Genomic DNA, 288,358 nt, shown 5'->3' on the forward strand with positions numbered 1-288,358 from the left:
CTACTTCCTTGCAGATTTGCCAGGGGCACAGTCTGCAGACACTCTCCTCTTCAATGGACAGACTCCAGGGGGAACTCAGAATAAGAAAGGAAATTAATTAGGAGTTTCACTCAGCCAGGAAGCGTTAAAGCACACAGCAGCTGGAGGCAACTCATTGTTTTGACTGGGCTGTCAAAATGTGCAAATCACTGTACCTGTTTATTCAGTGTCTCCTTGTCCTGCCGCTGTTCATCCCACCGGGGACGCTACACAAGAAATATTTGTTAAATATTCATTCTCTTTAGCAAATTGTATCTTTCTCATAAAATTCCGAACTGCCATTTTAACTACAAGATCAAGTACTGCTTACAGATCTTAAGAGTGACTAATATTAGCAAGTTCCTTTCCTCTTTATTCTTATACTAACATACCAGTTTTGCATATCATTTAACATAGCATTTTATTTATTCCTTTTCATACTTGGAAAACTGATGCTGAGTGGTTGAGTTTGAGATGCTGAAATAACAACATGCAGCGAAGATGTGTAGCAAGTTTATTTATTCTGCTGCACCAGAGCATACTCCAAACGTGGAGCAGGATTCTCACAAACAGAAGGGAAGACAAAAGCTTTCCAAAGCCAAACATCAGATTCTAACACTTAAAAGGCATGGGGTGTGTCTGCCACTTTTCCAGTCTACTGTGGAAAGGCACATAGGGTATCAGCACCCATCCCAATACTCCAAAGATGAGGCTGGAGGTGGGATTAATAGCAGTAAGAGTGTACCCCTCTTACTCTATGTCCCTCAACTCTAGCCTGCTTGTGTGTGCTGCCCTGAAATTATGCTTCTGAATGTAATGTCATACCCTGTGACTGGACTAGGTGTCATTAGCTCAAGAGATTTTCTTCCACCGTCTGCAGTAATTGTATAAGCATTGTCTCTTGTGCACTGTGCACGAGGCAGAGAGACAATGTGCTAGAAGGGCTGACACTGCCATTCTGAGCTTGGAGCTGACCAGTGAATTCATACAACAGATAATATTAATTTGGGGAGCTCACAGACTTGTGGGAAAGAGGTGAAAGCAAATTTATTATTACACCTTTTTTAATGGATACTTGAAACTTAGTGTCCTCTCGTAGCAGGTAACACTGTCAACTTGGCCTGTAATGAAAGATGACCTGTTTCATTACACAAAATGGTGATAAAACCAGTTGTCTCAGTTTCATTCAACACCTTAACAGTTAAGAATCCTGAAAAACTGCCTTATGAGTGGTCAACAAATGCATTGCATGGAATCCTTATAGTTTTTTTCAGAGCCTTCAGGCTCAGTCTGCGTTGATCTGAATCCTGTAAATAAATCTTGCCCCTTTCCACTCCACAGAATGAGAGGTGGCATGAGTTTATCTTCTGGCCACTTAGATCCACCAGCATGCCCTCCCCAACAGGTCAAGTCACATACAGGTTGGACAAGCTAAAGGGAACAAGTTGTGGACCACATGGGAATGGTATCATAAAACTGAGAACTTACAAGTGTTATATTCTGAATGCGAGAAACATCAAGGCCTTTGTGCTTTTAAAGAACTAGAACACTGAGAGGAACACGAAGATGGCCACTAAGGACATAAATCAACTTCATCATCACAGCTTAAATGCTGATGAAGTCTCACAGGAGGAGCAGGGATGGGAATGGACCTTTACGGTTGGTAATATTTTCTGAATTTGCTGTGCCTGCTCGAGTTTCCCATCTGTTTAGGTGACTTCTGCAGATACAGTGAGGTGAAGTCTTCTTCTGGATTGCTAAGCAAAAAACTTGGGTATCAGTACTTAGCCATATAACTGGAATTTGAACATTCTTTGAGGAACTGAATGAAATGACTTTTGAAACATGAAGATGAGCTACATATCTAGATGAAGACAATCTTTAAACAGACAAACCCTGCCTAACATGAGCTTCTAAAAAACCATTCAATACTGTATATATATCTAGTGTAAAAATATATATTCCAGTTAAGAAAAGACTTATCTCAGACACTCTGAGGTCATGTCAACAGATGTCAGATACTGCTTAAATTGTGAGTCGGCTTTGAAGCCTTTTGCATCAGATATCAAGGTCACTCATCCAATTAAAAAATCAGAATTAACATAGTAACCTGTTTCCTTTTCTCAACGTTGTGGGTACATCTTGTGATTGTTGCTGATAAAAACATGCACCTCCCTAACACCTTGATCTCTCCCTGTCTTTTTCTGATTCACACAGAGACTGGATGTGCACTAGACATTTTCACAGTAATTAGTACAATAGATGCCCTGACTGGGGACTCTGAATCTCACCAGACACAAACAATGCATCCACAAGCACCATGTGTAATGTTCTATATTTCTCTGAAATGTAAACTCGTGGTTGCTTCCCAGTATAATTCCCACATCCAATTAACACTTGTCGAATATACATGCTACAACCAGGAATGTTCTTTGAGGTTACCCTCATCATTCGTTCTCAACTGGAATTAAAAATAATTGCAGTATGTTTAAGAGACACTAGAGGGAAGCCAAGACGTCTCAACAATCCTCTCTAATAATACTGCTTGCAGTCCTAAACGCAAAGATAAAACACGGTGTAGAAAATACCAGTTATACTTACTGTATGTAAAGATGCCAAACAAATGATTAATTTACAGCATGGCTTTGCTGTTTCTTTCTCACTGGCATTCCACATGCTGATAGTCTCCAGGCTGTTCCCTCTAGGTGTTCCCTTGGTGATGCTGCGAGCCTGGGGACTTTCACTGTTGTAACACTTACAGTAACGTCTTGAAGCATGCAGACAGCATGATAACTTGCTAATATGCACTGTCAATACAAGTGGTGAATATGTTGTTGTGCTTTCTTCCTTAGTTACTCCTTCTTGCCAGTTGCTCCAGTAATTTCTACTCTGGACATAATGTTTTTGATATTTTTTTCAGTACCCATCGCACTGACAAGGCTACCAGGATCTCTGGTTCATCCCCTCTGTGTGTGCCTTCACCAGCATTACAAAAAGGACTCTCTTTCACCCACAGTACAGAGGTAAGTCAGATGCAAATATGGTCAGAACAACTGGTTTATATTCCTTCTCTGAGCTGCAGTGATCAGGCACAGGGCTTCTTTAGGGTGCACCAAAATGCTCTGGCCATGTGATTAACTTCTCCTTAAGTTTCCCTTTCCACTCTCCCAGTTTCTTACTATGCTACCCACGTTTGCTCCCAAACAAGCAGCTGTCATCCCTTTGCCACTGCCCCCAATTTTGCTGACTTGATATCCTCATTTAGTTCTCCCCTGGCCATCAATTCTGTTAAATTAGTACTGCTTTATTTTGCCCATTGAACACTTCTGTTTTCTCGTCCTGCTGTTTTTTTAGAAGCGACGCAAATTAGGGTTAACCATTGACACATAAACCTTAACATATCTGTTTATCTTCACTCCCCAGCAAAAGGGGTAACAAAACAAAAACAGAAAAAACATTTGATATACAAAATAAGCTGATGGTAACACAATGCCAAAAATAGCTTATTATGTTAAGTGCAAGGGAGAAAAGCCTTTATATAAAGCTTGATTGCAACAACATTTCAATTTACCAGTTTAAATACAAGACTTGCATTAAAATATTTCTTCAGATACATCTCTTGCTCTCTAAGGTGTGTTTTTTTTAAATTTATATACACATATCCAGTTGTAACACTTGACAGTAGTCTCATGAAGCATTCAAAGAGTATAACTTGATAAGTACACGCTGTAGATATGAGTGATTATGTCTGTACGATTCCTTCCTTCAAGGGTTTATAACATTTTTTTGAGTACTAGCCTCAGACAGGTGACCAGCCACCTGATACAGTAAAATACCCCTAAGCCCTTCCTGAAGTCCCACAGTCTACTCTTTCAAAGCTCACTGGATCCAGATGGTGTTGCCTCTTTCTGGTCTGCGAGACTCCACTGTCAATTCTCCAAAAGTAGAGAAAAACTGCTCCATTTCCTTCTGCAGCATATCATTCCTCTTCTCTGCGTCCTCCTTCGCCCGCTCTGCATTGCGCATTTTGATTTCTACCATTGTGAACTTCTTCCGCTCCTGATCCAGTTCTTCATGCAGGGCCATCATTTCTGTCTCCAGGGTGAGATTTCTCTGCTCCAAGCTGCATAAATGAAATAAAAGCAGACAGCTCCTGAGCAGCACTCCTCACTCACTCAAGCAGAAATGCACAGCACCACCAAATTCATACACGCCTTTTCATTTACAAAGCTTAGACTACAAACCATGGCTTCCATCAATGAACTGTTCTCACAGGGCAATCTCTGTGGTAGCTCATTTAGAAAATGCCTTGGAACAGCCACAGAGGCAAGAGGCACAGAGGCAAACAGCTCCACCTAATTCTCCAGGAATAGGCTAACTACTCCTTTTACTTCTGGAAGTGCTGACACCCAGCTCCTGCTGTAGTTCACTAGTGTCGCCCACAAGGCCAGAGTAATGCCCTGAATGCCTTTGTTTCACTGTTAATCTCCTTTCTTCAGTGATTTACCTGCTGTATCTATTTGCAAATATGGATCTGCATATATCCGTAAATATGGACCTTATGAAGAAGTTCAACAAAGTGAAGTGCAGGGTCCTACACCTGGGTTGTGGCAATCCCAGGCACACCTACAGGTTGGGCAGAGAAGTGACTGAGAGCAGCCATGCGAAAGAAGACTCATAGGTGATGGTTCATGAAAAAGTAAAGATGACCCGGCAGTGGGTGCTCACAGCCCAGAAAGCCAAACGTGTCCTGGGCTGCATCAAAAGGAGTGTGGCCAGCAGGTTGAGGGGGGCGATTCTTTCCCACTCTGCTCTGGTGAGAGCCCACCTGGAATACTGTGTACAGTTCTGGCTCTCCCAACATAAGAAGGACATTGAACTGTTGGAGCAAGTCCAGAGGAGGCCACAAAGTTGATAAGAGGATTGGAGCACCTCCCCTGTGAAAACAGGCTGAGAAAGTTGGGGCTGTTCAGCCTGGAGAAGAGAAGGTTGCATGGAGATCTCACAGCAACCTTCCAGTATTGGAAGGGGGCCTACAGGGAAGCGGGAGAGGGACTCTTCATCAGGAACTGTAGTGACAGGACAAGGGGGAATGGCTTCCAACTGAAAGAGGGGAAATTTCAGTTAAATATTAGGAAGAAATTCTTTATTGTGAGGGTGGTGAGGCGCTGGAACAGGTTGCCCAGAGAAACTGTGGATGCCTCATCCCTGGCAGTGTTCAAGGCCAGGTTGAATGGAGCTCTGAGCAACCTGGTCTAATAAGGTGTCCTCTCTAGGAAGGTGTCCCTGCCCATGGCAGGGGGGCTGGAACTAGACGATCTTTAAGGTCCCTTCCAACCCAAACCGTTCCATGATTCTCTGATCTTAGTGGTATTAAATACACAGTCATCATGCATATTAAACATTTTATGAAGTGCTCTCCTACACTGCATACCATGCTGAAAATAGTGATGTGGGCAAAAGACTGCAACATTCTGTGTGCTGCACTTTGACTGGCAGCTGCTGTTGCCAGTAGCTGTCGCATGTTGTGATCCAACTAGGACTTGCAGTGCCAGAGGTACCAAGGCAAAGAGCTGCTGTGTAACAGAGGTGAGAACAGAAAGTCCTGAACAGCCTTACTGAAGAATCCTTATTACAAACACAGCACATTCAGCTCTGTGCTGCTATGACTAGTTAATGTGTGCACTAAGTAATGCTAAGCCCAGACTCTGAGGTTATTCACTGACCATTACGGCCATCCACCCCAGCAACCTCGTGTGCCAGCAGAGTCTGCACTACCTGTAGACAAAGACACAGGATGACCTATTAAAGAAGGTGCCTCCTTTAATAGGTTTGAGCTGTGAAGGACAGCCTCAGGCAAAGCAGCAGAGCAGAGACAGGACTGTGAGCAGAGGTAACTCCCAGGTGCTGCACTGTCTCAAGAGAAATGAGAACCGGAAAGGAGTCAAGCAGTCTCCCCAGTCCCAAAAAATTCCGGATGGTGTAAGCCACAACACTGCTTTCACTGAAAGGTGATATTCAGTTGTCTTTCTCAGTCTCTGGAGAACAGGCATCAACTAATGAAAATGTTCTGAGAGCCTACTGATTTAGTTCGTTATATTTTACAGAAACTCACAAGGTTCTGGCTGTATTTTTGACGCCAACAGGACAGCATGTCACAACTGTGGCAAACAACTGCTCTGAAACAAACCCCTTAGGATCGCGGTGTCACAGAAGCAATGCCAGAGTATGTCAGCACTGAAAGATGAGAAACTCACTGGCAAGCACCCAGTCACACAGTAGTGACTGCACCTAGTGCAAGTCATGAGAGGGAAAACTTGGATTTACTCTGCAGAAGGCAGTCAGACGGTAGAGCCAAAACATCTTACCTTTTTATCCTTGTCTCATACTCTAGTTTTTGCTTGGCCATCTCTTGCTTCAAGCTGGACACCAGGCTGTGCAAAGCACTGTGATTGTTAGTGCTGTTGGCCACAAACGTTTCACTGTTATCGCTGCTGCTGGTGGCTCGGCTGCTATGGCCCCCCACACTCCTTCTGTCACTTTTGTTCTCATAGTCACCTGGGTTAGAGAGGTCTTCATGTGGTGGCCCATCCAGCACAGAGTCTTCAAAGTTACCCGCATAAAAGTCCTGCTCAGGGCAGGTGGTGGTGGATGAACGACAGGAGTTGGAGTTCTCAGGGAGGGATATCTCACAAGAGGACGTTGACCAGGTGGCACTGTCCACGCTCTGTTTGTCATCAGAGTTCACCATAGAGAACTGCTGGTGGACATTGTCGTAGGTGGAAAGCCTGTTGTGCTGTCCTGACTCGCTCACAGCATCCTTCTGCTTGTTGTCCCTCAGAGTGACATAGCCATTGGGCACCCAGCCCGGGGCCCGGCTGTTGAGGGTGTTGCTGTGCCCGTCTGTGCTGGAAACACCCATCCGCACACCTCCGTTCTGCACGCTGTGTGTTCCCATCTTAGTCACCGGCCCTTTCAGGGATGACGTTCTCCTGGTTTGCAGGGAACAGTTTGGTAAGGTCTGGCTCTTCTCAGGGCCCTCCACAGAGCTGCTGAAGGACCCGTTGGTGACTATGCCACTACCTTTATTAAAAGCAGGATTCTTTTTCACCATCAGTGGTGGGCTTCTGGTGACATCTAGTTTCTGGATGCTGTTCCTGGGACTATTTGTCTTGCTGCCTGGCAGGGCAGTTGGAGACTCACTGTCCATGCTTCCCCTTTGGGGAGACTCGGGCTTGTCCCAAGAGCAGCGCCTCACTGCCATCTCCTTGGTATTGTTGTTCTCTTTGTTCTGTAGCTGCCCTGCAGTTGTTTTCTTTGGAATTTCATTGTTGTTGTTGCATACCTCAGGTCCCACCTGAGGGTCTGCATCCTTGGGAAACAGCTCTTCATGTTTGCTAATCATCACTGACATGAGCTGCTGGACTACTACCGTACCTGAAAAGAGACACCAAGCACATGGTCACAAATGTCCTGTTTTATTTAAGGCCTAAACATACTTTACTCATCAGAGTCCACAAATGCTTAGTAAACATTCAGCTTATACAAACATTTACACAATGCATCCATTTGTGTAACACCCTGAATGTTTAACAAGACTGAAGTGCCTCTTGGCTACAGAGCCACATCAGCATCACCTCTTCCTTCCACCAAACCAAGCCAGCAGGCCTCACAGACCCCCTGAACAACAGGAACATTTGCAAAGAAGCTATTACAGTGGCAGTAACTGCATCCCAGGAAAATCACGGAAGGAGATGATGAGTAGCAAAGGATAACATCATTCTAAGTGATGTGTTTCTACTCAGTGTGATGACCATTTCAAACCCAAAGTCTTACTCTGGCACAGCACCTGTGTTTATAAGTTTAGCAGAAAACGGGCAGGCAAGGGATTTGCCTTCTGGAACACAGACAAAATGAGCAAACTGAGACAGAATTAATTTAATGTGAATGCCTTTAACCACTCCACAGTGAGACTATATGCAGCCAGGAAACTATGTCACATTATAGCACAGTATGGAATTAATGCAGGATCACAGCTTGCTGTGTGCTGTAATAAATGGCTACCTTTCCTCTTAAAGAACAACCCCTTGGTGTGCACACCACTTGACTGCACTGTAATTTACACACTAGCATTTAGAACTGGACTTGGCGTGATAAAGATGTGCAACTGTATTTTGTTAAGCAGATCCTCATTAAGGATTATTAAGAATATTTCAGGAACAAGGTCAAGGCAGTTATAATAACCACCTCATTTTTAAACTCCTAAAAAGCTTTCAGAGGCTTGCTGTGCTCTTCTAATCAATAACTTCCCACTGTGCAATGTGGTTTCACATCAACTCCTTTGTAATAATCTGGATGTTTATACCCCGCCCTTTTAAAATACAAGTACCAAGAGCCAATTCAACGTGGGTACTCAACATCTTTTTAAAGTGTTCTCATTTGTTTGTTTGCTATGGCAAAATCATACATTAGAACTAGGCAGCAGGAAAATTCACTTAGTTACTCCCGTGGCACACTTGGCTGTATTCCTTCTAAGAACGTTAGCTGTTATGTGCAGAACTTTACTACAAACATTGCACTGTACTCAGGCAACTTTTACCACTGCATTTGACAGGAAAAAATTGCCCCATGGTTGGAATTCTGAAAAAAAAATCTCTCCTGAATCAAACAAACCCAACTCCTCATCCCCATTATACAGGTATGGTTACCCATAGCTGCATGTTTGACTTTGAATGACTGTGGAAGAAAAGCACTCTGTATATTCCAAAAAGAGCAATGAGGAAAGGAGGCAATAGGCACCAATCAACATACAGTCTTTGTGAGAAGTCTCTATACATTTAACTGTGTGTAGAACAATTGCAAATCAGCATTGTCCTAGGTCAAATCTTAAAGTTATGCTTAAAGAGAGGTCATAAATCTCTTTATTCAAACCTGTTTCTCATTAGCGAAAAAATATATGTATTTTCATACAGCGACTGTAGTATCCATCCCATTTCCTACAGCAGTCACCATGATTTTAATGCTAGGGCTGCTGATAAGCAGGTTGGAGAGCTGCTTTCAAGAACAGGAAAAACACATTATTTTCCCTTTCTACTCAGTTTAAAATCAAACAAACCAACTAAACAACATCAACAAAAAAACACGAAAATGAAAAACTTTCTTGCACAAACTTTCAAAAAACCCAAACCAACTCACACCAACTTTAGACAACAGCCACTTCCTTTTATATTCAAAAATATAACCCTAGAAGATAGTAATTTATTTAGGAATGGCTAACACCTCTCCCCATCCCCAATCCCCATTTGTTTCCCTGCCCCAGGTGAGGTGAAGATGCATGGTGACCCACTAGCAAATGTCAACCTCTGAGACACCATTCTTACTGACTTCAGTGGTATAAATCGGCTCTGTGACATCTCTCTCCAATTCCAATCTATTAAACAATTTGAGCCACTTTCTGCACTACTTTAATGCAAAAGCATGGAAAGAAGGGACACTTTGCTACCTGACCAAGAAAAACATTCACAGCAGTTATCTACCAGGCTGTAAGCTCTACAGAAGTGTCAGGGTAAGAGAAGCTACTACTTCAGACAGTCTGGTAGTTCTGCAGGTAGAAACAAAGAGACAGGTTGAAGTGATGGGCAGCATGTGCAAACACACACACACACAAAAGGTAACTCCTAAGAGAGACACGACAAGACAGCTGAAGAGAAAGGAAACAAAGCAGGAAAACACTTGTGTTTGCCTCTCAAAACATTATGGGGAGATGATGTAAGATGTGTAAACTAGGAATTCAATGACACAGTGAAGCTCATCTTTGCACCCCTGTGTCAGACAGTCACAGGGCATTTGAGGAAAGTATGTACAGAAACAGGGGGAAAGCCACAAATGCAGATTTAAGGGTACTTGAAACTGCACAGGTGTGATGATACTCATGCACAGTCATGTACGTATCATCAGACACCTGCTCTTGCAAACCCTTTTGAATCAAAAGCATGATCAAACCTTCCTCTGTGATAATGAGAACCCAGACATTAAAGTGAAGATGATGATTAAAAACCCCTTCCACTCTAGGTGTTCCAATTTGTCTGAGCTACTGTTCAGACAGCTAACCCTGGGTATTCACAGATTTCATACATGATTTGGAAATGCCATGTTTGTGTTCACAACAACATAGTCATTGTGATAAGAATTAAAAGAAAGGAGAAGGAAACATAAGACTTCAGAAAAACAAGTAAATTAACAATTTGCAGTATCTGAGGAAGAGAAAAAACATGATACTCACAGAAAAGGAGTAATTCTATACACTCTCAAATAAACTATGAAAACTGCGTTTTTTGAGTTCAGGTAAAATTTTCACTGGAAGCTCTGTGTACCTCCCTAATTTCTGAGAAAGTTAAGTAAATCCTACATATTAAAAAAAAAGAAAGTGCTTGGAGCGAGAAAAGGCATCATGTACTTCGTGGAGAATGAAAGTCACAAAGATTAAGCCTTGAAGGAGGTTATAGGAGGGGATTGTCATGTCCATGTTTTTACCTTAATCACAGCAAAATGCTAGAGCTGAATACTGCTGTTAAGTACCAGAATGCAGACAACAATTTGATCCCTGTTGTGCAAGAAGGCATGTAATATACAACTGCCTTGTGGGGGGTTCTACACGGGTCACTGCAGTGTGAACCTGTAGTAACTTTTTCTCATAGTTTCTTTAATATTTTACCACAGGTAAAATATTAACTGCACTCCAACCACACGTGCTTACTAAGAACATGCCATGTTTGCAGGAAGTGTTCAGAGAAAAGGTACATGTTTAGTAAAGTTGCCAGGGCAGAACAATCTCACGCAAAGTCTGTTTGCAATGCTGCACGTTTCAGTACCTTTAATAACCTGCAAGATTTAAGCCAGGAGTTCATTCAGGTTGAACATTTCTGTGTCTATAGAACAGATGTATGGAGCTTACTGCATATACTACATGGACTGGTACGTGCTGTTAATAAACCTAAAGGTACTTCTTCTTTCTATTGCAGGTTATGTACGGTAAGCTCACCCTCCATGATAGTCAGAGGATCTTCCACTTTGGGGCGAAGGATGTTGGGGCCAAAAACGGTAGCCAGATTTTGCACACTCATCTTGTTTACACCTGAATAAGACTGGACTTCATCAAGGAATCTGTGGGGAAGAAAGAGGTCCTTAGGAAACACATAAAAACTAAATAAAAAAAAAAAAAGAAAAAAGTCAAAGCACGTGATTGTTCCTTAACATAGTTCAAGTATTCCATTCCGAGTCCTCATGGAACATATTGAAATCTTAAGGCTATTGTCTTCAACTTCTTCAGATTTTCTTCAAAATGATACACTGATAAAAAAATTTCAATCTCATTCTGGACCGACTACAAGGTAACTCCGTTGAAGATGGCAACTTTCTCCAGCATAATTAATCAACTATTTAGCTCATAAAATTAAAATGCAAACTTTGAATTAATAAAAAGCTTAGATTCTTTTACATTTTAATTTTTTTATGCTGGGAACTTATCTCTAAGTTCACAAATTGCAACTGTGTGCAACAAATTTTTTAAGATCTTAGATGTATTCACAAAACTACTCTCTATACTACAAGATATACACAGTTTTCAAGACTGTGCACTTCAAGAGAGCACAGCCAAGGCCAGTAACTACAGTTAGGGTCCTACAAAAAGGACAGAATATATTCACTTCTAACTTTTTGCACTTCTTGCAGAGTGCAGCCTGCTTATGAAAGAAAAGTCCTAACTGTGCACCTTGCTAGAGCAAATTACTAATTAGTCATGCAGTAAACCTACAGTTTTAGTGCATTCACTTGAGTTCACCAGTCCTTCAACTGTGAGTAATGCTTTTCCTTCAGGGCACATACACAGACAGGTTTGTCTGTCAGCTCACAGTTATAAATACCATTGTGATATTCTTGCAAGAGCACTTACCTACAGATGTATTTCAGCAGATTATAATTGACAGCTGGCAGGCTCTTCACTTGCTTCACCAGTTCTTTCAGGCCCTTTAGGTGGTTTAAGGAAAAACAAAGGGTGAAGAGGAACAGTTTCTTAGTATTTTACCAGACATTAAAAAAAAGTCAGCAATTCCAATTCCAAGACATTAAACACATCACTGATGCTGCAGTGTTCATACAGGTTATGATCAGGAACAGCTTGTAGAACCCACTTTGGTTTTGGCTAAGAAGGATTAGCTCTGGAAAAAAATAAACAAGTAAATAAATATCTTGGTTTCATCCTGTCTAATCTTTCTGTTTCATTCTTTCTTTCTTTGACCAGCAGCTCCATTTCTCCTGCTAATAACAAGGCTGAGGCTTCCAGGAACAGTTCTGGTTTAACTGTTTGGCATCTCATACGAGAAACTATTTGGTTATTTTACCCAGTTCTGGTCCATAACAAACTAATAAACAGTTATTTCAGTTTGTGCCCACCCTGGGAATGGGACAGGCAGAATTTCACACACTAATTCTTGTGCCCTTTGGAAACAGACCTTGGCCACGCTCCTCACCAACCAGTGTGCCTTTAGGCTCTTTTTCAGTGTGGGGTTTTGGTACTTTGCCAGCATCAGTGGGGTTTTGGTTACAGTATGTTATGAAAACAAATGCAAGTCAAGATGGGCAGAGCATGATAATGCAGAAGTTTGCTGGCTGTGGGTTAAGAAAAGAATTAAGTTGTGCAGCTCTCTCCCTTAATAGTGACTGCACTTTCAACTTCCGTGTAGAGAAAGGTCAACTGAAAATCCAGTCAGACAGCCTTACAGCTGGACTGCTGAGCCACCAAAAAGGACTGAAGTGGCTCATCACCCATAGCACTGATTTTTCACAAACTGCCAGGACCAATTCCAGCACAGAAACGCCACTGTAATTTGAATCTTGCTTTCAAAACTAATTTTATAAAGTGCTTCATGGCATAGTTACAGAGGAAATACATAAATACACTCAACTAAGCTACTGTAAAATTACAGAATTAATATAACAAGTGTAAACTACATGATGACTAACTGCAGGGCTGTCAGGTGGCTTTACATTGGAGCTATCAGTGTTCAGAGGCATATGCAAAACAAGTAAGCAAACAGCTGCAGCTTCGAGGATCCCCTGCCACAACTTGTGCAAAGAGCAGCTTAAATTAAAACAGCTGAACAGCCCACTCCCACCTTTTGCAAGCAGCTGACAAGAATGTGCACCTTGTAGCAAGCTGTAAAGGACAGTGAAGAAAACAGTCTGACTTCAATAGGTCTAAGACATCATGGCCATAGAACACAGTTTGTCAGATCTTTCTTCTCCCATTTCATCATATGGGAGCAACTACCACCTCTGCAGTTGGTAGTCATCATGAAAAGTCAGAAAGGAGACAGTTTCTTACTAAAAAGGGGATCCTACTCATCTTAATTAATTAAAAGATTACATAGGATGGGTTCCAGTTCTAGCAGAATTTCAAACGTCAAAAAGGAATTAAACAGAAATAACCATCTTAGAAAATTAAGGGAGTAGACTGACATCAACAGAATAAACCTATTTGGATGTACTTTGAAAATATTAGGGTTGACTTAATTACCCATAAGCACACAGAACAACGTAAAAACAAGCACTCAAGTTTCTTATGTCTTCAGACTAAGTAGTGCCTACTACATAATATGTAGTAGGTGCACGCCACTGCAGGGCACATATTACCAGTCAGAACCCTTAATTTGCTCATCTCTGTTACACAGCTTCTTCAAGAGAGTCTGGAAGATGGGCTGCTCCATCCTTCTGAAGCTCTGTGATTCAGTGACAGGCAAGGAGTAGAGCTCATTGGCCTTCAATCAAGAGTCAGTAAAAGTTGGCGTCCCAGCGCTCAGAAAAAAACGACTCTTGATTTAATGGCAAGAGTTGAACAGCAGCCATCAAGACACTTCCTTTTACAGTTCAGAATCTAATCCATGAAAACAGAAGTCTCTTTCATGCAAAATGAAAGCTGTTGACTACAATGATGTTTACTTGAACTGGATTCAGTGCCATGCAATAAAAACAGCTACAGTTATGCTATGTATTTTTATTTAGACTTCCAAAGGGCCCAGGTGGCAACAATTTTCATACAAAAACTGTCTCAATTAATAGATTTCATTAAATTAGGACAAATTTAAATTAGGAGAATGACAAGTTTCTCTCCTCAAAACTGGAACAGCCTTTTATTTCATCTGACTCAAGTTACCAACTCACCGTTTCTTCCTCCTTGCTGAGCATTTTGGCACAGGAAAGGAAATCTTCGTATTTGGCGTATGGTACGACTGGTTCTGGGAGCTCCCTTAGGTACAGCTTAAGCAGTGAAGCGACTGTGTGCACATCTGTATTGCTGTTGGGTTGGAATACAAGAAGAAATTACTGTGAATCAGGATAAGACAGGCTAAAAACTGGCCCTTTTCTATTGCCACCTCAGATTTTACTCATCAGCAGTATATACATTTACAGATCCTATCTGTAATCTGCTTTTTGTTGGGCTTTTTTGTCTTATAAAGAACTTAGGATACCCACAGGCATATTTCTGTCAACTCTGGTGATTTATTCTTATAACTATACATAAGGCCCTATTTGCAGGCACAGGTATTGAGAAGATCCTGGTTCTTGTTGACAAACATCTCCCATCAGACATGCAAAATATGTCTTAAATGATGCTTTTCATTTTCCCCTGAGCCAGAAAGCAGGTATTAGATTCACACAGTGGAGATTATTCTCCTACCAGAGATGGCCCCCGCTCCCAAAACATGCCCAGCATGTTTCAATTCCACTGTATCACCAGTGGAAGTAGGTTTTAAAGGAAACCATATATACCACAGGTGTTTAATTGAAGCTTACCCATCTGAATTTACAACTCTTGCCCTGGCATGCCTCCTTTTCCTGTGGGCTCCCACAAAATAACTACTCTGCCTTTCAGCTGTACTCTTACACTGAAAACCTGTATATACTTTACACACAGAACCATAAATGCCTTGGAAATGGGTTTTAGCTCTATCCTGTACTGAGTAAGCTAAGGCACCAAACAGAAAATGTCTGAATGCTAGCAGGTAACGTTACAGGGCTGACAGTCAGAGACCTGATAGGACATGTGCTTTCCTGTAAATACATTTGCAGAAGCTTAAGGGTTTTCTTGGATACAGCTGGTAAGAGCCTCAGCTGTTTATCAGGCATACTGAAAGTAAGAAGATGGAGAGGAGAATCAAAATCACAACTTCAGAGTATGCAATCACACTCGCTTGAATGTTCCTGTGGTGTAAAGTTACGTTCTGGTAACTTAAGAGCACGTCTTGGAAAAGTAAGTAGAAATTAGATAAAAGCTATGACTTAGCATGAAGAAATCTCTCTTGCATTACATCTGACACCATCTCTGGGTTTAGCCACTCAGGCATTTATACAAATCCTTACTGGAATGTTCTACATGCTTTCTCTGGTTCAGATAAAGAGCTGTACTGCAAGCTGATATCTTCCCCTCTGATTTCTGAAGAATCAAAAAAGCAGACACTAAATTATGCTCATTTCCTTAACAGAAAATGCATAGACATTTCTACAACGTGCATTACTATGTATTTTCTTTTCCTTTGGAAACTTTACACTTAGAATATTTTTTAAACTCACAGTGCCTCAAAAGAACCACTGGTATTCGATGCACTTAAGGCTTTGCTAGAGGCATGTTAATCATTATTTTGAAATGATCTGTTAAAACAGTAATGGCTTTAAATAAGTTAAATCTTAACAAGAATGATGGGAACAACCTTAGAATAATGTGGTATGGTATGTCAAAACAGAAGAAGAGAGATTATAAAGCACTGTATAAATTTCAATGTCACCCATCATCAATCTCCTCAAAATAAATTCGCAGAAAACATTTCTATTTCAATCATGAATAATTCCCAGCCCAAATTCCAAAAAAGTGCTTTTCTGGAGAAACTCTACAAAGCACTTATGCAAATCCAAATTTTTAAAGAAAGTTCAGACTCTAATCTCTTGGTTGCAACCCTCTATTGTCGAGTGGTTTCAATTTAGAACAGTGTTTACCCCACCCTGTTCCTTGGGTGCATATATAACAAATGTAGGGAACGGTACTATACGTGATACGGGTGTAACTGTACTCTTTTATGAGATCTCAAATGCTAGCTCAGATTTGGCCTCTAACCTTTCCATACTACCTATTGCCAATCCAGATGCCAACTAAGCAAAACGAAGCTCTTCTTGACATCCTGCCTAACGAAACTCTTTACAGACTGCACAACCCGAGAACTTAAAACCCAGACCCCAATAATCTCTCAGGTAGCTGCCTGCATGTCTTGCTGCCACTTTTTAAAACACAACCATGGCATGCATGCCCAGGCAGTTGCCACTATTCAGCCTTATCCAAGAAGCAATTTTACACAGAGATCTTCAGTTTCCTAAGCTGTCAGTGCATCTGGAAGAGAAAAAAGCAAATGCAGAGGAGAAGACTTTCTCTGGTCAGAGAAAGCAGCCACAAAGAGCAGATGCAAACTGTCAGCTTTAGTACAAGCCCTGAAGTGAGAGCGAGCACAGGCCATCCACCTGCGAAGAATTTAACTCTGATTGCTTGGCGTTGGCTGTCTTTCTGAAGAATTTATTATTACTATTTTTGTTATTTAAACAAGGAAAATTGCTGAAGAACTGAACCACCTCTTTTCAGAGACTATCTGCATAAAACCCGAGAGGCCTTTTCCAAAATACAAGATTCAAACAGGTTAAGAGAGGGAAATTACTGAAGAATGATTAAAAGTTAGTGCACAGATCTCTTAGTAAGGGGATTAAGCAGTATCATCTTTCCTTCTTTGTACTGCCAGGATCATGCTTCATGCAGTAAGAATAATCTTACATCAAGCCTTGTTGTAAAGGGGAATACCTGCTCCTTGAGGACACAGCAGATGGAGGACAAAAAGGCTGAAGAAGGGGACAAAAGCCCTGAAAATTAATGCAATTTATAAATTTTCTTCTTTCAATGTGAAGTACTGATAGACTATTGCTGGAAAAGGTAAGTTAAGTGCTAAAGATTGTGGCTCTACCTGAGAGAGGAGCAAGGAAACAATAGGGAAGTCTTGTGCTCTCAGACTAACCTCCTGAAGCACATACTGTATACTAATACACAGAAAGGTGTTTCCTAAGCTGGGGTTAGAAACCCAGGTCACAACTAGTAGACAGGGACACATGCACAGTATTTTGAACTAATTTTTTATTTTTTTAATTTCCTAAGGCAATACCACAGACTGCCACAAGATGGTGGGATCGCAAAGTAAGATTTTGGAACACTTCCTAAGTTTTTCTTCCTTAAACTGTACTGGACTATTGCTCAGGACTTAATCTATCTGTACAGAAATTACCATTCAGATCTTGGCAGCATAAAAAACTATACATACAGAGACATAATGCCTGCCAAGCTTTTTAAGAATTACATTTTTAAATTGTATTTACCAACATATAGACAAAAGCTAGAAACTTTCGTATTTGAGTGCAACTATGGGCATAAAAATGTCAATATTTTTATAATAATGTAACTAAAAGAGTGTTTCATAGAATCTGAGACCTGTTTAGACCTTGCAGTCTAGTATGATTATTTTCACCTTTTTTAAAATACAGAGGAAAGTTTTAAAATGGCAGATTCCACTCCTAATCCATCTGTATTTTAGGTGTTTCAATTCACAGATACCATTACGCACATTTCAACCACAGAGAGAACTGCAAGCTTGCTGGAGGATCAGGAGCCTTTATTTTCCTTTTCAGTCTGCAGTGTTCTATCCACAGTCTAAGTCAACTAACAGCATTTATATATCTGCCTTGAAGGCAAGTTGTGTATTTTTTTAAGACGTGGATCTTTGCAGGGCCCATGGAGGATCTTTTACTCATGGCCTTTTTCAAGCTACAATTGAGCAGTTTAAGAAAAGGCAGAATGTTCCCTTTTGAAAGTGGCCTTGCTTATAATCTAGGACCATTAGGGCTACAGAAATTTAATGATTCTACCCATCTTTGTATTTCTTTTGCTATCTGACAGTATAATATCAAAGTGCTTCAAGACTACGCATTCATAATTAACATGATTAAAAGTACTCATTAACATGTATTAAAATACAGTATGTCAATTCCAGCAGAAAATCCTCTGTTAGCTAAACTGGAACAACTCTCATTAAGTGAGGTAGACTTTCTCCAAGTGCACAAGGAGTAATTACAAGCTTGAAATGGGAATGACAAAGCACAAAGTAGGAAATTAGACGTTAACACAAAAAGCATCAGCAAGATGAAAAAGAGTCTATATCGGCATGTTGTGCTGGAAAGTCTGAGAAAGATGACTTATCTCACTGAAATATTAATATTGCTTTACTGTTGATATTTCCAAAGGAGCATCCCCCACTCCACCACTGTTCAGGCAAAGTCATGACAAATGCAAATGCATCCCAGCCTCTCCTTAGTCATCAGACTACCCATATTCAAAGCCCCATTCATCTCAACTCTGTCATTAATATCTCTCATGGCATTGCTGTTTTGACAGCACTTTCCTTTGTGATACCACAGACACCGTGCAAGTGGCTGTCAGACCAATTACACTGCCTGGAGTTTTTCACTCTCTCTACCATAAACAATATTACTGAAGCCCAGCAGGTCACCCGAAATCCAGGCATAACCCTCACACTCAGACAAGCAGACAGCATGTTCAGAGAGCTGGAGTCAGCGCTTTGGAGCACAAAGCCAACAGGCCCCTCATAAACTCTCAGAGAGGAAGTATTAACAAGGCAAGGTCACATTACAAAAAGATTAATGCTGTGCCAAAAATAGCTCTAGATCATGATGACACATAAACAGTTTGCATAAAGAACAAACAGTAGGGAACAACAAGCTGTGAGGCTATAATTCAATTTAGGAGTTCTGGTAATAAAACAAAGGAGGACATTACGGTTCAAACAGTTTGTGTACTAGTACCCTCTGGAATTACTAGAATTACAGCTCCATCATTTCAGACGTGCCACAGATCACAGTCTCCCTCACCAACATATCCTGTCCCCACCACAACATTTGCTGACCATGCCCCTGCTTAGCTGCATTCAGGACTGTAGAGCAGCTCTCAGATCAGTGTAGATGTTCTCCTGCCACGGGAGCATGAGTTCCTAACTGGCTGTCCAAGGTGTATCTTTACTACCAGCTTGCAGACAGCCTAAGTGAGATGCTAGAGCCCACGATAAACCAGTGATGAAACACCGAGTAAGAAACATCAAAGGAATATGTGCATAACTACAGGGAGAGAGAATCAGAGTACTGAGACTGCTGGGAACCCAGCAGCCAGAGCTTAGGAGGGCAAAGCCTGTGTTCACTAATGTTACAGTGCATCAGGAGTGGTTTGACTGATTTGGGGAGTCAGGCTTTTTTTGGTCCAGAAATTCAAAGGTCAGGTTAAGTGCATAACATAACTGGTCGAATATCCTATGTGATTCTTCTTCCCCTATGAGGGTGTCTCCAAAGCATTGCTCTATATGATTTTCCTATATAACACATATCTAGTACAAGCAGTACTGTGCCTAATCTAAGCACCAGATGGAATTTTGTCTACAGTTTGTGAAACATATATGAAAACATTTTCCACTTTAAGCCTTGAGCTGTCTCCTCCTCTTCTTGCTGCCACAAAAGTCTGGCTCTACTTTAAGTTAGCAACTGATCTCAATTCTTATTTTTTGGTTTAGGCAAGAGAAATAAAGCAAACATATTCTGCTCCTTTGTCCTTGTGCTCATGATTTTTACAATGCATGTTACCCTTCCAGAGTCCACAAGGAATACTGAAGATTGGCAGACTATTTCCAAGTTAGACATCCACTGCAGGAATAGTAACAGCAGCCAATTCATTCAGGTTAGAGAGTGATGCTTTAAAAACATCAATGAAGACAGCAAAAATAGAATGACAAACTCTATGGAAGGATGTTAAAATTACTTAGAAAAATACAGAACCTTAAAGACAGACACAAGTGCTTTCAGGTAAGGTGGGCAGAGGCCTAATAAACAGATGGGTTCCCATTAGGAAAAGATTACTCAGCACCAGTGAATATGCTGCTAAATTATTTTATCATTTATTAGATTGTTCAGAAAGGTCGTTAAGTTTCTCCAAGATTTTTTCAGGGATTGCAAGCATATGTAAAACATGAAAATCACCACAAAGAAACTACCTGTTCTTGTTTACTGGAAGAGAAAGCCACAAATTGTGCCACCCTAAGGAAGAATTATTTAAAAAACCACACTCTCAGACCTTCCACAAAGGTAGCAAAACCTTTCTTAAAGGTGACCATGGCCATCTAAGAAGTCATTTGTCATTGGCAAATCAAATACATGGCTGCCTCTTTTTTTTTTTTTTTAATCACAGCTGACACCCAGCCATTTCTGAAACTGAAATTCAGGCAAAGCAACTACAAAGGTTCATTCATTGCTAATAACAAAAAACACACTGAGGACACCAAAACCAACTAAAAACACAACAGGACACCAATTAGGCTGATTTAATGACCCTTGCATCACACTAGAAATGTGCCTCCTAATGTAATTGCCAGACCAGGCCGTTAAGTTATGCCATATGCAGTGGTTATTTCTGTTAGCTGGTTAGAAAAGGGCTGGAATTGGAAAGGACATGAAGTGGCTCCAGAGGCATAGCTGATGAGCAGATTGTGAGGACCAGGGAAGAAAGCCTGGAACAGGCAGAAACAAAGAGGAATTTTCACAGGCCTAAGGCCATTTGTGTTTGGCAGGAACCAGCTTTCTAGTAAAGACTTCATTTCACATAAAAATGTGGGGTTTCAGGGATTACTGCACTTTGCCAGTAGGAAGCAAATAAAGCCCCTTCCTTGTGGGAAACTATTCTTATAAACAAATTCTTATGTACAGGCTTGTATCTGGAAAACAAAGAAAAATTTTTATTACCAGTGATTTCTAGTTGCAGTCTACACAGTGCCAGTGCAGACTGCAGCCCCACTGAGACACGTCCCATTTCTTGCATTCACCAAAATCTTAAAACATTCTTTGCTTCTGGAGGAAAATAAGAATTGTGCAAGTGCTCCTTCTCACCTTGACAATACTACATTATTACCATCCTCGTCATTGTCTCATTTTGCTTCAACAATCCCCGTGATTAAATGCACAGGAACATACCAGTTGTACATTCTGGATTACTTGGCTCCAGTAAATAACAGCATTTGCCAGCTATCACATACTGCCACTTATGTACCCTTTTCTCAGCTGATTGCAATGGTGACTAGAACAGTAAGTAACATTTTGCCCTATAATGTACTGTATTCATACCCATAACAGAATGTAGTAGAGATTTCTTTTTGCTAAATATGCATTTATGTGCTTTTCTTCCCTCTTGTGCATACACACAAATGCTGGCAGGTGAGCTATGTAATTTTTTAACTCTTCTGAACTACTGAACTACATACATCAGTGACAGTTATCCAAGTCACATACATCAATCAACCACAATAAATTTTTATTAATATTTGTTTCAGTGACATTTCAAATATTTTTTTTCTCCCTGAGCAATCTTAGCTTGCATGTCATCTCATAGTAATTGTGATGAACAGCAGATGGAAAGAGGTAATACAAAAAGAGAAATCCAATTTTGTACCTCTTCTAGGTAGAAATTGTAGAACAAATCCTTATGTTATTTTCCTTATGCAGTGCCATAATCTCTATGCTAATTTTACAGAACAAATGGTCATAATCCACTTTGTATCATTACAAATGCCTGATCTGTAAAGGAGATGAGGGACTTTAAAATATAAACCACACAAGAAGAGAGAAGCAAATACCCCAAGGACAAGAAGCAAAATGGATTCCCTGGAGGGAGCAATTTTGCACCAAGGTGGAGCTGTACTGGAAATACCGAGGATATTTCAAATGAGTGCTTGCCTAATTGCACTGCTGGTTCCTTCTGGCATATTTCACAATATGTGCAGATACATTCAGAGGGAGTAAAGTATTTATTGATTTTGGGGTTTAAGCTGACATAAAATTTTGAGCATTTTTGTTTCTTCACACAAAAGGCCACAGCAGTTTTCAGTTGTAGCAGCTGCACCTCCCTTCCAAAACTGCGAGAAATTACGATGTTCCAGTTTTCATATGAGGGGGCCTGGGGTATTGGATGTTTCAGATCAGATACTGGGTTTTCTCTGTCTGTGAGTTAGAGAAATTTTAAATACTGTTCCCATTCTCATACACAATTCTTCAGCAATCTTATTCCAACTGTAAGATCCAGATCAAATTAATACACAAAGGTTTCTGCCACTCTCCGACTTGTCCTGGCCTCACTCTGCATTTTTATAACCAACTTCAGTATTGGAACATCCAGCTGCTAACTCATGTGAGATCAACCATTTGTCAGATATGTTTTACGTTTCGAAGCATGGCTGCCTTTTCTTTCGAGCATAGCTATTTTACTTTTTATTTCAAATTTGCTATGTTTGTCCTGTTTGCACTTGTTCTGTGGTCTTCTTTGCCCAAGGGGTGCAGATGGGAAGGCAAAAGGGGAGAAGGGCAGGGTCTTCACATAACCATGGACAGTAGCTCAACTCAGGGCCAAAGAGCAGATCTGTGCCTATGAACTCCATTTCCCAACACGCATAAGGTGTTTAAAGGTGTGTAATCATCTTAAAACAGAGATGACATTTTTAAAAGAGTAGTGACCATGTCTATATGATCTTACCTTTGGTTTTGCTTTTAATCCTACATGTTATATATTCTACTGAATTGGCTAAGAGAGCATAAAGAGAAAGATTATTTAATAGCAATTTATCACACAAATATATACACGAGCCTACACACACATTTCAAAGCATCTTCACTTGTTCTAAAGTCTTTGTTTGACTTACCCACACGGCAAAAGTGTCAGTATGAAAAATGGCAAACTCCTCAAACATCAGCTCTTTGTATTAGTTCCAACACTGATGACAGCAGCTAGTCTTTCTTCCAGTCAGAGTCAGTGACCCAGCACCACTACGGAAGTGTGACCTGTTATTCCATTGTGTTTCGTGCCCCATGAACAAAAACGTCAGCTCTGCTCTGACTGCAAACATCTTTATTACTACTGATGTATGAGAATGGGCTAAATGTAAATTTGATAAACAGAACCTAGGTAGATTTCACCCTGTGAGACTTCTGGCCAATAGTAACATATAATTACAGATTAAACGCAGTGGATCTGGAGATTCACGAGAGAAAGTAGGCATGGATGCCTAAAGTAGATATATTTTTTTCTCTACAGCACTTCTCATATTGTGGCCACTTTCCAACTTGCCAAACAGGCTGCATCAAATGTGGAGATCATGCTCCTGTTCAGCACAATGAGAAGTTACCCCAAAATATTACCATATCACACAGGCACTCTATAAACACCGTGAAATGAACTCCTCCTAAAGAGTTTACGAAGGGAACAAAAGGTTGGAGGAAAAAAAGCAGATGCCCAATGGAAACAATGCAGAGATCAGAGCAGAGTTTATGTCTGCTTGACTTCGGGACCACTGCTATACCTAAATCATACCTCTCCAAACTCAAAAGAATTGAGTACATGTGGATGTACAAGGTCAGCGTTCTATAAATTCTCAGATTCAGAAGCAGAACTGCAGGACCAGCAATTTATAGGCAGCTCCTGCTGATGTTTCTAATTGCTATAGTAGAAATTATGTGCATACTTCACAGCAGCAGCATGTAAAATCTCTTCTCCTTTTCATCTGCTAAAGCTCAGCTAGCATACCTGTTCATGGGGCTCATTAGCATGTGCTACAGATGTCGGTAGATAACCTTGAAAAAAACATAAATGTGGTTGAGCCCTGGTCTCATTTGTTTTGCATAGTTAGAACTTGTGCACTTCCTTCAAGCTATACCTCTCAGTGGGGTGTTCAGTACATCATCTCCTGGAGTTTGGGGGTGGCTTGTTTTCTTAAGCATTTCTTCCACAATTATTTGGCTTACAGGCACAGGAAAGAATAACCTTTTGTTTCTGCCATTTGCCTACTTGTATCTTTGGTGGAGACAGATATTATCAGTAATATTTATCTTAATGTCCAAGTAAGGGAAACATGCCCAATAGATGCTTCTTTACCAATTTTAAAGAAGCTACATGGTATTTGAACAGTAAGTAAGCATGCTACAAACATTTATGAGCTAACACTGTCCCTTCCCACAGTCCTCTGCCTCCTTAAAGCCATTTACTCGTCAATTATCCTAATTCACCTTAGAATGAGAAACTAATAAACCTCACAGGAAGACAAGTCTCTTTTCCAGAGCATTATAAATTCTTGATCTTTCTTTTAAAGTGAGGGTCAGGACTGAGGAAACTTGTTGGAGATGAAAGAGCATTACAGGTGTCTGCCTTCTGTGCATCTGTGATACACAAAACTTCATGCTTAACAAATTTTCCCACTTCACAGGAATAGGGAATGGACTTCCAGCAATCGGGTTCAAATCATGGCATGTTTTTCCACTAAAAGATCAAGATATACTTTCCTTCCTGTTACTTGGATTGCTATCAGACAAAGCTCCCACATAATAAATGCAATCTGCCTCTTCCTCCTAATTCACACTGGCCCCTCAACTGGAGTGAAGTATCCTGATTCCTCTGTGGACGTGTGTTACAGATGTCACTCTGGGCACATGCTGAGGACGAACACCATTGAATTGGAATTGCATTACCATCATATTAATTCCGATCAGAGTTAAAGGATTTATGTGGCATTCATAAGCCACTGGTTCTGTTCCTCTGATTGCACGTTCTGAATGTGTGGACTACTGCTGTCAATGCTCACAGAAGAGAGCCCAAAAAGCTAGTCTTACAAAAGCCTGAAGTCATACACAGCTGTGTGAACAGGACTAGGTTTTCTCTGGCCAGGAAATTCTCATTAACTTTGTAAAACTGCATAAATAGTGGAATATGAATTGGATATGAACCCTCAAAACCACATAGGTTTGTTATTATGGTCAGAATGACTTTAATTATTAGACCAAAGGTCCAAAATTGTAAAGGAATACATAAAAGTACACTTCTCTTCCAGTCAGTTTTATAGATAACAGAACATATTGAGATTGGTGATAAGAGAAATTCTTCCTTTGTGGAACTGAATAAATGCCAGCATCACCACTGCATTTCAAATGATATTAAGATCAAGGTAATCCAGATATTTTTGATTAAGCCAAACCATTAGCAGTACTTCTCCTAACCAGCTTTTCACAAAAGGAAATTCTCCAGAAATGCTTTGAAATCAGACATCAAAGTCAGGGAAAAAAAAAAATAAGACATTTTAGAGCACTAATAGGAAACACGCAGAAAAACCTACAAAACCATGTCATTCTATCTGTTGCTGCCACGTGTTTCACAGCACTGTGGGTCAGCCAGCACAGCACATCGCGTCCTGTCCGGGCTTCAGGGAGTGGGGAACAGCTGGAGGGTTTTACCTGTCAAAAGAAGGCTTCTCTCCACAGTCAAATGCATCCTGTAGCTCCTTGACAAGATTAGCCTGCCCAGGCAGTCGGAAAAGGCCCTCTTCCCTCAGCCCCCGCTGTCGGATAAAATCCACACACTGTTCCACCAGCATAGGAGCCAGGCGGTTCCCATAGCGCTTTTCGTACCGGACAGTATCTTCCAGCTTCTGGCCAAAAATACCTGCACCAAAAAGAAAGATGTGACTTGGCTCAGAATCATAAAAACATTTGAGGGGCCTGTGCCTTCTACTCCAACGCACGCAACTTACATGTCATTTAAATGTGTGGACAATTAATGTCCTGCTTTCTTAAGAATAAAATGCTTAATTTCACCTTTGATACTCTCACAGAAATACAGTGCTGATATATTTTATAACAATGCCCGGAAACACTATTTAAATAAAACACTGTCAATTGTTTGCGAGACCATAAGCACGTGAAACGTAGAAAGAACACAAATAGGATTTTCCATCACAAAACTTCTTATTCAAAAGAGATGAATATATACATACAGATATATATCTCCATCTTCCATATAGATATATATCTCCATCTTCTTTGGTTAATGCCTATTTATCTATTAAAAAATTAAGTACTTTCTGTGTGAGTTTCAATAGGATACGAACATTATCTTTACACGCTGGGAGGCAAAAGATTTATAAAGATAACTCTGGATTTTGATCCTACTCAACTAAATTGTTAATTTTTCAATATAAACAAAGATCATTCCTATAATGTCTTACCTATTTCATTATCAGTGTCTGCTTTAGCAACAATAAATTCTGTGTGCAAAGAAAAGTGTCTGATATGAAAGGTGAAATGTGTCAAGACGAACTGCAGGAAATCTGCATTCATCCTTAACCTCATGAAGAGCATGGAGGTTTTTCAACAGAATCAACTTCAACTCTGATTCAGGGGTATCACTGCCAGCACTGGAAAGAGAGGTACTCATCATAGCTTATTTTGCCTGTCCCTTTCAAAGTGCAGAGCAGGCCACCACAGCATCACGATAACGTTCAGGCATGTCATCTGTGATGGAAGCTCTCTCCTGAGACCACCATTTGCTGAAGAGTACTGGGGCTGAAGCAAGGTAATTCAATTTCTATATATAGCAAGACAATGAATAGTTCTAAGGCAGTCATGATCAGAATCTAAAGAGCAAATAACTACCTCATTTTCCAATGACGAACACTATGAAGTTAAAAGAAAAAACAAAAAGCAGTAAGTCAAATTGTGTCCTTTACTGAGCACACAGTTCCTGCTGGCTTAAAAATTTTCAACGAGAAGAACAGAGTTGGTTTTGTTTGCTTTTTCCAAAGAATGCCCAAAGTTGAGTTAGTCAGCTTTTGATTTTGACCCAAAAACTTAATTCTCCCATAAATTACAACTGCATGGCTAAGTGTCCACGAGCTAAAGGAGCATCCTTCAGGGTAACCTTCAATGCATACGTTTTTCCTCCAACAGAAAGGTAACTTACACCTCAGTTGTAGGGGGGACAGCTGCCCTGCCTATGCTCCAGGATGTTATGGCAAGTGTCAAGGTGCCCACACTGAAGGTCTGAGGTTTGTATTTAAAAGCAATTACTTTTACTGTAGCACAGGAAATAACTGCAGAGAGTAACTGATGTCCTGCTAAGACATCCAGAAAGTCTCTTGAGATGCTGAGCAGCATATTTTGCGATTTCCATGGTACCCACACTTGTGGATGCCAAAACCAGCAGTAGGTAAGCGAATGAACATCACACAGTCGCTCTTTATTAGCTCATTTTTTTTCATGTTGTACAAAGCCCAACAAGTAGCAATTAAAGAAGGAATTTTTCACATTTCAGAGTGAGTCAAGCTTGGAAGAAGAATACTGACTGATGTGGTGTCCACAAAGTTCGGGCTCTTCAGGCTGGTAGAGGAGTTAAAGCATGTTTTCTTATTTCTTACACACCTTCCTAGCCTCCTACAAACTGCCTAGGGGGATGGGAGGAGTATTAATTGAATTCAGGTTTCTTGTATTTGTCTGAGTTAAGAATTGCAGCTGGTCAACACAGAGAACCTTTAGTCCTTCCAGTTGCTAGACCCTCCTGAAAGCAGGAGAATTAAGGAGGAAGGTCCACTGAAAGTCAGTTAAGGAATCTGTGTGATTATGGGAGTTTGGGGATTTCAAAGTCCTTCTTAATGTATGAGAAGGCTGCTGTTCAGTGCTCCTCAGTTTGTACCTTCTCCTGGCTGAACAAGCCCCACTTGCTCTGCCTTTCCTAAAAGGGCATGTCTTCTAGGTCCTGAGCACCTTAGTGATCCTTTGCTCAGCTCTCTCCAGTATTATTTCCACTTCCTGGTTTTGGTGGGGGGTTTTTTTGGTTTTGTTTTGTTTTTTTAAGTTCACGATATTTGGAATATGGTCTAAAAAATGCTAAGCAGAGGAGGTTAATCACTTCCCTCCTTCTGTTAGCTGATACTGCCCAGACTGCTGTCTAATCTTGCTTGCTGCCAGGTCCACTGCTGGCTCGTGTCCAGCTTACTATTTGCCAGGGCATCCAGGTTCCTTCTTCAGAGCTGCTTTCCTGGGGTTATTCCTTCTTAGGTGTAGGACTTGGCCACCCTACTCCAGCTTATCCTATTAACATACAGACTTGAGCTTCCTTTCAAGGGCCCATGAGATCCCTTGGTTTTAAACACAAGGGGGTTTGCCTCTTTTCAAACAAAATACGATAGGATATTCCAATTATACAATTACAATGTATGTACAGTTACAACTCCTGCTCACTGACAGTACAATTAGAACAACCCTGGCTATACTTCTCACCATGCTAACTTTCTTTAATCAGTAATGTGCATATTACTGATTAAATTTGCAAACTGCTTTGGAACTCATACTAGTAATAACACTGCAGTCAAAACACATCACTTTCTATTAATATATTTTTGGACGCTGCCTTTTTTTTTTAGTTTGTTTTAAAAGTGGTTTTCAAAGTATATCTAATAGATACTTAATAAAATCAGAATAAGGCTGTTTCGTGCAGTGGAAGCAAAAAACCTTCATATAGTATTATAAATTGCTGATGTACCACAACATAAAATGCATTGAAGACAGGTTACAACCATAAAGTATTAAGATGTCTGTAACTAGAAATAAACACTATTTTTTAGGACAAATAGAAAGTAAGAAGTGATTCATACACAGAAGCTGACAAAGATTAAATACATCGATATGACAAACTTGGTTCTGCATTGTAGCAGAAAATTACACATGTTGTAGGAAGAAAACCTTAATAAAACCTATATCTGAGGGAAAATAAAACCTGATGTGATAGAGAGGGAAAAAAAGTAAGTCCAAATCAGAGCCTAAAATTTCCTGGTTCTGGTCCCTTAAGTATAGACACTGAATTGTTTCTATTATTGTCTACAATAAGGGAAGTTGTAAATGAAGCAATTTTCACTGAGACACTTAAAATACACATAGTTAGGAATGCCTGAAGGAGAGACAGAGTAACTACAGCAGTTGTCTCAGATTTAACAAATTTGATTCAGATCCTACACAATCCTCAGAACAGTTGCGTCAAGTCTGGCCACAGATATACTTTCCCAGCTGGAGGAGTAGGTGTATGCCCCATATCTTCACATGGCAGAGAAAGCCTCAGGGACTTGGCTTCCCATCTGTATGAATGTTGATAATACCATATTTACCTCACAGGCACGAGGATCTCCACACTCAGCTTTGGGAAGCTCATAGCTAACGTGGTAACTCTGACAACTGTGCAATAATCTGAAGTTAAGACCTTAGTCTCATGAAAAATCACCACGTGACACCTTGAAGTCACCATTTACTACTCTCTTCATTCTCCGATTTGTTTGGCACTGGAATTTATCTTAGGAAGGTCTGAGTTTGTGCCAAAGTATAGACTGAACTCCTCCAAAGGAAGTATTTCCTCCACCTAACAAATGTAGAACACTGCACCAGGCAGCCCTTGGCCAGGAAAGAAATCAGTCATGATAAGCCTGCACAAATATTGACTTGAAGTTACAGACTTGCTGATGCCTTATGGCAAAGGTACTCTGTTGCCAAGGGTAGAAGTGGCAGAAACACAAGAACTCTTCTTCCACATCATGTTGCCAGAGCTTTTACCTTGCTCATCATCTTTTTAGCATCTGTTGGGTTTTGCTTTAGAATAAAAGCCACGATCATTGCCCTGTAAAATGCACCTTCTTCCACTGGCCCTTTCTAATGCTTTTATCCCCTCTTATGTCACAACTAACTGCTACAGACATATTGCAGATGAGCATTTTATGAAAGTTCAGATGTTGACCATTAGGAAGCAAAGGCAATGCTGTGAAGAATTGTGGTTGCAAACATACAGTTACCTTAGAGGTTGGCAGAGACAACGATGAACACTATCAGCTGTAACTGGTAACTACTAGCACCTCATTTAGGAAAAGACAGTCCAAGTTATGGAGACTACAACTTAAACAAAATCACAGAGATAATTTCTGTTTTTTAAAAATGCATAATGATAATGCTGTTTTTTAAAAGTAAATTTTCACTACAGCAACTAAACAAGAACATCTCTGTGGAGAAGGAAATAAAAGAGAGCCCTCATAACTCATGTTGTAATCCAAACCCAAGTTCTCTTCCTAACTCTCAATGTCTCCAAAATCCAGAATGCACAGATGCACAAGAGCTGACCAGTCGTTTGGTTTATCCTTGGGACAGGGTGCCAGAGGGGAAACAAATAAATCAACAAGAAACCATGAGATTCAGCATAGCAGCAGCTTTGCTTCCCCATAGCTGGTGGAAGGCTGGAAAATGTACAGGATTCCAGTTCTGACCAGTCATTAGATTTAATCAGCAGACCTGCTTTCTCAGAGAGCACTTGTAGGTCTTTAAAGCTATATCCAATTAAGTGAAGATCACGCATAACATCAAAGAGGAAAATCACATGCTAGCAGAGGGCATGCTGAGCAGTTATTCATTAACTAGAACATTCCCGTGGCAGAAGTTTTGTAAACATTATGAGCAACTGGATTTCCATGCTTAACAGATACCCAGGAACACTACGAAAGACTATTTCCAGTGCTATATGCAAATTCTGCACATGTCTACTCAGAAGTTGTGAAAGCACTGTGGTATTTTTTATGGTACATATTCACACTTAGAGTATGGTTTTAAAACCTAAGCATGCTACTAGTCAATGATTTCCTTAGCTAACTGAACACAGGTAGGGCTCACATCTCAAGTCTCTGGACTTCTGATTCAGGAAGAAAAAAGGAGAAGATCAAGGTGGCTGTTCTGCCACCTTGCTCCCTAAAGAACAGCCCAAAATAAAGAATATCTCAAAAAAGCCCACCTGCCGCTCTGGCTCTACCACAGCACAAGTACTTGGTGAGCCAGAAGATTTCAGGGAGAAAAAAGCACTGAGGGCTGATGCTTTCACAGAAGGCCCACACCTGTAGGTGTGTTCTCCCAATGTGCAGCAAAGGATCCCTGTCCTTCCAAGACAAGTTCTGATTTTATGGGCTATACGGATCAGAAAGGGCCAGTTAAGGCCAAAGGAACTGATCTCAGCTTAGGATCTGGATGAGAATTTTAAGCAGCTCTCAATCTCAATCAGTAATTCACTGACAGTGAAAATAACAGATCAGATGAATGGCTTTCAATAGCAGGGCTGCGAACAAAGGTCCTGGAATAACACAAAGAAGTGCCTGTCGTGGGCACATAACACCTAATATGGAGTTTTAAATTATTATTTTCTATCAGCTTTCTGCTCAGATGTTCCCCAGCAGTAAGTGCTGTTTTGAGTGGATCAAAAGTAGGGAGTATTTTCTTCTTCTCCACAAAATTTTGTAATGTAGAGGGGAGGAAAAAATCTCACCAAAACCAGCAGCAGCAGAATTTTGTTCCTGCCTGAATAATTTTCCTTCCTTCAAGCCTTCTCCTACCCCATAGTCAGTGTGATGCCAGCAGTAGAGAAGACAAGACAAATTTCTGCCCTGGAGTTTAAAATATTTGCACACTCAAATAACCTGCTTAGGAAAAACAACTCTGAAATAAAAGTAGAACTAGATACAGGAAAGGAAAGAAGGCAATTTTAAAAACTTCCCTGGGAACTTATCACAGTTGATCACAACAGGCACTATTTCTCCAGCCACAGCCAATGCCACCTCCTCCTCCAAAACTCTGCCCATGCAAATTCACCATTCCACTGAGCGTTTTCACCACCGCATGCCACCCTCAGATACTGCTTTCTCCACTTACCCTGCATGGTCTCTCCAGAGGTTCCTGTGGTGGAACTTAACCAGAGAGCATCTTCTCCACACTGGAGTTTAAAGATGCTTGGCTCTGTCTCTGTTCAGATGCTGCCCTCTGAGCACTGACTTCTCCTACGATGTGACCTCCAAACAAATCTGACATTTAATTTTCTGGTGCCAATCACAATGGAAATTTGATCTGGATTTCCAGGAAGGGTTCTACACCTGGTCTCATTGGTGAAGATCATGACATATCTCTGTCTGAACAAAAACTGTCATGATTCCCTTCCCCTTCCAGTGACTAGCCAATTATTTTCCCTGGTAATTTTATTTTCTGCATCATGTTGCACAGCTTAGAACTAACTAATTTGCTTTATGAAAGTATGGAGTAGGTTTGCAGAAGGCTAGTTTTGCCTTTTTTTATACTTAAGTACACAATCTGCAAATGAAGTTATAGTAATTCTGTATGCCAATTAATAAGACAGGGGCAGTTATCCTAATTTGTCTGTGCAACCTTAATGAAAATCCAGTTAATGTTCATCTTTCTGTTGACTTCGGCAGGACAAGGACATAGTGAAACAAGGACATATGCCCCCAGCATTCTGCAGGTCTGACCAAGGGGCCTTAAGACAACAATCTTGACAGAAATGTATATAAGAAAGCAACTGAAACATATGACACAGAGAGGAAAGCAAATTAGCAGCATCACCTCCATCATTCTGTCTCTGCCCCCAGCACTGCCGCTTCACTTGGAGTTTTAGACACGGACAGCTTCCGTGTCAGAACACACGGAGAAAGAATCAACAGCTGAAGCTCTTCTTGGAGCAGCTAAGGCTGTAGCTAGGCACAAAGGCAGCTGTCACCAAAATTATCAGTTAATCCTTTATTCGACTTCCAAACATTTCTCAAATAGTTAAGCGTATGAACTGGGCACAGGCAGCTCTAATTCACACCAACACCTTGAAATGCAATACACATGCACATCCTCCTGGCCAGTCTCCAGCAGGACGGAACTCCAGCAATCAAGGGCCTTGGGGAGGGGGGCACAGGGGGCAAACAGCTTTCAGTGCTGTCTCAGCTGCAGTTCTGCAGTGAGCCCCTCACTGGTTGTGATGTTTCAAGACATCGCCCCTGACTGCCTGCTCACACATCCCTCAAAGGCAATGACGTCACCACATCACTACTGAGGCTGGCGAGCAAAGAGCTGCACGGTCTTGCAAAAGGGCAAATGGCAGCATGAGGGAACAGCTGAGAAAGGAGCAAGAGAAGATGACAGAATTTGTGCAAGCTCTGTATAAAATAATCTCTCACACTTCAAAACAACATGACAGCTTAGTCCTTTCACTGGCATTTCTCAGTTCAGCATATCTTCTAAGACAACACCAATGTCCTCCTCTTCCCCTACACAAAGTTTTTGTCCTTGTCACAGAGACAGTTTCTGCCCACCCATCTCAAGTGCTGTGGCACCTTACCACCACTTGTCATATCTCTTTCTTAGACATGTGTTTCCCTTCCAGTGCTTCCAGTTGACATATTACAGAATCCAGCCTCCGCTTTGCCCTCCTTCCCTGAGTACTGCCATGCTCTGCTTCAACAGGAGTATGTGCAATGCAGAAGAAAACTGGCTTTAAACACCTCCATGCAGCAGGTGAAAAGGCAAATGGAGGCTGCAGGGCAGCACGATGAAGCGACAGTGCATCACTTGCAACAGGACAGTGCACTGTAGGGCTACACTTCAATCCATCAGAAATCTCTGAAACCAAGGACTCGGTCTTCTGCACAGAGGAACATTTATCATGTTGCTTTGGTCCCTTCTCTTCTACCCCCCTCCTACCACACAAATAAAATGCAAGCAGAAACTCTTTTTCCTGATGTTCTGCCAAGACAAACAGGCAACTCAGAGCATCACAGGTCTGATTCCCCCAGAGCTCTCACTTAATTTTGCTCAGAGGCACCGCAATAATCTTGTCTCAAACCACCTCATTCCAGCATTCATAGGCTATTATGTAGAGGAGACAGTATCAGCTGGCCAGCTACAAACAAATGAACAAAGAAGTAAATAAATCATTCGTGGAATGTTGGCATCTGCATTGTTTAATGTCTTTTGTTTCGGTACTCTCATCTGCCCCTGCACACACATCCCCCTTGACTTGTAAGAAACCACGGCTTCACTAGCAAAGCAGAACGCAGTGACAGAACGGACCTACCTTTACGGAAACTAAAACACCGCTTAATTCTCCTATAAGTAGTTTTAGGAATGAAAGGAGCTGCTGCTAAGGCACCTGGGCTGCGGACTCCAGCATTTCTGTCTTCAGGCATCATACAGGCCAAGCCCCCACGTCCCTCCAAAGCTCTCCTTTACCAGCTGCATCCAGACGAAACACCACGACTGCTCATCATTACTGACTGCTGAGGAGTTCTTACAATAGTGTATTTTCCTCTGGAGCTAGCAGATTTGTGGTCTTCTAGATCTTGGGTAGGGCTCGAAATGATTTTAATGTTCTCTTCCCTGCTTCAATTTTGCTTTGGGGAACAATTTCCTTCCATCTATTTCCTTTCGTTTCTTTTATTTCCTGCGGTGAGACAACTGTCTATTATGCAATGTCACAACAAAAGAGTTTCAGCAAAAAGATGTATCTTCCACTCAAACAGAAGTGCCTGCACAGACGGAGGGGGAGAAAGACCTCTTTCTCCCAGCTGGAACTGGGGGCTGAGCGGCAGAGTCTCTATTCCACAGGATAAGGTCAGCACTTTGCGGTGTTCAAGGGGAAAGAGAAGAACAATACCAAAAAGGCCACTGAAGAATCCTCCAGGATACGACACTCCTTGCTGGCACCCTCTATTTCTGCAACCAAGAAGCAAAAATAACAGCCCCTTTGCCCGAAAAGCTCTTTGTCCATAAGAGATTCCTTTCAGAAGACCTTTTATACACCCAGCTCCTCGTGTGATGCTCTCGTGGGCTTCTCGCTCGTTTTATTGCCTTCGAACTACCAGGAGCTCTCACGGGAGAGGCGCGTCAGATGCGGCAGCAGCGCATCTTTGCCGGCAGGATCCCGGGGAGCTGCTGAGGAATACGTGCCTCCGGACGGGGATGCGGTGGTGGCTCGCTCCCTCCGGCCCCTGGCCAGGCGATGGCAGCCCGGCTGCCGCCGCTGCCGTGTGCGTGCAGCAGGTGCGGGGGAAGGACGCGCGGGAGCCGCCGCAGCGCAGGTTTCGCTGCTCCTCTGGGTGACTTTGAGTTGACTTCAGGCGGCTGTCATGTGCGGCTGCTGGAAAACCGAGCAGGCTGTGCCTGGCTCCTGCAGGAGGTGCCAGACCTTACACCACTAGCCCTGCTAAAACGCTCATGCTCCTTCTTCTCCCTCCCCCTTAGTTGCAGGCTCTGTAAAAAAACTGCCTTTTTAATCTAATCAGGAAGGGAATTTCATGTGCAAACAGGCATTGCATGCCCTGCCTCATTTACATTTCTTTTCCCTTTCAGATTTTTTTCACAGACACCTTATTCTTTTGGTGCAAAAAACAAGCTGTTTCTGATCACCTTCGCAGATTCCCACCTGCCCCCCCCTCCTGCCTGCTCTTTCTAGCACAGGTTAACAAATAACAATTTAATGATATGGTTAATCATTTACAAAGCTCCTTGCTCTGGTACCAGGAGTCCTCTCACACTGCCAGACAAACTTTAAATATTAGTGGCTCACCAAGATTCAAACACATCCGTAACATGTGTGCTCGCACACCCACACAGAGCTTGCTTACAATGCTTAAGAAAACCAGAAAATTCACATGTTACTCAAAGTGGCACTTGACTTGTGTGACACTGGACTATTGTGGTTTACCATCTAGTACCGAAATTTAGGAAGCTGTTATAAAACTAGTGTTCTGATTAATTAGCTGTTTGAAATAATTTTGTCTTGTAAATTTGTTACTGGATAGTCTCCATCATGTGACTGCAATTTTTCTCTATCTTGTTTATAGGATTTGTAACATATAAAACCATTTTTAACTTCAGCAGCTACAGCTCATAAAAGCAGGCTCTTAAGACAAGCCAGAAGTGCCTGTCTTTAGAAGGGTCAGACTGTTGCAGCAGCTGTAGAAACATCCTTGTAGCAAAGGATAATAAAAATATAAGTGTCTCAACATTCATAATTACAGAACAGTTAACAGAGCTTATTTACACTTGTGAAGATGGCTCAGACTATCGACTTAAGTAGTTAATAAAATGGGGGACATGCTAAAAACAGGGTTCTTAATGGTTACAAATCCGATGATACTGCTTTTGCCTAGTTATCACAGCCGAGCCTTCTCACGTTTTCCAGGGAATTAACTGTTTCCTTCCCATTACAAACAACCCCGAGTCAGTGTATTTGCACAAGAAATCCAATAGCAAAAACAAGAAGAACACACTTCGAAGTGTTTTAACTACAAACGAATTGAAACAGTGATGCAAGGATTGCTCCTGCTTTGTTTCATGCAAATCAGCATGCAAAGTCTCCAGAGAGGTGCCTCCTTCAGCAATTGGCATTTAATGTGCCTAGAACAATGACAGTGTCCTGAGAATTTTCATAGTGGCTGAAAGGATTCCCAGCTGTAAATCAGAAATAGCTCTTGCCCTATAAAAGAAATGAGGAGCTGGTGAAGAAAGCACAGGGTCAGGACTTGGGAGATTTGGTTTCTATTTGTAGCTCTGTGCGTGGACTTGGGCTAGAAACGGAGTTTCACCTAATCTCAGCTCCCTGCCTCTAACACGTAGAGACTTCACCACTTGCAGAACGGCAAGGCTGCCTTTCCTTATTATCTGCCACAGAAAGATATTGTGGTGTTGGAAGCCAAGTTCAAAAAACCACGAAGACACTCTTTGAAAAATCCAGTTCTGTTAAGTCCCCAAATTTATCATTGCCACAGCAGCTTGTGCTGCTACCTCACTGGAGTAGGAGAATTTTGAGGAGCTCAACACGAGGCCTGCTTCGCAAAGAGAAAGCTGGGTGTGGGTAATCTTTGTGCTAATTAAAAAAAGCAGATTTCTTACCTAGCCTAATTACAGAATACTGTGCTCCTTGCACCTTCCCTCTCCCAAACCAACTCAATATGCCTGTAGCAGATCACTCCTTTTAAGACAAATCTTTCACTTTGTGGGTTTTGAGGTTTGTTTGGTTTGGTTGGGGTTTTTTTAAGCATCCTCTTATAAGACCTACATGCCCAGACTCAGGACTATGCCCACTTATTTAACACATGGAGCCAGATCCCAGTGAGACTACTGCTTTGTACCACCCTCCCAGGGCACATTTTCCCAGGAGGAGCCAAAGAAAAGGCAGTCATGTTTCAGAGATGCCAGGCAGGCCCTAGCTGACCAAGTCCCTCAGCGCGGCTGAGTCCGTAAGCCAGGCTGAAATCCTCTCCTAAAAACTGTGACCTGAATAAAGCACAAAGGAAGATGGGCGGCTTAGAAGAAAAGTTTTCTTTAAAATGGTAGTTTCCTTCAGTCTCTCCCTCCTCCCTCCTGTGGTCTACCTGGCAGTTGAGAAAAAGACATTTGCAGTCAGAAATCACAGTTTTCAGTGCTAACTGCACTTCTTAGTCATGAAACAGCACAGACCATCCTGCCTTCCTGATTTCTCCAGCAACCTGCGGACAAGACCAATTGTTTGATGCAATACCGGGTGCTCTTTCACAGTAGGAAAATATTTCTGTCCCTAGACTTAAGAGATTTGAGAGCTCCAAGGAACAGACTGATTAACGTACAGACATTTTGTGCAAGTGTACCAATCACATTTGTATTATAGTAACAGAGACACTATCACCAGAATAATAATGAGAGAAATTATTATAATAATTTGCAGCCCATTCAACATAAGAGAGCTTTTTAAAAAGACAAGTAGACTTCCAACAATACATTTTCATCCAGTACTATTGAAATTACTGGACATGCCAATCAAAATCCTATACTCTAGTGCTAATATTCTGAGGCATAGCTTTATATAATACTATTACTGGTCTTAGCTGTCACTGGCAGGAGAATCGCTGACAGCTTCTCATAACAGGCATTTATGAAACACATGGATGATCTTTCAGCTGGTGACCAAAGGAATTACCCTGTCTCTCCCTGCAGGAAAGCTGATTTCACAGAAGACCAATCTTCTGTGAAAACTTCTCCTCACACTATCGTGTGCTATCCTCATCAAGGGAAGTGCTTCCAGACAGTTTAAAGCCTTTTAATTGAGCCCTCTGCATGGAAACATGCCCAATACCTGCATTGCAAATGAAAAGAAAAGGGTTTATTTACTCCACTTTTCCAGAAAGATCTAGACCATTCTCCACTTCAGAACTCTGGTTGTGACTGGGAGACAACAGAAGAACCCTTATGTGTCTTCTGTGCATCTGGGAGCCCTGCATGTTCCCTCTCTGACTCACCTCCTCCAAATGGTGCCCATATAACCCTGCGGATGGATTTCACCCAATCCTCCATGTCATTCTGCGTGCTCGCCATAAGGAGGTACGTCTCATGATTAGCTGTCATCCGCTCTCGGTCTCCTCCTGCAAGAGAAGATAATTGCACTTAGAAACCCTTTTGTTTTCCTGCCCAGCCAAGCTCCTGCCAGTCTGGCTGCTGGAAGCACCGACAGCGGCTCCACAGCAAGCAGACATGGATACTCTGCAGTGGAGTGTTTATCGTCAGACGTGGCATGAAAAGAAGGTCCTGTAAGTACATTCCCCATCAGACAGTGAGAAGCTGTCATGCTTCCAAAAGGAAATGAGAGGATAAATGTCATCAGTAAACAAAAACAGCCCCATGCTGTTCCAAGAACCACAGGGGCCCACACTAATCTGTAACTTGATACATACACTGGAAATTCTGCAGCCGTTACTGTACCATGGAGGAGAGAATAAATGCAGAGACAGATAAGGGTGCTTTGAACAAGTGGGGATGACTCCACTCTTATTTTCAGGAACACAATGTGTCACATTCATAGCAATAACATTTGATACACCCAAGTGCTGCTGTGACTCTCTAAGGAGAAGGCAGCCGACAACTTGCAGCTGACATGGTACAATCTGCTGCCTAGGACGGGTCTGAGGATTAGATTAAAAGGGAACACACTGCCTTATTTTCCTTTATTTAAAAGATGGGCACACACTAAGAAGGTCAAAACCAGCACTTGGCTTGCCACAGCTCCAGGTTTTCAGACTTGTAGTCCTGCTTCACTTCCATTCTCATGGGCACTGTGTTGGTGCAAGAACACATGGATATTCAAACCACCTTTCCAGGTAGAAGGGCAAATCCTTCCAGAAGGAGAGTGGCATTTTGAAGCCCTTTCACTGAGCCAAGGGCAGGCACATGCACTTCACACACAAATGCAATGCACCTAGAAATCCTGTGAGCCCTGTATTCATCTCTTTCCAGCTTCTTACATTCCCATTTTTTATCCTAGTCATATCTAAAGTAAACATCTTTGTTCATTACAGCAGGAATACTGTTCCTGGAAGGTCTTCTGAAGAGTGCCCTGCTTAGTGCTGGGCATAGAAAACAGCTATGTTTCTAAGGAGAAATTTCTCAAGGACTGGAAAATCCAATCATGACTTCCTGGCACAACCGTTCGGAATGAACCTAGTCCTACAGTCCATGCTTTACAGAATTAGGGCACACAACTGTAAGAGGGACTTAACTGAAAAGTTAACCTTTAAACTTGCAAGTTTAAACGTGATAAATGCAAAAGCCAGATTTTCCTAGACACGGGGCAGATTGTACAGAAGACTTATTCTTAAGGTTTACATCATTATTCAGAACTTAAATTTAAACTTGGAGGTAAACAGAGACTCTTTTTCCACAGACAAAAATACCGCCATTCCATACAGTACCTTCCCCAAAATGACTTCCAAACAAGTAATTACCAATACATTTTAGACTATACCACAATTTAAAAATCTAAAGAACACTGATTTTTTTTCTAAGACACAGTAGGGATGAACCTATTTTTAATGTCAACACTAGAGAAATATCCAGATGAGTTAAACTGCTGGTTGGGTTTTTTTTAATTATTTCAGTAACTAGCACAAGCATGGTACAAAACATGGATCTTACTTCTAACTTTATGTTCCATTGTTTTTACCTTTCAAGAATTAGAGGATAAGGGTATGGGGACAGGGAAGCATTAGCATCCCAAACAGTAGCACTCCTCATCGACCTTGCCCAGAACAAAACAAGAGTCTGGAAATTCACTTCCCATTTCTACCTTTTACATAACCATCTCGACCAGAAGGAGGATGGATCTCTCGTTCAAGCACAGAGAGGAGATGTCATTGTCAACAGTTTACTTAAACTGGCCTAGTTTACGTATCAGCTAGAGTTTTTATCCTTAAAAGGCCAAAAAATAAAGATAATAAAATCTCAATATCTTGTCACAGCTATTAAATATAATAGTAATAAATACAGTATAGAGAAAAACCATGTGCCATAGTTGAGTCCTTTTTGTGGCTGATAAATACTGGAAAAAAAATATTTATCTTATCATATTGTACTGTAGCTTCTTTTCATTTTAATGGACAAGGATCCTGTGAGGTGTCATACAAAAAAGACCAAAAAATATGCATACATCTAACATGTATCAGATCCAGAGATAAAAAAAAATGGTGATGTGATCCTCTTACTAAAGAGACAACAAAAAAGATGACACGTGATGGTCCTCCTCTCACGTGTCTCTCAGATCACTCCATATTCTTTTAATAGCCTGCACATTTAAATTCAGCAGATTATGTAGTATTTACTCAACAGATTATGTAATATTTACCGAGTTATCACGTTATGACAAATTGCAGGGTGTTCTCCACATAGACTGGATTAATCCCAGAAGTCTGGCTAGTTCATTTATAGTGTGAATTCCGGAGCAGTAATTTAAACGAACTCAGATAAACACCCACTCAGCCAATACACAATCAATCTGTGTTTAATTTTGCAGAGAAGGAAAGCAAAATGTGCGGTTACACCACCTTGTTAGGAGAAAGCAAAGCTTTCCCAGCAGAAGGAGCTTCATCATTTTATAGCAATTCTAGATCTGACTATATTTTGTAATTCAATTCCTTTCTTTCAAAACACGATATTAAATCTTGAAGGGTTCTCCTACTTGTTTATTAAATGTAGTTATTATTCATTAACTAGAGCCTCAGTAGAAGATTTTTGGGGATACAAGAGCACTTGGATGTGTGTTTTAGTGCAAGTGTTAATTTTCAGTGGGACTACATTTTACAAAATTGTTAATTTACAAAATTAACAAGATCGGAGGACAGACAAGAAGAAATGACCATGATTCAGGAAAGAGTCATCTCAGATAAGAAATACCAGAAACCAAAACTGGAATTAGAAGGACCTCTCTGAATCTTCATTAGGTTTGCAGGACAGTTCTGAAAGACACTGGTTAACATCTCAAGTTTGTGGGTTTTTTTTGCTATTAATACTATTGTTATGATTTTAATGAAGCATGAGTAGATCACAATCTCCAAAAATCAGTCATCTATTCATACCACAGATACCAGCATTAAGTACATCAACTCGAAAATGGTGCTCACTGCATTCGCAGTCCAAGAAATGCCTAAGCCTGTGTGTTGTGGCCTGCTTGTGAACAGCCAGCTCAAGGGGCTGGAATATGAACTCCACCTTTTTTTCCCCATCTTTTTCCCTTTGTTACTTTACAGGTGTCACAGGACTTGAAGGGAGCAGAACCCAGATACCTGACCAAAGAAGTTGACTCTGGTATGTTCAAGATGAAAAGCTGCTGTTTACAGGACTGATGTGTACATCCTGTTTCTCCAGCCTCTGGTAACGGCCAAAAGTAATTGGATCTATACCATTTGGAGTCTCAAAACCACAATGTACCATCGCACCCTGTTGTTCCTGCAGCCCTGACCAATCCCTAATCTGTTTTGTTTTCTTGGCAGCGTCAGAAACGTATTCCTATTTATTCAAGAAATTTATGCGTAACATCCATGTGGAGGGGAAACACTGGAACAGCACTGTACCACTGTGAACAGGTCAGATTTCTCCTCCTGCCCCTTTGGCACCAGCAATGACCTAGAGGTGCCCAGTGGTCCATCCTGTCTTTGCCTGCTGGTGGGAGGGGGGGGCTTGGTGACCCACAGGCTGGTGCTGCCACCAAGCCAGCACCCCTCCGGTACCAGCGAGGCCAGCGATTTTAAGAACTCTTGCCAGCACCCGGAAATAATAATAAAAAAAAAAAAAGAAAAAAATACCCCCACAATTAAAATACGGAGAGGCCAATTCCTGCTGGGACCCACTCGGCGGGGGAAAAGAGAGGGCACAGCCCGCGCTCGCTCCTGCAGCACCACACCACACACTCGGAGAGGCACCAAGAGGCGGGGACTGCATTTAAGGGGGATTGTTTCCTGAACGAAGTGCCAGCCTCGACTGCTCTCCGGCTTTTTATCGCCCATCAATTAAACGAGAACGAACAGACATTTTGGCATTCAGCTAGGGGGGAAAAGGGGAGGGGGGGGAAGGAGTCGTGAAAGGTGTTTTTACTTCGGAGATTCTTCCTGTCTCACCCAACACGTTTCCTTTACCTGGACGCACCAAAGCTAAAGTCAGAATGAAACACTGCCTTGTCCGTTTAAAAGCATCTTGGATTTCTTGCAAACAGTAGCTCCAGCATTCTTGAGAATGGAATGCGAAAGGATTAAATTCATACCGACTGTTTAAAAGAGAATTTTCTCCCAGGAGGAACATCAAAAACTAGGATTAATCTGATTTTTCAGAGCTGAGAATGTCATGGCCAATCTCACAAGAATATTCAAATTCAAAAAAAAAAAAATAAATTGGGGAGCAATTTCGAGGTGAAACAGTTCCCTGCTCCCTTGTGCAGTTCTTTTAGCCACAGCTCCTGTCTTAACCATAGTTTCTGAAACCCTTACTCTCAGGGAACTGAGAGTTCCCTCAGCTTGGGAACTGAAAGAATATCAAAGGCAGACTGACCTTACAATTGAACCAACTGGGGTTTTTTTTTAGAAACATCCTCCTGCTTGGATGTTTCACATTTGTTTCCTCGGAAAAATGCTAAATAGTAAAATTTTAGCCTTCTGCTATTTCAGATGAATACACTAAATGCACCTCTAGTATCCAAACAGAAACTCCTGACTACTCATCACACGTCACAAAAAACCATGCCATATACTTACAAAAAAACTTAGGAGCTGATATTCATTAATTTCTTAAAATCTTGCCTTTGGAATCCTTTGTTTACTTTCTACTCCACCCTGTTTTCACCTCTTCCAGCTACTGTTCATCAACATATTTCTGCAGCACACGTGCAGTGAACAACACTGCCCTCTTCTCCCACACCTCCCTGTATCACCTGAAGCCTCACAGCTGCACCAGCCTATAAGGTAGAAGAGCTGCACCTTATAAAACCGATACTCCATATAAATTGTTTGCAACTCAGAAACGTGTTTATCTGTGGCTTTGCACAAATCTTCCAACTGCAGCTCGATGTAGAAGTGCCATCTTCATGTGCAGTGAAGTAGGCATGCTCTTCTCTGTTGAGGTGTATGTAACTTCTTGTTCCTGATCAGGACTCCAGTTAGTATTTCTTCACAAGTAAAACTCCAATAATTATTATAGAATCTATGATTCTTCCATTACACTTTGCGTTCTTAAATTTTCCCCCTTTTCTGCAAATGAACTTCACATTAAGTGACATATTTAACTTATTTCTCTGGGAGAATCCACCTGAATTTCCTCTGTCAACTTTCATTTTGCATCATTTGTATTCAGACTTTTTATTCCGAAGCAGAAAGCATTTCTGCAAGCTGTAGAGCATATTAGAATATCAGAGAACAAGATGAACAACCTTATTTTTTTTCCTAATGAAACTCCTTGTTGAAGAACAAAACAGAAATTATGATTACCCAACCTTGATAGTAACATAACACTAACCACTGCTGCTTTAAGCACAGAAGTCTGACTTGACATACTGATGAGCTACTAAAAGACAGTTCAAATTCACATGTATGTCTTTCACATAACCAACACTGGCAAGTACAGGATCCATCCTCCCCAAGTGACATAAGGAACTGTTAAACTTATAATCAGCCCGATTTTAATGAAACATAAGAACTCTTCTGCTGGGCGCTGCCTATGCCCATGAACCCTGTGCACCCTGAGTCCGATGAAAACCATGCGTAGGTGTCTTTCAAGGATGATTTGGGTTCCTGCACTGGGCTGATATGGGACAATTTGTCCTTCAAACTGTTAGATGAGTTTAAACACTGAAGTGGTTTTAGTTCAGTGGTCCAGCTGGGCCAGTGGAAAAATAACTGCAAAAAGCTTGGTCAGAGCACAGGTTGAAATTTGCAAAGTCAAATGAAGGAGCTGCTCCGGAATGCAGTTGTATTTTAATGAGATTTTAATGTCTTATTGGCTTTGGGATTCATTGAGAAGCCTTTGTTCATAGCAAGTGAGAATCTATGTTGAAGGCTTAGCAATGACCCACTGCATCTCACATGGCCAATTTAAAGATCAGAAAGAGACAAAGCTACTTGAAGCCTGCCACGTTTTTGAACTGCGCATACTGCTTGCTAAGCACTGCAGGTGTGCTGGTGGAGAGAAGGCCAGGGCAATGAATTTTTGCATATCAGCTGGAGACTTCTGATGATGCAACATGGAGCTTGCAGACAGGAGCTGTGCGTATCTGTTTTTTTCTGTTTGTTTATTTATAATTCTTAAAAGCTTCTTTATTCTTCACATGCTTGGTAATTGCTCCTGCTCTTCCAGATCATGTAAAACTTGACCAAGAATTTACTGCCTCCCCTTCCTTCAACTGGGACGAAAAAAGGATACACAAACCAAGTTCCAATGAAAAAAGGAGTACAAAGCCTAAGTTCAAGTCATTGTCCCCTTTTTCTTTTACTACAAAGTTAAGGTAGCCTGGAGAACCAAATTCTTAATGATCACGCAAAAACTCATGTCAGAAAGGACAACCCGCACTGTATGATTATCAGAGCCAAATATTCTGCATTTACAGGAGCTTCAGCACTACTTCTGAATTGAGTGTTACAGCATATAAACTCACTAGGAGAGACCTGCTCCATGGAAAGCACATAGAATATCATTGTATTTTCCAAAAATATTCAACCTACTTACATCTTTCATGGTGCACTTTCTCTAAGACATATCTATATCATGAAGGAGGAAAGATGTCCATGGATTGCAGATGTGATATTGGACTTTGTGAAACTGAAAATCAGCCAGGGAAGCTAAGACCAAGGGAGGCAGGGAGCAAAGAGCTTGAACTTGGAGTATAAAAGAGAGCACGTTGGAAAGGTCTCTTAAGAGATGTTATAAGAGCCACCAGTGATGGAAACCCCAAAAGCCAAGGGAAGTAGAAAACCAGCACTGTGCTAGGCTGCAGTAAGAAGTCACAGGCTTCTTGCCTGCTAAACAATGAAATCCTAAAACACTCAACTTTTTTATCTTGCTCTGAGCTCCCCAGATGGGAAACTGAACGAACAACCTGACAACTCTCAGCATTTTATTCAGATACACAAAAACCACTATCCAATTTAAAATAAAAGGGATTTTGGCAATGATGGCTTATCAGCTTATTATTTGATGACCCCTGAAATTTTAGGATCCATGTTTTGAAGGCCTTTGTGACAAAACTGAGCACACAAACTTGCTTCTGGAAAAAAATTAAGCTAATAAATTAACATATTATCATAACTGTAGCAGTTCTTAGTGTTTCATAAGAAGAATAGTACATAGTTGCATTACCTCTAAAGCCTTGATGACAGGTAATAGGTAAGGTCAAGGGAGACATACAAATTACAATTTCATTTACAGTTTCCTAGGACTGTCCTGTTATATCTGATGTTCTTGTTTGCCTCAGGGCTGCTTCGTCTTCTAAAAAAGGACATAGACATAGCCAGAGATACACTTGCAACACCTCCAAGTGTTTTAATTGACTAATACTGAGAAATCTCAGCTTTGAAGTACAGTTATCAAACCATTTTTTTTACTACCAAACCGTATCAGCTGCACCATTTAATTTCTCTCTTCACAAAGAACTAACACATTTTCCTAAAGATGGAATTAAGTAACTGCGAACAAGTCACTACTGAAGGTACTGCTTTTTAAATACTTCAGTATAAATACCATTTTCTGTTGCTCATATCCAAGCCAATCTTTGGCATTAATAATCTTGAACAGTTTTCTGTACTAAGGGTGTATTGTTTGGGGGTGGGGTGAGGCATATTAGTTTTTCAGCATAAAGGCTGCAGCCTCATTTATGTGCTAAATGCCAAAAGACTGCTCAAACAAGTACATTCATTCCCTGGTGGGCATTGTGCTCCAGCACAATTTCCCCACTTGCAGAATGCCTGGAAGACAGCAGGGCTTTTTCAATAGAATGAGCTGTTTTCCTGAAGCACTGAACCAGCTGCTGCTGGATACCTGAAATCAGGCTCAGGAAATGGATTCCTCACGTGTAACACAATGAATTCTCTGTCCAGGTAGGGTCTCTTCTGTGCCACAGGGCTGCAGCCACAGCACATCTGTCCCTAAGAGTAAATTTAGTGTTTTGCAAAATAAAAGCATAAAACCAGTGGTGTATTTAAGTGTTTTGTGCATTGCACAGCTATAATTATTGCTTAAACACCTGAGCGAAAAACTGTGATGCTTGCTAAATATAAGTTATAATTGTGTCAGAGATATCATTAATGAGGAAAAGAGATGTGAATTCAAACCATCCCTCATACAATAGAAGAGCTCTGATTTTTTCAGAGCACTTTAATCTTTTCAGGCATGTCTCATTCTTCCCTCCCACTTTTGCTGCCCCTTCCTTTATTCCTAGTTTAAACTTCTGCTGTGCTTCATACAGATGAGTTTTCGACCTCAGCCACAGAACCCAAGTGGCACCTATTCTGTAGAGTCTGTTCATCCCAACCTTCCCTGTCACTAAGATGTTGGTGCCAGCACAGTTCACTTGTCTCTTGCAATGGAATTTCAGGGGGGGCTTTGTTTGTTGTTTGTTTGGAAGATGTGAAAATATAAATAAACAAAAAACCCCAGAGATTGGTCATAAGAAATCCACTCCTCTATGTCCTTCATAACTACAATTTGAGACATACAAAATATTGATCCAGTTATAGAAAAAAACACTGCATGCCACACCTGTCTATATACATGTACAGTGCTATTACAGTGCCCTATTTTCACAACTTCAACTGTAAAGAACTTTCCACTAAAATTATGAGTCCAAGAAAGTAAAAATCAAGCAGAGTCTTGCCTAATGCCATAAACTATTAAAAGCATACTGCCGCTTTTTTAGTTAAAACTTGCACACACTGATGATACCAAATTGTCAAGGCTTGTTTCCTGGGGACAGAGACAAGACAGATTTCCTTTCTTAAGTACAGCTTGGTTCCTTACAGACAGCAGAACTCCTAAAACAAACAACATAGAGAGAAGAACATGAGTTTTTCAGTGACCTGTGAAGGAAAGAGTCTGAGGATCACATAAGGTCAAACGTTAGTGGTAGTATGAGAATTAGTGGACAACTTCAGTGTCATCTGTTGTAACTAATTTAGTCTAAGAGAAAAGCATAAATACAATAGCAAACATATTTTCTCTGTCATACATGACACACCTTAAAGATAAATTACTGTCACCTGAGAGTAAGAGCCTTCTCTAAAGTGTCTCAAGTTGGACACCAAAATGACCATGTTACTTGAAATTTGGCTCATCTCCAAGTTCATTTTAGAGTAAGTCCCTGCAAATGTAGATCCATCTCCACTTCTGGGGAGAGAAGGGAAAAAGCCCCAGCAGTTGCTGGTGTAGAAACAGCGAGCCATGTAGAAAGATGATTTAGAAGAATTTGACTGAGAGTGCTCCGTTTTGGCAAAAAGCAAGATCCTGGAGCTATTGCTGCTGAAGAAATGGCTGCCCTGTGCTACTAAATGCTTTCTTTGCTTTTCAGCCTCTCATCATGAATTGCATTGAAGTGCAAACACTCAACTTCAAATGGATTTTTTTGAAAGGTCACTTCCACAACACATATTTGTATGGCATTTGATCTAGCAGGAATTTAAAACTTCTGATGATTTTAAGAATAGAAGGATCAATACCTGAATGGAAGTCCTCCAATGTAAATTCACCCAGGGACTGGGAGGACCTACCTATATACACTGGCATGTGAACTTAAGGCTGCAAAGCCAGCATGCCAATATATCAGACCAAGGTTGTCCTCAGACTAACAAGAACAACATTCAAAGCACACGCTCACTTCAGCTCTCAGCATCTACTCATTAAGCTCTCTGTTCCTCATGAATATGGAATATCCTGAGCCTTCACCAGGTACAAATCAAGACGCTCTTTTATCAGTCTAAACATGCTCTTGTGTGCACAACGCAGGGTATGGAATTAACTCAGTACAAAACAGCTAAATTCATGTGGTATTTCTTTAGGGAGGCCAGCCAAAAAGAACTTTGATCGGGAGGTAACTATCCAGTATCCCAGGACAGTGAATTGTGGCTAAGCCATAACTTCAGACAGTCTTTGAAATTCTGTCTCCTACAGTGGCCTATGGCCACTACTGACAAGTACAGTGATCTGCCAAACACAGAAAAGGTTGTATGCCTTCTAATTTTACAGACAATTATTTTGTAAACAGAAAAGATAATATGTTTCCAACAGCTTCCAAGAAAAGCAGTTTCCCTTCTCCATCAGGAACTGATCATACTCCTCCCTACTTCTGGACATGGTGCTTTCCACTCTGCACTAGGTTAGGCCCAAACACAGAAATATTTCATTTCTCCAGAGAGCAGTCAGTTATTTTAGCTCACATCTGACTTTAAATTTGATCACGGCTAAAAATAATAGCTCTTTGTGGCACACCAAAACCAAAAGGATGCAAATACCCTAAATGAGCATGTACATATTATGCTTTCACATAATTTCACTGTAACATTTAATAATGCAAAGTCATGTTTTAGCAGTTAAGTAACTAAATTAAGAATAAGTTATTCACTAAAACATGGGCCAATAGACATATGCAGAAGACAATTACCTCATACAGTGTTAAGTCTCAGCATAAGACAATCTTGCTTATCTAAAGTAGCAGGAGATTGTAGTTGTCAGTTCAGGACATTTGTTCCACAGCTCATCTAAAATCAACCATCTCCAGGAACACTGTGCCTCTCAGCACTATTTTGGGATATGAATGCAATATTAACTCGAACAAAAATGTGCCACTTAAGGAATTATCAGCTCAGCTCTCCAGTCCTTTGGACATTTCAGTCTCTGAAATGTCTAATTCAAATACAGTTTTCACGTGGAAAGAGCCATCAAACACCAGTTATCTGAAAAGCACAAACAGAGCTCAGTGTTCTGTACATCTCCATACCCTGCCACAGAGCAGAATGAACAGAAACCTCATTTTAGCTTTGTTTTGTTGTATTTATGACTCAGAAAGACAGATGATGATAATATGGTCTGCATTTCCCTTCTCATTCATGAGCACAGAATGACCCCAGAGTGAATTTACTTCTAATCTGGGTGGGCCTTTACCTTCACCTTGACAGCTGGAGCCTATATATCACAGGATGTCTTTTTCCCACAGAGATCATTTGGGTCCCATTTCTGGCAGTGTATGCTCACACAAAGTGCTTGCAAGGAGAAACCCAGTATATTTTGAAGTACTGCTGTTTAAAGGACATATATGGGATGAGATGCTAACTTGGTTCACCATACAGAAAAAATGTAAAATGTGTAATATTCATACATTTTCACAGCTCAACCTCGTACAAAGGAAAGACTGTCTTGCGTCTACTTGCCATTTGTTTGAAACATTGGAAAAGGACTGTTGATGAAGTGAGACTCCTGCCAGCCACAGACCTGTCTCTGACAGGTGAGAATCACCCCTCCTTCCCTCTATGCTTAGACTTATTCAACTTCTCACACAGAAGAAATCCACAGAAACCATGACACACATAACAAAGTCAAAAACTGCCTGGGAACAGCAGGCACAGCAGCAGCATGCACAATATGGGAAATGCTCTTCGTGGGTCCATTCCTTCTTAGAAGAAATACCAACAATGTTTCAGTTCCAAAATTTAAATAACCCATGTGGACTGATGCCATTGGTATGAATGAGAAGATGCCCAGATGCAAGCAAGCGGGCAAGGGGGGGATAATATGACATGGAACTCCAGTAGTAACTGTTTAGCTTAAAGGAAATTTGTTTATTGTTCCTTACATCTTCTCACTCACAAGTACACCACTGGGCTAGTCAGAGAGAGCCCATGAAAGATCTGAGGCCAGTCATAGGCTTAAGTGGTTTCAGGGCTATTGTGAACCAGTGGAGCTTCAACTCATATCAGATCCTTATTCCATCTGAGAACAATTCACAGATGTGCTCCTAAAATACACTTTTAAGGAAGGAGATGATAGTTAAATGTAACTAGTCCACTCCTTTTATGGTAAAGAAGAACTGCCAGGGTGTGATTCATCTGAGCTACCGTTCCAGCCTGTCCTAGGGTGAGATGATTCACGCTGCAGAGATACCACTTCTCTTCTGAGTGTTCAGGTACACACACTTGCATTGGCTTTCTTTGACAGTTTATGGACATTGCATGTGAGTCTGTGTGCGTACAAAGAAGCTTATTTAAGGGTCCATTTCTAATGTAAATGTTCACACCTTGTTCCCTGGGCTGCTCTGGACTGCATGCCAGCTGTCAGGCATGCACAGGTGAGGACTTAAAGAAGTATTAGCATTTCTTACATGGCTGCTGGTTGGAAATATATCCCTGAAGTATCTACAAATTGTTTACTTATTAAGAAGTATCAGTAAATCTACAAAGTAAATAAACTGCAATTAAGCAGAAGAAGTTATTCAAGACACTTGCTTTTCCTACTAGGAAAGAAAGAAAAACTTCATATAGTAAAGTCATGGCAGTGCATGATAAACCTGAGAGGCAACCAGTTGGCATTTCTGATTTTGGCACAGGATTATTGGCAAATTTCTTTACATCAGTGAAAGGATTCAAAATCTGACAATGGGAAAGGCAGCAAAAATGCATCCATGACAACCTGGACAACATCAAAGCCATGCACTCAGCAGACACCAGCTAATACTGAAGAGACAGCATCTGTCCTTCAGGTAATCACTGACTCTCTCAAGAAACACAAAGCCTGAACTAGGAAAAAGTTATAAGCTTGGGATAAGGACCTAATGATGACATACAAATACCTTGTGCTGACATAACAGGAGACAGGATTTAACTGTCATCGGTTCCTTTGAAAAATTTACTGTTCATAACCACTACGTGCACTGTAAACTGTGCACTATGAAGAAGTTGGTACAATTTTCTGATGTCCTCACAAAACAATAGAAGAGCGTGTTAATGTTAGCTGGAAGTCAGACAAAAAGATTTCAGTGATGTTTAACAAGATTCCCTAGCTACGTTGAAAGCTGAAAAAATATTCAACAGTAAGTTATGATCTTTTGATGGATTCTTTAAAATTCTGTCTTATAATTAGACTAAGTTTCTAAATTCAACAGAAGGGTAACTCATTCACTGACAGGTTACTATTCACGAAGGATGTTATTCCCATATGGAGGGTATGGAATACTTTTTCAAGTGTGCTGAAGAAAGACACAGCAAGCAACTGTCCCTACACCATGCAGCATAGATGGCAGAAGATATTTTTATAAGAACAGGAACAAAAAAAAATATAATATAGAAGTCAGTAAAAGATAAATACTTACCAGTAAGATTACTAAATGCATCACCAAGATTCATCACCTATTCAAAATACAGAGGCATCTACAGGATCTCATATCAGCTTGTACATGGTAGTTGTCAAACCCTGAGAGATTTTTTGGAAAGGTGACTTTGGTATCTTAGAAAGTCTCTCAGTATCAGTAGCACAGCTTGAACTGGCAAATATCGAAAAGTTTGTGAGAGAACCAGCTCTTGTAAGGTTTCCCACATAAGGTCTTCTTACAGGAACATAAATTCTGATGCTTATCCAAGCTGAACTGCTGAGTCCCTCTGAAGTGTGCCAAGGCACTTACCATGGGGAGAGAGGGAGGCTGCCCTCAAGAGCAGGCTGCTTTTAGGAAGCACATCCTGAGTAGGGGCAGAGCTGCACTCCCAAGAGCTGAGCAGAAATCCCAGGTAAGCCTGACCCAGGGCTTTAAGTTATTTCCTCAAGTACTTTATGGTATAGCCAGCAGCAGCCAGACAAAGAGAAGTTTCCCATATTACTGAAAGTGGAGTCACTTCTCCCATGTGCCTCAGAACCACCTCAAATTTTACTGGATGCTGTGGTCAGACACAACGTGATTAAGACCCCAGTTTGAAATCATGTCCTGCCTTGGAGTTTTCTCCCCAAAATCATAAAATCAACCGGGTTGGAAAAGACCTCTGAGATCCTCAAGTCCAACCCTTGATCCAACACTTACCAGTGCCGTGCTTACCAGACCATGGCACTCAGTGCCACAGCCAGTCTCATCTTAAAAACCTCCAGGGATGGTGAATCCACCACCTCCTTGGGCAGCCCATTCCAATGTCTGGTTACTCTCTCTGTAAAAAATTTCTTCCTAATATCCAACCTAAACCTCCCCTGGCAGAGCTTAAGACCATGCCCTCTTGTCCTACTGCTGGTTGCCTGGGAGAAGAGATCGACGCCCACCTGGCTACACGGTAAATGAAACACTGGCTTTGGCTCTGGCTTATGCACTCACACAGAGCTAAAGTCTAAGTTTGCTACCTTGCCCGGGGCCAAGAACAACAGCAGCCTTAGAACAGTCTGTGGGAATGGCTGCAGTCTGAGGGTCCCCCTGCTCCTACATGGAGATCCAGTGCAACCAGTTCACATCAAACCCTTCTCTGAAGGGCTGCTTGGCCAGTGCCAGGAGATGCAGAAGTGCTTTTCTGTGTATCAGTATCTACTTAAGTTTTCAAAATGAAAAAGTGCAAAGGAAAATACTTGAAAGATGATGCTTATATGAGACCCAACCATGTGTTGCCCTTGCAGTGCAATTTTCACTTCCTTTCAAAGAATTAATCTTCAAAACATCGCTGTGATCCTTTGAAAGCATACTTCCCCTGTCACTTTGCAAACCATCAAGAAAATAAATTGGATACAAACCCACTTTGAATGTTCAAGTATTTAAGCAAATTCCCTGGAACTGTGTTCTCTGTGTTTCCTTCTGTGATTATTCTACTGTAAAAACATTTATTGATCACAAGGTGAACAGGAACACATTTCCCATAACACATGCTACATTCTGAAGTTATAAGCACAAATGTTCAAGGAAGAACTACACAGTAACTTTCTATTCCATAATAAAATCTTACAGAAAGAAAAACTCAAGTTGATTATAGCTAATTAAATAGGGAAAGATACTAAAACTTACTACAACTTAATTTTTGCAGATCAACAGATGGTAAAATCTAGTTACTCTCACCAGGTTCCTTATATATTAAATATAACATCAGCTGATGCCCAGCATTTCAAATTACTCTATAACTTCACAACACTGAGGAGGAAAGACTAATGCTTGGCAGCCCAGTAGCTGGGGATTTTTCTGAGCAGGAAAGATTTGTTCAAAACGAATGCCATGAGAAGTGAGCTAAATGACAACAGGATATCCTGCTCAAAAGACAAAAAGCCACCTTACTCCACCCAGAGCTGCTACAGTACCCACACATGGAGAAAGAAGTGACCTGACAATGGGAAAAAGCAACTCAAACCAGGCTAAAAATCCCCACCTGGGAAGCAGGGCCCAAAATACAAGAACCAGGCTGTAATGAGAACTGTACTGGCCGTGGCCAAGTAAAATCTCACCTGGGTACAACTAATGTGACACTTTGGGCACAGGACTTAAGGAAAAAGTCATTCATGTATTCATGCTACTCAACCTCTGAGGAATGCTTTGCTGACCTGTTGTAGTGTAAAGTTTCTGCCCGAGTCTGCAGTGCCAGGGCAGTGTGTTTTCTGCCACAACCTCTCCCTCTTTACAGTCTCTGACTAGACTCACTTTTCATGCAGAGTCACTACCAGAGAATTAGGTTTTAGTCCTTGGATAGAGACCTCTGAGTGGGGAAATGCCCCTTTCGATATTCAGATTTGTCTGTTCTATAACTGATATGCACAGAGTAAATAAATTTAATTTACATAAAAGAACATGATGATTTCTCCTCTAATGAAGGATTAACTGTCAGTGCCATGAAAGGCATCTGGCAGCAGTAATCCATGAGCCTTCCTTCTTAGGGGCCTCAACTACTTACAGAAATAACTTCTGTTCCAGCTGACAGTACACTGACAGATCAACAAATGGATTAACACAGTCCCAAAGGCTCACAGACTTAGCCCTGTGCCCCAGTGACCAGGCTGGTCCTTTTGTCCAGTTACTGCAGTAGTTCCACTGTGTATGCCTTCATTGCCATGTAAATTTTCCAATAATCAGGAAATAATCAGGAGAGAGGAGAAAAACCTGTTTTCCATAGTCACAGAGCTCTTTGCTACTGATTTACTCAGGAATCTCGGAGAAGTCGTGCCATTTTCCTGACCTTCAGATACTCTATTAGCAAAATAGGGACAAATGCTCGTGCCTTACTCTGCTTATTATTCTGACATGAAACACTGTTTAAATGCTGATAAAATAATTATAAATGAGACAACATCCCATGGAAGAGAAAACGAAAATGGCAGCAGGATCTAAGGGGACAGTGTAAGTTAATTCAAAACGATAGTGGAAATATAATGATACAATTAAAGTGGTAAACAAATCTAGAGGTAATGAATCAATTTATTAAACTAAATGTCACTATGCATTCTGTACCATGTAGGCATAATTCTCAGAAGAATGCCTCAAATAACTCTGAAGAATTCAAACATACCAAGATTGCAATTCAAAAAACTAATAGCAAAGTCTACCATTTAGGACTGCTAATAAGATTTATGCAGTTTAATAGCTTTTCTCCCTAAAATAGATTTTGCTTATCCATGTAACTAAGCTTACAGATCTCTGCTCTTGACCTTCTAGGGCAATTTTCATGACTGCACTAAAATACACACCACGCTCCTGGGTCTGGGACACAGATTTGTTGCCACAGAGGCTGGGTCACTGACAGGTTAATTCTTTCAGTAACTGCTTCTCAGCAAGACTCAGGTATCCTGTCCAACAGTTCTGCTCCAGTATGCAGTGATAAAATGAAGGTGTTTGTTTACACATGAATGGGTGGATAGGAATGGAATCCTGTTTCTGGGGTGAAATCCTAACACACCCTCCTAGACATCAAAATGAGTCTTCCAAAGCAAAGATTCCATTAATAAGAAAAGGTCTCCTTCCGTATGGTGCTCTTGCAGCCTAAGTCCTCATTAAAAAATTAAACTCTTAGCTAAAATGGAGAATCACGTTTCCACGTTTAGAAAAGACTTTTAGCTATAACATAAAATAATTCTTTATTTGAATCCGAACAATCTGATGGAGAAGACATATTCTAAAGGGCGGGGGTTTTTTTCCCTTTGATGGTGCAGCTAGAAGGCATCCTGACACACAGCTCAGAAGAATGGTGAGCTTGGGGCTCTCCCTTGGAACTACCAAGTCCCTACTCCAGCACAGTTTGGCAGTCTCAGCTTTCATGTAGCTATACCAATGGCTCTGTCCTTGCTTGCAATCCTCTGCTGCAAGCAAAGGGCTGACTCAGTTTTACAGCACGAAGGGTCCAAAGACTCTGCCAAGGAATGCCAGCTGATGAGAAAATAAAGGACAGGTGCTCAACTCGTTTTAATTCAGTATTTACATACAGGTGATAAGAGCTGCAGATAAATTATTCATGAAATACTAACTTGCTACAGTTGATTTTGCAAATAGTTTAAAAAAAGACACACAAATTAACGCTTACTTTAATAAGAAGCTAAGACAACAGCTAGGGCTCATCAAACAATGTTAATCTTGTGGCAGATAAACATAATCAAACCCTTATTTCATCTCCCATTTAACTCCTTATTTTCTCCCTAATTTTTCTGTTTCCTTCAGTGTCCCAAGCCATATAGCCCTGATCCTTCATTCCTGTTTTTCTTTTATTCATCATCCTGCCTTGTTTTACTTCCCAGGAGTAGGTCCACACACCGCATACACCCACAGTGATGAGCTGTGAAATCCACTGGTGGGCTTCCTGAAATCTGTCTGGGAAAATGGATAGCTAGTCTGAATATTATTTTCTCATAAATGCCTCTATTTGTGTACCCACTCAAGATTTCCAGGAGTGGGACCCATCCGTGCCAGACCAAAAATGACCATAAGCCATTACATTCTTTACATGAGTCATTACATTCAGCCACTGCTGCTTCCTTGGGAATATCCTTGGACAACGTTTGCTCAAGCAAGAAGAAAGTATTTCCCACCCTTGTGAAGGTGGAACATGCAAAAATGAACAGGAAGGAAAAGCTACATCCACATGACACAGACGAGTGACAAACTAAGGTTTCAGGAATTGTCTGAGAGAGATGTAGGAACATACCTTCAGGCAAGAGGGAAAGTGGTGCCAGCAGGGACAGTCCCAGACAGCAAAGAGCAGCTCTCACCTCTGCCAGAGGCAGAGAAGGTTCACCCTGAGCGACCTGCCCACCTGGCATCCCAGACACTGGTGTGCAGGCAGTTTGTACATGAAGGACAGACCAGACAAAACCCAATACATTTAAGAATGCTACTGATTTCAGATGATTTGCAATCTTGTGTGTTTTATCCCTAGGTAAGCACAACTGTGTGCTTAGAAACTCCATACAAGGTCTAGCCACCTTTTTTTTTTTCAAATGTGATTAATTCTTCTGACCTCACAGGTCTGAAGAATAAACTGCAAGGCTATTATCTGTGACAGCAGTATTTTGATGCTTTCTGTCTAGGCTCCAGACACCCCTGGGATTCTCAATCCAGCAAATCTGTCCTTCAGGATGACTCTAGATCAACTCTCCAGATACATATATGACCTCATGTGAACAGTCAACTAACAATAAACTGGCTTTGCCCCATTACTTTAACTCAGGTACCCCATAAACCCAACCATTTGCAATAATCACTTCATTTAACTTTGCTACTGTATTACTTCTCCCAGGCTAAAAGAAGCACGTTGAAATCTGACCACCAACTGCAGCACATGACTTTCAGTAACCCTCCCATCACATGACGAAAGCACCACGTCTCAGATCCACACAGCCCATTCATGCTGCATCAGGAGAGAGGCACCACACTGAACTGCAGAAGACTATCTCCTCCTGGCAATCCTGTCCTACAACGGCACAGAAGACCTCCCTTACAGCTCCCTAAAACAGACCAGCACAGGAAAAGATCTCATCATCACTTACACCCTCACTGTAAAAGGTACAACTATATCACCTACACACCAGCACTCTGCCACTGCACATCCCAATGTGCTACGGTCAAGCTGCCTTCATCCAACTCTGCTTAATAAGCAAATCATGGCCTCTTGCACCAGTTTCAGGTTATGAGTGGTCTTCAGATTTAGCACCATGCAGAGCTCATTACAGTAACCCCCTTCCTGAAGTAACCAGGTGTTGGATGAATTTGGTAAATAGGGCAATTGAAAATAGTTATATTCTAATGAGGTGTAGATAGAAAGCAAACACATCTTGTTCCAGCTGCTCTTTTCTCTACATTTTGGACAAAGAGACTCTTAATTCCGGAGTCCCACTGCTTTGTTACCCCACCACCTCTCCTAACCCATCTTGACTGGGCCCCAAGTACCAAAATGCTTATCCCAAAGGCCATGCTTGTATGTACACTGCATGAAATATTCCACCTCGCTGTCTGCTGGCGTGGGACAGCTGCGACACTGCCATGTCTGACCAACATGTACGTCTATTTTCTTTTGCTAAGCTTGAAAATGAGGCTTTAAGCCTGTGGAAGCAGCTGCACCCTGCCTTAGTAAAACCTATGAACAAGAGTTTGTTTTTGTTTTCTCTGGGACACTACCAAACAAAACTGAACCTCCCAGACAGAATATCTACTCTCAGAGATGGCAACAGAAGCACTTGAGTCTCTATTAGTATTTGAGCATACAACTATGGAAAACCAACAGCCAGGCACCAAGCCTGTTGTGTCAAGAGGCTGACGACTGTGATTTCCCTCAGAGACTGCTGTAGGAAGGTGCCAGCCTCACACCTTCAGGAGATGGTAATTCTCAGCTGACTTTCCTGCAGGTGGTCTCTCTAAAGGCACTGGAAAGGAAGTTACTGTACAGGATTTTTGCAGAGCACTTCACTTCAGAGCCATCCTAGAACAGGCTGTGCTTGCCCACCTCAGTTAATGTATTCTTTTCGTAATTAGGGCTGGTATGTGCCAAGAGAGCCCTTTTACTGCTGACCACACCACTACAGAGGCCAGAGATATGTGTCACCTGTGCTAGTTCAGCAATGGAACAGACTCCCTGTTGTCACTTGTCAGGGTCCCTAATTGAACTTTCTCTGTCCAAAAAATGGGCTGCTCCGACCACTTCCCATCACCATCACAACATGGCTTACCACAACCTCACACCACCACCAGAAGCTTTGCATACCCTGCAAACCAGCTCACCTTGGCCCTTGCTCTTGCTCAGTCTAGCTGTGTACTTCTCAGAGAGACCATGGCTATTTTACAAGTAATAACAGGGAAATGTTACTCAAAATGCACTACACTACTTGTGCTGCCTGCAGCTTAGGTCATAAGCAACCTTCCAGCCAGCTCCACAGCTTTTTGCTCCCATATCCATAGAAATCACCTATAGTGTCTTACAAAGCCCGTGTTTTTTCCAGCTGGCCTCTCCCGTCCCTGCAAGGGACAAAGGAGGCTTATCATCAAAAGAAGACAGACATGGATATCAGCAGCCTACCAAATCTGCTCGAAGCCATGCAAACAACAGCTCTGACCTTGGAAGCAGTCAAAACAAAATTACATCTTATCTCACTCCCAGCATAGGTATCTGATTAACTGGAAGGACACTTAACACAGAGAGAAAGAAGTACCTTCACTACACACAGGAAAATCTTGCCTGCATACAAAAACCCAATCCAACAGTAAATTCACAAGAGTAAATTTGTAACAGTTAATTCATGAAAGAAGGTGGCTCGGTCCTCAAAATCAGCTGTCTGAATGCTATCCCATCACTAGGGTCACTTGCCATCCCAGCCTTAGAATTCAGTATCCTTACATATAAATTGATTTTAAAGGTACTGTTAGCCTTGAAAACAGTTATTCCTTGGATAAGAATTAGGAAAGATGGAATGGATGAAGGTATTTCTCAAGGGTTAAAAAAGGTTTCTGATGTGTGCATGGAGGTGTGGGAATCACAGTGGAAGCTAAAGGGGGTGGACACTGATTCCAGTGCTGGACTAGTAATATGCAATTCCATTAGAGAAGAGTTAGGCTGAGAGACTAGGGATAAACTGCTAATCCTATCCAACAGACAGGGTTAGAAAAGAAATTGGCAGGTTTGTGTCACCTGCATCACAAACTATATTGGTCGAACATCCTCTGCATCAAGAGGGTGAGGTGAAGCAGCAGTTCAGCTGAGTGAAATGAGGAACTTCATTTTGGGGTTAAGAGGTAGGTCTGGGAAGTGAAAAGTAGCTGTCATCTAAAAACATCTTTGCTGGGTATTTTGTTTGTGTGTGCATCTGGAGTTTTTTTAAAGGAATGAAACACTATCCACGGAAGTCATCCCAATGCCTGCAGTAGCAGGTATAAGCTAAAAGTTCTGTAGTAAAAAAGGAGCAAGTTGAAAGACACTGTGGGATTTGCAGCAGCCAACCATTTAAATAAGCAAATTCACTCTGAGGACAAACCACAATGAAATCATTCCCAGGCTGCATTCGGGGAAGGGAGGAAGAACACTCAAGTTCTGAAACAAAACCTTGCATTTTCTCACCTGGGCAAGTGTAGAGAGGCTTTATTTAAAAAAACAAGCAAACAAATTAGCCAAGCATGTTTCCTATACCCCAGCCCACTTCCTCTGTCTTTAGTTCCTGAGATGTTAATTTAAGGGTAAAGGAGCTGCTGATCCTGACCACGGACTCCATAAACCAAATAACATTCAGAAAGCCATTTCTGGCAGAGATACCAGAGAAATTGCCAAGTCTCACAGACAGGTTTTGAGAACAAGTAATTTACTTGGTCATTTGCAAAGGCCAAGATCTGGAAGCTACACTGCATAAGAAAGTTTTGAAAGACTCATCAAAACACAGAAAATTAGATTAATAAAATTTCAGATGACAATGTATCTGGAACAGTAATTAATAAATAGCAAGTATATCACCATCCTGTACACCAGGTGGTGACATTTGGGTACGTCTACCCAAGCATATGCTGTCCTTTCTGAACTCTGCATGTACACACTGTTGTGTGCAGGACAGTTTTTCCCAGTGGCACAACCAAAAGTTCAGTGCAATAGAAAAACAGGGCCGCTGCAAAGATCTGCAACACATGCTGATGGTCAGACCTTTATCTACTGTTGCACACAATTTCAGTACTTTTTCTATCACGTGATCTGAAAGTGGTCAAAGATAATCAGAGATACTTAATGAAAAGGTCTCTGAATATTTCAGGGGTTGTGATGACTTACAGTCCAAGGAGCTACTTCAACTCCTGATCAAAGTAAGCTCCATGACTGGTCTGTGAGGTTAATAGAGATAGAAACAAGCAGAATTTAGCCTTGTCAAGTAAGCACAGACTTTTCACTGGCTTACCACAAGAACAGAAATTTACTGACACACCAGTTTTCAAGGCACATATGATGGTTATTGATATGAAAAAAGCTGCCTTCTGAATGAATTGCATGTAGTCATGGAGCTATTCTCAGCCTAAATCCTCTGCTGAAAATACTGTAAACACACCATACACAAGCAGCCTGTACTTGGAAGTGAAAAAATCAAGTATTTTATTCATAAAAATGGAAACACAACGTCTCAAACTACAACAGGAACCCCAAGTAAACCCAAAACATAACTTCTCCATCAGAGAAATGAATGCAATTACAGAGTCATAAAAATAATTGCAAATCACCCAGAGAACCGACTCAGCAGTTCTCTGTCTCCCTGAGCCTGCTGAACAGTTAACAGTGGGGGCATTTCAAGCTCAGTTGCTCAGTGGGAACCTCCATTCCATTTCCAGCTCCAGGATCCAGTTTCAACAGGAAAGCTGGCGCTACTGAATCAACAGTGGCCTTGCCCTCTGTGCCTCCAGTCTCCTCCCTGGCTGGTGGGGTGCACCAGCCACACAACAGGAGGGAACAACTTATCAGGAGCAGCATTAACTTCTGTGAGAACAAAAGCCTCAGGTATGTGCCACAAGAAGATAAGCATCTGTCTCCTTATGCACCGGGAATAAATGGCATTTAGACCCCATCGCTTCCTGAAGGACAGACTTGAGGACTCCAGCAGGCTGTACCTGCCGAGCAGCAGTGCACTGAGACTTGCTCCTTTGCCCTTAACCACACCTAGGTCCTTGCACTCCCCTTGAAAACACAACCGTGAGTGAAACACAGCAGTGGGAGGGCTCAGGAGGCACCTGAGGTTTTCAAAATCACCGAACACCAGTGAGATGTGGCAGCACCATCCACAGACTCAAATGCAAAGGGAGGGCAGGTCCCAAGCAATGCTGGCATGTGAAGTCTGTGAACAGGAAGCTGGGCACAAGGAACCTGTCTGAGAACCACTGAGTTGTGTGAAATGCCACATGCTGGGGTTATTTCAAGGGGGAAAGAAAAAAAAAAAAGAAAAGAGACAGAGATACACACACCCACAACCCCAAGAACCAGAAACTGCAGCGATACTGCATTGCAGTGGGGGGAATTGGGGATGGAAATCCCAAAGCATCATATAGAAACAATACCAACCACCAGTGGGCACAGACCTCACCACTGTAAGATGGTCAGTGGCTGCAGTGACCCTGTGACCCATTCCCCTCACAGCTCTGCCCAGAAAGGCTGCCCAGGGTACTCCTCTTCGATTAAAGACTTGCCAAGAGTTCGTCCCAGCTGCTCAAAAAGGTTCTGGGGATTAATCTGCTCCTGAACAAACAAATTCCCGCTCTGTAACAAGCTCCCGTGCTAGACTGCATTGGCTGACCGAAGTCAGAGGCAAGACAAACAGCTTTCAGGGCGTTCATTAACAGCAATAAGCATAAATTCATTATGTGTTTTACCAGCTCTGGGAAGGTAACAGTATTTTCCCTCATGTAAATCAGTCTATAGCAAATTAAATCCCTAATTTCACTACAGAGATTTGTATTAGCTTCCACCAGCCTTGACTTTAAGCTGCTTATTTCACCTCAGACATCACTGTTTCATTGATTACAACATATAAATAGAAACATGTGTTTCTGGACCAGGACTTTTTCTGTATCACAGAGGATGACCGATTTATGATGGCACTACACAACAAGCAACCAGTCAATTCTAACCCCCAACATAAGGTTTCAGTGGGGAGTATTTCCACTGAGAACAAAAGGGCTAAACTGGTCCAAACTTATTAGCAGCAGGCTTTTGCAAACTGATTTTTAACTAACAATAAAAATGGATATCTTTCTCCTGTTTCTTTCTCAAACATCTACTGATACCAATGGTAATCATGTAATTAAGAACACACAACTGAATATACTGGAGCCAAAAACATTACTCCAAAAATCTTTCATTTTCAATTTTATGGAAAACACCGGAGTCTTTTTCATTTGGTCTTCGAAAAACATGAATGGATATATCTTTTTCACCACCTGTAAAAGTGAATTTTACCACCTAACAATGCCTTCAAACAAATTTTTTAAGGTAAACTATTCAGGTAAAAAAAGCAACAGCCCAGTGAACACTGTGACACAGTTAAGGACAGTACATGCTCATATCAACCGTGTGTGGTGGAGTTTCTCCCGCTTCTTAAATATTAATTAAAATATTTTCTTAAATAACCAGTTGAGTATCTATCCTGAAACATATTCTAATATTTCTCAATTTAAACTGAAATTTGTAATCCTTTAAAAAGGATTCCTTTCAGGATATTCAGTTGTTCAGGGTTAGGTGTTTTCATTGCATTTCTCTCTGGACTAATCCTAAGTAACCAAACTGCATTCATTAACCACAGACAATTACTTAATCCACTATTTTCATAACAGGGGTCAGATCCCACACAATGTTGTCACACCACTTATTCTTTCCTATGAAAGGAGAAAGGATGATGAGGCATCAAGATTGATCCTAATTGTCAGAGGTACCAAATGCCAGTTTGCAATTAAACTTCCTTCACAGTTTGGTATTTGCTTTCAATCTACCCCTCATTATAACATATGGAGCTGTTATGCCCACTGCCTGCTAAATATCCTGCTAAGGGCTATTTAGAGTAGAAAACCTCTCTAATGATAGATGATTACATTTCTATTAGATTTGCTGCACACCATCTCTCTACTGGAAATCTGAAACTGAGTGTTGTTCAGTGCTATAACCTCTACTCTGCTGACAGGCAAGGGTAAACCTAAATGAAAAAGATGATTTAATTATTCATTTATTTAAATTACAAGTAACTTTCTGCTTTCTTTGCCAGTGCCTTAAGGAACACTGCAGTAATGGAGAGGCTTTGCAGAACTCCTGAAGGTCTTACAAAAAATATAATTCAGCATTCCCTGCAGAAATCCGAAGTATTTTCAATAACATTATTACTGAGCATTAATAAAGGAATTCCCAGCTTGTGATACAGGTATGATGGTACTGCTGACAATATTTCATTATAAAAATTCCTAGAGGGCAGCAGGGATCCAGCTATGAAGACAGCATTAACATCCAAACCTCTGAAGGGAAGAAATCAGAGTTCTGGCTATCATTTATTAAAAAGGAGCTTGCCTCTTACACTCCTTCAGAACTCATTCTTTCAGATACAGTTCCAGTTCTTCAGTCCATGTAAAGCACATGTTAAAATACACCGAGATGGCATTTCAAGTACAATTGTCTTCCAGGCTTTACAGTACCTTAGTTTTGATTCACAGAATTGTCACAGTAAGTTCCGGTACAAAGAGCACAATTAAAAAGGTTTTAAACCGTGCTGTTAGGGCTCCCTACATATTGATGTGACAGGTATGTTATTATTGCACAGTGACTGCAATATCTATTGAGGATGATATTTCCAACTCAACATACTGTGTCTGTAATTCAGCTTGGTAATATATAACCTGGAGCATACACTGGTATAGTTAAGAAAAATGAGACAGAATTAATTACAAATTTATTTTACTCTGATAGATTTGAAAAAAATATATAGTTGGTAAAGTGTGAGATCAAAGAGTAGAGATTGTAAGCCTGAGGCTGGAAATGTAATAATGTACATCGTCTCCTAGTCCAAACTTGCAAGTGGTCTGTGCAAACTAAGCTGCAGTGGACAGGCTACAGAGGCATGTGGTGACTCCTCTGGCTCCAAGTCACCCAATGGCCACGGCAGCAAAGCAGTTTATTTGCTGGCGACCAGTGCAGGACTGGGCATGGGCCTTTGTGCACCAACTCTTCTTCTGGCACTATTCACAGGGGCTGCACACAATGGATGTTACCTGCAAAGCTAAAATTAATGGCAGGGAGAGGAAGGAGAAGGGTGTTTTCCTAGTTTTCTGAATTCAAGATATTGCAGACAAACATTAACTGGCAACTGCAGTTTCTACCAGGTGCTTTAAAGTATTTGGATAAATATGTGTAGCCATAAAGATTGCAGATGGGTCCCCTAAAGACAGACAATACAGAGCTGTGGGGGAGCAGCAGGCTGTGGCTTAGTGCAGATACCATGCAGAAACCTGTCTCAGGGCTAAGCAAACACTCTGCTTGTTACCTGCTCTGGTGGGAGTTCATCTGCTCTGAACAGGTTCACAGAAAGCTGCCTGTCCACCCTGCCCCATGGGTACCAGGGGACCTCCACGCATGGCACACTATGGCACATTTCTGACATATGGCACATTCCTGTTACAGCTGTGGGTTTCAATGACCACAGTTAGGACTGATTACCGAAAAAGGCCTCCAAAACCTACTGACTACAGCACAGAAACCAGGGGAAGAAAGCAAATGGCCTAGAAATATGTGCACGTGCAGGGTGATGTTTGGTCATGTTCATGACAAAGCAGCTTAACGGGAGATGGTGCTCGTGGGTCCTCAGCCCAAAGCTAGACCAGGCACACAAAGGAGCACTACAGTCCATTAGTCAGCTACAGATGACATTTCTAATTTGACAAGGATTTTAGTCAGAATGTAACCCTGCACTGCATGCAGCCACTGGACTCCAAATGCAATGAAATACCAGTGGGATTTATGGTCCTGAACTCCTATTTTGTGCAAGAATCTGACAAAATGCTCATTTCCCCTCTTCTCTGTTCATTTAACCTCTCATTACAAATTCACAAAAGGGCCTCAATGAAATCAGACTATTACAATTCCAAGAAATTTTGATTTAAGACAACGCGAATGAAAAATGGAAATGTAAAATATTTATACAAACAAACGACATTTTACCGTTTTCCATGCTAATGTGGAAAGAGGAGAATGAAAACACAGTTTACACCGAAATTCCTTCTCCCAGAAGGCAGAAATTAGAGATCGATCATACATGACAGCATTAAAAAAAAAAAGAAAAAGCCAGTCAGGAATTTAACCATGCTGGAGCTTGCATTTGCAGCTCAAGCCTCATTTCTCTCAGAGTATGTCTTTTCATATATGTGCAGTGGAAAAACACACAAACCAGTCTCTGTCTTCCCCAGACTCGGGTGGCTCTTTCTTAAACTTGGTCTACTTGCATCGTTGAAACTTTTTAAGTTCTTGTTACGGTTAAAATCTGCCTAGTCATGGAAAACATGCAGACTTGCACACTTTTACTGCAGGCTGCAGTAAAAGTAACCTGTGGTATTATTTTAACACAGCTAGATAAGTCAGCTTACAGAAGGCAATTCTGAACGTGACATGCCTACGTACTGCTGATGTGACGGCTTGGAGATGCTTGGCTAAGGACAGTTGGCCTCAAAGGCTTGATTCCAGTTATGCTCATGGCTTAGCATAAGGCCCGACCATGCTGGCTCTTAAACTGATTGTTCTGTACTGCATTTAACCCTTATAGTACACATTACATACCCAGATTATATTAGGAAGCAATTCTTAAAGCACATAGCTGCTATGGCAACAGCTTTTGCGGGAAGCAGATATTCTCATCTCTCCATAAAGCCAGCAGGTCTAATGGCACCTTGTGCTGCAAGTGACACCTCAAGGAAATACATCTAGTGAGAAACAAAGCAGGCAGGCTGCTGCCTGCCATCAGCAATGCTGTTTTCTGCAGCTTGATGGGCTTTCACGGGAGGCATTTTTCCTAAATCAAGACCCCTAAATCAGGTTAAATAGCCCAGGCTGCCTCACACAGGGTTTATTTCTAAAGGGCTGAACAACAGCAGCTCTACTATATTCTCAGCACCTGCAAAAGGCATTCATAACCACCACAATGAATAGAGCGGAAAGGCATGGAGAGGTGCTGAACAACTGGCTACTACAGACATGGATTTATTAACAAACAGGGGCCTTCCAGGTTGCTGAGCACCACTGGCATATTTTGATAAGAGAGCAGAAAGGCAGCCACTTCTTTTCCTGATTCCTTGCAGGGGAGCCAACCTCATGCTGGCACAGCCATAGCAACCCAGACAACAAGAGAGCATCAAGGCAGACGAAATCACAGAGACAGAAATGCAGTAACTACCCAAGTGAAGCTTTCTCATTAGTGATTGCCCTGGACCAGAACACAGCACCTGAGCCCCTTCCCCTAGAAACATTCTGGTAGAGGTGAGATCTGAATCAGGACTTTGTGCCTTGAGTACGTGCTATTTTTCATGTAACACCCAGTATAGGCTGTGTGCTGTGATCAGCACAGAGGAGAAGAGAATGTGGGACTTAACTCTCAGCTCTCAGAATGACGACGACTACCTCTGCATTGCTCTGGCCCACAGCTATGCCTTTTTGTAATGCACATGGGGAGCTCCCCTTTACAAGAGGCCTTTATAACTGGAAGGATAATAAAAGCCAGTTATGAGAAGGTGAAGACTAGCTGCTAGCAGATGCCAAATTGCTAATGGCCCTACAAAGAGGAAATCAGAGTCAGGGCTTAACCAACAAAAAGCCTCAATAGATGCCTTCAGGCCTGGCTCTCTGGGAGCCAATGGGAAGGGATGCACCAGAAGCAGCCACAGCTCTGTCTGAATGGCAGAAGCCTTTGCCTGGCAGCAGCACTGTCCAGCCAGCCTTGCACCCACCCAGATTCATTCCCTCTAGGGCTGCAAAGATTAAAAGAATACATCACATCTGTGTTGTTCCTTGAAACACTGCCACTTTATTTTCATCAAACTATTTCATCACCTGCTATTTCAGAAGAAGAGTCAAGAAACAAACTTCTGCTTACCTAAAAAAAAAACACAAACAACACAAACAAAACAAAAACAAACAAAACCCACACAAACAAACAAACAAAAAACCAACCAGAAAGAAAACAAAGGGCTCCATCCCAAGCAAAGCTCTCTGCTCTACTGATTACACTTAGCAGCATGACCAAGCCTTTTTCCCCATCCTCTCTCCAGCCAGGTATCAACAGCCCTGCCCCAGGCTCTGTGAATTAACCCTCCACAGGAACAATGTGACCTGTGACACACAATAGCATTGTTTTTATTCTTTTAAATGTGTTTGCAGTCCAGCCAGCAAAAATCAAGAGGCACGGGGATGTGAGTGGATGAGGGAGCGAGGCAGGAGGGTAAACAAAGTCATTGAGATTCCTGCAACACCCTGCCTAGAAAAGCAATATAAGGGGGAGACTTTAAGAGAGGACACGCTCTCTTGTCCCTCAGGCTGTGTCCCTCACACACACACACACATCTGCACGGCAAGGAGTGGAAGGGTGAAGGAAAACCTGGTTCAGACAGCTCCAGAAATCAGGTCAGCTTTTAAACTGAACCTGCTCTTAGCCGGTGAAGAGGCTGAGGGTGGGAAAGTCAGTATTTCCTTAGCTCACCCCACAGCTTGGAATCCAGTGTGCTCTGTGTCACTGGGCACTCTGAGGGATCTCTGCCTTTGTCACTGTTGTTTATGAAAATCTCTCTCAACAATACCTTTGATCCCCACATAAATCTTTTTTTTGTATATCCATCACAGGCTGTGGCCCAAAGGCAACAAACATTTTCATATCATCAGGTTTTTTCTGTCATGTGTGTAACTCAGTTAAAAAAGGAAAAGATGCATATGTGAGAATATTTTTCAGCACTTTACTGGAGACTGGGAAAGCAGTTATTTTCTTTAGCTGCTGCTGTTATAAATCAAAATGTGTAGATATGAAAATATTAAGATATTTATAGCTATGTGAATAAGCGAGGTTGTGGAGTGCTGGCCAAAGACAGCCAAACAGTCACTTCCCTGATGGAAAACGACTTTTGGCTTCCTTGGTATAACAAAACTGCAAATGCCCATTTCAGAGCAATAAAAATATACAGTAATGCAATATGAAAGCATTTACTTTCATTTGATGCTATATTTTAATAGCAATCTTGGTAATTTTGGAAGGTAAGGTTTTTTCAAAAGCTTCTCATTATTTGTTGAAAATCTACTCGTACTTTTTTATCTGACCCATTTGGTGAATTCAGATGAACTTCATGGATAGCTTCAGTCGTACAGGAATATCAAGCAAGCTTTCCAGCCCTCTCTTACTAGAGCACCCCAGCGTTGGTTAACACAAAATAACTTTTTCTGTCTTGGAAATTTGGTTTTGAATAAATGAAACGCTGCTTGCAGAGACTGTGAGGTCAGGGCAATGCACAAGCCTCTTCATGGCTGCAGGCAGCACCCATGGCCTAAGCACAGCTCCCTGAGGCACCAAGCACCGCCTCCAGCCACCATCTGTTCCGTTCCTCAGATCCTCTCTGCTCTCCTCCATGTTCACCTGTCTAGAGTAAAATGAGTGTAAACACTTAAACATTCATTATCACACTGATATCTCGTCCATGGGCACAGTGACTGCTGCCAAGTTGTTTTGATACCATGGCAACGCTCTACCTGGGACCCAGCTGCCAACCGTGGTGTTTTGCTTATTTTACGAGCAAGGTGACATTTTGTAATTCTAGTAACAAACCATTAAGATGGGCAATTAAATACACGATATGGGGAATTAAATATAAGGCACAAAGAGCAGCAGCAATTTCTCTGTTCTGCCACTGTACAGAACCAGACAGATGTGTTTGTGTTGTCTGGTTTAACAGAAGAATCCCAGCAGCAAGAAGGGCATGTGACTCCCTGGGCCAGCAGGTCCAGTCTGGGCTGAAGCCCATGAAATGGAGACCAGTTTCTTGACCTGTGTCAAGCAGCTGCCTGTCAGTATGGAAGCTGATCTGAATTCTCAATGTTTCCAAACAATGATTTAAAATCTTTTTGTTCATAAATGCAAACAAATGTTTCTGCCCTCCCAGCTTTGATCTCAGTGTATGCTCAATAGCCAAACTGAAAAGAAATGCATAATCACTGAAGTGAAAAGTAACAGCAAAGGACTGTTTAATATCCCAAACTAGAGTCCTCTGGTTGGAAGTCTTATAGCGGGATACTTCTGAGTTAGTGCCTCTCCACTATCTGATACCCAGTTGCACTCGCCTTTCAACCACGCAGTTTCCTTGCTACATGGAGGAAAAACATTTAGAAAACAAGTAAAGTATGTTCCGAGATGTGACCCACACTGTAATGCATTCGCTCCCTTGCATGCTGCCAGTCAGCAGTGTCAGCCCTTCACTTGGCTTCTGCCACAGAGCAACATTCCTGTGCAAAGACCTCTCCTTTTTTTGGGGGTACTCAGTGGGGCAGCCCTGTTTTGATCCCAACCTCTGGCACTTCCTGCCTTGTCCTGAGTCACCCCACCTGTAACACCGTTATCCCTGGTTTCCTTACGCTGGAGGAAGTACAAAGCGCATCTGATCCATGTGCTGAGTTAGTCTTAAAAAGTTATATGGAAAAGGCAGAAAAATTACAATCTGTCAACTCAGCAAACAGCAACATCATTCCCTTACTCTAACCTTTCCTTTGGTATCTCTTGCTAGCTGAGCTCCTGGGGCCAGCATGCCCATGCTGTGCATTTGAGAGGAATTTCCTGGAGGCCACCTTCAGCCACAAGAACCAAAACTGCAGCACATGGGCCCTCAATTCTGGCCTTCAGATCTGACCCCCAGAGTGAGCTAATGCAGGCAATCCAGAGCTCTCTTTCCCTTCTCTTTCCCCTCTGCTCTCCCCCATCATCCACACTTGCCTGCTTGAGGCACCTCTTGGCAGTAACAGCTTCTCCTGGTCTCATTTCTCCTCTCCCTCTCTTCCGCTCATTTCCCCACAGGAACCTAGTCCTCTTTTTCTCAGGAATGCTTCCATCACTCTCCACCACAAGAAGACTATGTCCTAGTCCACAGATGGTTTTTAACGTATTGCAAAATATTTACTTCCAACTAATTTACGCTTTGTTACTCTTGCAGTCTTCCACCTCTTGTCTTTTCCCAATTTTCTTCATCTGGGAATGGAAAGCCAAGACTATAAAACAAGCTTCCACAAGGAGAGGTGTTCTGTGAATTGCTCTTTTAGCAAGCAGGGAAAGGATTTAAAAGCCAAAAAAGAAACACAACAGTGATGACAGCCCTGACTGAAACCTGCCTGATTATTCCTGCCTGTATTTCAACATCCCCTCAGCCACAGCACATAATATAACCATTCTCTTCTGAGCAGACTCAGTCAACATTAATTAAAGGCACAGGCATTTTAACACAGCCACCAGGCTGCTTTCTCCATCTTCACAACAAAGGGATCACTTTCTTGCTCCTGCTCTTCCAAAATAATCTCCATCCCTGGGTAAATTTACATTTCAGGAGAAAGTGCAGAAGGTCTCCCAAGAACCTCATTAAAATGCTCCTTTCACTGACACAAGGCAGATGTTTTTATTTGCCAGAAACCAAATGGAGCCCCAAGCCAGGGGCAGATGTACACTCCAGTAAGGAGAGAGGTGACAGCCCGCACTGGCAGGCAGGTTTTGCCTTCTGCAATTTGCTTTTGCAAAAGGTTAATCCCTAACACGTTTCAAGGAGGCAAATGCCAACCTGCTGTACATGAGGCTGCATACAATGGAAAGATTTTACGGTCAAGGACAAAAAGGTCACGGACGCTCATCACGTTCACACTTCTCCTGGAAAGCCGTGCTGAACAGCAAGTTCCCGAATATGAGCCTCTGTTCACAGTGAAACCAACATGAACTAAGGACAAAAACCTGCAGGTGCTTGGAAAGGGGCAGAAAAGTACAATGTGCAGGTGCCATAAGGGACCTTGTTTGTCCCAGGCATCTCGAATGTTCCCTGTATTGTGCTAGCAAGCCGTGACACCACGACAATGAGCAATTACCATTAGATTTGGTAGACATGTGGTTTATATGATACTAAGGTTTGAAAGGCCTAATAAATAGAAAGAGAAGTGCATTGTTGTGAACAGTACAGCAAAGCATGGCGTTTCTTGCCTCCACCACCACGTGCATTCAAGTTGAGCCTCAAAACAGTTAGAAAATATTTTAGACCCCATCCTTGTGAGCTAAGCCTTGCAGCTGAACTACACCACACCATATAACAAAGAGCAGAAACCTGTGCTAACAAGGCATTCAAGTTATCTGTGCTTGAATGACTTCTACACACTTTGGGATCCTGCTTTCTCCAGAGGGACAGGCCTCAGCTGATCCAGATCCTCGTGTAACTAACCTCAATGTAGGTGCACCAAGAGTGCTAAGGAGAGGGCAGGTGTGAGACGCTACCGCCTTTTCCCTGCATGCACTGATATGAGCCCAGCCCCTGAACAGGAGACAACTCAAGCATGAGATACCAAAGGAGTTATCCAGGCAAGTCCCAGTACACTACTGTGCTGAGGGAGCTGACCCATGAACAAAAGTGCTTTCCTCGGCATCTGGGTTAGAAGCAAAGTCCTTTATGAACACAGTTGGCTGAATAAACTGAAGGAGTCAGTTCCAACTCGGCAGTAGCAAAAGAGCATGAAAAAAAACTTACATGCAGTGTAATACCAAAGCCAGCAGAAGGAAGACTGAAAATTGAGAGGGGAAAATGATAAGGAGTTTAATTATCAGAGCAAGGAGTATTTTCTATCCCGATCTAAAAAGTTACTACCAAACATCGAATGAGTACTACCTCTAATTCCATCCTGCCAGCAGCTTGTAAATTTTGCTGAGATGATACAAAATACCACATCTGCAATCTCTGCAAATTATTACCCTGTCGCATTTAGCTCTTGCCCAGCCTCCGGAGCTCTGCTTTTGGGCAACTCCTGCATCTGGGGCAACTGACCTCTCCTGACCTTTGGTACAGCCAGGTATGGAGGTGATACAGCTGTGGCCATTCCTTCCAGGTTATTCTCCCCTCCTTCCTCTCTAACAGCTCCCATCTCACCAGCTGCTCTATTCACATAAAAAGGTTGACAGCTGAAGTATAGCACTGGAAGGAAAAGGTGCCACAAATAAACCTTCCAATACTTCACAGGTCATCTGAAAATTGCCTCTGAGAGACAATCACAATAAATCCAAATTTCTTTCTTGAGTTACATTACCAGCTTTTTTTCCTCAGAGCTGTATAACAGAATACCCTGGAATACTAACAAACTTCAGGATGTTATTTCCCCTGTCTATTTACAAGAAAAACACTTTACCCTATATAATTCTTTTTCACTCCATTCAGTTCTAAATCTGAGCATCTCTATTTCTGCTGCATTAAAATCTCTCTCACAGCAGGCTTATGGTAAAAAAGTACTGATTTTTATGAAGTCTCTGACACAAGAACATGGTATTATATAAGAAGTATAAGACTAAAATTAATTTTGCTGTTTGCTGGTTTTTTCCTTAACATTACGATTCATTTTTGATGAGAAAAAACCACAAAACCAAACACACCCATAAATAAGCCTGCCTTGTTGTAGGACTTACTGAAATGATTCTCTCCAAGAAAGAAAAATAATTTCTACTTCTACTACCTAAAAATTGTGAAATTCCTAAACAAGACTTCTCTTCTGTCAGGAGCACTGGGAATTATTCATAGCACATGATGACATACAAGCAGCCTTTTCCAGAACAGACACAGTGGAAATCTCTCATCAGAAATCACTGCTCTGCCCTTCAGCTGGAGGTGCATTATAGCCACAGGTCCTATATGCTCATTCCAAGGAACTGACTGAAGTTAAAATTTCCACATTACAGATAACTTTCAGCAGATGCAAGCTCTTGCAAACAGAATCCAGTATATGCTGCAGAGATGTAAATGTCTTTACACGATTACAGATCGTAGTGCTTGCAAACATATTCAACCAGAAATACAACAAACTTCAACTGGTGATATTTACCCTGGGACAACTTGTAATTTTTGAAAAAGGGACTTTTGCACTTCACCACAAACACCATGTCCCTTTAGTCATTGTTGCTCCTTTTACTCGCCCAGTACAAAACCAAAGAGCACACAGGGTACCTCTGCTCCTTACAGCTGCTCCTTTCCAGTCCCAACTTCTTTTCCAGTTTTTCAGGATAGCACAGATACGCTGCTTTGTCCTGGCTCAGCCCCACCTTCAGCTGCTAACAGGCCATATCCGTGCAGCTCTCCACCACTGACTGGTCCAATGTATGTTTTATTCCCATTAGGGAAGCTCAGACTGCTGCCTAAACAGCCCTGGACAAAGATTACGCTGCCACAGCGGTTTCTACACGGAAGAGCTGTTCCTTGTTAATGCCTGTCCTGTCTGCAGCAGCATGAAGCTGCTCCACTTTACCTTGTGCCTTGAAGTGGGCAGGGGGAGTGAGATGGGGCTGCCTCCCAGTCAGCCAGCTGCGAGCCACTGGAGAAAAGGCTTTCCTTTGGGGATGCCGTTCAAGGTTTTTAAAAATCTCACTTCAGAAAACACAGCTTTGATTTGCCAGATGTAAAAGTGGCCTGCAAGAGGGGATGGCAGACTACTTAAATCCACGGTGTTATGCAGGTCCAGATATCCTTATTTCTTTTGTGGTATAAGAATACACGGCAACCATCTTCTCTAGATATTAAGTGCAAACAATGAATCCAAGCAGACTCTTTCAGTTTAGTCATGCAATTCAGATCACAGTGTGGTTTCAGCTGCACTAGGAGAATATTCTGAGTGTTCTGAATGCATGCAATGCACTCAGAATTAACCAAAATTCTGATCCAATACTTCAATAAGCTGGTAGGTGCTGAAGTAGAAAATAGCTACAAAACCCAAAGGAGTGTGTAAAAAAAAAAAAGTGATGAACAGTGTGGCAATGATTTTATCATAACTGAAGTTGATCCTACAGATTACAGAATAACAACATGCCTGTCATCTAGTTTTGCACTGGTTGGATCTCACTATTGATAATGCTCACATACCTACCACCAACAGGGTATTATTCAGTAAATTACCTTTTCTAGACTAAAGCTACATTTTTATCCTCAAGCCTGTCAGTTCTCCCCAAACTGAAAGCTAACAAAGAAAATTTTAAGCAGTGACATCTCAGCATTTCTTCTTCCAGTTCCAATAATTATTCATCTGTACAATCCTGCATTTTGTCTGCTTATGGCCAAGAAGCCCTTCCTGATCCAGATTGTCTTTGGCTGTTCAATGATGATTTTAGTGACATTAATTAGAGAAAAATGAAAAAAGTTATAAAAGGAAAGATTCTCTTCCCCATGTAGGTGCTCCACCACTGGGAATCCTACCATGAACTGTCTGAAGACAGGCTGTCAAAACTAAAGGTCAGGTCCACTCTGTCCTGACCTTGGTTCCTGGCTGTTTATGTGAACAGACTTTCATTATTTCATAATAAGATGCAAGAGAAACATTGGTACCATCTGCAACACGGCAGACACAACACAGGCATACAACAGGAAAAAGGGATAAGAAGCAAAAGAGTTTGTGGCGCTTTCCCCATCCTCCAAAGAAAACAAGTTTTTCCAAGCTGGAAGACTTCTAACACTGAAGTCCTTTGCCTGTATTAGCAATTTCTTGCTGTCACGATTAAGGAAATTTCAAACTTTCCAGTATTTTTAAAATATGCAGTACCTGGAACTGTATGACAAACACTTAGGCATCTAGCCTGCTAACAGTGAATTATTTCCTATTATTTCCACCCAATGAAGGCATAGCCAGGTATGAGGCCCCAGCTTGCAAATGCCTTATCCTGCTCCCTGGTCGCAGCAGGGCCCCCTTTTGGGTTTGCTGTGACCCAGAGGCTGAGCAGGGGCAGGCGCTGCACAGCCACACACAGCTCCCTGTCACAGGAGGAGAGGTGCCAACCTGCCATGCCAGGCTGCTGCCAGGCACCTGTGTCCTCAGAGAACGCCATGTCAGCACTCTGGAACGGGCATGGAACGTCAGTGTGGATTCATGAGCACAGCGCTGCTGCCTGTATCTGTTAGAAGGTGCATAAAAACTGTTATTACAGCTTTTAAACACTGAACTGCAACTTACCCAGAAGTACTGAGTATCCAAAACGCACACAACAATGAGCCCCTAAAATACACTGTGAAACAATCTTTTCTGTTTACAAATCATCTTTTAGATTTACAAATCAACAGATAACTATGGATGCACAATCTTACAGCAAGCAACAAATCACTTCGGTGTATCAGTTTAAGTGTCATTTCACCAACTAAATCACTCTCACATTCCAAATTTAAAAGCAACAGCCACAGGAGATAAGGCAGAGCGTCCTTAATGCAAAATCACCACACCGATTTCTTACACAGAAAAATACCTACCCAACCTATGTCCTGGTACCTGGGAATTGAGGCTGAAAGCTTCACCTGGCAGTACCTTCCCATGCCATAGGTAATATACTCCCCACTCAAGCCTCCCTTCAGTTCAGATGGCTTACTGGCATGGTCTGTTTGCTAATAAAGTGGTTCAGCATTTACATACCAGATGGTGGGCCTGCCCCTCTTTATTGTGTCTGGTTTAAAATGAGTATTACCAGCACCTGCTCTTGTTTTAATTTATTGTCTTAAGTCACCCCATGATCTATCAGAGTTCTTCTCTATCAGCCAATTCTATATCAACTCCCCAATTAAAGTCTCAAGGCAGGAATTCAAAGCAATTTTAAGATGATAACTGCTGTTTCAACAACTACCCTGTGGCAGCACAGTTCAAGGCCACAGGAATCTGTGGCTGTAATGTCTCCAGCCTTCCCTGCTTTAAACAAGCTTTCTTGGGGAGAAGTAGCTCTGCCCTCATGACAGGAACACACTTTTATTCCTGATCTGTTGAGCTGAAATAAACATCAGATGTATCTAAGCCTCCATTCTAGTGTCCCCGTAAAAAAAAAAAAAAAAAAGGTGATTTATTTTCTAGGAAAAAAAATATGTCAGCTGCAAATGTCAAAGCAATAATAAATCTAGAGTTAACTCCTCATCGATTCTCATTTCACCTAAATCAGCTCACCCAATTTGTTGTTGCATGACTGCACTTACTGTTATATCTATTTAACATGTGCCTGGTAAAAGAAAATGGTATAACCACTGCCAAGGGCTTCAGAAAATGAAGATTTTGCCTTCCTCGCCTCAGCTGCTCTCTGCTTCTTTACAGCTCTCACAGTTAAGAGCCTGCTTTGTACAAAGCCAGTAGTGCTTCAGCTCCCAGTGAAGTGTTTCAGAGCACCAGCAGCAAGGACTGTCTTCCCAGGGCACTTCTGCACTGTGACTCTCACATCAGTGCCAGCGCTTTCTTCCCTTTTCTCTCAACAACAAAGCAGCTTGTGCTATCCCCTCCTGCCCCAAACAGGGTGACCACATGCTGCATTCAGGACCTTCAAATGCGGAATAAAGCCTCAAAGTCCTTCCAACACTGTGATTAGAGTCATTCTACCTTCAGCAAAAGTAAACAACCAGGTACTCAAGGGTAAAAAAGAACTTCCAGGTGGTGTGGAGCACGGTTGAAGGGACAGACACAACTAACCGATTTTCACAGCTGTGGAAGGACAACATTGATGCTCCATTAAATGTCCTTCCTTGGCGGTCCTTAAAACTGGGCTGATATCACATATTGCTACCAATACATATGGTACTTTCTGCTCATGTTCTACGCGTTGCCATTTTTCTGACAAAGTAGTCAACAACAACGCAGCTGAAATCTCTTTTCCCTTTTACTCCGGACACAATGAACAACATCCTTGGATCAAAATGGTCTGGAAAGCCATCTTAACACTGCACATTGCCTCTTTCCAAAATCTCCAGTTACTGGGCTTAGCACCAGCAGCCTTGAAGCAGGATCTGTCCCCTCCCTGTGTGGCAGGACACCACACAGCAGCTATGCTGTGCCATCAGCACAGTCCACTCACCCTGGTCCCTGTTTTTCACCACGCACAAACAGCAACAGCCTGACAAGTGCATTAAAACTTTAAGCTATCCAAAGGCAGCCAGACGGAAACTTTGTGTACAGACCCCTCCAGGGGATTCTTCTTTGATTTAGCTTCCTAAAAATAGCTCTTCAGAGGGGATTGAGGCTTTCAGGGGTTGCTTATTGCTTTTTTGACCAGTTTTGAAAAGACTCCCTTCATCCATAGGCTTTTGTTGCTTTCAGCAACTCACAGGTCGAAAAGCAGAAGATGTACTGACAAAGGAAACCTGACCTACATCTTTGCCTCACTCTGCTAGGTTACATGGTTCTTGTGCATGCTTATGCAATAAAAAGAAATGGTGTACACCAAAGAGGGTTCAGGAATCACAGCCTCTGCTCCTGCCTCCTCAGTAGCTTTTCAGCCAGCACTAGTGAATTCCTTTAAAATTTCTCTACCACATTTTCCTCTTTCTGCAAAAAGCAATTAAGAATATTTACGGACCTCACAGGGGAGACATAGTACTTTCAGTTAATTAAAGCTTGCAAAGACTTTAAGAACACCCAGTGAAAGGCTTTATAGGAATGCAAAGTGCATCATAAACTCAGAAAACGACCCAGCAGAGACACAAAGTTCGTATCTGAAGTGAAGTGTGTCAAATAAAGATCCCGTTTAAAGAAAAAAAGTTGTAATTTAAATAGCTACAACATGCTTTCCCACTGTACCTTAACTGAGATTTTACAGGACTGTCATCAGGAAGGTAATACTTTCACATGCTACTTGGTGAACTGGAGGGAATCTATTTAAAGGCAATTTGCAATCAGCAATACCTGGCAGAAACTACTAACTATAAAAGTTGGTGTATTATTCGCTTTAAAAAGACAGAGTGAGGGCACACGCGAGCTCAAGCAAAAATGTCTCTCACTACTACTTATCACTAGCTTTAAGTTAAAGCCTCCTGCAAGTTTTGGTGTTAGAAAAAGAAATCAGCTCCTTTCAGTACAGAACCTGAAAGCTACAAGTGACTGGGTTCTCACAGGGTTGAAGGACAGGATCTCCAGAGCTGCAGGGAGTGAACAACAGGCAGACAGGGACAGGAGAAGATGTGTGCAAGGGCAGGGGACAGGCTGCTGCTTCTACCACAGCAAACTGCAGGGTTAGCTGTAGATTTTGCCCCCAGGGCGCTTCACACATAGCACTGTAAAGCAAGATACCATGCACCAGCTTAAAAATTTGCCAGCTGCTAGCTGGTCCAGCCAAGCATCACAAGTCAAGTCACGGATCAGGGCAAATACTTTGATCAGGGCAAATACTTTAGAGTCCTCGATGTAATGATTACATAGCAATGCCTGCACCATTTCACAAGTGCTCACTGCTGCCTCCGGACCCTTTTGGTAAGCAGAAAGATGCAAATGCAGTGGGGACCACAACCTGACCAGAGAGGGAGGGCTGGCAGGTGAGGGTGACCCTCCCAGGAGAGCCTGGGTACCTTATGCTTTGATCAGTAAACAACAGCCACGCGAGCACTTGTAGTCCTGCTTGAAAGCTGGCCTGGCAAGTACTTCTGACAGTTCATTTGGGTGCCCCTGAAGTTACCAGAAGTTTATGCAATTTGTCATCTTCTCTGCCCCAAATCCCCTAGCACCGTTTCTTTTCCCGAACAGTTCTCTCTGTACCACGTGTGAACCTCAGGGTGTTACGTCAGGTTTCCTAAGGTTGGAAGGAGTACAAGGAGTAGGGACAAAGCACTTACACAGCTGTTCATTCTGTTTTGCCTGGTGAACAACACACTGCTCAGGGTATTCAAAGCCCTTTATAAAGCAGATAGATGCCAGCAGTGACCTCACATCCTTTTAGGACCAGACAAATGACTGCTTAATGTAAGAACTTCCAAGATGAACAATCTCAGCATCTTCTTTCTATTGCTCTACTGCTTCCATTAGCTTCCTCTGTTCTTAGGCAATGGTCTACCCTTCACCTCTCCCAGCCACAAGACACAGGCTCTGATACCTATATCAGGGTACCCCCAGGGAAAGGCAAAGTGAGATGCATATTACCCATTATGCTGTGCCATCTTTTGGAAGGAGAAAAAAAGACAAAAATAAGCCCATGTTCATTTGTTCTCTTCATGATGTCAGTAAATGCGCCTGGTTGTCGTTCCAGATTCACTCCTGCCAGCAGTGGACACTGGACAATCCAGTGTGATCTGGGTAAGGTGTACAAGCTCACTTCTGCAGAAAGAGCATGTGAGGCACAGCTTAAGGTAGGCTGCAGAAAGGCAGACCATACTGTGAGTCAGCAGTGAGGTTGCTGGCACTAAGTCATCACCATTACCATGCTGTTTCTGAAAAAAACTTTCGGTTTGCTTAAATCTGGCCAACTGACCTTGTATCCCTTCAGCACCTCCTTCTAATGACTGTGAAACTTCCAGCCACAGCATTTCTGATTCACTCGTATGTGTCCAAAAATCCAATTTACAGGCTTTTGCCAATAGCAACCACGATGAAAAAGCTATTTGTGGATCTTAGAAAGACAAGATGATGTAGAAGAGGAAAATATAACAACCAAGGCATAATCCAATTCCACAAGAATGAATTCTACTTTAAAACCTCCTCAAATTAAGTTTAAATGAAAAAAAGTATTTCCTGAGAATACATTTCTTATTCAAAGCAGCCACAGCTCTCCTGATTCTAAGTGCCTAAATAAATATATTGCACATACCACATTTAATAAGGAGAGATGTTTCCATTTTATCTTTGACCATTTATTGCAGGCTCCAACTGCGTGGCCATCTCCCCCACATTTTAAGTCACTCTGGGCCTACATTTTACACCTTCAACCTACCACTTCATTAGTTTTCATGCTAGTAACAGATCTCCAAAGCCACTAAGCCTCCTTTTCTTCTATACTGAAACAAAGATCTCAATGGCAGGCCAGGGGACAACATGAATAAATGGTGCCAAAATATACTCTTTCCTCTGGTAACACAATACCATCCATCAGCTCCCTAAGTGGCACATGTTCAAAATCCACAGACAAGCATGGTGAATTTTTACTGTTAAAGAAAACATTTTGGGGTTTTGTTCACTTAATATGGGAAACCTAGTACTTCCTCATTACAAATCCAGCTTGTTTGCAATGGAGATATCCCATGGGGAGAATAAAGGGAACCAAATGAAGCCTGAAACAGAATGCAAACAAGGAAGCTGAATCAACTGCTGGATGTTGTTAGTTCTTCCATACATTTTCAGGATACATTCTTAGTACACAGATGAGTATTACCTGTATTTTCCTCATGGTAATGGTTCAAAGCTTCATCAGGGGAGAATTAGACTGGACATCAGGAAGCATTTCTTTACAGAGAGGGTGATCAAACACCAGAACAGGCTTTCTTCCTAGAGACGTGGTTGATGCCCCAAGACTGATGCATTTGGAGAGTGTCCTTAATAATACACTTTAACTTTTGGTCAGCCCTGAAATGGTCAGGCAGTTGGATTAAATGAGCATTGTAGGTCTCTTCCAAGCGAAATATTCTATTTTTGCTCAAGCCCGTCCCATCTCCAAGGATATGATACTTATTTTTAACAAACAATCTTTGCAGCTTCTTGCTGCTTCACTTTTATTTCTGGCTAAGTGTGAAATGTCAATTCAGGTATTCATTGACATCCTTCCCATCCACAGAAACTGGACTTTTTTGGTTTTGTGTACAACTGAGGCCACCTCTTTACCCTGTTGCCAAAAAATACAGATCTTTCACTGACAGTAAAAGTCATGCCGTGTTTTCTGAAGTGCCATTGCCACAGCTGGGGTCAGGTTTTCATAAGGAATTCAGAATCTACCTGCATGCCTGGAAAAGGGGAAGGTTCTGAGAAGCATCATAGACAGAGCAGCTCTTGTGACAACCTGAATGACCCCAATATGCTCCAGGTTGTTTTCAAAGTCTGACACTTACTTTCATCATTAAATCAAAACCCGCATTATTCACAAAAAATCTGTTCCCAAGAGCAGGCTATAATTGCTGCCCTACCAGCAGGAATGAACACTGAGAACTTGCAATTTTTTACATGCACTGTATTAATGTGCTTCATGACTATGTGTTGGAAGAAGAGGGACCTGCAGTTTGTGGATAATGTTCAGGTTAAGTACTTCAGTAATCTGCTACCATCTGACAATCGCAGACAGAAAAGTCAATGACTTCATTTAATGATTAGAATGAGTTTGGTTTTGTATCAGACTTGGCTTAAAATGGATGAGCTGGATTCATTAGAAAATGAAGTTTAATTAATAAGCCAATTCTACTTGAATTAGCTAATGAAGATCAGGGAAAAGAAAACCACCAAAAAAACCCCCAGAAAGCAGTTTTAAAACAGATTACGTAACTGATTTACAACTCTGCATTTACAGGACATGAGAATGAATGTGACAACTGCTCATTTTCACCGGTAGTTCAGAAACCAGTGTTTCTTTGAATAGACATTTAAATGACAACATCAGCCTGGACTTCACAGTTTGACTTTGAGCTGCATTGTTTGGATTTATAGCCCACAAGAGATATCAGGTGCACTGCTTATGTGCAATCCATCACTTCCCAACTGGAACAATAAAGCCAGAAAGATACTTCACCTCCTTTAAATGAGATTTCTGCCCCATGTCAGAGCTTGCACAGACACTAAAGTACAAGCATAACCCCATTTAGGAGAGTGAAGCCCAGTGGTAGCAGCAGGTCATACTGCAGAGAAGAGGAAAGGAGCTCTACAACATCCATGAGCAGCTCCAGAACTGGGGGGCTAGAACACAACGCTGCAGTACCACCTTCTCCAGCTATGCTCAAGGCATGACAGATGACCAGCACAGCATCTCACCCACTGACCTAATTAAAAGGCTTAAGGGTCTGGGGGAAGAGAAAAAAGGGATTTTATACCCAAATATTGTGTAAGCACATGCTCACTTCATAACAGTTCTCAGGGGAGCATTACAACTACCTTCCTCTTCCCTCTCATATTCAGACTACCTAAAACCAACTCAAATGCTGCCTATTTTGAGCTGTCTTCAAGCAGAGTAGTGAAAAATGTCTGTAGGTAGTTGAGAAGAACTGTAGGATCTCAGAGGTAATGGAATTTGTCTTTTGCTTTGAGGGCTACGTGTCTTTCCAGTACAGAGGTACAAGAATATAAAAATGAAATTATGCAGTTAGTCACACAGACTGTCCTCTGTGCCAGGCTAATTCCAGCACATACCAGCTGTGACCTGTACTGCTTTACCTGAAAGGTATCAAGACTGTAATGTGCACAAGTATCCTCTGCACAAACAAAAACACAGTGCTACAACATACCAGTGAGTATTTATAGAAATGGTTTGTGTGGTACTTGCCCATGAAACGCTCAGGATGAACTGGATGGGAAGATGCAACACTGATTAAGAAACATCCAGGAAACCTTTCCAGCTGTTTAGTAAAGTTTGTGCATTTAGTCACCATAAGTAGACACACAGCTTTCATCTACGATGATATGTACAGCATCTCCCAAAGGAGTGCTATGTGCCATAGCTCTAAAACATTTGTCATTGAAGTTTTAATAAAATCTCATCCACTTCTACACTTTCCCAGAAGAAAAGTCAACTAATATATCTTAACTAGTGCTGAAACTGGCAACTCAGCAATCAGTGTTGAAGACTGTTTCTGGAGAATAAAAATCTGGATTGGCCAGAATCAGTGAGAACAAAAGAGGGTATTTGATTCTTTTTTAAACAAGCCCCAAAACTTAACTATCTCATCTCACATGAACATGACTGATTATCAGCTAATTATGTGAACCCAGTTCATGCAAACATAAGCCAACACATGTTACAACTACTTTGCTTGCACCATCTGCACTGTTAATGTACAAACACACACATCCAGCAGGAGCACATGGAAAACCCCATTATGAATCTGCCACTTCACCTGTCTTCTCAAACGCACCTTAAGCACAGTTGAGGCAGAGAACACGACCACAGACAGCAGCAAAGAGCAGAGTTTGGTAATACCCATTTCTAGTACACTGAGGAGGCTGTAGGAGCTCAGCTTGCTGGAAGCTGGGCAGGATCTTTAAGCATAGAGTTCATGGGAATTCAGCAGTTCCCCTTCCTTGTATTCTACCAAGTAACTCAAGGGAGCCAACACGTCATGCTATTTTAAGATAATGGTATCATTAAGGGTGAAACATAAGTAGTTATTTTAAAACACAGCAACGCAGTTAAACTGCATCAAGGCTCACTCCGGAGTCTGAGTCTGACTCTGAAGCAAGGAATTCTTAAAACAAAAGGGAGCAAACGCAAGTCAGCAGAGCGCTGCCCTGCTCCCCAAGGCACTGCACACACGCTCAACTTTCCTTGCCCAAAGCCCAGCTGCTGCTCCAGCACCCTGCGAACGCGAGGAGCTCCCGTGTCCGCAGCAGGCCGGGATCCTCGTCCCTACAACAAAGCACGCCGCAAGAGGCTGTGACACAGCCCCGGCGCTTTGAACCGGCCGGGAGGCGGCCGGGATGCTGCCTGGGATCCGGCCGCTCGTCCCCTCCGGCGGCGGCGGCACCGGCACCGCAAGCGCTGCCGGTCCCTCCGGGAAGCGAACGCTCCGGAGCCTCGTCCCCACGCTCACCTGGCACCGGGACCGGCACGGGGACCGGCACAGGCCGGCGGCGGAGCCCGCGCCGCCGGGACGGCCCGGGGGAGCCGCAGGAGGAGCCGGAGCCCGGCGCGCCCTGCCCGCCCCGCTGGCCGCTGTCCCGCCCGTGACTCCACCGCCCTGGAATGGCGACCACCGCGCCCGGGGCGGGGGGGAAAGGGGAAAGCGCAGGAGCGGACCCCGAACCTCCCGGGACCGGCTCCCCGCGCCTCGGACCGAGCTGCGGGAAGCGGCGGGGTCGGCAGGGCCGGGGGGGCCGCGGCGGCGGGGCCGGGCGGGGCCGCCCGCACTCGGACACAGCCCCAGCCCTCCGCCCGCGCCGCCCGACCCCCGGCCCGGCGCTGCCCTGCGCTGGGAAATGCGCTGAGGACTCGCTACAGGCTACTCACCCCGGCACTGCCGAGCAGAATGCCTTCGCTCGGGAAAACTTATCTCTGTTTCGCCACTGCCATTTGCCAACTTGCCTTAAAGATCCTGTAAAATCCCAGAAAAGGCTAGGAAACGAGGAGAGACGATTTAAAAGCTGACGGTCAGGACAGGAATTTGTGGAATGAAATCTTTAAGGGCAGGAGGAGATAGAGCCAGCCAGCTAACGCTTTCGTGCCCTGGCTCTGACCAGCAGATCCATTTCGTGGGCAGATCAAGGCTTACGAGATGATTTAAAATACCTGCTTGCGATGTGTGCTTCTCTGCATCGGCCGGAGTCCTTGGCGTAGCTCCCGCGCTGCTGTGTCTCGTCCTTCTGCCTTTTCCAGCAGACCCCTCACGATCACAGTGTCACAGTTCCCCAGGCCTTACAATCAAGCAGTTTGTTGTAAGAGAACTAAAAATAGCACTGAATTTTTCACTGAAGCACTTGCTTGAGTGAAGATAGTGCCAGCCAGCCCATGAGTTAGTGAGTGGTACAGACCTTTAACACAACCTAGACCCTCCTGGAAATAAGGCCATTGACTTTCTTCAAAAGATGTTTTTTCTTTTCTTTTTTTTTTTTTTTTTCCGAAAGACAGCACAAAATAAATCCTCTTTCTGACCACTAAAAGACAAACTGAGTGGAGTTGTTTTAAGAATATCCTCGGGGAAAGACTGAGTCACTTAAGCTGCTTTTATGATAAAAGATCCCTGGAGGAAGTATATCTCCTTAGTCTCTGAGCTGTTCAGAAATCCGTATGTCCCGCTGCAAATCAAAGTTTCACACTGTTGGGTTTTTTGGCTTTGTGTTGTTTGTTTTTAATAATATGAACACCTGCTTCCACTGTGGAGTTAGTGCTGGCGTGGGAAACAGAGCAGGATTTCATCCTAACACCTCAAGAGGATGATTAACAGAACCGTCTGTCCTGCAGGGCGGTTAATAAGGTCTGCAGAAAAGTGTACAAAATGGACCTATGTATGAAAGTTCATGGCACAGATTGACAAGTCCAGAAAAAGAAACCCTCAGGAGAAATTATTTTTTGCAAAGTTTTTCATTACAGTGGCCTGAAAACAATCACTGAAGACCAAAGTTGCAAAATATGTCATTCAAGACAAAGATGCCAGCACTGCTGCCAATATCCAAGCTGGGATGCCAGATGCAGATTTAGATGTGAGACTTCCAGTCAGTGGACATCAGACTCAGACACATTCACACTGGGGTGCACAAAAAAATGTGAAGATGCAGATGATGGCTGGCAGCAGCCACTTGTGGCCTTCTACAAGTGACAATGATTCTCCCGGTAGTTGCTTCAGCTGTGAAGGATGTCTGACAGCAAGCCAGGATGTCTGAGAGTTAAGCCTTACTACCACCAGTAGACATTACTCAGGAAAAGCATCTAAAAATCCAGATTCTATCACATAATATACACCAATGAGCAGATGCCATCTATGACTTTAGTCTATGCTACACTAAGTTACTACATGACTATACTTAGTGACATCCATAAACACACAGAGAGAAAAAGAAATCTATAGATACATATACTTTAAAGGAAAATTTTAGGATGAAAGTAAAGCTGGAGAGTTACTGAGAATATCAGAGGAGAGACATTGGTTTTTCTTCTGCTGATTTTTGTGGGAAGAAGCTGAAAGCGACAAGACTGGCTGTTAATGTAAAATTGTCTCCCACATTTTTGCTTCCCCTCATACATCTTTGAGCCTTGCTTCGATTTTATTTGTTTTTCAGGAGAACTGCAATATTTTTGCCCTTGTGAAAGGGCTAGCAAATTTCCTTCTGCTCCTTTCTATTGCTGACAAAACATGCTGCAAGGCATCCTATAACATCTACATAGCAGCAGAGGTAGCCACAAACATAACAGCATCTTCATTCCTGCTCCACTCCCCAGCTATTATTTATAAAGAGCATTAACGGAGCACAAAGTTCTCACTAATTTAGTCTCACTTCACCATCTGTTACTTCCCATGAGTTGATCCTAACGAGAAACTACTTCAAAACACATTTTGAGGACCAGCTGCACCCAGTGAAGTCACCATAGGAGTGCAATATTCCCCTCCTAATACATCATATTCCAACACTACACAGCAGCTCCTTCCCGCTGTTAATATGAAGGCAGCCCTGGGTCACAGACTCTTGCAGTTATGTCAAGCAAGTATCACATTCAGCACTGTTTTTCTCAATAATTCACAATTCTACACAGTCAGAAAGACAATGAGAAAGCTACAGACATCACCTGTCCCCCAGGTCTGAGCAGCCTGCTTTCTGCAGCTGCTTCTCCTCTACTGGGTTCATAGAGTGATGATAGAAATTGGAATCTTCCCACGAGTAACTTGTGACCATTACCTTTTCCACGCAACTCCTTATAAAAAGGGAGTCTGCGTCTTTGTAGCCAGCCTTTAAATACTGGAAAATGGTGATATAAGGCCTCGCCTAAGCCTCCTTTTCTCAAGGCTGAACAAGGTTCTCTCAGCCTTTCCTCATATGGCAGTCTTCCCAGACCTTTGATCATTTTTCTGGCCCTTCCCTGGACCCCTTCCAGCCTGTCCACATCTTTTTTGTACAGCAGAGACCAAAACTGAACACAGTATTCCAAGTGTGGCCTGACAAGCACGGAGTAGAAGGGGATAATGATTCCTTATCCCTGCTGGTGATGCCCTTGTTGGTGCATCCCACCATCCTGCTGGCTCCCTTTGCCACAGCAGCCAGCATTTGCTCATATTGAGCTTACTGTCTACAAGGACCCCCAGGTCCCTTTCCACAGATCTGCTCCCAGCTAGACACATCACAGCCTGTGCTGCTGTTCCAGATTGTTTTCCAAAGTGCAAGACCTTACACTTGTCCTTGTTGAACTTCATAAGGTTCTTGTTAGCTCGCTCTTCCAGACTATCCAGGTCTTCCTGCAGGCTCTTGCTTCTGAAGTGTCCACTTCTTCACTCAGTTTGGTATCACTGGCAAACTTCATCAGGGTGCACTTGGTCCCATCATCCACATCACTTGTGAAGATATTAAACAGTGCTGGGCCCAATATCAATCCTCAAGGGAGCCCACTTGTGACAGGTCAGAAAAGAAACTATTTACCAGCACCCTCTGGGTGCTGCCTGCCAGACAGCTTCCACCCACCACCATCAATCACTTGTCTAGACCATAACACCTACCTTGGTCCAGAAGGAAGCTGTGGGAAACACTATCCAAAGCCCTGGAGAAATCCAGGTAGACACTGTGCACCTCTCACCCCACTTGGACCAAACAGGTTCCTTTGCCATAGAAGGTGATCAGGTTTGCCAAGCAGGATTTGCCCTTGTTGAATCCATGCTGGCTTTTCCCAATCACGTGATTCATTTTTCTTGTGACAGCCCCCAGGAGGGTTCATTCTGTAACTTTCCCAGGAACTGGGAAATTACTGGGAATTACTGATGGAGCTGAAAGTTCCTGGGTTCTCCTCTAAGCCCTTCTTGTAGGTGGGGTTGACATTAGCCTTTTTCTAGCTTTCTCGGATGTTCCCCAATCTGCACGATTTCCCAAAGACAGCAGCCTCACAACAACGTCATTCAGCTCTCTTGGCACCCTTGGACGGATATTGTCAGGGCCCATCTATGGGCAGGGGTGAAGCTCCTGTAACAGTTCACACACCAACTCTTCCTCCGCTGACACTGGTGGGTCTGTGTTTGTGCCAACCTGGATTGTTATTCCCAAAGCCTGGGGCCCAGCAGTGCTGGTAAGATGGAGGTGAAGAGGTGTTGAGAACTTTTCAGTGGTTTTGGGGACTAATTCACCTCTCCTGTTTAGCAGCAAGCCAGTGATGTCAGTATTCAACAGTCAGACACTCTCAAAAGAGTCAGATGTTGGCTGACAGTATGCAGGGAAAGAGGAGTGGAAATACTGGACCACAGTTGCCAAGATTTAGAGTTCACTACTGAACTCACAATGAATTGCTACTGCCACGCCCTGCAGACAGCTGAACCACATCACAGCAAGTATGCATCATTTGTCATTTGAGTTGCTGATGTTAAACCTCTGTTCTCCTGAGAAAATTCCTTCTGAACATCCACCTAAATCCCTCAGAGTATGGTGGTCCCATACAGTAGTGGGAGACACTACAAGATGAATTTGGTTGGAAGCCAGCCCATAAGACTGTTTTGGTCAAAAGCATATGAGCAAGAACAACCGCCAGCTCCTGGGCCCAAGAATGCCCTGTAAAACAGTGGTCATTTTTTAACTGAGACAAAACCTCCAGAGCTTTGTGCTGTAGGATTCCTCCTTACAAGTCAGGGTTAGCCTGAATCCTCTCTGTTACTGTACCTAAGTTAATCACTCGTGAGAAATGTAAAGCATGGTACAGAACATAATTCCATATTCTGAAGGACTGGTTGGGTATCTCAAAAAAAAAAAAAAAAAAAAACAACAAATGCAAAACTAATGCTTAAAACCTAGTCAGTGTCCAAGCCACAACCTTGAGTCTTCACACTGTGTAAAGGCAAAAGAGTGAGTTACACTTAGGCTACCTTAGCCTTTTTGGAGGGCAGGCCTTTTTAAAAATAGTTTCTAAAGCACTGGAGTTATGGCTTCTGATCAAGCACAGCAATTCAAGATCATAAACACCATTTCTGTGTGTGAAAGGTGAGTTACACTTTTCACCTAAACAAGTCAATAGCCTCACAAGGTGCACTACATCGAAGATAAGGCGCTCAATTTCTGAATTCCCTCAGTAAAAAGTAGGCTATAAATAGCCTCCTACCTTTCCTGCAGTTCATAGAAAAGGCAAGAAATCTCTCTCTGTTCCCTTTGTTTTCTCCCACTTCTGCTCTCTGTTGCACCAAGGAATATTCAGAGGGATGTTTTGTAAACAGCACGTGTTTCAGTGACTGCCTCAGCACTGGCCACAGCACTGTGGGGCCGCGTTCCTGAAGTTTTTGGACATCAGTTGATACCAGGACTGCCTGGGCAGGGAGCAGCTGTGTGTGTAGGTGGGCAGGGAACAAGGGGAGGAACAGCAAGATGGGAAACTTAGCAACTTTGCTGCCTGCAGATGTCATGATCCTGACCGCAGCTCCCTCATCCAGACTGTTCAACAAGTTTTCCTTTCCCGCCAGCTGGCAGAGATGAGGGAAACTGCTTTGCCAGACATTTTGCTTTTTTCCCTAGTACCATCACCAGCAATAAATTATATTTCTGAACTGATGAAACCAACTGCTTAGTAATTTCTGCTCTGCCTCTTAAGATCCGGGGTCTGCCACTTAAAGCATTTGCTTCACATCCCAATGAAAAGATCCCTCATTACTGGAGAGACTGTAACTGAGCTCACTGGGATAATTTTTAATCCTTCATATGACTTCAGAACACAATTTTTTTTTTTCATAATGCATGCTTAAATGGAATTTGAGCCTCTTCTTCCCTTCAGTTTTAGTAGTTTAAGGCAGGAATGTTTTCAGAGGTGCCAGCTGGGCTACACCCATATAAAATGGGAGCAACACCCAGAAATGTGAATTAAGGATCATATGCTAACATAAATTTAACTTTCAAGCGCATCCCCTGTGTTTTATGACATATGTTTAGTAATACAATCACATATATATTAAAGAATGAGGTATGAAGGAAGACAGCTATGCAGTGTAGGTACTCACAGAACACTCTGAGGGGAATCTCTGAAGTACCCATTAATCCCCAACTGCTTAGGGAATTTAGTGTGACAAGGACACTTTGGGTTCTTTGTTAAAAGCTCCTAGAAAACATGGGGATGTCCAGATTTGGATCTGCTCACCACATCATCAACAAGTCTCTTATTGTCAATAAGATAATCTCTATTGAAAGTAAAGCTGTCAGCTTGTTCCTCAAAATTACTAGAAGCAGCATTACAATGATGAGCATTATTAGACATTCCGATGAGAAGCTGAACTGTTCTTTCAGTTACTCTGCTGGATAAAATTGCTATACACATTTCATGGACAGGTGAAAAGTCAGCCACATGCACAACCATATCTGCAAAGAGGACATTACAACCACAGAAATGAGAATGAGGCACAGAAATTATTTCCTATGGGATACAGATGCAGCATCTGGTTTTGCATATTTTAGCAGGAATAAATCTTCCAGAGTGCTTTCCTCCATTTCCTTCCAACTTCACTGCAGTCCCAATCCAGTTCAGCTGATACGTAAGAAATTAGTCCTTCTCTGCATGTTTGTGCATTTGGGGTTTGAATTGGTTATATTCATACAGCCCTCAGGGATGCCCAAATAACTCTGAACATGACATGCCGAGATCTTCTCATAGAAGCTTCTGTCAGCTGTGCCATGGAAGAGGCTCTTGGCTGCATACTATATAACTTGCCCAACTACATTTTTTGGCTGCTGTTCTGCCTTGCAGCTAAGATAAACTCTCTCCAAGAGCTAGGTTACAAGAAAAAATTGTCAAAATATGTTACTTTCCAAAGAGCTTACTCCTAAAGAGAATGGGAAATATGAGAAATGTTATAGCAGGTCTGGAAGAAAACATGAGGGAAAAAAATATGGTGAGGCTGTACTCTGTAAGGACAACATATTTTCTGTCTTCCTCTTACATCTGTTTGTTGCATTTGAAATGAACAGGTTCATAAACACAGATGTATACACAAATTGCCCTTCAGACATTATCTCCCTTTCAGTTTTGATGCTGGGAAAGTATGGTGTTTGTGTGATGCATCTGTCTACTTGACATAAGCAAACACCAGCTGTTATTTCCTTGGTTTACAAAAAAAGAGGAATAAATAAAAATCTATTAATTAAATGGGGAATTCGGAAAGCTCAGATGTGGATTCAAAACTTTATTACACAATCATGTAAACTTTGAGTCAAGAAGTGCTCACGAAACAAGATGGGTACTCCAGTATATCTCTTTTTATCTAATCTAAACCTACCCTCTTTCAGTTTTAATCCACTCCCCTTTGTCCTGTCACTACATGCTCTTGTGGATAGTCTCTCTCCATCTTTCTTGTAGGCTCCCTTCAGGTACGAGAAGGCCACAATTAGGTCACCCTGAAGCCTTCTCTTTTTCAGGCTGAACAAACCCAATTCACTCAGCCTTTCCTCATAGGAGAGATGCTCCATCCCTCTAATCGACTTGGGGTCCTCTGGATTTGCTCCAACAGGTCACTGTCCTTCCTGAGGGGACCCCAGAGCTGAGTATTAAATGAGGCAACAGTGAAATATCTAAAAAACACCTGAGAGAGGCAGCTCCAGGAGCAGAAATGTAGTGTTATTTGTTCCCTAGCTGTTGCCACTACACAATCCATCACTAACTAAACTAAAAATAACAAATAATAATTGCCCAGGGTAGAGGTGTCCTCAGCAGACACCTCCTGTTCTGTTGGGGGATAGCCCTGATTTTATTTCCAATTTGGCTTGCTCAGGTGCAGTATGGAGTGGGTATCTCTGAGGAATCCTGGAATTTACCACTCCAAAGAGCCTCCTACCTGAACAGCCCATTTTTGCTGGCTGTTGGACCTGAGCTGTCACACTGCATAGCTTTTAACAGCTACTAAAAAACTCCTTATTTCTTTGTCAGTCCAGGCTAGAGAAGAAAGAAGTTATGAGTATCTTCCAAAGGGCAGGATCAAACAGTGCTGAGAGCAGAGCCCTGTCAGAAAACATCTAGGCTTGCTGCCAGCACTTCATGAAGGATCTATTTTACACCCAAACAGAGGCTTGGGGATAGATTCACAGCTCCAGTGATATTTATGGGTTTTTTACTTTGACAGGGCTCATTAGAGCCTTCCCTCATGCTGTGCTTCCCTGACCTGTGCGGCAGGTTCACTGCAACCCTGACGCCTGTGGACAGGAACACAAGGTGCAGCTTCTCTTCCTCCTTTGGAAAACAAGAATGTGACTTTTTATACTGCCATCGCCACCCCTGAACCAATCCAATATAGTTCCAAGCTCAGCATGGTCTTACACTGTTTAGATAACCTTTTCCTGTACTTCCCTCAACTGCACACTTCTCAAAGGAGATAAAGCACAATTGCTTCTCCCTTTACAAACATGTAATCCTTACGGAGCACCAAGAAGTTAAACACCCTGAAGTCTGCTATATCCTAGGTGCATCTGTGTCTACTACAAGCACGCTGGGAACTTTGTGAAACTAAGCAAAATCAGCCCCAACTCTGTAAGGCAGGATCCTTCTCTCCAGGTGAGACACACACAGACAAGCCACAAGTACAAGCACCCACAAAGCCTTGGCTCAGGTATTCTATATGTATCCATATACTATACACTATCACACCAGGAGACAGAACTATTTAATAACATTTGGAAGCAGCCAGTACTATTTACTGAAGGATAAATAATCAGAATGTTTCCAACCAGTACAGCTGTACAGCAAGGGGTAACCTACAGACACAGTATGATGCACAGGATATGTCATGTCCTGCAAAAATCCTTTAAATAATTTCAAGTGGAGTAAGAATACTTCAAAAGCATACAGGGATTTGTCATTAATATGACAAATGCAGCATGTTCTAAACTGCAGATGTGCATTCACTATCAGAAGCATAAATTTCCCTTATTTTGTCTATTCTTCTCCCCTTTTCTTAGCTTTATACTTACATCTGGTAGCACACGACTTCTTCATTTGATGCTCATACTGCTTTCTTTTTAAAGCCTGTCCAGATAAAATGTGTACACAGGCATGGCATTACAGCCAGACTAACAGCACTTACAAAAACCCCAGTGTCCTTCCAGGTACTAGATGAGCTACAATCTGGCATCATCAGGATTTCCAAACACACTTGTCCTAACTGACATCCTTCCTTCAAACAAACTGAAACAGCTCAACAAATTTTTGTGGTTACAGTGATTACACAAAAACAGAGACGAAAAACAGTGCAAGTCGTGGGCATTTGCAGGAAACTTGCTACCACTTGGATAAAAGGGGCCTAGCTGGTCAAAGACAGCCTTGTTCCTAAACCTTGTACTCTAAAAAAAAGGGTCACATAAAAACTAAAGTAAGAGTTATCAATTTTTCCAAGTGTCATTATCAGGGGAGAGAAAGAGTCTGAAATCTACCCAGGCCACTGGATTTTATCCAGAGCCTCCCATGCAGTTGGTCAGACCTTTTCAGACATTTAAATTTCTTCAAGTCCTGACAAATCCTTTCCTTTAGGTTCCTGCAGCTGAAAAGGCAGGAAGCAGGCAGCACTTTGCAATGTACCTTTTAGCATCAGCTCATATATTGCAGCAGAAAGAAGATGGTCTCACTCAGAGACAGAAATGTTGGCAGACAGGTAAGTATTAGCTCAAATAGGTCAAGATCAGTAGAGCAGTACCAGCTCCCAAAAGGCTTCATCTGTTCACCAGCTACTTCAGCTTTGTTATAAGGGGGAGCCCAGAGAAGTAACACACCAGACACAATGCGCCTGCTACTTCAGCAGAAACCGACTGCTGAGTGAAAAAGTTGGATCAGCACGTTTCAAAAGCTTAAAGGAAATTGATTCTGGATTAAAATTATCAATTGATTTCCCTCTTGGCCTTCCTGGGAATTGAACCTGTCTACACAATTAAACTGTATAAAGATTTTCTCTGAACCTATAAAAAGCCTTGTATTTATAACCGCATCTCATCATATTAAACACCCTGCTCTAATCTATTACAAGTTGAGGGGATGACAAATAACTACAATGTAAGTTGAATACACTCAGCACATTAGGCATCTAAAGCGCCTGCAAAATTTTACTTATCAATTTCCATCTTAATTATGAGCAATCTTGTCTTGAGCTGACTATTTTGTATGAACCCAGTGATACACTACTAGCAGGGAATGAATAGATGAACAATGTGGGGGTTTCCATTGATCTCCATGTCCTGGCATTTCTGGTCTATCTGAAAGCTTCACCAGTAGTGGCTGTGCTAGTGGATAGTCCCCTGCTCCTGGCACAGCCTCCCATACTACACTGCCAGTTAAAATGCAGTCTCCTCCACCAGCCACACAGTTCTTCCACTCTGAGGAACGGGAGCAGGCGGCCTACACAGCATCAGCATTGTGGCCTTGGTTAAGGCACGTCTCAAATGTTTCTTCATCTGTGGCCCAAACTGAGGTTTAGTTATGGTAAATAAGTAATTTTTATGTGCCTTGTATTACCTGAAATCTACAGTAGCAGTTGTGGCTAGCACTAGGTAGTGGTGTGTTAGTAAACCAGACCTCATAGCAAAACCTAAACCTTGAAAGAAAAATTATGCAGCTCAGAAGTGAGATGCTGCAATATACATCTTGTTACACATACTTGGAGCCCTACACCTCGCCCTAGGAACCCCAGAGCTCTGGGGTCAGTGCATCTTCCCAAAAACAAGTGGGGCAGTGCTGAAATATACCCTAAATCTAAGAAGCTGTGGAGAGAATTGCAAATATAACCCACCCAGATGGCACGATGTTATCAAAGTTTAACATGTCAATCTGCTCCTTTAATTAAAGCCCTTTCATCTCCATGGTTAATGGCAGGTCTGTACAGCAGAAATGGCACCAGAACAGATGTTAGCAAATTTATCAAAGCTGCAGGATGATTGCTCTGGCTGTAGTGTCTTTTGGAGGGCTACTCTATTTACATTCCTACTTGATCTCTCATGTCAAATCTGCTAAATATTACCTCTCCTTTGGCTGCTCTACAGGACAGCATAAGCCAAGTTTCTTGGTGAAAGTCATTAGTTTGGAGAAAATACCATATGATTATAGGCAGCCTTTTTTAAGATTTCAGAGGGAAAACCTTTAATGATGGAAAGCATGCCTTTGTTTTACATAGGCCTTTCTCCATGTTTTCTTTTGTCTTATCTGCTCAGGGTTCCCTTGAAAAACTGCAGTCACGAGTTAAGACAGGAAAAAAGAACTTGGAGAACAGCTTGGCCGACCAAGGGAATCCTGTACAAGGGAAGATCTGTATCATAATCCACATTTTGGTGGCATCAAGAGCGTCCATGGCAAAGTTAAACCTGCGGGTGCACAGAAAAGTCTCACTGTGTGCCCTGGTGTCCAGAGGCACTACCCATGTGTGAACAACCAGTACTGTGCAGAGCAGATCTGCAGAAGGGAGGGCAGAGGTGCCAGCAAGCCTTTGCCCCAGGCACTGAACCACATTAATGAAACACCTTTGAAATGACTGCATTACAAAAAGCAATCCAGTTACCAGTGAAGGCAAAATAATTGCCAGCAATGTCAAAGGGACAACACAGCTGTTTAAAGCAAATGTGACCCTACATTCTTGTTTATGGAGCAGGTCATCTGAATTATGTAAGAAAATAGTACATTTTGATGGGGTAATATTTTCTTTTCTAGCTGGGGAAGTCACACTTCCAAAGACTAAAATACGCAATGTATCACAGTGAACGGTTTTATCTCAAAATACTCTTCAAAGGGCCAGAGGCACACAGGAATGCTGCAGGGTCAGCCACACAATGAACAAGGGCAAAGGGCTTTCAAAAGAAACAGCCAGGGCTGTCAGAGAAAGCACCATGCAGGAGTGCAATCCTCTCTTACCAGAGACTTGCCTCTTTGAACAAAGACCATTTCAGGGTGTAAGCAAGTTTTCTCATTTTTGTTATTCTGTGTAAAAGCTCTTTGAATCAAAGATGTTCCAAGACAACTAGAACAACTATAGTCTATGAAAGCAATGTTTATTAATAGAGATATTCCCTGTCTTCCATAAGAATTGCTCAGAGAGCTTTTCAAACTCAGTCACCATCACTTCAGTTTATCAGCAGCAAATTAAAGCAATTAGGCAGTAAGTGACTCACTTGATCAGGTGAATATTAAAAGATAATGAGAAGCTGAAAAACAACCTGGGTCTGCACTAAGGTGATTCACTAGCTGAAAAGATAAAGTTTTCCTTTATAGCACTAGGGAAGGGGCAAAAAGAAGGGGATCGAAACCTTAAAAGAAACTTGAGCATCTTTTAACATAACTGATCTTGTAAAACCCATTTATAAACTTACTGTACAACATTTCCTTTTACACCCACCTTGGAGTATCCCATTGCTCATGCTTAGCTGGAAACCAGCAAATACCAAGTCACTCGACATTTTCTAAGCTTACACTTACACAGAATGTAAGTACATTACACTCAATGAGCAGCTTCATTCTGAAGGTTCTCTCAGAGTTGGGTTTCAAGACATTGTTAGTCATCAGAGCTGCCCTGGCTTGGCCCTAGCCTGCCTTCCCTTCAGCAGGTGGAGTTTGCCATGCCCACAACACAACAAAAGAGAATATGACCTGTTAGTTCATACAAGGGAAAACATAACGCATGTCTTTGGGAGCTAGAAAGAATTTCTCTTCAGCCCAGGAAAGGGTTTCATCTTGAGGGATCCTGGAAATGAGCAGTTCACAGGCAGGTGGATTAAAAGGTAAAAGGGCAGGACTAAAAGGCTGGTCCAACCCTGCTCTGCCACCACAGGGGACTGAGTCAGTGTTCCTGATATAGGCTGGGAATCTGTAAATCATGTGACTCTGCCATCCTGGATCTCCTAATTGTACCCTATATGCACAGGATGTATTTCTTTCCTGCTCAAAAGTAAGGCCCTAGAGGTCAACATAAAGGGAATGAACATGGAGTACGTTCCCTGGTGAATTAGGGACTGGCTGTTGTCTCTGCATAATTTCACCAGCATTAATTCCTTCTTTATTAAGCACTTATTCTTAGCTACGTTATGACAAAATCCAACTATGCTTAGCTCTTAGAGAAGATGGAGTACGTTTCTGCAGAAGAATATGAGGTAATGCTAAGATGTCCACATCTCTCTAAGAGGGCTGGTAAATTATTCCTTCATTTTCAAGTTTACTGAACACATCCTATGTACTTCTTTCTCAGAAAACTAAGACCCTGTGCAATCACTTATTTTCTACTTGCTTCTTAGCATAAATGGGTATAAATGTTTCATGAACCATAAATGTTTCAAGAAAAAGATAAATGTGGAGGAATTACAAATGTAATCTTCCTCCATTTTAATGTGGTATCTGTTTGCACAAAGGGCAGATGGATCACTTTGAAACTATGCATTTGCATAGTTGCCAGGTAAGTACCACCGGCACTGGGGAATAAGTGCCTAGTCTTGCTCCCTGTATAGTCTGTTCTTTCAAAAATATTCTGAAGTTATTATTTGTTTGCTAGTTCAATAATAGAGTTAAAGATAATTCTTCTAAGTAGGTGTGCATCAGCTGTCCTAGCTTTGATACAGGGACAGTCATCTGAATCAGTGTCTGTTAACAGAGAAATTACCCTTGCTGGGAAATATCTGAGCAGTAATTTCTTTGGATAATGTGTCATAACTGGGGATAATCAAGGAAGATGTGAGTGTAGGGAAGCACATGTTACAGCATATACAGCTCTCCTCAAATGTAGCTGTAAGTAAAACAATCTTGAATTTTCATTGTATTGTTTCAATCTTGTACAGAATATGCAAATGCCTTGTGAAAGGGTTCTAACATACCCCTATTGCTCTAAAAGCCTTCTGTATCTTCCTCCAGAACACTCCTGGGCCAAGCCTACAGTTATCAAGACATCTAAAAATACCACTTGCTTTTTGCTGGACAAGGGAAGGAAATATAATACATTCACAGGCCTGATACTCATTTGAGGGTTTTTTTCACTACTTCAGTGGGTATTAACTAATTTGTATTAGTAAGGGGCTTTTTTGATAATTGGAAACTCATTCAAACACTTTCTTCACCTCTGGGAAAAAGATTTCCAATAAGAGTTTTAGAAAGCTCAAGTTGATCTTATTTACTTTAAGCGAAAAAAAAAATTAAAAAAAATCAATACCTCTCGGGGACATCTTGTTTTACTTCTCAGAAAGAAGAGGCATATTCCCATACCACTGCATTTCTCTGAAAGAAGTCAGGCTACTTTTTTCCTAAGTTTTTCCTTTTCCTGGTACATATGCTCTGGGGGAGCAAGACATCTATTGAACTTTGGCGTTTAGAGACTGCTGAGCCGTACAGTGATCTGATTATGCAGCCAATTCCTTTGGGAGCCACTAGGCTACTGGATTTTCAGTGGATTTATGTATCTGTGTGCTGCAATGTGAACGTGAAGAGATAATCTAAATGGTCATCTATTGTGTCGTTAAAATAGCCCCCAGCAAAGTTACCGTTTCCATTAAAAATGATGTCTGGCATGATTAAAAAAACCTCTCTAATATCATTTAGCTGTCTGCAATTTCTGTTGCCACTTAAACTTGATTTTCTTCTGATTTAGCCACTGGAGCTTAGTGGAGGCAGTCTGCTCCCTTACAGCACGTTGTCAGCACACTTAGGCTGCCCAGACTGGTCACAAGAATTTCATAAGTGTATGTATGACTTGTGAAAGGCCTACAGAAGTATATTCATTCATGCAAAGTTTTGTATGTGTCCTTCTATTGAAAACAAAGTAACAAAACACCGAGTTTGAGATGACACCGTCCTTCCCTTCTAAGGGATAAAGTCTTCAGAAAAAAAGAATGTTGCTCGCAGATGGGAGAGCAAAGTTCTAAAACAAAAACAGTTTAAAAAAGTAAAACAGAGAAGTTGCAAAGAAGGGAAAACATGGAAAACGGTTAAGGAAGCCATCTCAGATCACTCAGGATTTGATGTAAGATTAATTACTTTCACAGATGTAATTTTTGATAGCTTGAATTCCAAGATTCAGCAATTTTAGTGGAAAGAATTTGTAACAAGCCATGGGAACTGCTGGATTTGCAGCAATTAAACATAGGCCTGGGAAAAGATGTTTTGCTACGCAGTATCAGGGAGTTTGAGGTATTGTGCTAATCAAAATCTTGCTAATGTTGCTTCAACCAAAAATTTTTTGTGAAGCCTCTAGCAATTGGAAGACATTTGAGAAAAAAAAAGTCACTTCCTTCCCTCCATCTCTGGAAATGTGGGTGCCCCTAAAAAAACAGTTGTATCAACTGCCCGTCATAATCCATAATTCAATTTGTTTATTATTATTTTTTAATTTAAAGCGGCATAAGTTTTTGATTTTCCCGGAACATTTCTGCTGTGGGAAGGTAATTACAATATCTCTTGAGATCTGAACATTTGCTCTTAATGGTTTAAATCAAAGCTAGTGGCAGCTACTGATCACTCAGAACTACTGCCACTACAGCTTAACTTATGGTATTTCATACAGGAATACAAAATACTATTTTCTTCTCACGATAATTTTTTTTTTTTTAAATGAAGCGATCAGATGCAATAGTTGGAATGTACCTGCTGACTGAAAGTACAGCAAAACATAAGGTACATTCTAACATGCTAAAATGCCTGTGCTAACTTCCAAAATACTGTGCAAGGAGAAGAGCAGCAGCGGGGAGTAGAGGATGGCGCAGTGTTTGAAATCAGTTAGGAAAAAAAGAGTATTATTGTGCTAACCTCTCAGAAAAGTATGTACCCTGGTGGGCCAACACAGAGAAAAACAGGGAATGGCCAAAGTCTCCCAAGAAAGGAAAGGAACAACAGAAAGGAGCCCTAGTTTTCACAAGCATTTGCAATAACCCCTTCTAATCTATAAATGCCTGATTAGCTCAAATGACAACAAGCTGTGTGCCCTCCAGCTCGTATTTGTGACCGAAGTTTAATGAACCGGTGCTGAACCAAAAACAAGAGTAGGGGAAACAACAAAAGCATAACATAAAAATATAGAAAGAAAAATCAAATTAAGTGTAGTTGCAATTTCCAAATGACTAAGTCATGATGAGTAGGAAATTAGATTAATATGTGATTGTGCAAAGGTTAAGGAGTGGGACTTCTCTTCCCACACTTGAAGGGGAAAAAAAGAAAATGAAAAGATTTTTCCAGGTCAGGGTTTGTTTACAGTTATTAGGATTAAAGGCTGAAGGCTTATGGGAAAAAATGTGTCTCCAAGCCAATAGCTTCCCCTTTTTTTGGACCACTTTAGTATGGCCTGCCATGGCTGCATCTATGACAACTGCAGAGCTGAAGCAGTTCTAGGAACTGACATGCCAGAGGGGAGAGCATACAACTGTCCCTGATCTACACTGTGTCTTCATTAACTTGGGAAAACTACAACGTTTATTTCATGCACATACAAGAAGATGTACTCAGGTTTTTGATGACCAACTTTCAGTCTCATGCTGTGTAATGCCATCACAAAGAGAGATTCATGCACTTTGCAAATACAGTGGTGCAGCCAGATACTTTCTCAGCAGAGATTTCCAGACTAATTACCCCCCACACACTCCACCCCGATTTCTCTGTATATGTACTAAGTTTGCAGCCTGGTGTGTCAAGGGTCAGCCAGCTGCTGCAAGGGAAACCAGGACCTGGAAACCAGGATCATCTTTTCCTGAGAGGGAACTTAACCATAACAGCTCTAGAACTGTAATTATTACCAACTTAACTGGGGCATGTGCAAGGCATTACTCCTCTTCAGAATTCCCTTTTACATTCACATCCTACTTAAAATGGGATTTTATAGATGCATATACAGAGACTGTAGTATAAAGCACAAACTCCATCCACCTCAGAGAAAGGTATTTTTTGCTCTGTTGTTTTTACCTACAAAAGGACAGGAGGCCAGCCCTACACAGAGATTGCTTAGTGCCCAGGGCAGCTGCATCCTGAAACAAGTCAGCCATCCCAAGCAGACAACACTCAGGAACCTCTGCGACCTCAAATGAAATTTCCAAATACCACAGCCAAAATGAGAAGTGCTGCAGGTCACAGGGGAAATATTCCTAAACATATTGAGCATTCAATACCCTGTCCCGAGGGATTCCTTGTCATAAAAGCCCACGCTGTCCTGCTGGAAGCTCATATCACATTCACAAGGTCAGAGCCTATGCACTGGTGGTAATACTAAGCTGTACCATCTGGTTAATATGAACAAAATATCCCCTCTTCTTTTCCCAAAATGCAGTAAAGAGGAGGAAAACCAGTCAAAACTGCACACACTTCTTTCTCCTGACTTCTACAGCAGACATGCATGCACGCAGCTACAGCATTTCCCAGAGTGAGTGAAGGGAGAGTGCTGGCTGTGGCATTCCCAGACAGCTCAGAAACATTCATCACATTATTACCCAGAAACCGGTTTCCTTCTTAGGCCCAGGGCTGACTCGTGCATTTCAGTGCACTCAAGCTCTATGAACTACACAAGTGTGTGGCTTTTGCCTACAAGGATTATTGTGAGAGACTCTGCAAACACATGACTGTCTGTCAGGAAGATGCTGCAGGTCTTTGGGCATCTGTGGGTCTCAAAAAGCCACTGCTGCTGCTGATCAGGTACCAGCCAATCCTGGTCAGGAACACTCAACTGATGACTCACTTTTAAAAAAATCTTTAAAGAAGATCTTTGAGTGATATTCTACATAACAAAGCATATTTATTTACCTGTATTTCCCAGCACTCAAATAAGCAAAGGCAGATGCACACTGTTTAAAGTTCCACTAACAATACGATTTGCTCTTTTAAAGTTTCATTTGGTTATCTTCATTTTTGCACAGGGAAGAATGAAATGGTCCATTTAGCACTGGCAACAACCTCTTTCTGCACATACTTATTCTTGCATCTAAGTAAAATATGAAAGGCTTTCCTCAAAAACAAACAAACAAACAAAAAACAAACCCCACTGTTAATTCTTCACAACAGGTGACTGGATACTTGTGAGAATGACTTGGCTGATGTTCACCAGCAGCTCTTGGAAAAAATTATTCAATTACTTTTCATGTTAAACCACAATTAAGTCAGTTTGACAGAATGCAGAATAAAGAGGGCACTTCCACAGATCTGGCAGAATTAGCCGAGGAAAAATTCCTAGATATTGTACACCGCAAGATATTTTGCCATGCAAGGGCACCCTCAAAAAAGGCTGAGTTTGTCCAGTGTGAGAATCAGAGCATTATTTGCTGGTGCGATAAACATGTGCTAATCACCAATATCAGCATTTGGAACCATCCATCATGCACACCAGTCCAAACCAGACTTTTTTTTGCCATCCATTTCACTTCATGAGAAAATACAGCACGCAAATTGCAAGGGGCAGTCAAGAACAGCCTGTAGGAAAGACCAAGGGTCAAGAGAGGAACATGGGAGCCTGAGCAAAAGGCAGACAACAGGATGAGGAAGGAGCTGCAGCATTATGACGCACGCGGTCATTCTAACACAATATACAGCCGTGTGATATGGATACTGTGCTTCTTCAATGTACTTCCAAAAACTCCCTCTCCCCTACCATCATTAAGAAATTCAGGAAACACTCTGCAATAGTGAGGATTTCCACTTACTCCTGACTGGAAAACTGCTCTACTGACTGTACAGGTTGTGTTGAAACTTGCTCTGTCTTCAAAGAATCACTTCAATTTGTTGGCAGGGTAAAGCATCCAGCCACTGAAGTGAATTATCCCGATGAGTCCATAAAACTCCGAAAGTCTCTAAGAATTACAGCCCTTATACTGAGGAGTGCCGAGCACTGTCTTGGACACCCCTCTTTTGTACAGGCATTACACAGATCCCTTTCCAACTCCAATTGTACACTCCAGCGGAGGCCGCGTGCTGACTGCGCTGCAGACTACATTCCTCAGCTCCCAGACTGTTCTGTTTGTTTTTCATCAGAAGCAACAGCCCAAAGCAATGGAAACTGTGGGAATTAGCTGCAGTGTGTGAAAACACCATTTACAGTACTTCAGTGTTCAGGCCTCTCAGACAATACGAATTCCTCCCATATGGATGCCTGTTGCTAGCTAGCCCCAGCTGGCACTACAGCACAAACCCAGAAGGATCCCTGGGAGCACTGAAGCCGAGCAAGCAGGCTGTCCCCCGAATGCAAATGGCAATTATCTCTCTTTTGCAGAAGGGGTAAGTCAGAGTAGAGGAAGGGAGGAAGGTACTGAGCTGCTGTGATGCTGTGGGATTCAAGGCTGCTTTGAAGGGAGTAAAATAAATTTCTAGCAATTATACTGGTGCAAAAAATAGTGTGTGTCTCCTTTGCCTTATCCCCCTGAAGCAAGACTTTTATTCTACTACTCATGGTATCAAAAACCTGCTGTAAAAGCAGCCAACAATATATTAATGCTCACCTAGGTAGAGGGGGGTGAAAAAAGCCTATTTCTATATCTGTTCCCTTCTCTGTACCCTCCCTCCATCATGTAGTTGCAGACAGCAATATGAAGTCCCCTTGACCCTCCCAAGGCCGAAAAAGAGCCACCTCCCTCTGCTTCTCGTCTCCTGTCACATCAGGGTCTTCCTTGGACCAGGCACCCTTCTCTTACCTGACACTAACACAAACTGGATTGCATTTGGCCTCCCATGTCCCAGAATATCCAGTCAATGCCCACTGGGCTGCTTGCCCATCATGTCCACCAGGCCAGCATTCCTCGACATAAATCTGGGCTGAAGTTTCTCTACTACAAGAATAATTCTGGATATAAATTTGGAGTTTGTGTAAAATCCCTAACTCTCAAGAGCACACAGAAAAAGAGCTATCCTGTGTAATGTTTCATTTTGCTAGCTTCCTGTTGTCAGGATGCCAGGAGGATGTGGTCTGGGAAAAGGAGAGATGGATTTGTTCACGCAGACAACAGTTGCCAATTCGAGCGAGAAATGCCGAGCTCCACAGAAACTCCAGCGGAACGAGCGATGCCCATGTGGACTCCAAACTGCGCTCACCCAGCCAGCACCAGCCAGGCTGGCCGTACATTCACACCAGGAAGCACAAGTCTTTAGGAGATTTTGTGTTGTGCAATATTGTATAAATATTTTTAAAGCTACAATGACCGGTTGAAATCCCTTGGCACTGGAGGAAAGGCAAGAATTTCCATCTAAACTTTGGTGTACAGTTCATTTGAGCAGCCTGAGTAGACAACAGCATTGCCTTAAGTGGTATTAATCGAATTTCCAAAAGCAATGGGAAAACACCCAAGTGCACTGCTCACTGAGGAATTAATGTAAAAGAATTCAGAGAAGTTGTCTGACCTTAAAAATGTTGTGACAGACTAAATAGGCCACATTTCTCCTGCTTCTTGCTATATAATGCCATGCCATTCCCGATTCCTAAAATTAATATATATTTTTATAATTTGGTTTTGTCTCTTGTAAATAATACTTCAGTTTTTCACCTTCAACTACATATAAAAGCAGAGAATGACACAGTGCATTTGAAATACTTCAAGCTAAAAATAATTGTATTTTCCTTAAGCAATAGTGCAATCCCCATAAAAGAAAAGAAAACTGGTAGTGCCTTCAAGGTTAACTGCTTGGGCAAAAGGACTGACACACTACATCAGAGTTCTAGTTGCTCAGAGAAACTGAGAACATTTGCTTGCCATCCTGGGCAAACTGTAACCCTGGACAGTTTACAGTACAAAACCTGCAGAAATGCCAGCAGGAACCATATCCAATGAACATGAGCCACACCAACACCACCACATGCCAAAGGTGCAGGCGGGCAGCAGCTTAGCAGTGCTTCAGGTTCTCCTGCTTTAGCCTGCAGTGAAAGCGCACGCTGATTTTGTGACCTTTTCACAGAACTGGTTCATTGAATTGCATCTCTTCATGTCTGCTTTGAATCAGGTGGCATAACAAGAATGCAGTATGCCCAGAATAACTTTAAGTTTTCAAAATTAATGCCAATGAATGTCAGCACTGCTTCCAAGCCTTTTCCACAGCATTCACAAATGGTTTAAATACACGGAAAATAATCAAGTCTCAGACCACTGGCATCTTCCAGTGTTAGACAACTCCAGGTTGCTAAGTATTTGGTCATCCTGACTAGAAGAAAATAAGAGAGTGGCCAAAAAAACAAAAACAAAAAAAAAACCAAACAAAAACAACAACAACAAAAAAAACCCCAAAACAAAACAACAAAAAAATTATAAGAAATTAATGACAAATGCCAATTAAAAGTAGTCTGTAATTTGAAAACACAAACTACTTTCCCCTTTAACTTCATCAGTATCTCAAGCACAGGCACCAAGAATCTGACCATGTGTAAATCAGTATTTTCTCACCCAAATTTTTAATGAACAACAGATAGATGCTGTTTTCTCAGTTTTTCATCCAGAAGATGCAGATCAACCCTCTTGGGTTGCAATGGGGTAAGTAAGAGAGGACAGATAAATAGAAGAACATTTTCAAATTCTTCTCCTTCTCCACTGAGAACAATGGCAGAAAAAGGGTATCAGGCATTAAGAAAATATTTAAAAAAAAAATCTCTGTCACTCTTTCAAAGAAATGCACAGTACTTCATTCTCTTTGTGATCATAACTTGACCTTAAAACATGTACATTACTGAAATATGTAATGTTTATTCTCAATCTCAGCATTTTCACTAAAACTCTTATTAGAAGGACTCCATAAATGTCGGTGAGGGATTCAGAAATGCAGTGGAGTGGACTGATTAGTTATAGTAAGTAGCAAATCGTGATATTTTAATCATCTTTGCATTCCACTGCATGCATATTTCAATGTCTTTAGAAATGTATGTGAACTACTTCTGTCCTCATACATTACAGGAAATATGAACTGTGAACACAAATTAGAGGACATAACACTATAAACACAGATGGACAATTTTATCTCCTTGCCTCTTCTAAGTTCAAGCTCTCTGGTTATTAACTGCCAATCTCTTCAGACAGTTGATTCTCTGGAGACGTTTTAATAGCCTAAAAGAGCAACTGTTTCTCTACACAGGAACTAAGAGGAGTCTGGCTTACCATTTATTTCCCAAGCTTCCTGGCTTCTCTGTTTTCTTGAGCAGAACAAGTTCAACTAATCGAAATAGCAGGCCCACGGCAGTACTGTCTTCCCATTAATGGGAATTTTAACTGATACTGTTTCAGTTACTGATGCTTCAAAAATAAAAGAAAATTTGTATTTTAAACATGTTTATTACATTTTCAGGAGCAGAAAGCAAATGATTTTGCACAGGCACTTTTATAGATAATTCAGTCTCCCACGTTGGCTTCCTCTGTGATGACTCTGAGTTCTCCAGCAAGCTATGAATTACATTATCTCTGAAGTTTTAGGTCCCAGGGCTCCATTTACAAGAGTGGGCCTTTTCTGGCTTTTGCAATTTCCTAGCTTCTTCTGGGAAGAAGTGCCCATTCCACGCTGACCCTCCTCAAACAGATTTTCCCACCAGATTTATTAACTCTATTCTAGTTGTCTTCCAGTCTCCATCTGGTGCCTGGAGCGTGTGTCTGTTCAGGCACATGTATTCAGAGGTTTCTGGTCTAAGAGGGCACATGCTTCGAATGTATGAAAGGCTTAGGCACACAAACATCACATCCATGTATCCCTAACACGGATCCATAAAAACCTAAGCATAAAGACCATGACCCTGAGGTATTCCCAAGAACACACCTTGCCCTGAGACATACTGCCAGGATGATGATTTCAGTCTCCCAAGCTGTATGCATCTAACAATATTTAAGCTGTTTTAGTAGTTTGAAATGGCATTAAGGCACAGGGGCACTCTTATCTTTTGTGACTAATGACACAAGTAGGCAACACTGTTTCAGATTTCCAGTCATTTAACTAGTCAGTCAACTCACTCCTTCCTTCCCTTCTAGCTCTGACTCTCAGCCATTCTGAAGCTACCCATGAACATAAGTATTTTAACATCTAGAATTTAGTTAGATGCATATAGTATCTGCCACACAGAACTGCCATTTAAATAAGGAGCATAAGAGGTTATCACAAAGAATCGCCAAGATGCCAGGCTAGAATTCATGAGTATGTAATTTTCCAGTGCAGACATGGAAACAGTTTTGGAGGGTTCCCATGTTGTATAGGTAAAGCCATTAGTTTTTCTCAACAAGCAGTAACATTCTGGCACCTACCCAAAGACAAAAGTGAGCATATCCAAGTTATTTTCCAAGAGAAGCATGACTTATATTGCTTCCCTCTTAAAGGCATAGTAACTAAATCCTGCCCAACTACCCATTAGGCTCAAACATACTCTTTGCAGGGCAAGGTCCACATGGGGTAGAAATGAAAGGTCATATTGCACCCAGAGCCCACACCTTCTTGATCTCTGCAGAAATCTGCTACATTTCATAATCCCAGCCTTAAAATTGCCTGTGCAGACATTTTTGGGCCCAGTCTGGGCCTTCTTCAAACCACAGCTCGATCATACACTCAGGTATTTACAACAGTGCCTTAAAGGCAGTACAGGGAAGGGGAAGAGGCAGGGAGTAAGTGTCTATGAAGGGTATTTCTCTCTCATTTAATAAATCTTTACTAAATCCTCAATAGATCTTTTTATCTCTTTTATAATAAGTCTCTTAATGAGTAAGCCTGGAAGAACAAGGCTCAGCAGACTGGAAAATCCCAGCTTATATCGTGTTTTCCTCTCTTCCACACCTTATGGCAAATCCTTTATTGTTCAGGGTACCTAATGCCCGAGCTGGTGGCAGGGCTTCCCTACGCATGGTACACAAATCTTAAGGACTTTCATACAGTGCTCACATTCTAACATCTTAGGGCATACTTTCTGCTTCACAGGCAATACTTTCCTTCAGGGCTGAAGGAAAGTATTGTGTCAGAAAGGAAGGGCTTGTTGCACGCGTGCTACTAGCAAGGGAAATACTTATGGATCACATCATTTAATTCCAGGCTTACAACAGGCTTAGCTGGCCACTGCATATACCACTGCTATAAGGCAGTATAAAAGGTATGACTCACAGCCAGAAAGAGTACTTTATTTACCAATTTATCCCTGCCTCAGTCTGGTGACACCCAATGACCTTCATGTTTAATAGAACCGAGTTTTTAAGTGCTAATGGAGCAGGCACAGCTCTCTTCTCCAAATGTGGGCACACAGCAACCTCCCTGCCAAGGCTACGCTGAGAACACAATTACACACACTGGGTCTGCCCTTTCCTTCATGTTTGACAAATACCACATACCTCTAACAGGTATTTCAGTGTTTCTGATAACAAAATTCATGCCATGCCCAATACTCTAGGAAACAATCTTTCAAACTGGATGCACATTCATATACAATCCTTAATGGTTTCAAAGGAACAAGTCCAGAGTTATGGAAAGGCAGCTGCAAGGCATGTGCCTTATTTTCTCTGTAAAATGAGTTTGAATTTTTCATTGAATAGAATTAATAAACACAGTATGATAAAATCCATCAGACATTTTAGATCTTAAAACCAAAAATGTATTAATAAATCAAATTATAAAAACCTATTCACATTTTTTGTCTTAATAATGCAGCATAAACTGGGATTATCTATCCTGTATAAAAGCTTTTTACTGCTATGCTTTTACTTTATCAATGAAAAACTGAAAGGCTAAGCCTTGTTTTGCTTGTGTGTCTTCAATACCAGTCATGCAAACATCCAAGTTTCTGACTGTATCACAAAACTATTATCTGCAGGTATATCAAATATCCCATGAATGCAACTTGGCTTACAGTCAAGACAGAATAAAACTTAGAAGGAATTAACTTTCCAGCTATTTTCCAGTGATGTTAGTTCAATTTCTCTCTTATTTACTTTCTGAGTTAATGTAAAACTTTCAAATGGCCTCCAGAAATATCAGCTTTGGGGAGCACAAGTGTCCATCTGGCACCACAGTTTGCAGATTTGGACTTTCTCTCCTAGAAATTAAAATATGTTTTCATAAACCTAAACTTCCTTAGGAAAACTTGCTGTACTAAAGCATTACTACTTTCATTTGTCAAGAAACATTTGTCTTGGAAAGGATCAAGATAACATTTATATGGCACTGAAGACAAATACATTCTCCCATTCTAGATCTTTAGGCTACATTCCTACTCCCAGAAAAAAAAAGTATCTGTCTCCTTGGGAGAAATAACAAGCAGACACAGTTGAAAGGACCTAAAAATCAGACAGTGGCCTAATACTAATTATGTTATGAAGAATATATTGGAGGTGGAGGTTTTTTCAGCTGCTGTCATACGTTTTTGTAGATCTGAATAACTGAGCTAATAATTATTTAGAAGGTCAAGTAATTTCCTACAGTGCAGCAAGTGAATAACCATCCAGGCCAGATGCAGACCAGAGATCCTCTCTTTGACATGTCTTGTCAGCGGGGGCTTTGTATTTGCATTTGCTTTTTAGTGGCCACAACAAAAATACACCAGCTTGGGCTTGCTTTGTGTGTTGTTTCTGAAACAAACAGCACTAGTTAAATTTACACTACCAACAAGCAAGGAATGAAAAGGTCCAAGCATTTGGAAGAGGATGACCACATGATGAAGGAGGAGAAAAAAAAAAAGGGGGACAACAGAGACGGAAGAGTCTTAGCAGTAGCAATTTTTCTCACATTTATCTGGCCAGCACTATTTCAGTCCAGCAAACATTCATTTCTGAAGGAGAACCATGGTTGGTTTTTGCTTCCAGTGAGCCTGTGCAATCTGAAAGGGGACATGTGCTCCTGACACAGCTACAAAAGGGCTACTCAGCACCAGAAGGCAGCAGTGTTTGACCAAAACAAGTCAGCTAAAGGGAGCTAGACAGTGCCCAAACCTCCTCACCTGCAGATGATGGAGAACTATAGTTGAAAGCAATGTCAACACCCTGGCGCCTACAGTAACTCTGCTTTTTTCAGTCCCAGTTAATAGCACGGCACTGAAACACCTGAGCGACTCAAACCAAGACTTTAGCTGGTTATTGTTAACAGCAAGGGTTATCTCACTACCAGGTAAAAATGTATAAACCAAACTGGCTGTCAGTATTGCCTCCGGCAGTGCTCCACCAATTGTGTAAACCGACCTTTGCGGGCACCTGCCGTTCCACTGCTTGGCACGTACAAGGTGCTTCAGCTGGGAAAGCCTGAGAGCACAGGCAGACCCACAAGGGCTGCACAGGTGGGCAGCTGCCTGACAGGAAGGTTCACTGATAGCACAAAAGCGATTTAAGTAAGACCCACAGCAACTGCACACGCTGCAGGAGAAGAGCTGAGCACCCCATGGCCACCGGCGCTGATGCTTCAGCTACACTGATGTTCCCAGCACAAAAATTAAGAGCAAGAGGAAGAAGGCCCAAGGCAAACAGCTGGCCCAGGGGCACCATCCCAGGCAGCAGGGGACACTGGCAGAGGGGAGCTGAAAGGCCGCACCATGAGGGGCAGTGTCGCAGGACTGCAGAGAACAACTGTTTTACTGCATGTTTTGTTCATTTAGTATCTAACAGAAATCATTTAAAGGCCAACATGTAGGCTTCCAGAATCCCTATGACACCAACTAAGTGTTGGCTTCAACATTCACGAGTTCTGAGAACAGAAGCATATGCATCTGCTAGAGATTTCTTTACCAGTTTTCTCCCAAACCTTGAGCAATCTTGTTTTCCAGGCAGTGCAAACTAAGAAGAGAGATGTTGAAGCCTTCCCTTTAACTGTTAGACCTTATTCACCCAGACACTTCCATGGCTGAAACACCGTCTCCTTCACTCAGTCCCTCTAGAAAGCAGCTTCTGAAGATGAGATGTAGAGTATTGTACCAACTTAAGAGTGGCATCACATCATTTATTGTCTATGCTTCTCAGAAGCTAAGAATACTCCCAGATTTTCTTCCTTCTGATTCCCAAAACAAATCCATGGAAAAGCATCCAGGACTTCTGAGACATCAGGTTGATGATAGCTGCCTGCTATTCTTGGAAACACAGTCTCGCAGTTACTCCATCAGTAATGAAGTGAATCTAATCACTCTGCCATGAATCGTTGAGCTGATAGGCTATATTAGCTAGAAAGTACTGGGAGCAGCTGTTTATTTTAGTGCTATTTGAAGTCATTAAGTAGCTACACCACTAAATCATCTGGGGAGGGGAAAGGGGAGGGGGAAGTCAGCTCAGAGTGGGAAGCATTTGTACGTGAATGCCCTTTTTCTTCTGCTTCCTCCCATTAAAGGAACACAAAGTTCATCTTTGGCTGAGCCTCATGGGACACACTGATATGATTTCATAATATGCAGAACACTGTCAAATGGGCTGGCTGGTTAGATACAGGATAGGGCACAAATATCTGTATTTCCTTATTAACCCCCTTGAAAAATGTCTGGAATATCAAGAGAAAACATGCAAACCACCACCCAAACCCTTAAAACAAAATTCTTCCAGAGCCAGAATGAGGTCAAATTTTAGGTACAAGCAAAAAAGGTAAAGAACAGCTACATGCTGTCTTTGAAGTGGCATTTCTATAACTGAAAAATGCTTTAGAAAGATGAAACCACACTTGCTTCCTCATTTTAAAATATGATGTTCTTCTATATAATAACAATTACGTAAAAATTTATCTTTCAGGTAAAAAGAAATTCCTTTGTATGGAATAAAAATCTTACACTATTGTTAGGTATGTATTCATTAGAGACAAAAGAGCTTCCCAGGAGGATGCCTGAATAGAAGATGGAGGCAGGAGTGGAAGAATTCTAATGTTGCACCATTTGTTTTGAAGTTGCTGAAAACCATCACCATGCAGATGGATTTTATCAATACTAGGCATAAATTCTGACCTCACAAAGGAGAAAGTGGTTTGTTTTTAAAACATATCATCATGTACATAAACAAACAATACCAAGTATACATACATATATCTATTTATACACACACATCCCTTGTGCTGAGTATAAATAAACCCTGTAGATTCTTTCATTATTAAAACTGGGTTGCTTATCACTGAAACAGGACCTGATCTTTGCAAACCCTGTTCTAAGTCAATTCCAGAGAAACAGTTTCTAGCCAGCAAAAGTGAAATCTTAGATTTTGTTCATATTTAAAGGTCAACACATTTCACAGGTAACTCAACCTCGCAGTCCTTTTTTTTTTTTAATTACAATAAATTATAGGCAAGGAACAGCTTAGAGAGGTTCTATAATGCAGAAAGATACACAAAGAACAACAGACTAACTCTCCATGTTACTGTTTGATTTTCTACTTAAGAACATATTCTCAGAGCTGCAGTATATCTTATTACATATAAGGCTTTTGGATGCAATCTGGAAAACTGAAACAGACTTCCTGACCACATGCAGTTATTCAAGACCCTGCAATGATTTTACCCCCCCAGAACACTCACGTGGGGAAATGGGGGAGAGAGGATGTTTAAACAGAGCTATTACAGTTGAATTCAAAATTTGATACTTACCAGTTTTCAGCCTAAAATCCTCTTTCCCATTTCACTGTATTATGGTATTTTCCATAATATCCTGTCATAATTGGGCTGCTTCTTGTTTATATTGAAGTTGCTGGGAATTTTGCCACTGGGATCAGGAGTCAGATGTAATGCTGCAAAATTCTAAGTGGTGGTTTGCCAGACAGAGGTCATTAAATGTTTCCAATGGGTCCAGAAAAAGAGAAGACACATTATAAGACTTTTAAAGCATTTGGGAGATTGCTTCTTGCAAATCATTACTGGAAGCAGTGAGCCAGACACAAGTAGGATCAACGCAAAAGCATTTGACTAAGTTATGTCCATGGGCATTAATGAAACCGTTTTAGTTATAACATTGTCTCTTATGAAAATATTAAAATACTACCAGCTAAACATGAGAACAAGCAGGCCAAATAGTCTCTTGCAAGGTGCTAAACCACTAACAACTTTGTGACAGGATTCTGATTTGTCACAAATTTCTCTTCCTTTTTAGGGAAAATTTATTTCAATAATAAAATGCAGAAGCTTTGCAGTACTTGATAAAAATGTAGATTCGTTTTCACTGAAAGCCAATTTTGCCAAACATTTTGATGTATTTGATAGATGATGTGTAGCAGCACAGACAAACACAGCTGCAGCTTCTCAGATCATAAGTACTGACTTTCCAAAACAAGTTCTTATACATCTGTCCACTTATTAATGAAACTACATGTAAAGAAAAGTGGTTCAAAGACCAGATATTGTCACGGCATGGCCCTCCCGTTCATTCAAGCTCTATTTCCATCCCTCTGCAACCTGAAGTGGGAGATAACCAATTTCAAGTCAGGTTCACCTTTGATTCTGAGTGCATACATTTCTTTATCCGAGGCACTACATTACACGCTTTTTTTTCTTCCTAACACGTACCTTTATTTACACTGCAAATATGCCAGAGAAAGAGAAGATAGCTCCAGCTCAGCTAGGGCAAGGACCTGGCACAGCAGGCTGCAATCTGATCCCAGTGCCCCCAGAGAACCATCATTCTCCCCCCAGCCCTACCATCCGCTCTGCTTATTTTTAAGTAATCTTTAGTAATATGTTTGAAGTAGATTTCAATCCCATTTACCCTGCCAAACACAGATCAAGTACTGTCCATCACACTGCACAGGGGAAGCAGCACCCCCAGCTTCTCCTGACAAGTCCATGCCTGCACTCATATAGCTGCATGCTCTCCTCTCTCCCAAGGCTGTATAGCTCGAGGCAAATTCTCCCACTCCAAGTTTGCACTTCTGCTTTGGATTTTCTGTTATGAATTGAACTTGCCTGTTCAATGGGGTCAGCAAGAGACAGGCCTGACTACAGCATTCTCCAGTTTTCCTGAGGCAGCATCATTAGTCATAACATTAAAACAGGATAACAAATCCAAAAACTACAAGTAAAATGTTTGCAAAAGATGATTAATTAACCTCAGTTTAAGAGTTATGTTTCTTTTCCTTACATCAAATAGGTGAAATACTTGTTAGCATAGTATAGCATCTGGAATGTTTATCCTAACCACTGAATATTTACATGTTTAATAGCGGAATGGGAAAAGAACAAAAATCAAAACAACCCTCTAGGTGCCCAGAGGCCATTTGGGGCCAGACTTCCAAGTATTCACAGAGGTACAAAGAGATTAAGGTCAAGTGTCACAACAAAGACTTAACATTCAACAATCTTCAGTAACTGTGTGGGTGCACTTCCCTTTGAAAAGAAGAGAGAATCATCCTCTTCAACATAAGCTAGTTTTGAAATATATTAATACAAGGTAGATCATTTAATTATTATTATTATTATTAAAAATGTAATACACAGGTATCAAGAAAGGCTTTTCTGTAAGAGCTGCATGTGAACACATCCTAGGTAAAAGAAATCTGTATTCATATAGTACAATCAGCCACAGAAATGCTGTGAGCACAGCGCGCAGCATCTCTCTTGAGCATGCACAGTTCTTTGCAAAATATTAAGTCTAGCTTTTTCCCAGCACTAACAGAAAGATTATGGCAATGAACTATAAGCAATGTTTCACGACTGAGAATGGTACTTCTGATCCAGTCAAAAACAGTGTTTCAAATTTACCCTCTCTCCTGCAGTTGATTGCTGTGACCCTCAGACACCACTGCATCTTGCCTTGCTAGCCCTGCACCACGCCAGGGCTCACTGAAGTGAGCAGGACACCGTCAGCCCCAGAATTAAGATGTGGTAGTGCTGAGCAGAACACTAGAAGCCTAAAAACTTGGCATTTGTCAGGAAACTTGCTTCTGGAGATACTTAGCAGAATGGCTGCTTTGACGTGGCTGGGAGCTGAGAAAGCATATCCTCCTGGATCTCCTACAGAGACTCAGATGCAGAAAATACTACAAGACACATGTAAAAAGTAAAAGTCTTTTTTTAGCACTCTGTTTTGGCGTAGCAATTTTTGTGCCATGAGCCAGTGTTGGTTCTATTCCCACTGCAGCTCATTAGCCCAAATTTCTATGGCAGTTTTGAAGCAGTATTTATGTTACAGTTTGGAAGCCTCTACACTCTCCTGCACACATCACAAAAGCAGAGGGAGAGGTGGGAGAGCTGCCCGTTGAGGCTGAGAGCAATTTCACAAGACCATCTGTTGAGCAGCAACTCAAGGAGAGCAACCCCACTAGAAAAACACCACTTGTCAGGACATGTTGCAGATGGAAAGAAAATCTGAAGCGTGTTGTACCTCAGGTGAACTTTTCTAACACCTCAGCATTAAAGGTCTCTCTCAAATCTCCAAGAGCCTTCAAGAACAGGAGAGAACTGTTCCCTAGAGAGGAGATACAGCCTGTCCAATTTTAGAAACAACAGTTACTTTCCAAAGGGGATGCAAGAGACAATCACAATTTATGAAAACATAACGTGAAAATGATGCATAATTTTCCATTTGGCTACTGTTCACAATGCAAAATATGTTCAGCATATAAACACATTCACAACTATAGAAAAATAATTTGAACAAATTTAGCAGTTTTATGCCATTTATATGCACGACTTTAAAGAATCCACTTTACCATTTGATTCTATAATTTTGTTTTGAGCACATTTTTTAATGTTTTTACTTATATTCCATTAACTACTTCCATCTGCTGTGTGGTTGAACTACTGGCACCTTTCAGAAGGTGGGCTTTTTCTAATTAACTTGATTTTTTTTTCTTGTACACATGAATTAATTGTTCTTTATACCTGTTGTCTGCCAGCACTTTTTAAAAATTCAGTCTAGCAGCCAGACTGAGCTTTTTTAAACCCTAATTGTTCATCATGCCAAATGGTTACAGCAGCTCCTGTAGTACCTCAAATGCTCTCCAATTTTCAAGTAACCCTGGACAACAAGAGACCTACAGTGTCATTAGCATAGTATCACTAAGCTAGTCTTGTTAGTTATAAGATAGCATAGAGAGCATTTTGCATTACAAGTGCCTACCAGAAATGCAACTGGAAAGCATTTTATATAAATCAAGTGGGGAGAAAGTGAGCAGCCCACTGAAACTTAAACTTATGTTCATAAATGAGAACTTTTCGTTTGCACAAGTCAGTGGGTTTTCAAATTTCAAAGTAACTTATAGTTTTAATGCAAATTGAAGAAACTGTTTATATACTTTCTCTTCTTGTAATAAATATATTAATTAAAACAGATCTATATGCCTGTCAAGAGAAAGGGAAAATGGTCCTCAAGTATAGAAATCACCTGCTGCCTGTCATAACTTGTCAGCTTTGAGATTATACTAGTGGGAAATCCTATTAAGCATTCATTGCCTTTACTTTCCTGCCAGTTTTGCTTACAGGACCTGATATAACATGTAAGGATGTCCATGAAAACTCTCCATTTGTTTGGGCTACTTTATATTGAGCGAAGTCTTTTTAATGGAATGATTCACCTTGGTAAACTGCTGGCATAGCTGAGATACACTAGTTTGACACAGCTAGTAATACATGGAATCAATTCTTCCTGTCTTTGCAGCACATAGCATCATGGTTTTATTTTAGCTACCAAAATACATGTTTTCCTGTCTCTGTCAGCTGGGCATTATTCACAACTGTGAGTACAGAACAATAAAGTCAACATAAAAATGGCACTCAGCACCCTACATTAGTTCTGCAAGGTTCACGACTTGATCATTTCAACTTACTAAATTTAAGATATCTCTGCAGTTTCCCTACTGGCTTCCTGAAAAGATTATCATTGCTCGTGTTTAATTTCTGGACATAAAATAGTCACGCAAGAAAAAAATTACAGCAATAAAGTCAAGAAACACTGGATGTTTTTCTGCTGAGAAACATGCAGTGAGGAGATGATGGATAGATTAAAACTGAATTCCCCAGCTTGCAAGTCAAGGCTTGGCTCAGTTCTTCCAAGTCATCATACACACAACTCTGGGACTTCACATAATTTATTAGGAAGTTGACTACGTTGCTGGGATAAGTTTAAATTAATTGCACCAAGGCCAAACTCTCTTCTCACTCACAGTGAAGAAAATGCAGGATGACTTCAATTCACATAGACACTGTAAGTAAGACAAAATACAAAACTTTCTTTAGAAAAAAAAGAGCATCTATAGCTGAATGGGGCACATTAAGTTGAGCAGGACGAATGTGCACTATACCTACGCACACCAGCAAATACAGGTGAGGTGACCAAGTGTATCTGGTGACAGGGTACCTCGTTGTTTGCCCATAAGACACACTGAATGAATAAAATAGACTTGATTATCCAATACAGAAACAAAACCAGAGCAGGAAAATGTCGTTTGGCTTTTCAAAGCTATCTCAATAGATCCAACCACTCATCTTCAGCCCACCCAAGATTACTGCTGTGAAAAATACATAGAAATCCCACCTCTTCTTCAAAACATCATCCTAGTGCATCATCATGGCTGGGCTTCGTGAATGAAGATTTGGGAAGGGCTCTACCCACATTTGTTATGAGCGCGCTGGTGGCTAATGAGGCCAATAGGAGATAGACAAGTCCGGTTGCAAAAGGCACAGCAGAAGGACTCCTTAGGTGATATATTCTGCAAGGCATGATTCTTTCTGTGTTGTCTTTTCTCCTCAAGGGTGATCCTGCGTGCGTTCTCAAAGGCATCAGCCACGTTACAGATGGTGTGTCTCCAGACCTCCCGACTGGAGGCCAGAGTAAACCAGTTATGATGATCAATATGGCCAAGACTGAGATGTTGTTTCAGGGAGTCCTTGTACCTCCTCTTCGGGGCTCCTCTCTTGCGGCAGCCGGTGGCAAGTTCACCATAAAGCAGGATCTTAGGGAGGCGGTGGTCCTTCATCCTGGAGACGTGCCCTGCCCAGCGCAGCTGCGTTCTCAGTAACATGGCCTCAATACTTGTGACTGCTGCTTGTTCTAGAACAGATGTGTTGGTCACATAATCTGACCAGTGGATGTTTAGGATTGTACGGAGGCAGCGTTGATGGAAGCGTTCTAGGAGACGCAGGTGGTGGCAGTAGATGCCCCATGATTCAGATCCGTATAAGAGAGTAGACAGCACTATGGCTCTGTAAACACTGATCTTTGTACTTTTCTTCAAGTGTTTATTTCGCCAAACTCTTTTGTGGAGTCTTCCGAAAGCACTATATGCCTTTGCTAACCTGTTGTCAATCTTACCATCCGAGGAGATGAGGCTACCCAGGTAGTTAAACTGCTGGACTGATTTGAGCTCTCCTTCGCCAAGGGTGATCAAATGAACAAACCGTGCTAAGCATGTTGCACCTATTTTCCAAAAATATTTTTTTTCCAAGTAAAGAACTGTACTCAAAAAAAAAAAAAAAAAAGGCATATATAAAGCAGTAAGTCTTCTTGCCATGGGTTGCCAGAACAGGTAACAGGCATAGAAAGTGCAAACTTTGAGACAAATACAAGCAGGGAACAAGATATAGCTGTGACTACAAGTGAGGGTACCTGCTCACCACACATCAGTTCACCCCACTAGGTTCTGCATGTGTCTACAGTGACATTGGGAGGAGCATCATTAACATGGGCTAAGTCTTAAGCATCCCATGGCAACTTGAATCCTGGTTTGCTTAGCAGCACCAGGAAAGGCTGGCTGGGATGTACAGCAGCCTGTTGTCAAAAAGTTCACTAGCAGGGTGACAACAGGATGGAGCATTAAGATGCTCTTGATGAGAGAGGGCAGCTTTCCAGCCTTATCTGGGTAGAGCTGCCTTAAAACAATTCCTCTGGACCGCTGAGGCCACAGAGTGGGAGGCTGCAGAGGGCAGCACTGCCATGCACTTGGCTTGCATTACCCATCCCAGTACAGCAGAGGCAATAAAAATGAAACATGAACTTTATTAACCTCATGGCTGCATGGATTGTAAAATTTCCTTGACTTTAAGATCTCCCTGAAAACTCTTAGTGGACTAGGAGTGGACTCTTAATGGTATCGGATTTTGTACATGCTGACACTGTAACTGGCCCTTAACAATGAAAGCTGGGACAACACCCCTTTCAGTCCTGCCCATGTGCCCCATCGTGAGATTTTCAGGAGCAACATTTTTTGCGAGCCTGCACAAAAGCTTTGGTCACTAAGACCAGAGTGGTTTGCAAAGGGTAACTGGGATGTGGAGTGGCCAGAACAGGACTGGCATTTGCCAAGTCTTAGAGACCACAGCGAGGGCAAAAACTCAGCTAATTGTGCTGTGGCAGAAACTCAGCTAATTCAAAGGCAGGAAGATGTAGAAGAGAGGAAGCAAAGACTCATCAGGGATGAAAAAGGGATCAAAATTCTTTCCTTTAGCAGGACAAAGCGAGAGCTGGAAGAAGTCACCAAGTACAGGAACAGCCAAAGGCCTGGTGACAATACCGCTGCTTGCTGCCACAGGATAAAAAATCTGAAGGAAATTGGAAGCTGTAACAAACAAGTGGTGCTCTCAGCTAATTGCCTGGCACCATATCAGGGCAGAGTTCAGACTGTTTACAAGGTCTTTACATTTGAGAGGTCTTTATATATTACTTTGTCTCTCACCTCAGCAAAAATACTAGATGAATTTAGAGAAGCTGATCTATGTGTATTTAGATTAATCTTAAGCATAGAGAAACTATTCAGTAGGCCTGTTTAGTAGGAGAGGGTTCCTTTGTCATACTGCAGAACAAAATATTGCTGCAGAGCACAGAGAGAGGTCGTGCATCACTGCCTCAGATGCAGAAAAAATCCAGCTTAGATTCAAACCTCATTTTGTGTAAGAGCTGGCCAAGATTAATCACTTAAGTATATAAATTAGTGAAGTGATCACTAGAAGAACTGCCACACACTTCACATTATATTGATCTCACCATCTTAATTTTCACATTACTGTTAGAGAGATTAGGATTTCTGCTGAGCAGTAGGGCTGACTCTGAACTATATGAATGAACGGCTTTAAAAAATAATAACAATACTGACATTAAAACAAACAAACAAAAAATAATTTAAAAAAAAAAAAAAAAAAAAAAAAAAAAAAAAAAAAAAAAAAAAAAAAAAAAAAAAAAAAAAAAAACAAAAAAAAACCAAGGAATAGGGATGGTGACCAATTAAATTGACAACTTTAAGTTCCAGTTCACCCAACTCAGTAACATTACACTTGTCTCAAATTCACTCATAGAGTAAGAAGCACCTTAGGAAAAGCATTATGCATCACTGCATTATTTCAGACATGAAGGCTAACCAAGGGCTAACATGGTTTGAGGGGTGTCACACATGTCACAGAATTAAAAGAAAGCTGATGCATTAAGAAAACACCTGCAGATGCAACAGTACTTAACGGTACTCCAAGAACATAAACCTCAGTTATCCCAGAGCCGGTGCTGACACTCTCTGCCAAACCTATCTGGACTGTGGTTATATCACTGAAGAATGTAGGAGGCCCAAGAGATTTCAAATGGGATATGACTTTGACGTTTTTCTTCTCCCATCATCTGCATGTGTGGACAAGGTTGTACTCAAAACAAAATAAATCAACATATATACATACATCTATTACAGCACGTTCTTTAAGAGAGCCCACTTCTCTGCAAATCTACGTGGCTTTAAAAAGACTGACATATAAAAAGCATCTGGGGAATCTTCACATGGGTTTTAGCACACTGGAGCCTAACTCACCTTTGACAAGGCTTTTAAATGACAGTCACAAATACGCGTTTGGAGTCAAGACATCAATTACAGAATTTTCAATAAAGGCTGGTTAGGTATCAGAAAAATTTACAGAGATTAATAATATGGAACCACAGTAAATGGATTTGCAATAATTTGTGGCAAAATACTGCTCTTCAACCCATGCAGATTGTGTCTAGAGATACACAGAAAGAACAACCCTCTCTGAAGGAAATACCTGCTTGTCCACGGGCCCAGATCCTGCCATAATGACAACTTTTTAAAGCAGCATGCCAGGATCATTTACATGCCCATGATGCTGATTTCTTGCCACTTAGCAGGAAGAAGTACTGAATGCTGTAATTCAGTATTCAGGTGTGGTGCACCATTTTACATATTCACAATAAATTTTTATTTTTAATTAAATGGGAATTATGTAAGACATGCATTTTTTTTATCATAAGGCAGCACAGATATAAAAAAAATATCAGACACTTCAGTAATCAGAAAATACAGTATGTGACAGGTAATCCATTTCTTGTATTGCACTATAGATAAACATCTAGGTTCTTTATTACTTTCAAGCTACACTCACACTGTAATAATATCTCAAAAACTGTGAAGTAATTATGCATATGATTTCAGGAAAGCAAAATGATAGTTATCTGAAAGGTACCAAAACATATCCTTAACTATTCCATTCCCCACCATTTCTGTGCCACATACAGCACAGTGAAAGAGAGAGAGAGCAAGGAGAGCCTCACTTTATCTAACACCTGTAGCTCATCAGCACCTGGTTGCAGTGTATCTGGCAATACATGTCAAAAAGAAAAATAGATGTCCAATAAACAGAAGGGGGGAAAAATTTGAAAGAGCTAAAAATGGCAATGACTTCAGATATCTATCACTGACAGAGCTATGACCCTTCTATCAGTATCATCCAAAATGGAACAGATGGAAGCTAAATGTGCTTTTGTCCATCCCAGGCCCATAATGAACTGCAGGCTGCCCCTCCCTGCCTGAATTCTCTTTCACCATTTCAGAACTGCTCCTCTGCAATATCTCAAACAGCCGTGCATGAAGATTTTATACTATGGCTGTTCTTTTGCCTTTACCATAACTTAACCTGACATTTCATTGATAAGGAAATAACAAGGGTATGGCACAAATATTTCATGTTCCTCCAATATAAACACTCCCCTTTATACATATTTTTAGTAGCCCACTGCTTGATTCCATTAATCATTCTTCTTAGCTCCAATCATTATTGTATCTCACACCTGGATTTTTCTGTTTGGCTTGCCTGCTGCTAGAAAGTACAGTCTCCCACTTCTGTGACATTTTATTCTCATAGCTGAGATGCCAGTAATTTTGTTCTCTGAGCAAAGATATATCTGGTGGTTTAGGCAGTTTATTTGGAATTCTTCCTTAAGCCCCTACTCTCTTCTTTCTGTCTCTAGAAAATGAGGTGCACACTTAAGAGATGACAGTAAGCCACAACACAAACTGAATGGCATGAAGCTGCAGGTGTCACGTCCTTCTGAAGGAAACCAGCCTCTGGTGTATCTAATCTTGTTTGGGGATGTTTATCCAATTTCAGCAAGGTCTCCACCGAGCTAGCTCATCCCCTCATCAGCCTGTGTAAGCCTCCTGTTATTACCACTCTAACATTACTAAGAGCTTGAATGTTGTTACAGTTCTTGACAGGCACATTATTCCACCGTGGTTTGGGAGCCCCTTGCTGGCCCCTCGGTGCTGGTGACGCGTGTCCTTTCATGGTACAATGAGATGGGTATGTGGTGTCTGAGGCACTCGGGCACTTGCACCACCGTGGCACGCGAGGCACAGGCACATTTGCTAGTTTACCACCACGTCCCTCCCACTCCCATCTCCTGCTGAAGACAGCATCCCAGCAGGCATGCTGCCAGCTCCTTCCGCCAAGGTCGAGGACAATAATGTGCTCTGTGCTCCCGTGGCCATCGTGCCAAATGGTGGCATATGGCACCTTCCCCCCAGACCGTGTAGCTGCAGCGCTGCAGTTGGCAAGCTGCAAAAATCACCCTTCCCTGGGTGTTTTTCCTTCTCCCTTTTCCACGCTGGCACGCAGCAGAGTGGCTGACAAGGCTGTCACATTTTCCGCTGTCACCATGAAAGAAGCCCTTTGCGGAGCAGATCCTGCTGCCAGCCTTGGCTGCGCACAGGCAGCGCATGGATAAAGGACAGGCTGCTCCCGACACATGCCGCCTGCAATGGACACCATGGAATGGGAACCTCAGCTGCCAGGTAGGCTTGTTTCAACCCAGAGCAAGCAGTCCTTCCCCTCCCACACAACAGAAGGCTTGGTCTGCAGCAGAAGTCAACACGGGACCATCAAGCAGTGCTCCTTGAGTTTAATTCCTTCATTAATCATCACCTAAATTGTAGACTAGTTTCATTAACACCTGACAGTCAACCATATGCTTGTAGTTTGAAGCTATCTCTTCACAAACATACATCAATCACGTTCTTCCTTGCTATTTCTTCCGGAAAATAAAACGACTCACTGAATTTATGAATATAGCGGGGATTTGAAATACAGCACAGAAGACCATGATTTCACAACCCATTATGCCCATCAGCTTTATAAAATATATATTTTAATTAGCAGAGATTTCTGTCTCCAGAGGTAGCAGTACAAGCTATCCATGAGGAGAGATGACAATGCCACCCTAGGAAGATACATTCACATCCCACAGGAAGTTTTTCCTTTCCTGTCAAAGGGAAGGAATCAGCCTAACTTGACTTTTAACACACTGAATAATAAAAATCAGCACCACATACTAGTACATGACATAACTGTGAAACTGGGTAATAAAAAGGTAGAAATTCTGCTTTTCAGCCTTAAATTTGACACCCATGCTGAAGAAACAAAGACAAGCAAGGTCCTTGCAGTTACCATGAGCTTGAAAAGTTTTGTCCCAGCCCTCTAATACAAAGCTGAAAAAGAAGAAAGATGACACTATTTTAAATAAGGATCAGTGTTCCCTGAGCACCAGTAATGGAAAAGGGGGAAGATGAAAGAGTCTCCAGAAGAGCTGGATGAAGAGCAAAGGACTTGTGAGCCTTTTACTGCCACAGGGTGGAGGGTTTAAGTCAGGCAGCAACACCCAAGTACATGAGAAAACATGAGGCATGTCTGCCTTAAGATCTGCAAACCTTAGGAAAGTAATCCCAATTTCTTTTCAGATGACGTAGGCACTAGGAAGTACCATACTTTGAGGATGTTTGGCTAAACCATGGTTCCATCCAAGTGGAACTTGGATTTTCCACTACTTTCAGAGACCAGAGGGCTTCAGAAGCTCACTGCCTGTGTACTTTCATCTCCCATGTTGCAGGCACAAGCTCTTTGGTGTACCAAGGAGGTGAGATCTGCCTTCAGACTCAGCACCAGCTTTCCCAGACAGTACTTTCTTCCCACTTCACAGAATTTGTTTGAGACTCTAAGTTCCAAATTGTGCTTCATGGTATGTCATGGATATTGCTGAAAGCAATAATGAAGCTAAAAAATGAAACCCTGAACAGGGTAACCCACACAGTACATCTATTACTTCGCTGGACTTTTTTATGTTGCCACCAGAGGGACACAGATGAAGGTGGGGGGGAAAGAAGAAGAAAAAAAAAAAGCCACATAGTTGGAGTGCGACTTATCTTCAGCCCCAGAGAATCTTCACCATCAAAATTCAGGAATTTTCTCACACCTTAAGAGAACAATGAAAAAAGCCAATTCTGCTCCCCCCAGCACCACCAGTTTGGTCCCCAAATCACTATTAGAAATTGTCTGAGCAACAATCTCTCATTCCAGTTACCTTTCTCACTTCCCGCAGACCACCTGGCTTTGTGGGAACTATCTCTGCATGTCTGGCACTACCTAAGCCATTTGTCAACATTGATACTGATCAAGATCCAGTGTCAGCTGCAGTACTGAGGCAGAGAAAAAAAAAATCTTATTGTTGCTGTGATTGCAACTGGTAGCATTTGAAAAAGGGTGTGAGTAACCCATGTCCCTAAATGTTATTTTCATGACATGAGCTACATCCTCATTAAGAGCAAATCTGGTGGATGTGAACGCCAATGGTGGAAGAAAGTTTACCAAAAACTCAACCACTAAGTTTGCTTTTTTGCCATGTAAGTTTTTAAAGATGCCACTGCCATTATGTTCCAAATTCTTCTGTGTAGTAGATAACCTCCAGAATGACACCACTGGATGACAGAGAAGCTCATCCAAATGACTGATACCGCTAACACAACACAGCTCAGATCACATGCACCACAGGCTAAGCAGCATCAATGAAAGTAGTCCACTTCTAAATCAAAAGACACAAGTGAAAAATAACTTCAGCTTCATATACCATGCTTGAGTAATGGTAAATTTTTATGGAGTATTTTAAAGAGTCTGTGCAGTCTCCTGCCACGTGAAATTAATGCCACTGATAACAGATGATTAAGTGGAATTACTTTACACGAAAGCAAATGAAAGATACAAGTGTTCAGCAGTTTCCAGAAGTGCTTCATCTGTCAAATATTTTCAAAACAGACCATATCTAGGAAATAGCATTCAGAAAGTAGGCAATATTACTACTTCTTCTATTATAAACACACACACTTTTAACCTAGTCTGTACTTGTTCACAAAGATAGATGTTTCATTCAGTACAAAGTTAAACACTCAAGCTATAGGAGTGAGAATAAATTTGTTTATGCTGCACATGCTGCATATCTCAGAGAAGATACTTAGAAAGGGCTCTGTTATTTTTCTCTTAAATAGTTCTTGTATCTAGATTTAATTCATTCATTTTAAAAGCAGATAGCTGAAACTTCTAGTATCAGATTAATTTTAGGCTGATAAAAAACTATATGAATGAATTTTTTGATATTTAAAGAAATTTTGTTTAAATCAGCTATTGCAGGTTCTTCTTTGCTAGATACCAGTGCTTGAGTTCTACCAGAAAAGGGACGTCATCTTCTGAGTGGGAAAAGATGCCTCATCCCCTTTCATGATAAACAGGACATTTTCTGGTAGTTCTCCAGTAGCTCAAGTCTGAGTCACACCAGTCTTGATCTTTAAACAGACGCGGTATCATGAGGGGACCTTCCATATGAAGGAGAGGAAGCAAAACTACTCATGTCACTCTGGAAGTATGTGTCACAATCCTAGCCTTGCCTCTCTTCCCCAAACCCCCAGTATACAGGTTATCACTAGTTCAGATTTACATCATTAATATGCAAGGCTTGCATCACATATCTTCTCAATTAAATATGCGTGGACACAGAAAGGTAGGACTTGGTCCAATGTCATGGAAGGAGTCACTGCAGAACCAAAACAAAAAGCAGGTACCTTGAACTTGGTGCCTTCCTTCAGTGCTGTTCAATAGCCATGACAACAAAGGCACAAAAACATGGTTAAAAGGGATATTACATGCATCGACCTGTACAGAACTGAGCTTGACATTAGCAGATTTTATGGTGGCAGCACAACAGCTTGGTGGCACAGCCTGCCATCTCATTTCACAGGGATGTAAGACTGGGGATTGTTTGGGTTTTGCTTTTCTGAAAACTGTGAAGGAAGCAAAACTGTTATGGGCACATCAAACAATTCTGCATCACAAGAGCTGCTGCTCGAGATGGAAAAGAGTTCATTCCCACTAAGCCCTCACCATTAACCTTATGAGAAACGCACACCAAAGCTTCAGCCAGCTTCATTTCCCTGGCTCACTGACTCCATGCATTTCCACGGGTCACTTAAAAAAAAAAAAAAAATCAGTTTTGAATCATCCTTTGAAGGACGAGAATGAGACAGCACATGCCAATGTGTCCAAGTGCAGAGAGGTGGCTCTCTACCAAATACATTTTTGAGAAATCACTGTTAATAAGGATGGCAGCGGATTCAGATCTTCAATAGGGAACAAGCTACGCTCGAAGCTGCTTTAGCGCAATATGCAATTACAGAGGGATATCTGTGCTCAGGAAGGCTGGTGCCCATTTGATTAAACAGCCTGTCTGCCTCCTCCAGAAGATATCAGAGGTACAATTAGTTCAGTCGGCAGTATCAGCAATGCCCTTGAGGTCCTGTGCTCCTGACGACTAATGAAGAGGCACTGCTGGCTGTAAGCACGTATGGGGGAGGCATTCATCTTCATGGCAGCACCAATTAAATCCACCCGGGTCATACCAGGAGATAGGAATTCAGCACAGGGAACAAGTCAAAGCAGCTGACTGGTTTAACAATTCATTTTTGGGTTTTATATCGTGGAGAAAAGGGAATAAATTTTGTGCTGGCTATGCTGATGGTGAAGGGAATACAGAGAATCTGCCTGACAGCAAAGGCAAAGAGAGTAACTCAGTGCTCAGGTGCATATGCACATGTGCTGTGGAAAGGTCTTTTTTTTGCAGCAGGGCAGGAAACCTCTTAATACACAAACAATTTTCAAGAAGTCAAGAAGCAGAGAATTTCCTTAGTGCATTCCTTAGTTCCCAACACTCTGCTAAGTCTTCGAGGAAAGCTATTTGCTGTACAGGTGAGTGTATCTTCACTTAGGACATGGCAGTTACTCCTGAGAAGATAAGGCAGGGAACTCTTGCCCTTTTTTATTTCTTAAAAGGCGACATCCTTACAGAAAACACACAGTTCTATCTCAAAACAACAGGTTCGAAATCTTCTAATACATTTCTACCCCTGAGACATCATGTTGAATTATACCAGTCACAGTCAAACATGTCAGCTTATCATCTGCCCTGCTTGGTGCCTCACTGGAGAGTCCAACCTTTCCCATCCCACAGAAGTCCTGCTGTCAATATGACTTATAGGACTAAAAGGTGTTGATATCAGAAGAGACAAATATTGAAAGAGCAGCTACAGTAAGCATCTGGTATCAAACCTGTTAAAGTACATGGGAGCACTACAAAGAAAATTGCCTACTTAGCCAAAAAATTTTATCTGTAATTTCTGTTTTGTCTTACTTTTGTCCCTTAGGGAAAAAAATGCAAGTGAACTTATCAAATCCACATTTTCTGGGCCTTCATAAACTCTTCATTAAAAACATTGTGAATCGGTAGGTGACAAGAAGTAGCACCTAGTGTGGCCTTCCTATTTCAGATGTTTGAGAACTTGTGGGGAAAGTCTCAAAGGGCTTAATCTACTAAACACTGTGTATCAACAGGGAACTGAAGAGGTTTTGGTAACTTTACAACAGACTGGCAGCCCTTTATCTTCTCAAACCTCACCACACATTTGTGGAGGCTAAAGGGCCTGTTTACTGACAGTGAAATCAGTGTGACATACACATATGCAAAACAGATCCCTCCTGACACTCAGCCATGGGTCCACAGACCTAGCTAGGCAAATCTAAGCTGACTTAAAGCAGTGAAAGCCTATTGCAGTAGTAGAAGCAAAATAGTTTGTTATCCAACCTTTCATGTAAGAGAAACTAAAAATAAAACCAAAACCCTCAAACCCACCTCACATTCCCTACCAGAACAGCTGATCCAGAAGAAATTCCATTTGTCATATGGTATGCAATTAAATACATGAAGAAATAAAGAAAAAGGCCTGTGGATGCTACTTTTTTTTTCTTCTGACTAATGAAAAAAGAATTTCCAACAATTTCAAAGTTATGGGAATTAATATTTCACTCCCTTGCAGATTCTCTAATAAAGTCACAGGCTTTGGGGAAATGCTCTATAGTCAGAGACTTCACAAGTCCATAAAGTCAGCCTAGGAATGTGATGAAATACTACTCAGTGCTCTGAGAAAGGACAGCATAAAAATTTCATGCCAGAAGAATGAGATTCAAACATGCTGTGAACAGCAACAACTCAGGTTCTCAAAAATAGAAAAATACTTCATAGGGCTCCCTCCACAACAGCACTGGGGAACACTTTCCTAACATCAATTCACAAAACCTACTGCAGACTTCTAAATTACCTGGAAACAATTCTTACGAGAAAAGCTCTGATGCAAAAGCAGCCAGATGTTTGAACAGTATCGCAAAAGTAAAGACTGCTGGAGCATCAAAACCAAGTCCTGAGACATGGCAGTCCAGTGAAACTGCTTTTCTTTCACAGCCTTTTCAGCTGAAGCATTTGGGGAGGTAGCTTAAGTATTTTAAGCACATGTCATATTTTGGTTTATATCTTGTACTTCTACTCGAAGAAGCAGAAGTAAGTTATGTCATGGCAGCAATCCATTTGGCCTGTTTTCAGTTGGTACCACAAAGGGAACCTACACTTCTGTTGCATATACCGCTGAAAAACTGCTTTCTGAAGTGATCTACACACAGAACTGTGCACAGAGAGAGCTCATCTAAATCAGAATAAAAATGGTATGATTTTCCTCAGCAATATGTTTGGACTTGTGCCTTGACTACAGCTCTGAGGCCTCACAAATTGACCTCAAACGAACAAAAGCGGACAGTGCTGAAGGTAATTCCTGCCTTCTGCAGTCTCCACCATCCATGACTGTAGATAAGATCTCATGTTCCCTGATAGGAAGGGAGATAGCCCAAGATCCATAGGCACAAGAAATCAGCAGACACCCAAGTGCAGAAAAAAGCATCAGCAGAGACTACAAATGACTTTGCTGAAATACTACAGTTATTTCCTAACAGTCTGAACTATGCCTAAGCATGAAACTGTGACTTCAGCTGCAGACACATAACTTGGGGCTGCACACAGAATGCTTTTAGAGGTATGAACAGACTTTGGTAACTCAGTATTACCAAACTGCAAATTCACCCACGCAGATGCACGTGCTGGACTGCTGGGTTATGATACTTTGTCAGTGGTACAAAATACAGATGTAAAAAGTTTACAAGCAAGGAATACTGGAGATCAATATTTGGAAAGGTATGTTTTAGTTTAAACAGTGGTAATTAAATATTCAAACTCATGCAACCGAAAAACTCATTGGAGAAACCTTTGGGCTATTTGTGTCTCTAGGGGAACTCATGATTTAGATCAGAGCACACAAACAGGCCACACACTAGTGAACATGGACCTCTAAGTACCCTTTTCTTTAGTGCTGTTTTCTTATGAAATCTGCATGTAATACAGGACAGGGACAAAGAAAGACATGACTCCATAACATTCAAATGGTGGAGTACCATTGGAGTGGTGATCTGGCTTCTTACCTGCAAGGCCAAGCTGTAAAATCATTTATCAGACTCACAGAGAAGGGTATCAGCCAGTGCACAAGGATCTCAAATAACAGTAACTGGTGAGGTAGCATTATGAGCACTTTAGTTTCCAGGATCAAAGTCCAGTTGATAATGAAGCACATTCCTTTGTCCTTTCAATAACCATCATCTCTTCTAGGCCAATTGCCTACATAGTCCCATATTATTTTGAGCTGCTGGTGTTTTCAAGTCCTTGGAGCTCCTAAAAGCATCTAGACATCCCTGGGAATGCTGCAGGCCCCTACTGCAAGGCTTTTCATACTGCCCTTGCTCAAAATGCCTTCAGGCAGTAACCCCTGGCAAGTCCAGGGAACTCTGAAAAAGGTGCTTGAGCCTTGTGCGAAAAATAGTAGACGAGTCTGAGCTTCCCACATCTCTGTGCTTGGCTCTTCCTGGTGCAAATGAGGTGCAGCAACTTGACTCAAGTAGGAATTCTGTCTGCAAACCACCACACAGGCAAACTACACTTGTGCCTCTGTTCTGCACCTCCACACCTTTGGGAGACACCTAGTCCACTGAAACACGGCTAGGTCACCCAGTTCAGTTCTGTGTGAACACAAATGCCTTCCCCATTACACCTGCACACCGAGATGAAAAGCTCAGGTTTCCTTTAGAAAGGAACAAACACATAGAATGAGATTTTATCTTCTATATAAAACTTGTAACAATCAGCAAACTCAATGCAATCACTTGAACAAAGCTAATCACACAACTTTGCTATATGTGCATATTTCCCATTAAAAAGGTTATTAATTTAAACTCTCTTCTGACTTCTGTTGACTGTGAAACATTCCTCTGAGTGCAAGAGAAGCGGTTAATAACTGCAGACATCACTAATCACTTCGTGGTCACTCTGACTCTGGTACAGAGAACTCCCACACAGAAGTGTGCCGTGGGCCTCCTGCGCTATAGGAGACAGTTTCACTCCTGCAAATTAACTTTGTCAGCACAACAAAAGGGGAAAAAAAAGGAACAGTTTTAAGTGTTAAATCATGTAATGACTTAAGGAATGAACAGAATGTTTTCAAAATGCAAATTAAAGGCATCTGTATTTTAATTACAGCATCAAAACTGCAAGATACTTGTCTCCACAGACGTTTTTTTCATTCATCTTCAGAGATGGCTGTGTACAGAGTATTAGTTTCATAGTATAAATCCACTCCCACGTACATTCCCAAAATAATTTGCATGTATTACCAATAAACAAACACATGCACGCAAGTTTTCAGGCCGCCCACAGACACGACGGACAAAAAGAGGACTTGTCGCTATTGCTTTTGGGATTATAACTAAAACTGCTTCAACTTTTAGTATAGGGAAAAGAGAATACAGGAGCAGCGTGAAATCAGCGCTGTACATTTAACACAATGTTAAGATAACAAAATTTTTTTAAAAATCTGGAAATAGATCCCGTTGCTATGAGCTGATTTCTCATACAAAAGCTAGCAAAGGCTAAACAGAACCTTGGCTGCAATACATTTTTCTCAAATACACTCAATGAGCTCAGTTTTGTTGCTGTCAGCCCATAAAACTGACTTTTATACTGAGTCACCAAGAGGATACAGATGACAAACAGCTCCATTACAAAAGGCTGACAATACTTGCCTTGAGAAGCAGCAGTGAGATGATGATAGTGGCAATGCTCACTTCATCTCTGCATAAAATACAGTTGACACTTCCACTACACTGCTACACATCTACACTGTGATGCCTCCACAGTCAGTCTCGATTTTAATTACATCCCCCAAAGACCAGTGCTGTGGCATGAAATGCCCTGAATTCCCAAAACCTTTTTTTGGTAATGAATCCTCAGCATAAGATGTCACCAAGGAAAACTGCTCCAGTATGAAGGCACTATAGCCACATGCCTGTAAATGGGGGGAGGGGGGCTTGGGAGGGTGGATGGAGAAATAAATATACTGGTGCTATCCTAAAACACGTGCAAAACCCTATACTCGGAACTAAAAACAAGCAAACAAGCTAAACAAACTAAAAACAAGCAAAACAAAGAAGCCTACCCTGATTGTCGGGGAGGCTCCAGATAAATAATCAACACAGTCCAACAACTAGCTGCAAATTGCTTTTTAACTTGACTACATAGAAAAAGATGGCATAACAAACATTTTTGGAAATCCAAAGAGCGACTGTGCTCTCCCATCAGCATTGCCTATCAGTTCAGCAGCTGGCACTCCCACTGTCAGCTACCCTGCCCATGGCTTTTGAACTTGGGCATGAAGGATGACCCCGGGGATGAGGTTTGGCACATAAGGGCTCAGGTTGGAAGGCAGTCGAGAAAGAGGTGCTGACACTTCGAAAACCAGCAATGAACGGTCAAATTATGGGAGCAGAAATAACACAGATGGTGGGTGAGACTTAACACTACACTGGAAAATCAAAACCGGGGTGAAACACTGCATTTTCTAAAGGCTTTCTACAATTTAGGCAACAGTCAGGTACTTTGGTAAAAGCATTCAAACTCATTAGCAAAGTACAGTCTGACCTCCATATGTGCTGTACATATCCCACAGGCCCCAGTGGTGTTTGGGATAGCATCATACACAAAAAATAAGTGATCTCTGGGGAAGGTACTTGAACATGGACAGAAGAGCCTGCCTTCAAAACATGAATGTTTGACTGTTTAAGCCTTACCATTTCCTACTATCCTGTTATCAGCCAGATTTCCTATCGTCAGGGAAAATTAGAAGCTCTATCTGAGGGAGCTTTCTGCAGCTCAGCCGTGGCAGGTCCCATGCAGGCAGTGACCCTCTGGTGCCATATATCTGTAGGCATGGTTCTACAGGAAGGTTTTTGTGCCTGCACCATACACATCTAAAGCCTACAGGTAAATATTCCACACTTGATGCCAAATTCACATAGGCATAATAAGCATACCCAGGGTAAACACTGTCAGACAGATTAAGGTGTCATATGAATCGGGACGTATGGAGAATTCTCTTAATTTCCAATGGAAACAAGATTTTAGTCAACTTCAGACTTTCACTGCTAATAATAGTTCTTCTTTCAGTATTTTGAACATTTAAAAGGATAAAGACTGCAGTGAGAAACTTTCTCAGATCTGATTGATTCAAAGTGGGGTGAGTTAAGCAAACCTCAGAGATACACTGGCTTTCTTTGCATAGTAATAGAGCTTTCATAAACAAGCTTGGAAACCTACTTCATATTTCTTACACGTCTACAGTATATCAAAACTTGACACATCAGTGAAGACAACTATATTTGTGCCCTAACATCAAGATGGTTTAAGACCAAGAACATGGAGGTGAGTTTCAAAAGACATTACCATCTACCTTCCAAATAGCCATAATGTGAGGTAAATTGAAAAGCAATATGGAGATTAACAGAATTATTGTTTCCAAATCTCTAATCTTCAACTACCCTTTGGTAAAATGACTTGTTTTATTTAGGATATAGATACTGGTCTTTTAGAAGACAAATAAGTTTTGAATTCTGTCATAGCTTTGAAAAGAGATGTTGGAATTTTCTTTTTCTTCCCTGTCCCCTTTCTTCCAGGATGGGGGGAGTCAGGGAGGGGGTGGGGGCAGAGCGGGGAGATGGGGAGCTCTGGCGGGAAAGCGCGGTGGCCTCAGGGACAGCTGGGGAGGAGTCCTTTGCTCGGGGGCTTTTGGGGTTTGGTCTGGGACCGGACAGAGCAGGAGCCCAGCTTTTGGCCGCCTCGTCCTCTTTTCCTGAGAGGAAGTTTTTTTCCTCACGGAGAACGACCAAGAGAGACCGACCCATTTCAGAGGGAGGTATTCTGCTTTCAAGGCTGCCTTGAAACCCCCGGCTTGCCACAGGTTTCTCCCCCTCCTCCCCACCTGGGGTATTGGGATTTTGCTTTGTTTCTTCTGAAAGTTTTTGATTGCATCATTTGTTGTTTATTCAGACTTTGTTAATAAAAAGCTTTTTCTTTTCCACACTTCCACCTGAAGCCTCTTAAAGTTTAAGTTGCAATCTTGTTAAACTAAGACAACTTCCTTATTGCTGTTTAATTTGTCCTTTAGCCAACGTGCTGAGGAGGTATGTACTGCTAATGAAACACTTATGTGGAACTATCTTTACAAAACCAGCTCCCTCGACATCTTTGAGCTGTAGACTGAGTAGCAGTCTGGTATGACAGCAATAAATTTGTGCTGTACTGCTTCACTGATCTATGCTTTGTAGAACTCTTCTCTGGGGCTCTCTTAAAAGCCATCACACATGTTTCTGCATCCCCATTACATTCTGAAACTGGTACAGTAACGTGGTTACTTCACACCAATCTGAGATGGACACCAGTGTCTGACGCACGCTGCTATACTGCATTTACTCCTTATATGCTTGTATAGTTACAAGGGTTATGGCTGTTTTTTTGGAAATAATTCATTGCATCATGATCCTCTGTGTTTGTTACAATAAATAAAACACTGTTCTGGTGTCACCTTGAGGCGATCACACCTGTCGGGGCGTCCCGGCGCCGCTTTGAGGGGTGGGGGAAAACCCGGACTGGATTTTGGTCGGAGTATGGAATGGGGGAAAACACGGACTGGATTTCGGCCGGAGTACGGAATGGGGGAAAACCCGGACTGGATTTCGGCCGGAGTATGGAATGGGGGAAAACACGGACTGGATTTTGGCTGGAGTATGGAATGGGGGAAAACCCGGACTGGATTTTGGCTAGTATGGAATGGGGGAAAACCCGGACTAGATTTTTCCAGAGTACAGAATGGGGGGAAACCCAGACTCAGTTTTGGCTGGAGTATGGAATGGGGGAAAACCCAGACTGGACTTTTCCAGAGTACAGAATGGGGGGAAAACCCAGACTGGATTTAAAAAAAAAAATTTTTTTTTTTTTTTTTCAAAAAAAAAATGAACGGTTTGACTTGATGATCTCAGAGGTCCTTTCCAACCTGGCTGATTCATGATTCTATGACTGAATAAACAGAGTGTGCTGACTGGATGTGGAAATGCAGAATCATTCATGTTGGAAAAGACCCTTAAGATGGAGTCCAACTGCTAAACCAACATTGCAACATCCACCACTAAAGCATGCCCCTAAGTACCACATCTACACATCTTTGAAATAACTCCAGGTGTAGTGACTCCCCTACTTCCTTTTCACAAGTCTCTCCTAATGCTTGACAACCCCTTAGGTGACTAAATTTTTCCTAATATCGATTATAAACCTCCTCAGTGGAGCTTGGGATTGTTTCCTCTTGTCCTATTGCTTATTACTTGGGAGAAAAGACCAACCCCCACCTTGGTACAACCTCCTTTCAGGTAGTTGTAGAGAGCAATAAGGTACCCCCCAGGCCTCCTCTTTTCTCCAGGCTAAACAAGCCCAGTTCCCTCAACTGCTCCTCATAAGATTTGTGCTGCAGACTCCTCACCAGCTCCACTGCCCTTCTATGGACCCACTTCAGATCCTCAAGGTCTTTCTTGTAGTGAGGGGCCCAGAACTGAACACAGGATTCGAGGTCTGGCCTCACCATTGCCAAGTACAGGAGGACAATCACTGTCCTGGTCCTTCTGGTCACATTATTTCTTATAAAGGACAGAATGTCATTGGCCCTCTCTTGGCACACTGCTGGCTGATGTTCAGCCGCTGTTGACTAGCACCCACAGGTCCTTTTCTGCCAGGCAGCTTTCCAGCCACTCTGCCCCCAGCCTGTAGTGCTGCATGGGGTTGTTGTGACCCAAGGGCAGGACCTGGCACTTCCTTTGCCCTTCAGGACTGCCTCCCACATGTATCTGTCGACCAGGCTCCCAAACAGGCCAAGGTCTGCCCTTCAGAAGACAAAGTAGCAAAGACAGTAAGTAAATCACTTAAGCCATACAACTCAATCAAGAGCACCACTTGATTGCTAGGGACAATGTTTTTTAGACAAGTCTAGCCCAGGTAAAAAACAACCAAAAACCCATAACTGAAAATAGGTTCAGGGTTTCAAAGCAGCGATGCTTCCTGTTGTTACAATCTGTTTATCCACCCACAGCAACCAGACAGCACTCTTAAGTGATGGTCCTGATGTCATTAAGGCCTTACAGTGATAAGCTGCTGATGCTAAGTTACGGATTCCTTTGTTGCCACAAGACACACTACTTCATAGCATCCAATATAATCTAAAATAATTACAAAACACACTTGTAACTGTCACTGTGCCACTCAGTGGTGCAGCCCCTTGCAGTGAACAATCATGCTTTACACTGACAAATAAAAAACACATCCTTTTCCTGTGCTGCCGGGGGGTGAATGAAAAAATTATGAATGAATGTATTAACAAATTAACCGATTTATTTTTTTCCTTAAATTGAATCATTAATCACCTTCGTCTTCTGTTCTGGCAGAACAGATGTGGCCATTCGTCACTAAGGACAAACTTGAAAGACTTTTCATATGGAGTAGAATATCCTACCTGGAACAACTTCAAAAAGGAATTTTCCTGGACTTTCTTCATTGCAGGGATGCTCAATTACTCTGTTGCCAGGCAGAAAGATGGCACCCTAAAGGAAAAAATAACAATGAACATGGAATTAAAACTGCTACCGTGCTTCTGATAGCCTATTGCTTCTTCTTTTTGGACTGGGTTATATGAATTTGTGATGTTGCACCTGGGCAGCTGACTTCCAAAGTGAGATTGAGGAGGGATTATCCCAAAAGCCAACATCACAGATCCCTTAATTAACTGAGGCATTCAATAACAGCTTTAGTTTTTTTTAATCTCTTGGGTATTTGATACCATGCAGATTTTTGCAGTTTTCACATATACTACATATTCCACTGTGCTGTAGGGAAAAATCAAGACTAAAAGAAAGGGTTAGTGAAAAACTACGAAGATGCATATGTGAGGCAGGTGAGCTTACCAACTAGGCTTCCTTCTTGGCTAGAGTCAAAGGATATGTGGACAGAAGAGTAACCTTAGTTTGTGGGGTCGATAACTAGTTCCTTTTGCTCTGTGTCCTTTTGTACTATCCCAGGGAAGCAGTACAGAGAAAACATCCCACTTCCACCCACTGGCTGCAATGTGCTGGTCTGCTGGTGCTAAGCCACAGTAGGCACAATCAGCCAGAGTACTGTTCAAAGATGCATTTGCTACAGGCAGTTGGGTGTGGGATAATCTCTGTGAGGGGCACTGAACACTTTTATCACAACTTTACTACTTGAGAGGGGAGGTGGAGAATTTTAGCATATTTAGTAACACTGGTTACCAAAAACCACCCCTGTAACCCTCAAAATATTTCTGGGGCTATGTTGAAGACATTATTTTCCCTCCCACCCTCCCCTTTGGTCCCACTGACGCATGGGATGGATAGACCACCCCTTTCCTCTGAGAGCTCTTTTTCATTTTCAGAAATTACAGCTCCTCCTAGTACTGTTTCAACCTCAGTCAGCAGGCAGTCCGTAATGAAATTATGGTGGGATGGCTATCCAGGAGTAAATTTTCGGAGCGGCATCCTAGGAATTCTTTAGGTACAAGCTCTCACTCACTGTTAATGGGAGGTAATACCTACCTACTGACATTCCACAATTATGGCACAACAAGGCCCCCACCTCCAAAGTAAACAACTTCTATAACTTACACAGCTTAAACACAAGAGTATCTTGAGTAAGGAAGGTCCTTATCCCTATAAGGATAATTGAGTTCAACATGGAACACCATTTTCCATAGTAGTTTCAACCAAAGACTACTTCCAAATATCTGTCAGACCCTTTCTCCGAACAGCCCTGAAGATATCCCTGTAACCTTCATCAGGAGCAGAACCATTTACAGTTAGTGGGAAGTCAAGACAAGCAGAATGCTGTATTCTTCTCACAAAGGAGACCTTACAAACCAACAGGAAAAAGTCATCTGAAGAAACAGCTCACAAACATTTCACAAAATCAGTATTTGTACCAGCTGATGTGGAGTCTAAGCCCTGTATCAGCTTGTCAGTACACTGCTGTCTGCCAGCAGGCACAGTGTATCACGAGAAGCCAAAGACAGAAAGACAGGGTGCAAAGGTATTTTGTCAGATCATACAAAATCACCTCCATTGAACACCATGATACTTGTTGCTGAAAACATGAAACAGAACAGCATTCTGCTGCAGTGGTATAGCAGCAAGTGTTAGCAGTTGTGGGCAGATTTCCCTTCTCACTGCATATACAAATGTATTATAAGCATTAAGTGCCTTGGCCCAGTAGCTGTACTAGGAGCTATTTTCCTTCATTCCTGCTACAAGCAGCACCTGTTAATAGTTGTCACATTCCAAAGCCTTCTGTGAAATACCTTATTAGGCAAGAATAATATCATAAACAAAAATGATTACATGAACGGTAAAAGATCAGTCACAAATTAGTTCAACTTCTCATGTTAACACCTAGAAAAAAACCAGCAAATATAAGGAACACATTTTTTCTGAGAATTATGGCAAACCAGGAAGAAGAATCTCTAAAAAACATTTTTAACTACATGTATTTTTGTCACATGTAATAGACCATTGAGACTGATATAATCTTCCCCACTTTAACTTTCACACTGAGGTGGTTTTACCTAAAAAAACCTCCACCCAGCACACGAGATGAGCAGATCACTCTTCACGCTGGAGTGAAATTTCACTGGCTCGATAACTCACATCAGTGAAGGCATACAACATATTTAAGCTAATTATAAGTCTTGCTATCCAATTAAACAAAAATACAAAATTAAGGAGACCTAGCCTACAGCACTGTAAACTAAAATCAATTTATGAGACAGGAAATGAAAACTGCATTCAACTTTGCTGTCTACTCATTAGCAACCAGACATGCTGCAGTCTCACTACAATGTGATGCTTTCTGATTCTTTGATGTAAAACCCTTTTAGTATTAACAGTAAGCTGTCTTAATGACAAATTTTTGAGAACATGGTTATAATATTTTTAACATATAATATTAAAAAATTATTATAATATTTTTAACCTTAGCATTTTCATTTTATAGGTGAAATCTATTTCATCCACTAAAACGTAAAGCCACTCATAATAGCTAACAAAAGGAATCCTGACAGTAACACCACACAGAATACTTCTGTGGTCTAAAAAGCAAACGTTCTCAAGTGGTAGTTTTATTTTACTGTCTATTTTCAGTACTATTATTGGAAACACCAGTGCACGTGAACTACTTAAAAATATTTGTTTTTTTAAAATAAGAAAATAGATTTGTTTGTACAACATGCACCTGGGTTGCCCAGCCTAGGGGGAAAGCCTAAGAGAGCGACTGCAGCTCTTTCACTTCCCATTCTGTCTGCTTTCACACTCATCTGTCTGCCATCACCATACAGCAACACTTCCCCCTCACTAAGTTTTGTGGCTGTCTACATAACTGGACTGAGGCTATGTGGAGTGCCCCTTGGCTTAGTTTCTCAGCAGCTGGCACTATGTTCCACAAAAACACCCTGATGCTCAGGGCACACATCTGTAGTGTAAAAAAAATCCCCGTGGTCCCTCATGTGGCAGAGCCCTGGCTGCTGGATATTTCATATAGACAGGGAGTCCCCAGTCCCCACATCACCGCCAGTCCTCTTGCTCTATTGCCTTTCTGGGCCCTTAAGGTGCAACATTAGGCCCGTCCTTACAGCTTGGATAGCCCAGACTATCCAATCTGACCAGCTGATCAACTGCAAAGCTTCAACAATTTAAACATCTGTTTTTCGCCCTGAATATCTAATTTCAGGGGGAAGTAAGAGAAGATCAACTATATAGCCTTAGACACCTAACAAGACAGTATTTTGCATATAAGAGAGGAAGGTAATTTCCAGAGGAAATGCATGTTTTGACTTAGGTGTCAGTGCATGAGCACATGTAAATGTTCCATAATAAGAAAACTTCACACTGCTCCACATCAAACTCTACGGTTCATTCAAAACTGTTTGAAAAAAAATCTCAACCCAAGACTGCAGATTAGACCAGATTAATATTCTGCTTTCAAAAAAAAAAAAGTAAAAAAAAAAAGGCAAAAAAAAAAAAAGCAAAACCACCACCGTGCCAGTGGGTGGCAAAAATACAGGAATACCTAAAAAAGGGAAGTGGAGAAAAATGTGGCCCTGACAGAAGTCCCTCCTCGCTCCCATTGCCATTCTGTTTGCAGGCTGTGCCTCCACCAGGTCAGCAGTGTTCTGCAGAGCTCCTGCTGTGGTATGCCTGAGTTATTTTTTGATTTCCAACACTTCTGTCCTTAGCAGGACAGTTCTGCTTCTCTAGCTGAGCATTCAGGATGACTCAGCATGCAGGAGAAGTTTGGGTTGCTCAAGAAGCATCAGCCTTTTCCCTAACCAAGCATCAAGCCCACTTTCAAAGGAGGTCCTCATACACATGCATTTTTCTACAGTGTACTGTTGCTTCAAACCAAAGAGCACCTAAACAGCAGAGCAACAACATGCTTGTTAAAATCAAATATCTGCTTTTATAAAAGTCTTCAACTTAAGAAAAATTACTACTCTGTTAACAAAGTGCCTGATAAAATACTGTAGTGCAGCAAGAATAATTCAAAGTAGATTGATGTCAAGAGTCACAGCATGATGCAGTCTTGCTCAAATAGATGTTTTATCCCATGCTGGTCCCCCAAAACACTTTCAGCACTGTTCAGCAGCTGGACTTTGTGAGGAAGCACAGAAGAGGAGACAGGATGGCCACTGCACAAGTGCCTCATGAGGACCAGCTGACAGATGGTATTTCTGTTTTGCACGCTCTGTGTAACACATCACAACAGTGAAGCAACCCTGTGCCTCTTTCTCATTCTGCTCCGCTACTTTTCCCAGCCTCATCTGAACTTCATTTTCTGAAGCAGTCTTACAACCTGTGTCCAAGAGGTACCAGGTTTTCTCCAAGAAATGCTTTTAAGATGCTGACTGGCAACTACAAAGTCAAATATACGATTTTCAGTATCTCTGGATGGATTTACTCATAAAGCATGTAGATACATGAGGAAATTACTGCTTTCTTGGCAAAATAATGTTTTCAGGATTTATTCTAATACAGTTCCCAAAGGCTTAATTGGTCTATTTTCTTGCTTATAGTTTGTCCTGCCAGTCTTTAGAAAGTTACTTTAGAAGTACACAGTACCAGCAGTTATATCTTCTTTCCTTTCCAGCTTTGATTCACTGAATTCTACTTTGACTTTCAAAGACAGGTGCTGCATTTACATATCTGTTTTTCTCATTTCATGGAAAACTTTTCCCAAGATTTTTTTTTTCCCTACTACTTTTCAATTAACATAGAGGATCTTCACATAGCTTCTTCCTCTATGCCTGCTACTAGAGGTTGGTTAACAGGTTAACCACAACACAGAAGTGGTTGTGCAGGTTTGGCAGCAACTCCCAGGGTTTTATCCCTGCCAAAGTGCAGCCGCTGAACAAACACAACCCAGCTATTCATGCCTCTCGGCAAGAAAGGTTCCCAAATCAGCTGGACTGTGTCCGTCGGGGGAAAAAAAAAAAGTCCCCAGAAACAGTGCTAAGATCTGCAGCCCATTATCAAGTGTTACTCCCCACGCCAAGCCCTCCCCCTCCCTCAGTGGTGTCAGACTAAATACCTCCTCAGCTCTTAGAAAAGGTTCGCTCAGAGAGGGAGGACGGGGTAAAAAAGCATCAGCTCCCAGAGAGGGAGGAAGATCATCAGCCAGGAAAGAGGCAGCTGATGGGGAGGATGAAGAGGCAGAAAGCATCTCTGGGGACATGTGTCTTCTGTATGACTCACCGCCACACACAATGCAGCAGTGTTCTGTGGTTTCTTTTGTCACTGTCGCTGTTTCTGGAAAGTCTTAATTGTCCTACTTAAGAACAACGGTGCACTTCAACTCAGATGGCATCTCGAACTGAAAAACACCACATTTAGTGGATAATTCTCTGAACATCACTAGTATTTACAAGGTCGCAGCCTGAAAGGCACCCAATGTATTTCACGGAGAGGCCTGTTAATCAGCCTAAATTAAATAATATACCTCATACATATATACAAGTATATTTCTACATGTATATACAGCTGTGTACATGTACTGTGAATTCATAAACAAGTGATGCACGGCAGAGAAGGATAAAGTGAATACACAAGTTGTTATCAGTTGTTACCAGTTAACAAATCCTCGTTCCTCACATTACTGTTTTTGCTTTTAAACTATCACAAAAATAGATCTTTGCACTGTCAGGAGCCTACAGACATGAGGTGAGGAGAAAAATTTACAGCACAGGCAGAAATCCACTTATACTGAGGTCAAAAATGAAACTTGCACTGTGTTCACTAAAAGCAGTTTGAACGTAGTAACTTTTTAAAGTTTCTACTCGTTTCCACCATTACAATGCATTTCCAAGATCCCAGTAAAATCACTTGCTGCCAAAGGGCAGAGCAACTCTGAAAGCCAGCCCTTTCATTTAACTGCCTATGCAGAGATATCTGTATTTCAAAACTGGGGCCTGAGCAAGTTCACCAGCTGGCTCCAAACCCTGGAACAGTGCTGAGGCAGAGCTGCCTTGGCTGCCTCTAGCTGGGCAAAGGGTGGTTACCACAAGTAGACCTAAAAGGCCTCCAAGGTTGTAACTTCAACTGAAGCATTTATCAATATTCTGACTAATAATCACTACTTATAAAATTATTGTTCTTCAGTTTAAACAGGAAGTATTTTTTGTCCAGAGATCTCTTACCCTCCATGTACATTCAGGGTTTAAAATCTTATTGGTAAACACTACATGCAGACAAGTTTTACTGCTTTTACAGAATTGTCACTGTTATATATATGTAATGTCAGGTTTTCTAGCATACATGACGATAGTGGGACAATTAAGAAGTAAATGCAAGCGATAAGATAATAATTTTTTTTTTATAGTAAGAGAATAAGATTTTTTCATTTTTATTCTGAGTGGATTTTTATACCACTTAAGGAACCAAAGCTCTGGAAGAGGCACAATTACCGCAGGGGGTGACACAGTCTTTGTCTTGTAGTTATTGCAGCATTTACAGCTTTACAATATGCACAGGGAGATAACAACAGGGGGGCTGGGAGGGGACAACTATTCAGATTTTAGGGGGTATGTAACATGCCAGGAATAAACACAGTAAACAACAGAGAAATTACCAAAAAAAAAAAAAAAAAAAAAAAAAAAAAAAAAAGAGTTGGTTGGATAAAATTAGGCCAATACACAGCATACATTTTTCTGGCATAAATTCTATTCCATTTGACATTTTCTTGTCCCAGTATGTTAAAACATTTCTAGAGTGTTTCTGTTGAAGAATGAGAATTGTTGGTTTAGTTCTCAGAAACTCCACAAACAGGAACATAAAGATTTTTTCCTTTACCTAAAGAAAGGTTCAAACCTAGCCCATAGCTTAATGTTCCAAAAAAAGAAGTAAATTCACCTGTGTGGTGGTGAATACCATATATGCCGTTTGCTGGACACTGAGCACCAAAACGTTTATTCTGACATGAGAGACAGAGATGACAGTTTTTACCACAATGTGATTATAGCTTCTCTAAAGATTTTTTTCTATCTTTCTCTCCTGCTGGACATTTCACTTAATGGTTGAGTGCCTCTCCATGCTTGAGAGAATCTTCTTTCCTTGAAATGAAGCAATCTTGGCTTGAGCAGCCACTAGAAAAAATTCCCTTGCTTGTTCCACAAGAGCAAGATCATACCAAGTTAAGCTATTAACACCACAAAAAATTAAGTTGGCCTAAACCCAGAGGCTAGATCCATATATGCCTATGGTTTTCATTTCTCTAGTAAGGGCAAGACAGAAGACTGGCCATTTCCTGACCATGTCTGAGACAATGTCTGAAGTTACTGAAAGTTTTTTTTCCTCTTTCTGAATCTGTTTTCCAGCATCGACCTTGTCCTTACATTTGAAAGTAAAACTTAACATGCTCTCTTCCCACCTCTAAATTCTGCCTGCTATTTTAAAGAGTTTCAGACAGATCATGGATTACTATGAAGCAGCTTTCCTTTCTAAAGCAGATTTTTTGTGGCATCTAGAGAAGCTTTAACATCTCTATTTTACCCACTCTCTCCTGGCTTCTTCCTAATCAATGAGCTTATTCAATTATAGATCCCTAGCTTTTGTGAGAAACACTGTTCCTCACACAGAGATTTTGCTTTTCTTTCCCCACTTTGTCACAATGGGATATAAGGAGCTGGGGAGATAATTACAGGGGGTGAGCCAATTCATGAGGAACGCTCTTGAGGGTTACCTGGGGCACGAAGGCATGGTGTGCATCTGCTCCCACACAAGCACTTCCAGAAGGAGTATTTAGGACTGTGATCTGAGATAGGTGTGACAGGTATGATGGGACTGAGCTCAGTTAAGAGAACAGGACACGCCATGGGGTTCAGAGGCCGGGAGATGTTACAGGAGCTCTACAACGTAAGACGCCTTCCTGAGGAACACGCTCTGCAATTGCCATATTGCTGACAGAAAGGACCCCTGGTGTTTTCCAAAGGCAAAGAAAAAGGAGATGTATAAATAAATTCGGAGACTACACTGAGTTTAAGGACTCAGGAATACAAGCTTAGGTCATTATTACATGGACACAGTGATATTTTGATGAAATTAGCCTTCACAATGATCATACAATTTTGATCAACAGACAGCAATGGAACTGGGCACTACCGAATTACTACAGAAGATTTTTACTACAAGAAACATTTTACTTCCAGTAGCTCTGGTCAATAGGAAATTCAGCTTATTATTAGCTAAAATTATTTTCCCAAGGGAAAAAAAGCCAATAAAGCACCAGAACACAAAGGACCAAGTCTTGCTTTACAGATCCCTTTCACAAAGGAAATTTACTGACTTCCAGTCCTGAGAACATCTAGGTCAAAACAATGCAATTATTCCCCAAAAGGATAATATTTGACAAGGGGAAAACTTCAAGTATGACCCCTCATTTATATCCAGAGCTCTCCAGTGACAGTCTGGACAGATTCAGCAACACTGTGAGAGAGACTTCAGCCTGTTCAGGAGTCTGGTTGACAGAGTCCCTTGTGAGACGGTCCTGAAGGGCAAAGCAGTTCAGAAAGGTTAGACATTCTTCAAGGAGGAAATCTTAAAGATGCAGAAGCAGACCGTCCCCATGTGCTGAAGGACAAGCTGGTGGGCAAGAAGACCAGCATGGTTGAAGACAGAGCTTAGGGTGGAACTAAGGGAAAAAGAAAGAGACTTTATGACCTTTAAAAGAAGGGGAAGGTAACTCAGGAGGACTGCAAGGATGTGGTGAGGTTATGCAGGGAGTAAATTATAAGGGCCAAAGCCCAACCAGAACTTAATCTGGTTACTGCTGTAAAAGACAGTAAAAATGTTTGCAGGGCTAAGAATCATCTCCATCTGTTAGTGGACATGGGGCGAAACATAGTGACAAAGGATGAGGAAAAGGCTGAGGTACTCAATCCTTTCTTTGGATCAGCCAAGGACAAGGAAATGACTGTGGATATTCATCTAAGACATTAGTAAAGCCTTTGACACCATTTCCCACAATATTCTCCTGGAGAAACTGGCTGCTCATGGCATGGACAGGGACACTCTTCACTGGGTTAAAAAACTGGCTGGGTGGCTGAGCACAAAGACTGGTGGTAAATGGAGTTAAAACCAGCTGGCAGCCAGTGACAAGTGCTGTTGATCTGCTGGAGAGTAGGAAAACTTGGCAGAAGGATCCGGACAAGCTGGATCGATGGGCCAAGGTTGACTGTATGAGATTCAACAAGGCCACGAGCCGGCTCCTGTCCTTGGGTCACAACAACCCCAGGTAGGCAACAGGCTGGGGAAGAGTGGTTGGAAAGCTGCCCAGTGGAAAAGGACCTGGAGGTGCTGGTCAACAGCAGCTGAACATGAGCCATCACTGTGTGCCCAGGTGGCCAAGAAGGCCAAGGGCATCCTGGCCTGTATGAAAGACAGTTTGGCCAGCAGGACCAGGGCGGTGATTGTCCCCCTGTCCTCGGCACTGGTGAGGCCACACCTCGAGTGCTCTGTCCAGTTCTAGAACCTCACTACAAGAAGGACATTGAGGTGCTGGAGCAAGTCCAGAGAAAGGCAATGGAGTTGGTGAAGGGTCTGGAGGGTAAGTCCTATGAGGAGTGGCTGAGGGAGCTGGGGCTGTTTATCCTGGAGAAAAGGAGGCTCAGGGGAGCCCTTATTGCTCTTTACAACTAGAAAAGAGGCTGTAGCAAGGTGAGTGTTGTCTCTTCTCCTTAGTAACAGAGATAAGAGGAAATGGCCTCAAGTTGTGCCAGAGGACGTTGATATTGAATACTGGGAGAAATTTCTTCACCGAAAGAGTTGTCAAACATTGGAACAGGCTGCCCAGGGAAGTGGAAGACTCATTACCCCTGGAGCCATTTAAAAGACATGTAAATGTGGCACTTAGGGACACAGTTTGGTGGTGGACTTGGCAGCGTTAGGTTTTGGTTGGACTCCTAGACGATCTTAGAGGTCTTTTCCAGCTTAAATGACTTAACGATTGTATATATGATTGAGCAGGTTAAATCCAGTCAGTCATTAAATACTGAACTAAACGTTTTTCAATGTAAGATTCAGAGGGACGACAACGAAAAAAAAAGACCCTAAAACTAAACTTTTTATTTCATCTTGGTTTCTTTTCTTAGTTTGAAAAGGTGGGCAACCAGTGGTCACTGCACACCAGTTGCCTTAGGGCCAAGGGTTGAGTGGATATCATTTATACATTCTATTTGGTTGAATTCCCACAGCTGATGGAAAGGATTAGAATATAGTCCATGACAGAAAGACAAATATTTAGAGCGACCAGAACTGCTAATGCCCTCCAGATTTCCTTATGGAGGGAAGTGTATACCAAGCAAAGGTCAGACTGCTTCTGACCATCAGAAGTAACCTGCCACTTTCAAAGTTTCTCATTTAGGATCATTATATTTCCCCCCTCCCAGCTCTTTCTTCAGCATTTCTTATCAGCTTAGCTTGTAACTGTCTTGGTTTTGACAGATTATACTACTCTGCTCTTATAAAGACTACTAAAGGGACAATATTGGGATTTTAAAATCGAAAAATCAAATTAAAGATATAATTTTTAAATACACAAAACCCACCTTTGTTCTCTAGGTCTAGTGTGAACAGGAGAAGAAATATTAAACAGCTGGAGAGCACAGCCTTGAGAGACTGAAGTCTTCAGCCCTTAAACACTTCAAACACAGATAAAGACAAGTTTTTATCAGGAATAATTAACACAGAACTGCTCTTGCTTTGAGAAAAGTTTGTTCAAATCAGTTTGTTCAGTTTTGGTTTTTTTGTTTTATGACTTCCATGTTGAATTTGAGAAGTAAAATCCTTTCCAACCCCAACACACAGGGGGTTTTTTTCCTGGAAAGCTATATATGGCCAAGCATCCCACCTCGGACAATTAATTTCCATGTCAGGATGCAGGAAAGGTTGAAGTTGCTGCAGATTTCCTAGAAATTACACATAAAGTGCAACTTTTACAGCATAAAAAAGATGGCAAAAGGGACATGGAAACAGGAATACCATTCCACTGAAGTTGTTTCTTCTTCTCCTGTACTAATATTCTTGTTAGCTTTTGTCTAGGAAGAATACTCCACTGGAGTCCACCTGTCTTATACAAATTATCATCTTGCAGTTTTTTATTGGAAGAAAAAACTGTAGTTTCACATGGAAAAAATTTGAGGTTAATGGCAAAGGTTATCTATTTTTTGCTAGGTTTTCAAATGCCTATATTGCTTGTTGTTTTAACATCTATACGTTGTTTAGATTACATAGTAAATGTTTTAGGAGCACAGCTTAAAAGTGCTACTGCACTATACAAATACCACAATGACACAAATTAATATGCTCATTTAGCTTTCTGACACTTGGGTAAGATACTATGTTGTTCCTTGTTTAAAGGATTACATTAATTAACACTGATCCTGTTTCAGGGAGACTAGGGTCATGTCTTTTGTGCTATTTACACAAAATAGATGCCATCTAAGCAATTAACACAACTGGAAAACTCTGATTCCCTGACTACAAATTATTTCTCCAGCGGTACTATTTGTATACAGTAGATATTTCCAGGTCTTACTTTTAGTTCTGCATCTTAATCTGCTTCATTCATTCTGTGATACTGTTTCCATTTTAAAACTGGAGTTCTCGGATAGCTTCTCATCTTTATAACTGATCTGAATCCCATATTTGTATAGCTTTTGCATGAGATCCAGCAGTTTCTTATTTGTCTTATTACTGTATTAGTAGCATGTTTTTTGAGGACAATGCTTAAATTATTAGCTATGTAAGAAAAGGTGCCAGATATCTCCCAGTTTAAATAACTACAAAATCAAGGCAGGGCTAAGTAGGAGCTGGTTTGGGTCAAGTCAAGTACCAGTGGATCACAACAGCCCTAGATCAGCTCAGTTATGCAGAACACGTGCACATTTCTGCAATTCTGCTTGCACACATTTGGGTGAGGGTTTTTTGGCTTCAACTTGCACGACCTGCATTCAGCACTATTTCAAGTCACGGCAAATCTGATGTGGATCACAAAACCAACCCAGGAAAACGCAAAAACCACTCAAGGGCCACCACAAACATATCCTCTCACTGCTAGTTTAATTGACCTATTCTTTCCCCTTGGACATCCCTCTGGTACTTATCTCCTTTGACAGCCAGGACAGAGAGGCCAATTTGCTACTCCAGGAGGAATTTACAAGGTGCATGATGAAAAATCACAGTTACAGGTTAACAGGCTGGACGGGGCTATACTCAAAAGGTAACCATAGGAAAAAGGTCCACTTTTCCAGCTTTTATCTCAGCAGTTTGGCTGTAAGGACACTACTGGAGACTATATCCAAAGCCTTAATGAAGCTGAGCTATACAGCTGCTCCCTCTGTATGCAAAAGACTCCAGAAGGACTTGCTCCTGGACCTTACCAGGGACTGCAGGGAAGCTGACCTTTTGAATTAAAGTTATCTTTTAAAAATAGCTAATATTTTTCAAGATTATGCTGTCTCAAAATAGCATTTACTTCACTGAGAGTAAATAAGACTATCATAATCTAGATTTTTACTCACTTCTCTGAATAACACCAAAGGTATTTTACAACATTCTGTAAATGTACAGCAAGAATAACTGAGTGTACTTGGGTTTATTACAGCTTTTTATAGGTTTACATACTTAAATATCAAACCATCATTAATATGCTTTTCCAGAAGACAGTGTGACAAGCTTCCTGCAGACCTGTTGAGGAGGGCGTATTTTGCAGAGTGCCAGATAGTCCAGGGTAAAAATGGATTCAGGGTGACTGGAGGTCAACATTATTAACTGCACTGTAGCAGCTGCTCTGTTCCAACTATATTAATAAAAATACCTTAGATTCCATGTTCCTATTTTAATGAGTTATCAAAATATAAATGACCATGAAGGTCTTCACGGTCTGCGGGAGAAACCACAGTAGCCTTTACAAAAGCAGAGGATGAACTGCAGTTTATGCAAGAGGAGAAACCAAGTAAAGTTTACACAGCAGGTGAACAGAAACAAAGCTCCAGGTTTTCTGGCAAACACACTAATATTCTGGCCACAGGACTGCTCCCTGCCTGGAGTTATTGTTGAAAAGGGGCCTTTCTTCCAGCTATTAAGAAAAAAATAGTTCATACCAGTCATCTGTTGTTAACATTCTGGAATCTGCTTTTTTAAAAGAGAGACAGCTCCTGAATTTTTAAGGACTTCTAGATGCACGTTTATTTCTACTGCATGTTTGTTTTCTTGAAAGTGAAAGCGCAGGGCAAATATGTCAAATCAGCCAGTCCACCAATCTGCAAGTAAAAAAAGTTTATTTTGGAGTCGAACCAGAAGTGGCCCCATTTTCTGGCATGCTCACAGCTACACAGAGCATACTGATTACAGCTGGAGGCTGGGATCATCATGGGAAACAGAGGTACCAATGGCAACAAAAAGGGGGGGGATGTGTCTCAAATTTCTCATAACTTGTGAAAACTATCACTCTGTTTTGTCCATGGGACAAAAATGTAGTTCAGCCAAAAGAAAAACAGAAATGCTCCTGAGTGCCAATACTCACTTGCACCATTGGCTCAAGACTGCTTTAACAGGCTGCCTCAAAGCTTATTGAAGCCAGAATAGACAATGAAGGTAATCAGTGAGGTTTCATTACTATTTTTAAAGGATATAATTTAACAACCCTTGTGCTGCTACAAATGGCTATTACTGATCACGCTCATTAATTTGCCTGTGTACCTCACAAATCTCTTCACAGCTTTCTCCCCTGCTATTCTACCTCCTTACCCACTGCTTTTACTTTTTCTAGCACCCTTCTGCCTTCTACATCCTTTCTACAAGCTCAGTGAGCTTCAGTCTGGTCAGTGCATAGCTTAATTAGAAGCTGTGTGTTGTTTACTCAGCCAGAAATGTTTTCCATATCCACAGTTAAGTGAAGGTCAATCAAGGAAATACATAGTGAGAATCCAAGTGTGCTTCTGGATGGAAAACAAGAATGGCAATTCATTGAAGAGCACAGGAAAACGTATCCTGTTGAGGCTGTTCAGTCTGGAGAGAGAAAGCTTTGAGGAGACCTTCTAGTGGCCCTCCAGTACCTTGTGTGGTTACAAGAAAGCTGGAGAGGGACTTTTTACATGGGCATGTAGGACAAGGGGGTATGGCCTTAAGCTGAAGGAGAGTAAGTTTAGATTAGACAGTAGGAAGAAATTCTTTACTATGAGGTGGTGAGGCACTGGAACAGGTTGCCCAGAGAGGCTTTGGACTCCCCATCCCTGGAAGTGTTAAAGACCAGGCTGGATGGGGCTCTGAGTAACCTGCTTCAGGTTCCCTAACCATGGCCGGGGATGATCTTTAAGGTCCCTTCCATCCCTAACTACTCTATGATTCTGTGATCCTAATAAGTTGTGGTCTTCCAAACCATTGCCAATCTAAGGCCCTTAAGCAATGCACTCAATTTTTAAGTGGTAAAAAAACCAGCACGTACACTTTCTGCAGACTCTCAGAGGATGGCTTTTGTCCTTATGCAGATGTTTCAAGCTTGACATATTCCACATCTCCTAATTCCCTTCTGAAAACAGGCTGCAGAAAGGAGACTTGTGAACCCTTTTCCTGCTGCTGCAAAAAAACTCCACCAAGCCGTGTCTTACTGCGCTCAAAGGTTTTCTCTCTCACACACACAGAAGCATAACATCCTAGTACATTTTTGGTTTACTCTCAGAACCATATCATCTTCCATTCAGAAAATCCAGAACTAATTTCCCATTAATCTGATGACATAACATGAGCTAGGGCGTCCTTTGGCTCCCAATAAAATACCGGCTCCCTGTGGCTTTGAACAAAAAGCCCTTCCTCGGGGCTGTTCTGCACAAAAGCCACATTTAGGATTTCATTTTCTTCACCAGTTTGCTGCATTTCTAATTGAAATACCAGAGCTGCTCCACTTAGAAGCATTTGCTACATGATATCTCAGAGCGCCTGAGATAAGGAGAGTCTCAGCAAAGGAAAGTGACAACGTTACTCAAACTTTTTCTGTTAAATACAGAACAGTTCATTAAAATCTTTAACAGGTGGCAGGTTTGGCAGCTCCATTGTGTGCAGGCTCTAGACAGATTTATCATGCCTTCCATTTTAAAACATTTATGTGAACGCATTTGCCGAGATAAATTACCTTGTTCACAAAAGCATCCTGATCAAGGCTGCTGTTTGAACTGCTACATCAATCAAATTATCTTGTAAAAATGTTTGCATCAATTTTGACAAACAGCATCTCATATTTATAGCTTTGGAGCTCTGTTCAATAGTTTTCCTATTCCAAGTCTGGTATTTTAAACATTTTAAATCTACAATAGTCAAGGAAATACTGAACACAAACTGGTTGAGTCATATAAAGCAGCTGGATGGATACCCCAAGCAAAGCAGACAGCAGGCAAACTGCTTCTGAACATGTCTCATAGCAACCCAAGATGAGATATTTAGACTCACAGGAGATTTGGGGAGTTTGATGGGGGGGGGTTGACATGAAGGGCTGCTCTTACGAAAAAGCAAGATTTCAGCCATTCCAAGGCTTTTCACTGAACAGCTGTCCAGGGAAACATTTGCCTAAAGGAAAAATGCTGCTACGATTTCCATTTTTATTCAGAAACTGTGTATTTGTGCATTTGCCCAGATGCACAAAACCCAGGCACGATTCCCACCTTTTCCAACCAGCACTCAAAAGGAGAAGTCCCTCCTGTGGGACAGGTCAGGGGAGACTGGGTGCATGTAACTCCTGGGTTGAACATTCACACTGCAGGGGAAGAACATCACAGTCTCACATCCCAATTCCCATCACAAATGCTTGCTGTTTAGCCTGACAAACACTGAAGTATATATACCATGAAAAAACAGTCCAACGGAGAGGGCCACTGAGTGACAGCCTAAATCTAAAAGAGAGAAGACTTTTAGATTAATTTTCTGGCTACATCAAGGGAGATATCTGCAGTGAGGCTTGGAGCTATGCAGAATGAAGCAATTTATTATCATTTCTACTGCTATGATTCATTGTCAGAGCCCCAGTCAGGAAGTGGGACCCCCAGGAATACACTTAGTGAAACAGAACAAAAACGCTCTCCAGCCTGAGAGCTCCACTGAAGTGCACGATGATAAACATCGTAGTCACTCAAACACAAACAGTAGCAAGTTCATTTGAACCAATAGTACTCATCTATTTTTAGCAGGGTTTGTGTTACGGAACAAAAGGCTCTTTTCCACGACTGAATTAGAAACCCTCATCTCTAAACCATCTCCTTTCTGTTTTTTAAGAAGAGTTTGTATCAATGACTGCTCCAGGAAAACTTTTGTTTTTTCTTTTTTTTTTCCCCTCTAAAGAAGAGAAGATGAATGGATGAGATGATATTCCACTCTAGGGAATTGAGTAGATTTTCATTTTGAAAAACAAATTGGTACCAAAATTTAATGACCTCCCCTCCTGAGTATAAGATAGAGTTCTGTTCCCATTTACACAAAGATAAGTTTTCAGTGCTGAGAAGAATTGAGGATAAGGAAAATTATTTTCAAACACAAACGGGTTTATGATCTAGGAAAACCAAAGCAAGCACCAAAGCCTGTAAACACTCCAGTCCAATATTCAGCACACAGTCCTTGTCACCAAGTTTCAGGGCCTTTTAAATGATACAAAGCTGTTTTGTACAACATATTCAAGACTTTAGACATTTCTGGTCAAGAGACCTTTTAAATATGTGTGCCAGTCAAAGAAACGACCGTCATCATTAGCCCTGTGGGATTCTCGTCCTCTTACTAAACTGAGACATTTACAGCATCTATCCAAAGGGTGGCCAGGACACAGCCTCATCTTATAGACACTGTCAGGATTTCTGAGCTTCTGTCGCTCATTATTAATATCATGTCAGGATCGAGAGAGTTGCAGTCTGTCCTGGTCCCTGCTGTCCTGTGCAACGTCTTTGCAACAAAGAGACATTTGTAAGGCAGGGGATGTCAGAGCAACAACCACCAAGCCCTTTCTGGCACTTATATTTTTAAAAACTGCTAACTACCTTTTTTTCACCCATTCAGTACAAACTCCTGAACTTGCTACTCTTAATTCCTAAAATTGAACTATCCTCATTTCCACAGGGGTAAAAAAGACCCATCTGATATACCCGAGCTGTAAAGAGGCACTGTCATTGATCTGCTGTATTCAAGTTTCTTATACTAATCAGTACAGCACCATCTCTGTTTCTTCTCTACTGCACTGTGTTCTGTGCAATTGTTACAAACCTCAGCTGCTAAAGAGCAAAAAGCATTTCATGTGCCTTGCTGCTGATAAAGAGTTAAATGTCTTGTTTAAAGGTACTCTGGCAAGACTCCTCTCAGCACACTTTTACACTGTTTGGTCTGTTTTAAGAACCCTGGCGTGATTCTTGATGGAGGCTAGTATCCATAACTCCACCAAAACCAGGGTTCAACACATTAAAAACAAGTAAAGCCCACCACCACGCAAGAACTCTGGGTTAGTCCACACGGTGTTGGTGCCAAATCCAGGAGCAGCACCATGGGTATACTGTCCAGCTGCAGATCAAGACCCCAGCAACTGTAAGATCTGAGATAAGGCTTCACTAAAAAAAAAAAAAAAATAATCACAAAGGTGGTCCAAATTATTTTACTTCCTGTGATCAGTTATTATGTGTTTTGCTACCAGAATTCTGCCTTCCTCTTTTGTATTGCAACGGAGTCGGCCCTTTGCTGCGGAGATGAAAACAGGAAAGACTGCTAATTTAAACTGCATTTTAACTGATACACATCTTTTTCATCTGCCCACATCTCACAGTCTTCAATCCAGCCTCACATCACTGGGCTCTGGGCATTTCTCTTGGATGAGACAAGTGCCTGCAGCAAGTGTTGTCCTCGTAGAACTGGCCTCGATAGGGGCTGCTTTTCCCATGTCGCTGACTGTGTGAGCTGGAAAGGGAATGAGAGCAGCTCCAGAAAGCCAAAGTCACTTACGGAAATATTTTCAGACTGCCAACTGAAGAGTAAAGAGGATTTCAGGAATGCAGTTTGAGGTCATTCAGTTTTTACCTACTACACAAGCCGCTCTGCTTGGCAGAGAACTAAGAAAGCCTCTTTCCCTAGCAACAAGTCATGTTGTACATGCTGCTTATTCAGCTGCAAATACGGCTTTTATCCCAGAGGTAATGGTCTTAGAGAAGGCTATTCTTAAGCACTAATAAGCTAAAAGAACTCAATTATTTTAATTTCAAGACTAACGAGGCTCTCCTGTGAGCTATTCATTTTGCTACTTCAGGAGCCGTGTGCACTTGTACCACTTCCAAGTAAATAAAAGGAAGGAAGAAGAAAGTCATCATGACGGGGCCCTTTTAACGGACAAAGACCTCCTAGTGTGCTGAAATTCCCTTTAAACAGGAAAAGAGGAAGATCATCAAAAAGCCCATCACCCACACAAAGGTCAAGCTGTTGACAGAAACGATTATCAGACAACTGCTTATCATCCCTAATTGTTTGGAAATTTTTACAGCATTTAGAGTGAGCGTAGGAGGGAACACACTTGAATGCTGGTTTCCTCAGGCCACTCGATATTGACCCGATCACGATTAGTCTAATGCACAAGTGCTCCTATCTGACAAGATCAAGAGATTATGTGAGATTACAAGGAACAGGACCACTGTTAACAGCCCGTCACCTTCACTTTGGGAAATGAGTCCTTGTGAGGGCCATCCACCTTATCTTCCTCCGTGGCCACTCAAGACTGACTGCCACAAGCCTCCAATCACACCTTTAAAAACTTAAAACACACAAGGGGGTTGTTAACCACTGGAGGACAGAAAGTGATTACTGGTGTTTGAAAGCAAGGTGGAAGAGAGACTCTGTTGTGTGAGGAAGAAACCCCTATTATTTTGTCAACATCTATGCACTTTCTGTATTCTATTCTCATTCCTTCTGCCTAACAAATACATTTAATTCTTTGCTTAGTTGGACAGTGATGATACGGCCTCTGCTGCTGCTAAAGCTTGGTAATGCTTTACTGAAAGCATGAAATAAACACAGGGGGAAAAAAAAAAAGAGAAAATTAAGACACTATTATTCATTGCTGCACCTCATGCTACTGACATAAAAATATAACTTCCATTTCCCAAGTCTCTGCTATTTGATTTGTGCCCCTCTAGCTCTGTCTGGCTGTTCCTCATATAATGCCATCCAAGCACACAACACAAAGCGACCCTCTAGGCCCCTCCTCTCTCTGCCACCATGACAAAGTGGCTCTCTGAACCTAATTTAGTTTCCTGCTAGCTCAGTCATGACACCAGGAATCCTTCAGCCACTCTTTTTTTTTTCCTCACGGCTGTTTACAACACATAGATGTGAGTCTGTTCAGGATGCCCGCACAGACTAGAGAGCAGAGAGATGGCCAGAGGCAGCAATGCTCCACCATTCCATCTCACCTCAACTGCTTCACAAGTTCCTGCTCCCATGAATTTTCCACCAAAACAAACTATAATAAAATCCCTGCAAAGGCTTCAGATTCTGTTCACTGTCCCCATTTTCAGAAATGTACATCTTATTAAGAAAAAAGTAAAAAGGAAATTCAAGTGTCAGGCAGCTCGGCAGACACTGAGTATTTTCTAGTTCAGTTTCACGGAATCTTCCTATAAAACAGAATAATTTACAGCATTATGGTCATGTGCTTTCTTCAAACCAAGATTTTTTTTTCATCATTAATGACTTACTGAGGTATTTTAATAATCTGCTGCAACATCAGGACTGAGATGATAAAGTAGTGAACTGTAGTTTTAGGCATTCAACTTGTCCCCAAAAGTAGCCTCATTTTCCATATAGTCAGTGTATCCATCTGAACACTGAAAACTCATCAACCATACCTCCACAAGTTTATCCCAAGTTTTATTAGCACATTCAGATAAGTAATTTTAAGTAAGCAAAAGGCAATCTGACTCCCAGTCTAAATACACAAGTTACTGAGTTAGTCTTTCACAAGTCAGTGTAAATGCAGTAAGAAATGAGTATTAGCCAGTGGAAAAAAAAAATCAACTTTGGTGTGCAGTAGAAATGAGAGCAAAATCAAAATTGCCCTACAGCATCAGCTTCTAGTGTGCACTAGAAATGGGAGCAAAATCAAAATTACCTTCTAAAACACAACAGTTACCTGCTGAAATTTTTATCTGGCAAAACCAGCAGTCACCCCACAGTGTGCAAACTGTGAGTAACAACTGCAATCTACAGCCTTATCTCAGGTAACCTAATCAGGACACTGGTTGGTGCTGCCTCTGCGCAGGGCAGTTGGTTGCACAGAATGCTCTCCTCATTTTTAAGACTTTCTTCCCATCACTTCTGTGTTATCTTAGGAATCCTGCCATGAGCCTCATCACCACAACCAAGGACATCCCCTCTACTCCAGCGAGCTCCATTTTATCCTGAGGATGATGAATGGTGACAGTCATCTCTAATTTATTGGGACTATTATTCTCTTGATCCAAAACTGCTGGGAGCTGTGGCCTGCTCAATCATTTTCTATGTTTTAATGATATAGGACAAAGGAGACACTTCCAAAAAACTCATGCAGGAGTCAGTAAAAAAAAACAGTGGTTTATGGTTTGATAAAATGATTCTGTAAAATTCAACAGGGTATCATATATTACTCATTGAAATACTAACATTTTTAGTGACCTCCAACCATTTCTGAGAAACCTGCAGTATAAACAATGGTGAAATTTCTGTTCTGCCCCTTTCATTTTAAATGACAGACAACATTTCCATAGAGGTTATGAAGATTTTTAAGGTTGGAATAAACAGTTAATAAATTTAAATGTTACCTTGCCTGTTCCTCTCTCAAAGCAGAAACCAACCCTCATTTCACAATCTGATAAAATAGCCCAGTAGCAGTATTTGACTACACAAAATTAACAAAAAATCCTCTGATGAAAAGTACTAATCTGTGCATATATCCATATGCATATTTCCACAAGTCTCAAGAAAGCAAGAGCAGATTCCTGCACCAAACGTGTTAACATCCCAAAGCCATGTCTCTTTTACTTCAGCACCACGTGAAAGGCATTTCTGCACAATGCTAATTATTTTCTGTTCGTGCCTAGCTGGGAAAATGTACAGTAACTAAACATCCACAAGGACTAGAAGGGTACCTATTTCCACAAATGACTGGACACATTTGGCAAAGAAAACGATGTGGCACTGGTCCATTACATACATGTGATTTTTCCCAGCCCATTCAGTTCATATGATGCTGGAGGTCAGTCACTCAGTCACCAATAAACCCAGCAGGCAAAACCAGAGCAGCTGGAGCTGCCTGGGCCTCACCTGATGCTAAGTGACTCCATTAATCCTGGCATTATTATGCAATTCCTACAGCTGTCATCTCTTAGAAAAACACTTAACATAATTGCCCATATGCAAACACTTGATACACATACTATTCCACTGTATCATTAGCTTCCTACAAGTCACCAGACAGTGTGTAAGGTCCAGTGTCATTACACTCTGTAGTAAAAATCACTTCTAGTCTCAGAGAGTTATAAAAAGTCCTTCCTTTTTTACTTCCCCACAGCTGAAGGTACAGGGCTCTTCCTCATTTAGTTCAAGACCAGGCAGTTACAGTTTCTTGCAAGAAATCAGAAATTACATCATTACAGTAAGTTTTCTTTTCGGTTTACCCCACACAAAGCTTATGGTTCCCTCCTGCAGCTAAGTGAAATAAGTAATGCAGACCAAAGAAACTATCATCACACAGAAAAATGTTCCAGGGAACAGCTACCAAATTTCAAATGCAGATTTGCAGATTCCTGCCAGCTGTGCTTATATCCAATGTACTGCTAATTTAGAGATAATACAAAAGCCCTCTTACTCATCTTTAAAATGGTTACAGCTCTCCTCATAAGTGAGTGTCACAGAACTGTCAATACCCCCAGCCATGCCACAGCCTCCAAGCCCCACGCTGTGGAAGAGGGTATTATCCCAAAGCACCAGCTCACCCCACCTGTTTTCCCTAGCTCTGGCATGCCTTCACCAACCCGTTATGAACACACAACATCAAGACATCAGCAAAGCACATCCAAGCTCTACACACATTCAGATCTGTGTGTTCTTAAGCAAGTTTAAAAAGGCCATTTCCACCATTGTGATATCCTGGATAATAAGAGCCAGGCTGCAGTGAATAGTTACCATTTTCCTGGAGTCTTTGTGTGACACACTCTCCCCATTCTCTGCAGCCGCAGGGAGCTCAACCCTCTTTGCCCTTTACAAAATATATTCCATTGGGTTTAAAGAACAATTTTCTTCTCGGAATTTAACTCTGCAGTATCCCCAAGTTCTTTCATGTGAAAGAAAATCTCACTCCTCTGCTCATTTTCACAGGACTGGTCAGGTTGCTTATGCATGCAAGAGCCGAATGCATGAAACATTTCATTCCTTCTTCTGAAGGAATGTTTTCTCTATTTTTGACTAAAAGGGAGGCACAACAACAACAAAAATGTAATTCCTAGAACTCACCATAAAATACTGCTGGAAAAAAACAACGGGGAGGGGATGTTTATTTGTCTGTCTCGCTAAAAAGACAGAGCCTAGCATTTGCAATTGCTCCCGCAATGACAATCCCAACCTAAGTTAAAAATCAGTGTATCTGATTTTTATATATTATTTTATATATAACAGTGGTGACTTTAATTACCTGTTTTTTCCTATGTATGCAGCTGACAGTTCTGAAAAGGTCTTACCTTATTTAAGACAGTTCTAGCATGCCACTTCAGGTCCCTGACAGAGTCCATGGCTCTGTCTTAGAAAAAAATCAGTGCCACACACACTGCACAAAAGTGTGCACCCTACTGTAGACTTAATTCACAAGTGAAACTGAATTAGTGATCATCAATTCAATTTAATTCTTTTTTCAATATTCTACAAGCCTCCACAAATGATGTCTGTATATTTTCAAACTATTAAATACAATTGAATCTTCTCTTCAAATCATATTAATATCTTATCTTTACCTGCTTTCATTCCTATTTTGCAATGTTTTTAAGTTAAAAAGTGTTTATTAAATTATCCATACACTAACTGTGGATAATTGAAAATATCTGAAACAATGAACTCAGGCTTTTCCTTTTGGGATACTAGATTTCTCCCCACATAAGACTGGACAAGCCTCCCTGTATTTTGCAAGCCACACAGTAGGTAACACTTGCTAAAACTACAGCTGAGAAACTCTCCCATTTATTCAGACACCTGTCACGTTAGGTAGGGCAGATGGCCATTTAAGGATAAACATTTGTCCAGGTCTACTCCCTTAGGCTTCCTGCCCTTCTCTCCCCCAAGACACCAGACTCACTTTTGTTCCTTACAAACACTCCCAATAACCTCCAACCCCCAAGCTTTTTTTGGCACTTTGTCTTTCCACTCCACTTAACCAACACAGGGGTGGCAAGAATGTGAAAGGACATTGTTACCTCGAGTAAAACTACGGCAAAACACAACTGCATCCTGAGCATGGTTTGTACCAGAGCGCAAGATGCAAAATGGGACTTGTCACCACAGCTAAGTGACACAGGCATTGGAGTTCAGCCACTGAGGACAAATACAGGCACACGTGGAGGACACACTCACCTGAAGCACATGAATTTCCAGTGGTCATCCCTCCTTCATTACCACACCAGTTCAGAAGGAGGTGTGCACACTTGAGTCACAACTAATTGCTTTCAAGGCAGAAAGGTGAAGTGCTCAGGCCTGAATGCTGGTCACTAAAGACTCTTGAGCCCCTCAAAGTCAGTGCAAGACCCATAGGGTGTAGCCCGTAGGATGTTTTTTAGGTTGTGCTGCCTGAGAACCCAGTCATTAAAAGAACTTGTGCAACAGCTGCACTGCACTACTCACCCAACTCAGAGCAAGGAGCTCACCAGCACAGAGCTGAAGAAATTCAGCTGTCTAAATAATTAACCCAGAAAAGCAAGTAACTTATATCTGATATTCCTGATTCACAAGCAATTGGTATCTCCTGCACCCAAAGCTGCTTGTCCTGGTTGTCAGCAAACTGTCTCCCTGCCTCCTTGGTGGTATGCAGGAAAAGCTGTACTGATCTATTTTGACATTCCCCCCCACCATTCCTACTTTTGTCTCCGTATCACTTAAACAAAACTTATTCCCTTCCTATAAATGTGTTTTAAGAAAAGCATTTGCAGAAATCCAGAGAAAATCTGCCACAACTGACACTGTTTGGCCCATGTGCTGCTCAGGAAGTCATCTCAATCATCACAGAATCTGTTTTTTTCATCCCTCCAACAGTAACTACTATTGCCCATCCCAATAAACAAGAAAAACCAAAGCAAACAAAAACCACAAATAAACAAAACCCCCCAGAAGAGTCTTTTCAGCTCTTACTCCAGTTTTGTGCCAATGCAAACTTGCCCAGGCATCTATTTCAGTGCCACCTTCTAAACTGAGGAGTCCCATGGAAGTGCCCCTTCTTGGCAGGTAACGTCAAGGTCTATTGTGAATCATTTATGCCATTATTTCAGACAGGAGTCTAGAGTAATGATTACTGTGAATCAATTTACTGCCAAACTTAGCAGGTTTTACTGGATTTTGGAGTTTTGTTGCTGTTTTGGGGGTTCTTTTGGTTTTTGTTGGGGTGTTTTTAATAAGGCAGAAAGTCAGAATCCACTTTTATAACAGGATTTAAGGTATTTCTCAATAATGCTACTTTCACTATTGCAACCTGAACAGCCTTAAACCAAAAAAGACAGCAAAAGAAACAAAGATTAAATGTTTAAACAAACATTTATGCAGATGAAACTGTTATCTAGAGTCATTAAAGGTGCATCTGTTTCATCTCAGAAAAAAACAAGTAAATTTAACTCTCCAACTGTTACATTATTCATAAGCCCCCAAGTGACACCAAGTAAAGCACTTGTCAAATGGAATGTAGTCTCTGCTTTTGTAAATAATGGTGATGTCCATTACATCAGCCCTAGTTTTTCTCCCCCCACAGTGCTGCAAAAGAACTAGATACACTGGTAACCAGGGCTACACGAGTCATTATGGGATACGAGGCTTGAGCAAAAAGTGTCTGCAGTGAAGTAAAGCTGGGATACCTGAAAAAAAACAAAACCAACAAACCTTGCAATAACAGAGGCAATGGTGCTAACTGAATTACCTACTTTTAAAATCCATTTAACACTATCACATAGACTGGGCATAATTTTCAACCCTGAAAAGAACAAGTGTGAGATGCAGATAGTCACTCTGCACGTGTGTACCTATCCAAAATTCTCACTGCTTGTCTTTCCCTTTGCTTTTATGCAAACAACCAAGGCCAAAGCCCAAAGCTTGCTTCTTACCTCACCTGGCTCCTAGAACCTCTGTTCTGAAATTATTTTTAATCTTTTTGCCAGGTTCTACACATAAAATGGCTTGCCCCAAAAATTTTGGCTTCCTCAGAGAGAGCTCATAGAAAAACACTGAGTTCATTTTGAAAGTAACACGAACTTGGAGCTTCAAAGCATCACGCAGGAACACTTACGCTTCAGACGGGATGCCAAAAGACTCATCTCCAACACTCTTCCATTGAAACACTACCTTCAGCATTTTCCTTTCAGACAGTCTTTAAACATGTTAGCTATCCTCTTGGAGATGCATAGCTTCTTGCCTCCTCCCAGCCCAAAATCCAGCCAGACCCACAGCCAGTCTGAGCTCAGCGACCCCTTCTGAAACCTTCCTTCCCCTCTCCTCCCAATACTGCCCTGAAGAAGGCAGGCAATAACGGCATTTCCTGCTCCTGGTGACACTGCTACTATTTGAGAGACATGCAGCAATTTATGTGGACTTTCCAAGATTTCACACAGATAATTGTACCCTTTCGGCAATCTCTTCCTGAAACGATTCAGGCAGAGCAAATCCTTCCTTACTGCAACATCACCTTTTGGGTCAAGGGAGAAGGTTGTCTTGCGGTACTTACTCGTGCAGACATATCTTTCTTTCTTCTCCCAACCCTGACCATTGTATCTCTCAAAGCAGATTATCACAGTTTTCCTCTCCAGAGGGACTTTCTACCACTTCACTCCTGCTGGGCACACAGTGACTGAATTATTAACTGTGTAAGCAGTTAATTGAGAAATCTATCATTGAACCTTCTTGCTGACTACACATGTATTAGCAAACTACACAATGTGCAGCAGTTCTTTTCTGCATAGTACCTATTATTCACAGTCACCCTACATAAAAAGCCTTTATGCTCTTCCTGAATGTTTGCAACGCATTGGGGACCTGCTGGACACAGCTCACAGGATAATTGGCAGGGGAGTTGCCTTTAGCTGGTTTCGTTCTCCAACAGCCATTTGTCCCACTGCTGGCATTACCACCAATTTGAGAGAAGCATAGGCATTGTTCTAAAATCTCATTTTACTGCCTGGTTTGTTTAACATTAATTTTCTATTGTGCAACATTAATTTAAAAGTGTCTACACACTGAGATTTGGAGACCATTCTGCAAAACAGCATTTTTGTCCCTATATCATCCACAGAGCATACCTTCATGAGCTCTACTGTGAGCTGCCTAAGGTTTTAAAAAAATAGTGGCTGAAGCCTTTTATGGGAAAACACTACAAGCCAAATACTGAACCTAATGCTATTTGCAGATGCACACTGTGCTCACAAGATGAGCCAAGCAGAATAATGCAAGCAAATAATTATGCTCTGAAGGAAACAGAGAATGTGAAGAATGGTGGTTAACAAATGAATGCAAGTCTTGCCAGCCCTCTAGGTCTGGAAGTTCAGCTCTTCCTCCCCACACCTGCTGTGAAACCCTGGTCCAGTTCTCTAGCTGCTCATTTAACATGCTCTTCCCTTGATCTCTGGTTACATTCCTCAAGCCTACACAGCACAGCTAGATTTTCTCATACAGCTCCCCCTCTGACTACTTCACCCTCCCTCCCAAGGTCAAATGCTACATTCGTGTCCAAGCTCACACAGCACCACATTCAAGCCCCTGATCTGAAAAAGACTGCACAGCTCTGCATGCATGTATTTAACCTTCCTCTGAAATTACCCCTGCTTGCACCCTCTCGACACTGCCAGCTCAAATTAGACTCTGCAAGCTACAAACATCAACTAGACTAGCTCACATTTGAGCTACTGTATCCACAAAGCACTTTTATTGCTGGGATCACAGTATTGAGCAGCATCTCCTCTGTCTTTCCACCAGTACTCCCATTCCAGTAGCAAAGAGATGGCAAGACAGGGGTGATGGAAATCCATCATCCATGCCCTGCAGATGGTCTAAGTCCTGATACTGGATGCTGCCACAGAAAGCCAAGTGTGAACAATACTCAAGGGCCTTTCACCCTTGCCTGTCTTCTATTTCTCCAGCTCTGCTCCTCTCCCAAAGCACCGTGCAATAGGACAGAGAGGAAGAGGAGGAGGAGCACACCATGGATGTTCACAGCATAAAAAGCAATATAAATTAAAACAAAACTAGAGAACAGACACTCTCTAGCAGACTCCATCCCTCTCAAGTATCCAAGCTTGCTCTTCTTTTCAACAGTAATACACTCTTTTGGATATTATGGTAACCTGGAAGCTTATGAAGGAATACCTGTGGTTAACTCAAGCCTTTCCAAGTACGAGAAGAGGGTCTGGAAAGCATCTTGCATTTCTGAGGTGGTGCAGCATACTGGAGACACATAACTGTGGATCACTGCGCTGGATGCAAGTCACACGGCTGCCATTACAGAGAACATCGCACCACCATGTCCTACTTCTGAGAGCTGGACTAAATGATACTTTTATATATACTCATGAAGGACAGTATCTGAGAAATAGTGGAATATTTGGGGGGAAATTTTTTTATTGTAAATACAGTGAAAATGCATCGTCCAACTAATGACACCCTTTTAACTTCTTCAGTGGAAGACACTGAGAGACACGAGAGACACTCTCTTAGTCTTAGTAGTACAGACTCCATACACAACACTGCTTTAGCTAGGACAAAATTGCTTCAAGTCAAAGAACAAAAGCACACATACACAGCTATTCTGAATTTTACACTGGTGTTCTCAGCAGGACACAACCATAAGAAGTCTCAATGCTGTCATCTTTTGGAATACCAACAGAGGTAGCAACAATTTAACCTAGCAGACCTTCTTTCTGTTTAATTCAACATTTCATTAGAAAAACTACTGTACATATGTAGGAGTGATCATACTGGAAAAGTCCAAGAATACAGCTGTGTTGTGAATGTGAGCCAAGAATGCACATCTTGGTTCTACTTTGTATTTTCCTCATGTCAGCTTAATTAGCTTTATTTACAATGTTAAATTCTCTCAGATAGAGAAATTAAATCAGCCTTTTATGCATTCAGAGCAGTAGATGAGTTTTCTTCACTCAGTTAATTGGATACTTCTTTTCAGTGTAGCACAGGGATAGCAAAATAATCACTGTGTTTTACTAAACCAGCTATTACACTAAAGAGGTTAAAATAAATACCAGCATGCACACTTGGTTGTTTTTAAAATTGGCTGCAGTCTGTTTCTTGCAATCACAAACAGGTCTTGTGAGAAACATCACATAAAACCAAGGGTCACAATGCACTGGTTTTAAAATCTTGATTTCACACTAGAGTGGAGTCTGAGTTTTCACAGTCAAAATTCACAAGTGCCTTGGAAAATGTAAAGCTCCTGCTTGGAAAGGAGAAGCAAGAAGGACTGGGCCTTATCTTCCCAGTGAAGGTTGCTCCACGGCTGCCAGTGATAGCACTGACATTTGCTAGATTGAAGTCTTTTTATTGGAACAAGTGCTTTACTAGAAAATGGAGACTATTTTAAGGAAAAAAAGCTCACCATTTCCTCTCTAGCATGTCTTCAACATAATGCATATGAATCCTTGTCTCCAACTGGCTCACAACAGCTTGATTACTCATGAAATGCTTTACTTCACCTTGGTATGAGCCAGAGGGTAGAAACTTACCTTATGCACTTCTTTTTGTCACATTATAAAATACTGAAGATTTGTTTTCCTCTGTAGCCTCCACTTCAGCTTAGGTTAACCTATTTAAAAATGAGGCGATTGGCCAGAAAATTAAAAGCCAGAAACTTCAGTACATAAAAAAAGTTGACACAGAGGATCTGTATGTTTTCTTTTTTCAGCTATGACTTGTACTTCTTTTTCCCGGATAGTGCTGGTTATATAAATGACATTATATAAATACAGACACAAAATGAAGAAACACACCTGGAATAACAATCAAACCTATGAAGCAAAAGGGAAAAGATCTCCTGTTGATTCACAGGTAGTTAAATGCAACGTACGTTTTACAGCCTAGACTGTGATTGAAATCTAACACTGAGCTTCTTCTAGACTAAGCTGTGAACTCTCATGCCAACAATGCACCTCCAGGAGCCCACTATTACATGTATCTTGCTAAGCCTCATCCCCATGTAGCTTTTCACTCCAGGAAAAGACAACTGACAGGAGAGTTTGGACACTGCACGGAATTTAACACAACTTCATTAAAGGAAATTAAGTCAGCTTAATGCTCATGAGACTGATCTGGCATTCTTGAGAGGCATAAAGGTTACAGCACAGTAAACTTCACATCATTAGACCTCCTTTTCCAACACCTCTGTATGTCTCATCCAAGCTCTTCCCATGGCCAATCTGTCTGCTCTTAAACATTTATGTAAGGAATTGTGAAAACAAATTGATCTCAGTCTGCCTTTTCTCTTTATCCTCTTCAAAGATCAGGAGCTGCAACAAATACCAATCACACTGGCATTTCTCATGAGGTGTTTTCCCAAAAAGTCCCTCTAGGCAATATTTTGCCTGTTGAAGGGGATTATTTCTATAAAATGTAAAAAAAGCTGGTTTATGTAGCACATCATCTGTTTCATTTATTAGAAACTAGATCATTACACTGGATTTAAGAGTATGCAGATGAAGAGGTAATACTGCATTAAACAAAAGACACCAAGAAAAGCTGTGAAGCTCACTCTGAGATGGTGTGAGCATAATTAGTGATTCTGTATTAGAAATGAAAGGTTTTATAACAAAGTGTACTGAGCAACAACTTCATTTGCAAAAAAAAGCATCAGGAGAAACACAACATATAAATTATTAACTAAATATGCTTTCAGCTTGCAGAAGCTGAACATATTTTCAGTAATTGCTGGTACACAATGGAATAGGTATCACTTTTAAGACCTGGGGGAAATCTGGCATCCTAACACTAGGCAGTATGTGGCAAATAATAACTTTTAAGGATGACAGATTGAAGTTTTTAACAATATCCTTTTTCCACACAAATACTAAATCTCTTCTTCAGATGTGGAGCTTTATTTATTGCTCTTTAAGTGAGGAAAAGGCAAAGAAGGAAGAAGAAAAAAACCTGCAAGTGTTTCTCGTTCTCGCTGGGCTCCAAAACATGTAAATAATTCCCTATTTCTTTCAAGTGGTTGACTTTTTTTTCCCCCTCTTGCTAGAGGTGTTTGTCCTTTTTAAAATTAATTTTCCAGGGACTAAATCTCTGATTAAACAGGCAGAAAAAGGAGCTGGTCCTCACCAAAGACAAGTGGGCAGCCTGAAGGGTGGCTTCAGTGTTCCTCATAGCGTAAGGACAGAAACACAGTAATTAACAGATATAGGACCATGGCATGCAGGCTTTTAATTGCTCCCCATCCTTCACCTGTCTAGCACTATTTCAAGGCTGAAAGAGTCATCCCTCCAATCTAAAGGAGGCCTGCCATATTGCCTTTCCTTGTGGGAAGAAAGGAAAACTTTAGCTTGATGCAACAGGTATGGAAACGCACAAGGGAAAAAAAAAGGGGCAAGTGAGCAGTCCTAAAACAGAGCTGAAACCTATGGATTAGGTGAGGAAAGGCTCCGCTGCTGAGCCATCATGCAAGGTTCCTGTGAGATCCCCACTGTATTCTGGCAAATGCACATACAGTGCCTCACTAAAGCATCAGCTCATAATACCTAAATCACAGCCCTGTGTCTGTTTCTTGTCATCTACAGGACCAGATCCCTACCCTAATGCTCAGTTTATGTCAACCAGCTTCCAAAACGCATGCCTGTGTCTATGAAAGTCCTTAGTACTCTTCAGTTGCTTGTGGTTGTTATTCAGGAGTAAGAGAGTGGAAACACTTCAATTACTCACTCTAAGCAGGAGCTCTTTGTGGGTAGCTGCATAGACTTTTAATGGATTTTATTCTGCAGTCCAAGCCATAACAGAAAGTTTTTGTCAGCTCAACTTCTGTGCTGCAAGCCTGCTGAAAAGGATGTCCCTCCAGCATTAGAAGTTAATTTAGCTGCTTCTGTTACCATTCAACCCTTGGCCTCCATTCTGAGGCTGCCAACACAAATACCACCTGTGAAAGCCATTCTCATAAACTTGGTCTGTATGAAGGGATTTGAAATGTCTGGCTCAGCTCATGAGGGAACACGTGGCAACCCAGAGGCTCTAACGACCGAGACACCAAGGAAGGGGGTTTTTTTTGTCCACTGTGCTTATGTTACATAGCACATCTTCACCATGTTGCTGCATTTGAACTTGCATAGAATTCATGTCATTTTTCATGTGAGGAGCCTAAAGTCACTCAGAGGAGTATTTATTCAGTCCAGCTGAATCAAGCTGAAATCAGTGGACTTGCACAAATGCCGCTAAAAATTATTGCTAGAATCAGTTCTCAGCTACTACATTTACAGCAACATTATTAAGTCAGTCCCTTACAGTATGCAAGGAAATAAGCAAGCACACCTAGGATGTCTTTATGAAGGGACATTAAGCGTGGCCTACACAGGATAACAGAACCAAATGAACTTTTCCACATCTCATACATTCTCTCAATAGCATATGCTAAGCTAGAAGCTATCAGCAGCAGCTCCAAGTTATGAGTTGATCAAATGTTACTGAATTTCACCTGACAGGCTCCAAAAAAAACCCATCCATATCTATTCATTACCTCTGGTGTTTGTCCTTAAATAAAACAAACATCACATAGCCTCTGCTGCCCAAATTAATGGGAGTGTGGAAAAAAAAATAACTTTTAGAACTATTAAGGTTATTGAAGTTATTGAAAGAGAAAGCATTACATTTACTTAAAGATTCATTTGGAGATTGATTTTCACAAAACTTCACCTTACAGCCTCACCTGTCTGGGCAGCAGTGTTCAGGTTAGTTGATTTACTCTGCTGCTGCTGCTATTAAGTAAGGAAAGCTAATGAGAAACATCTAGAGCAGACCATTGCTGTCTGACTAAATATGACAAAAGGCATTTCACTGCAGTGGAGTTCATAATAAAAAACCACTGACATGATTAGGAATTTAGATCAGCACATTTCAGACAAGAAGGTGGTGGTAAGAAGACAATCAATAACAACCATCCAACGTAATATCAGGTGTATTTTTTAACCACCAGCAGCCTGACACTATCCTTACTCCTCTCCACAAAACTTCATTAACCTGCTAAACATATGTTCATTATCATCCACCAGAAATGCACTTTTCACCAGGCAGTCAATAGAGAAAAGAAGATAGACAGCATATCCCCTTTCTTCCCTCTCCCAAACCCTGGCACGAGCCAGAAACAGAGAGGAAAGAAGGGAGGGAAAGATAGTATGAGCATAAGAAGGCTGAAGACAGTAAAGACTGGGCAGCCCCACCATCATGGAAAAGCAGCTCTGTACCATGTAGCGGTCTCTTACATTTGGAAGTACTGCTCATCCATGAAACTCAATGAAGCATGCTAAGGGTTGAACTTCAGAGTTAGCAAGTTATTACAAACAAGCTAGTTCCCTGGTCCCATGAAGTGAAAGGTGGGGGTAGTTCTCTGAACATTTGGACTAAGCAGATGCATTGGCTGCCAAGAACTGAAATTAAGCTGTTGGCTGGTTTACATCTTATTAGAGCGCCTCTCCTTTCCAACCTAACAGCAGGTGTTGGCCGAATATAATTACACACACAGTTTATACAACACATGGTAGCATACTTGAGAGCTTTAGCTCTGAATGCACACATGGGTCAGTGGTGCTAGCATTTTCAACCAGTGCCACGAGGCATTTTTGCTTTGGTCCATTATAAAAATATTTACTGAAACTGATTTCCCAGTTTGGATTGATTAAAGATACGGTAGTCTGGGAACAAGTATTTATTGTTCCCAAATGGCTTTGGAAGAGGACCTGGGGCTGTACCGCCTGCCACACAAACAGGCATCATCTTTTCTTTACCATCCTGACTTTTTGAGTTCGGTTATGACAACAAAAAGTACCAGTGGAATGCACAAGTTCAAACACCATGAAAGGTTCACATTTCCCACCTACCACACTGTCTCAACTCAGTGAATTTTGAACTTTGGTGACTGGACTGCTTTTCTGAAGCTTTCTCTTAAGAGGGGATAGACCTGTCCTCAGCTTTGCACAGCATCAAGGCTCACTGTTGGTTTGTTTTGGGGCAGGTGTGTGTCAAAATGCATTGAAGAGCCTGATTATGGAAAACAGTTACAAACTTTTAGTTTTAGTTTAAACTGAAGATCTACTCAGGCACCTGGGAACTGCTGGGGGCGTGGGGAATAGGAAGGCAACCATTTAATTCTGTTATTTTCCAAGCTGTCAAATGGGATGGAGACACTGAACTATGTTAGAGAGCAACAACTATACAACTGATTCTTTATGAACATTACAGGCACTAGGAGAGGAGAGGGGAAGCTATTTCAGCAGTCAACATATTCCGAGGCAAAAGAAGACCCCTGGGAAGCGGGGGCCAGAGCTGGATCTGAAGAAAGAGAAGAGCAGCAATGCATGAAGGACAAAGACTGCACCTGAGAGCTGTTTTGAAAACTCAGTCAAATTCAGGGAAAATGAAAAGCTACAAGCCCTCGGGAATGAAGCGTGCACAGATTTAAACAAATCGGTATAACAGCAGCATAGAGCAGTTTGCAGATGTTGCCAGTACAGTCACAGCAATGACACAACTGCTGCATGCAAAGCTGACGAAAACAGACGCTGAATACTCCTTGCATTGCACTGAAACCTAAAAACCATCTTCACAGGGCAGCAGAATTTCCAACCACATAAGCTGGGGCAAAGCATGTAGCAAGAACTGCCTGATTTTGGCACAGAATCCATAGCTTTGCACAGTGTTTAGTGACACTCCTGTAATTAATGCGGTAGTGAATGCTTGAGGAGAAACCTTTTTTCTTACTGTGAAATTTTTTAAGACTCCTACTGGGCTGAACCCAAGGACTTCAAAGTTTTTCAAAGGAACAAAAAACAAAGAACAACTACTGAAAATTCAAGTTCATTTTTGGTCTGAAAGAAGTAGAAAAGGGGAGATTAAAGTTGGAAGTTGATCACCTCCAAGTTGAGTACCTCAGTAATGGACCTTGTGGCTATTTGTCTCAGGCTGAGAACAGAAATTTAGCCCTGTGAATTTGAGAAACTCTTTCCCAGCAGCAGAATAATGGCACTAGAAAGACTCTGGTTTCAAATGAACTTAGCCTTATCACACTAATTTCTCGTGTACTGAATTCCCATGGGTATCCACTGACCAAAGTGTATTACACCCTTGAAAACACATAAGTCATTGAAGTAAAAAAGTGTGTCTCTATGAATAAAGTTGCTGAAACCTGCAGCAGTAAATTACTTAAACACTTACAAAGGCACGCAGGTATTAAAAATAGCAGAACTTTCTACTGCATGTAAAAGCTAACACCTATCCTTAATAACCATTCCTGTATTCCAAAAACTTCACTGCTTTAGTTGCAAAAGCCTGATTATACTCATATACTTGAGGAACCACTCTCTGAAAAACCATAAAAAGGGCCAAATCAGTTTTGGGGCTTTCACTTCACTTTCTGCACTGAACAGCCACCACTGTAGCAGTTCACTGCATGAGGAAGACCAGGCTTCAGATCACTTTTCCTGGTGCCATACCATGCCATACCCGTTTCTGTCTCAGGAAAAAAAAGCATAAAACTCTGCTACTCACAATCAGACAAGACACAACTCTTCTTGCCTCGTGTGAAAGTCAGTCAGTGACACAATTAAGCAATTAAATTTTCTGTGTAAAACTTGCGAGACGTTAAGTTCAGTGGATGGAGTTCAAGAATGATAGAAAGGAAAAAAAAGCCCTTGTCATAAATAAAAAGGTATGTTACACAGAGGCCCCTCTTCCTTAACTAAGCGTTTCAAAAAACAGGAAGTATCATTACACCAGGAACACGTGGCTAACACAAAATCTGTTTCCAGTTTGCATGAGATGCAAAACTGCAGTGAGCAGTACCTTACTTCAGTGAGCTTACACAAAGTCAAAAGCCATGAAGGGAAAGAAAATAAAGAAGAGATGACACTCCAGACTGACTTTTTTAAAACCTTCATCTAAGGTGTGTTGGACATCCTTCCATATCGCTGCATTCACATGAAGCATTTAAGGTGTGCTTTCTGATGGATTTTTATTTTTGTGTGGAGGCTTTTTGGTCATTTTTAAAGTTTTGTTTCTACCACCCTCAAAAAACGTATCCATAGCCAACAGCTGAAAGCCTTTCAGATAAATCCTTTCATTACTGGCAAACATCACTGCTGATGTCAAGAAAATCCTATTTAATTTCATCTAGCATATTGAGTTTCTAGCGAAATTCCTGAGAAAATTGATTTTTCTATCACCCCCCCTCATTTGTTTTGACACCTGCATAATTTCATTTACACTTCACAACAGGGTTCGCACAGGCAAAGGCTCACCCAGCAGCACATGTCCATCCCAAACTGTTTCTAGCTTCCCAGATTAATAGCAAGTTTTTGCCTAGAAATGGAAAAAAAAACCCCATCATCAGTGGTTTGGACACTCCTTGCTGTTTTCACATCGAGTCCCTGAATTTGCTTTGTGAAAGGTGGAGTTGTGAGCAAGGCTTACAAAGCCAAGGGTGCAGAAACTTGGTGCTTTATCATCCTTCCTTCCCCCAGCAACACTGAGGGAGCTGCTCTTACAAATCATAGCAAAATCTACTGAGGAGCTGTTTCACTTGCAATGCTGCTCTTCAGTATTTACACAAAATCTGGTTCTTGTTGCTTTCCAGAGACAAGTACCAGAGTGCACACTCTGATCTCCCTGATGGAAAATGCTCTAGGCAGTAGGGAGAGATGGCCACTTCTTGTGGACCATTAAGTTTCCACCCTTCACACAGAAACCTTATCCATTCCCTTTTAACTTATAAAAAACCATGATGCTCAATTTCTAATCATATTCAATACTAATACTGAAGGATTTTGCCTACTGACAGGCTAAATTTCAAATTATGCAATCATCATAATAATTTCTATTTACATTCATTACAAGCTTTATTTTAATTTAAAAATGCAAGTGTAATTTGTCAAGATTCCTATTCATGCTGTTAAATGGATTTATCTGTCAATTAAATTTTTATACAAATCATATCTAATGGGAAGCACTGAACCTGGCAAGGGATACATAGAAAAGAATAACAAAGAAGGGCTTCTACGGGTATGATAATCAGAAAAGGAAGTTTAAAGAAGGTGTACCCACCCCAATAAACAATGCTGGTAAATGTATCTTTAAGGTCTCTTCCAACCCAGCCCATTGTATGATTTGTTCTATGATTTTGACAGAAAGCAATACTTCTATAGTCTGTTTGTATATCAGAGACTGCCTTTCTCTTACAAACAGTAACCTGTACTTAACATTGCAGCTGCCACTTACTCACTTTCAGTCAAAGACCAATTCAAATGCCACATTCAAGATCCACACTTTTCCACTTCGGTCTTACAAAGATATTGTGAGCCACTGAATACTCTTCAGCATTACTCAAGCCAAACACTTAGGAGCTAAGTAAGATCTTGAAGATAAAAACTGCACACTAAAATGTTCAGGATGGGATACAGACTGAAATAGCAGCAGATCACTGTCTGCTTTCAGGCATACACCAAGTGTTTCCTGAGGGGTAGTTCAGAGCTCTTCAAGATGTCTCTACTTAGCACATCTCAGAGATAATTCAAGTCCATAAGCCAAGCTGAATCACGACAACATTAAACAGGAGCCTAAACCAAAAATGCTATTTAGACTGGATGAGCTTGCCCATTCTTGTTCATTTACAACCTAATACCAATGATGCTCCATCAGCACAGGTTACCAAGCTTTTCTCCCATAAACTCACTTCCTCAGTAACAGCAGTAGAGTGAGATAGCAAAAACCGCAAGGAGACGGTGCTTCAAAGCTCCCTCCTGCTGCTCACAAAACCACAGAAAAAGCATGCTGTCTCACTGAGAAGCCACTGACTTCCTCCTCCCATATTCAGTTAAGACCAAGTCAACCCTGACACAGCTGGAGAAGTTAACCATAGGAGAGAAGAAAGCAAGAAATGCATTTTCATGGGCTGCATTTAAACAACAGCTGTACTGTGGAACAGGGAATGCTAAATTCTTGCTTCTTTCAGCTGCCCACATTTCAAGCTTGGATAGCTGACCTTCACATCTAGCATAATACTAGCTTTCTACAGCACAAAACAGTATAAAGAATTAACAAAGTAAATCCATTATCACTTCCAAGAAGTCAAGATAACACAGAATTATCAGAAATCAGATTTTTATTCCTTCACGTGGTTTGCTGCTCGCTTATTATGTTTTTTGTCTTCTGGAATTAACTAGATTATTGCTATCCATACCCACATCAGTAAACAGAAATGCCATTTTTGCCAGATCCTCAGAGATATTTCAAGGATATAAGAGCAAAAGATAGATGCTATTCTTACTGATAAAACATTACTAGGGAAAGATTCTTGTGTTTGATGATAACAGAGAATCGATGACAATTCTCTGACCTTGACTATGAGACTAACAGTTGTGTATTGCTTTTTTCTTCTGTTGTTCTTCACCAGCTCTGTGTGCCTGAAGGCACAGGTTGGCAGAGAGAATTCCCCACACTCATACTGATAGTTAATGACTTTTAAATTTAATATTCTTGACACCAAGGAGATGTACACATACTGACTAAAGCATATGTGGTAGCTATCGCTATCACTAGCAGGAAATGAGCATGCTTCAGGAATTCCAAAGCATTGAGATGGTTTAGACACAAAATGTTCCTTCCTCTCTTTGCTCCCATTATACACAGTCACTTAAAGAATAAAAAGTCTGACAGATCACAATATTTTTCTGAAATTCGGTTCCATTCACATCTCCCTCACTTTCAAAAACACAAACATCATGGCATAATTTCTGGTACAGACTGAAAACAGAACCCAAGCCCCAATGCTCAGGACACTTACTGCATTTCCACCAGAAGTTGAATTCTGCCTTTCTCTAATTCACATTAAGGCTATGAACACAAGCCCACTGGCTTGTCTTGTCCTCTCCAGCTATAGTACTTCCACCTTCCATTTAGATATATATACACAAGGTGTGCAGTTAGAACATTCCTCAGTGAGAGTAACCAACACTCTCTGCCTCCTTCCAAATACAACCAACCAGTAAGCAAAATAAAAACTACAATCCATTTTGGAACAAAACCTCATTAACCTTCTTCCATTATGTTTTTGTCTAAAAGAATTATTGTACGTTATACAGACTGCACAATCCAGTAGTGAACAAACAGGTATTCATAATAAATACAGAACCAATATTACATAGTAAATATAACAAAATACCTCTTGCCATTTCCTAATGATATCCCTATGCACTGAAAATTCATGGTATCAGTGGTGTTCTTTGCTTTAGCTCTCCACAGCAAGAACAACAGGGTTCCCAGAAGGTCATAGTGATTTTCTTGTCAAAGTTAATGCAGCAAACCCTTCAGTGTAATGGGAAAAAACCATTTCTGTATATGGCATTGAACCTGGGACATATTTCAGGAACTGACACTTGTGCAGTTTTCTTTAGAAACCTTCCAAAAAATACACTAAGGTGAGATATTGACTGATCCTAATTTGGACAGGCCCATTAATTTTCCAAACCTCTTGGCATATTTTAAGTTACACTTCTCTCAGCACTTCTCCCACCCTGCTTTGTATCTCTAGGTGTCTCCATGAACTTACTTGAGACTTCAGTGGAAAATTCAAATAAACTTTTAGTTATTAATTCAGCTGCTACCTAATTATCACAGGTATCAGAAGATCAGAATTACCACCTCCATTTCACAAAGGGGAAGTAGCAAAGTCAATAGGATCTTCTGAAGTCATCCCACAGGTCAGCAGGAGACAGACAAGAAGATAATTTGGGTTCCACAGTGCTGTAGAAAGCTCCATGTTATACAGCATTGTGCCAGCTCTCAAAAAGTCATGAAGTCTTTACATGCAAACACACTGGCAGATGTCAAGTGCTAGGAAGTAGAGTTATATTCTGGAAACTCAATATCTGCCCTGTAAACATTTTTATTTTGATGGCTGCTTTTTTCACTCTTAATTGCCAAAATACATATATGGAAAGATATATTGTATTTCCCAGAAGTTATTGGCTATTTCGTATTCAAATTAGTAATCCTAACATAATATTTGTAAATATACAGTGTGTTATTTATCTGAGATAATTTTAAGGGAAAGCAGCTACCAAGGCTGTGAAATTGGTACTTTGAAATAAACTCGAACTTTGGAAACAATTACCTCAAGACTTAATACTTTTCCTACCATGTGCACTACAATGCAAGCTGTAAAACTTGACCAAGTGTCATGACCTGTTCCATACAGGAAACTAGATTAGATGGGGTTTATGCCTCTGAGAACTCCCTGTGAAATTCCACATAAATACATACCACGAGAAATTCAGTAGCCACAAAAAACACGAGTGTGGTTATTATATTTTAATATCTACACAGAAGTAACTCAGAGATGTCAGAGCTTTTTCTAAAGTCACAAGCATCTAAGAAACTAAGACTATCATATTCCTGTAGGTGCTAGCACAAGATCTTTCTTAACTTACTATCACGGGGCTCAGGCCTGCCCTGACCCAAGAGGCAGCATTATTTCTCTACTCATATAGCATTCTAGAGACAGGCAGCCCTAAAGCATGGTGGTGGAAAGGCTAAATAAATAGGAAAATAGATGAGGAGTAAGGAGCAGTAAATCACCACAAGAGAACCAAGCAGCAAACAGCAGTCTGTTCTGTATTACAGATGGCAATGCATTCAGGCTACAGTCTTACGGGATTTCCTATCTGGGAAGACATAAAGCAGAGATACTCCACACTGTAAGTGGAAAAAAAAAAAAAAAGGCAGTAATTTTTCAAATACAGCTTATTCATCTGCCTCAATCAAGCCCATCCGACTGACTTCTGCTATTTGAACTTTAGGTATATTTCACTCCCTCTGAAATGCTCAAAATGAGAAAACCTGACCTGGAAAAGGGAGTTTTAGAAACGAATCTAATGGAGAAGTCACACCAACTGCCAAGGTCTGACTCAGTGTTCTGTTCACTATAATGAAAAGCCCAAATCCAATACAGAGTCAGTCAAAGAGATGGAGAAATCTGGTTCTTCGAACACCGGACAGTTCTGCTTGCATTAACTTATTTTCCTCCCTCACCTCCCATCCTATCTCCTCCTTTCACTTACCAAGGGCTTGGTTTCATCTTCATCTTTGAAATAGTAAAGCTGGTCCCCCTTGAGAACAAACCAACGTGTGTGCCAGGTCTTGACGAAGCCTCCTTGCTTCCGCAGCCACCCACACTTAATGGCAACGTGCCGCCCTTGGCTCAGTGGGGGAGTCTCTGAAGAGCCATTGTGTTCCTCCATACTGGGAATGAGCAACTCTCCTGTTGAGCAAACAAGGGGGAAAGGTAAAATAATTAGATTATCATCCAGGCAGTAACTCGCTCCTTTCAACACAGCTGGAAAAGAAACGCACCTCAACTACAAGAAAAGAAAATGTTAGGAAAGCACTTCCCCATATGCCTGTTTATTCTCATACTAGCACACTCCATCAGCTGAGAGAATTATTACTCGCCTATAAAATGCAATAATAATAATGAACTGCTAAAAAGCAGGCAAAAGGGCAAAAGTTTTGTTCAAGTGCCATGTAGACACTCTGACCAGCACTGAAGAAGACATCAGCTGTTTCCTGCGGTGAGTTCTGCTGGATTACAGGCAGTAAAACAAGGAATGAACTTACAGTACAGCTTCAGATCAAGGAAAGCAAGCATGCTTATCACTACTGGACCTCCCCATTTAATATTCCTGCCCAGGTTTGGGGCTTCCAAGTTCATATTAAAGAAGACTCTGCTTCACCAAGGCTTAATATAACCCACCACACAAGGAGGTTTTGTTGGGGTTTTTGGTTCTTTTTCCTGAAGTCCATTCACTGGAATGGTGACAGAAAATGCAAGAACAGCTGCATATCACCTTAAACAAGCAACCCCCTGACTGAAATGAGTGTGTCCAGCTGCTTATTATAGACATTTTGCAAATCATGGAGAATTTTGGCCCATCAATTTAAGGCTCAAGAACTATGTCAAAACTAGAGCTGAGCTGTGGAATTAAACTTGACAAAGTTTCATGTGGTGTTGCGGCCTCGTTAAAATGATACTTTTTACCATTTCTGGGCAGTCACGACTCTTCCTGATGGATTTTGTACATATAATCATGTAGTAACTGCTTAACCTTCATGGTCAAAAGGTTCTGATCCTCTGTAAAGTCTAGAATTCAACAAACTTGGGATTTCGAGTTGCATGTTCTCATATTTCCGGTTGAAATACAAAGCAAACGTGTGCCAAATAGTGTATACCTAAACAGAATAAAATGTGACTATGACCACAAACACATCAGTGTGCAAAATCAACGGTGAAATTTCACTGTCTGTTATGTGCTTGAAGAACAACATGTTTCTTTTCTTTCCAGACTACCACTGGCAGTCTTTCTTGCCTAGTCAGGAGCTCGCACAGCTGTTAGGGCCTGGGAAAGCCAATTTCATAGGTAATGTATTTCTTGTTTCTAAACATCAGGGTGGGAAAAGAATAAAATATTCTAGATGCTGCAGGAAAAAGGCACCTCTGCCTAAGAAAACCTAGACTGAAGCTTCATGTTCTGACTTCGGCAAAGTAGACTGGTGAGTCGAAGCCTGGCACTCCTGTTCTGGTCCCCTATATTGCAACCATAGTCTCTGAATATAGTAAACAGACAGCAGCATTGCCAGGGTATGCACTCTGCTTCTAAGGCAGAGTAGAAATGGAGATACACATTCATCTGACAGATGAGACCATCCCTCTGACAATTAAAACAAGTACTTTATCTGGATAGTGTTACATCATTGTAAAATAAATTGCAATACGATGAAACCAAGAAGTGGTACATAGATCAACAGATTCCAGTCAGGAGTGGTTTTCAGACCATTTTTCCTTTGGCTCCTTTCTTACTGCTCACACATCCTCCTTTGGAATAACTTCTCCAGCTGCCACCTCTGCTGTGTGTTTACAGCTTTTGCTTTTAATACCCACACGCAGTCTGTTGTCACGTCCCTGCTTGGGCCTGGATCCTGGAATCTGATCCCTGTGATTAAAACTCTCCACTGCCCTGTGCCACTGAGGTTAATGGGCCACCACGCAAGCACAGAGGTTTCGTTGCAAAGCACAAATTGCAGGATCAAAACTCAGATCACTTGGTATTCTTCTGAGAAAAAGCAAATCTTTCTCCTGCCTCTTTAGGGTTCACCTGGAGTCACTCAGAACACTTGTACTGTTAGATTTACTTGAGCTAAGTGTCCCTGCAAAACATCCAAACGTGTCTGGCTCTCTGCAGAGCAGATAAAGATTTTTTCTTTTGTGCCTGTGGTTACAATTCCATCCTAGCAAGAACGATCCAGCTGATAAACCCTGGGACCACACTGATCAAGAGTTTCTGTGAGCACACACACCATCAGTGGTCACACTCTGCAGACTGCAGCTCTGGGGCTGCAGGGTTGTTAGATGCTGCAGTGAGTTTCTGCACTGAACATTGCCCTCTTCCAACCCAGAGATAAAAATGGAGATTCAGCTACCACTAGAAAAATTAACAGCTTGCTTTCTCAGTGCCTTGTTAGTAAACATGTGCTCACACTTTAAGGTGGTCTGGGCTCTTGTAGTATTTTTCATTCTCTTTGCCAGGAAGGGCAGGCTTTATTAAGCTGACTTGCACCTTACACCTCTACCTACCACCATGGGTGCTGAACATGACTCAGGAATTAGGGCAGACTTACCTGTGCTATATGAGATCAGTCTCTAAAAAAGCAAATGCACTCAACTCATAATTGGCATTTTTTGAATACAAGCAGAAATCTCTTGGATGCTGCTGTTTTCTGGCTGTACCAAAGTAGATGTCAAGAAGCAGCCCTCCAAACTCATACCCTTAGCAAGTGAATTAACAAGTATTTTAAGGAAAGCAGGTAAGTTACTGCAACTGAAAAAAGTAAGGAATAAAATCAGTACCCACAGGCTACCCTGTGCTCCTTGGTGCACAAGTGCTAACCTCATCAGTTAATCTCTGCTGCTTGGGCCAGCAGCAAGGCAGGAACAAAATAAGAGTTTAAATACAGTAATTATGTGTATCACTGCAGTGTTAAGGACAGTGGATCCCCATTACACTTGGATCACAAACAAGAATCTAACTACCAAAGTTAAAACCAATTAACTACTTGGAGGATATGGGTTTTTTAATTTTGTTTCACAAAGTCACATCTCACTGGTGTCAACACAAGTGTACAAAGTAAGTAGGTGCATTTTATCGAGCCAGGAAAAATGTTAAGGCACTCTTATCTCTTTGGTAAAACCTATATCTAACTACTTCTGAGATACTAAAACAAATGAGGTGTAGGAGAGATAACAATTCTACTGCTCTGAAGACTTCACAGGACAGTTTAAGATGTCCTTTAAAGTAGTAGCATACTTGGCATACTCTTGGACATATTCTGTACAAAGAAGTTGTGTTGTTTCACTCATTAGTGATTTTATTCTCTTCAGCAGTTAGAAGTTCAGTCACCTAACTTGTGGTTTCTTTTTTTTTTAAGGAATTGTATTTAGTCCTGTAATTAAGTTTATTTGTTGTTTTTCATTTCTACTTCCCTTTCAATATCTGCCTACTACCAACCAGACCTGGAATCAGAAATTCCAGCAGCTGGCTCACTTTCACTAGTTGTTTTTACAGCTGTTTCAACACTAAGATCATAAAAATAAATTGCAGAAATATCAGGGTGCTGGCACTGATGAAGAGAACAGCGAGGTGCAAACAGTATGTAAACAACACGTGACAAAGTGTGGAATTACATCAACATACTCCAAGTCCTCTCACTCCCATAAGACGAGGCAGAAAGCCATGCATTTTCAAGCACTAAAGAGCATATTCTTCAAACTCATCTTCTGAAGGGGAAACACAACTTGTACTCGCTGCCAGAGTCAACTCTACTGACTTGGCCAACGTCCAGTTTAGGTAATGACCAGAACTGAATAAATGCTATACAATATACTCTTTTGGGGTTGCCTGTGGGCTCGTTCTCCTGGGCTTGTCGGGACATCAGGAGTGCAAAGCAAACAACATGAGAAATATTCCCTGACACGCTGGCCTCTGCATCAACATCTCCTGGTCTATGGAGACCCTCACCACCTACCACTACTGGCTTCAATCCAATTTTTTTCTGCTCCCTTAATGGCATTTGCCCCTCACTAGTCTGTCTAGAAGGCAAATAACTGCACTTAGGTTCTCCTTGCCAATGAGGAAGGTCTGTGCCGGCGGCAGGCACAGAAAGCAGGGAAGTGTTTCTCCTCAGCTACCACTCACTCAATACTTGAATTATGGAATTGGGCAGCTCCTCCAGATCCCAGTATTTTGCCAGAAAATAGTCAAAGTCATTAAAGCACACCAAATCCAGTTCTGATGATCTGTTTGGCAAGAAACCCTGGTGGTTTGCAGTCAGTGTTTTTCCGCTCACTGAAATTTCTCATGGCTAAGATGGCACATTTCAAGCATGCAAACACCATCAGCATTCACCTCCAGTAACTCTTCATCTTCGCCACTGCTCAAATGCTGTAGAGGGTCTTTGCAGCCCAATGTCAGCCCGGTACAAAATGGATAAATGTGAGAAGTCATCACAATGCCTGCCCCAGGACTGTACTCCTCCAGCCTGTCAAAACATGGAATTACCTTGCCCTCCCAAAAGGGCAGGCAACAGAAACTGAACAGAGATGACTTCTCCATGTCAGACACATTAACAGATAGCCAGTAAAAGGCTGCAGTTTTGCAGCAACAACTGGTTTGGTCACTGATGAATATATCTGCCAAATACATATACACATGCAAAATTCATAAAAGTCGTTGTGACACAAATGGTTCTTTATAAAATTAGATTAATACTTCAACACTTACATGAAGAGATGTAACTCAATTTCCAAGTTATGTCAAATTTTGGGTTCCCTTCTACTTGTTTCCCAAAAGCTTATGCAGAGCATAAGTGCTTGAGTTTGAGGTTATCAGTATTCTTCAGGTACAGAGTGCTGCCTCGGACCAGCATGTTTCCTTTGGATACTTCTTGATTTAGTCTTTCAACAACTTCATAAATCCATTTAGCATTTGAAAATCCTGTCAACATTCATCTTGCTTGTGAGATGCCTCAAGACACCTGAATCTCTGCTACAACACAGGCACACGTTTTTGAGCAACTGCTGCAGGAAGCAAAAGACTGGCCTATTTTTCACCATCAGCGTGCTCCAAATCAATTGCTACTCATCTGTTGTGTCAATAGGATATTGCACATGGAAGGAAAAAACATGTCAAAGAGGTAAAAAATACTTAATAAGAGAGCTGACTTTCTGCAAGTGCTTAGCAACCATTTTCACAAGATGCACATTTCGAGAGCATGTTTCAAGTTCTGTCACTTGCAAGGATATATTTTACAGCATTCCTTTCCTGCTCTTTTTAAAAGCTGCAGCAGTGTACTTGCCAGTGCCTTTCCTCCACAAACTTTTAGAAAAGACATCATACTTTTATCTAAAAGGTTTTCCGAGACATCTGAGAAACCTCTTGTAGAACCAGCAGTAACATTCCTAATCATAGATCATCTGGCTGTTCTGCATTCCCCATTCCCATTTTTGTCCTGTCAGGGACAGCCTGAATATATTTTGCTTGAAAGAATTTCAGTTCTACCAACCAAAAATTACTACTTAGGCAGTAAAAAGCTATGAGAAGTGTTATCAGCAGTCAAGGCTGTAAAAGGCCTGATCCACTGCCCAATGAAGCTAAGGGAAAGACTTCCATTATTTTTCAATGCATTTTGGGATCAGTGTGAAAACCAAGACCCAATAACTTTGCTAGAAAATTGAAGTCTTGGTCAAATACTCTTTAACACCAGATTTGCATTTCCATGCCAGAACCATCCTACAGACATTCCTAGAGTAGCCGAACCTTTACAAGCCTACTGTTTCCTTAAAGAAATTCAAGTGCAGCTATAAGTAGCCCAAATAAAGTGGGACTAGAGGATCTATAAAGAACATAAGGTATTCAACTTCTTGTGAATTACAATGGAAATTAGTGAAATTCTGTCAGGCACTTTTAAAAACATCCACTTCTGTGCGTGTATATTTATTTTCTGTGATTGTGACTACTGTTAGCATACGTGCACAGTGCTGTAAAAGCAAAGCAACTGTAGCAGCTCTGTTACTGCAGCATCATGCTGTCAGATCAGCATTTTCAGTAATTGTCACAGGTTTAACTTTTGCTGCCTTTGCCATTCGGTCCTATTCTGTTTAAATCCATGCAGTAAGCATTCAGGCAAATCCTTTCTTGTCTTTCCACCACTGCTGTGGCAGCAGGAGGCATAATGCAGAACCACAGCTAAGAGCACTTCTGACAGCCGGAAATGACACCTCGTTCTCTCCATCACTTCCTAATCCCACTACCTTTTTTGAGTGGAGATGGAATCCACCTGTAGAAGACTCGTGTGACTGACAGACATTTGCACACAATCTGTCTGGTTATCTTTTCTCAAGTACAGATATACCACGCCTGATTTAGCAGTGACTACAAAACGTCACAGCACAAGAAAGGGTTTTGAAGACTTAAGAAGCAACTTCCAAGGATAACACTGTCTCTGTTATGCTTTTGCATGCTACCTGTTATGCATATATGCCCTCAGCTTTCTCCTCATATGGCAGTATACAGTTGTAAGATAAGTTTGCTGCTACTCATGTAATTGGAAAAGTGAAAAGTGTCCCTGCTCATTGCAGGAGGGTTGGGCTAGATGACCTTTAAAAGGTCCCTTCCAATTCAAACTATTCTATGATACTATGATTAGAATGGAGTGGTCCTTCACCTTCCAGGTGTCTGCCCAGACTTCCCCTTCGAATGTCTCATTCTCTAAAACTGGCAATGCTAGAGATAAATTGCATACAGCAGAAAATCAGCTGTAATTATCTGGAGAAGCATACAAAACCACAGACAAGGCAATTACAAGCCTCTGGAAGCTGAAGGGTCAAGTGATGCACAATGGACAAAGAAATGCAGAACAGTTGACAAGTCTCGAGCGCTGAAAAATACCAAGCAGTGAAAAGGTCAGGGAGCAAGTCAAAAGCAGCATCTGGAACAGCGAAAAGATATTCCAACTCTCAAATATCTCTCCCAACCAAGGGGTAACACTGCCTCTGAATATCTGACACTGAAAAGACATAAACCCTGTTTACAGCTTCATACTTCTCATGGAGAAAGTGATCAGTAGGAAAGCTCAAAAACAACTTAATTCCCACATGTGAGTGGTGAATACTTCAGCACATTCTGGCTTCACTTACAAGAGAATTTGATTAAGAGTTGTGTCCAAGCATGATCTCAACAGATCCTATCTCAAAGTATAAAAATAATCTCTAGCACTACACTTTGTTCTCAAAGACTGGTGGCAGAAGACATCTGAGTACAGATGTCAGCAGCTCTCTGACAGTGAATCACTGAGAATGGAACAAGGCTGCACGCTTTTTTAGGAAACTCAACTCAACAGGACTTTCCATGTTATCCTAACAGCAGGTCAGGCTTTCCACATTCCTTGTAAAACTGACCAAGAGAATTAAGATGCTACAAGCTGCATTCACTAAGTATGCTGACAGGCAGGAAAAACACATTCCAGTTTGTCTAGGGCAGCAAAAGCCTCCTCCCAAATCTTCTGCGATACTTGCAAACAGGAGCACACAGGTCCTGCAAAAAGGGTTTGTGGTGGCTGAAGAGTGGGAGGAAGAAAGAGGAGTATTTGCTGCCTGCACAACGCTTCAAATTCCTCTCTTGCTCAGAGCAAATGCAGTCCCAGCACAGTCACTACCTCTGGCAACAAGAGACTAACACAGCAAGTACTGGCTGGCAACACCTCTTCTAATACTCAGATGTTCAGAGCAGGAGGAACCTTATCTCTGGTGCCTCTGTAGAAGTCCCTGGGGAAAAAAAGGGACCCCACAATTATCTTTTAGGTCTTACATTAGTTCACTTTTGATAAACAGAAATCTGTAGGCTTATTTTGAACATATTTGCTACTAACCTTTCACGCAAAATTACTTCCTTCTGCTTTGTTACGTACAATACAATGTTTACCCTTTTCAGTTCAAAGGAGTTCAAGTAACAGCAGCATTTGGTATTCTGCTGAGAGATTCCTCTGAAATACATCTCTCACACTCACATGTGTTCACCAGAAGGACCATGGCACCGCTGCCGTGTGTTGGAACATCCTGCCCCAGCATACCAGAGGAACTGACGGAATTACAGCACGTGCCTGAACAGAAGTTCAGGATCACCATGTCCATTTGCCACCTGTACTCTATGCACCACCCAAAAGAGTACAAGGATGGTAAGCAGGTAGGCACGTTCTGTACACGGATATTGAGCACCCACCCAGCTTCAAGGAGTATCTTGGCACTGTCCCAACTCAAACAAACATGGGCAAGTCAGAACCAAAGGCCCAAACTTGGCACACTCAAAGATGCATCTGCTTCCATTCCTACTAAACTCCATACAAGACCCAAGATTTGTGTCCTATCTGCGTGCCAACCCCAGCAGGACCTGAACTTAAAATAGACCCACTTTTAAACAGAAATCAGTAGTTTGAATGCTGTTCAGAAACGTTTTATGTAAGCAGTAATTGCCTCTGTCACTTAAAAACATTAACCATACTGACATAAATTTCCGTGCTAGAATACTGGAGACAATATAGTCAAATTTTTTAAAAGCAGATGTGTGTCTTTCCACTGAAAAAAAGCCAACTCAAAATAAGCACCATTACTTTGTAGTCAACATTTCCATCCTCTTCCCAGGAAAAGCAGTAATTCATACTTAGGGAACTAACATTTCACTTTTTTAAAACCAAGTCTGCATCAGAAAAATAGAGTTACAATCCTTCCTATATATTTCAGAAAGCAGCAGTATGTTATGCCATTTAAATTGTTTTACTAAATGAAAAACTATGTTGTACTACATTAATAACACCACTGTGGCACCGCCTTTTCCAGTAGAGCTCTAAGCAAAGCGAATACTGTCCCTGAATTCCTTAGCCAGCACCAACACTACCCTTTGACTCTGAAATTAATTCATATGGAGGAACAGTATGAATTCATGCGGTCTTTATCCTTTAAAAGGTCAATCTGTGTATGGATGCTAACACCTACTCTTCCAGCTTATACTCATGGCTAGGCTTCGCGAACGAAGATTTGGGAAGGGCTCTACTCATGTTTGTGGCAACCAGCTTATACTAAAGGAACCATTAAAGGCCAAGCCAAATCTACTGTGTTGCATCCACAGTCTTTAGGCTTCTGCCACCGCAGTTTAAAGGTGAACACATCTTCTTTAAAAGCATTCTGTGGTCACTTGTGTCTTTCTGGTGATTATATAAAACAGATTTGAAACCTGTACAACAGAGCATAACCACATGCTGCCATAGTGGGTGTTGTGGAAACTTTCCTGTCTGACCATTCAGGAGCCACTCTGGCAGTCACGCTCACACCACCCCGGGCTGTCACTGCTGGGACTGAAGCCCCTTCACAGCAGGTGGCTCCAGTGACCCAATGGGTGCCCTGTTTGACTCCCTACACACCCCACACTCACACAGTCAGACAGGTTTCCCTCACCGGCTGTACCACAGGTATCCCACAGCAGAGTCAGAATCACAGAATCAGAGAAAATGCCGAGTTGGAAGGGACCCACAAGGATCACAAAGTCCAATTCCTAGCCCTGCACAGGACCATCCCCAGGAGTCACACCATGTGCCTGAGAGCATTGTCCAAATGCTTCTTGAACTCTGTCAGCCTTGGAGCTGTGACCACTTCCCTGGGGAGCCTGTTCCAGTGCCCAACCACTCTCTGGGGGAAGAGTTTTTTTCTAATACCCAACCTAGCCACGTCCCCCCCCCCCCGCCAAAACTTCAGCCCATTCCCTCAGGTCCTGTCCCTGGTCATCACAAAGAAGAGATCAGTGCCTGCCCCTCCTCCTCCCCTCCTAAGGAAGTTGTAACTGCAGTGAGGTCTCCCCTCAGTCTCCTCTCCCCAAGGTTGAGCAGACCAAGTGACCTCAGTCAATCCTCACACAACTTCCCCTCAAGATCCTTTAAGTAACTGAATCGTGGTGCAGTGACACCAGGTCGAGCTGGTGCCTCTGGGGAGGGACCCCCAAACAAAGGAATCTCTGGGCTTTTACACCCTCACAGTCTGAGTGTCCATTCCAATGGTGACATTTAGTCCGAGGTCTTCCTGCTGTTCACCAGCTCCTGCTGAGTCTCTGGCTGACTGGCCAGCCCTGGCCAGAACCACAAGTTCCCCGTGCCCTTTCAGGTCATGGCCCCTTTCCTGGGGCTCCAGCCATTCCCCCCCACCCATTCCCCACTGCAGCTGCACACTGAGCTACTGGCACTACATATATTCCTCAACAGTGGGTAGCATTCCTCCTCACAATTGTCTCCTATGTGAACTGAGGGAGGAGCAGAATTAAAGTTGAGAACATTTTAACAAGTAATTGGTTATCTTCAGTGACCTGAAAGCTTACTAAAATAATATATTTTTCTGACAAAAAAAAATAAAAAAAATGGAAAACCAAGTTAAGCTATACACCTAGTAAAGGATTCAGAAACAGGAGACATGTACATGTTACTTACCTACATAAAACTTAAAGAAAACATTCCTTGTTTTGTTTATTTAAAAAGAAAAAAAAAAAAAAGGCACCAGCTTTTTAGACAGGCTACAAAACCAGACTAACACTTCAGAGAAACAAGTTGCAAAAGCAGAACAAAAATAATCCAAAAATGGCAGGTCCTGGATCTGCAGCCACTTTGAAACTGTGCTAAGAATGTTCATGTTTACAGAGTTCAATTTATTCAGCATCTAATTTAAGAGAGGCAAAGTATTGTGAGAAAATAAATTCCTCCTGCTATGAATGACAGAACTCATTAACAGCATAAAATAATTTTAAGAACAATCCACCAAAATCTACCTTCTCCTATTAACTCCCTTTACAATAAGAAACTCTGTGTTTTATCTAAGTCACTATCTGCAGAGCACAGCATCAGCCTGCCAAGGGAAAGCAGGTGTATCACCTACAGTCACGCAGATTTAGTATTTCACATTACTGCAGTCAAAACATCCGAGAAACCTTGCCACCCTCCCCCCAAAAATATCCCATCTCACTATATGGACATCACTGCTCTGCACTGTTGCTTTCTTGATTTTTTGGTCTTTCCCCATTTAAATGGCTGTGATTCCACAAGCCTGCAACTACCTTGAAACATGAACCCCACAAACAGATTTCTCAAGTTTGTGTGTGAAAGGGGAAAAAAACCCGCATTGTTGGGGCTTCTCTTTTGACAAACCCGAACACGCAAAACTTACTTCAATGTTTGTTACTCATGTACACTCATTTTACCTGAGCTCGTTCCCTACAGCATGAAGTCACAAGGAATATACAAGAACCTGGATCTGGGTCATCTCTGTAGCACTACCAGAAAGATACAGTGCTTAATTTGGAAATGTTTTCAGCATTTCTCTGAAATGCTCTGAATAGGTGAAATGCCCTGAAATAGCTCTGAAAACAACGTCAGGTTATCTCCAAGATACATATTTGCTTTTTGTGGTGATGTAAGTCACTCATCACACTTCAGCCTTTTTTCTTTCTAACTCTTTTAAAAATTTGCTGCCTGTACCAAATCAACAGGAAACAAATACACTGAGATAACTCTTGAACAATAAGCATTTCTCTGGGAGTTGCCAAAAGCCATCAGTCATCACGCTAACCCATCAAGATGTTTGGAGACCAAGTAACACAGTATTGCACCCTGCAAATTACCTACTAGTTTGTTCAGCTACCTAACAGTACCATGCCATCCCCATCCCTGGCCCCTGCCCTCCTTGCCTCCGTGGTAGCACAGGATTAGCTTGTTCCAGACTAACAGGTGAGTACATTCTTGGTCTCAATGCAGACTGCTCTTCTTTTTGCACCTCAAATGGAAAAGCAGTTTCATGCAACATGACAAAAAGGCACTCCTCTCCCTGCCACTCCTTTTGGCTCTTTAAGCTTCACCCCTTTGTTGACACCAGTTCTTCAAAAACTGTCATTGTGAGATAAGAAACTGCAACATCTCTGTGATACATAAAATCAGCCAGCCAATGTTAATCAGAGAGTAACACAGAATAATACAGTAAGGAAGGAAATAAAACAGAAAGGCCCTCCCACACTTCAACATCAGAATGAGCAGGGCCTTCCCAGCCTAACAAACTCACTGTGAAGCTGGGAGGGATGCGCTTGCTATGCAATGCCCCTAAGAGTAAAAATCAAAGCAGCTTGACCACAAATCAAATTATATGAACAAGGATTCATATTTTTAAAAAGACAGAAAATAGAATTGCACTGATGTAATTCACGTTCCAATCCAGGATTTGAATAGACAAAACTAGGGAGAACAGTAACAGAAATATAATGCAATGTAGCTCCTTGCACTTAAATATCCAGTACATCATCTATACACTAGTGTCCTCGTGAAGAGAGATGTCAGGATTCCCAAGTGTGTTTTACAAGCATTCCTACCCATATTATTAATCTCTTATTATTAGATCAACTGCTTATTTCCTTTCTTGCATTTCATGCAACTCGTACATGGATGTTACCACATCCAGCTTCAAACTTTGTTCAAGGACCAGTTCATTCTCATGTTCCTGCAATTTTGCTCTTCTGGGAGTTACAGTAGCCCTGAGTAAGGTGTATGTAAGTCTTCTTATCTTTCCCGTGGTTTTGGTAGATATATGTTAAGGAAAACATGACAAAAATCTATTTCCTTTCATAGAATAATTATTCCCCCCCCCATGATCTACAGCAGGTGTCAAAATATTAATTTCAAAAATATTTATTTTTAGAAAGAAGGAAAGAACACATTTTTTGCCTCGCTTGTAACCTTCAGGTTATCTATAATCTGTGCCAACACCATCCTGCATTTCAAAAGCAACATGTTTTATCAGTACAGGAAACAAAATGAAGTTTAAATCAGTGCCTCACAAACTCAAGCAGCTCCTTACTTGCCTAAGCCCAAATTGTTTGACGATTTCTTTTTGCAGAATAAGGTGCACTCTGGAAAGTATGAATTACATGGGGCGACAGCTAAAAGAAATACACCAATCATCATCACAGTTTATTCCATATGCAAGTCTGCTCAGTAGAGTTGCAACTTTTATTATTTTACAACTGTCAGTTATGAACAATTTTTCCCAAGGAATCATACTTAAAACCAATCTCTAGGAACAGACACTGCACAAAAGACAATGTAAGGCAATTAAAGTAATCTAGCTTTCTAGCAACTTCATACTTGACTTCCCTTTTCTCTGTATCTGCAACCCTAACTACACTCTTACTTTTTCATCTGCTCTTGAAAAATAATAATTAACTCTCTTCTTTTAAATGGGAAGGTAAAATATCTAGATATCAACCCTTTTTGCTTAAAGTTGCTGGTTTATTATCTTGATTCATCACTTACCTAAACTGAGGAGCCAAGTTTAATCAGAACAGATGCAAATGGAGTAAGATTTTTCAGCTTATCCTCCCACAGACATAATGGTTCTCAAGACAAAATTTCAACCTTTTCAAATGGAAAAATATAATTCACCTTTAAAAAACCCCACCAGATTAGCAGGTGTAAATAGACATTGCAGCAACAGTTGGGTTTTCTAGAAAACAGAGAACTTTGTACTCTGTTTGCAGAACAGATGCCCTGATTACTGTCTTCTGAACCAACTTCTCTTTTTACATTAGTTCTGGCAAAGCTTCTCTAATTCTTCACTTTTTTGTTTTCATTTATTCCTAAGGCCTTTTATAAGACATAAGACTTTTGGTGCCGCTTCAGAGCTGTTAAGAGTAAACAGCAAGACTCATCAAAAACATTTATTCGACCTTGCATTTCCTAACACAACACAAGTCAGATGCCCTGGAAGCTTCAAGTAAACAAAAAGTATCTTTATACATAGAATTTTCAAACTGACACAGAGAAAAACAATCCAGCTCAGCTAACAGATGTCAGACATACTTTGTTTGTGGAAAGCATTCAGCTTCCCCAGCAATAATCTGGTAAAGGAATTTCGACAAAACACGTACAAAACACACCAATGCTTACAAGCACCAACTCACTTTGCTTCTTAGGATGATGAAATTTGCCACGAGCTTCAGCAAAACGAAGAGGAAAACTGTTAATCCAGTTGCTATTTGGGACTAGGCATTGTAATAGAGCAGTATCATCTACCTACCTTCCGCATCAAGGCCTGCTGAAGGGTCTAAGCACAAGGTATCTGGATATCAAACATCACCAAGTGCTTTTTGTTAAGACCTGCAAGAAACCTGCAGGAGCAGCTGGCTCATTCAGGACTTCAGATCATCACACAAGTAACTGCAGCAGGAGCAGAGAGCAGCAGCAGGGCTCCTCTATTCCGCACCGAGAGCTAAGTGGAACCACAGCTGACCTGACGACTTCATCGCTGGCTCGTTGCAGCCCTCCGGGGTCAGGCCACACCAAAGAGATGTGGACCATAACTAATAAATAAACAAAAGCAGCTAGAACTTTGAAATCTTCTCCACTTTATACAAATAGAGGAACAACTTCAAGTGATGCTTTCACTCACCAAGTACTCGCAGTTATGTTTCACCAGGAACAAAAATATGCTTCCGGCATTCCGGCTCTCTGCTAAATTAGATGCAGATGATGAAAGGCTTTTTCCAAACATATGGAAGACAATGCAGCTGAAATCTCAGCTAGGCCTTCAAAGATCCTGTACATAAGGCATTAAGCTTTCTACAACACACAAGGAATCTAGGCAGTAACTACGATTTCATTTCATAGGGTGATTTAGCGTGGTATTACGAGAGAGAAATGTTAAAAGAAAGTAATAAAAGCCTTTCATGTACCCTCAAATAAAGTCAGATGTTCATATGTCACGTATCTGGACAACCTCTGCTTTCAATGGAAGCCTGATCTCCACTTCAAAGGGAGGAAATTAGACAAAAGGGGAAAGAATGTACACCTCTCAGTACTGGCAGCCCCAGGAAACCCAAGACCAAAGGACTAAATCCATCACTTTCCCAACACCCCCAAGACAGACAAGCCTACAAGATATTTAACCAAGAGAGAAACTGAAAGCACAAGCACTTGCAGTCTCAATCTCAGCCACCAATACATAAACCTTGCTCATTCTGTTATTTGAATAGTCACAGCATAGAAAGGATTTCTCTGTTTATCCACTGCTAATAATACTTCTGGTTATTGCTGTGAAAAGGCGACATTCCCTCCACCACGTGTAGGTGGCTTTGTTTTTTTAATTGGTGTTGCAGGTAGGATGTATGTTTAGCCTTCTCAGTTCTTAGTTTGTCCTCAAATATCAGTGTAACATGGACTGAATCCAAAACGTTAAAAGCACAGTTAAACCCCAGCTTCCCAGGTTTTTTTCCCCAACTCTGAAAATATTTCTACACATTAGAAGTTACTTAACAGTGAACAAATTCTTCTGAAGCTCCATCCTTTGGTACATAGTTTGATAGGAACTAGTTTAATCAGTAAGCTCTGCAGTAAGCAGTTTTGACATTGGGAATCAGGATGTGAATTTTTCATGCAATACCTTGCTCTAGTACTTGCTGATTATTCAGAAATTTGTCTACCCATGGTATGAGTTGATGCTTTAGCCCCTACACAGAATACATTTGAGACTTCTACAAAGGGCCAGCTATTTCTGGCTTTGGTGGCACAAAAATCTTGTGAACAGCCTGAAAGTTCAACCACTACCACTGCACTTCCAAGCACACACACAATTTGGTATTCGAATAGTGTCAAATATTTCTTATCAGACGTATATGCACTTCAGTGGGACAATTCACATGCCCAAAACACATGATATGGCTAATATTACTAACCTAGCCATACAGGTATCCTGTTCACATTGACTCAGATTCCATATAGCTACTGAAGGAGTTGCATAAGTCTACTTTGTAAGTTTTAGAGGAGAGGCTGGGAGGAGACACAGCTGGGACAGGTGACCCAAACTGAATAAAGGGATATTCCAGACTATATGACATCATGCTCAGTATATAAAGTGAGGGGAAGATGGAAGAAGTGGGCAATGTTTGGAATGATGGTGTTTTGTCTTCCCAAGTAACCATTACACGTAATGGGGCCCTGCTCTCCTGGAGATGGTTGAAAACCTGCCCACCCATGGGAAGCAATGAATTAATTCCTTGTTTTGCTTTGCTTGTGTGCATGGCTTTTGCTTTCCCTATTAAACCTTTATCCTTCTGATTCTCTCCCCGATCCTGCTGGTGAGGGAGTGAGCGAGCAGCTGTGTGGGGCTTGGTTGATGGCTGAAGCTAAACCATGACAACCAGCAAAAATACAAACTCTGAGAAGATGGCCAGTCTGTGAGGTACTGTTAAAGGTACAAACTAAATTCATTTGGTGTGGAGGGAGAAAGTCACTCTAAGGTGAGTTTTTACAATAGTGTTTTAAAGAGTATGCTCCACAGTAGCATGAATTGTACCACAGATGAGACCTCCACTTACAGTCAAAAAGTTATTGCTTTACATCTCTGTTTCTTGGATACTCTTGGATACTCTGTTATTAAACAGACATATGAACTTTATAAAATTCTATAAAGCAGGTGCAAATTACAAGTGCATTAAAAGGCGATGCTCAGCTCTACATATTTTGCAACGGATAAAATAATACAAAAACCCCAAACCTCGATCAGAGATGATGGTAGTGTCAGATGGCGACAAAAACTGTACTTTGAAATGGCCTATCTATCAAATAACATCATCAGGATGGGCCAATTAGTCACTTTCTTCAACAGATAAATTCATTAATTAATCGGTCCAGTACGACGTTCTTGTTTATGCAAGAAATACAGCTCAATTAACCTGTAACTTGTATCATTCACATATTTGAGATGAATTCATTTGCATAAGGAACTGGTATGAATCTAAACAAGGTCAGTAATTTCCCTTTCTCAGGTTAACGGGAATTCACAGCTCAGATGAGGAATTACAAACAAGTATTTGTAGGTAACCTAGCTTGCCATCATGCAACTCTTTTACTGGTTCACAAGACAAGGAAATAACCAGAACCCCTTCCTGGAAAAATTTAAAGAGAAACAAGTTCTTGAGACACACTACCTCTTTGACCTTGAAATGCTCCCCTAGTAACAAGTTAAGGAACTGGCTAATCCTTGACCAAAACTAAGCAGTGTCTCAGCATCCAAAATCCTGTACAGGCCATATTTTTCAAAACTATTAATTACCGTGACTGGCTGAAGAACACAGTCAGTATTAATGCTAAGTGTAAGTCAGAGAGAGCTAAATCACCAATAGAACTACTTAATTTTCGACACTATTATCACACCACTGTAGACTGCACCAAAGCCATCCCTAGGCTTGACATCAGCCAGTATTTTCTTTTGGCAGAATGGGACAAGATCCAGTAAACAGTTTTAATTTCAAGTTGTAATATTTTCTTTAAAATTATATTTTGTCTTTTACTCACAAAGCAAATAATTGAAAAATTTCACTTGGAACAATTCACATTGTTCTTTAAAGTTTGGTGAACAACCTATAAAGCTTGAATATAAAGCTTCTTTTTTCCCCAACTATTTCTTTAATAGTTTTTGGGTGGGGTCAGTGGCTTATTTTTTAGCTATTCAAAAAGCATTTTTAATAACTAGTATGAATGAGAAAGAGGCCTGGGTTCATTTTCTGGATCCAAAAAACTGCAGGTGGAAGAGAGTGTGTGCAACTGCTTTCAAACCATTCCCTTTTGCCCTGCTCCCTTCCTTACGCAATACTTTCGTAATTTTATCTCAGTTTATTTTCTTCTGCTCAAAACTGGAAAATGAACATTCCCTTTGTAAATATCGTGTTACAAGCAGAATACATTCCCAGGAATTTACAAGGCAATTATTTAGTTACTATTACTTTTATCCAGCTCAGTCACGCAGCTTTTCCTGCACAAACACCCATACAGGTGATCCAAACATAACAGTGGCACAGCTGTGCAGCTCTGTTGAGCCTGTAACAGCTCTACACCTGGTTCAACAGCTGAGAAATGTTAAGGGATGTAGGGCCAAGGCTGTCATGAAAAACTCTATCTGCCCCTCTCAAATGGTGGTGGAGAAGCTAAAACCAGTCCACATACCGTCCCTCTCCTTCCTAAGAGACCTGTACACTGTAAAGAAGAGTAGGAAAATGCTCTGGTCCACATTAAATGGTTCATTTTCCCCAAGAAGGATAATGAGCTAAGAATGCACATTTTTGGTAACAAAAAAGCCCTGTGTGCTATCCCAAGAGGGCATTTTCAGTTGCTGGTCCTATAATAAGGCTGACAGTATCCACCACAGCCACAGGCACACAAATTTCTGCAGAAAGTGGCATAAGGGAGGTCCACATCAAAAGTATTTTGTGGAGGAGTTTTCACTGAAAAACAAATGCACATGAGGGGGAGAAGAGATCACACAGAGCAATTTGGCCATAACCTCTCCATTTTAATCAGTTTTGCAACCCTGAAAACATCTATCAACTGTTTTGTAGGAGGAGTCTGAAAAAGGCATTAAAGAAAAGCACCTAACTGTCCCAGAGATATTTGCTCTGGACTGCTAATTCTGCAAGGTACCAACAGAAAATGAGAACGGAAAAGGAACTGGGAACCACAATCTGAGTGGTAACTTTAGGGCCAATTACAATCTTTTCAATCCTGAAGCCGTCACAAAGCAAGGACAAGACCACCTCTGAAGAAAACTGTTTTTGTCAGGGAGATAAACAAAGCTAGTTACCAATGTATCACTGACTCTACATATCCAGGGCCTACAGCTGTTGTGCAAATATACAGAAATAACATGAGACAATTCAAAATCTGAAGAGAACACTGCAACCAGCTCTTAAAATCTAGAAGATAATGAGATCCTGGTAGAAAAAGAAAAACTGTCAGATGGCAACTCTTTGCAGTATTACAGAAGCAAATTTTAAACAGAATTTTAAATGAACAACAACATAAAATAAAAAAGGAAGTAGACATTTATCATGGTGATCAGGAAGTTGATACCTAATAATAAATTTTTGTATGTGATTTACTGACAAATCCAGGTACAAGCTCATGTACACACAGCAGCTCCTGACAAGATGAGTAGCATTATTTTAAGGCTGTTAAAAGTGCAATTATGACTGCATTCCTGCTAGACAGTACAGAACCCTAGACTTCACATTTTCAAGAGAACTCCCCCGACCTTTTCCAATATTTTCTCATATCAAATTTGAATCTGAATCCTACTTTTCATTTGAACTTCTCATACCATATAATTTTAATATCTTGAAAGTCAACACACAGTATATTATTTGTTATAATAGACATCATTTTCTCAAAGTCAAGCACTGTAGTATTTCAACTACAAAAAAAAAAAAAAGATGGAACTGCTAAGCTTCCACTACTGGTTAAAACTACATGAAAGAGTGCTTTCTGATGGGAAAATGTTTTGGGAATACATTGATCAGGTCTTTTCAGTACAACATCCAAATGGAGTGTTGCACAACTCCAACATATAGGAAGCCAATCGCAGGAAAAGGTGACACGCAGACACACTTAACAATAACTCTTTGTGCAGATAGAACTCGAATTCAATTCAGAGCAGATGCTGAGGGGAACCTGACCACATCCCTGTGTCACAGTTTACATGAAGGACTAAGCCAGAATTTTTCCTGTGAATTACTCAACTGTGAAGAACACAAAGTGAAAGGAAGAGAGGAAAACAGATGTTGTCACCACAGCTGATAGACAAAGGAAGTCTAGACACATCTGGATATTATGAAAGCAAAATATTTTAAACACGACTTCCAGTTCCTTCTCTCTGGCAAATATGCATTAGATGTGCTGAATTCTAATCCCAAGTTATTTGAATTGCACTTTAGAAATACACACACACACAAAAAGAAACAGCCATAAAAAAAAAAAAAAAAGAAGGGGAAATTTCTACTGGCAAAAATCCCATGATAAGCAGCACAGCACACAATTGAACGAAAAATCAAAAACAATTCTAAGATTTCAACACGGCCTCCAAGAACAAAGCTGGTTTTATCATCTTTATTATGGTTCACCGGAGAATTTTACTTGCTTTTTCCTGTAAGGAAGGAAGGACATAAGCAACTCTTGCAGCAGTGTGACGTTTTCTGAGAGATGGTTGAGGAATCTGGGGTTTCCCAAAAGCTATCACGAGTCTGGGACCTGGGGAACATCCTGGCATAATTCACCTCACGGCCCAGATTTTCAGAAGAACCTACCATTCAAACAGCCAATTCAAGCTTGACTCTGCAAAGCAAAATCTTAGCAAGCTGTCCTAGCATCTCTGAAAAAAAGGCTGGGATGGCAGTAATTTGGAAGTGATGGAACAATTTGCAAAACTCAGACTTTGTCAAAACTCTTCTGAATTTTTCCCTCCTATCCTAAGGCAGTGAGGTGATTGCTCTTGGATAGAAACCTGCCTTTAAGATTTATAAGACGAACTGATCCTCAGGAGAACTGCAAGAATCACATTTGATGGACAGAATAAACAAAGGCGACACTGCAACTCTGGCCTATTTCTTGCAAGATTCACATTTGAAAAATACAATTTGCCTTCTCTGATAAAAATAGCCCCGATGGAATACAGAGTAAACATAGATCTCTTTCTCCATTACAGCTCCCTAACAGTGGTAATATATGACAAGCTATTTGCAAACTTGCTTTCCAAATCAATATGGAAAATAATACGCCATATCAATACATCACCAACTTGTTTACCAAGTTCAGCTTTTCTCCACGGGAAACAACAAAGAGAACTTGGCAGACATTCAGGGCAGAGGAATGGAGATGAGCATTTGGTTGTACTGACACCCTGACAGCCAAGAACATGAAACATTCCACAGATGTTTGAAGGGTGCAAACAGCAAGGAGAAAAAATAACTTAAAGGGGGAGATGACACAGATCAGCTCACTAGGGCAAGCAAATCAGCAGCTCCATGTACTCATCAGCAGAATCACTGGCAGCAATATAAACCACCAAAGTCACCTTCCCACAACATGCTCAAGGGAGTAAATAACCCCTTATTCAGAGAACAAAACAAGCACTACCTTTCTGCTGCCCAGCAAAAGCCTTCAGGAGTTCAGTGAGGACCACTCCTGCATCAAAGCATTTCTTCAGAGCCAGAAACAAACGTACACCATTGGGCTCAAATTAGGCTTTTCCATGCTTTATGCTTTCAACCGAATTTGTACTAAAAAAAAGATGCTCTGAATAGTATTCAAACACTTTCATCATCCTGATGACAATTTCATAAACCCAAAGCTGATAATAATAATGCCACTAACCCTCCCACCTAATTAATTCCACTGTATGTGAAGAAATCATCCAATTTTTACAGTTTTATATTATATGACATCATCTACCATGACCAGGTCAAACCCAAAGATTTAAGCATATGAACAAACCTATGAACAAACCTATGATTGAAAAACCAGCAGTAATGATGAAGCATTTTTACCTGTGAACAATTAAATAAATTTTTATTCCATGAACTGCATGACTTTGCAGGAAGTTTCCCTCTTTCAGACTGTAGATTGTCACAGACAAGTGAAATTACCATGAAACTGTATTCCACATTTTTCAACTCACTAACTTTATACTACACTTAGATTACTAAGTTTCCTGATTCTTGTCATACCGGTATGTGTTGCATTTTTCTCAGCAATACTTTTTCTGCCCTTTTTTGGGGGTTTCAGCAGATATTGAACACAACATAAACGGAAGCCTTTGCTTGGGAAAAAAATTACATCAGCTACCAAAAGCTCACAGCAGATGTATCTTCAGGTAATGAACCAGATCCCTCATGCAAACAGAATGTCAAGACATTGTCAGCAACACTTAGGATAACAACAACAGTAATAAGTCCAGTGGTAATATCTTTTTTGAAAGGAAGACGTGTCAAAATATATTGGTAAAATAGTATGGATTTGGAGCTGCTAATATTATCTTCTACAGTAGGTCAACATACTGAACAACAGTAAGTCTGAAAAAAAAGCACAGAAGGCACATTAGTATCCACACTTAACTGTTCCCCATTTTTTGCACAGCAGTTGCTGGGTTTTCTAGGGTCTCTGGCAATTTTTAAGAACCTGTATGGAAGGCAACGTGGCAAACTGCAAAATATACTGCTACAGAGAGAGGACAGGAGATGATCAGTGGAAAGGACCCACAATTTCACCACATCTCATGAACATGCCCACCCTAAATCTGTTAATGAAATTCTCAGAGCCCTCTCCTGTGTCAAACCTGTGCCATGACACTACCTGACTGAATGCACACAGTAATGAAATGTTATTTCTTCTGGTCCGTCGTACACAGAGACTGCAATTACAACCAGCTCTCAGTTTGTTCTTTGTCATCTCTAGAGAACGTTTTTCATTTGCCAGCCCTGCACACCCCCCCAAAGGGGCCAGTCAAAATCTGGATGTCAAAAATTTGCTCTTATTATAGTATGTTTGTATTCAGCCGTCACACAATCTTACAAGAGTTCACTGTATTTTGATAACAACTAAAACTTTTCTGATACGCAGCTTGTCCATTTTAGCTTAAAAGAAACCACCACAAAATTAGCATAACTGCAAGAAAGTCTAAGTTATCCTGAAGACCTTCACTATAAGTTAATTATTGAGAAACGACTGAACCATTCATAACATAATTTCTAATTTTTTTTAAGCTTAAACCTATTTATATGGCTTTTAAAATACTGCAACATATCCTAAGTGATAACAAGAAATCATGGATGGCTAACTAAAAAGATGGGGTACTCATTTTCATCGCTGCTCAAAAAAAAGCAGGAGTTTCAAGTTCACCATAACATCTAAGACAATTCTCAAGGCACTAAAACACTTAGGATAATTTGTAACTTAGTTTATTTAACTTTTTGTTCCCTCACCCCAAATGCTCAAATAAATGCAGTATTTCTGTAAAATATCACCCTAACCTATTCAAAGTTTTCCCAAGTTCTATAGCAAGACAAAATTCCGTATTTTGCTTGGTTGTACTTGATGTCTGTGACCAATAACACCATACTACGGTGTCTGCTGACTCATGGAGAGAATTTATTTTCTTGCAAGGGACCACTTGCAAATTGTCCACATTTAATATTTGCTTCTCGCAAATGCCTTAAAAAGTTTAACAGCAGCGTAGAGGCAGATGTTGATGCTACTAAATGTCATAAAGCATGACTATTAACAAGAAGCAAATACACTAAATGCCAGCTTGGGTAAGGTAAAGCAAAGTGGTGCAAAAGCTTTCTTCCCCATTTCCTAACTTCACGGGAAAGTACTTCAGTATTATTCTCCCATCTCTAGAACACCTAGCACGAGAATTTTTTTCAGCCCTGATTTACTGTTTCACAAAATTCATGACAAAAACAATCAGCCATTCTAATGTAACAATGGAGCACTAAGGCTTTAATGAAAGATGCTACTTAATAGTAAACCATTAATTGTTTTTAATTCCAGATGTAATTTAAACCAATAGAACTGGCAATTTTATATGCATATATAAATATATATATGTATATATACATATATATATAAAAAAATACATATATATATATATGCTCTGCCATATATTAAACAGGGTCAGTTAAAAAAAAAATATATATTCAGACCACTCCAAGCAATCAGCAATTTCAATCAGCAATTTTACCCTGTGTTCTTTTGTCCCAGGATGGCAAATGATTATCTTCTGCCTCACCAACGCTGTCTTGGAATTCAGTGACCTTTTTATGACAATGTGGTCCACAATAATATATTTTCATGTAAGTTTTCAGCTGAACACCCAGTGTTTCTGCAGAGGTGTTTCAGCACTACCACCACCAAAAATACAACAAGTTGCAGCTTAAAAACACTCTTTGAAGAGCTCTGTAAAATTTTAACTGCTGGGTAAAGGAGGAGAAATTACAGGATTGTGTCCTGATTTCCATACTACTTTACTTCTTCCTACCTTATTAGGCTCAAAAATTCTGCAAATTATGGACTAGCCAAGAACAGAGTTTCTTTTTGTTCTGCTTTCAATGAGTCTCAGAACAAACTATTTGCTCATATCAGTTTCCAAGCAATCTGTCTAGGCATCCAAGTCTATCAACTAGAAGAACCATTCAAGCCTGCTTGCTTTTAAACATACCCAAACCAAAAAGCTTGTTTAACAGACCTGCCAGGCTCCGTGATTTATTTCTTGACATTTCCAATAAATCATCTTTTTGGTTCTGCGATAGGACTTCAACTCTTCATTGCTCATAATCTATAGCAGATGCCAAAAAGCTGGTTTTGTGTGCTTCTGAAAACACACACACACAAAAATCTACTTTTTCTAGACCTCCAACAGCACATACAGCTTGTTTTTGAGCTCAAGTTTTCATCCTATTTTTTAAGCACAGGTATTAACTTCACACTAGAGGACTTACTTGGCTACCACCAGCTCCACACTTAACATTTTCCAAGTTAGCACCCAAGACTGCTGTAGTGTCATACCACAGACAATATTCAACACAAACTGTATGAAACTGTCAGTAATCTCCCCATATAGAGGCATGCCTGCTAACAAAGTTCAGTAACATGCAAAGAGAAGTCTTCCATGAGAGAAAGGTGCAGATGTGACAGGAAGTACATTTTTTTCAGTACAAGACTACTTTGTCTAAAATTCATACAAACCACATCCGACAACAGACCTCTGATCCCCAGCCAGGGACGAAAGGAACATATGAATCACTAAGAAACATGACTCTGTATTCACGTTACAGTTCTCTATTTGAGATACAAGACAGAGGAAACTGGTCACACATCCAGTAGTCCATCATGTGGCACCTCCAAGGTTCAGGAGAAAATTCTGAACTTTTTCTCAGAGAAAAAAGTACAAAACGAATACCAATTTTCCTGCAGCTCAAAAAAGAAACCCCTCAGTGATTAAACTTTTACCACACCTACCATACTCTTTCCTGCAAGAGCCATGTTGTATGGAGAACTGTTGGATATTTTATGGCACTACCAAGTATGACCTAACTTATATTATCTTCATAACTGTGTGGCATCACAGGCCCCAGACACTCAAGTTTGGTTTTTTTCTATACAATCCCTCCAGCCTGACTAAGGCACCCAGCTATAAAGCAGAGGAAGGTATTCAGCTCCCTAATGATGTACGTCATAGTGCCACAATGGTGAGCACAGTTACCAGAGCTAACTATTCCTCAGAAGTCTAAGCTTATGCGACACCACAGACTTGACCCAGCTGTGCATTTCGAGCAGCATCACCTCCTACAAAACATCTGCTCCGAACTATGAATGTTTCTTATACACAGATCCCTCCTTTCCCCTCCAACAAGACTGGAGGCTTGGTGCACAGCCCAGCAGCACAGACCTGCCCCTGCCTGAGGAGGCACAACCACCTCTGACTAGTCATTGGAGAAGTAATCAGCTCCTCACGCCACATTTCCACATCACAACTGCTCTGTCCACAAATTAGCAGTCCAGCAGCACTATCAGACAAGTGGTCTGCACATTAAATCGGATCTATTCCCTACAACTCTACAGCAACACTTCAGTGGTAACTGCCTGTTTCTCACATCCTCAGCAACAAAACCGCAAAGGCACGTACGTCTGAAATCTCTCAGTAGCACTGCTTGTATCCCATTATTTCAGTTTTTCCCCTGCCACTGTATTAGTTTGACCTTTTCTTTATTGTTTCATTGTCCTGGGTTCATTTGGTGTTTGGTATAACAGCACAGACTAGAAATTATTTCCTTTACTGAGTATTTCCACCAGGTATTGTACAGCAATTTTTCATTACTTACTGGACACCTAAGTAAGGTACAAAATACTTACCACATAGTCATATATAGACTAACTATAACTAATATGTTCTTTTGGCTAAGATACCATTTTCTAGTAGACCTCGTGACAGGAAGAAATGGTAAAACTCACGTTTCTCAGCCTTCCTGTAGGTGCTGGGAGATGAAGATCTCCGCAACAGCGTCCCAGCAGTGACACCATCAAACAGGATGCAAACATCTGAGGGGAGTCTCAGCATTTAGGATTTTTTTCTAATGCTAGCAGAGGATCACGCCTGTGCCGAACTCGCCTTCTGCACTTTTCCACTTACCAAGGAAAGGTATCAGGAGCTACATGAATCTGCATTGTACGGCAGTGCTGCACAGAGGATTAATCTCATTATGTGATAAAAGAGTCTTGACACCGAAAAGTGCCACGTGCTACAGACTCAACTGGCTGCTTTAGTCCTTTCCTGGTGTCAGCCAAGAGCACTGTGAGCTTTATGTGCCCAGGCTGACAGAAGGCACGTAAGAGGTACACCTGGTAATTCAGCACATACAAACGGGAACAGCAAGATACTTGAGCGTGTCCCTGAGAACCTGCCAAGCTCCCCAGCTTACAGCATCGTCATCACAGCTGCCCCTGCTTCTTCCCAGAAGTGCCCCTCTTCCCTTTGGTCTGGCAGAAGGCAGCATGTGAAGGGACCAACGTGGTTACTCCCACACAAAGACCCTCAAAACCACTGCAAAGGGCAGAGCCAACAACCACTTCTCAGTGTGGTAAAGCCTACCAGTAACAACTGACCAAATCAGGAGCCGAATCATCATGGCAAGTGGCCAGAATTGTTTGTAGCATCAATGCTAAAACTTAGCAAATTCTTCAAAAAAAGAGGAAGGGACAGGGAGAAGGGAAAAAGGGAAAGGGAAAAAGGGAAAAGGGAGGCAGGCAATTGTAGGTGACTCCCTTCTGACAGGAACTGAGGGCCCGTGTATGCTGACTATACCCATCCCACAGGGCAGTCTGCTGCCTCCCTGGGGCTTAGGTAAGAGATATTACTCTCTAGGACTAGGAGACCGCTTGGACTGACTCAGCCCTCTGATTATTACCCACTTCTGGTTGTCCAGCTTGAGGCTGGGGAAAGTACTAGCCAGTTTACGTGGCACCAGTCCTGCTGGTGACAGACAGGATTCACCTGTCCCAAAGGCAAAAAAGGAGGAGACTTTAATTTGCTGGATGTGTACTGGAAACGCAGCACAGCAGAGAGGAGGCAGTCTAGGAGGTTCCTGAAGTGTGTGGAAGATAATTTCCTGACACAGCTGGTGAGCGAGCCTAGCGGGGTGGAGCCCTGCCAGACCTGCTGTTTACAAACAGAAAAGGGCTGGTGGGAGATGTGGTGGTCAGAGCCCACCTTAGGCACCACAAACTGATAGAGATTTAAGTTCTTGGTGAAGTAAGGAGGAGGGGGTCAATAAAACCTCTACCTTGGACTTCCAGAGAGCAGACTTCAGCCTGTTCACGCCACTAGTTCAGAGATTCCCTTGGGAAACAGTCCTTAAATACACAGGGGTCCAGGAAGGCTGGACATTCTCTAAGAAGGAAATTTTAAAGGTGCAGGAGCAGGCTGTCCCTATGTGCTGAAAGATTAACATGCTGAAAGACAGCAGAGAAGAAGACCAGCCTGGCTGAACAGTGAGTTTTCACTGGAACTTGGGGAGAAAAAAAAGACAGTTTATGACCTTTGGAAGAAGGGTAGAGCACAGAGTACTCAGGAAGAGTACAAAGATGTCATAATGTCACATAAGAAGAAAGTTAGAAAGATGGAAGCTCAGCTAGAACTCAATCTGGCCATTGCTGTGAAAGATAATAAAAAGTGTTTTTATAGATACATTAACGACAAAAGGAGGGCCAAGGAAAAATCTACATCCTTTACTGGATGCAGAGGGGAATACTGTCACCATGGATGATGAAAAGGCCGAGGTATTTGATGCCTTTTTGCCTCAGTCTTTAACAGAAATACTGATTATCCTCAGGGCAGCCACCCCCTGAGCTGGTAGAGAGGGATGGGGAGCAGAATAGACCCCCTGCAATCCAGGAGGAAGGAGTGACCTGCTGTGCCACTTAGATGCTCACAAATCTATGGGAATGGATGGGATTCATCCAAGGGTACTGAGGGAGCTGGTGGAAGAGCTCACCAAGCCACTCTCCATCATTTATCATCAGTCCTGATTCACCAGGGAGGTCCAAGACGACTGAAGGCTGGTCAGTGTGATGCCCATCTCCAAAAAGGGTAGGAAGGAGGATCCGAGGAACTACAGTCCTTTCAACCTGATGTTGGTGACCAGGGAGGTTATGGAAGTGATCATCAGGACAACCAGGGAATCAGGTCCAGCCAGCATGGGTTTAGGAAAGGCAGGTCCTGCTTGACCAACCTGATCTCCTTTTATGAGCAGCTCACCTGTCTAGTGGATGAGGGAAAGTCTGTTGGTGTGTAGTACACCTGGACTTCACTAAAGCCTTTTATACTGCCTCCCATGGCATTCTCCTGGAGAAACTGGCAGTCCATGGCAGTCCCAAAGGCTCAGAATTGGGGCCAGTCCTGTTTAATATCTTTATCGATGATCTGGATGAGGGGATCAAGTGCACCCTTGGTGATTTCACAGACAATACTAAGTTGCACAAGAACGTTCATCTGCTGGAAGGTAGGAAGGCTCTGCAGAGGGATCTGGACAGGCTGGATTGATGGACAGAGGCCAGTTGTATGAGCTTCAACAAGGCAAAGTGCTGAGTCGTGCCCTTGGGTCACAACAACTCCCTGCAGTGCTACACGTTGGAGAAGAGTGGCTGGAAAGAGGCCCAGCAGAAAAAGACCTGGAGGTGCTGGTCAACAGCAGCTGAACACGAGCCAGTGTGTGCCCAGGTGGCCAAGGCCAACGGCATCCTGATCTGTATCAAAAATAGGACTAGGGAAGTCATACTCAGCACTGGTGAGGCCACACCTTGAGTGCAGTGCCCAGTTTTGGGCCCCTCGCTGAAGAAAGACATTGAGGAGCTGGAGCGTGTCCAGAAAAGGGCAATGAACCTGGTGAAGGGTTTAGAGAGTAGGTCCTATGAGGGGCAGCCGAGGGAGTTAGGGGTGTTTATCCTGGAGAAAAGGAGGCTCAGGGGAGCCCTTATTGCTCTCTACAACTGCCTCAAAGGGAGTTGTGGCAAGGTGGGGGTTGGCCTCTTCTCCCAGGAAACCAGCAACAGGACAAGAGGTCATAGCCTCAAGCTGCACCACGGGAGGTTCAAGTTGAAAATCAGGAAGAATTTTTCAGTGAAAGGCTGATTAAGCATTGAAACGGGCTGCCCAAGGAGGTGGTGGAGTCACCATCCCTGGAGGTGTTCAAGAAACAACTGAATGTGGCACTTGGTGCTATGGTTTAGTTTGCATGGTGATGCTCGGTTAAAGATTGGACTTGATGATCTTGAAGTCTTTTCCAACCTAAATGATTCTACTAAATGAATTAATAGCTGGCTCATTACAGCACAGAATCATCACAGTGAATATAATAAGCATCCTACTATAAGCATGTTGAAGTCAGTTATATTTTTGCCCTGGTACACATTACAATACGTGTAAAGTATTCCTAATGTTCAGAACTAGACTACTTTTTCACAGTTTGTCACATATGACAGGAAAGAATCTCCCTAACCATTAAGACCAACTTCTAAAACCCCATGGGAGCCAGCAACACAGTTACTTTTAGACAGTGAAAAAACACCATCAAAACAGCTATTTTAATATTTCCCCTCACCCCCAACCCAGTATTTCCAAGACTACTCAGGAACTCCTTACTCTGTTAGAATTTTCTTTTTCATCCCAGCACACCCATGGACAGTTTACACCAATTTACTTCTTGCTCTGTCCCTGATTTTTACCCACCTGACATATTTATGTGCCAAGATTAAGACTGCTATCTCATTTTCACAAAATACACAAAGCCAGGTCTGATTTTCTCTTAAGAAACAGGACTGAAGCATGGCTGGTTAAGTCTAGGCAGCAGACATCACACTCATCCCAGGTTACATGGAAAATTAAACAACGCAAAAGCACCAGGTCCCTTTTGCTTACAGACAAATATATATATTTTTTTTAAGTTTTCATTACTCAAAAACACTACTTACAACATGCCTTCTTACAGCTTCTTCCTGCTAACTTACTTGTGCCCCCCAAGAGAAAAATCCAACCTAAGAAAGCTGCTGGCATCAAGACAGAGATCTCTATTTATACAAATACATGTTTTCCTAAATATTATTTATTACATATTTCTGGAGGATGAAGTTAACTGACTCCAGTTTGAGCCGTGTATTCTCCAAGGAGGAGAAGGGGTTTCACCATCATGCACCAAATATTAATGTTTTGCATTCCAATTAATGTACTGACTTTTGAAGAATTTTTACCTGAGCTGTATTCTCACTGCCATATAACAGAATTGTATTTACTTTTTTTTAAACAGTGAATAAGTATGTCTTACATATGAAGAGTAAGTCCTCAATCTCGAAATCAGTTATTGACTGGGGGTTGGGGAGTGTTTGCTATGATGTTTTCATTCTGAAATTTCACTTTTAGCCACAGGGCAGAGCTCTGTCAGAACAAGCTTTTTGACCAGTACTTTTTCTATTCACTTCTAAACTGAGCAAATTTGACACTGAAGTTCGGTCAATTTGGGTTCCAGCAATGCTATTAAGATCCCAATTTACCACAATCAGATTCTGACTCTCAAAGACCATTTGCAAAGCTCCCATTTTAGGACACTTCCATTCAGCTCTACAGAGCCTAAGAAGGCCTTGTACTTACAAACATAAAGTAAGAATTCAGTCCTTTCAAAAGAAGGTCCATCATTTATCTCCAAACTAAAAGGCATTGCAAGTTTTCCCTTTCTCCAGGCAGGCCCTTTAATAATTCTCTCTCAGTTTCCTTACTTCTTAGGAGAAATTTAAAAAAAAAAAAAAAAAAAAAAAAAAGAAAGAAAGAAAGAAAGAAAGGAAACATCTGTGGGAACAGCTGCACAAATATTGTAACTGCCAGAGAAAAGATTTCTTTCTAGCATCCAGGATTTCTGGGTTTGTGTTTTGCAATACCACTTAGTAATGGATAACCACAGTGACTATCCAGGCATCTAACACGCAATTTTGATCTCAATCACGGATAAGAGGTAAAAGCTCAACACGAGTCCACCACAGACACACAAACACACAGAGAAAACAACCACAAACCCAAAACCTTGAAAGAAGTGTCTAGAGGCTCCACCATATAAAAGCTTATACAGCAAGTAGGCTGCTTGCTCTGACTTCTGGACAATCAAAATCCCATGGTAGGTAGTTTATAATTATAAGCAAATGTAGAGCACAGCTTTTTCCTTCATTGTTATCTCATCTGTAACAACAGTAAGACCCCAAATTACTCAGCACGCTTTCCAAGACAACACTTTGAAATTAGCAATTATGTCATTAAATAAATAGATTTCCAGAAGTCTGTCTTCATCTCCTAGATACATGTCTGTGTTCACGTACTTGTCTTTTGAACTGCAGCAATCTGTTACACTCCAATAGGAATCTAACAGCATTAAGAATGAGCTTTACTGTGCTCTGTGCTATATGTTGATAACTGCACAATTCTTATTTCCTGGTCTATGCCCAAGTAGGTAAAGTGAATGTGATTGAAACACTATTACAGTAGTAATCAACTAAATTAGCCAGTTCTAAATACATGTGGCCACGGTAGCAACAAGATCTTGGAGCTACTATACAATGCCCAGTTCATTTGGGATTTACTGTAACTTTTTCCCCCCAAAAAAAGAAAAGAAAGATTTATCAACCAATTTGACCATGGGAGGTAGTTGCCACATCCAGCAGATCCGCAGAGTAGGATCTGAAGAATGAGAAATAAAGCAAATTGCCTGTAGCCTCTGCATCATTATTATTTCTCAAGCAACTCAAGAGGGGCCTTAAGCATACTTTAAGTCACCCTTGACTGTAGTACTCTCCCATTTGCTAAACAGTCATTTAGTACACTGGGGTTGCTGGAGCACAGTAGCACTTCAGCTTCTTCATTTTCCATCTCTACAGTGCCAGCTGTCAAGCTGGGTGTGGAGAGAAAGACTTCTTATTTGACTAAGCTCCAGCATGCTTCAAGGGGTCTCTGCTCCACACATGATCCATTCCTGTAACTCATTTTCCAAATACTCATCCTGTGAGATGGTGCCTACACACATTCCCACAGCACTACTTGGAAACAAAGTTGTGATCTTTAAAAATCAAAAGCACAAAGATTCATCACAACTTGCTTTGCAACACCCACACTTACCCTTCTTTATATCCACACATTTGCAGCTGAAGAAGGTAAGTCTTCATGAAGAAGGTAAGCAATGGTCTGCTGTGGTCAGTCAGCTCCTTTCCATCAAGCTCCAAACAGAACTTTTTTCCCCCCTACATAAGCAACACTAAAATAAAAGAGGGTCAAAACTGGACAAATGGATGGCTTCCATGGGACAGAAAGAGCCCATCCAGCCCAGCATCCCATCTTCAATGTGACTGAAGTAAAACCTCAGAGACAAATGGGATAACCCAGACAAGCACACAGCAGTACTTTCAGCTAGTTACCCCTTAAAACTGGGTTTTTCCTTTACTAACCTCTACACTTTCTGGCAAGCATCTTAATTACACCTTACTTGCATCTCATGCTACCTCCTTTCACTTCTTTTGAGCCTGCCATCGTCACTCCTGCATACACCCTGGGATTCCTCTATTGGAAAATAAGGGAAGAACTAGTCTCTGCTTACCCACTGCCTGCCACTCGTTAATGCAGCCATCTCATCTCCAGGCTGAAACGTTCCTTCCTGCTGCACTGTTTCTTGCACAGAAGCTCTGCTGTCCTTGACCATTCTTGTCACCCTTTTTAAGACCTTTTCCAGCTTAAGCTGCCAGTTACTAGAACTTTCCTCCCCTGGTGTCACTGTTATCCTTCTTCACATTTTTCTTCTCACAGCAGAGCATGTGGTGGCTGGGGGAGGTTAAAGAAACAGCTAGAAAGGCAGCTTATGGAAAACCCAGGATGCTGCTGCTGGAGCTGAGGTTGAGTCAACTGAGTAAGGATTAACTGGAAGGCTACTTTCTCTGCCTACTGAAGGAGCACTTTCCAAAACATGGAAATAGCTCAAAATAAGGGAATAGCTAACCTATTTTGGCCCAGACCCCACTAACCCATGAAAAAGTATGTTTGGTTCTCCCAGTTAGTGATTTCCAGAGGGATCTTACTGCCTCCCAGATACAGACATAATGATGGGCTTTAGCATTTCACTAACACTTTGTGATTGTTCAATTTGATAGCCCGAGAATACCAGTCCACTTAAAGTTCTATTTTCTTTTTTTTTTATTTTTTAAATTCCCATTCTAAAAGGAAAGGTAGACTTGGGAAAAGGACAACAGGAACATACCTGCTGCTTCTTGGAAGTAACATACATGAAAAATGTCTTTGCTAAAAAGCTACTAATCATAATGGCTATTACAGAAAATTGCACAGAACTAAATATAGGAAAATTAAACGCATTTCATGACAATAAATTACTTACACACTACCAACGAATTCAACATGTGCTGCTGAGGTTTGTCTCATTGAGCCATCAAGCATGAAAGCCCCTCCAGACTAACAAGTACAACAGCAAACAACAGAAGTTTGTTGAAGTTAAAAGCAATGAGCTCGTGTGTTCCTCCAAGACCTCTGGTTTGATGGAGCATGACATTTTCATTAGGAAAGCCCAATGAAACAAGAGCTGAGCCAGGCAGACAAAATTAATTCAAATATTCAACAGACAAGTCAAAGACCATGACCATAAACAAAAAATGCATCACACTGCAGGTGGTTTCTAGTCTCAAAGCAACTATCTTATTTTGCAGTGTAGTCAACGACTTGGAAGAAAAGAGAATAAGAAAAAAAAAAAAATCATGACTGAAAAGCTGTGCAGGGGACAAATACCAAGGAAGCCATTATGTACAAAGAGGAAAGGTGACAGCCAGTCTGTCTGTCTGTCTGTCTGTGCACCAGGCTGTGTCTTCTTGCTCAGCAGGTGCACAAGTTGGGAAGAACTGACAGTACCTGAGAGCATCCTCATGAAGGAAAAACTGAAGTCCCTGTTCAACACAACAGCTCCATCTCTAGTGTCATCACAGGAATATTTAACAAGGAAAATGAAAGTATAAAGATCATCGTGCCTCTGGATTTCACAGGACCTCACCCAAAACATTACCTCCAGCACTGGTTTTCAAACTTCTAGAAGCATTTTGGAAAACTGGAAACCATTTAAAAAATGTTGGAATAATTAAAGAATGGGAGAAGATAATGAAGAAAAGGAGAAACTCCATTTTCCACTTTTACAAAAAGAAGGTAAAGAATAAGATAGTAACTCTAAAGGAAGCAGAAATTTGGATAAAGAAGGCTATTAAACATACAAAGAGCTAATAAGAACCAGAGCTAACAAAGCTGGTGGTCAAAACCTGGCAGTAAAGCTGACTAATGACAATTACATCAAATGGATATTTTGCAGAGTATTCAGAGTCTATCAAGTGATTTTCTGTTAGCAAAACAGGATATTTTTCCAAACTATATGATCTAGCTTATAAGAGAAGCTAATCAGGGACCCTTATGGTTCATTTTGAAACCATAATCAATTAAAAACAAAATCGATGTGCAGCTTCACTCCAGTCCTTACCACCCACACTTTGATCACCCAAATCTAACTGGCAAAATGGTGAAGCAGAAGGCAAAAGTCAGGAAACGTACAAGAAGCTGTAGAATAAGAAGTTTTCAACATGCAGCTCCTCACACCAAGATCAGACACCTACACTCTGGTTGCCACAGCTGGTTTGCAGGCACGTTCTGAGGGTACCTACTGGAAGCAAAGATGACAAAACCAGGAGGTTTGGGAGGCATCAGATGCTGGCTGTCCTGCTGAGGTTGGGCTACCATAGAGACCAAAAAGAGTACTGCTTCCTAACACCATCCAGCTGCTCCTGGGAGCAGCTCCCTGGCAAGGCAGCCTCTTCTGGCTCCCACAGTACCAATGCCACCAAGGGCTGTATGCCCTTCCCACTGCTATAAGACTGGGATTTCAGCACTATTTGATTACAGCTCTGCAACTGAAGAGCCTTTATCTGCCTCAGCACAGGGTTTGTTGATGTCTGCTATGCTGCTGAAGCACATCCATTTTTGAGTCGCCTGGTGAATGCTTTTAATAAAAAAAAGTGCAATCTAATAAAGACTCTCTAAATAAATGCAGGCAACAACTATAAAAAAAACAATTCTAACTTGAAATCCTTGCTTTAGCATAATAATAGAAAGTAACATAGACTAAATCTTATCACTCACACTTTCTAGAGTTTTACATGAAGGAAGAGAATCTAAGCTGGAAATCTGGCCTCTATTGTCTTTCTAAGTTTCTATCCTCCAAGACTAGTGGTGGAGTAAGAAGTTGCATTAAAAGTTGTGTGTTTCCTTATCATCTGACACTATCAGCCACTCACTCACCTTACCTGGAGTCTTCAATATTACAGAAAGCCAAGTTCCACACAGTAAACAAAGAAAACCTATACCAGATATGCTCCTGCAATGTTTTTCTTTGTTCAGAATGCCAAGAGAAGACAACCTTTTCTTTTTCTTCCTGGCTGGAAGCTAATAAACACTCACCCTCTCAAAACACTATATAAGACAAATGTCCCCCCCAATATGATGAAGTGTCACACTCTGTTCCAGGAGATTATTAAAAAAAAAAAAAAAATCATGTCAAGCATTCCCTTTGCCCAACATAGATAAAGCCAGTAAGTAATCATGGCTAGGCTTCAGGAACTAAGATTTGGGAAAGGCTCCATCCACATTTGTTACATAGCCAGTAAGTAATAGCTCCAAGAATAAAGCATACTTCCAAAAGGCTATCAGGTCACAATAAACACAAAAGAGCCTGCAGAGAAGAAAGCTAAAGGTTGCAGATGCAAATCCCTTCAAACTACTCGCCATGAATTTCAACTCCCCTTTTTTTTTACCACCTAGTGTATTTAAAAAAGCCCCAGATATTGAATCAAGCAGCAAGACATGCTCGTGTGCTTTAGCTGCACATGGAGCTCACAGGAGTTTTTGATTCTGGTTGCTTCTGAAGATATGACCTTACAAACTAGTACTTGTGAGGCCATTCCCTTAAAGGGGTCTTAATTTCTGTCTTTCTAAAGTCCATTTTCAGAAAAATGAACCTAGCTATAGGGCCATAAAAATGATCTCCATGCACCAGCCTGCAAACACAGGAGAGGCACATGTCTCAAAGAAACAACCCACAGCCTCCCCTTCATTTGAGTCCAAAACCACACTGCCTTACAGTGCAAAGAAGACATGCTTTACATATAGAATCATGTTTTTAGTTGAATTTTCTACATGGTTTTATATTTTTTACTTAATTACTGTCAGTTTTTTGGTTGGTTTAGTTTTTTCAGGGTGGACTAAACCTAGTTCCATTAAAGACTGAAAGTCAAGTAAAGAAACAGGGAAGAAAAAAACAGCTGAGAGACAGGACATCAAAGAAGAGGCAGACTAATAACTTTAGATACCATGCAGAAAGAAACATGAGTTCTATGCACATTTATTTTTAACATAAGTCACTGTATCGCATACTAGAAGATGCCTTTTGCAATAACAAAACCTGCCACAACATGAAAATTTCATGGGACTGGAAACAAGCACTTGACTCTCAATCCTTCCTTCTACCTCTGGCTATAACTCTGCATGCCTTCTTTGAGTATAAGATGCCACTTAAATCCTTTTTAGCTGCGAAAAGATGCTTTGCCCCTTGTATTGATAAATCCCAGTCCCTTAATTCTTACCTCATGCAGAATCCTTTTCCCCTGAACATACAGAAGTTATTGTCACCTTCTAGGTACAGAACTACCACACGACTGAAAAACTTAACCTAACACCACCTTAATACCTGCTGATCTAATAAGAGTTATGATCATCCTTTCCCAGCAACCATGCCACTTAACACAGACAAAAAGAATTCAGATTAATATTAGATAAATTCTGTGTTATGACATCACTCTGTTACATATTCAGTTAATTTGTTTTCTTATTTCTACCTAAAAGGTACCGATCTAAAAAACCCTCTGCTGTTTATTTCCAGTCATCTGTTGTAAAAACGTTTTTAACATCATCAAACATGAATTATTTAATACTCTCCACCCTGCTGAAATAAGAAAACTCCCAAACTGACAACATACATGCACATTACTCCTAAGAAAGAGACATACGGTTTCCGTCCCAATGAAGGAAAATGAGAAGACAATTACTCCCTCATCTTAAAAAGAAATCCACTCAGTGGCTCTAAAAATCCATGGAAGATTCCCTAACTCTTTTGTGATTACAGATTCCTTGTTGCAAAGCCTGTCCCAGTGAGGACCTTACCTCTCAAAGCCTGCTACAGACACTTGTGCAGAACGAGGAAGATTTTAAGACAACCATCACAAACCCAAGACACCCATTAACACGGGGACTGACAGAAAGCACAAGGGTCTTTGACTCAAATACACTTAAGTCAACAAGTAGTCAGATCACACATATTCTGCCTGCACCCCTGAAACCAACAGAAAGGGATTCTGTTACGAAGTATTTGGCACTGTCAAGAAATAACAGCACATAACATTTAAAGATGCCTACACACACACACACACACACACACACTCGGCAGACAAGAACAGCTGTCACACACACACACACAGAGCTGCTGCCACCGCTTCCCGGTCTGCAGCAGTAATTTGTCCTGCAAAGACCACACGGTTCTGTCACCCGGACAAAAGCGGCAAAGGCGGCCCTTACCCCGGTGTCGGCTGCGGCGCTGCCCCGCTCCGGCGAGACCCCCGGCGCTGCCCCGGCCCGGGGCTCCTACAACCCGCCCGCAGGGCCGGCGGGCTCGCCCATAGACGCGGCGGCTCCTCGGGGCACGCCGGGCAACAGCGACAGCTTATTTCGGCTCGGCTGCGCTCACAAGTTTCTTTTCCTCCCGCCTCCCTCAGCCGCTCGGGCGACCTGTGCGCGGGCGGGGCCGCCACCATCACCCGGGAGCCCCGCGGTGCCCGCCGGGGGCAGCCCACGGCGGCGGGCGGAGCGGCACCGCGTGTGTGTGATGTGTGATGTGTAATCTGTGTGTGAGATGTGTAATGTGAGTGCGTGAGATGTGCAGTGTGCCTGCGTGTGAGGTGTGCAATGTGTATCGCGTGTGCCGTGTTGTGGGGGCGCGGGGCGCGGGGCTGGAGCGGCCTGCCGAGGGCCAGCCCTCGGGTTTCGGGTTTCACAGGCGGCTGGGCAGCCCCGGGGCGCGCCGCCGGCTCCGCTGCCGAAGGAACGCGGCCGCCTTCCCAGACGGCGCTGGAAATCCCAGCGACGCGGATGGAGCGAGCAGCCGGGAGCCGTCCCGGGGGCTCCCTCCCCCCCCAGCTCCACGAGGGGACAACTAGACACCCCGAGATCCTACGCAGAGTTTTGCCGCCCCCTTCCCCTTGCTTTTATTTCTGTGGTGCATCTTTAGTCAGGCTCGGCACACACTGAGTGCTCCCGACTCGTCCACTTCCAACAGCCCTGCATCTCTGCGACTTAGCAGGAGGCTCTCTTTTAAGAAGGACTCGGGATTTTGCTCATCCATGGACCTGTACAAGGGGGGGGGGGGTGTCCAAGGGCCCAGCTCAGGTGCACAGCAGAAATCAGAAAGGGAATTATGATGGAAACTCCAGCTGTAATTGGGTTTCGGGAGCTGACGTTCGCTCGCTGAATGACATGACTGCTCCCGGGTGACTCAGGGAACATGAGGCTGCACTTTTCCCCATACTCAGAGAGGGCAATGAATGCCGAGTAATCTCCGTCCTCCCTCCCACCGCCTCAGTCCAGCGCACCAGAACCCACAGTATTGGTTTCACGTGGAAACACAACCTCTCTCGGAAAATCCTAGTTGCTGTGCTGCTGGTCTTTTCTTTCACATCCCCATCATGAAAAAAAAGCACCTTCTAGTACTGTATCATAATGAAATCATAAGAAAAAAATACTGTTAGTAATAGTTGAAGATGACACAACATTGCAGTTTCAAGCCCAAGCAGGGTTTTGGGTACTGTACACACTAACAAAACTCTGCACATTTTCAGCTACACATACTACACACGTGGTGTTCCTATAATGACTGGAGCAGGAAGATCTATAGAAGCTGAAAAAATATTTTGCATGACCCAGAATCTCAGCATCTGGTGAGTGCAGCTTGGACAGATCTAGACACACTCCCACCAACTTCCCTCCCATGACCCATTTCTTACAATTCTGTGTTTGCTGGTTCCAGCTCCACCCAATGTGAAAGCACTAAAAAAAATCCCGATTACTACAAGAATTAACTACAGCCTTTTGAAAGCAATCAGTTTTCTGATCTATTCATCAGATTTATGTGGTTTTTCAATAAATGAGGTCTGAAAAACATTTACTTACTGTAGCAGATGACATGTCATAGCTTGCAGCAGTATAATGGGATACCACTGCTCTGGAGAAGCTTCTACCTTTAACAGAAACAAAATCATTCAGCTACCTGGTTATTCATACTGAATCAAATTTCTGAACTCTGCCTCTCACTAGTGCTGTAAGAAGGATTGGGACCTGCAGCAGTCAGCCCAGATATCAGTGCATGAATGAAGGGGAATACCCAAGATGCTTCCCTCAGCTTCCCAGCTTTTTGTGAGATAGCCAGCCAGAAAAGGGAACTAAGCAAGTCCCTCAGCATGAGGGCTGGTCCTTGCTCCTGTCCCTGGAAAAGAAATCCACAGAGATAAAACAAAGAGGAGGCAAAGTCATTCCTGTGATTTCCCTGCCAAATGCAGAGATTTGGCCAACAGAGGTCCTCAGCATCAGGGTCAGCTTGCTGCACCCCACCAAAATGCAGCTTCTTCCAACAACCATACCAGTCAGAAGAAGTCCCTGAGTCTTGCTAATTCTATGCCAGTGTGATTTTTTTTTTTTTTTTTTAAGAGCAAACAGGATATATAATACATGCCCGGTCAGGAAGAAAAAGTAAACATGCACAAACTTTAGATGGTGAGGAGGACAGAATTAAACACACGCACAGCAGGATACCTATGCTGGCCTTCGGTTTGCTCGGCTGCCAAATGCAGGCTTACAGGGAGAACAGCCAGAATGACACACTAGAAAAAACATTTTTTAATGGGCTGGAAAGCCTTCCACCATCAGGGACCTTGCGTGCTCTGATGAGGTGCCTGTACATATGGGAGCCTCACTTTATGCATCACAGTAATCGACATGATATAAAAACTTAACTCAGGCGCTTCTAACTTTTGTTTCTGCAGTTCTGTGCCTTTATTTGAACAACAGCCATATTAAGACACAAGACCTCTTGTTTAAATGATAGGAAATTACTCTTCTGTTACTGTACTGTTCTCTTAAGAGAGAAGTAACCCCGGGGAAATTTCCAGCTACTGTAGAAAAAGGAGAGTGGCACAATGTACTTCCTAAGCACAGAGACGCACAGGAAACAAGCTGCAGGGCAGGCTGGAACTGCTGGCTGCAGCAGTGGGTACACACAGACCCCCTGGTCCCGTGCCAGACCTGCTCGTGCACCACAGACAACTCACAGCCTTGTGCCCACAACGCAGGTGCTTTCAAAAGCTGAGCTGCAAAGCCACTCGTGTCCTTGAACAACTGCACATGTGAAGTCTGGCTATCGATACGTGATTACGACAATAATAATGAGGAGAGCCTTTGTAGTCAGATTTCCTGCCTTACTTTGCTTATGGGTGGCCACTTGCTCCTGTTCTTTCTCTCTGCAGTGGTTATGGTTTGTTAGGTGATACCCTTGTAAAGTTGAGATTGAGACGATAAAACGAATTCATATTTGCAGCTGTACGGTTTCCTTTGTAAGATGCATTGAAGTCCTTCAGCCCAAGTTGTCTTTTGTACTTGTACTTCAATATCCAGTCATTCACTAGCTACATTAGGGAAAAGCCATAGGTCTATAATTGGAAACAGTTTATCCAACTCCATGCAATACACAATTAAGGCTAAGAAAAGCCTGGGTTGGTGCTGGTAGGTACCCAGCTCGTTTTCCATGCTAAAACTGCTCCTATCTAACTCCTTGGATACCAAACCTAAGAAGACAGAGACACTTCAAAGACTTGACCTTTGCATAGCAAGGAACTAAGATTTTGAATCTTTCCCTCTAGAAGAACAACACGTTTTTTCCAGAACATTTAATGACACAAACTAGAAACACTCTACCAAACAATCAAACAGGAAGGATGAAATCTGCATTTGTACCAGACAGTTTGGGCCTGCTCAAGCGTGGAATACCCTTGGCCAAGTTCCAAAGGCAATTCCCCTCTCTGGGCAAACATGCTCCCTGGACGGGAGTGATCGCGGAGTACCTTAACTCAAGTTCCCTCTTCCTTGCTCATCTTATGGATGAAGAAATGGATCTGTAACTAATACCACCACTGAACTACTTACAGTCCACTGCTAAGCCTCTTGCCCTTAAAGCCTTTTACACCAAATGGAAGCAGCAAAACTACTTTGTTGCTCTGTGCTGAGCCTAACCTTCTCACCTGGTCACTGCAGGAGGCACAACAAGTTATTTGTTTTAAATCTAGGGCTAAAGTTAATTGTGTGACAGTAACACCTGAAGATACGTGCTGGACTGTTCTGACCTGCAAGAAACACAAACAGCAAAAAACCCCAAATTGCATTGAGTAAGTCAGAGTTATTTTACAGGCCTTTTCTGATCTAGCAAGGATGGGCTTGCACACCTTGTGGACTCCATATGTAGGAGATTCACTCTTCCTCCATGTGTTGATGTATGGATGTATATACACCCAGTCTTTGGAACACAGCTTCTCTGCAGGCATCTGTGCAGTCTGGTGAGAAAAGTGGCAAATGTATAAGCAAGCAGGAAAAATACTGCTTTTTTCAATGTAACTCAACCCAGAAAGTATCTGCTGCCCCCGCAGTTTCTGTTGTCTAATACCAACAGAGAAGACAGTACTGAATTCACTATATATTTCAGGAAATATCTTCCCATCCTATTCTCACTGATTGTGTTGTTCAATAGAACAAACTGGTCAGTCATTTCCCATTTTCAGGTTCATGGAAATCAATTCACCTTATCATTAACTCATTCACAGATGAAATCTGTCATATTCCTCCAGTGCCTGGATTATTTTGGAAGATGCAATATTTTTTACTAGTTTGACTTTTATTGGATATTTTTGAGTACTTGCTCACCACAATTTCCTTTGTTTATCCAATATCACAGTTGTCAATAAGGAAAGAATTGGAATTTCATGTCCCAAGGTAGAAAAGACAGCCACAGCTCACTGAATAAATACACTGCTGTATCATTAGTCCTCAGCAAGAAAAGGACAAGCCACACTCAGAAATAATTAACAACATCTTGAAAAGTGGCTTAAATCTGTACTGTTTCCATGGGACAGAGTCTGCAAGATGTTTCACAAAGAAGTAAAGCTGCTTACACTAATAACCATAAAGCAGAGACATGCAAGTGCTCAGGGACAGGGCCAAAACCTGACACATCTGAAAATGGTTTGAAAAGTGGAAGATCTTCCTTGCTCTTGGAGAAAATTTCTACTCATAGTCATCAAGAATGTTTGAATACTTTGTGCATCTTCAAGCCTATCCCTGCCTTATAACTTGCTCCATCCCTGTGCTTGGCAACTGAACCTCACATGCAACGATAGTTGAACTCAATATCATAATTCCTAACTACATGTTCTGTTTTCCAGTCTAGACTACTGGGACTAATGTTGGACTATTAAGATGTGTGCATCATACGTCAAATCACATGGAAGAACCATAATACTGAATTAAAAAAAAAAAAAGGTTTTACATCTCTTCCCTCTTCCTTTCTGTGCAAGTGCTCAAAATAACCTTATGTTTAGGTTGGATGTCAGTATTCAGCAGAGAATTTCTCCTCCTCTTTTAAGAGTCCAAACAATTTTATCTGGTCTACTTCCTCCAAGTCCAGATTTTTGAGTTTAGAGTTGTACTGAAAACATTATGAAAAACAAGCCAAGGTTGTTCTGGACACACAAGAGGAAGCTGATTCCAGACTGAGGCAAAGACAATCACCCACGCAATCTATGCTTCAAATTGTATTAATTTCTTAGAACTGAAAAAGTGCTAGAAGACACAGAATAGAGTTTTAATAGATATAGTGATGATTTATGGTGTAGTAGATCAATGCAGAAATGTAGAAATGGACAACCAACATCAGGAACATCAACACAAGGCTTTAAAACTAATGTTTTTGTTTAAACACTCACTGATTACAAGACTTGACTCTTTTACAAGGCTGTTGCCAGGATCTCAGATCAGATCTGATTTTATGCCACTTGGCTTTGATTTCCTAAACATCTTCTAATTTTGCTCCAAGGTTACTTTGGAATTAGCCCTAACTAGCATAAACATACTATTCTTTCCCAGCCATAAAGCAGATTTCATTTGGACTCACAGGACAGGAGGAAGGCAACTGACCTTGTGTCTTTGGTCAGAAGCACAGAACACAAGGCACATGAATATCCCTGCAAGGGATGGCAGCAGGTAGGGAGAAATAAAAATAAAAATCTCCTTCCTAATGTATTCATTCCAACAGTGAATCTTGATTTACTATTATGAGTCAAAGCTCAGTTCAGTAAATTCTAGATCCTATTTGCACAGGAGAGTTTAGAATAGAATGTTTTACTTTTGTTCCTTTCTATACACAGAGTACAACTTTCAAATACACAGATAGCATGAGTTTTCTTCCCAATTTGACAATGGAGATTTTAGATAGTGATTGGTGCCATGCAAAAATAATGTTGGTGTTTTTTTTTTTAATACATTTAAAAAAAAAATTGGGATCTTCCTAGAAGCTGAAATTCACATGGAAATAAAAACTCTTTAGCCTGTCCCTCTTGGGAACACTGACATTGCAAAACAAGATTTCTTCCCCTTAGAAACTAACATCTACACTTATATTCTGCGGTACATTGCATAAAATTCCTCAATTGTCTATTTAGCAGCTGCAGCAGCCTAGCTGAAATGAGTAAATCCAAACATACTGGGTGTCAGGATTTATTTTTGGTGATACACTTATAGCGTATATACACAAGAATGCAAGCAGGACTTAATATTATAGTTATGTTCCTGCTAACTGGTGTTTAAATGCGTAGTCTCACCTACTCAAAGATGCAGACTCTGAGCAATTCCACTTCCATAAGCAACGTATCAGTAGTTGCAGTAGAAAAGTAGTAGGAAAAAAGCAGTAGAAAGTAAACAGTAGGGGAAAAAAAACAAGCTAGAAGAGCTCAGAGGGGTTCACCACTGGCCAAGCAATCTTCTTGAGTCACTAGGAAGGGAATGTTACTCGTCAACAGTAAACAGGAGTTCCAGTTTACATTGCCTCTCAATAGGCTGGATGGAAAAACAGAAACATCCATCCCATAAAGCAGCAGTAAATTTACAAGGGAAAACCAGCACCCCACAGTGAACCTGACTGCAGGAATAACTGCATCAGATGTGATGAATTTAACACAGTTAAGCCAACAAGTAAAGAATTCAGAAACCCCTCAACTATGAAACTATGTTCCACTGTGCCTGTATTTTACAATTTCCATGATTTCTAATGAGATGTCTGCACACCCTGTCCAGAGGGCACTCATTCACCTAACTGTCAAGGCTGATCTCTGAGTAGAAATACGAAAACACCACAAAGAGCACTGCCCTCAGGCGACCATGTACTCCTTCCTATGCTTTCTGGTAACAAAAAGCTTTTACAGCAAGTAAAAGGGCAGGTACAGTTACTGCACGAGGCACAATTTGTGTCCATTTGAAAATGTTCAAGTCCAAATCTATCACACCAACTACTTCTGCTGACATCTGCAGCAAAACATCACCCTCTGAGTCAGTCACTGCTGTTACATCAGTAAAGAACAAGCATCGAGGAGGGTAGGAAGTCAGTGTCTCAAACAGCTTTCATTAGGAAATAAATGTCTGTATTTTTTAGTTGAAAAAACTAACACAACCACTGTGCTGTAGTTTGCCCTGGTGGCACATGGAAAGGAGGAATCTAACCATACCAGTGGTTAACATGAACACAGATTCCCCGAGGTCAGGCCCAACCTGCTGGACTACAGCTCTGAAGAGTGACAAGCCCCGTTGTATGAGCTACATTATTTAAGATGCAAAGGGTAACAGAGGTAACAGGAACATGACCAGATCACAACAAAAAACAAGAGAGCAAAAGCTAAAGACAATTGTTACAAAATTTGCCCACAAAACACTCTCCTGCACAAGACAGCAGGCTTAGTCTCAAGGACAAATTAGACATTTTGGTCCTGAAGACTTGGATAAGGCAGTAAAAAAACCTCACACATAGTGCTTTTTTGGTCAGCTTTCATTAGTGAGCAAGGGTGATGGAAACAAATTACTCTGTTCTATATTACTGAAGGATTATTTTGAAGAATGCATCAAAAAGGACCACTAAAATGTCTTGAATTCATCCAGTAAAGTTACTGTGTCAAGACTGTTATGGTCAGGACTTGCACAATGCCTTATAAATGGAGCATGCCATTTCCCAGATTGTGCAAATCTCACCTTTTCACAGACTTTTTTCAAGGTGCAAGTACCCTTTCAAGTGTTATTACATCATCATGATAGCAATTATCACAGGTTAGATGTCTTCAATATGACACTTGCACAAAATCTGGACCTTCTGTCGCTAACACATTGTATGCCAGGGGAACCTCAGAAATTTTCAGAGAGCTTTGGTAAAGCCACAGATTATTTATTTCAGGACATTGCCTGCAACACATATGTTCTACAATACTTTAAGTGTAATCCTGGAATACCCATCACCATTTCCTTCAGGGACAGATACAAGTAGACTACATTAGAGGCTGATAACATCTTACTACTTCAACAAATGTTTCCAGATAAATTATCATTTCCTAACCCTGTGAATAGCTTACCTTGTCAGTGTGCCATTGACTAATATATCACGATGTGTTAATACTACCGATTTGCATCTACAGTGGACAATATTTGTTTATTTCCTCAAAATACTTCTAGGAGACTCATCAGCTTTTTGTTAAAGTTATGACTGCATTCTTATTACCCTAGCACTGAAAATGCATTTACTAAGGCTGCTGTTGCTTTCTTTCATTGTATTTTTTTAAATTTTATTTTATTGGCAATATCAATAAATGCCTGGACTTCTTTCAACCTCGTTTTAAGGCTCATCTCTACAGTTGGTCTGTTTAGACACCCTGGTCAAAAATTATTAAGAGCAGTTCAGTGCTTCACCAACATATGGGTTGCTTGGACTTGGTTTTCTACTTGTTCCCTTCCACTGTGGTCCTGACTAGATGGAACTGAAATAAAAGTTCAAATGTTTAAAGCTCACATGCCCTTTGCTAGTGGACTGTTTGCTTTCTATCACGTCTCACTGCTAGTTCATGCTACACTTCAGCTTTAATGCATGGTATTTCTCAGCACTGTAAATCTGGTCTCACTGTGACCATTATATGGTGCAAATTTAGGCCAGCAGAGTAAAGCCAAAAGATGAGAGGCAGTCCCACTCGTATTTGTGGATTGCTAATCCTGATAATTTCATCCCAGTTTCATTGTAAACTTGGTTACACCTTGAGTACTGGGAAGCTGAGCACTCAAAGCTGCAGCAGTGTTTGCCATTCTTCATCATGCATTTCACATGAACTCCAGGTAAGGAAAACCTGAGCACTACTTCAGTCCAGCAGTGGCACGGTAAAGCTTTGCTAAGGGCTCATTGTAATGCTCTGCCCAACACAGAGAGAACACCTGCTTGTGTTGGGACACTACAAAGGCAGACAGTTAAATAATGTGATATCCACCACTTCCCAAAATCATTACCAAGCATCTTTTTGCAAAATTTGCTCTGGTTATGTTTGCCCTGCTGTGTTTCTCCCTTTTTTTCTCTGAAGACAGCATTCAGAAAGGCATCAGAACAACGAGTGGAATCACACGGATTTAAAGACAAGATTGCATGCAGTCCTCGCTGTCACTCTGCAGTAAGTCAGCTATGAGCCCTTAAAGCTCGACCAGAGATTTTGGGGATAAGGATGAACTATTTGCTGTACTGTAGCACAGAGCTGAGAGCTGGAACAAACACAGCTATAGCTCCCTGATTCATCTGGAGAGCCACTTGAGTTTTTAAGCCCTAACTGACTGCTGCTTAACATTTACTCTGCTCCACTATTTGCTTTGGGAGCTTTCAGGATCTCTCAGTTAAGGTCTTCAAATTCCAATAGGGGATTCAAGTGACAGATAGTTCTAGCAACAGACTGAGCATTAACAGAAAACACAGCAGTCCAAAGTCATTTCTCTTCCATCCTTTCGGATGCATCCTGAGGCAGGACATAAACCTCCATCTCAAATGGTGGCACTTACTTCAAAGTGCTAGAGAGCTCTTGAGCCATTTAATTTAATAGCAGAAATAAGGCTTATATCTCTAGAGTCAAAAAGCCCCATTTGCCACTCAGCATACTTCTTTTGGATCAAAGGGATAGGGACCTCTTTCTGCTATCCCATATATGAAAGCCATTCTAGCAACTGTCCATTCTTCTTCCACATACAAGCTGTTTTCAAGGCCATTCAGTTGACTCAGAGTACTTCTGAGATGTATTTTATGCCTTCCAGGTGCTTAATAAAAATCTTTCAAAAGAAAAAAAAACCCTCAACTAGCTCTCGGGTTTCTCTTGAAATGTCACTGTCATCTGCTTTTCCCCCTAAAACTCTCTGTGGATACTCCCCTCTTCATCAAGACCCTTTACTAAAGAATAAACCTGCCAACAAGAAGAGGATTTTTACATTTGAATATTTTAAAGCTTCTGTTTTCTACTTGCCACAAAGGTCCCTGTCACAGTTTCCTCAACATTACACAAAATAGATGCAGTGAGCAGAGGTGATGCCACAAGCAGAGGCTACACGAGATGAGATACTGAAATGAAGCAACATAATTGGATATCTAATCATGGCAATAAAGGCCGCTGCACTCATCTCCACATGCCTCATTTCATTTTATGAATGTTTTCCAGAGCCTAATCTATGTCTGATGACCCGGGTACTCAGAAAGTTTTTAATTCCAGAGATTTTATCAAAGTATCATGGCAAATGACCTCCTCCTCTAGGCAAGCAGCCACAGAAATGAAAAGGGTCACTTCTTGTAACAATGAGATAATTAAGGCTATTACTTCTAGAAGAAAAAAAGCCTTCCTTCCTTAAGTGCTCAGAATAATGCTTTCAAGTCACCCCAGCAAAATGGTGGGGATTACTACTTCATGCAATATAATCCAGGATGGATGACATACAGACCCCTCACTTTTTGACCCCTCTATTTCATCATGCAATTTAACCAGAGCTGATGAAATTTGTATTAAATACACTTATAAAAGACCTGGCATACAGGTTGTATTGGGTTGTTGTTGTTTTTAATTTAATCTCATTTTTGCTGTGCATACTGCAGGCGCAGAGATTATCTGTTGCCTCTCACAGACAAGCTACGTATGACAATCAACTGTTGCTGCTCCCCATCTTCTCCAGTGGTGTGGAAGAAACTTCCTACATCCAGATCCAAAAATGGAGAAACTAAGATCAGACTTGGTATTTCCAGAATTAAGAAACTCACAGCTGTTCCCAAAAGACCTTGGTCATGCAGTTTTTCTCGTCGTGAGGGAAGCTGACACTTTTTTCCCCTTGCAGACAGGAGTATTTCTAAGTCAGTACACAATTCTAGCATATAAAGTCCACAACAAATTCCGGAAAACAAAGGAGTGATCTGACAGAGGCTACTGGTGATTCACACCTGCCTCACAGTGTGCATCCCTGTCTGTATCAGGTATGGGGGAACAGAAACTAGTGCATAAGAGTGTATCCTAAATCCCAACAGCTAGCGAGACTAAATAACCCAATAATACCAAGCAGAAAGCACAGGCTTCTCAGCATTCAATGCCTTCATGTTTCCTTCAGTGTCTCTTATGCACCTGACTATCTCTGCAACCTCACCTATCCCTTCTGACCCTCTGCCTTTGCTGTTAGAGATCTGCTTATCTCCATTTATGGAGAAGGCAGTTCTGAACGACTTTAAGGCATCACCAAATAACAAGAAATTCTACATTTACAAGGAGACCTGCAAGGAGCATTTGCCATGCAAATGATGGCTGGTAGAGGAAAAGCATCATCTGCCTCATCTCCACCAAGCCTTTTACTGGAAGTTCCAAGCCCTAACAAGTTAAAAGCTTCTCTTGTTTTTAACTTCTTTTCCTGATAATTCATTTCTTCTCTCCCTGCACCAGGCTAGGAAGTCTCAGCCTCATGCTCCAATACATTTAGTGATTTTTGTGAATCTCTTTCACTTTTAGAGGTAGAACTTTTTCTCTCAAACAAAAAAAATTACAACCCTCTCCCTGTAACTGTCAGAGGATCTGGGTGATGATAATACTTACTGAGCTCTACTTCATCCAAGCCCCCCTTGCCCACCCAAGCCCCCATTACCTGTCTAATTGTGATCAAACAATACAGACCGTAGAGCAGGAAGAAAAAATAATTGGTTACACAAGAAAAGAAACTTTCTGTGGAACTGGATCACACTGCATCTACCATTAAGCCCACAGTGAGATTCAAATCCCTTTCAGAGAGGCTGCCAAAACCCTTGCCAGTTCTCAGTCAGAACCTAGCTGTCAAACACAGACCAGGGCTTTACAGAAACCCAAGCCTTCCTGCTCACCAGACCGTGGGGACCAGATGCAACAGAAAATGCAATACTCCTTTGACTTGGTTCCCCACCACTCCCAACAAGTTCCTACACTGCTAACACGATAATGGAGCTGAAAAACTCCAAGTAGGAAAGTGCATCCCAGACTGTAAAACCATTCCTACTGATGCTTGCATACAAGTCATCTGCAAGTCAGTCCTGTAACTGGAATATTTCAGCAAAACTGAATGCTAAGAAAAAAGCCCAAAAAACCCCAAACCAACTTTCCTCCTTCAAAAAAAAAAAAAAAAGGTAATTGTGGTTTTGGGAACTTATAGATACTGTAGTGGTAATGTCCCACTAACTTCTTTTCTTCAACCTACCTGGCAAGTCTCAAAAATGAGACAGATGTCATGAGTGATATAAACAGAGAACAGGATCCAGCCCAAAAAAAGCAATGAGCTAGGGGCCATGAGATTTGAGTTCTAGTCCAAGTTTCTGCCAGCCAAGCGAATCTGTGCAACCCATGCTGCTATTCTGTGTCTTTCTTCTTCCTCCCCCACTTCTAACACATCTGTTTCAACTTAAGCTCTCCAGGACAATGACTCTCTGTTGCTACAATGCCCAACATGTTGCGCTTCCATTAGGAAGCATAACGTGACTGTTGGATACCCAGGCTTAGTTTTCAAAGATTCTGGCACAGAATTTTATTTTCTGTATTTTCTGCTGCAGAGAAACAGGATGAAGTCACCCACTCGTTGCACTGGAAGCAAAGTAAAGAGGAATTTGGACTGTGAATCCCATCTCGACAGATCGGGAAACACATCTAATGCCACTTCAAGTAACTGTATAGAGCACAAGTAAACAATGCCTTGCCAGTTTTTACAGAGACCATAAAAATCAGAGGACTCACTCTTTTTTTCCCCATATTTGGTGGTATGTAGCTGGCCTTGAAGAGGGGAGTAAAAAGTAGCCCAATATTGTTCCCAATATGTGGGATAAACAGAGTCTCAGAGGAGCAAGTGAGAAGCGGACGTCATTTTGCTCTTATGAACTCCGAGCTGGACATTGCATCGGTAAAATAAACCACCTCTAGACATGTCTCTTGTTTTGAGATCCATGCTAATATGAATAACAGAACTCAGGAACTTGGCATCTCCAAAGATCACAAACACAGAACCAGCTCTAACTGCAGCAGGGCAGGAAGTCCTACCAGCACACACCAGTGTTTCACTGACCCGTCTGGGGACATATCTGCAGCAATACCCTGATTATTAAAATTATACTGACAACTGGGACATGGGAAGGGGTTCCCAAAGAAGAAATGGCTACCCACAACACAGATTATGGTTTAGAGGAGAAAGTAGAACCATTTTTATTACTGCTCAGTCACATGCATTAAATGCCTTTCAGAGTTTAGCTGCTTTGATAGTAATATCCCAGTAATTGAGCTGATACTTCTGCTCAATTCCTCCCCAAAGCCATCTTCATTGTACTTACAAACCACTTTCATGAAACCATCACCTCTGCCAGCCAACCACCCACTAGACCCCATTGTTACAGGGAGAGACAAAGAAGGAAAACGCATTTATAACATTCAAAGTCAGTCAATCCAAGCAACATCCAAGAAGACTTTAGTTACCTAACAAATTCTTGAATACTTTCCATTCCATTGACTGACTGTAGGTGGCCAAAGCACCCCCAAGAAATACAAGAATAAAGAAAAGAATAAAAACATTGAGAAGTTAAGGATCCAAGTTAAATCTATACCAAATTGTGCATAACACACAAGCAGATGGGCCCAAGATATATCAATCCATCCATTAGGCAGACACAGCTTTAAGATGCACTAAAGAGGAGATGAAACCATACGACAATATAAAATTACTTAAATCCACAGTGTGAAGGTGCCTATTATATCCTACAGCACAGGGGGTCTCAGCTTTAAAGACCATGGGTGGTCCACTGCCACAATGAGCATCACTTACTGTCTGGGAGAACCTCACTATACAGACTGCTGTCTATAATCTGTGCCTTTGGGAGCTTTAGATCATTTTTCCAGACAAAGTGAGAGCACAGGCAAAAAGTGTCTTTTTCTGACTATTCCTGAAGCTCAGACACGTCTCTTTCATATGTTTGTTAAGGAAACTTCCCTGTCTGACAATCCAGGAGCCATTCTGGCAGTCACTCATGCCTGTTATTTCTGTACTCTTTTTACTGTGGAACAATACTGCAGTCAGATATGTAGTGCTGGATAGGTCTGGTGTCTCCTGCCAAACTGCACTTCACTGTTACTGCTTCAACACTGTTTTTACAAACATTTTAAATCACTTTATCCATCACTGTGGCTTCAATGAACTCACAAGGTTAAACAGTCTTGTAGACCAGCTGAAGACCTTTCTCTGTACCAAGAAAAGTTTCTATTAATCACACTGTTAACATGTGTCATCACCAGGATAAGAAATACAGGACTTGTAAAGAGAATAACTGAGAGGGTGAATGATAAGCTTTGGCTTCATGTGATGAAGTAGCAAAGCAAATATCTAATACAAATGAATCACAGTTGATTTTAGTAAAATGTAATTGGGGAAAAAAAAAAAAGGCAAACCAAACCACAGTATATCTTGTTAGCAGAATGAGTGGAAGAGTTTTTTGTCCTTGTTTCACCTTTATCACTCAGAGGTGAAAAGACAGACATTAGCATTCAAGTTACCATGAGCAGTCAACAGGAAAACTATAATAGATCATAAGACAAACTCACTGAGTCTTCCAGTACACAGTTATGGAATTTTAGTTCCCAGTCTCATTTTACAAGTGTTTTGTGGGTGCCCCTTGATGGCACAAGCTGAGAAATCAGTAATTTTGTGAATGTTATTGTCAAATAATAAACGTTCATATCCTTTACAGGCTGAAGGCAAGCATTTACTCTATTTTATATTGGCTATTCAGTTTTAACAAAAAAAATTCAAACATTTTTGTAAGAGATGATGTATGGCACATTTTGGGATGAGCATGGGGTGAATGAGGTGCAACCAATGATAACTGTGATGGAGTGCAATGAAGAGAAAAGAGATGGCCTAGACAGAAAAGTAAACAATTTGATTTAACTCACTTTTAAATAGATTGGCTCCTGAAAAGCTGTAATTGATTTATCTAATATGGGCAGGATGTCCGCAATTCAAAAATAATCAATGCCTTTATATCCAGTTCAATTCTTTTTTTTTTTTCCCTAGAATTTTTAGGAGGGATTGATTTGCTTTGGGAACGTTTACCTAACAGCTTTTCCATCAAATAAATGGATTTTATTTCGCTGACAAGAACAGAGTGGAAAGACTCCAGTGATTTGGAGGGTTATGGATTTGGCTTTGTTTTGTTTTGTTGTTTTTTTGTGGGTTTTTTTGCGGTGCTTGTCAAGCACAAGGAAAGAAACATGACTGTAATATATGACAAGAAAGCCTGAGAGATTTCCAAAAATATTTCAAAGCCAAATTTGCTATTTCCATTAAGCATATAAACAGTAACCTAGAAAGGGGGAGTTTTTAGTGACATGATAAAGCACTCAGACCATGTTTTAGTGGTGTACAATGTCACCTGGACTCTTTCAGCGTTTGTTTTTTCCTTTACACCTCTCTGGAGTCTTATTCTATCTAGATATCATTATTCTTTCCTGAAGTTACAAGTTTGCTGCCTCGGAGAAGCAGCAATCCCAGGAAGCCATGTAATTCATTGATACAACTCACGTACCTACATTCTCTCAAGCTGCATGAAAACCTAACAGTTCATCCCAAACTTATGCATGTCAGTGTTTCTTATACAAATTTTACCTTCAGATGTAAAGGGACCAACTCCTTCAGCACTGAAAGCGCTCACACTCCACACATGAATGAAGAGCATATGCTGCAGGCACTCTTAGGATAATTAAGAAAAACCATTGTGCCTACCTGCCAACACAGAAAAATAAACATATTAAAGCATGACTGACATTTCTCCATGTGGTAATGGATGACAAGGGTTCCTTCTGGGGCAGCACTGCACACTGACCTATCCTCATGCCAGGAAGCCAAATAGTAGGGTTATGTTACTCTTCAAACAAAAGGAAGACAAACTAAAACGTTTCACCCTTCCACATAAATCCTGATGACACAGACACCATTTCTTCCAAGCCTCGAGACTACCCAACTCTTCTCACCCTCCCTCCACCAAACCAAACATTCACAGGCGGATCTGGGATATTCAGGGCAATCAGCTCCTGCCTTTTCCCACACAACTCATGCTCCCAGTTTGGCCAAAATCTGTAACATCACTTCTGGAAGTATTTTACCATTTCTGCCTTGTGAAATAAGTCCAGTGATCAAGCAAGAAGGACAAGAAATGGACCTAAGCAAAAACCCATGCCTTGATGATCAGGTGCATTGCTGAAAATAATGATTGTTATCTAAAATAGTTATTTTCTGCTTGGGCCATCCCCACAAGTGGCCATACCAAACTCCAGCACTTAAACAAGACCAAACACCAAGCAATCCTGGTTCAAAGTGACCATTTCATAGCCTCAAGCACATTTCCAACACTTAATTGCTACTTCTGAACCTGTAAAAAACCTAAAATAAAATATTCTTTTCCAGAATCTCAAGCAAAGACAGCTGTTTATTTCACTAGGACAGGTCACCACTAGTCAACATTCAGTTGCCAAGCACGAACAGGTTTGACAGTTATTTCAGTGGTACAAACTGTGCACGAGTCCTCCATTCTGTGATAAAGTACTGAAGGCCTCATTAACTGAGAATACACACCAGTGACAGCTACAGCCTGAGGTACTGAAAAACCTCAGGCTGGAGTTTCCCTTTCTATTGCTAGAAGTGTGTTGCACCAAACTCCCCACATAACTAAATATTCCAGATCCATAAATTGAGCAAATTACTGGCGTGTAAGGGGATTTAAATTCAGCTACGTGTAAAAGTCAAAAGAAGTAAAAAAAAAAAAATCACAGCTGCTAAGAAAATAAAAACATATCCTCATTTTTGTGTGGGAACATATATTTTTTTTTTTTTATTTAATGATTCTTTATACAATTGCAAGGCATTCTGTGTACCTTAGCTTTCTCAGAAAACACAATGTATTGCTTGACCACATTCTCCAGTTTATCTTGCTGGTATTGAACTAGTTAAAGCACAAGTCTAAAGTTTGTCAGTGGGGACTGATCCCAGCTCTGTCGTTATTGTCAAACTATAAAGCCTTCAACAGTTTGTAGCAGAGTGAAATTAAGTAGACAGTGACTTCCCTCTGTGCTACTCCATTGTTCATTTTCTTCTGGACTACCCCTCTATGTTCCTTACCCTTCTCCAATTTCCTCGGGACATGAGGGAAATATTTCAATAGCTACTACAATTATTTCACTGCCAGGAGAATGGAAAACTAAGAGAAAGGCCGAATGCATGCTGCTGAACTTCCCTTGATGATGGTGTTTTCCCTTTTTTCAATGAAATCTTGCCCTAAAGTACCATCTGTGTTTCATCTCCCTGGCCTAGCTTCTTCAAAGTGTGGCTTTTATTGTGAAGTTTTTCCCAAGAATACAGTAATACATTGTGAGCACTAACATGAAGATGTGTTCCTTGAAAAAACTTAATTTGATGGAAAAAAAGCACTAGAGTATCTTTCATGCTGTACCCATAGAATTATTTGTTCCATCCAAGTTTTTTACTTTTTATATATGTTCAAAATTTTACCTTTTTTTTTTTTGCTTGCTCTCTTCAGCAGGTATTGAGTATGATTTGGTTGGGTTCAACAAGCTCAACATCATGGAAATTCAGTGTTTTTCTGCCCTCTGAAAGCCTCCTGAAACTTCACTACTTGCACAAGAAAGGAAAAGCATAGTTATCTACCAAAAAGCCACCTCTGCTCTGATGTTGAAAAGGTCTCTCACAGAGGACTGTTGATACCTTTGATTCAGTACCTTCCTTAACATTGTCTTTGGCTTCTTCATTGGTTAAGAAAACACAGACAATACTGGCATGAAAATTTTTGTCAAAATATCTTAGAACTGCAATGGTTGTAGGAGATGGGGAACATCCATCTGTTAAACACTATCCTAGAATCAGCAAGGTGTCTTTTCACCCTTCTGAGTTTTCCTGGCAACCACTTAGAAGGAAAACTTTTGTACAATAATGAAAAAGGAAGAGATTGTATCTCACAAAATGACTGCTTCTAAGAGATCTCATCTTTCATAAATCCCACTCTTTTTTTTATTATATGTGATTTGTAGTAAGCTTGGTCTTCTGAAATAACAGCACCAGCAATATCATTGAAACATTAAATCACAGAATGCAGGAAAACTCATGCCAAAATCATAAAATAAAATCATCAGATATGCCAACCATTTCTTACACATTTTCTACAAACTACAGTATTTTGCTACTAATAGGCAGAGAAAGAGCTCTCCTTAAAGGGGAAAAATATATTTGGATTAATAGCTTTTATAAACAACATAAATTTAAAAATTGATGTAGAAATACTGGGTGTCTTTAACCTTCCTCAGTTATGTCCAGCTTCTACTATGACAGCTAACTGCAAAGTGTACATCCAAAGTAAAATGCACAGAAAACAGATTCTTTCATGAGATATGGTGCAGAGGGAAGCTACCATCCAGTGACACCCACTGGGCTTCATGAGTCTTTCTTTAGTGTAGATTGTCTCACTAGGATGTCTGCATTTTAAAACTGATCTATAATAGTCCCCAGAAAGATTTTTAGAAATAGTAAAGTCCCAGTAATTTTAATGAGTGTTTGACCCAGCTCTGTGCTGAGCCAGTAGTTCCCATTTGGGACCACATCTGGGACCACAGCACCATGAGAGCTGGTCCAAAGCTGTCCATGGGGTAATAATTAGCACCTCTTTCACATCATCTTGACAAGGTTTGATATTAAATTTGGATGACAAAGAAGAAAGACTGGCAGTGGTCAACTATCTGGAGTGTGGAAATGTCCAAATCAAATCATGGCGTTGCTACATGGTTTCTAAATTCTTGGGAATCTTTTAGTTTTATGTAGCATTTCAATGATGCTTTTAGCTACAGTTGACGTTCATTTGGGTTTTTTGCTTTTGTTTTTTTTTTAATAATTTTCAACTGCACTATGAAGAAGTGAGTGTGAAAGCTAAGGTATGAGAGAGTTCTGCTAAAAAATGACCAAAATTTACATTTAAAATATCAGGAATACTATTCTTAATATAACTCTGTCCTAAAAAATATCAGCACCGGCAAATTTCCCTTCAAGTTCTGTCACAATTCAGCAAAAATATCGATAAGGAGATGTATATAACATCACAACATATCCAGATTATCTATGCTGCTTATTTTCTAAATCCAGCAATTCTTTGCTCACAGCAAACTAACAGGTAAGCTCCAGTGTTTACTCAGCTTACTCAGACAACAGGTCTGTGATACTGGTAGCATTGGGGGTTTTTTTCCCTTGTTTTAAAAAATGCCAGCACATCCTGACCACCCAAAGCTGGTATGTGTGATCAAACCCATGGGAACTGTAGTTGTCTTTGCAGCAAACATCTAAGTGCTAATCTTAAAAAAAGTTAATCCGTACCCATCACACTGTCATGTTTTCCTCTGTGGCAACACACATTAAAATAATAGGTCCTGTAACGTTGTTGTCAACTATTTTTCACTAACAAGTTTTTCAGGAGCTTTATAACCATTTATTTCTTCAGCTGGATGAACTGAGCCACAAGGGCTGAGAGGTTTGAGTCCACACAAAAAAACCCAAAAACAACAACAAAAAAAAACCAAAACAAAAAAAAAACCAGAAAAACATTTAATGATTAAAAGAAACCAGACTTAGCTCTTTGTTATAACTCTTAGTCATTATTAAGTCATTACCTTAACCCTTTAATTATTTGGTATTTCATCATTTAAGCCTGTTAAAGAAGCTAAGCTGGATGTAGCACACTTAATTAAAACTGAGCTTCAGCATTCAGCTCTTTTCTATCTGGAAATTGTTATAATGAGACTCTTGTTGGCCAAAGAGGAATGCAAATGTTCTCTTAGGACAGAGCTAGTGGTGAACTAAGAAATGTCCTTCTCATTAAAGCTCCAACTGTCTCACTTAGCATTTCAGGACACTGAAATTACTTAGGGGAACCTTCCTCCTGAAAGAGTAGTCTGAGATTTATGATCACAAAATAGAAGCTGATGCTTTAAGTGTTGAAAGGAGGTGTGCAAATATTAGATGATTGTAAATCCAGCTTAAGAAAGTGTAAGACTGTCAAGGCCAACTGTGTCAAGACATTACTCACTTATACAACCGAACTGCTCAGCATTCCTCCTGAATGCTATAGCTACCTTGTCAACACAGACAGTGTATTTTTTTGCTGGACACACATAGAAAAGTCAACTTTAAAACCCAATACAAATGAGGCCATGATTTTTCAGTAAAGTTCCCTGCATTTTGAACTTTTAGAAATAGGAAACAGTTATTTCCTAGAGATGTATATTGCCCTCTTAGTCACATGCCACCCTGGGACAATGTAAACACAATGCAAAATGCTTGCAACAGAAACTATAAAAACAATGCATATGTTCTGTGCCATGAGCTAAAAAGATTGTTCTACACAGCCATTCTGCCCTTACTCTAAAATAGATTACACAATTTGGTGCATCATGCAGACTTTGTGGTCTTGCTTTTCAGATAAGGTTCTCTACTGCTTGTGTCACAGCAAGAGCAGCACAGGTAAATGACCATTCTTAAAATAAAAGCCTATTTTATAACAACGTAGTTATGTTCTGGACATAATTTGGTTGTCCGTTTACTCAGTGACAAAGGGTTCATCATCTTGTGCACTCGGAACATGCAACGCTGCTTGAAGAACGTGAAAACTGGATCTTAGTCCTTCCTCAGAGCCCAGGCCTACTCTGCAACTGGAGTAGTAGGCAAGCTCTGCTCAGCTAAGCACCAAAGTATGGCTGTTACAGTCAGGAAGAACATTGGACAAGTTTTTCACTGCTGAGCCAAAAATTCACCATTGTGATAGCATTGGCAGCAATTTAAAAGTTGGCCTTAGCTAGGATGAGAAGCCAATACTCCAAATTCTGGATGCACTGACATACAAATTTTTGTTAGATGCATAAAATGTTTCTTCAACAAGCACTTCCTCCCACCTTTTTCCTTTTTTTTTCCTTTTTTTTTTTTTTTTTTTTTTTTTTTTACAACTATGACTTGCTGTTTCAGACATCCATCAAAAGGGTTTCCACCTGTTCTTCATTCTTCATCTCCGCATTTCTAGATACATCATGATCATCTTACTTGGAGTTCTTCTAAGTGATCTCTAATCTACTGTATTTAAGCTCCCTTCCAAAACACAGTACCTTAGAGAGTTCCTTGCACCTTTGATTAATATGGATTCCGGCCCTATCAGTGGGAACAGAGCAGTAACCTATTCCAACAGCTGATTTTAGGGGGTTTATCTAGGACATATTTTATGTAATTACAATAACACTGTATAACCTAAAATAACTTAAGACCTTTACTCTCTGCACAGTATGATCTGAGCATTCCTTGATGTTAGTAGCCTCCATTTTCTTTGTTCTCCCACTTCAAGCAATGTTTAATGGAAAATTACAGCTAGTTTTCCTCCCAGCCCAAATCCTTTACCAAAAAAAGTAAACATACTCCTTCTTTACCATTTTCCAAAGAACAAAGAACATTGGCAATACTCTCACAAAATCTCTTTTGCTTGTTATGTTCTTTGTCTTAGCTTTCACAGGTATTAGCAAAACAATAGCTTGAGTTATGACCCCACCTTCCAGACAGTGAAAAAAACACATTCAAAGGCCATGGTTTCCCTTACAAGCAATAATTGCACTAACATGCTACTCTGTGTATTTGCTAATTAAACTAAACTCCAGTTAGGCTTTCACATCAACACACCGATTCTGGGTCATTTGTTAGAGAGCTCTCCTGGCTAGGTTTGCAGCTACTCCTGTTGATAAATTACTTCTTTGTACTAGAAAGAAGGTACACAGACAAGTATCTGCAAGATCAGCCTGCAGGCCTCTTGTTTTTATCAGCAGCAATATTTCATCAGTGTTATTCAGTATTACTCAGCCTTACACAGGGCCTCTGCAATAACTAAGTTTCCCTACTGGGTGTTAAATGTAATTTTTATGATCCACTACTTTTACAACAAGAAAGCCTCCCTCCATCAGCATCATCACACAGAGCACCTCCAGAGCCCTACTTTTAAGAGCTGATACTGATGCCTGGTACTTGAGCTGAGCTGCTGGCACAAGTATGAACATGATGCTGCCATTCATCTGCTTTACAGTGACTTAACTAACAGAATCTATCAGTGGGTTCCCAATCAGGCTGGCCATTTTAAGCTGAATCACTTCAGAAGGGTCAGACAGACCAAGAAAGCAAACTCACACAAAGAGGGCAGGACTAAGAAACACATCTTGAGCTGTACAGCAACAGTGCCCTGCAAAGGCAGTGTTCAATGATCTTCTGTGTAAAATTTTGGAAACTCCTTCCCCATATTGAGTGTTATCTCTACCATCATTTTCACTGTAAGAAAACTGGCAAAACACCAACAGCAGAGTCACTGAATAGCCTGAAAGTACTTCATATCAGTGTCTCCAAAGAGGCAAGAAGTTTACCTCAGCTTTAAAAAAGGAGAAGGGCAAACCAAATCCTTTTAAAAGAACCTACAGTTCAAGCACTACTTCTGAAAGCCTCACTAGCTTGTGGTGCAAGACAACCAGTATCATGGCAATGCACTGAGATTCATTTTCCTCAGTGATTAGTAGTGCATTTGTGCCTCTGGAAGCTGGAGGCCAGATCACCTACAGTTCTGAAAGGAGACAGTAAAATGCAGATATTAGAATTCACTGAAGTATGTTGAATTATTTTCTTTTGATTTACCCTTTACAAAATGCCACACTAAGATTGTTTTCACAAAGTAAAATGGCTTTAGGTAAACTTGCATCATGGATATCTGAACTGCTCACTTCACATTGTTTTCAAAATTACAGACTGCTTGTCCCATCCCTACAACAGAAGATGGTCAATGCTCTTGCATTCATGCTACTTTTTACATTAAATCTACATAATGAAGCAAATGTAAGTAACTGGTAAAGGGAGTAAAGCCTGAAAATGTTTCAGAGGATGGCTTGAAATCATCTGAGCTGTCTCTGGAAGCTTCCAAAGAGCTTCTCCATGCTATGTAAAACTGTAATTAGGAATTTCCTGCAGTCCCTGAAGTATGGTTTATGAGAGAAATAAGAAGATAATGGAAAAAGGGTCAGCAACTTTCTGGGGGGAAAAAATACCATCTTGCACGAGAATTACATTAAGAGAAGAATACAATGGAAACAATGTAGAGTTGAAACATGTTTGGTAAGGCATGCTGAGCAAAAGGCTAAGCAACATCCAGTCAAGACTAAGCTATTTCATCAGAGAGGAAATATTTACCAATAAGCTTGTTTTAAAAGAAAATATAGCAATTGGCAATATTTGATGAAGATAAGACAGACTTGGACAAGTATAACTAGACGAATTTCTGAGACCCTACAGGTGTGTCTGCTACCCACAAGAGTGTTTTAAATTAGGTAAAATAGATGTCTTCGCAGTTGTTTTGCTCAAACACTTGACAAACCTATTGTACAGGCTGAAAAGTGAGCAAGCTGGCTTACTTTGGCCACAACAGTCCCATGCAGCACCACAGGCTGGGGGAAGAGTGGCTGGAAAGCTGCCCAGCAGAAAAGGACCTGGAGGTGCTGGTAAAGAGCAGCTGAACGTGAGCCAGTGTGTGCCCAGGAGGCCAAGAAGGCCACTCGCATCCTGGCCTGTATCAGGAACAGTGTGGCCAGCAGGAGTAGGGAAGTGATTGTCCCCCTGTAGTTGGCACTGATGAGGCCACACCTCAAGTGCTGTGTCCAGCTCTGGGCCCCCCAGTTCAGGAAGGAGAACTGAGGTGCTGGAGTGAAGCCAAAGAAGGGCAGTGAAGCTGGTGAAGCTCATGTCCTGCACTGGCACTCAGCCAGACTCTCATGAGAGACTAGTTTTAGTCCTTCCACATTTGTTGGTCTCCTCTGTGAGTGCTGACTTGCCTGTCCTGTTGTGATCATCCCCTGCACAGAAGACTGCCCTCTTATGTCTCTGCCTGAGTGACTGGAAGCGTCTGATAAACGAGCATAACTGCATCAGTGCGGTCACTTAACCAGAGTGTTTCAGCAGACGTGAGGCTGCACTCCAGCAGGCTGATTACAAAACCTCCAAGGCAATAGTAACTCAACTCTGATAGCCAGAACATTGCTGGAATTACAGTAGTATTTCATCTCTGAAAGGAGTTGTTCATTATCTTGCCCAATGATCTCATCTCAGGATCCATCATCCGCTTGTTCAGTTGTTTTTCTTTTTACTGCAGTATCTGGAGCTTACATCATGAACTGTTATAGAAAGGGCAGTCTTTACTGAGCCAAACTCACAGGGGCACATGAGTAAGATGCAAGAGTTAACTGAAGTTTAGTGAGAGCTACTTCAGTTTATCCAAGTGGGAAGGTAGCAAAAAAAGGCTGTTTAAGTGCAGAGCAGGCTCCCCTCGGCTACTGCTTGTACTCCCAAATGTGTGACAGCTGACCTAACTCAGGCATAAACTCAAGCAGCCTCTCCTTAACCCCTTTCTCAGTTAAACTCTTCTACAAAATTGACTTGCAGGCATGAAACATCTGCCCCAAATAAGACATTCAGATAAGCACAGACAAACAGAGCATCCTCCAGGAATAAGAACAGAAAGAGCAGAGCACAGAAGACTGAGGGTTCCAAGTCAAGCTGGCAATAGGCACTAAGTTGGCATTTCTACTTCTGAAAAACTTCTCATGCACCTCCTAACCAAACCACCCTCAGGTACTGAAGCACACAACATCACTGTCATCAAATAATGCTGGGGTTTAAAGAGTTATATTGTACATTTGGGCTCATCATGAGCTGGGTAAAATATTTATTTTCTGTTCTCCAGTTACTGGAGTCACTTTACCTTTACAACTGAAATTTATCAAAGTTTTCTTCCTTAGACTTTAGATATAGTAATTTTACCTCTACAAATATAACATAAGGAACCTAGATGAGGCCTGACAAAAGCAGTTTTGAGGTGTAAGTCCTTTTAAAAATGAGGACTGGTATTTTGCATTCTAACCACCATTTCTAGATTTTGAAATTGCACATTATTTTGAAATAGAAAAAATTACATTTAAGTGGGATCTGAAATCCCACTGAAACTCTACAGGCTAAATGCCAGCAGTGTTTAACACCAGAGAATTATACTGTAGCAGTGTAATCTCTACATCAGTGGAACTGAATAGGTTTGCTTATAAAACACATGCAACTACACAGATGTCCTTTACTAAAGAAAGTATTTAACCCCATTGCCATTACACAGAAGTTTGCATGCAAGGGAATCCAGCATACCAAACGTATTTAAATTTAATTCTACGTGGTGACCAATATTACTGAATATGTTATGTCAACTTCATTAAACACTTCAAATTACCCAAAGTCTAAGCAACAAATGATGCTGTGTAGTACAATACCCTAGTGCAACTGGAAATGTTCAAACATCTTGTTAGAACTCCTGTTACAAGATGGCGTTAGCAATTTCAGATATCACTGAATTACATTTATAATTGTTATTGTCTAGCATCAACTTTTTCGGTTAAAAAAAAGCCAACCTACATTCCCCCTTTTGGCTTTTGTTTGGTTTGGCTTTTTTTTTTTGGGGGGGGATGGGTTTGGTTTTTTTGGTTTGGTTGTTTTTCTGTGGTAGCAAACACACGAATAAAGGGACAGGGAAATGGCAAGATACACACTCACAAAATACTATCAACTCTACGTAGTAAATGGAAGAAAACATGATTACTGTTTCATTTGAAGCAATCAGACATGCTACTAGAAACTACAATGGAGAAGCTGATTGCAGAGGAAAATAAATAAGAAAATTTCTTCAGACAGCAATGATTGCTAAATACCATTAACTGGTGCTGTTCATTTCCTCCAGAGCACTGTGCAAAGGTGCTAAGGCTTAAACACACATATACTTAGTAAAGGGCTGCTGACACTCCTCCTTCCTAGCAGTCCAGCTGACCTTAGTGCCCCACAACTCTTTTTTTTTTTTTTTTTTTTTTTTGTGGTAAATTTAATCTGAGCCCTATTGCCCCAGTCAAGCACAGAGGACAGCAGCTTTGGCTCAGGCACTGGACTTGAGTGTAAAACAGTCATGAAGCACCCACAGGTTCCCTCCCATTTGCTCCCACGTGAAGGGCAGTAAGCCCTGGAAGGAAGGCAGCAGCAAATACCAGCTGATAAATTGTCATGTGTGTGCAAACCTTCACTAGCTCCTTTTCCTTAGAACTGAAACTCTTTTCCATTATTCTGTAGTTCAAAGGGAAAGAGGCAAGAGCACCCACCCCAAAAAACTATTTTTTCATTGAGTTACAATTCTTTTCCCCTGTTTTTTTTGTCTGGTATTTTCTCATTTTGGATACTGAACAATCCTCTAAATTTTTGGAGGCACTGCAATATTAAAACATCTGACTTCTCCAAAAGCTTCTGCACTGGAGACAAAATTTTGGCTGCGGGAAGAAACTTTGAACAAATAGCAAAACAAATGAGACATTTACAAACAGGAGAACTGAAGGCCACAGGAGCTGTATAATCCTTCAGCTCTGAAGAAACCACCACTTGTTCTCGAACCTACAAAAGGTTCAGGCAGAACAGTAACAGAACATGTTACTGTTGTTGTGGAACCTATAATTCTTAATTAGGTTATTATTCCCATTTTCTATGTCAAAGAGGCTAAAGAAAGGCCTAGAGGTTCCTATCCAGCTATTAAATAGCACCATGTCCTTAGGCAAATGGCTATTTGACAATCTTTCATCTTCCTCACTAGACTGCTTAGACAGGACAGTCTTTAAGACAGATTCAATCAACTAAATTTTCAAGGTTATGTGATTAAAATGAATCAAAAATTCTTAAGACTTCTGTGTAATAAAGACAGTCTAGAGGGCTATTTCTCATTGAATATATGATTTTTTAATTGATTTGAGTCACAGACTGTCAAATGTGAAATGCTGACTTTTTAACCTTTGATTCGTCTGAATCATAGCAGGAAAAATAAATAGATGATAGAACTAGTAAGGAATTTGTCCTTTCAGTTTTACAAAGAAACAGTTTCCCACAAGAAAACTGATACTCTAATTATAAGCTTCTGAACAAGACAATCTTGTAAAGCTTTGTATCCACTGGTACTATAAATCAGAAGCTTCAAAGTTAATTTCATTTATTTTCACCATCTGGAAGCTTTAATATTTCAGCATGCTGTACTTTCAAATCAGAAAAGAACTTTGTTATTACAGCTATGGGGAGGGTTATTGCTACTTCAACCAGTAAGTTAGATTTTCCTCCTGGCTCCTGCCTCAGTGCTCGATGAGCAAGAAATCTGAAAAGTCAGAGATGATAACATCCATTTCCCAAACGATGCAAACAGATATACTTCCTTTTTATTTCCATGGATGACACTGAGCCATATCATATGTAAGGCTCAGACAACTTTACATCAAAGAGAAGGGGTTTGGTTTGGCTTTGTTTCTTTTATTCTAAAAGAACTGGTAAATCGGTTTGGGAGGTTTTTTTCTTTTGTTTTGCTTTCAAGTCTAATTCTTGGTAGCTGCTACCTCCAGGGTACATCTCCAAAACCACTTTCTTTTATTAGTACGAAAACTTCAGAAAACATCATTTTACTCATTTTCAGTAAATGACAGGCTAAAATATGTCCAAAATGCTTGTGATATGATCCTGGCCCAGACAGGGCTTCATAGGGCCTCAGCCCCAGCTTTTGCCTCCCATGAGCCTTTTAAACTCAAAAAGTCAATTTTTGTTTTCCACCTGCCTCTTAGAGGCTCTCCCTACTTGTTCAGGCTTGGTGGCTCACAGGACCTTCCTTGAAGACAGTCCCAGTTAGCCCAGGCTTCTGAGGCAACATAACACTGGTGTGAGTGGAAGTTGAAAGACAGCAAGCACACCAAAACAACACTCTGTTACAGCTTAAATAAAAGTTCTCTTATAAAATAAAGCAAAACAAGAACAGCTGCAAGCACCATACTGACAAAACAAGAACCTAGATAAATTGTTACGACTTAATCATAATGTGACATGGAGAGTTTTATCTTCACTTAAAATCAGTGTGCTTAAATCCACTTAAGATCAGTTTAAACTGCATCAATTTAAAACAGATTTCAGCTGGTGCCATTAAATAGACACAAATTGTGTCTGTTTTCTTATAAAACAGCCTTTGCTTTGTATTTAGTTTCTCCCACCTGGCTGACACATGGCTTACGCCACTGGAATACCAAACTTACCTTTCAGTCTCAACTTTATACTTCTATCACTGTGTCACTATTTAGAGCTGTACAAGCAAACAAAATTGAGCACTTCAGCCAGAACAAAAGTAACTGCAGTATCTACCAGGCAGCAGAGACCAAGTCCAAAAGGGAAAGACACTGAACAAAGATTGAGGTGTTTCCTCCCTCTTCCACTGCGACCTCAAAACCCTGCATCAATCTTTACACCCGCTTTTAGTCTTCCATCTGCCTGTCACAGACAGAATACTGCCCCCCCCATGCCAAAAAAAATCATGGCAAGGAAGCATGCAGTAAAAGGCCCAGCAAGAAGCATCATTTTCACTCTATGGCTATGCAAACATCAGCCCTCCTACCTTAACTGCTGGGTGGACCAAGTCCATGCCTTATTTGGCTGTCCGAGGGCCAGCTGGACACTGGGATATCCTGGTGCCCCAATCTACGTGGAGAACATGCTGGAGTGGAGCAGAACTTAACACACTACAAGTATGGAAGACAGTAGCTCGAATGCACAGGGAAGCCATCGTCAGGTGTGCTAGCAACTAGGTGGCAGTAAAAGTAGGTGAGCTGTCAAGTTAGTTTGTTAAATATTTAATTTGATAACATATAATAACGGTCAAGAGTTCTCCCTCAAGCCCAGTATCAACTGAAGTGTGGAATTGTGGCAGACAAAAACCAAATTCTGGTATCTACAAGTGATATCTACAAGATATATCTACTGATATACCAAGAAGAAAAAACTTATGCTTCCTTTCTTCACCAATATGTTAATATCACTGTGGAGGAGCAACTTGTCAAACACAGAGCTAAAAGTCCCATTTCAGCCCTTTTTTATGAACTCTGTGTGCCTTAAAACAAACCACCACCACCACCAAAAAAAAAAAACTCACCAAAAACCCAACCCAAAAAAACTTGTCCAAACAAAGAACTCACAAGACCAAATCAAAAAAACCCAACATCTCTCCCCTTCCCCCCCAAAAAAGAGAGAGCAAATTGTCTATGCAACAAATCAATTATGCCACCCATAGAAGGCAAAGCCTCCCAAATATCCAGACAACTCACATCCCATTCTGTAATTTCTCCATCTATGTCATATTCAGAGATTTACAGTTCAAACCCAAGCCACACCCCCGAAATCCCGAGTTCTGGACTAACCCAGGTAGCTTGTCGAAGGTGAGTCCAACACCATGTTCGCAAACTCTCCTGCGGGTTTATCAACACAGAAGAGACATGCCCAAGACATATAAAAGTAATTCCAGGTGTTCTCACAGTTTCCTGAAACACCCTCTTTGTACTCTCCTCCCTTAGTTAAAAAACTGCTTACCAAGTTACCTGTATTTTAACCTATCCTGAAACAGTGAAGTTATCATCATGTCAGTCACCAAGGGTGTGTAAACAGTGAAACCTTTCAGTCTCTGAAAATACAGCTGCCTGTTGTTTGCAACATTCTGTGTGCCCTCAGGGAACAGTGGAAGGGAAAGTGTATCTGTGAAGCAAATAATATGAAAGCTGTTGTGGAGGAGAGCACTGCATTAATATCCTGGAAACCTGGCTCATGCTATCCCTGTAAGGTGAGGATGAGCCATGGGTTTTGATACACAAGATGAAAGGAAAAGTTGAGCAGGAGAGAATAAATACTTTCAGTGTTACCAGAGAGAGACTTTTTTCCAATAGTTCCACAGAAATGTATCAGTATGGTAAGGGCAAGCAGATTAGTGTAAAGAAACTAACAAAGATTTCACAATATACTGAGTCAAAAATATGACATGACTGCCTTTTAGGGCACTTCTAGACACAGTACTTGAGCTGTTTACTGAGCAGTCCACAGGCAGCCTACTCAGATATTTGATTTTATCAGAGCAGGCCACCCACATATAAGTGCATAAGTGCCAGAAGAATCCCCCCAAAACAGTGCAACTTCTTACATAACCTGACCTTTAACAAACAAAACATCTTCTTTTCTATCATGTTCATACAGAAAGAAATCAAGTACAAAATTTCACGTCACTTCTAAATCATGGAAAGTACACTGGAAAGATTTCTACATCACTAAGTCAACACGGGAATTCCTTCTGACACATGTCAATAATCAAGCATTTGTTTTAGTTCTGAGTTTAGGGAAGAATATCAATACAAAATGTTTACATATCACATGTGCACCTAATGGGTTTTAGTCTGGCAAGGGAGACCTGAGAGTCCCTGAGGAAGAATGGAAGGCCAAAGAAGTAGAGTTGCTCATTACAGGAGGTGCTGAACACCATGTGCCCACAATTTCTGCAACTGTGTGACCTGAAAATGTGTGTTTTGCTTATATTTCCCTTATGGCAGAGGCAGGATGAAAACCAACAGGGACTGTGTTTCATCTTTTTTTTTTCCCCTAAACCTAATGCTTTTTTCATAAAGAAAACACTTGCAGGCAAACTGTAAGGTTACAGAACAGAGAGAGCAGGGAGAAATCGAGCCTACAGCAGCAAAAAGTAAGAAAAAAAAATGCAATGAACAAACCTACATCAACCACCAGAGAACCACCACCACTTTTCAGTTTTTAGAAACCATAGCCTGCACTGACTGAAGAATTTGATTTATACTTTCAACTTATTCCTCATGGGGGGCCTCCAGTTCCTCATGTCTCAAATCAAACACAGGTACCTCGGAGAGAACAAGCCCTTGACACAAAACGAACATATGATGCTTCTATACACAGCACTAAAAGGAACTTACTCATCTAGAGACAGAAAGAGTGCAAAATAAACAGTTCTGCTGTAAAAGTATTCACAACGCCACGCTGTTCTCTCGCTTCTTATCAGTCAGCACAGATCTCTACAGAGACAGCAGGGAAATGCAGAACAGTGGGATGTAAGCCCTTCCATAAGGTACAAGAACACCCATGGGACAAGTGTGATGAACCAGGTCATGGGGGAATTGAGCTCTGCTGTGGCCAGGGTTGTGTGGATGTAACACCTACAGAGGAAATCAGTCTTGATTTCTGTAAAAGGTAAAGAAGACCAAAAGCTAACAGAGTAATTATCAGCCAGGATTCCTTGCCTTCCCTCAAACAATGATTCAGACAGCTACTATCAGAAGATGAGAAACTTATCTAAGGATTAAAAAAATCACATTGCAAATAAGATCATATTCAATATTAGACTAGAGGATGAACAGCCTTCTGGCACAGTGAATTAGATAGCATACTGCAACTGTGCCTCCAACCAAATTGGGCAACTGAAGGTGCTATGTAATAAGGACTGATAAAAACCATCTCTTTTATACAGTGACTCCTAGCTTCTGTATACATCTGAACACCTTGATTTGCCCATCTCTCAAGACTTTTTTATAACCTCATGATCAGCAGAAGCCATCTGAGAGGGCAACAAAGTGAGGACATCCGTAAGCAACTTCTTTGTTAAGCACATCAAGGAGCCTTCGTGCACCACCCAGTACTCATCCATTTTTCACTACCTCAATACAAACATGTTACAAAAATGGGAAACACCATTTTTTCGGCATACACTTTGATTGCTTTGAGGTTAAAGAAGATTATATCTAAACTATGTTAAATCTTAAATAATTGTAAATAATCCAAACCAAAAAACCTAAATCCTTCCAAAACCTTCAAATCTCAAATGGTTTATTGCTTAAATCATTAAAAAATTATTTTTGTGATAGCTCAAGAATAACAGGCATTCAATGATGAACTCAATGTACATTCAGGGAAACGGAGCATGATCATGCAATGAGTATATTCTTTAACTATTTTCAAAATATATTTTATAAAGGCAATCAATTTCAAGTTTCAAAGATGCTATGAAGTAGAAGGTCTTAGAAAGCCATGAAAAATGCTGTCACTACTCACTTTTACATTTCACTTGATTTACTCATCTGTCTCCATGATTTCATGCAGCAGCTTTTCAAAAACTCATCCTACAACCATATTTGAATTGTAGAGGAACAAGGTAGGTATAATAGCATATCAAGTAACAATTGAACTTTGTTTCCTGCATGAATGATATTTTCTTCAGCTCTTATTTCACTATACCAAGTCTGAACTCTTTTTACCAAACAGCAAAGAAGTTCAGATCAAATGTGGAAGAAGAAAGATGTTACAGTCTACAACTTATTAGCAGACAGTGTGCAGTTGTGCAGTAAGCCTTTTGTAGGAAGAATGGCAAACTGTAACCTCAGTTATCTAGCTGGATAGCACAGTGATGACTGAGGAAAGCGTGTCTCCTTACATCCTACAGGTCGTTTCCAGGGCAGTTAATGTCTGGCTATATTGTAATGCTAGCTCCCAATAAACATATCATATTACTTTGCTCAGTTCTGCTCAGCAATTCCCTTTCAAAAAAACAATCACCCAACCCCATCAAAACCTATTGCAGGTTTCTATTTTCTGTTTATACATGTCCCGCACTATGTAATTCATTCAGATGGTTACTAAGCAATTTAGTATTGAGGTCAAACATAAGTTACAGGAGAAAAAAAAAAAAATCTTACGCTGAGAAAAACTGCTTCTTAATGCATACTTAACTTTTAACACAGCGTGCACTTGGAAGCCACTAGAGAGTTAAACCTGCCCCAGACCTTGCCAGCTGCTCTATGTGCTTCTGAAATAACCTTGGGAAGGAGCTAGTAACAATCTGTGTCCCAGCTCCCAGAATGCCAAACATTCACACATTACAGCAACAGATGCTCAATTACAGCATTGCAGCTCTCTGTACCAGCACACTTTCATTTGCTCCCAGCCATCATCTCCAGTGACCTCCTGCAGACCTCAGATCAAAAACAAAGAGGAGAAAACTGCATTCAGGTTCCCAGACAAAATGCAGCTTTCCCTCAGTATAATGATATTACCTGACAAACTGAAAACAAAACTACGCAGGCAGATTTCAACTACAGTCATAATATGACACACTTACAGTATGATTTAGACAGTGCTTACATTAGTAAAATTAGCATGTAACAGTTTAACCCGTCAGAAGTGTTTCTATCCCAAGAAACCAATACCAAGTTTTCCCAGTTACTAAATCATTGCAATACAAGATGTGACTTGCACATGCAAAACCAAGAAGCATATCCTGGTTGCTTGAACAGATCATAAGGTTTCCTCAGATACTGTGAAAAACGTGGCCCTTAACTTTAGCCTCCTTCCCAAGAATCTTTTAGGGAGTACAGTGCTATTTATCAATACCACAGACAGTTGGGTGAAATTTCTATTTCTGCAGGCCCTCTGTGCACTGACTGATACTGAAACTTTTTTCCTGCAATATGATGGGAAGTAAGATCTTCCCAAGCAGACAAAATAGTTTCCACAGCAGTTCCTTTTCACATAAATGTTTGCCAAAAGGATGATATTCGTGGGAAAATATTTTTTTTACACTTAACTAGGAATGCTCAAACAAGTTAATTCCTATAACAGTATGAAAATTATGACACAGAGCAAGCACGAGAATGAATGCAAACAAACCTTATCTGTGAACTGACACTTGAAATGATGCATACATAACTGGTATAGAGAACTCAGATACTAATTAATAAAGGAACAGTAATGCTTGAATCTTGTGCCAGAACATGCATAAGACACTTAACCTAGAGCTGGTTATATAACATGAAATAACCTAGCCTTAAATCTCCTCCTCTTCTGTAACCTGCTCTTGCCTACACTAAAAAAAGGTATCAGTACCTGAAGATCACTGTGTATCATTTCATTTTCTTTGTTTCAGAATCTGCGTCACTTGCAAGCAACCAGATCTGGAATTCAAGCCAAAACCCAAGTCCCTGTACCAGTATACAGGAGATTTCAATACAGAACACATAGTGGTCAAACAATTTTGCGTCAGCATAGTCAAAAAAGGCACTGAGCTTTAAAGTCCTCCCCTGACATTTGCTGTGTCAGTCTGTAAGGGGAAGATGAAGGGTCGGAGGATGCAGTACAGGTGACCAGCAAATTGTGGCTGGCAGCCATCTCCAGCCAGTTTTTCACCTAATGAGCTCACCAGCCCAAAGTCCTATAAACCATCTCCCATGGGGTTCGCAGAGGTAACTTCTGACTTGTGGCTAACTTTTTTATGGGCCCTCTGGGTATCCAGGCAGAGGTCGTCTCTACGATGACTGTATCGTGCAGCCATTTCAGAAAGCTGGAACAACTGAAAACATATCATCTATTAACTCAGCCTCCTGACACACCTCTGACCATTTTTATTCATTGGTCCGACAGACAGTTCATGTAAGGGGACTTTGTGGCCTTTTATGTCCTCTGTTCTCCTCTTCTGCTCTCTCCTAGCAAGTGTCATTAATAATCCTGCTCTGGATTTCACTTGGTCTGACCTCTGTTTAGGAAGGAGACTACAGTAAATTCTCCTGAAGTACCAGGGAAAAGTCTGGGTATTATTCCAACACCGGCTATGCCTGCTCTAGAGAGAGCCTTCAGAGAGCTGCATGGGTAGAGCACATGAGAGAATCTGTGGGAATGTACAACAGTCACCTTTTTGAAAGGAGTTTCTTGGTAGCCAGTTGCTACATCAAAGGAAATAACCCTTGCAGTCCCAGTTTAGGACAGGGTGTGTGTACACACAGACAGAACTGGGTTTTGTCGGTCTCATCACCAGGGTGTCAAGTGGCAGTGAAACTGGCACAAAACGTTCTGCCCCGTAAAACTCTCAAATCTTAAAGAAACCATAGCAGTTGTTGCCAGGGAGCCAGCTTTCCTGGGAAAGCAAACAGATTTGATGTGCAAAGAGTCTCATGTTCCACTGAAAACTTAAAGGGTTAAATTCAGCAGGAGACAGATGTGCTGCCTTTTCCCATCAGCCATCCATATCCTATATCAAGTCTGTTTGACATCACAGTGAGAACTGACTGAAAGTCAGCTGAGGCAGCCTGTGAATATCTTATATGGCACAAGTTTGGAGACATTCATCCCTTCCCTCAACAGCTGCCACTTCAGAAGCTCTTCAAGAAGTAACTTGGAATACAGAGGCAATTGAACAATGGAACCCTCAGATCATGCCCATAAATACTTCCTTTCCCCACTGTTATTTTAGTTAAGGACAGATCATGCCACCTTTACATATACTATTCAGTCCACTTGCAGTAACTGCTCAGAAAATGTGTTATTAATGAATTAACTTTTCAAATGCTCATTTAGCTCCTAATTCCCCTGGCCTTCAGTGAGACACCCAGTTGTGATACAGCTCGGAGCCTGTATCTCCCAGGTCTCTTCTGGGGAAGTTTGTGCACACACGTAGTACTTTGATATTTAAAAAGTTACCATGGTAACACCTGTACTGCACTGCAGCCTGGAATTAAGCAGGCCTTGTCACTAGTCCTGTAGTTTTTCCCTGATTTTTTACTTCTTGGGTTAAATTCACAATCATAACATCCTGGTAACACAAAATTAACTTACACAGTGCATCAAGGCTAAAATATCTTCCAAAAAGCATACACACAAAAAAATTCACTGAGTAGCATGTTTAAGGAGCAAAGAACCTCATGCAGAACTGTTGGTTTTCCTGAGCACTCAGCTAGCTGAATTCTATGCAAGAAATTTAAAATAAGGGCAAGTGGTTAAATAAGGACTGGGCCCGGGCTAAGCTTTCTTTGTGAATTTTACAGCCTCAGAATCAATCCAGTACTCAAATGCCAAACTCTTTTTGTTAGCACAACTTCCCCAAACTAGAAATATGTTCCTGGGAGAGTATGTCACATTAAGCAGAAGACAGGTCTCATGCCTCATTTCTCAAGTTGGTTTTTTTTTAGTATCTCAAAAGGCAGAGAGAGAGAGAGAGAGAAAGAGAGAGAGAGAGAGAGAAACAGAGAGAGTCTACTTGTAATCATAACAGTCCTCTACATGTCCTTGAAATCCATCACCCACAACCCCATGTGTTTGGTTTGTAAACACAAGCCCTGCTTATTTTCTCTCATTCAAAGTAGGCAGCTGCTCACATGCTCTGCACCAATGAACTCCAGCTCACTGTTTTCTTATTTATCCCACTTCAGTTCCAGAAGAGGGCTGATGTGCAAGATACTAACCTTATCTTCTAAAGGAAGACATGGAAATACAAACATGTTCCATAATAGCAGTTTGGAAAGAATTACTTGACAGAAGGAGCAAAAGTACCATCTGTCTTTGTTATCACACCTATTCCTTCAGACAAGCTGTGGTTACCTTGCCCCCAAAAGACTGAAAGACGCCTCCTCTGACATCTTCACCTGTGTCTGGCACAAGCTGCTGTAAAACAAATCATTTGGACATAATATGAAAATGCCTCTCAGTCTTTACTGACCTAAAGTGGATCTGAGTAATACCAGGTCTAAAAAAGCTTTTTTTCTTTCCATCTTAATGTCATTCGATGTTTTACCTAGTGAGATGATTTAATGGTATATACTGCCTATCTATGCATCATATGGATTAAGAAAAACATAACAAAGAGACATTTATCAATTTTCTCAGTGCCTTTTTTTTTTCTAGATTAACAGCTCAAAACACACCTTATCTTCTGACTTAGCATCAAAAACATTAAGTAGTTGAGAAAGCTAAAAGGATGATTCATTTCAGCCAACACCAGAAACCTCTATATCCATCATAAAACTTACAATATCACTGAAGCAAAAGACCAGTTAAATGGAAGTTATGCTAGAGATACACACCTTTACAGCCCCTCTAGCACAGTTGTCACTATTGTATTTAATAAAAAACTAACATAATGGTTCTGCTTACTGGGGAATTTTATTATTCTAAATTTCATTTGAACCATTCTTCAGCTCCTTTAATTGCCAGTTCATTGCTAGCCAGGTCAAACTGATACTGGCAGGTTGGGCAGAGATAGTTGAAATGAACTTCAACCTTTTCAGGTAACACCTTCCCTGACAGTCACCTGAGTCAGAGACTTTTCAGAATCAACACTTCCATAGGAACTGGGGTGGAAAGGAATGGGTCCTCTTCTCCAAGGTTTAATTTCTGGGACTAAAAACTTCCCAAAAAACTGTCTACTGGCTTGTGAAAACTAAGTAGCTGAAGGGTGCTTTTGACATGATACATATTGCAGCTGGCTACTAAAAAATGTTCCCAAACATTCAACTTTAGCATAGTAGTTTAATACCAAAGGCAACAAGTTTTAAAATAATTTAGATAAAACTCTTCCCGCACAATAAGTCTTCTCTGTAGCTGTCTGGCAGAGGTGGATGTCTTTGGTGCCAGCAACCTTACACATCTACACTGCTAGGAAGTTCAAAATCAATAGCTTAATTTTCCATGTGGAAATTCAGGAACAAAACATGAGACCCCATTTTAGATTTTCCTTGTGGGTTTTCTTATTCCTGGTTTGGGAGTCTTGTACTGTTGCTAGTACAAAACCTTTACACTAAATATATTCCAAAAAGAAAATATATCAAAGCCCAGATTTAAAGAAGCTTCAGTGTTCCCAGTTTTGAAGGAAACCACTCTACTTCATTTCTGTGGAGACCTAAAGGCAAAGCATGACCCCAGCAGAGAGTCACATTTCCACTCTGCAGAAAAAGGAGCAAGGATCCTTGACAGCCTCAGCTACCTAAGTGAAAAGAGGGCATCCTGCAGGCTTTAGAAATACATGGACCAGCTGCAACAGCTGTGATCCAATTTCACTTTCAGTCTTATTTTATGGAACTATGAATATTTCATGTTGACTTTCAGAACATTAATCCAGATCACACCCTTTGAAACACAGTATGATGCTTTCTGCAGTTTGCTTTTGTGGGCAACTTTTGCACAGTTCTATGCTTTCATCAGTTGCATGTTTCCTCCTGCCATCTGTGGCTCTGAAAACATCAGACCAGATACCTTGAAGGCAATTCATAACAGAATGAGGTGGCTGTAACAAAGAGAACACCAGGAAATGTACCCAGCTGGTTGCAGTTCTCTCGCATCTTACCCCTGCCTAGTTTGCATTTTGTTCCACCTGTCTCATGTCATAAAGTCAACTTCCTTGCAAGCACACTTCCTGTTTATAATTTGAAGTCACTGTTGAAGTTAGTCACATTTAGGAATTCATTTTTTCTGAAGATATTGACTCCTGCTTATTTCAAAACAGAATTTTATGTGTCCCGAGTTTCTCTCTTAAAAAAAATAAATGTTTATAAGCCATTTCACAAGGTTTTTCTTTGGAAATCGTGATAACATGGTTGTGTACACATAGTTCTCCCACTGTTTATAGCAAGGTTTGTGACAACTTTCTGCTGCTTTCCTAAGAAAAGTAAAGCTTATCCGCTTCCCAAAAAAGCTGTCTAGTGACTTCTTAGAACTAAGTAGCTGTAGAGTGCTTTTGACATCATCCTTTACCTAGCAGCTGGCTACTAAAAAATGTTCCCAAATATTCAGCTTTAACAAAGGAATTTAATACCGAAGGCAACAAGCTTTAAAATAATATTTCAAAGAGAGAGAGGTGATGGAGCATGTCCAGAGAAGGGCAACGAAGCTGGTGAAGAGTCTAGAGAGTAAGTCACATGAGGAGCAGCTAAGGGAACTGGAGTTGTTTAGTCTGGGGAAAAGGAGGCTCAGGGGAGAAGCCTTGTCACTGTCTACAACTACCTGAAAGGAGGTTTTGGAAAGGTGGGGGTCAGTCTCTTCTCCCAGGGAACTAGTGACAGGACAAGAGGACATAGACTCAACCTGTGCCAGGGGAGGTTCAGGCTGGACATCAGTTAGAATTTTTCCACTGAAAGCGTGGTCAGGCATTGGAATGGACTGCCCAGGGAGGTGGTGGAGTCACCATGCCTGGAGGTGTTCAAGAAACAACTGAATATGGCACTTAGTGCTATGGTTTAATTGACAAGGTGGTATTCAGTTTAAGGTTGGATTCAATGATCTTGGAGGTCTTTTTCAGTCTTAATGTTTCTATGAAGTTGTAAAATGAACTAAGAGAAAGAGACAATTGTGTGCCAATGCTGCCAGAGCACCTTAAATTGAACCTTGCCTTAGTTGGATACTGTACCACAGTATATTAATTACAAATTCTCTGCCAAAGCAGAGCTCATAGCAAGAGGCATGAATGTGTAAATTGACAGCCCCATGCTGTGTTCTGTAAAAGTAAGGGCTTTCTTTTTCCAAGCTAAGAAACAACTCCAACCCTCAGGCACTAGAATTCTGATGAATATTTTCGTCCCTGGCAGAAAGCATATTAAATTCCTTTCTTACACTTGCTTATTACATTAATTTACCAAGTCTGTTAAAAATATACTAGAGCCAAACCTTAATCTCCACTCCACCTCACTCAGACTAGCATCAAAGATGTGAAAGTATCACCTTTCATTACATTTGTCCTTCTCAGTTCTTTACAATACCCATGCAGACCCCTAACTTGCACTTGACATTACAGACAGTATTAATCTTTCATGCAGTAGGCACACAATTGCAAACCCTTAAAAACATTCATTGCTCTGCCCGTACTGTTCTCAAAACCAGTCAGAACAGAAGGAAAAACTGTAGGATACGAGAACATCACTGTTATATTAGCCCAATAATAGTGGTACAGAGCAGCTGAGAGTCAGAATGGCCTCTATTTGAGGTTAATAGAATTGCAATGTATTTTAAATTCAATTCCACAGTGAATTTGTGTGTACCTGTTGCTTCTGTAAGCCACTGAACTAAGGTTCCTCAATTCATGTACTGCAGGACAAAAATCACTGTTAGAACACACAATCTTTGGCTAGCACTCATAAAGAAACAACAATTTTAAGTATCTCTAATACCTACACACTTTGCAAATGAAGCAAAAGAACCCATCAATGCTAATTTTACCCCTGGAATTAAAACCTGCTGATAGTTTGAGTTCAGCAAGTTGCAATCCAGCATTTTAACTCCACTAGGGGAATTTTCAGGTGAAAAGGCATCAACTCCACAGCAGGCTTTGCTGGTATGGTTACATTCTTACCACAGATGCAAATCAAATGTTTGCAAGAGGAGTTTATATTTACAAAGCACAACACTGCTGCAATATTGCACTGTACTCTGCTTGCTTACAGTCTGACCATTCACCCTCTTTAGTTTATTGAACTTCCCAAACCCTGATTTTCTTCCCTTGAAATCATTGTACGTGAAGGCACTTTCCCAAGTTGCTCCATGTTTCACTGCATCTATTCACAGAAGGATGCCTGAAGCACAGGTCTTACACTTCCACAAAGTTGCAAACCCTCAGAGGGACGTGGTCTCCTGGAAAGGTTTCTGCCAGTGCTGAGACTATCAGCACTTGATTTTTAACATTAGTCTGTTCCAAAACAGCAGAGCTCAGACTTTCATGTCCAAGAAAGCTATTTTACAGGATTTTTTCCTTCTCCCTCCAATGTGTACGTAGTTAGACTTCTCAGCTATGGGGCACGTGGTTTTACAGTAAAGGATACAATGAATAAAATAAAAGTAACCCAAAGCCCTGAAATAGTCTAGCTTTCCCCTCTGTAAAGTAAATTAATTTTACATGGGCTGCCTTAAGAGAAATCTGGAAGAAACCTCTGAAGATCATCTGGTCCAATGCCCTTATTACACCTAGGTCAGCTACAACAGACTGTCCAGGACCAGGTTCATATGGATTTTGGATAGCCCAAGAATGAATATTTCACAACCCCTCCGAGCAGCCCCTGATTCTTTTTTACCACTTTCACAGGAGAAAGATTTCTTATCTTAAAACAGATTTTCTTATTCTTCTGTCTGTGGCAATTGCCTTTTGCCCTTTCACTGTTTTAAGACTGAGAGCAATTTAGCTCTGTCACCTTTAGTTCCTGTGAATGATCAAGTTTCCTTCTACTTAGAGGAGTTCCCATAAAACCTAAGTTTAACTGGCTAAACAAAAAACAGTGACTCTAAAATTTGAAGTCAAGCTTGGTAAGGAAGCTTGTAGATTAAAGCCCCGTCTGAATAAAACAGTAATATTCTTACACAACTTTTCTTTTTGCTCAGGGTGACAGAAATGTATGTCTGTTTTATTTCTTGCCATCACATAACATAGTTCCTTCTTAACAGGTTTACTAGTCTGTAAAAGCGAGAATTAATTTTCTACATAGGTGAAAGTCTCACAACCCCAAACTCTGCCTGGAGAGAGATGAGTAGCAGACTCCCCTGAACTGTACTGTAGGGCATAAACCCCATCTTTCAGATGCAGCCAAAGACAACATGAAGCTGAATGACCAGCTGTAAAGCATCATTGCACAATCTTATGTCTTAAGTTAATCAGAGCTGGTGATGACCCTCCCTAGTCTCCAACAAGCTGTTTTTTCCTCAGCTTTGATGAGGATTCAGTGCTACTCTTATGCTACAGTGTATTGAGGCACTGTGATTACAGTCTAGGAAGCAAAAGACCTTGCAAGTTCCCTAAAAACTACACTGCCTTCTAAGTGCTTATCTTCCCCTTCCCAACAGCACAGCTCCTCCCCTCCTGGGGTATGGTCGGTTTAAAAACAATAAATACTCTGGGTAAATACTCTGGAACCTTAACTTTAAGAAAAAAATTTGTTCAGCTCTTTTTGACCACAGTCAACTGTGAGCAAGCTACAGGGGTGGGAAGAGTATTTAAGGCATTCAGGATCAGTCAGTGTGCAGATCAGATCACTCAAGCTGTGCAAGTCTCAGCTCAGACAGTCTTTGCAGGGGGAAGAAGCAGCACTTCCAGCCTGTTTTCAAGAGCTGCACAACTGACTCATTTGATATGAAGGTAAAGGGAATCCAGGGTTGCTAAAAACAGACACGGACTGAGCAGCAGGTATGAAAATAAAATAGCCTGAAGCTCCAAAATTCTGATTTAGCCTTCAAACAAGCCTGAGCTTAGTGAATTCATAGGGGAGAGCAGTCTGCCTCACTGGCTATCCAGGCAACATAGAAATGGACTTCACTTTCAAAATTTCTTGCAGTATAAAGAAGTTTCAGTTCTGGCCATAGGTAGGGCCATAGGAGAAAAAGAAAATGACAGAAATATACATGGAGTTGAAATATTTTTTAGGGCTTTGGCCTAGCTTTCTTTTCAACTCTTCTGATGAAAGCTCACTCCAAACAGGTTTTTGATTTTGATACCTAGGCAAATTCCAATTTCTGAGCTAGTCATGTTCAACTGTGTGGCTAGCACTTCAGGATTAGTACCATGGGATTTACCAAAAACTTGAATTTGGATGGTCTGAGTTAGACTTACTAATAAAACTAACCAGTGCTCTGATCTGGGGACAGGGAAAACTGTGTGTTCAATTAGCAGCTCCTCTGTTCTACTGTTAAATCCAAATCCTTCCCTCAAAAAAGAGAGTAAAAAAAAAATAGACTACAATGAACATATTCCAACAGTTTATGGCATACTCATATTCAGCAAGTCCAGAAATGTTACCATACCACTAAAAAGAAGAAAGAATTATAAGGGACTTAATACAGAGAGAAGTATGAGATAACATAAGAAACATTATTTTTTCTACCACCAAATTAAATGGCAAGACTAAAACACCCACACCATCATCTCATGCTACCTGCAGGTAAATCTGCACAAATTCCCACACCCTGAGCATTTAAAACTAGACTGAGTAAGCTAAAGAAAACTTTGTCGGGCGAAGGGAAGGACACGATAGGATAAAAGGATTAAATATAAACCATCTAATTATATTAGGGTTTTCTTGCAGATATTATGACTGTGTAGGACAGGCAGCTACCTAAATAAATAAGCTCAGTCTTGAGGTTTATTAAATGAACTGTTTTCTACCTTATGTATGCTAGTGTTGTCCAGAAAGGCATTTCTATTTTAGGCATCATTAGCAACTTCTGACAAACTTCCTTCTCTCTGCTCTACTGAGCTTAGTTTCTGTTTCTCTCTAAGATAATTGGTAAACCCTACTGAAGGGAACGTTTCTTTGTCTGTTTTCACATATTCTAAGAAAACATTTCTCCTTTGATCACACCATTCAATATTTTTCATACTTCTTGAATTTGGCACCTGTAATACCAAAATTGGATGATATTTATTTCAGCAGATCTAGAATATTAAGACTACATTTGCTTGAATACAGAGCAAATACAGCCTACAGGACCTACCTGCTTTAAAGTTCTGCCTTTTGTCTGAACATTTACCTTGTATCCGACTTGGAAAAAATGGACATTTACATAAACCTCAGAGCAGTAACCAGACAGCCAGCACTCAGAAAATAAGGTGATGAAAGACAATTATGTAACTAAGACAGAAGGATGAATTGAACTCAGGTATTTGTGAAATTCATTACTGGAGATTCTGCCTTTGCCTCAGTACAGCTTGAAGATTAAAGATTTAAAAGTAAAGCTATTTTTTAGATCACAGATTTATTTCCTTCTTGCCTACGTTGTCCCTCCTCTTTTAAGCAGGTAAGACCAGCTTTCATTTGTGAACAGTTGAGTGGAATAATTGAATGATCACACGTCTACTAGGATTTTAAGTGACCTCTATTCAGTCCAGACAGCCTTGTAATCAATAACACAGTGCCCTGGGTCCTCACTTTTAGATTGCACTCATATGACTTTTGGATTTAATAGAGCCATCAAAAGCATCAGTGTGAAGGAGCAGTCAGGTCCAAGAAATTAAACTGGACAGGTAACTGGATGGAAACATGAGTACCACCAAGAATGACTGAATGAGAAGTTGGTGTCTGCTATTTGCTCAACAGCCAAGTCTCAGATTTCAGTGCCCCTGAAATGCAGGAAATGAAATCTGGATTGAGTCATATTTTGGACCTGCAGCCCAACCCCAAAACAGCATGCCAGAGATCAAAGGTGAGAATAACCACGTGCACTTGACTGAAATGCAATTTACCTTTAACATCTCTGTTAAAAAAGGTTCAGATATTATTTAAGACTGTATAGAAAACCACCTTCCTTGAGCCAGATTCACATTTAAATAGTGGATTTTTAATTTTTTTTTTTTACCTCATCCATGCCATTTATGTCTGATAACCAGGATGATCACACACTATTAAACTGACAAGCTCCTTCAGACTAAAGCAGTTTGAATGCTTCAAAACAGATGATGTCTGCAATTCATTTGTCCGTGTCCTGCACCCCAAAACAGACAAGTGAAGCAATTACCACATTGCTGATAATCTTGCAAGCCTATTTTTTTCCTCCTGCCACTCACTTCCATTACAAGAATTATATTCTACCTTTAGGTGCATAAAATAATTTTAAACTGCTAATTTGCTAAAGCTTTACCTGTACAGTTGACTTTATCAGCTTAATAACCCTGGTTCTGGTATTCTGGTGTAGCAGAGTGCTCAGTTTTTTAAGTCTCATTCACTGCACAGGATGAGTTACAGAGCACCTGAAGTAGTCTATCATTTTGCCCTGAGGGCAACCACACAGCTCTGTCTCCATTACAAGAAATATTGATTGTCACACATACAAAACCTCAAGGGATCTGGCTTCTCTTGCTGTTTTGTGTCAAACTTTATCACTAATAGAAATGTCAGTTTAGCAGACAGTTCATGGGCTGCCTCAGGTTCCACCATGACACAAGTTCTCCTGGGCTATATTTCTTGGGGTATGAATTTGGAGGGTTCCTTTCCCCTCTTTGCTGGAGAGGCTGCTTTCCCTCAAAGAGCCCTTCTGTAACCTCCCAGGCTTGATCTATCCAAGCAGCAAACAGAGCCCATGGAGAGGCAGTTTGCCCCTCTCCAGTCCTGCTTCTGCCTGGATCCAGTTTAATTGCTACTAGGGGTTGCTGTACTGCACACCCTAATTGCCTCTTCTTCTGTTGCTCCCTGGAGTAGCTGGAAGACAAAAATACCCTGGTCTCCATTCTTCACATTCACTTCCAACCCTAAAACATTTGCCACAGCTTGCTGTCCAGACATCGTCCCCGAGGCACTTCCCAAAACTCCTCTTTTTTTTCTGATCCTTGTCCAAATGTCTCAAATCTCCATGTTATTTCTCCTAAGACTTTGATCTGCTTTTGACCCAGTGGAAACAATGGTGGGAAAAGAAGATACACTGAAAAGCTGCATCTATCACTGAAACATTCTGTGAAAGTCTAGTCATTTACAACATGGAAAGACAGCTCAGCTAGAAGTATCCCAAGACATGGTTTCCACACACTATTTCCAGGGAACTTTTATGAATACAGCTACTCCACACTCCCTTCTTTTTAGAGGAGAAATTCAAAAGTATTGCCAGCACATGCTCATTCCAACCTTTTTCAGAGCAAAAGACACAAGACTTTTTGTTCAGGCTTAGAAGGCACTTATTGCTTCTCTATGATGACAAAAACTTTATTAAGTTAGACTAAATGGAAAGATTTTCCTGGTATTAGCAGCAGACAGTTTTATATACCCATGTGAATTTGTATTATTAAAAACAATCACAGAATTTTCATGCTAAGTATCCATTAAAGAGATACATTATTCTCAAGGAAAAAAGTTCCATTAACAGCAAAAATTGAAAGTTAACTTGTTTTTGCTGGATTTTATTCTACCATCATGCTCCCATCTGTTTTTGCAGTCCTCCCTTATGTTATATAACCTTATTTTATTTTGCCATTAATTTATCTTTCATTTTTCCACTTTACATCTTACAGCAGTACATCATAAGCATAATTTCTGTTGAGAAGTTGTAATTCTTACTGGAAAATATGAAAATTTTAGTTAAACCCCAAGATATTTATTTTATTTTAAAACAATAATTATTCTCTCTCAATTAAAAAAAAGAAAAACATCAATTATCATAACTTTTTTCTCCACGTCACCTCTGAACTACTTAAGCAGAGGTCTTAAAAAGAGGCAATAATACAATTTAACAACAGTAAATTGCCAGTAAGAAATACACTTCCATTGTCTCAAGCAGAAATAGTTTGTGGGGAAACAACAAGCTTTCAAATATGTGTCTGCGAAAACATGCAAATAGCTACAAGAGTTTGAAGGCCTTACAGGTGGTTTGTTACCCAGCCCAAATAAGCTTTGAAACTGATTTGGCTTTGTCCTCTAACTCTGATTTTCACAAGTTTCTGTAGAGAACAACAACCACCAAGTCTCCTATGCAAAACTGTTGCCTGTAGAAGGAAGCGCTAGAAGAGTCCAAAGAGTCATATCCTGAGTGCAAGGACAACATAACATGTTACTAGAAAACTCAACATCTTCTCACTTGCTTGAGGCATTTGTTCTCGATGTCATTCTGACAGTCAAGCACATCACTTAAGAATGCTGTTTAAGAACTCCTGGTTGCACATTAAGTTTTGTTAACATGCATTTTAAAAGTATGTTTTCATCTCGAAGGAAACGTCTGTGGTTTTGTTTGTTTGTTTTTCTTTCCTTCTTTGAGTGTTAAATGGATTTTAACAGAAAAAAAAGTTACTTCTGGCCTGATACGGATAGAGACAATTCAGCCAACTCTGTTACTAGAAACTGTTGGTGTCCCACATTTCCAAACACCCCTGACAGTTTATGATGAAGCTATGTAACCATAGTGTTCAATACCGTAGCATGACTTAGATGTCTGTTTTTTAGTGAAATCAACAGCAGACTGTGGTCAACTTGTAAAACTAATACTTGGCATCCTTAGAAAACAATTGACTCCACTGGCTCAAGAAATCAGTTACTCTCTCAGCTCCCCATCTGTAAAGCTGGAATAATGTTTGTCTTCCTCATGAAGAGGCAACATAAGGGTAAGATGCAAGTTGAGCCACACTCCAGACGCAGACTACTGGTACACTCAAATACTGTACCTCATGAGTGATATAAGAACTTCTGAAAGCATTTAATAGCTGCAAGCAAATCAACAGGACAAACTGGTTTTATCACACCTCAGACTCACTAGTTCTGGTGGGTTTCTGTCCTTACTGACAGTACTAACAATGACAGTAGCTCTGAAATCCCACTTCAATGTTCAAACTCTTGGGTTCTGAGCAGAGTTGACTTTGTCAGCCAAACTCAAGGACAAGATAGATTTACTTCTGGATAAACTAGGAAAACAGAACCTGGGTTCTGCCACCTGGACAAACCTGTTGTTTGTCTCCATGCAAATATATCCTACGTAAATCCTACATAGTATAGGGCAGTAAGACTCGATTCCATAAGGCCTTTCAGGCAGATAGTGGCATGCCATTGCAGAAGTTTGCCATCCTCCTAAATGCATGTGATGGTGCTATATTGTTCAACCAGTTCAGTGAAAGTAAGTATCAAGAGTTCAATCCCCTTGACATCAGGATCTTGGTAGAAAGAAAGAAAACGAACTGGCAACATCTCTTACTTCCTTCTAGTTTCCTGATCTTCTGCCATCCTTGTCAGACACTTGTTTCCCTTCAAGAATTGTTGAATCAATACCCATGTTCCCCTCTTCCCTCTTTTTCTCCCTTAAAATGGTTCATTCTAACTACTGCCCATCTGCAGTCTTCAGCATCTTCCTAGGCAAGCAGAGAACACACCAGTAGCTCACTGAATGCTTGTTCTCAAACCACGTCAAGCTGAACAGACAGTGCCCTAGCTCAAAAACACAGCCCTGCATCTATCCCTCGGTGACGGACAAGCAATTCTATCTCTACACATAAATACAAGTTTACAGTATCAAATTACTGCAATAGGTTACAGACCTACCAAAAATGCTAAGAGATCAGGGAGACAAAGTATTTTAAGTGAAGGTATGGTTTTGGAGGAGTCAAAAGAGAAGTTATTCCCACAAGTTTCAATGCTATCAGCATTATTTCAGGGCTGGTACAAACCGCCACATCAGGAAAACATCAAGCTTCACAACCCACAACACTTACTGACCCAGTCCTTGTGAGAAAGGGAAAGAAGCACAGCAGCAAGCCAATGCCACAAGTTACTTCTATTTGTACAACCCACCTTCTGCACAGGCTCCCCTACTTCTTCCTCTTGACAGTCTCTCCTGTCTCCTCAATCCTCTGCCTCTCATGTCAAGAAAAGGATGAGGGAATAAGGAAGACATGAAAAAAGGCAGTCTTCTACTGCCATTTAGTCAACTTCCCTAGATGAGCATTTACCTTGAGTCTTTCCTCTAGGCTCAGATAAAATTAAAAAGGTAAGTTACCTCTGCATAAATCTAGTTGCTCTGTAAGGAAATCCATTCATGGCTGCTGGCCTCTGCTGCTTCTTTATTCTTACTGCACTGCCTTGGAAGAGCAGCATCCAAATTCACAGCTTTTCCTGACAGAGTTCACAATTATTAATGAATGACAACTTCCAGAGAATAATCTACTTTTTCTAGCATTTCAGAATCCAAATGAATATCTCACCTGTAATATATAAATCAAGTAAGCATATAGCAAGAGGAGTCATGTAATTCCACTGCCCAAAGCCTGATGGCACATTAAGTCTTTTCCACCTAGCAGATTTTTTGATTACCTATCAAAACAGGTATTAAAAAAACGTGGTTCTACTGTTTCTGCAAATGCAACTCTACAAAGCTGGCAGGCAGGATGTTGAAACCTCTTCAGAAATTTTCATAGAAATCTCTTTTGGAATATGAGCTGTAATACTATACCTCCATTGAATGGAATCTCATCATTTTTCCTATAATTCCTAAACAGTGTATATATGATCAGTAAAATAACCAAAGTAACCCTTCTGTCATACTACCCATTGAGTCAGTTTTAGAACAGATGGAAGAGGAGAGAAACTGTCAAAGTAAAGCACATTACAAGGCAACATAGAAGGAGAAGTTGTAGGATCCAGAACCTAATAGAAGTTTAAGTCCATTTTTGAAAGTAAAGTTTGGTCATTTCCTATTTCATGCAAAGCAGTTTTCCCATTTCTAATTCTGACTGTAAGACACATGCCATGGATCATTTAAAGCATGCTTGCACTGGATGACTAAAGGGAAAAAGGCTTCCTGTAAGCTTTGGAACAAGAAATTAAACCCAGTGCTACACTGATAAAAGAACAATTCTATTATGAGTCGAATCTCAGTCGTAATGCTGAATATGTACTATGAGAGCTACACATTTCATCTACAGAAAGAATGGGTTTGTTTTGTTCAAAAAATTTTACAATGTTATTAGATATAGTAAGTAATTTAAGTCAACCACCAGAAAGAGCTGAATTGGTTATGATTCTTCGTAGTTATTGTTCATTATCTGCAGTAGATTGTTTTTGCGATGTACAAGAACACTTCAGATACACAGTTCCACTCATAATCATATGGAAAATAATAAAATTGAAAAGAAAGGGTGGTTTGTACTTTCTCACAGTACTGTCAGCATTACCTGATGTCCAACAGAAGAGAATGATACTGTTCCAGCATTACTTTAGGCAAAAACAGAAGAGCAATACCATTTCAGATGTATTGAGTAAAGTACTAAATCCTGAGAGATGAACCACTTAGGAATTCTCAGGGGATTTCCAACACCGAACTGCAAACAGCCACACTCAGGAAATTAGCACCTTTCATCTGAACTTTTAGTATCATAGTGCACTTGGGAAATAATGTGGTTTACAAAACACGCACGAGACAGATTGCTCTCCAACATCTTCACTTCTTAAGGATTAGCTTCATTCATTCAAAGTAATAACTGTATTTCAAAGAGTGGAAAATGAAGCTTTAGCACTCAGAAACGCATCCATTCATGAATTACTGCCCTTCAGGATTCTGAAATTCATGGGCTGGTAAGCAAGGTAAAACAATGTTTTGTTGCACTCTTCATTTCAAGGTTAGTGAATAATTATATCACATGAATCCCAGTGCAAAATCAAAACCTGAGTGAGAAATGCAGGGTGCAGCACCTTCAGCCCTTCCCCCCGCCCCAATAAGCTTATTTACGTATCATCCCTGAAAAGCACAACCTACCTCTTGGGCACACACTCCAATTCAGACTCACTTAAAAACCCTTCATCTACTTGATTCTTTCATGTGCAAAAACTGACTTGGTTGTTCTGCAAGCTCCTTTCCAAAGAAAGAGAGTTGCCAATCACTCTCAGACTCCAGTGTCCTTATAATATTCCATTTTTTTCAACCTCCTATGGTTTAAGAGACAGGAGATCAATAACTGGCTCCAAGTCTGGTGTCACTGGCAGATTTTTTTTTTTAACCATGGGTCTGTCCACATGACACCAGGCCTGCTGGCAACAGATGGGGTACACCTGCCTCAAATGAGTAAAAGACTCTTTGCACAGGTCTCAGAGGGCTCACAGAAAGAGCTGTAAACTCTATTTGAAGGGAGAAAACCAGACTCTTTAAGGAGAAGTCTGGGGACAGCACGCCAATATTGGAAGTGAGGTGTGCTGGGGAGGTCCTTCAGGAGGCCATCTCAGTGAAGGTAAGGGATAGAGATCCACTTGGCAGCAAAGACACAAGGGTTATTGATGGATTAGAAAACACAGAAATGCCTGAGAATGGTCTTGGAGAAGCTGGACTCACTGATCTAGAAGGTCCTTCCCAACCTAAATCATTCTATGAACCAGCCTTAAAAATAACTCACAGTTTCTAGTTATCAGTGTGAAGAAACCCACACCACTACTGTCCACGTTATCACTCTTCTATGAATAAACTCAGTATTTCATTTCAAGGGCTGTCTGTCCCCAGGTTTCTTCTGTGATAAATTCAATCCATTTTTTAAAAGGAGCTGAGCATCTGAAGGCCTCTTTTCACAATATTCACACAGTGAAATGGGACCTTGCTATTACAGTAGCACTCCTTGTAGCCCTACAGATGACGTGTCAGCATTTCCATTATCATAACCTCTATTTCTCAGAGGTTAATAACTGATGTATTACTCTGCAGCTACACAGAACAAGCCACAAAGCCTCCACCTGAGAGGAGTTCTGCAGGATACAGCTGGATCTTTCCCAATAATGATTAATCTCTTTAGGCAAAACAAGTCTTGTAATATTACAGTGTTAAGATAATTTTTGAAAGATCAAGGAAAATAAAGTTATCACTTCATAAATATTAACTTAACATGTGTAAAAAGGTGTACTGAGTAAAACTGCATTTTTAGCTGTAGGTATGCTCCAAATTTCATTTTTGTCTTCAAAAGTGTTTGGAACATTTTTTCCCCCCATCTTTGAACTATGAAGAGAAAGGTTTCTAACTTCACGAAAATCCCACACTTGAACTTCATTCCAGCAGACCTCACAGTCCAAACCAAGCAAATGTTATGGTTAATATGTAAAGATTTCAATTTAAAAGATTTGTTGCAATTTAAAAAGTATCTCAAACTCTTAATCTAAAAATGTTCACCCGATTATAATGTTTTCTCACCAGTCTGTATGTTAGAGCTGAAGGTCACATTCAGTTCCATTTACTTCCAGCACTTACAGAAGATTTACTACAGCTAGTGCTACTCTGGCTTTTGATGCACTCTTAAAAATATAATTAAAGACACTATTTCACATACTGTTTTCTAGAACAAAACCTTTCACTTTTCAATCTACATTCTTTGCAATTCTGTGTGACCAAGTTTAAGTACGAAGGCTGTGGCCCCCAAAACATACCAATCACTTTCTGACAGGAGTACTGAATATGTATTAACATAGGGCAAAGAAACAGGGAGAATTCAAAGCTGCATTAATGAATGTGCTACTACACGCAAAGCAAATGATCTGTTCGGATGCTTTAACACAAAGGTCCCTCCAATTCCACACGTCCATCAGAATATGTGCTTTTAGAGATTTATACTGGGGAAGTCGGAACTCTCACACAAACGTGGAAGTAAACACACAACAGTTGCACTTCACCTGAAAACAGTTCAGTCGTGATTCTGCTCTTATCATACCTGGGTGATTTGGTAACTCATTTTTCATGTAGGTGAAAGAATTTTTACAGAGACCCTTTGGCCAGGTTGAGGCTTTAAGGATAATTCCAGATGTCACAGGGTTTTGCTTCTCGCAGTTTCCTCCTACTGATATGACTATTGCACAGGCCTTAAGGAGGTTTATGTGTATCTAAATACCCACTACACTAAATTCATGCTTATCTGATACTTTACGCATTTGTAAAAACTTAAGAACTGATTACCAGTGAAAAAAAAAATAGTCCTCCCCCCATTGACTTGCTTACTGCTAGAAATATGTAACTGCAGGATTACACCCGATCTCTTATTGCCATCCATGAAATGCACACGTGAAACAACTCAGAGCTCAGTGGGACTTGTAGTCTCTCACTGGCCATCTTACATGTAACTTGACGTTCTGCTTTGTGAAAAACAAGAAGGTATCAAACAGTCGCCTTTCTGTATGAGCTACTGACAATAGTTGCATTTTTTGTCAATTAAATCTTTTATAATTTAACTATGAAGTCAACTGTCCACTTCCTGTAAAAAACACAATTAATAACTTGGATGTTTCTAGCTATGATATTAACATCAATGTTTACATGTAAACATAAGGACAGCAATAAAGTCATAGAATCATTAAGGCTGGAAAATACCTCTAAGATCATTTAGTCCAAGTGTTAACTTAGTTCCAGTGTGTTCACACCTAAACCATGTCCCCTTTTGCCACATTCACATTCTTTGAAGACTTCCAGGGATGGTGATTCCACCACTTCCCTGGGCAGCCTGTTCCAACGCCTGACCACCCTTTCAGTTAAGAAATTTTTCCTAGCATTCAATCTAAATCCCACCTAGTGCAACTTGAGGCCATTTCCTCTCATCCTGTCACTTTATTACCTGGGAGAAGCGACCGACTCCCTCATTGCTACAACCTCCTCTCAGTCAGTTGTAGCGAGCAGTGAGGTCTCCCTTAAAGCTCAGTTCTGGTTAGCCATAGAAATTGAATTTTAAGAATGATGTAGAAATTATTGAAGTCCAACTGAACAGTACCAGTGAAAAAGTAAACAGTAAAAACTCAAGTATTTAGGAAGCAGAGGTATTTAAAGGTATTTTTCAGGTAACAGCTAGTCTTCTTCACTATGTAAAACGATGGAAAGAAAGAGAAGTCATAGATCAGGAAAACCCTGAATGTTGTATTTCAGTAGCAAGATGTGAGCCACAGCAGGAAAAGGGTGAGCTCATCTCTTACAGCACCAAATTTTTCCATCCAGCATGTGCCACTCGGATACATCATGTCAGATAAGATCGCAGCAGTGCAACATAACAGGGTTATTTACCCACGCCTTCTTTACTCATCACAAATGAGTCATCCACTGCAAATCACAACCAAAGAACTGATTATTTTCACCTCAGAGACACAAACATTGTTACTTCCAAAGAACAAAAGCTTAAGTAGGACCTTCAACTGATAAAACTGTTGCAAGGTCAGTCAGCATTCTCCCAGTTACCCGTGCTTCACTGCTATACAGTAGCCTTTTATGTATTTATTTAATGAAAATTCTGATTAATTAAAACATCCCAGGTAACTCTTTATTCTATTGTAAAAAGGAAATTAGGACACACCTTAGCAGAGTCCCTAAACTGTTCATCAATACCAGAAATAACAATGCCATAGAAATATTATCGTTACTATTTCTTGTTTGACTACCTTTCTCATACACATGTGCTATTTCATTATACCTTCTTTTAGAAGTTCAATAACAAATGAGATTGAACATATAAAATACATGTTCATCGTAAGCAGAGCAACCACAGAACTCTTCCCAAGGAGCCACACTGCTTGTCCTCCTCCAGCTCTACAATGTGGAATTGTCTTCAATTCCTCCATCACCCTCAGCCCTGTCTGCTCACCCCATGGCACAGTGGTGCCACCACAGCTCAGCCGAGGCATGATTATAAACTGCAGCTCTGAGGCTTACATTTGGGATGTACTGGCCCCTGAAAATTTACTGCAAAACCTGTTTTCCTTCTAACAAGAAATTACATGACTCGAAGTTTGGGATCTGCCATTGCATGTCATATTTCTTTAAATCTTTGATAACTTTCTCTTAATTGTGAAGCTAAAGAAATCTCTCAAAAATTCAACAGAAGGCAAGAGATGAGAAGAAACTTGTATTTCTATATTCTTTAGCAGGAAAAAAAAAACTGCTTGAACTTATTCGAGTTTAGTACTGGCACAGTACTAAGAGGCAAGAGGCATTTTTGTGTAGTTTCCAAAACTCACACATCTTGGGGAACTTGGCACAACTCCTTTTAAAACAAGCCTTGCTCTCCAGTCACCTTCTACAGGAATGGGGTTCACTGCATCCTCACACTTCACTGAAGGTGTAGGAGCAAGCTGAGGCTGGGAAAAACCTGGCCAGAGCAAGTTTACAGAGGAAGCAGATTAAAGAACATTATGATCTATAGACCATAAACTGTAGGAAGCACCTTATGAGCATGACTCTTTGGAGGCTTGTTCCAAAGCAAGTAAACTCCGTCATGATCAATAAGCCCTTGAAGCTGATTCCAGACAATTCATATGGGGGGGGGGGGGGGGGGGAAGGGAAATCTAAAACCTTTCAAAGAGAAGAATAGCCAACCAAGACAAAGAGTTAGAGGCTGCAGCTAAGTGAGTGCAGCCAAAGGTAACATAAAATGCTGCACTCAAAATACAGAAGTCTACTGAAGCATCTCGAAGTGCCATTGCTCCCTGTATACTGTACAAACCATTCTTTTTATTCTTCCTCTCCTTTATTATTTCTTGAGTCAAAGCCAGGTGCTCCCTGAACAGATCTCCAATTTCAGAACTGCTGCACTCAGATGAATAATAGATACTAGCTCTGAAAGGAAATAGTTTGAAATTTCAAATTTGCTTTAGCACCACAGCAAAAGCCATAATTGTCCATTGTCTCCACAAGTGAATGCAGCCTGCTGCAAAGAAAAGGTATACGTTTCTCCCCAGGACACAACAGGATTAGTGGAAATCTTTGCTTTGCACAGGCCAGAAACCTTAACCTGGGAGCAGATCTGCACATTTCCACAGATGGCATTTTCAAGGAAGGACTGTGACAGCAGCAGTTGTGGGAGTGAAGAGAAGATTACCTTCCTAGCTAGTATTTATGCTGTGTACTCCCCCATAGAAGTGAAAGTGTTGTGATTTTACCCCAGCTGGCAAATAAATACCAGACAGATGCTTGCTCACACCCCAAGCCTCCCCAGAGGGGTTGGAAGCCCTCTCGTCCTCCTTCCCCCAGTGTGGGGTGAATCAGGACAGAAAGCATTCGGAAAAGGCAGTCAGTTACTCTCCTTGTCTTACAGGTAGCAAACCTGAGACAGGCTTGGCACACAATTTGCTTTGGGTAGCGTGGCTGGTCAGAGGCAGGGCTGGCACTGTCACCAGGCCACACAGTCTCGGAGTAAAGCTTTATATTCATTGACCACCGGACAATTTTCCTTTCCTGATCATGTAGAAAGGAAAAACCTTAGGTTTCAAATGCTCGATTTTCATGCAACACAATCTCTCCTAAGCTGTGAGAGTGTCAAATAAATTTACATCTCCTGAGCCCTGTCCCATACACAATTATGCCAACAGAAAACTAATATACACAGAGCATTCCTGGGAACATACACAAGACACACTCTCCTTTTGCTACTTTTCCTGTCTGATATAAGTACGCCTCATTGGTATTGTGTTTCAAACTGATTAAACTCCTTTAGGAACAATGAAGCCCTTGAAGTGTATCCTAAACAACCTTTGGTGAGAACATGACAAGTTACTCCAAGCAGAAGGAATAGCCAAATAGGACAAAAAAGCTTACATAAATACTACAGTTGATCTTTCCAAAAGAACTTTCTAAAATACTAAATCTTGTAACAGAGAATTGAGTGAGTAACAAAAGTCAAAGTCAGTTTAACTGCTAGGTAATTTTCTACTTTGAAAGATGCACAAAGATTTTCCTTTATCAGAATGAGTCTTATAGATATAACCTCTGAGGAAAAAACCTTAGGCAAATATCCTTAGGTGTCAACATTTTAGCCTGCCTTCATTCCCAGACCTTTTAAGAAATGATTTATATTAGCAGAACAATACAAACTTGTCCTAGCAGGAATGTGAACTCTGTGACTGTTCCTTTCTAAAATGTACTTTTTTCTCTTGTTCTCTTTGCAAATACCTTGAATTGCCAAAATCATCTGACTCACCTGCCCCCAGTAGCAAGCAGGGCATGAGCCCTTCCCACAGATAACCCTTTCCCTTTTTGCAAGCTGTTCTGATCATGGTTCAGCTGAGATATTAGCACAGGATCCATGACTTCTGCAGGAGAAATCATGCACTTCCTTGGGGACTGCTCCTTACAATAACGACTATAGCATTCATTTGGTCCACCACTAAATGTCACCACCCTCCCAAACTCAGTGCTTGCATTCAGCTTTAACAACAATACTACCCAGCAAAACCAAGGATGAGCACACAACATCTGACTCTACAGGCTAGACATTCCTTACAGGCTTGAGACCTGGGCAGCATCTGAGATACATAGCTTAGTTTTGCAGAGATGAAGCTCAGGGTCTCAAATCACTGCTCCACACATGAACACATATCGGGTGTCACATACCTACGACATTAGGCATTTTGGAACTTCAAACTCTGGCTTTAAAAGCAGCACATCTTATTTTAAATGTTTTGAAAAACAAGAATTAAGGGAATATGTATGCCAATAATGCACTTCTCATGATCCAGCTCCTTCCAGTTGCCTGCACAGGCTGTGCTGACCAGATGGATACTGGAGCTATGTTTTCATAATCAGTTTAGGCCTGTGCTGAAGTAAAAGAGAAGGTCCCACCTTCAAATTTTAGCTCTCCAAGTGGTGCATCTGACCTAAGAATTCATCACTCCTGACCTTTTCTTTTTTTTTTTCCCCCCTTTACTTTTAACCACCATCAACTTCTTCTGAAGTGCATTACTGCACAAAAGCTGACAAGCTGCATGGCACTGAGCATCACCTCCTTTCTGGCTGGGAAACCACATTGCTGCTGGATGTTGGGAAAGAAAATCTAAGCATCTACCTGTCACACTTGAAGGCAAACACAGTGGATTCATCTGAGAAAATTTCTGTAAGGTGGATAGAGGGGATTTTACAGAAAAGTCGGTTTTAACTTCAACCATGAAGCAGCTGCTACTGTCCAGAAAGAAACAGCGTTTTCTAATTGGCATTTCAGATCAGGGGTCTGTAGTTTAGGAAATTTAGGAGCACTTTTTTTGTTAGTTCACCTGAAAAGCCAACAACTGCCTCCAGGCCTACGGTTCAGGTCAAGTACTTGTCTCAGCTAGAGTTTTGGAGACATCTGAAGGGCACATGGAAAACACACAGCATTCAAAGGTGAGAGTGCTTGGATATCAAACAGATAAATCCACAGTAAACAAAACCCTGGCTCAGTCTGAACAAATAAATTCCTGAAATATCTCAGCCCCAGATAAAGGAGGATGTGTCCGTCTTTTTTTCCATCAAGACCTGAGTTTCCTCTGGTCTTCATATCTGTAGGTTCCCTCCTAGATCTAGCACAGAACAGTTTACATTCACTTTTCTCTGTGCCTATACACCCCTTTTTCAAGAGCTCTATTCTGAAGCCCTATGAAGCATCCAAAACACAAGTAGGAGAGAAGGGGTTCAAGAGGCAATTACTTACTGCTGACAGTGAGAGATTTTAGATTCATTCACCATAGGAGTCAGCCAGACTTCTTCATTTGGCCCATGATCATACTACAAAATGAACTCTGAGCTGATGCCTTTTATAAATTACTGAGTAATTTCCATGGCTGAGGACTGAAACAGTCAAGTCCAGCCACTGAATAGGCAACTCTTCCACCATGCTGGCCAACTGTTACACACCAAAATCCTTCCTTTCCTTCACTAGGATGGTACACTAGGATTGGCCTATCAGCCAAGTGCCTCCTTAGATGGCTGACAGCGGAAAGAGGGAATTACCCCAAGTGCCACTGTGCCAGACTTCCCTTGCCAAGCCCATCTATGGCACCGAGTCTTAACTGCAGTGCCCAAAGTCAGAGGGCAGTGCCCCATCTTCAAGGGGCTTCAAGCGAAAACTCCAATACCAGAAGGAACATAGCTGCTGAGTTCATCCTGCAACAAACACAACTAGAAGAATGCAAATGCTGGATAGATTATTTCCCTGTCGCTTGCACTGAAAATGAGATACAATGGATGTGTTTTAACAGAGTGCGATACAGCCCCGAAGAAAAAGTGTCATCTGAGTGCAACAGGTGCCAACATTCAAACTTCTCCAGCTTTGCTACATTAAAGATATCCTAGAGCACTCTATCAATTATTGTGCATTTGTCAACACAGAGCAATTGCTGTCACATGGTAGTGATAGATCAAAGTGCCAGTCCTTTGTTAATTTACCTTTGCTGCATTAAGCCTGCATGACTCAAGTGAAGCTCAAAGGTATGAACTGATGAAATCCTACTAACAGAATGAAACCTGACAAATATTTAACTATTTCCCTTCTCTTGGAGAATTTTCCCCCAGACAAGAAAATTCTTAGTGCAATTACACTTTTTTCAAATACAACCTTTTCAAATATAACCTTGATGGTTATCTTCCATTAACATCTAAGTTTGCACTTTGGCCACATACAGCAAATAATGACTTGACGGTCCTTTTCTCTGTCTACAAATTTGTAACTTCACTAAACATCACTAAATATCAGTCCTGTGTATGTCATGCTTTTAAGAGATCAGCTGGAATGAAGAGCAAACTGGTGCAGTTGTAAGCAGCGTTTTTATTACTTGACATGGCCATAAATAAGGAGTACAACAGATTTACTCAGAAATAGTTTTTAGCAATAAAACCACAAAAATTTTGCAACTAACTAAACAACATTATACCTACAATGAAGATGGAAAAGTTTTTTGAGATGAGGTAATGTATATAGCTGAAAAAAGTAAATTCCAACTATTGTTCATAGAATGCAGTAAATTCTATTTCAACACACACTTGGAGTTACTAAAGGAAGTTGTCACTTAAAGGACAAAAGTTAATAAGAATATTGCTGGTTTAACCACAGGACAGGCTTGAGAGGTAGGTCTGTCCAAACCTCATGAAGTTCAACAAGGCCAAGTGCAAGGGGCTGCACCCCAGTCAGGGCAGTCCCAAGCACAAACACAGGCTGGGCAGAGAATGCACTGAGAGCAGCCCTGAGGAGAAGGACTTGGGGTGTTCATGGACAAGAAGCTCAACATAAGCTGCCAAATACTCTCACAGCCCAAAAAGCCAACCGTGTCCTGGGCTGCATCAAATGCAGCGCGACCAGCAGGTCAAGGGAAGTGATTCTTCCCCTCTTCTCTTGTGAGAACCCACCTGGAGTGCTGCATCCAGCTCTGGGGACTCCAGCCTAAGAAAGATGTGGACCTGTTGGAGTGAGTCCAGAGGAGACCACAAAGATGATCAGAGGGCTGGAGCACCTCTCCTATGGCCACAGGCTGAGAGAGTTGGGGATATTCGGCCTGAAGAAGAAAAGGCTCTGGTGAGACCTGATAGCTTTCAGTACCTAAAGGGAGCCTACAAGAAAGCTGGAGAGGAACCTTTTGCAAGGCATGTAGTATAGGACAACAGGGAATGGCTTTAAACCAAGAGTAAGTTTAGATTAGATTTAAGGAACAAAATTCTTCATTTTCCAGAGGAGTTGTGAATGCCCCATTCCTAGAAGAGTTCAAGGCCAGGTGGGAAGGGGCTCTGAGAAATATGATCTAGTGGAAGGTGCCCCTGCCCATTGCAGGGGGGTTGGAAATAGATGGTCTTTATGGTGTCTTCCAACCCAAACCACTGTATGATTCTATGAAACAGTATGAGAACACTGATGTTACTTGCTGTTCCTCAACTGCTTTTTAAAATGTGGCAATGATATAGCAGCTTTCTAACTCTCCTTGTAGAGGTGAATATTTATTAGATCACCTGACCATTCCAATGGAAGCAGATATTCTGATGGAAAATCCATGTCTTCATACCTGCCATTACAAACACTTAAACCTCAGAAATTACCTTCTGTTCTAGGAGAGGAAAGGGAAGCACAAATATTTGTTTGCGTGCCTTGTTAGGGAAGGAGAGGGAAAAATATTAATCAGCATTTCCTGGAATCAAGTGGGGGCATTAAAGCCATGGGAACCTACAGTTAAGACTCCATAGCTTACAGCTGAAGTTGCATTAGAACTGCAGATGACAGTACAGACTGGTGCATCTCTCTCGTTATACTATAGCATTCCACAGAAAATTACCACTAGAAAGGCTACTCAAAGCTTTTTCTTTTTAATGTGGGAAAGTCGTAATTGTGCCTCAGACATCCCAGTCAAGCAGAACAAAACAATAAAAAAACCCCAAAAAACCAAAAACATTTGAAGTGCAGACTCTAGCTATGACCCTGTTAGGCATCAAATGTTTCTCTTTTAATTTAACTAAGAACTTTCTCTGCTTACCACATCTTATGAACTTGACTGACTGCAGAGGAGGTATTTTAAGTCTCTACTGCTAAGTTATTTGAGGAAACATTTGTACTTTAGCACATGAGCATACAAAAGGTACAAAGTTAGCTATTAGTATATCAACAATATGTATTTATTCTGAAGTTTATGACTGTTTTTTAACCTATTGTGAAAAACATTTTTATAGAACATGTATTTCCTTTCAAAGGAAGTCTGCAACTTGAACTACAGCCATTTTGGTTCTATTCTAGAACCCTTTCCAGAAGCTAAGAACACCAACTAATGGGGCTAAGTTTCTGATTTAAGACCGAAGTGTTATTGTCTCTTGCAAAAACCTTGATGAATAGTATCCTGTTTACCAATTTTAAATAAAAAAATATCCTTCAGATTTAAAATATTTACAGGAATATTCGCATACAGTTATAAACAAGATAAAGCACATGGAGGGGTAGGTGAGTCTGACCTGTCTGTTGAACATCAGCTAATTTTGGACCTCCTGTCCTTCCACTTCTTTTCCAAGGTTTGCCTTTTCAGCATGATCAGAAGCAGCTTCTACTGCAAATTGTACAGCTCTGGAAAATTTTCCGAGGTAATCAGGAGACTGAGAAAATTACTTGTCCAGCTTTTGAAGGGGCTAAAAGACTAGGGATGATTTGTGTTTGGCCACTGGCAAACAAGATGTGCCTGTAAACAGGGTACCACATGCTTACCTGCTTCACGTCACTGAGTTATTGAGGCACTGGGTGCTGCTAAATCAGTAATAATCAAAAGCAGCAAATTCATGAATAGCACTTTTTGCTTCACTGTTTCAACTACACAGTAGGTGCTCAGCTAGACTAACTCTTCTTCCTGCCTCCAGGGGCCCCAACAGCAGTCAAGCTGGGACTTCAGGCCTCTAACTCCTGAATAACAAAAGCCATGAGGCACAGTGAGATTGCACAATCCTTGGACTCCCCACAACAGTTTCTTAAGGTGCAGTGCCTGGCTGTGTAAGTGGTGCTCATTTTCACTTCGCTTAATTTCATTTCTGGTGGTACCCATGGTTTGGTTCCTATCAATCAGGGATCAAAACAAGGCCTCCCTGAAGCACCCGGCCCAACCAATTGCTTTAGATGTGAAAGTTTTACTTGCAAAAAACAGTGAAACAGCTTTTCCACCCTCAGGAAATTTAGCAGCAAATGAGAAATTTGATTCTTTGTGTCACTCTGCCATGCATTACCAAATAGTCAGGAAATCTCACTAATATGCAGTTCTACAACTGTTTTTTTTCTGATACTGCTGTTACTACTTTCACAATATATATTTAAGCTTTTCCATGTCTACACTCAGCATACTTGTCACACAGCTATCCCCCAAATCCTTGTTACATATCCTCAAAGCAGCACTGTTTACATTCACACTTACTATTTATCACACAGGGTCTGAAGAGTTTGCATATCTGCATCCAGCCCTTCTCCACAGCTTTCCATTTCTCACATTTATCTTTGAAAGAGCTAGAAGCAATTGCTAGAAAACCCTGATAATCCTATTCAGATAAGTCACAAGTAACACCACATTGCTATTATCCAACATTGTTCACGTAAACCAGAACATGAAGCAACCAACCTATACAGATATCAATCTTTGTAATACAGTTTTTTAATACTTTATTTAGTTATTCTATCAGATGAAGGTTAATAGATGTATTCGGTAGCAGATAAGTCACCCATTTATAGAAGGGTCCAAGGAACAGCCACACATCCAACAGCGTAGCAACGCTTACTTAGAAATGCACTACAAGTCTTGAAAACAGGAATTTTTCATGCAGCTAAGTGGAGATTATCTGCTTTCTTTTCTTCAAGGTTACACTCAAGTTTCCTATATGGCGTGATCCACAGCTGTGCAAATGCTTAACTTGCATTCATGTTAACAGATGTTAAATATTTCAGCCTCTGAAACCATGACCACAAAACGGAGAATTTCAGTGGCTACATTTGAATATGCACATTTGAAATATAGATCTTGATGAGCAGGCAAAGTATTTTCATTTCCTCCAACTTGTAGATTCATTGATTTCAAATTTGAAAGGAACAGATCTGATCATGCCACCTGACCTCCCAAATGCCAGCAATACACAGAGTATCTCCAGAAAAATAGAATCACAGTTGTGCTCACTGCCTGGCTTATTCTTTCATATCCAGTCTCAAGCAAAGAGCAAACCCGGGTTGTGTATTGTGGAGTATCTGATTCTGCTGTGACCCAGAGAAACTTCACTGACCTTTAAAGTTTAACAAGTGTAACACCTCAGTTAAGCAATGCCATTTGCTGTGAAAACCTTAGGCTGTTTTTTAATGTATACAGTTATGTTCAGGAAAACGCGGTGGGCACAGTCATGTGAAGCAATAAAGAAGTGCAAATTACAGCCTTCTATGCACAGCTGAAGTGCCTATGGCTTAAAAATTCACTGCTTCTTTACAAGATGGCTCTCTCTACAGGCTTTGTACTTCTTCCTGTTCAACTGTTGTGCTTGGATGCTGTCTACAAGTTTGCCATAGATAGTTGTTTACGGCACGAAAATAAGTGTATGATGTAGACTGATATAAATATTCTCTCAGATTTACTTCAGGAGAAGAAATTCCATGAGAGAAATAGATTGCCTGGGAACAAATGGTGATTGTCAGACCACAGCCAGGGTAGTATTACACAGACAACTGCAGCTAATTTTTTAGCCACCAGGCAGGAGGCAAATGCAGCATGAGGCTGTATTTCTCTCCTCCTATTTCCCATAACTACTTCTCTATACTTCAGCTTTCAGTCCCTTCCATTTGCCCTCCTTTTCACTTGACAAGATCATCACTTTAACTAGCTACCCTGTTGCTACTTCCTCCTTTTCTGAGAAGTGCAACCATTCCTTCTATATCTGTCTATAATTTGCCTAACCAGCAGTCAGTCACATGGTTCTAGCAGCAAACATTCTCCACAACAGCAAAAAAAAAAAATTTAGGAAGCTACCCTGACACTAAGAGGCAGTGAACATAGCATTGCTTCTTGATGGTAAAAGGTGTCTCTTAACTAGTAGAGTTCTTTCTAATAGATGTTTTACAAGAGAAAAAATTTTAAAATATGCACTTCTAAGGTTGTATGTACAATAGCTTGATACTAATACAAAGGATTAAAAGCCCTTTGACAGACCTACCAGATAAAGCACATCATCCATGCTGTGCTACATTCAGTAGCTGTACTGACACAACATACAGACTCACTGAAGCCTGTCTGCAAATTTGATGTATGTAAGTGACAAGCTAATTAAAAACTTACTGTTAAAAAATAGTCAGCTTCAACTCTAGCTCTAGGAAGAATTTAAGTAATTCATCTAGCTCTTCACAACCTTGCCAGCGCATGCTAACTATATGAGTAAATGAAAAAAGCATGGTCTTTGCTTTGAGCTGGTCAGAGTAGGCTCTGGTAATGTTTATAACAGGGTCAGTACATACATTCAGCACTTACCGTGAGGCAAATTTGGTGAATAAAGAGTTCCACCCACTTTGCTGGTTATGGAGTTACTTAAAACAGGGATATTTGACTGTGAAATAGAAAAAGGCTATTTGTGGAGTAGGGCGAAATTTTCTTCCCTGACTTAATTTAGAAACCGCAGTCATGGGTATGTGTGAGGCAGATGCTGTTCTATTCCACTACTGCAAATAACTAGTAATGGGCACTATACATTTTGGGAGCACTTATACAGCATACAGATCACTGCTTCTGGTTAATTGGCTTCCTACTGATATAATTCTTCAGATAGATTTGTTGCCTTTTTATAAATTTTGTACTGATCTAAGAAAAATCTACGCCAAAAAGCAACTCCAAATCTAATTAACTAGCATTACAAATCCAAGCGAACAAATCCAATTCCGCTGTTCACTGACAAATACCAGCTTGCTTTGCAGCACTTGATCACATGTCAAGAAATCACTTTCCAGTACAAAAGTTGAATGCCCATGTGTCCATTTTACAGCTGAGTTATCTGAGGCATCAAACAGCCTGAAAATACTTAAGATCCCAGAAGGAAGCAGGGTCAGGATAGAGCATTAGTAGATGACGAACAGTAGTCATTCTTCTGGCACAGTATCAGGGCTCACTAACTTGTGACAGTTGGTCTGTCTTCACTGTCCAACTGCTGATGTAACATTTTACAGAAAATACTTCCTCCTAAAGCTTAGCATCTCCTTATTTTCACACAACAGCCTTCATTTGCAACATCTCCCTTCAAAAAACCTTCCAAGACAATGGCAGCCCAAACCAGCCTCACGTTGCTGTTGTTTTACTGCACTCTAGGTACACTTACAAGGTTCTTTACACAGGGATTCTGGCCTCACGACAGTTTTGCAGGCCTCATATCCTATGAATTTTATCAGATCTGCTAGATTTCATGTCCAGATTGGGATGTTAACATGTGGTCTTTACATTTAGCATTTCTCAGCTCTTATCTTTACTAATCCTAACTAACCATTTCAACTGGCCATTCTAGAAGCTGACATGTTACTGTAAAATTGGAAGTCTACCCACAATGTCTCTCAATGTGCTGTCAGAGCACACTTATCCATGACCAGCATGCAGGAAAAAGTCAAAGGCAACAGTTCATTACTGACCACAAGCATTCACACCACTGATAAGAAATGCTTGTCTGACTCAAACCTCATCCTGCTGCAGAAGCTTCTTGCATTTGATCTGAACACAAAATTCAAGTATGATATGAGAACAAAAGGGTAAAATCTCTGTAGTTTGGCTGGAGTATCATATGTTTGGGAAGATTAGACATCAGTGTTGCTATCAGTAATGCAGCACTATTGTGAGCACACAGGAAAATCATCTCCCATTGTGCCCTAATAACCAGAGCTCTTCCCAGTGGTCTGCAAGGCCCCAGTTAACCAGATGCCTTTTGGTTCTGGCTGCTTCCTCATCCCAGGTGACTCTCTCCAACAATTCCTAAACTGCACAGGACCTATCCTCACCAGTTACCTGGCACCCAGGTGGCTGTGGACACGCATTCCAGCAGTGGCTAAAAGGTGGGATGCACTCCACCGCTTCGCCCGACTGGACAGCTTTACACCTCACAAACCCTCAGTGGAAAATTAAACTTAAGGTGAAAGGGGTGCAACAGCAGCACTGACTGTGGCTCATGCTCTGCTTGTCCCTGGGCAGTACCAAGAAATTAAAGCCTACCAGCACTGCCACTCTCTGCTCTCCCTGTCACCCTGCCCCATAGTTGCAGCAGCTGTGCTCATTTCTGCTCTAATCCCCTGCAGCTCCAGGATCCCAAGCACAGGATCAACAGCCACAAACTTGAGGACCACTGCCAGAGCAGAGATGCACACATTTCACTGAACCACCAGTGCCTCTAGTTTATCTTTGCAAATTCACCTCTCCACAAGAAAAAAACCAGTCAATTAGATAAAAGCCCTGCATAGACAAGTTTAAGTTACATCTACTTCTCCAGAAACCTATGGGCATAAGCTATAAACACAATCTCTAGGGTTGATAGTTAGTAATCAGATTATAAAACAGAAACGAGAAGCTGATATTAATCCACAAAAGAGTTAATCGTGCAGTCAAAAGATGAAAGAAAGCCTAGCAAAAAAACTCTGGTAGCTTGTTAAAATGAATTACTCATCTAATGTTTGCCCTTTAAGTCATTCCAGACGTACTACAATATATCTGCTAGTGTTTTGGCCTCCAGATAACCTGCCTAGTAAATCAAAGCAAAACAGTGCATAATTAAAACCTAGTCTGGTTCAGATTATAGAATATACAATTTATTTTTACAAGTAAGAGGACAAACCCCATAATTCACTTGACATTTCACCACTCTCTTGAAATACAGTCTTTCCACTGGTGAAAATAAACTGCCTAGCAGCTGTGTTATATATTTTACCTAAATGTATATTTAGATCCATCATGTGTACAGATTTGTAGCAGTTTTAAGGGGCAGAGACAGTCCCTACTCAACTTTCACACAGGCAAGCTGAGAAAACCTGATAGTAAATGGCATTTAGGTAAACAGAACAACAGTAGAGACCAACAGGACACTTCATTAGTACCAACTGGTTGAAAAACAGCCTTGACCTTGTTTGGATTCCTCAATTTCATTCCGTGTTTTCCAGACCCCTGTGTTTGGAATCAGTATGGTATTAACTGAGCAGATTTCACAGTTAGCACTCAAATAAGCCCAACCCCACTGACCTTTGTAAACACAGGGTTTTGTACCAGGTGGGATTACCAGACAAAGTTGCTGATCTGTGGTCTCAAGAATGCACCCCAACAATACAAATTTTCCTCTCAAACTCACAGAATTTCAGATAAATACCTAATATATCTGGCTCACTGTCTACTCCCCTGTGGGTTTATTTCCCTGCTCCACCCACCCCATTTATACAGCATAAATGTTGAAGGCACACTGAATCATTCTGTGCAACCTTACCTAGAGTGCCAATCTCATCCATTATCCTATAGCTACATAATTAAGCCTGTGCACTTGATGGAAGGTGCAAGAGAAGTGGGAATAGTCTCTGCACATCCTTGTCCCTTTTTTTGTGGCTCTCATTCCATCATAGCCAGAACAACTGCGTACTACTTTCCTCAGTCATAGGCAATGCTAATTTTGGCACACTTTGAAGGAGTAACACAACAGTTTAGCCAGCTACAAGCATTGAGATGGTTTCTGCAAAGAAAACAAAACCTTAATCCCAAGGTATCCAGTCACCATCTCCATTACGACAGCCCCCAGCACTGCCTATTACTTGCTACTCCATGACTCAAGGGAAGTCTGTATTACAGTAGATGGAGAAGATATTTTCCTATTGTTACTGTGTTACAATATTTGTATTAACCTTGTCCCTCAATCCCAAAACAGCTCAGCTCACAGCCAGGGATCAGAGCCAGTTATATATCTTCCATCTTCCCTTTGACAAGGAGCTGCTGGAAAGATTTCAGCTCAAAATGAGCTCTTGCTTCAGGCTAAATTTTGTAGATTTTCTATATTGCTACCTCAAAGATCTCCTTACAAAGCAGAACTTCTGAGTTCTGACACTGTCAGCGCTCCTGACAAGTTTTATCACCCAAAATATAAGCTGAGAAGGGAATATTTATATCATCTGGTAAGACCAATAGTCCTTAGCAAAACTTACTTGCACTAAAGCACAGATCTGGGAATCACTGAACACCAGTAGCTCTGCTTTCTCAGTGAAGTTTTTATTGCAGACAGGAGACAAAGGAACTTCTCTCCAGATGAATATGAAGTTATCTACACAATTTATGAGACTGTATGCATTGAAGAGAAGACATTTCTTCCACTTCTCCCTTAGGATTAACAATCTGTGTGATGTTCATGCAGCCACAGGAAACTATCTGAGAAGTGGAGACTGAAACACAAAGCAATCCCAGTTTGAGAATCAGCATCTTCCTGTGCAGTCAAGAGTGCATATACACATCAGCAGGTACACAGACCCTGGCTTCCCGTGATGTACTCTTTCTTAGAAGACTGGCAGCACTGTTGGTAACATTCAACTGCTTTTTACTAATCACCTTGCAGTGTAGAAAGGAAGATTGCTCCAAAGAGCCAGCCATCTCAAGGAAGAAGAGAAGAAAACCACAATGACTAATTGTCTGAAGTGCATTTATTCCAGTAGGCCAACAGGCTGTAAGAGATGAAATGGCAGTTTTTCATCCTTCAGAGTGCAAGCTCCAATAACAAGGGAAGCTTTGTCAAGCAAATTATTATTACTCACAAGCCAAGGAATGGCTGAGACAACCCCAGAAAATCATACACAGAAACGTACTCAGACAAGAAGAAAAACTTTGCCCCATTAGTTCTGATTTGACACATAAACTATCTTTTTTGCCCTTTTGTACCGTCACATGTTAGTTACACTGATTCTGTTTCTAGCCACACCAGCATGTTTTCCATTCATATGAGCATATCCATGGCTCATTTCCATCTCTACAAAAGAGGCTATCCCATGGAGGTGATCTGAATCACCTTCAGAGGAATGGTTAACCCCCTGGGATCATGCGGCTGTCATGGTATCAGGGAGAGCACTGTGAATATCGTTTGTCCTGCCCAATGAATGCTGTCTGAATGCATTGTAAACACATAACATCCCAGACACGATGGCTCCCTCCATAGGCAAGTAGGATAACCAGCACTCTCCCAGGCATAAGATGTCCCACACACCTTAAAAGGTGAACCACTCCCCTCTGGTGTCTCTCAGCTTCAGGAAACTGGATTATTAGTTATCCACACGATGCAAAAGGTAAAGCTGTATGACACGCATCCTTGCTCCCTGGCCACCTCCACAGGCCACACTAAGATGGTTTGGGACAACTCACATTTGGCTATCCTCTCCAGTACTCTAAAACCCTAATTCAGCTGGGCTAGTATTGGCTCCTTTGTAAAGTAAAGGTACAGAACAAGGGTCCATGTCCTCCCTTATCTGAACCACTGACATTAAGGGAGTTCTGGATCAGGTTGCACTTCCCCCTTGAGAAATACTATGGGACTCATTTGCCTGGACATGCAAAGGCTTTGTGTGGCCTCTCATCACAGCTCCAGGCTACTCCTCCCAAAAATCGTCTCCAAACTTAGTGAGCCTGAAAAATTCAAACCCTTAAGGCATCCTAAACTTTTACATAACTCTTGGCTGCGTTTTGTAATTTTTCCTGTCTAAGCAGATCTTAGAAACACAGTGAATACAAAGAATACTTATTCTTTGCTAAAGAGAAATCAATGGAAGAGAAAAGACTAATTTCCACCTCCAAGGACTGGAACAAAACCACTCAGCTTGAGTCTTCTGTCAAGTCTTCCTCTAAGGAATTTTAAAGGCAGAAGGTACCACGAGGGACTAGCATAATTCAACAGTTTGCCCTCTGGTACTAAAGAAAACTCTGTAAAGCATTTTTCATCTAAAAAAAAATAAATCCCTGGCTAACATGTTATGTGTTTCTCAACTTCAGGAGCCTGGATGATTAGTTATCCACACAGTGCAACAGGTAATGCCGCATGAGAAGCGTCCCTGCTCCCTGACCCCCTTGCAGGCCATGCTAAAGTCATTTGGGACAACTCACGTTTGGCTGTCCTCTGGTACTTGGAAACCTTAATTCAGGTGACTTAGCATTTCTTTTGCACAAACCACCAAGAAGACCTCTCATAGAGGAGAAAACAGGTTCTTAAGGCAAATTATTTATTACTATGTTTCTAGTATTTTTTTAGTCTTAGCTCAACAACATTTAGGCTTTTACTGACACTCTCTAATGCACTAGCCTGGAAGCTCTTGTGTTCACTGAAGTGATGCTTTCTCTGTTTAGTACTGAAAATAAACTATGACACTACTGTGAATCACTGTCTGTCCTTAGGAGCTTAAAATGTTTCTGCACGGATTAGGAGCAGCAAAGAAGACCAGCTGTAGAGCACATCAAGAATGATCCATGTGAGAAAGCAGTGTCTGAGAATGAACCAAGTGTTCTGTGGCTAGCACTGAGGTTTTATGGCAGCAGATAGGTTGTTCAGTGTTGTAGGAACACAAAACAGTTCACGAGGAGGGATGGTCTAGAGAAAATCCTGAGCAGATTCCTGCAGTCACTTATGAGAAAAGAAGGAGTTCAGTTCCTGCAAAGAACACAATCTGCTGGCAGCAGTAAGCAATGCAGTCAGGTGAGAGTCTAAATGCAATTTTAAAAGCTCTTAATGACAGAACATTCTCTACAGAAATTTTCATTTATTCTGCAGCATATTTCCCCAGCATATTTCCCTACGCTGGGTACTGTTCTTACTGCTTTTAAAAGCACTTGTGTTGACCTGATTCAGTCCTTTACTAGACAACTGCTGTAAGGCCACAACTATCCTTGGTGCTGTGGTTGAAGCCCAAATGGTAGCTAAGCAGACACTCACTCACTTCCCCACCGTTGGAATGGGGAAGAGAAATGGAAGAGTAAAAGTGAGAAAAATCATAGGTTGAGATAAAGACGGTTTAATAGGTAAAGCAAAAGCCACACACACAATCAAAACAAAACAAGGAATTCATTCACTACTTCCTATGGGCTGGCAGCTGTTCAGCCATCCCCAGAAAAGCTGGGCTTCATCACATGTAACGGTGACTTGGGAAGACAAATGTCATAACTCCTAACAGCCCCTCCTTCCTTTGCCTTCTCTGAGCTTTATATACTGAGCATGACACCATATGACCTGGAATATCCCTTGGGTCAGTTGGGGTCAGCTGTCCCAGCTGTATCCCCTTCCAACTCCTCATGCACCCCCCTAGCCTCCTTGCTGACAGGGTGGTACGAGAAGCAAAAAAGGCCTTGACACTGTGCAAGCCCTGCTCAGCAGTAACTAAAGCATCTCCGTGTTATCAACAGTGTTTTCAGCACAAATCCAGCACAAACCCAAAACATAGCCCCATACCAGCTACTGTGAAAAATGTTAACTCCACCCCAGCCAAAACCAGCACACACGGAGAAGGCAGCCCATGCATTTCGAAGAAACTAAAGCCCTTAACTTGCCATGCACGAAAACTAATTATGACATAGTACAGTCAAGAGATACAAAGGCAAGCCTTAATTGAGCTGAACAGAGCACCTAGGACAGGTGAGGTACAACAAACTCAGAATTCAGCACAGTCTGTTTTATCCACCTTGCCCTCACTAAGTAGCTTGGATGTGTCTGTGGTACAAAACCCTTTGCAGCACGGACACTGTGGACAAATATCAGTCTGAAATGGAAATCCGCACTCTGCCACCTGACTGACATAAGGCAAAACCCAAAGAAAGTGGCAAAACCCTGCAGTGAGGGTTGGCATAGCTTCCTGTCTTGTTCTTCTGCTCACAAGTCTCACAGGAGTTACTGTCTGATGGGCGGAATAAGGTGCAAGAGCGGCTTGCTGCATCCCACAGACATAGCCTTTCCCCTTGCAGTGGAAAATTCCACTCTGGGACTCAGCTGCTCATTAAGGGAAACTACCCAGTTATTTCACCCTCACAGGTGTGGAGATGCAGTGGCTCTCCAGGACACCATGCATAGCAGCCATTTCCAGGAAACAAAAGACCAACTGATGGAAAACATGAATAAAACATACCCTGTGCAAAGCAATAAAGAAAAGCCTTTATCACAAGCTAAAAGAATACTGCACATGATTGATTCTTTAGGACATGCCCCAAAACAACTAAATGGTTTAAAGGGTAACTTTTTAGTGGGGTATAGGCCAGAGAATATTTTAGGTGCTAAAACCAATGCCATTTTTACAGCAACCATTTCTTACTAGGTAATCTGACAGGGTATTTTCACTTGGTTTCTAACTTGCTTCTCCTGCATGTCCTTTAACCTTGTGATCCATTTCATTTAGAGATTACTCACTCAGAATTGGGCCCATGTCAGCATATTTCTGTAGAAGTAGTGTCAAAATACGCCCCCTTTTCATGCAACACCAGCTTTCAGAAATATAGTTCTGCTAACTCAGGCTGGGGTCTCTCCTTCTCACCGACTCCCCCTTGGAAACAAAGACTGTTACTCTTGCACATCTGTAGCACTGTGGGACATCTTCACAGTTCCATGGCTGTTACATGGGAAAACTGAGCTGCCAGAGTTGTTAACTCTAACCCATTCAGGGCATGTGTCCCAGCTCACCAGACTCTGTTTAACAGCAAAGACACAGGACAGGTTTATAACTATACCTTGCACACAAAACAGTTGGTGAACACCCGAAACTAACAATCTACTTATATTTGCTGTGAGACAGAATCAATGTTTCATTTGTGAAGCCCTTAAAATGTGAGGCAACAGATTCCCTTTCTATGTGCTGCATCTAACTTGCAGAAATCCTAAGCTGACTTTGTGAAAATCAATCCAGCAAAGTACAAGGGGCTTCCCACCAAAATGGAATATAATTTCATTTTGTGAGAATGCAGTGTGTTTTGTTCTGCTAGCCCCAGCGGCTTAGGAATTGATTGCCATGTATTGGTGTGAAAGAAAAGCCAACCATTTGCACAGATTCTCTCCTCTTTTAGTACAAGCTAATACCACAATCGATGCTGATAGCAGCCAGAGGCAATTGCAATATGTCAACAAAGGAAGAAAATGCCTGAGAGCTCTACAAGTGTGGGAAACGACTAGGCTGGAGGAGCACACGGAACATATTTAACCATCTTCTCCTTTAACTATCAGAATGCTTTCAGACCCTCAGGAGCAGGTAGCAGCTGGCTGGTATCTCTCCTGTAGTCAGACATTTCAGTAAAAATAAGCAATCAGAAATGAATATATTAGTTTCTTCCCAGCTCCCACAACGTGCATAAACACACCTAAACGTCTCCAGTGACTGCTGTCAGCACAGGATGGAAAGGTGGGTTTGTAAAACCCCTTTGGCACAAGACAGTTTTCTGCCACACCTCCCCTTCCTACCAGCAGCAGCTCCAAGCTGACTGCCCCACGAGCTGCAGTAGGATTCCTCAGCACAGGCTGGTGCATGCACAGCTCAGCAATGAGATTAATGGTCACAAGGCAACAAAAGTAAGATCAGGGTATAACCAGATCTGTCCTTGGGCAGAGAAAAGAGGAACAACTGGCTGTGAAATGGACTGTCTGCACATCAGGACATGTCATTGAATTGTCACTTACCTTTTCGCAATTAAAAATTATGGAGGAGTCCAGTGTGATGAAGTATTACAGCTGATAATCTAATCTCTGTCCTTTAGAGGTCTTTTGCCAATCTGGCTCCCAAAAGGCTATCCACATTCATGCCAGGAGGAAGCATGCTGATGGGAATTCAAAGAGCAGCTGGACAATTTCATGATCAGCATTACCATTTGTAAATCATGTCAAGAGTAAGCCCAATGCCACAGGCTGTTGCTGACAGCAGAAGGCTTTTCTGAACAACCCCACCATTCTGCTAACAACAGCCCACACATGTGCAAGGTAGGAAAGACTGATTTGAAAATCACCCACCTGCCCTTTCATTTTCCCCAAGTATCCAGCTGTGTCACTCATCAGCGCTAACAAGATGTCAGTGTCACTCACTAGTTCTCACTAGCGCAAGGCAAGGCACAATTTTTGTTAGCTTCTCAGCCATGTTTGGGAACTCTCCTGCAAGAAGGCAACTCAGGAAATAAAAATACTAAAAAGCCAGGTGATTAGGAGACTCAAAGGCTTACGTACCCATGTGTATAACCCTATCCAACACAGTTCTTCAAGCATTGATGCTTAGTAGTCATTCTGTCCCTTCAGGTTTCCAAAACCAGACACCACTGACACCCTCACTGCCATTGTTCAGCTATTACCCAACTCGCCCAAAGCACTCCATGGCTAGCCATGGCTTGTGTCCAAAAGCATGCCCAGAGGAGCCCAGTCACTAAATGACAGCCCTACTGCTCCATCCAAAGACCTTGCCATCCCGAAAGGGCTTGGAAACCAGATACTATACCCCCAACAAGAAAGGCCAAGCTCACACAGACTTAGCTAACCCCACCCTCC

General features: G+C 41.2%; 1 protein-coding gene across 6 annotated transcripts; it reads right to left on the minus strand.

Annotated features, from left to right (window-relative positions):
• Positions 1 to 520: 520 nt before the first annotated feature.
• ARHGAP24 (Rho GTPase activating protein 24) lies at positions 521 to 214,431 on the minus strand. 6 transcript variants are annotated; one of them, XM_027738522.2, is made up of 10 exons: positions 214,304 to 214,431; positions 176,664 to 176,863; positions 136,032 to 136,119; positions 38,148 to 38,270; positions 25,480 to 25,687; positions 14,236 to 14,368; positions 11,969 to 12,042; positions 11,060 to 11,181; positions 6,387 to 7,455; positions 521 to 4,141 (listed from the first exon to the last, which is right to left on the minus strand). In XM_027738522.2, exons 2-10 carry the CDS (start codon positions 176,841 to 176,843, stop codon positions 3,898 to 3,900), a joined length of 2,241 nt encoding a protein of 746 aa, XP_027594323.1. In that variant the 5' UTR covers positions 176,844 to 176,863; positions 214,304 to 214,431; the 3' UTR covers positions 521 to 3,897. The 6 variants fall into 6 exon arrangements, with proteins under 6 accessions (XP_027594323.1, XP_027594318.1, XP_027594319.1 ...); XM_027738517.2 differs by lacking the exons at positions 136,032 to 136,119; positions 176,664 to 176,863; positions 214,304 to 214,431 and adding an exon at positions 84,484 to 84,502; XM_027738518.2 differs by lacking the exons at positions 136,032 to 136,119; positions 176,664 to 176,863; positions 214,304 to 214,431 and adding an exon at positions 84,205 to 84,262.
• Between the last annotated feature and the right edge of the window lie 73,927 nt (positions 214,432 to 288,358).

This window comes from Pipra filicauda, unplaced genomic scaffold (assembly GCF_003945595.2).
Source record: "Pipra filicauda isolate LSUMZ 115617 unplaced genomic scaffold, ASM394559v2 scaffold8_size5757611_pilon, whole genome shotgun sequence".
In the NCBI taxonomy this organism is placed as follows: domain Eukaryota; kingdom Metazoa; phylum Chordata; class Aves; order Passeriformes; family Pipridae; genus Pipra; species Pipra filicauda.

Bases quoted from the DNA above. Each gene is read 5' to 3' on its own strand.
- ARHGAP24 (XM_027738522.2), bottom strand. From the start codon at position 176,843: ATGGAGGAACACAATGGCTCTTCAGAGACTCCCCCACTGAGCCAAGGG. The intron at 136,120-176,663 runs GTAAGTGAAAGG...TTTTTCCTTTAG, and splicing joins AAGATGAAACCAAGCCCTTG to GGTGCCATCTTTCTGCCTGG. The intron at 14,369-25,479 runs GTAAAACCCTCC...CCAACCCAACAG, and splicing joins GAGAAGCCTTCTTTTGACAG to CAATACAGATGTGCACACAG.